The following is a 268347-nucleotide window of genomic DNA, read 5'->3' as shown; positions in this document are numbered from 1 at the left end:
TTCAAAGTCTTTCAAACATCTGTAATAGCTTTAACATGATCTTGAATAAAATGTTTTCTACTACATTTACATTACTTCCCGGAACAACTCCTACATTCTCAAGTAATGGCATGATATTTTGAGATATTGATCATCTCATAACACGATGAAAATTAATATGAGGTCTAAGAAAAAAAAAATTGTGAAAATGTAATAAAGGCTTTCTCTCAAAATTACCTGTAATAGATTAATAACGCCCCTATCTACTAAGAAAATGCATTCAGTTCTTCGTGCTAAACAAACCCTACCTATGCGAGGATGTTTTCACACAATGATGACAATGCAATTGAGGTAACACTGGTGATGAAGACAGGAACAGCTACATATACAAGTAGAAAAGCCTATATTTTCAGTAAAATGGAACAGAAAGTAGTTACTTCATCTCTAACAGAGATGCTACTCAATTTGACCATTAAACATACAGAGAAACTCTGAGGCTCAAGTTCCACTGACATTCAATCTTTAAGAAAGTATGCAGCTAACATAATAACAAACAATAGAGAGCATCTTCGATATTAAAATAAAATCAGGAAGCTTTTTGAGAAACAGTGCTAACAGTGCAACAGGTGTGGAGTATCAAATCAGTATTGTGAAAAGGATAGATTGCTGCTCACCTGTAGCAGGCAGGCACAACAAACAAACTGCTATACATTTTAGCTTTTGGCCAAAAGGCCTCTTCTGAAGTAGCGCGCGCGCGCTGGCCAGCACAGAACATATGTATATATAAAGCATATGTTAACTGAAACATGCCTGCCTGCCTACCACATTGCAGTGTCAGAACTATCACAGCTATACAGTCTCACCACAAACATGGCATGGCTGCTAGTATTATTAATTACCTGTTTGTTGTAGCAGTGCTACAAGTTTTTAAAAAAATGATGATCACATCAGTGGCAGTGGGCAAGCAGTTTACTGTAGCCTTGTTTGTGTACTCTGCTGGATGGAAAGGATGGTATGGTTCCTGTGCAGCATCATAAAAATTTATGAGCAGAAATGTTTTGAGCAGATGAAGAAATGAATGCAGATATGTGTAAACTCAAATAGATCCTATCTAGGAAGCGATCATGACTAACTCAACATATCTGGTTAGGTACACAAATTTGCACCATAATTCTTACATCTTTAATATAACACCTTGTACGGGTCATTTTCCAGGAGAGTGCAAGAAAAGGACAGTAGTAAACTGCTCATCCACTGCCACTGATTGACCAATTTAGACTGAACATGTCGCAACACAAGGTCGGAGAACAGTTATGCACTAATATGCCATGACAAGTACTTCCTCAGGTAATGTAAGAAGCCTCAACTTTTTATATCATAGTATCTCCATAAAAAAATAGCTAATTTTAGTTTACAGACTGCCAATGAGACAAAAAATAGTCTCCAGCAAACAGAGAGAAAAAATGTTCAATCGTATCTTCAATGTTCCTTCATAACAAATATTGTTATCATTCAATTGCCAGACCACAACAAAGATGAGTTAGTTCCACATCTCTGATAACTCTCCATCCAAGATATCACACAGCATTTTCCCTCCCAAAAAATTCTCAACCTAGTGACAAATTTTGTTTGATAATCAGTATGATCTTATTTTTGTTAATAAGTGTTAGTGAGGTCCTGAGTTAAATTCTTTTCAAAAATCATAAAACACATGATTTATCTGATTGCTTTGACCCATGTGCCCGTCTTAGGCAGGTGAGATTCATGTGACTGTTAGTTTCTTTGACCTAATCCGTGCTCAACCGCTCCAGCTGAAATGTTGGTCTTACAGATTCTAGAGTTTAAGCTGTATGTTCAGCTGTTGTAATGGTAAATGGTTAATGATTTTTAGAGCAATTGGCTATGCCTGTACCCGCTTGCATTAATTATCTGGATGATATTCTTGTAATGGGCTTCTCCACGGTTGATCACTTGAAAAATTTGAGGACTTTGTTTTCTGTCTTACAGTCCATAGGCTTATGGTATAACCTCACAAAATCTCAGTGTTTTCAATCTTCTCCTGTTTATTTGGGGTCTGAGGTCTCTTGGGGTGGGGTTCCGCCCTCTGCCAGAACACTGCACTGTTTTGTTTATGCCTCTCCCCTCACCTACGAAGGAGCTTCAGGCCTTTCTAGGGAAGGTAGCCTGCTACTATAAATTACTGCCAGGGTGGCCACATTGGCCTACCTGGTGCATATATTGTTATGCAAGAATGTACCCATAGATTGCAAACATGCTTTTCAAATGCTGGAATCCAAACTACTCTCATCCCCATGTTTAGCTACATTCTCTCTGGACCAGCTCATAGTTTTGATGAGTGACACCACACAGTATGGCCTCAGGATGGTCCTACACCACTGATATTCCAATGGAACTGAAAGAACTGTTGCTTTCGCATCTAAAATCTCTCACTCCTGCCCAGCAGCATTACTCTCAGGTGGAAAAAGAGGCCCTCGCCATAGTCTATGCCTTCCGGAAAGTTCAGGTTTTTTTCCCCAATTATGCCTGCCCCCATGAACCATGGACCTTGCCGTTGGTGGGGAGGCTTGCGTGCCTCAGCGATACAGATGGCCATACCGTAGGTGCAACCACAACGGAGGGGTATCTGTTGAGAGGCCAGACAAATGTGTGGTTCCTGAAGAGGGGCAGCAGCCTTTTCAGTAGTTGCAGGGGCAACAGTCTGGATGATTGACTGATCTGGCCTTGCAACACTAACCAAAACGGCCTTGCTGTGCTGGTACTGCGAACGGCTGAAAGCAAGGGGAAACTACAGCCGTAATTTTTCCCGAGGGCATGCAGCTTTACTGTATGGTTAAATGATGATGGCATCCTCTTGGGTAAAATATTCTGAAGGTAAAATAGTCTCCCATTCGGATCTCCGGGCAGGGACTACTCAAGAGGACGTCGTTATCAGGAGAAAGAAAACTGGCATTCTACGGATCGGAGTGTGGAATGTCAGATCCCTTAATCGGGCAGGTAGGTTAGAAAATTTAAAAAGGGAAATGGATAGGTTGAAGTTAGATATAGTGGAAATTAGTGAAGTTCGGTGGCAGGAGGAACAAGACTTTTGGTCAGGTGAATACAGGGTTATAAATACAAAATCAAATAGGGGTAATGCAGGAGTAGGTTTAATAATGAATCAAAAAATAGGAGTGCGGGTAAGCTACTACCAACAGCATAGTGAACGCATTATCGTGGCCAAGATAGACATGAAGCCCATGCCTACTACAGTAGTACAAGTTTATATGCCGACTAGCTCTGCAGATGATGAAGAAATTGAAGAAATGTATGATGAGATAAAAGAAATTATTCAGGTAGTGAAGGGAGACGAAAATTTAATAGTCATGGGTGACTGGAATTCGAGACCAGGAAAAGGGAGAGAAGGAAACGTAGTGGGTGAATGTGGATTGGGGGAGAGAAATGAAAGAGGAAGCCGTCTGGTATAATTTTGCGCAGAGCATAACTTAATCATAGCTAACACTTGGTTCAAGAAGGTTGTATACATGGAATAAACCTGGAGATACTGACAGGTTTCAGATAGATTATATAATGGTAAGACAGAGATTTAGGAACCAGGTTTTAAATTGTAAGACATTTCCAGGGGCAGATGTGGACTCTGACCACAATCTGTTGGTTATGAACTGTAGATTAAAACTGAAGAAACTAAAAAAAGGTGGGAATTTAAGGAGATGGGACCTGGATAAACTGACTAAACCAGAGGTTGTACAGAGTTTCAGGGAGAGCATAAGGCAACAATTGACAGGAATGGGGGAAAGAAATACAGTAGAAGAGGAATGGATAGCTCTGAGGGATGAAGTAGTGAAGGCAGCAGAGGATCAAGTAGGTAAAAAGACGAGGGCTAGTAGAAATCCTTGGGTAACAGAAGAAATATTGAATTTAATTGATGAAAGGAGAAAATATAAAAATGCAGTAAATGAAGCAGGCAAAAAGGAATACAAACATCTCAAAAATGAGATTGACAGGAAGTGCAAAATGGCTAAGCAGGGATGGCTACAGGACAAATGTAAGGACGTAGAGGCTTATCTCACTAGGGGTAAGATAGATACTGCCTACAGGAAAATTAAAGAGACCTTTCGAGAAAAGAGAACCACTTGTATGAATATCAAGAGCTCAGATGGAAACCCAGTTCTAAGCAAAGAAGGGAAAGCAGAAAGGTGGAAGGAGTATATAGAAGGTCTATACAAGGGCGATGTACTTGAGGACAATATTATGGAAATGGAAGAGGATGTAGATGAAGATGAAATGTGAGATACGATACTGCATGAAGAGTTTGACAGAGCACTGAAAGACCTGAGTCGAAACAAGGCCCCGGGAGTAGACAACACTCCACTGGAACTACTGACGGCCTTCGGAGAGCCAGTCCTGACAAAACTCTACCATCTGGTGACCAAGATGTATGAGACAGGCGAAATACCCTCAGACTTCAAGAAGAATATAATAATTCCAATCCCAAAGAAAGCAGGTGTTGACAGATGTGAAAATTACCGAACTATCAGTTTAATAAGTCACAGCTGCAAAATACTAACGCGAATTCTTTACAGACGAATGGAAAAACTGGTAGAAGCCAAACTTGGCGAAGATCAGTTTGGATTACGCAGAAATATTGGAACACGTGAGGCAATACTGACCCTACACCTTACCTTAGAAAATAGATTAAGGAAAGGCAAACCTACATTTCTAGCATTTGTAGACTTAGAGAAAGCTTTTGACAATGTTGAGTGGAATACTCTCTTTCAAATTCTGAAGGTGGCAGGGGTAAAATACAGGGAGCGAAAGGCTATTTACAATTTGTACAGAAACCAGATGGCAGTTATAAGAGTCGAGGGGCATGAAAGGGAAGCAGCGGTTGGGAATGGTTGTAGTCTCTCCCCGATGTTGTTCAATCTATATATTGAGCAAGTATAAAGGAAACAAAAGAAAAATTCGGAGTAGGTATTAAAGTTCACGGAGAAGAAATAAAAACGTTGAGGTTCGCCGATGACATTGTAATTCTGTCAGAGACAGCAAAGGACTTGGAAGAGCAGTTGAATGGAATGGACAGTGTCTTGAAAGGAGGATATAAGATGAACATCAACAAAAGCTAAACGAGGATAATGGAATGTAATCGAATTAAGTCGGGTGATGCTGAGGGAATTAGATTAGGAAATGAGACACTTAAAGTAGTAAAGGAGTTTTGCTATTTGGGGAGCAAAATAACTGATGATGGTTGAAGTAGAGAGGATATAAAATGTAGACTGGCAATGGCAAGGAAAGCGTTTCTGAAGAAGAGAAATTTGTTAACATTGAGTATAGATTTAAGTGTCAGGAAGTCGTTTCTGAAAGTATTTGTATGGAGTGTAGCCATGTATGGAAGTGAGACATGGACAATAAATAGTTTGGACAAGAAGAGAATAGAAGCGTTCGAAATGTGGTGCTACAGAAGAATGCTGAAGATTAGATGGGTAGATCACATAACTAATGAGGAGCTATTGAATAGAATTGGGGAGAAGAGGAGTTTGTGGCACAACTTGACAAGAAGAAGGGACCGGTTGGTAGGACATGTTCTGAGGCATCAAGGGATCACAAATTTAGCATTGGAGGGCAGCGTGGAAGGTAAAAATCGTAGAGGGAGACCAAGAGATGAATACATTAAGCAGATTCAGAAGGATGTAGGTTGTAGTAAGTACTGGGAGATGAAGAAGCTTGCACAGGATAGAGTAGCATGGAGAGCTGCATTAAACCAGTCTCAGGACTGAAGACAACAACAACAAGCTTGCACATTGCAACTGTCGTTGCCTCCGACCCGGTTCTCCATCACGCAGTTTGGTTTTTTCAACAGGCCTGGCCAAAAATCCATCAGGGTGGGCTTTGGACCCCCTGTGAAACTATTTTTCCTTGCAGTGTTGCCCCTATGTTTTTGACAGTCTGTTACTGTGGTCCACAGAAGACCTCTCTCCCAGAGTAGTCACATTCCTGCCGCGATACGGCACGAGGTTCTATGACTTCTCTGTCAAAGGCCATTGGGGAGGTGCACACACTAAACTGTTCACTAGGAGACATGTTTTTTGACCAGGAACTGATGGCAAAATTGTGCATTTTGTCACGGCTTGTGAGCAGTGTGCACGACAACAGGCAGCTCCTAGAGTGTCTCTGTCCCCTTGGCCCCTCCACAACAGCCAAGGGAATACATTCATGAAGACTTTGTGGGATCCTTTTTGAATTCTTATTGCCTCTTGGTTGTGAATGGATTTTTTGAGTTTCCTTACATTTTCTGGTTAGCATCTACATTGGCTGAGGTCACAATTCATATAGGTTCGAGGTTTTTTTTTTTTTTTTTTTTTTTTTTTTCTATCGAGGTGTTGCTTTGTACCTTAGTTTCCATAATGGGCCCCATTTTTTTTCTCAAACCTTTCAATTGTTTTGTTCCTGTCACCATCACATATTTCTCGACCTCCGCTATCGGGTGGAGAAATGTAGGGTCCCCCTGAATAGGTCAGGCATGCACTACGCGCAGGAAGCGGCTACAAGGGTAGCGGAGTATGTGTGGAGTGCACATGTGCATTTTTTAGGTTACAGAATTCCTTCCCTAGGCCCGACATGATGCCTCCTGAGACGCGGCAAGGTATGAGTAGGCAAAATGCAACAGGAAATAGCAATATTAATGAGCTAATAGTAAACTGCAGGAGCGTCTATAGAAAGGTCCCAGAACTGCTCTCATTAATAAACGGTCACAATGCCCACATAGTACTAGGGACAGAAAGTTGGCTGAAACCAGATGTAAACAGTAATGAAATTCTAAACTCAGATTGGAATGTATACCGCACAGACAGGCTGGACAGTGAAGGGAGAAGTGTGTTTACAGTGAAAAGAAGTGCAATAGTATCGAAGGTAATTGACGGAGATCCGAAACGTGAAATAATTTGGGTGAAGGTCACGGCTAAAGCAGGCTCAGACATGGTAATTGGATGTCTCTATAGGCCCCCTGGCTCAGCAGCTGTTGTGGCTGAGCACCTGAAGGATAATTTGGAAAATATTTCGAGTAGATTTCCCCACCACATTATAGTTGTGGGTGGAGACTTTAATTTGCCGGATATAGACTGGGAGACTCAAACGTTCATAACGAGTGGAAGGGACAAAGAATCCAGTCAAATTTTTTAAAGTGCTTTATCTGAAAACTACCTTGAGCAGTTAAACAGAGAACCGACTCGTGGTGATAACATATTAGACCTTCTGGTGACAAACAGACCCAAACTATTTGAAACAGTTAACACAGAACAGGGAATCAGCGATCATAAAGCAGTTACTGCATCGATGATTTCAGCCGTAAATAGAAATATTATAAAAAAGGTAGGAAGATTTTTCTGTTTAGCAAAAGTGACAAAAAGCAGATTTGAGAGTACCTGACGGCTCAACACAAAAGTTTCGTCCATGAGACTCAGAGGGCCATAGACATGGGTTCCCAGGTAGATGCCGTGTTTCTTGACTTCCGCAAGGCGTTCGATACAGTTCCCCACAGTCGTTTCATTAACAAAGTAAGAGCATATGGACTATCAGACCAATTGTGTGATTGGATTGAAGAGTTCCTAGATAACAGAACGCAGCATATCATTCTCAATGGAGAGAAGTCTTCCGAAGTAAGAGTGATTTCAGGTGTGCTGCAGGGGAGTGTTGTAGGACCGTTACTATTCACAATATACTTAAATGACCTTGCGGATGACATCAGAAGTTCACTGAGGCTTTTTGCGGATGATGCTGTGGTATATCGAGAGGTTGTAACAATGGAAAATTGTACTGAAATGCAGGAGGATCTGCAGCGAATTGACGCATGGTGCAGGGAATGGCAATTGAACCTCAATGTAGACAAGTATAATGTGCTGCGAATACATAGAAAGAAAGATCCCTCATCATTTAGCTACAATATAGCAGGTCACCAACTGGAAGCAGTTAATTCCATAAATTATCTGGGAGTACGCATTAGGAGTGATTTAAAATGGAATGATCATATAAAGTTGATCGTCGGTAAAGCAGATGCCAGACTGAGATTCATTGGAAGAATCCTAAGCAAATGCAATCCGAAAACAAAGGAAGTAGGTTATAGTATGCTTGTTCGCCCACTGCTTGAATACTGCTCAGCAGTGAGGGATCCGTACCAGATAGGATTGATAGAAGAGATAGAGAAGATCCAACGAAGAGCAGCGTGCTTCGTTACAGGATCATTTAGTAATCGCGAAAACGTTACGGAAATGATAGGTAAACCCCAGTGGAAGACTCTGCACGAGAGATGCTCAGTAGCTCGGTATGGGCTTTTGTTGAAGTTTCGAGACCATACCTTCACCGAGGAGTCAAGCAGTATATTGCTCCCTCCTACATTTATCTCGCGAAGAGACCATGAGGATAAAATCAGAGAGATTACAGCCCACACAGAGGCATACCAACAATCCTTCTTTCCACGAACAATACGAGACTAGAATAGAAGGGAGAACTGATAGAGGTACTCAAGGTACCCTCCGCCACACACCGTCAGGTGGCTTGCGGAGTATGGATGTAGATGTAGATGTAGATGTAGATCAGGTTGTGGCTCCACCAATCCACCCTGAATCAAATGGCAGTGTGGAACAACTAGTGTTAATGTTCAAGTCCCAAATGAAAAAGTTTGTTTGAATTATTTGCAGGACGAAGCCCATTCTATGAGTGCCAATCACTTCATGTCTATGGGAGAGCGGAGCATAGCTGAGTTGCTTCATGGCCAGCAGCCACTTGCTTCATGGCTGTCAGCCATGCACGGTTCCCAACTTCTGTGGCCTGCACCATATTCACTGCAGTCAGGTTCGTCCAGTCACTTCGTGCCAGGATCGCAGATGTGGGCAGGAGGTTATGGTCGCTGGCCCGAAGTAGATAATGGCCACTGTTGTCCATTGTTGGAGATGCATCTTTGTGATGTCCATATGGACAGTGGACTGGTGGTGTGCCGCTTTGATCAGTTGTGCCCCGCTCACCACTGGAAGCTATAGGTTCAAGGGTGCAGCTTGTTGCTACAGCCTGCCATGCTGCCTTCTGCCTCGAGCCCATCGACTTCTGCTGTGGAGGTGCCCCTGTCTCATTGGCTGCCTCCTCCACATGCAGCACCCTGTGGTTCCAGCTTCCCCATGCTGGGTGCTGGCCTGTCTCTGGCCTCTGGTCCATTGCTGCAGCCTGCTGTCCTGATCGAGCAGCTTCCACTGGCCTCCTTGCCATAATCACCTCAGCCATCATTACTGATGGGTCCAGCCCCGTCTCCTCCGCACTGGCACCTGCTTCCTAATGACAATGCAGAGACAGCGATGGCACTCACCTCCCTGGTGCTGCTGTTGGGTATTGTGTGGGTCCCCTGCTCTTGGGAATGCCCATGTCTCCATACTTTTCGGCTCTATGCTCTGGTGTCCACCTGGCACAGGCAGATGTGCATACTAAGACAGAATTTGATACCCATAATTCCTGTTTTCTGACTGGTTCACCATCTTTATTCATTTTTACCTTCTGATAGTTTACTGCTGACAGAAAAATATTGCTAATTTTTTAAGTTTTTCTGAACAAGTCATCTAAATTCCACTAAAAAAAGATGTGTATTTTAAGCCCAAATGAAAAGCTGTCTATCAGCTACAAGTGTAAGGATTTGCACGTTGGTGATGCAGCTGTTTCATGTAGTGACATGACTTGACTTAATCTGCAGAATCTTTCGTATTTATTACATAAAATTGGGAATCTTTTAAATGGACTTCATGAAAAATTAATTTAAGTAACATTGTTATGACTGTTTCATTGAGATGCACTCATACAAAAATATTTATTAACTGTGACTTTGCTTAAATGGCATTTTACTGTAATGAGAGTACTAGTTGGCAGCTGGTTCAAAGCACTCACTTGTTTGTTGGTTGTACAGAAAGAGATACCTTTGTAGGACTAGCTGGTATGATATAGTCTATGTGGAAGGGCTCTGGCAAATTATCGATACATTTTTAGAAACTGTTGGATGTCATAGCAGTCTTCTGGAATGAGGATATAGTGCTTAGGTAGGTAAGGATGAAGCCATAGAGTCAATGAGATTTATAGCAGCAGTGGTGTAACCCTAGTCCAGGAGAAGAATGATTAGGTCAGGATTGTTTTTAAGGCCATAACCAGCTGTTTATTCCATAGCTGTTATCTTGGAATGAATGGGAGGAAGGGTTAGATGTGAATCCCTGCAGGTTACAGGGGAGGGGGTGGGGTGTACTGAAATGAAGGCAAAGAGGGATGAGAGGAAATGTTTGGAGGGAGGCTGAAACAAACTAAAAGCAAATAGTTTACAAGAACAGTGTTGCTTCGAGGGGTGTTTGAAAAGTCTGTGCAAAAATAAAAACTACTTACTTATTTGGGGTAAACCTTTTTTATTAGGGACCGATGTCCATTGCAGTCTGGTCCCTTCAATCTCACAAACCAACCAACTTTTATTATTTTTCGACATAGTCTCCTTTTAGACTTATGCACTTCATCCAGAACTGTTCTAATTTTTTGATCCCTTCCAAATAATAGGAATTGTCCAAGTCAGCAGAATAGCTACTAGTTGCTGCAACCACCTCCTCGTTTGAATAAAATCTTTGGCCCGCCAGCCATTTCTTCAAATTGGGGAACAAATAGTAGCCCGAGGGAGCCAAGTCTGGAGAATAGGGGGGATGTGAAATGAGTTAGAATCCTATTGCCATTAATTTTGTGACCAAAACTGCTGGGGCGTGTGCTGGTGCATTGTCGTGATGGAAAAGGACTCTTTTTGCAGTCCAATCGCCAGCATTTTTCTTGCAGCTCTGTTTTCAAATGGTTCAATAATGATGAATAATATGCACCTGTAATAGTTTTACTCTTTTCCAGATAGTCGATGAGGATCATCACTCATGAATCCCAAAAGACAGTCGCCATAACCTTTCCAGCCAAAGGAATGGTCTTCACCTTTTTTTGGTGCAGATTCTTCCTTGATAACCCATTGTTTAGATTGTTCTTTGGTCTCAGGAGTATAGTAATGTATACATATTTCATCTACAGTGACGAAACAACACTTAAAGCCCTGCGGATTCTTCCAGAACAGCTGCAAACCATCCTTGCAACACTTCACACGATTCTGTTTTTGGTCATGTGTGAGCAATTGCGGAATCCATCTTGCAGATAAGTTTCTCATGTCCAAATGTTGATGCAAAATATTATGTACCCATTCATTCGAGATGCCCACAGCACTAGCAATCTCATGCACTTTCACTCTTCTGTCATACATTACCACATCATGGATTTTATCAATGATTTCTGGAGTTGTAACCTCCACAGGGCATCCAGAACGTTCAGCTTCACTTGTGTCCATATGGCCACTCCAAAAATTTTGAAACCACTAATAACTGTTTTAATCAAAGGTGCAGAGTCACCATAATGTTTATCAAGATTCTCTTTAGTCCCCTGAGGCATTTGATTTTCATAAAGTAATGTTTAATCACCACACGAAATTCTTTTTCATCCATTTTTTGACAATAACTCAACTTCCTTGATTCACACAAATGCCAAAAACAAAGAAATAGACCAATATGGCTGAAACTTGGTGTCCATTCTTTCCAAAGATGCTACTAACTAAACATGACCTCGATATGCACCGGTGGAATTTGCACAGATCTTTCAAATGCCCCTCGTAGATCTGAGTTTGGGACAAAAGCCAGTCTCCTGAAAAGACAAGACTTTTGCAGGTGCTTGGAAGATCAATTGTTGATAGTGTTGAGACTCTGGAAAGGCTGGCTTTCAGTAGTAGTGTTTTATGGGGGATTAAATAAATATCTGGGGTAATATAAGATTGTAAGGAAAACCTCAACTGTTAGAGTGACCACTGAAGATGCTTTAAGATAGGACAAAACTCACCTACTCTAAAGAAGACTTTTATTATAAACACAAGGATTAAATACATCACACACTTCTTGTATAGCTGCCATTGCAGAAGAGGCGCCTAAAAGATCTGGGAAGCAGACTAAGATCTGGGAGCTATCTCATGTACACCACAAGCCACCATACAGTGTGACAGAGATTACATAGTGTACCAGCATAGTTTTTATCACTCTTTATTTCATTCATGTATGTTAAGACTGAAAAGACTTGATATTCCTAAGCTGCATTGGATTTGGTCATGACCGGGTGCAGTATCACTAGTGTCAGACAGGGCAGAATTCAGTACCCACATGGAGAAAGGGTTGTTGTATGACTGAGAACTGTAAACAGAAAAGGGAAATGTATCTTGTAACTAGGAGCAATAATGATCCCAAAACAATGAAACATTATAAAAACTACTGCACTGTATTAAGGAAAGTTATTAAAAAGTCTAGAAGTATGTGCATTATGTCTGAGATTAGCACATCTGATAATAAAATTAAAACAATTTTGAATATTTTGAAAAGGGAAACAGGGCAACCAAGAGCACAGGAAGACTATATTTCTATCAAACACAATGAAAGGTTTGTTAACAAGAAGTTAACATTTTTAATAATCATTTTTTAAGTGTTGTAGAGAAAATAGGTTCCAGCTATTCATTAGAAAATGCAAGGCAGTATATGGAAGAGGCAGTACCTACACAATTTGATAAAATTGAAATTCAACCCACCTCTCCTACTGAAATTAGGAAAATAATAAATTCACTCAAAAGTAAAAGCTCACATGGAATTTATGGCCTTTACAACAGAGTACTAAAAGCTTGTTCCCAACAAATAAGTAAGATTCTCAGCCACATATGTAGTAGCTCATTGAAACAGGTAATTTTTCCAGACAGATTGAAATATGCTATTGTTAAACCATTGCATAAAAAAGGGGATAGATCTGATGCTGACAACTACTGCCCAATCTCACTTCTGACAGCTTTATCCAAAATTCTTGAAAAAGTAATATATTCAAGAGTAGTATCACATATTTGTAAAAATGAAGTGCTAACAAAATGTCAATTTGGTTTTCAGAAAGGCTTTTCAACAGAAAATGCTATATATGCTTTCACTGATCAAATATTAAATGCAATGAATAACCGAACACCACCCATTGGGATATTTTGTGATCTCTCGAAGGCTTTTGAGTGTGTGAATCATGAAATTCTTCTAGATAAGCTTAAGTATTGTGGTATGAGTGGGACAGTGAACAAATGGTTTAATTCATACTTAACTGGAAGAATGCAGAAGGTTGAAATTAACAGTACAGGTAGTCTACAAAAACCAGCAGTCCTCTAACTGGGGTCCCTTATTGTTCTTAATATATATTAATGATTTGCCACCCTATATTTATGAAGTGCAAAGTTAGTTCTTTTTGCTGATGATACGAGTATAGTAATCACACCCAAGAAGCGAGAATCAGCTGAGGAAATTGCAAATAATGTCTTTCAGAAAATTATTAAGTGGTTCTCTGCAAATAGACTCTCACTAAATTTTGAGAAAACACAGTTTATACAATTCTGTACAGTAAATGGCATAACACCATTGATAAACATAGGCTATGAACGGAAGTCTGTTGCTAAGGTAGAATACTCAAAATTTCTGGGTGTGTGCACTGATGAGAAATCGAATTGGAAGAAACACATCGATGATCTACCGAAACGGTTAGGTTCAGCTACTTATGCTATTAGGGTTATTGCAAATTTTGGTGATAAACATATCAGTAAATTAGCCTACTATGCCTATTTTCATTCACTGCTTTCATATGGCATCATATTTTGGGGCAATTCATCATTAAGAGAGAAAGTATTCATTGCACAAAAGCATATAATCAGAATAATAGCTGGAGCCCACCCAAGATCACCTTGCAGACATTTATTTAAGGAACTCGGGATATTCACAGTACCTTTGCAAGACAAATATTCACTTATGAAATTTGTCATTAATAACCCATCCCAATTCAAAAATAACAGTGAAGTGCATAGCTACAACACTAGAAGAAAGGATGATATTCACTATTCTCGATTAAATCTCACTTTGGCACAGTAAGGGGTGAATTATGCTGCCACAAAAATCTTCGGTCATTTGTCAAATAGTATTAAAAGTCTGACAGATAGCCAACCAACATTTAAAAGCAAATTAAAAAAAATTTCTGAATGACAACTCCTTCTACTCAATAGATGAATTCTTAGATATGAAGTAGTAACTGTAAAAAAAATTAATAATTAATTAATTATTTTGTCTAAAGAAAACTTATGTTAAGTGATACATTCCATATCATTATGAAATGTCGTATTCATAATCTATGGAATAAGGATTAACGTATGCATATATGTATGTATGGATCTGAAGCCTGACTCCCCACTCCGCATGAAACAAAGTAGTGGCGGAACACCAGATCTTAGCTGGCAGTGCCAGTAGTCATTGCAAAATGCTCCATCATTATCTGGGTGTTGCTAAGAAAAAAACCCTGCTTCAGCATCACTGCTGACAGGTTACCAAACATTTTGTAGAACAAATGGAGCAGTTGACTGTGTCCATGAAGACTTATCACGACCTTCTCTTGCTCTCTTTGATTATGCATCAAGATTTGGCTGTTACTCAAAAGGCTATGAGGTTCCCTGCTGCTGAGTGGCACTTAAATCCTCACAGTGCTGCATGCTTGACACCGATTATTGTATGGCACTTGTCAGCCCACCAAGGCACATGCTGTCTTCTAAGAAGATCTGAAGACTTTGGGAAGGATAAGTTGGCAGCATGGTGGATTACATATATGATCAGCAACCAGTTTGCTCTGCTGATCATCCATCTCAGCAGCTTCTTTTCAAGGATTTCTCCATCTAGTAGGTAGATCCAGAATGGGACATGGCAACTGGAATGAAGGCAATCAGTAACTTGCCACTGAGCAGAATATGTAATGGTTAGAAAGCAAAGAGAGAGGTCTATGACTGAGGATGACCCTGTAGCAAGCACTGAAATGAGGGGGACTGCCTGTGTTCAGGATACACATCTCCTGACACTTGATTAGGTTCTCTAAAAGATAGATCCCTGTGGCAAGTAGAATTTTAGCCCCTAATGGGGCTAAAATTCTGGGAACTGAAGTCCTCAAGTAACAGAAATAGTAGGGGGAGCTGTTCTACAAGAATTGCAAGAGCTTCAGAATCTATTGCTTCTTATGGTGGTAAGTACAGAGAACATATAATGAGGCTTTGACCCACATGGATTTCAACTGCAATTGCTTCTAGGTCACTAACCAGGGACAGAGTAGGGGAGTGATATGTGTTATCGCAAACACATCTACCCCTCCCTTGGGGCTTTCCCACTCAGGTCACAGTTGCAGTTGAGGGTATAGTCTCATAGCACTTGGGTGAAATTAAGTTTAAAATGTTTCTTGTAAACACAAACACAGGGGATGTTCCTGTGCTAGGAGTTTCATTTCTTCCACGTGTTTCCTGAACCCAATGACATTCCACTGTAATATGGGAGCCATTTTATCAATGAGGTTTTTTTTTATCCATGTCTCTTTGACAGGTTGGCAATGTTGCAATGGTTGGAGGTTTAAGTAAGGGGCTAGATGGTTGCTCAAGGCAGAATTTGTAATCCACTGTCTCATTAGAACAATCAGGCAGAATGAGATCCACATGGTCTGATTGTTCACAACATGTCTTCTACTGTGGTTAACACTTCCATATTTGTTTGTTTGTTTGTCAGAGGAGATTCAGGCAAACATTCGTGGCAGTGGCACTGTTGGTCTGTTTTGTGGAGTATGACTTTTGAGTACTGCAAGCACTTCAAAGTCAGCAACCATGGCTTTTTCTGATGTTCTGTGGGAGTTATAGGCTTAGTAACAGCACCACTGCAACTGCACTTACAAATCCAGGTATTAGAGCTAGCATTATTAACCAATCTTCTTACAGAGGCATCAGTTTTTTGAATAGGCTTTCTGAAAGCTGAAGCAAACAAACAGTGACAATGGAAAGCTGTATTACTTTATAGATCTTTTATGGTTCACCATAAGGAGCATGCTTCATTATTTTTGGCTCTTGTGCCTTTCTTTCTTCAAGGTACACATTGTAGTCTCTACTTCAGATGAGGTGGTCTCTAGAGCAAATTAACACACTTTGGAGGAGATGAACAAATGACTCTAACACGGACGGCCTTACCACATTTACCAAAAGTGGCTTCTCTCTCACAGTTTAGAGTGGAATGCCCAATGTAAGGCCTCACACTTAAGCAAATGATACGCTCTGGAAGTGTTGTGCAATCTAAGAATCAAGGCATCCGATTTTGCCACTTCATCATCTCACCCTTTCATCATATTTTGCACATCAGCTCTTCTTTGGGAATACCTATAATATCCCTGCATGATACAACATCCTTCCTATAGTTCAAGATGCTGTGTAGCTCTGTTTCAATAGCATATTTCCAGAAGCATTTAGGTGCCTAGAGGTTTGTTGCTTGCTGGCAACTACATGTTTCAGCCAACAGTATCCCATTCCTCAATTGCTTCATAAATTACAGGCGCCAGCAATGCCCTATAAATCCTTATATAAGAAAGGTGAAACTTTCTCAAAGGTACTTCTTTCCTTTTGACTATTACAAGGGCAGTTCAATAAGTAATGCAACACATTTATTTTCTCGGCCAATTTTGGTTGAAAAAAACGGAAATTTCTTGTGGAATATTTTCAAACATTCCCACTTCGTCTCGTATAGTTTCATTGACTTCCGACAGGTGGCAGCGCTGTACGGAGCTGTTAAAATGGCGTCTGTAACGGGTGTGCGTTGCAAACAACGGGCAGTGATCGAGTTTCTTTTGGCGGAAAACCAGGGCATCTCAGATATTCATAGGCGCTTGCAGAATGTCTACGGCGATCTGGCAGTGGACAAAAGCACGGTGAGTCGTTGGGCAAAGCGTGTGTCATCATCGCCGCAAGGTCAAGCAAGACTGACTGATCTCCCGCGTGCGGGCCGGCCGTGCACAGCTGTGACTCCTGCAATGGCGGAGCGTGCGAACACACTCATTCGAGATGGACGGATCACCATCAAACAACTCAGTGCTCAACTTGACATCTCCGTTGGTAGTGCTGTCGCAATTGTTCACCAGTTGGGATATTCAAAGGTTTGTTCCCGCTGGGTCCCTCGTTGTCTAACCGAACACCATAAAGAGCAAAGGAGAACCATCTGTGCGGAATTGCTTGCTCGTCATGTGGCTGAGGGTGACAATTTCTTATCAAAGATTGTTACAGGCGATGAAACATGGGTTCATCACTTCGAACCTGAAACAAAATGGCAATCAATGGAGTGGCGCCACACCCACTCCCCTACCAAGAAAAAGTTTAAAGCCATACCCTCAGCCGGTAAAGTCATGGTTACAGTCTTCTGGGACGCTGAAGGGGTTATTCTGTTCGATGTCCTTCCCCATGGTCAAACGATCAACTCTGAAGTGTATTGTGCTACTCTTCAGAAATTGAAGAAACAACTTCAGCGTGTTCGTAGACACAAAAATCTGAACGAACTTCTCCTTCTTCATGACAACGCAAGACCTCACACAAGTCTTCGCACCCGAGAGGAGCTCACAAAACTTCAGTGGACTGTTCTTCCTCATGCACCCTACAGCCCCGATCTCGCACCGTCGGATTTCCATATGTTTGGCCCAATGAAGGACGCAATCCGTGGGAGGCACTGCGCAGATGATGAAGAAGTTATTGATGCAGTACGACGTTGGCTCCGACATCGACCAGTGGAATGGTACCGTGCAGGCATACAGGCCCTCACTTCAAGGTGGCGTAAGGCCGTAGCAGTGAATGGAGATTACGTTGAAAAATAGTGTTGTGTAGCTAAAAGATTGGGGAATAACCTGGTGTATTTCAATGCTGAATAAAACAACCCCTGTTTCAGAAAAAAATGTGTTGCATTACTTATTGAACTGCCCTCGTACAAACACATTCCAACAGCATGTTTTTTGTTGTTATAAACTGAAGCATTTGTAATAATCCCTTCATCAAGACAGGGTGTATACGTGGACACGGAAAAAAAAATTACAGATTTTTCTCTGATATCCCATTTAAAAAATATACTTTTTCCCGGGCGAAAATACACTTTTTCCATGCTAAGTGACTGTAGGTTTTCTGTACATTTTTGCCCTCAGAACTGTAAAACTTATCAATCCTTTGAACGGTTAATGTTTTATACACTGGCATAGAACTTCCTGGGGGGGGGGGGGAAGAAGTTTTGGAAAGACTTTTGATGAAAAAAAAAAAAAAAAAAAAAGGAGAGAAGGTTTGGAAAGACATTTGATGTGCAACAACATATTCGCTGCATATTTTTGTATTACGCAAGTATAAATTCGAATTGCACCAAACACAACATGTTAGTTTCCGGAGCGATTGGGATGTCTTTTTGTAAGCCAGTTGTATCTCATGCCGCGTGATCTTGCCAGCTGATGACAGCAGATATTCAGAGCATAGGACACGTGTTATAGTCAGCTAATAGCAAGACCACTGCTACGTAGCATGAACATGCTAAGAGGAAAAGTTAATTAAAACACATTCCAACTGCACGTTTTCTGTTGTTATGAACTGAAGCATTTGTAATAATACCTGTATCGAACTGGACTGGCTACACAAGCCCTCTTGCAGCGTTGGGTGTTGATATCATCCAGCAGTACACTTATTCCAATGAATGGTGAATGAGAAAAGCTCAACAGTTCCAGCTCGGTCCCACAGGCAGCTAGGGTTATAAGGGCCCATCCAGAGACAGCCCCACATGCCTGGTAAGCCTTGTACAACTGAGGTGCGACAGGTTTCACAGAGGTTGCCTCCGAACGACTGTTCTGCCCCAACAGCCAGACATCTCTTTATATGTTCCTTGCAGTCCTGGCAGTTAACATCCTGTTTCTTGTGATGCATAATGTCACTCCACTGCATCACATAGTGGTGTTGCTGGAGCATGCCCAGAGCTTACAGTTACAAAGGTGTGGTGTTGCTTTCCAGTCCCCAGTTCAGGAAATATGGGTCCACCAAGCCTGTACCCAGCAAACTAAGACTGAGCTCACTGAGGTGCTCACCATCTAGAACCCATGGGGCATGTGTCACTTCTTCAGAAATACTCTGGATGCGTCATGCATTATTTCGTAGTGCAGTAGTATTCAAGAACGGGTTGCAGAAGTGTTCTGTTTGCAGTCTCCTTTGTAGGCAAACTACCCTTTCCTACAATTCTCCAAATAAACCAAAGTCAATCATTCACATTTCCTACTGCTGACCTTACATGATCATTCCATTTCATGTCACTTTGCAATATTACACCTAGATATTTAATCACTGTGACTGTGTCATGGAGAACACCACTAATACAGTATTGGAGTATTAAAGAATTGTTTTTCTTCTTGTGTGCATTTTTCCACATTCCCCTACTCCAACTCACCAGCACCTATTGTAGGCCCAGTCACAACTATTTCCTAGTCAGTCAGAGGTAACGCCACCTATGAAACTAGTTATCTCATATACAAACTGTCCTACTATTACTGTGCAGCATTCAACCAGGGATAAGCACTGTAAGAACAGACAAGCAGCAGAAAATGTTATAGCAAGCATCCATTATTAGATATGCATTGGAAGAAGGAGAATTTTACATAGGGACAATCAGCTCTTTACCTGTGTGTATGCCCACTGTCAAACTGCAGCTAACAGCAAACTATCACCTATTTGTTGAACATGCTACACAGTGTAATCCCTCTGGATTAAACATCTACCAGGTACTTTCCTCTGCTGCCCCAGCCACACTTCTTGCCCACACTCATTTCTCTCCCATTGTTTTCCACACATTCTCTCACTTTTCTCATGCTCCACCCCCTTGTATTTTTTAAAGTGTTACCTTATTCAATCCTAATTTTGAAACTGATACTCTGAATTACATGGTTCTCCCTCTCTTGCCTCCCATGAGCCCTATATAGAACAATCAATGAAACATGAAGTTAATGTGTTTATAGGGAATACAGAAGAAAAAGAAACCACATCATATATTACTAAGGATATAACAGAAGGCAGTGGAGTGTACACACAAATGTTTTGCCAACACTCTAGGCAGAGGAGGGGGGGATTAATTTCACACATGCTTCAACTACTACCAACTGCAGTTATTAGGCTGGTAAAATACTGAGAGTTCACATTACTATAAATTCTACAGGTACACAATACACAAGAGAGTAAGAAATTAAGAACTAATTAGGTTTTCTTCTGAGAATTACTTCTATTACTCACTTGCATTTTCTTCACAGCCTTACATCTTGTCTTATATATCTTTTCCCAAGCACCAATTGATTCTAGCAGAGATTTAGTACCCCCATTCAAAGCAGAAACGCGATTGCTGTAATGTGGAGTAAGCTGCCACTCTTTCTTTGGACTGCCTTCCAAAAGCAGGATGCGTTTGTTAGATAAGCGTCTATCATGTCCTGCAAAGAAAATGAAAAAATGTTTTTATAATATTGGCAGGGCATGTGAAAACTATATTCAGTATCTTGCTCCAAGACAAGACTTTTACTGTGCAGAATAAGACAGACTTTTACTGGGCAGAATATAACATTTGGCTACAGACACATTAAAATAGCCACTCCTCCCTTAAACAATGAACATCCCACACATTTTCCTCTGATATATTCACTCTCTCTTTAACTCCACGACATCCACACATGAAGTCATCTGTCTTTCATGATTGCATTCATGTCCCCAAAGACCAACATATAGAAAAAAATCTTTTTCTTTTAAATTGTGTATTTCTTGCAGCTTTATATCAAGTACCCACCTGCTTAGCTGAGGTTACTAACACACAACAGTGTGCTGATGCTCAACTCGAACATAACAGGTTAAAATCAAGATGAAAGAAATTTGGCTAGCAAGAGGAGGTGAGGTGTTACTGCAAAGTTGCTCACCACTAGTCTCTGTGTCAACATCTTGGATTTAATTCCACATGTTTGACTGTCTCATGGAGTGAGTTCACGTGACACTGTTGAAGGTGATTTATCTGTCAGATGGGGACGTGACTGGCTACGGGGCAGAGTTGATAAGCTACGTGGCCCCACACGTCCTATTGGGGAGACGTCTGGTGATCTTACTGGCCAGAGGAGTACCCCAACATCATACATACAGTTCACAGACATACGTGCCACGTGTGGATGAGCATTGTCCCATTGAAAAATGTCACAACACTTGCGCATGAAAGATAACACCATGAAAAAGCAGGATGTCCATGACACACCATTGTGCCATCAGAGTTACAGTGTTTGTGTTTGTGGGTTACAGGCACTCAGTCTCAGTGATGAGGTTATCAGCATCCTTATGAAATTACTAAAAAATAAGGTGGTTAAATTGAAGAAAACATGAAAAAAGAGAGATAAATATCAATCTGATATAAAATCACACTCACTCCCAGCCATGATCACCAGCACAATCACACTAGGTCATATCATGGAAGATAGCATTGAAATTGTTCAGATGTTCTAAAACTGTTAAGTAAAACTAAGTAAGGCACTACAACAGATGCACAGAATTACGTGACTGGCTGATCATTTACCAAAAGCATGGATGAGCCAGCCACCCCGATAACACATTAAAAACATTGCCCTAAAATTTCAGGGAACAAGATGGACAATTTACAAACGTTAAAATTTGTACCACATCCATTTGATTTTCAACTAAAATACAGGTCAAATCAAATCTGTTGGCAAATTAGCTGCTGCCCTTTGGTCTGAAAATCAAACATAGTCTAGTAAAATGTGGTGCACTGTGATCTGCACACCACAAATTGAAGAGTCCTCTCACGGTGAAAGAAGCCAAGTGTCATAGGACTGCGGCCTATGTGAAGATGAGTAAGGAGTACCTCATCTTGTCTGTGTGGCTGGAAAGAGGTACACCATAGCTGTCTTGTGGACTTTGCTACATGCAGATTACTGTTTTTCACTTTCAGCCATTCTTCGCCTGATCACTGCGTGACTGTGTACCTCAACAACGAGTCAATAGCATGCAGGGGGATGGCACACTGAAGTAACTAAGGATTGCAACATACTTCCTTGGATGTTACATCTACCCTTTCATTTCCCATAATACCCATATGCCCTGGCCCCCGGCTGAAAGACATCTCCTTCCCCAGCCTTTGTAGTTGGAGGGCATTCTGGATATTCTGGACTACTTTATCTGCTGGGTACAAGCATTGTAGATATTCAGAACAGGTGAGGAATTTAGCACTCAAAACACGTCTCATTTGCTCCAGTGCCCATAAGATTGTGTGCAATTCTGTGTCAAAAACAGTAATCTTGTGGCAGTCTTATCTTGAGGACACAATCAGGAAAAACAACAGAGCCCTCAGTTTCAGCCATCTGTAAATACATCTACATAGTTGTGGTGTTCAGTTAAAATGTCATAAAATAATGTATTAAAAATGTATGCAGGAACGCAAATCTCCTGTACTGTACTAAATCTAAAATTACTCTGGGCCTCTGCTGTAACCAAGGTGGCAGGCACTTAAAACCCTGGATTTGGGGTTGAACTTGTTCCTCACCAAGAGACTCCCACATATACTGCACGAGGATTACAAATGGCCTAGTTGCTCATTGATGACAGGAGAAAAGGTGCTGCACAGATGGATCAGCAACTGTATGGTATGCTGGTGAATTGGTAGCAACAAGGAACTTACATGCCTGACACATCATGAGGAACTGTCACCAACCCCATGGCACTTTAGGATATTCAGTGCCTTCTGGGTTCTGGCTTTCAGGTCTCTCACGTGTGGTAATCATGACAGTTTGTAGTCAAAAACGATGCCAAGAAGCCTCACCAAGTCTTTAAAATGTGGAACACTTTCCTTCATATGTAAACTGATTACATAAAATTACTATTTGTACAGTTAAAATACACACACACACACACACACACACAGATATATATATATATATAAAAAAAACAAAGATGATGTGACTTACCAAATGAAAGTGCTGGCAGGTCGACAGACACACAAACATACACACAAAATTCAAGCTTTCGCAACAAACTGTTGCCTCATCAGGAAAGAGGGAAGGAGAGGGAAAGACGAAAGGATGTGGGTTTTAAGGGAGAGGGTAAGGAGTCATTCCAATCCCGGGAGCGGAAAGACTTACCTTAGGGGGAAAAAAGGACGGGTATACACTCACACACATCCATCCACACATATACAGACATAAGCAGACATATTTAAAGACAAAGAGTTTGGGCAGAGATGTCAGTCGAGGCAGAAGTGCAGAGGCAAAGATGTTGTTGAATGACAGGGGAGGTATGAGTGGCGGCAACTTGAAATTAGCGGAGATTGAGGCCTGGTGGATAACGGGAAGAGAGGATATATTGAAGAGCAACTTCCCATCTCCGGAGTTCGGATAGGTTGGTGTTAGTGGGAAGTATCCAGATAACCCGGACGGTGTAACACTGTGCCAAGATGTGCTGGCCGTGCACCAAGGCATGTTTAGCCACAGGGTGATCCTCATTACCAACAAACACTGTCTGCCTGTGTCCATTCATACGAATGGACAGTTTGTTGCTGGTCATTCCCACATAGAATGCGTCACAGTGTAGGCAGGTCAGTTGGTAGATCACGTGGGTGCTTTCACACGTGGCTCTGCCTTTGATCGTGTACACCTTCCGGGTTACAGGACTGGAGTAGGTGGTGGTGGGAGGGTGCATGGGACAGGTTTTACACCGGGGACGGTTACAAGAGTAGGAGCCAGAGGGTAGGGAAGGTGGTTTGGGGATTTCATAGGGATGAACTAAGAGGTTACGAAGGTTAGGTGGATGGCGGAAAGACACTCTTGGTGGAGTGGGGAGGATTTCATGAAGGATGGATCTCATTTCAGGGCAGGATTTGAGGAAGTCGTATCCCTGCTGGAGAGCCACATTCAGAATCTGATCCAGTCCCGGAAAGTATCCTGTCACAAGTGGGGCACTTTTGTGGTTCTTCTGTGGGAGGTTCTGGGTTTGAGGGGATGAGGAAGTGGCTCTGGTTATTTGCTTCTGTATCAGGTCGGGAGGGTAGTTGCGGGATGCGAAAGCTGTTGTCAGGTTGTTGGTGTAATGCTTCAGGGATTCCGGACTGGAGCAGATTCGTTTGCCACGAAGACCTAGGCTGTAGGGAAGGGACCGTTTGATGTGGAATGGGTGGCAGCTGTCGTAATGGAGGTACTGTTGCTTGTTGGTGGGTTTGATATGGACGGACATGTGAAGCTGGCCATTGGACAGGTGGAGGTCAACATCAAGGAAAGTGGCATGGGATTTGGAGTAGGACCAGGTGAATCTGATGGAACCAAAGGAGTTGAGGTTGGAGAGGAAATTCTGGAGTTCTTCTTCACTGTGAGTCCAGATCATGAAGATGTCATCAATAAATCTGTACCAAACTTTGGGTTGGCAGGCCTGGGTAACCAAGAAGGCTTCCTCTAAGCGTCCCATGAATAGGTTGGCGTACGAAGGGGCCATCCTGGTACCCATGGCTGTTCCCTTTAATTGTTGGCATGTCTGGCCTTCAAAAGTGAAGAAGTTGTGGGTCAGGATGAAGCTGGCTAAGGTAATGAGGAAAGAGGTTTTAGGTAGGGTGGCTGGTGATCGGCGTGAAAGGAAGTGCTCCATCGCAGCGAGGCCCTGGACGTGCGGGATATTTGTGTATAAGGAAGTGGCATCAATGGTTACAAGGATGGTTTCTGGGGGTAACGGATTGGGTAAGGATTCCAGGCGTTCGAGAAAGTGGTTGGTGTCTTTGATGAAGGATGGGAGACTGCACGTAATGGGTTGAAGGTGTTGATCTACGTAGGCAGAGATACGTTCTGTACCTTCACCTGTCCAATGGCCAGCTTCACACGTCCGTCCACATCAAACCCACCAACAAGCAACAGTACCTCCATTACGACAGCTGCCACCCATTCCACATCAAACGGTCCCTTCCCTACAGCCTAGGTCTTCGTGGCAAACGAATCTGCTCCAGTCCGGAATCCCTGAAGCATTACACCAACAACCTGACAACAGCTTTCGCATCCCGCAACTACCCTCCCGACCTGGTACAGAAGCAAATAACCAGAGCCACTTCCTCATCCTCTCAAACCCAGAACCTCCCACAGAAGAACCACAAAAGTGCCCCACTTGTGACAGGATACTTTCCGGGACTGGATCAGATTCTGAATGTGGCTCTCCAGCAGGGATACGACTTCCTCAAATCCTGCCCTGAAATGAGATCCATCCTTCATGAAATCCTCCCCACCCCACCAAGAGTGTCTTTCCGCCGTCCACCTAACCTTCGTAACCTCTTAGTTCATCCCTATGAAATCCCCAAACCACTTTCCCTACCCTCTGGCTCCTACCCTTGTAACCGCCCCCGGTGTAAAACCTGTCCAATGCACCCTCCCACCACCACCTACTCCAGTCCTGTAACCCGGAAGGTGTACACGATCAAAGGCAGAGCCACGTGTGAAAGCACCCACGTGATCTACCAACTGACCTGCCTACACTGTGACGCATTCTATGTGGGAATGACCAGCAACAAACTGTCCATTCGCATGAATGAACACAGGCAGACAGTGTTTGTTGGTAATGAGGATCACCCTGTGGCTAAACATGCCTTGGTGCACGGCCAGCACATCTTGGCACAGTGTTACACCGTCCGGGTTATCTGGATACTTCCCACTAACACCAACCTATCCGAACTCCGGAGATGGGAACTTGCTCTTCAATATATCCTCTCTTCCCGTTATCCACCAGGCCTCAATCTCCGCTAATTTCAAGTTGCCGCCACTCATACCTCACCTGTCATTCAACAACATCTTTGCCTCTGCACTTCTGCCTCGACTGACATCTCTGCCCAAACTCTTTGTCTTTAAATATGCCTGCTTATGTCTGTATATGTGTGGATGGATGTGTGTGAGTGTATACCCGTCCTTTTTTCCCCCTAAGGTAAGTCTTTCCGCTCCAGGGATTGGAATGACTCCTTACCCTCTCCCTTAAAACCCACATCCTTTCGTCTTTCCCTCTCCTTCCCTCTTTCCTGATGAGGCAACAGTTTGTTGTGAAAGCTTGAATTTTGTGTGTATGTTTGTGTGTCTGTCGACCTGCCAGCACTTTCATTTGGTAAGTCACATCATCTTTGTTTTTAGATATATTTTTCCTACGTGGAATGATTCCCTCTATTATAACCATATATATATATATATATATATATATATATATATATATATATATATATATATATATATATATATATATATATTAGCTGCAGAAAACTGAAAACCCTTATTTTCAGCTCATTCCTCTAACCTCTGCACTGTAAGTTGTAATCGATGTGTTGCTGATGCAACATGCGAGACGAAACACAAAACCGCAAAATTGTCCGCAAAAAAGGAGCATTGTACAGTACTCCTTTCAGTGAACTTTATACTATTTATGGCTACAGTGAAGGGCATAAAACACTGCCCCGAGGAACACCATTCTCCTGCTCAGAAGGATTCAACAATCACCAACTTGGCACCTAAAAAACTGCATAGACAGGAAGAACCATGAAAATTGGGAGGTGGCCATGAAAGCCCCGCTGGTGAAGCTGCCCCAAAACACTGTGCCTCCAAGTAGTGATGTCAAAGAACATTGTGATACAGTGATGTTTAAGTAGGAAGATGTTCGATGGCTACCTCTAGCAGTGTCACAGTGCCAACAATGAATTCAAATCTGAAACCACACTGAGAGCAGTTAAGAAGTTCCCTGGTATCAAACATCCAGTCTACACAATGGTTAACCATTCACTCCAGAATCTCTCCAACACAGCCCTTTACAACACTCCAGTAACTGTAGGGACACATTCTGTCCTTTCCTGATATGAGGAGAGTGGTATCAAAATGGCTTTTCTCCATGAGTCGGGAAAGTTGCCTGTCTACCATGTTGATGTTGTTGTTGTTGTTGTTGTTGTCTTCAGTCCTGAGACTGGTTTGATGCAGCTCTCCATGCTACTCTTTCCTGTGCAAGCTTCTTCATCTTTCAGTACCTACTGCAACCTACATCCTTCTGTATCTGTTTGGTGTATTCATCTCTTGGTCTCCCTCTACGATTTTTACCCTCCACACTGCCCTCCAATACCAAATTGGTGATCCCTTGATGCCTCAGAACATGTCCTACCAATCAATCCCTTCTTCTAGTCAAGTTGTGCCACAAACCTCTCTTCTCCCCAATCCTATTCAGTACTACCTCATTAGTTATGTGATCTACCCATCTAATATTCAGCATTCTTCTGTAGCACCACATTTCAAAAGCTTCTATTCTCTTCTTGTCCAAACTATTTATTGTCCACGTTTCACTTCCATACATGGCTACACTCCATACAAATACTTTCAGAAACGACTTCCTGACACTTAAATCTATACTCGATGTTAACAAATTTCTCTTCTTCAGAAATGCTTTCCTTACCATTGCCAGTCTACATTTTATATCCTCTCTACAACCATCATCAGTTATTTTGCTCCCCAAATAGCAAAACTCCTTTACTACTTTAAGTGTCTCACTTCCTAATCTAATTCCCTCAGCATCACCCGACTTAATTCGACTACATTCCATTATCCTCATTTTGCTTTTGTTGATGTTCATCTTGTACCCTCCTTTCAAGACACTGTCCATTCCGTTCAGCTGCTCTTCCAAGTCCTTTGCTGTCTCTGACAGAATTACAATGTCATCGGCGAACCTCAAAGTTTTTACTTCTTCTCCATGGATTTCAATACCTACTCCAATTTTGTCTTTTGATTCCTTCACTGCTTGCTCAATATAGAGATTGAATAACACCGGGAAGAGACTACAACCCTGCCTCACTCCCTTCCCAACCACTGCCTCCCTTTCATGCCCCTCGACTCTTATAACTGCCATCTGGTTTCTGTACAAATTGTAAATAGCTTTTCGCTCCCTGTATTTTACCCCTGCCACCTTCAGAATTTGAAAAAGAGTATTCCAGTCAACACTGTCAAATGCTTTCTCTAAGTCTACAAAGGCTAGAAACATAGGTTTGTCTTTCCTTAATCTAGCTTCTAAGATAAGTCGTAAGGTCAGTATTGCCTCACGTGTTCCGATATTTCTACAGAGTCCAAACTGATCTTCGCCGAGTTTGGCTTCTACCAGTTTTTCCATTCGTCTGTAAAGAATTCGCGTTAGTATTTTGCAGCCGTGACTTATTAAACTGATAGTTCAGTAATTTTCACATCTGTCAACACCTGCTTTCTTTGGGATTGGAATTATTATATTATTCTTGAAGTTTGAGGGTATTTTGCCTGTCTCATACATCTTGCTCACCAGATGGTAGAGTTTTGTCGGGACTGGCTCGCCCAAGGCTGTCAGTAGTTCTAATGGAATGTTGTCTACTCCCGGGGCCTTGTTTCGAATCAGGTCTTTCAGCGCTCTGTCAAACTCTTCACGCAGTATCGTATCTCCCATTTCATCTTCATCTACATCCTCTTCCATTTCCATAATATTGTCCTCAAGTACATCGCCCTTGTATAGACCCTCTATATACTCCTGCCACCTTTCTGCTTTCCCTTCTTTGCTTAGAACTGGGTTTCCATCTGAGCTCTTGATATTGATACAAGTGGTTCTCCTTTCTCGAAAGGTCTCTCTAATTTTCCTGTAGGCAGTATCTATCTTAACCCTAGTGAGATAAGCCTCAACATCATTACATTTGTTCTGTAGCCATACCTGCTTAGCCATTTTGCACTTCCTGTCAATCTCCTTTTTGAGACATTTGTATTCCTTTTTGCCTGCTTCATTTACTGCATTTCTATATTTTCTCCTTTCATCAATTAAATTCAATATTTCTTCTGTTACCCAAGGATTTCTATTAGCCCTTGTCTTTTTACCTACTTGATCCTCTGCTGCCTTCACTACTTCATCCCTCAAAGCTAAACATTCTTCTTCTACTGTATTTCTTTCCCCCATTCTTGTCAATTGTTCCCTTATGCTCTCCCTGAAACTCTGTACAACCTCTGGTTTAGTTATGTTATGTTATGTTATGTGGTTTATTCATCTCATTACATACAATTTTCAAATCATTTGATTTGATGTACAGGAGACATGTCAAGGTTTACAAAAGAAACTTTTTTTCACTTTTTTAAGAGAACTACAAAAGTTTACATTATATTTTACATTTCTAAGTTACAGCTACACATGTACATAAAATAATAAATGTATTACAATCCCTGTGTTCAGATTGTGAAGCTGTCCTCAATGAAATCATCGACAGAATAATAACACTTTTCCACCAGGAGAGTAAAGAGCAATCTTTTCAGTGAACCAATCTCCATTTTAAATATATTACTGCCTTTTATTTTATTGAAAATTTTTAACCCCATATACTCTGGCGTTTGGGCATAAAGTTTTAAACGATGTGTTGGAAGTTTGAAGTTATCTCTGTGGCGAGTGCTGTAGTTGTGGTCAAAACGGAAATTGTCTAGTGTATGTTGATTTCTATATAGGAACACCACCATCTCATATATGTAAAGTGAGGGGATAGATAGTACTTTTAAATTTTTTAACAGTGGTCGACAGGATTCCCGTTTTTTTGCAACACACATGTTTCTAATTACTTTCTTTTGTAATACTAGGAGCCTAGTGACATTTGCTGAATTTCCCCAGAAGATTATGCCATAACGAATAACTGACTCAAAGTAGCAGTGGTAAACTATCTTTCTGGTATCTATGTTTGTGGCACCTGACAAAATACACATTGCAAATGCTAAGTTGTTCAGTTGATTTGCTAAGTAATCTATGTGTACCTTCCAATTTAAATTTTTGTCAAGATTTAGGCCTAAGAACTTCACGTGGTTTGCTTCTGTGATATCCTGATCATTGCAAGTTATCTTTATTTCACTCCTTTCTACTGATTTAGCTTCAAATTGCATCATTTTGGTTTTAGTTACATTTAGTTTTAGTCCATTTTGATAGAACCAAGATTCAAGTTTTTCTAAAGTGTTTTTGGCTTTTTCTGGAATTTTTTCAGATACCTCACTTTCAATTAGAACTGATGTATCATCAGCAAATAAGACTGAATGAACATCAATAGCAAGTGGTAGGTCATTTACGTAAAAAAGAAACAGATAGGGACCCAATATCGAACCTTGTGGGACTCCTTGGGGAACTGTTTTCCAGTCTGATGAATAATTGGTTCCATTTGAAGTTAAAATTACTCTTTGTTTCCTACCTGACAGGTAGTCAGTTTATCCAGGTCCCATCTCCTTAAATTCCCACCTTTTTTTAGTTTCTTCAGTTTTAATCTACAGTTCATAACCAACAGATTGTGGTCAGAGTCCACATCTGCCCCTGGAAATGTCTTACAATTTAAAACCTGGTTCCTAAATCTCTGTCTTACCATTATAAAATCTATCTGAAACCTGTCAGTATCTCCAGATTTCTTCCATGTATACAGCCTTCTTTCATGATTCTTGAACCAAGTGTTAGCTATGATTAAGTTATGCTCTGTGCAAAATTCTACCCGGCGGCTTCCTCTTTCATTTCTTAGCCCCAATCCATATTCACCTTCTACGATTCCCTCTATCCCTTTTCCTACTGCCGAATTCCAGTCACCCATGACTATTAAATTTTCGTCTTCCTTCACTATCTGAATAATTTCTTTTATTTCATCATACATTTCTTCAATTTTTTCATCATCTGCAGAGCTAGTCGGCATATAAACTTGTACTACTGTCGCAGGCGTGGGCTTCATATCTATCTTGGCCACAATAATGCGTTCACTATGCTGTTTGTAGTAGATTACCCGCATTCCTATTTTCCTATTCATTATTAAACCTACTCCTGCATTACCCCTATTTGATTTTGTGTTTATAACCCTGTCTGCCATATCAAATTAAAATATTTCAGGAGGATTTCCTTTGATGCTGCCTGCAAATGTTGAAGCATGCTGTACTGGATCTGGCCACGACCAGGTGCAGTATCACGAGCCTCAGACAGTTCTGAAACCAGCTCCCACATGTTGAAAGGGCAATTGTAAGACTCAGAACTATTGGATTTGAAGCCGAACTGGCCCCTCTTAGTGGTCACACAGCAGTGGTGAAATGCCAGGCCCTGGCTGGCATTGGCAGTAGTCAGTGCAAAATGGGCAATGTCTCCATGTGTTATGGTGGAGACACCACTGTTTGCTATCAGTAAATGATTGTATTTTCTGTAAATCTTTCTGATGGCTTTCCATACTTTTTTTAGAACAAGTGGAATGGTTGATAGAGTCCAGAAATGCTTGCCATGCTCTCCTTAATGATATGTCAAGCTTGGCTCTCACGACTCGAAAGGCTATGGGGTTGTCTGCTGTTGGGTGGCATTTATACTGTCACACAGTCACATGTCTGGCCTGGACTGATGGGCAGCACTCATTGGTCCACCTAGCTACAGGTTGCGTCCGAAGACCACCTGAGGACTTTGGGATGAATAAGTCGGTGGCATGGTGGCTCAATCGTGTGATGTGGTCCACTCATTTGTGGACCTTGCTTCAGTGTTCAAACACAGCCGGCAGGCTGAACAGCAGCCACTTTGCCCAGCTGACCACCCATTTCAGTAGCTTGCTTTCTATTAAGGGTCAACTGGTAGAGGGATCCACAGTGCAATGGTCGCTTGAATGAAGGACACCAGTTGCTTCCTGCAGACACTGGGCAGCACAAAGAGAGGTCAATGGCTGAGGACAACCCAGCAGAAGCCAAGAAATAAGTGGGATTGCCTGTGTTGAGAATGCACAGCTTCCAGACATCATGAGATTCTCAAAACTCGACTCCTAGGGTAAGTTGAGTTATATAACATGTTGTGGGCACTGAATTAACCCAGGACGAGAAATGGGTGAGGAAGTTGTTCTAAAAGGTCCATTAGAATCTCACAGTCTATAGCACATGAGGAGGCAAATACAGTGAGCAAATAGTGATCTTGTGACCCCTATGAACTTCAATGCTACTGTTTGATGTCAGTAACAAAGGAGAGAGCTGAGGAGTGGTGTGTGTTATTGACTAACTCTGCAACTCTTCCCTTGCTCTTTCTGCAGTCGGGTCATTCTTGCTGTGGGGACCCAAAGCACAGGGGTGTCAGTGGCTTTAAAATGTTTCTCGTAAACACAGGCACAGGGGATGTGTTTGTGCAAGGTGTTTAAGTTAGTCCACATGAGTCCTGAATGCATTCACATTCCATTGTAGTATGAGAGCCATTTATCACAGGGTTGCACTGTCCTCCTGTCTCTTTGCCAGGGTGGGGAGCCTGCAATGCGTGAAGGATCAGTCTTGGGGTGAGATGGTTGCCCCAGTCAGTCTTCTTCACATTCTACTGGCTCTGATGCAGAAGCAGTACAACCATTAGGTTGAATGACGTCAATATGGACTGACAGTTTACTAGCTATTCTCTTCTATAATGAAAGCCTTTTGTTTGCTGTCTTGGACAGGGATGGCTTTATAGGAAGTATTGCAGCAGAAATAAGAACAGTGCTGGATTGTTTACCAGACTTGGCTTTGTAGGAATTACCACAACTGTGGTAGTTGAGCTCTGCGGTGTTGTCAACTGTCACTTTATCTCATGTTCTTGGGGCGGGGTGGGGAGAACTATGGGCTCTGGAACAACTGCAGTTTTATACGTGCACCAACAAAAGCAGGTAGTAGTGTTGACATTAGCGACCTCCATTTGTGTAGTGGCATTGTCTGTCAGAGAATATGCTCTTAAGGGCGGAAGCGAAAGATGTGTGAATGTGGGAGGTTGCATGGCCTCGTAGATCTTCTTGGCCTCATCATATGAGGTTGTTTTAATCTTCCATATCATTCTTTCTTCAAAGTAAATGCTGCAGTCTCTACTCCAGACAAATTGATCCCCAGAGCAATTTACACACTTTGGAGGAGACGAACAAATGACATCTTCATGGGCGGGCTTACCACACATGCCACAAATGGCTTCTCCTTTACATCCCAGATGGTGTGCCCAAAACACTCGCATTTAAAAACAGTGCACAGTGCACTGGGTTGGGAATATAAGGCTACTCCCTCAGGTGAAGGCAATCTGTCTTGATATGTTCTGGGAGTTTCATGCTGTTAAAGGTAAGGATTAAGGAGTCAGGATTTTACCAGATCCCCATCCACCCTTTACATGATATTCTGCATGTCCACAATATCTTCTTGAGCCCATTCATTTTTAAAGTTTTCTTTGGGAATGTCAACAAGATCTCTACATGACCTAATACCTTTGCTGTAGTTCATGATGTAGAGCTCCGCTTCAGTGACATATTCCCCAATGCATTTAGCTTTTAAGAGGTTTTTTTGTTTGTTGAGGACTACATGTGTCAACAAAAAGTGTTCCATTTTGCAATCACTTAAACGATGTTGAAGTGCCAGCAATGTCCTCCACATCCTTTTAAATATGAAAGGTGAAACTTTCTCATAGTTGCCCCCTTTCCTTGTAACAATTAGAAGCACATTCTGACGAGCAGCATGCATTCTATGACAATAAACTGAAGTACTCTGAATGATCCCTGAATCAGGAGTCCTGGCTACACAAGCCTTCTTGGTAGATCAAGTGTTGATATTCACTAGCAGTACACTCATTCCTCTGGGAGCTGACGAGTTTAAATTCACAGGTTCCATCTCAGTCCCACGAGCAGCTAGGGAAATACAGGTCCCCCATGACAGAGCCCTGTGTGTGCAGGAAAGCCCCATACAACTGAGGTGCAGCAGTACTCCCCCCCCCCCCCCCCACCCCCACCCCCCACCCCCATTTTTTTTTTTTTTTTTTTTTAAAAAAAGAAGGTGTTTTCACCATCCTCATTACCAGTGTGGTCAAGTAAAGTTTCTGTTCCAAAGCCACCTACAGAACAGGCCTGTCAATGCCAACTCTAAGAGTGGCAGTGACATTGTCATGTTTGGTCTGTTGATCTGCAAGTTTCCACCCGTGCTATTTTTTTAATTTTTTTTCATCTGTGTGAGCATTTTTGAAGTGCGAGCTGTAGCATTTGGCGTTGCCGAAAAAACATTAGTGATTTTCAGTGCATGGCTGCAGAGGGAATTATATAAATGGCCCAAAGGTCAGTGATATTCCCTTCCCAGAAGCTGAAATAGATTCAAGCTATCTGCAGAGATGATTTTCAGCCAATGAGTAATTACAGGGAAGTAATATATGTTAATATACCCACAGTACTTTAATACAATTTTAATATTATGTATTTGTAAAAGAGATCGAAAAAAAATGTTATGCTATTTTTATCTTCAAGGACTGTGAACCACATTTTCAGCACCAGGATGCGGAACAAGACACCAGTACGTATGATAGTAAAATGGGAAGGCTGTTAACAAAACCCTTATAGAAGCCTAGATTGGTTAAATGTAAGTCATTTTGATATTTTGTAAGCATTCCAATAGAAAGTAATTTCATAATCTACAGAATCTAGTAATGTTTTTATGTTAGATCTATTTTGCCTGAGCACGCTGTTTATAAATAGCCCAAATGAAATTATGAATTTTTTTTTATTACAGGAGCTGTGCCATCACTGTTTCCAAAATGTCCATAGCATATGTCAAAAACTACAGAAAGGAAGGACCAGAAAACAGAATAAGGAAGGAAAATAAACAATTAGCTTTTGTACTGGAAGAAACTGAGGAGACGTTTTGAAGCTTGTAGGCAAGCTCAAAGAACTAAACATGAAACTAAATTCCAGAACTTTGCACCCTGATTGGTTTATTGCACAGAAAGAGAAAGCGCTATTGTTTATAATTATAACTGAGGAACCACAGCCAAGAATGAGATCCTGTGTCAAAATTAGTAAGGATTTAAATTTGTTAATTTTTTCGATCAAGTGGAAGTAAAAAGTGCATCTCTAGTAGCTGTGTCATGTATTAACACGGATTTGAAAAAAATCATCCAGAATATACATTGCATATTTGTGGAGCATTTATCTGACAAGCAGTCAGTTGAAAATTGTTTAGTTGCAGTGGAAAAGGTAATTAATCATTCTGGAGAAAGATTTCCTGAAAAAAGTAATGCTTTAGCTTTCCTCAAAGAACAGATTATTTTTGTGAGGAAGGTGAATGTAAAATGTTATTCCTGGGAGACTATAGTTTCTTTTCCTCCTTTGTATATTCTATTTTACCACATGCATAAAAATTTATCAGGAACTCTGGTAATCCCATTCTTCCATCACCAGACACAAGGAGGTAAATTAAACACAGATCAGAAGACAGGCAACGCCACAGATGGATTACAAGAAGGGCAGTGTTATAGGTCCTGCTGTACACAAAAGTGAATCTGCAAAATCAGCTTATGTATTTATGATTTCAAGCTTGTTGTCTTTTTTCTTTAATGCTGTCTGTATGTTACCAGTTCCAAATGCTGTTGGTATTCAGCTGTGCTCTATGGTTAAATGCAATGTTATTGGCCTGGAACACACAGGATTCATAGTGCTTACTTTTTTGGTTGATAATAGTGATGTAAATAGAAAGGCCATTTTTTATTTAAGTGATCCACTAGAACTGAAAACTCAGTACACACAACCAAAATATCCAAGCAGAAAATTAATTTTTGTGGATAACCCTGTTCGTGTCTTAAATTGTGTGTGAAATTCTTGGCTGTATGCTTCTGATCAGGAAATAATATTCCCAAAATTCAAAGGGACTGCTAAAGCTTTAGATTAGATCAGATTAGATTATGTGTACTTTCCGTTACAGTTGATCCATAGTGAGGAGATTCTCTGGGATGTGGAACATGTCAGAAAACAGCAATACACAATAAATATTTACAAAATGAGAAACAGGTATGCTAATGTACCTTCCACAGATCCCAAATGAAACTGCCCTTGTGGTTGTGGAATCAGTAAATTAATAATCTTAAGCATATTTACATTTAAAGGGATATAAAACTTGTCACCAAATATTAAAATTTCAATACACTTAGGTGCATATGATAATTCTTAGGCTATTATAACCATGCATGATCAATTTTTTTAAAAATTACAGCATTTATTTAAAATGATCAAGTTACTGCATAAAATCTGTTCTGAAGTCAGACTGCACACAGTATTCACTCCTATTTGATATTATTAATATACATGCATCAAAATGGTTCTGCTGAGAAATTCATCGATGGGGTAGAAGAAATTGGCCATCAATAAAGCCTTCAGAATCTTCGCAAACTGAACTTTATTATTAATTAAACCTTTTATAGCTGCTGGCTTGTTATTAAAACATGTCTATTGCTGAATAGTAGACATCTTTCTGAACCAAAGTGACTTTAAATCTTTGTGAAAGTTATTCTTATTTCTAGAACTGATCCATGAACTGAGCTACTGGTTTGAAGGAAAGACATATTTTTAATGAAAAATTTCATTAAGTGATAAATATACTGGGAAGCAGTTGATAGTATTGCCATTTCCTTAAACAGCCCTAGCTGCAGTATGTCCTTCAGTTCACACCACAAATAGCTCATATTGCACTTTTTTGGGCTTGGAAAACTTAAGCTTAGCTTGATGAGCTAGCCCAGAAAATAATCCTATATGACATTATGGAATGACGGGTAAGTAGAGTATGATAGCTTCTTTACTTTTATATCACTTATGTCTGACAACATTCGCATAGCTAACAGACTTGTTTAAGCGCTTCAGCAGTTCCGTGGTATGCCCCCCCCCCCCCCCCCCCCCCCCCAGTTAAATTTTTTAACAAGCTGTTATCTCAAGAATTTAACAGTGTCAACTTTGTTGTCTGTTTGTTGTCATATTTTAGGCATATGGTGGCAGGAAACCTTTTAGAAGTCCTGAACTACATATAGTATGTTTTCTCAAGCTTTAGTGGCACATAATTGGCTAGGAACCATTTATTAACATACATAAAAATTTCATTAGCCAACCTTTGCAAGACTATATTTGATTTACAATTTATTGCAATGTTTGTGTAATCTGCAAACAAAACAAACTCTTGGCATCTGGTAATGTTACTAAAAAAGGTCATTGATACACAGGGAAAAGTGAGGGCTCTAACATGGAACCTTGGTGGGGGGGGGGGGGGGGGGGGGGGGGGGGGGGGGGGGGGCCACTACGTTACTGGTTCCCATTTGGGTGACGGGTGATGCCTGATAGCTTAATACACATCTCTTTCCTATTGACATTCTTTGTTTTCAGCCAGAGATATAGAATTTGAATCATTTTTCTTCAGCATTTCCTGTTAAACCACAGTACTTTCTTAAGAATATCCTGATTTACGCAGCAAAATGCCTCTGACAGATCACAAAATACACCAGTAGCCAGTAATTTATTGTGTAATGATTTACGTACATTCTTACTGTGTGTGTAGATAGCCTTCTCAATATCAATCTAAACTGTGACTTGGATAATATTTTATTTGTGGTCAGCTGGTTAAGAAGACTATAGTATGTTACCTTTTACAAAATTTTTGTGAATCTGGGCAAAAGTGCAATCAGATAGAAATTTGATGGTATTTCTTTATCTCCTCTATTTTACAAAGGCTTAACTTCAGCATGTCTCAATCCTTCAGGAAATGTTATATTGATAAAAGACTGGTTACACAAATTGCTTAAAATGTAGTTAAACTCAGAGCCACACCGTTTAATTTACTTTGTTGTTATATCATCATAGCCACTACAATTTTTTGATTGTAAGCATTTTATGGTGGACATTACTTCTACCAATGTTGCGAGTCATAGTCATATTACAGTAGTTATTTGTAGTGAATGATCCGACATATTCTGCGGCATCATCTACTGAACCTGACAACCCCATCTTTTTAGCAACGATTATGAAACGCATATTAAAATGTCCAGCAACACTACACACACCTGTTTTATCATTTATTCTTAATGCTATGTGCTCCTCTCTGGTTCTACCAGTCCTCCCCTCACTATATCCCATATTGTCTTATTTACTTATCTTTGTAGCTTCCTTTGGTGCCTTAAAATCTGTACATTCAATTGAGAAAAACCAACTTCAAAAATACGGAATTTCTCTTTCTCTGAAAGCAATGTATCTATTGCATTTTAGGACAAAATATTTCTCTGGCTTTAAGAATATTTCGCGAATGCACTACAGTAGCACTGAGAAAGCTAGGGCCTTACACAATCTCAAATCACTGTTACAGCACTGTTTCATTCATAGAGATAATTTGTAAGTGTTGGTATGCGATTAGTGTTAAAATATTGTGGAAAGGGAACAGAATGGAAGTGAAGTTTATTGTCTCTTAGCATACAGTTTCAAGTCATTGACTTAATGCACAGGAGACTGATCAGAATACAAAAACTGCTTTACAATTTTCCTTATAATATCAGTAATACAATATACTGTACTGGCTAATTAATTAATTAATTAAGCAATTAATAATTTTTCTTCAAAGGTAACAAACTTTTAAAAATTAACAGCCCTAAGTACTTGCTCTCTACTGCTCAAATTTTCAGGTTGTCATTCACGAATTCTTCTACTGAATAGTAATATTTTGCACAAGTTTCTCATATAAGGTTTTTTTCAGTGTTTCTAAATTTAAGTTGAGCAATTGTTCCTTTCACTTTGTTATGAATTTTAATAGCCATATAATGTAGAGTTTAAGCATAATGTTTTGAATGGTGGGTGGGTAGCATAAAATTATTCTGATTTCAGATGTTGTAATCATGATGAAAATGATTTGCTACAAATAAATGAGGGTTACTGTGTACAAAGATAATCAGCTCATAGATGTACATTGAGGGAACACTTAATATACTTAGATTTTTTATGAGTGGGCAACATGATTTTCTTTGCCCTACATTGTGCACATTTCTATTGATGGTTTCCTGAAGAATATTCGACACACATGGTTTGAGTTACCCCAAAATACAATTCCATGCCTTATTACTGACTCAAGGCAGCTGTAATATACTACTTTTCTTATGCTGATACTGATAGCATTTTACAAGTCCTCATTGCAAATGCTAGGCTATTTGATTTGTTTTCAAGGTGCTGTATATGTGAGCCCCATAACAGATTTATATCCAGCTGCATTCCTAGGAATATCACACAGCTAGCTAGCTTCCTGCAAATCCTGGTTTCTCTGACTGACCTGAATATTATTTAATTTTGCTTGTTTTGTTTTAAGCTGCATTAACTGAGTCTTTTACATGTTTAATTTTAAATCATTTAAATCAAAACAGGTACCTAATTTTTCTAAAGTAGTTAATAGAGTTTGGGGAATTTGGTCAGTACTGTTACTTTCAATGATTACAGATGTGTCATCTGCAAATAAAACTGAGTGACACTCAAAATTAAGTGGTGGATCATTTACGTAAAACAGAAACAGAACGGGTCCTAAGACAGAACCTTGGGGGTACTCCATGTGTAATGGTTTTCCATTTTGAAGTGCAAGTTCCTCTCTCTGATGATGTAACCATTCCTTGTCTTTGGTTGGTTAGATAGGACTTAAACAATTCTAATACTATGCCTATAATTCCACACTTTTCTGGTTTACAGGGTAGCAAGGAGTGGTTCACACTATCAAAGGTCTTTGATAGGACACAAAAGATTCCTGTAGCATGCAGTGAGTTGTCTACAGAGGTGATCTACTAAATGGTTTATAGCAGTTACTGTGGTTTTGCCGTTTTTGAAATCCACACTGATTTTGAGATTATTTTAAATTTTTCTATGCAATTTTGAATTTTTATGGTGACTACCTTTTCAAATATTTTTGATAATGATAGAAGAAGAGAGACTGGGTTGTTTCCCATGTTATTTTGTGCCTTTTTTGAATAGAGACTGAGAAATCCATTCATGAGCCAATTAATACAAGAAACTCTCCTCATTCCTTCACGAGCTTGTCCAGTGGCTGAAAAAAGTGGAAGGAACTAAATACTGGCAACAAACTGACAAGAGGGACACTTTGTTTTGAGCCATTCAACAGAAACAATGATACAGGTGCCCAAGCATTGTCTTATTGATTGTGGACACAGTTTTTTCCCACCAGGGAAAGTCTAGTCAGTCAGTTTGGAGGCTTGATTTGTGCAGTATCAACAGCTGGCTGGTTTAAATTATAATATTTCAGTTCACCAGATTTTTTAGGCAGAAAACAACATTAGAATCCGTGGCTTGATGGACACAGGTGACCCTGTGATTTTTTTCTACCTGTGAAGATTATACGTGACAGACGTGTCAGAATCTAATTCCTGTGTAGTAGATAGAAATGATGTGAATGAAATTTCTAATGAATGTGGTGTATCATTTATCACATAGCAGAATATTGTTTCTATGCATGTAATAAACAGACAATGTGCAGTTATTGTACAGTATTTTTGACTGTACATAGAAAACATGTCATCCTCCAGTTTAATTGATGCAGCAGACAGAGGTGGTTTCTGTTATCCACGTGATGTTGTGGGCTATATGCATCTTAATATATATGCTGGTGATGAACATGTTACTCAATCATTTCAGGGTAGAGTTCTTACAAAGAGAGAATCAGTGAAATACCTTAAAAATTTTGGGTGGAAGGTGTTAGCTTAATAGTTTATTGGGACTTTCTTGCCCTGCTCATTCAGCAAGTGTGATCCAGGAATGAATTACGCACATTGCAAGTAACATTGTATTAAATAATTTTGCTATGAACCAGACCAGGTGAGGTCAAAATACATGCCTGCAGCTAAAAGCAAGAGTTGACCAAATTTTGACCAAGAGGCAAAATATAGTTTGTATTTCACAGAGACAATGTTTATTTAAGAGAAAGTACCAAAACTATGCAATTCTTTAAGTAAAAATGGCACACAATAGGCCAAAAAATTCTTACAAGAATACCTGTTGTATATATCATTTAGCTACTTACGACAGAGCAATAAATTGTTTGCCTACACACTGTCGTTCATTTGTTAACTGAAGTCATTCCTTGTAAATCAATGATGTGGGATTACATTTTTGAAGTAAAATATCATAGGGTGACACACGTTATTAGTGATCTTGAACTGTGCTGTTTACGTTAGTTTTTGCATGTTGATGTTATTATGAGAATTATTTAGGTTTTTTAACTGCTCATAACAGTGTCACATATAAAATGAACAAGAGAAATTTCCATAATTCAACACTGCTGAAGCTTCACAGTCAGTCTGTCACTGCATGCGTAACACCAGTTGGTAAGCAGACAGACTAAACACAATAATCTCACAATTACTGATTCAGGCCTCCTCTGCAGGTGGTATTGCCTGTTCCCTATGGCACCCAAAGTACCATCGCCGCACCATACAGTGGTCACTGAAGTATGGCCAGAGCTTATGGTTGTGGTGGGTTGGCAACACTTACCAGTCTCCAGGTCAGAAACCCTGCGGTCACCCAAAACCCGAACCCAGCAAATGAATGCTAAGCCCCTGAGGGTATCAGTTTCCTCAGTCACTATCAGTCATGACCTGAAGTCATACATAATGGTTTTCCACACCACAATGCCAGGACTAACCCTGTTGCTCACCTCCAAAACGTTGGAAGAAAGTGACCTCTCTCCAGGTCATCATCAAACTCACTGACAATGGCCATCGGACTAGAGCAGAGCCACAATTTATTGCTGAAAGCATTCATCAACAGTTCATGCTTCCCTGTCAGGGCATCACTCCCAATGTAGGCATTTGTACTATGGTGTTTTCAGCACCCTGTGTATGGCATGGCAATTCTCAGGGGAGTGTGGCCTCTCGCCAATGATGCGAAATGACACAGACTGTTGCAGCGAGTCCATTACTTGTTCTTGTACGGCAGGCTCCATTCTGATTAGTGAACAATAAGGCGATTATCCCTTGTGATGGTAAAATGTGGCTGATCAGAACCTTGGTGATGAGTATGCCATCCTGCACATTCCCATGCTGTCCAATACCGGGCCACTGTCACATCTGTATGTCCCACAAATCTGGATCTCCACACAATTTGACTGGCCAAATGGGGACACACACTGAGATCCTTTTCAGAATTTGTCAGGTGTTGGTACCCTTTTCTCACACAAGTATGCAGCATCTATGTGTCCTTTGCAGTGAGCACTTGACATCTGACACTGTTCATGCCCTTATATGCCCTATGAGGAGTGGTAGAAACGCTAACCATGGAAACACTACTGTACTCTTGTGGTAGTTCTACATGTCACAGAATTGCAACTCTAATCAACTCCAAATCCCTAATGGTGTTTAAATGTACGAAGCTACACCTGACATCCAATCACATTTTCTGGATGCCTAACTTACCTTTGTTGGGCAGTGGATATGACATATGCAATACTTAAACTATAAAAGGGATTGCACTTAATGTCAGAGCAGATGCGGAAAGGCTTCTTTGTATGGGTAAATTTCATCAACTTGAGTTTTCAGCATCACATACAGGTTGGGGCAGAATACCCTCTGAGGAACTGCCTCAGAAAACTATGAACCATCCAACTAAGTACCTTTATTTCAAGTCATCTGGGTAAAGCATGGCTGTTACAGTGCTCTTTTAAAATATGAAAGGAACATATGTCGATAAATACAGTTAGCAGAATTCCTCTTGTTTCTTGAAATTTCCCAGAGGGAGAATATTCCATCATCTTTCAGATGTGAATCCCAGACAGTGTTTTTTCTTCTTCTGATATTTCAGCTGACAACCATACATCCATCCATCTTCAAGGTGTGTCAGTGACAAAATTAAAACCACTTGGCTCAATTCTGTGAAGTAAATGAACTCTGGTCAAAGAGGTTTTCATTGTGTTGCCAACTCACCTTGAAGATAGCTGTACAGTTGTCAGCCAAAATATCGAAAGAAGAATAATACTGACCCGGATGGCTGCCCAAAAGATGGAGTACTCAGCTTGTTATATGCAAGTTTTTTTGCAGTTTTTCGTGCATCTCTCAATCATCCAAATTCGCAGGTGCTCCAGCACCGTGGAAGAACCTCCAATGGACAATTCAAGAGAAACAGCTGCCCTGCTGGAGGATGAGCAATGATGCTGGAGACTCTTTGATTGACTTGGCTTTAAAGGCAAGTGGCATGGTAAAGATGCCAGTGGATAAGCGACACCTCACTAGCTTCGGTACAGAGCCTAGGGATAAAGCTTGTTCTCTAAGACCCTGCTGCCAGCCTGATGCCTACAAGGCATACTGCACTCAACATCTTTAAGTATGATGCTCTATAAATGGTACTCCCATACTTTAGATAGGACTGGGTAAATGTTTTCAGAAGTGTTGTAAACAGGATTTTTCAACAATCTGAACTTTTCAGCTAAGAAATTTCAAAATATTTATGCTCAAATGGCTCTGAGCACTATGGGACTCAACTGCTGAGGTCATTAGTCCCCTAGAACTTAGAACTAGTTAAACCTAACTAACCCAAGGACATCACAAACATCCATGCCCGAGGCAGGATTCGAACCTGCGACCGTAGCGGTCTTGCGGTTCCAGACTGCAGCGCCTTTAACCGCACGGCCACTTCGGCCGGCAAAATATTTATGCCTTTGAGGGATATTAGTTTAAGATTCCATGAATGTGGTAGCCATGTAAGCCTTTGATCAAATACAAGATATAGGAACTGTCTTACTGATTTAAATGGAGAATGTTGCCATTAAGCAGTAGTTTTAATTCATTAAAGTGATGATGGCCATGAATAAAAAAAGACCCACTGTTTTATACATTGTAAATGTAAAGTACATCTTTGGTGCCCAGTCCTCCACCATCTGAAATAGAACCATAATTAATGAGTTGTGAATACAAGGTAGGACGATGAGCACTATCACAAAATTGCCTACAGATGATACTACCAGTTATGTGATATATAGGCATGAGAAAGAGGGTGACACTTAAAATGCTCCCTTGAGGGACGCCATTCTCTTGCATGAAGAGTCTGTGTAGCAACTGTGTTTTTGGGTGAACAGTCAGATCGTCATAGCAGCCACATGATGGTGATGGGAGACTGGAGCAGCATCTTTTATTGTCTATTAATGGCCTGGTGCCTTTCTTGGTACATTCTTGTTCCACTAAGTACAACTATCCATGTTGTTGCTTACTCTTGGCTTTTTCATTCTCAAGCCATGGTCTAGGTATCTTCTGCTTTTTAAGCTGATAGTAGGTAGGATTTCAGGCTTTATGGATGCGTCCTTGTCATGTTTAATAAGGTGTTGAGTAATTTTAACTTCAATACATTCTTTTATTATGGAATCTGAGGGGCTGGAGATCTGATTCAGCACCTCTGTTTGTCTGAAATTCATGGAGTGTCCCATTACCATGCAGGCAACTTATCCGACTGACCTAGATGTGCGTGTCAGTGTTCAGTGTAACATCCTTCCATAATTCTACCAGTCTGAGCTATGAACAACAGTTCACACTGGCAAGGGATCAAGTAAACTCCCAACTTGTGGGAGCTTAAATCACCTTTTCCACTGTCCAAAAGCGATTTAAATCTGGTAGGTGAACAGAATATACACCGCATCTTCTGCTTTTTTACAATGCAATATACCCTGGTCGGCAAAGTGCCAGTGTATGGAAGTGTAGAAATGTTTCCCTTCGTAACTTAATAAAATAATTACAAAACTGCAAAATAAGAAATGATAGGTATTGCAAAAAGACCAACATACACATGCCATTAAGAAAGCCAAACTACAGCACGAACGCTGGCATCGAGAACACACTTGACTGTGTTGATGACGATGCTGACTTCCTATAGGCATTCAAAAATACTGTAGAAACACCAGGCATGCCTAGCAAGACACTGCCATGTTTGGACAGCACTATGGAGGTCAAAGGTCATAAAGGTGGTCTCACAGAGACCAAACAGTATGATTATGGCAGTCTTCTGGTGTCACCTGATGCAAACCCAATCTGGTAAAAAATCTTGACACAGTCAATTGTGTTGAAGGTTTTAACCACAGCCAACACATTTTTGTAGCTTCGTACTAGTGGCAACAGGTACCAGTCAGAGATGGTACGGGCATTTAGCTTCCAGTGATCACTGAAAGAGTGCCAGGAGCCATCCTTTAATATATCCACCGTCCACGGATAGGAAAATCTCAGAGTGTGAATTATAGCGTTTTTACTTCAACTAAAGTCTTTCTTCAAAATTTACAAAACAATATTCGTGAGGTAGGACAGATCCTCCAAGCCTACCGATAACTAAATCAGAGATTCTTCCAAACATAAACTGTCTGTAGTAATCATACAACTTCACCAAACCAAGCCCCGGGCATCTCGTGAAGAGCGGCACGGAGTCCACGTTGCCGTCACCTGAGTCCGAGGGCAAGTAGGGGCCCTGTGAGGATGGCTCTGGTATGCTGGTGGCGGTGGACGATGATGCGGCGGCTACGATGACACCAGTGGGCTCGCTCGGCGTGAACTGCCTCTCCAGGCTCCTGCGCCAGCCTAAATACTGCTTGGTGCATGGATATGGCTGGCTCTATTTGCAGTCACGTGTCAAGCGGAAGGAAAGAGGTCCGCGGCTGTAGCGACCTCTTGCGGCACTGTGGATGCCTTCTGGTGGTCTCTGGGAAGCGTCTGTATTTCCGGGACGACCGGTCAGGCTGACCCCTACTCGGACCGGGGCCCGCTAAACCGGTCTGCTCGCGGGAAGCGAGAGTTGCAGGCGCTTAGTCTGGACACAGTATCCTTCTTCTAGGCAAGGCGAAAGGTGGATGTCCATGGGCTTTTGGAAGGCCTGTAGCATGCAGGCAGTAAGCAACTCGTCAAACTCTGCCTTGACGTTCTTGAGTTTGTCCGGTGTTAAGGACCATAGCCGGCAAAAGACAGCAGATCTGAGAGTGGTGTCGATGTAGAGGATAGTTAAATGGCAGAACTCCTGAGGCAACAGAACAGGTGTGTGAGAGCACGAAATTGCACCAGAAGGTCAGCATATGAGCCAGAAACTGAAACCAGCTTCACATAAAAAAGCAAGAAAATGAATTGTGCTCCTTGCTGATCTTACGGTATCACTGTCACTGAGGTGCCAGCTGGCAATGACAGGCAGCAGTCTGATGATGCCGCAGAGGAGGTCCAATTGCAGGTTGAGGTTGGGGATGAGATGATGTATGCTGGAAGTGGCTATGGTAGTTCTTCGTTGCCATCAGGAGGATGGCAGAAGTGGTGCTGGGCTCCCATATAAACCGCCGTGAGAAGACAGACAACTCAGAGCCAGTGTCAATCAGCAATAGCATGGTGGAGCGTATATCATGGACAAACAGGTGCTGTGAGACTCGGCAGCAGTTAACGGTGCCTAACCCTGGCAGCAGTTGGTGTTTGTATGCCAACAGCAGGGCTCCCTGCAGTTCATAGCATCTGAGCCAAACTGCACAGGGTACGAGAGATGTCAGCACGGCAGCTGGAGTGGAAGCAGCAGTAGCTGTCTTTGCTTGTGAAGGGTCTGGGATTGCATGGATGGCAGAAGTCACAATTGAGGCAAGTCATGGTCGTCTGCAGCGTTGCCATGCTGGCACTGAGATGGGCAAGGATGTCATATATACTCAGCTGCTGGGCACTGTGTTGCAGGCTAATGGGGAGGGAAACAGCCAGTGACATCTTTAGAGGATAGGGAGAGCTCATGGTAAAGTGGCTAGCTGAATCAAGGCCAGCTGACTGCACTGGGTGGGGGTGCGGTTGGCTCATGGTGGCAGCAGTCACAAGCAGGGAGAGCAGTGTCTCATGCACACTGTTGGGAAGGCTGGCAGTCAATGAGAGAGAGGTTGGCTTGGGATGCCGCAGCTGTGTGTTTCAATGCTGGGAGGCGAGCAAGCCAGATGTATCAGCAACTGTGTGGTACTGTCAGACTTTGGAGGTGATTTAGGAGTTGCAAGGGTTGCCAGTCCCCACACCACTCAAAGGAGAGGAGGACCGGGACATGCTGCATTTCGGAAGACTTGAGTTGCATCACAAAGCAGTGCCACAATGTCTCATAGTGGTCAGCAGCTGTGGGGGGTGTGTGACGACATGACATTGGGGACCTCCACCACATATGTCAGCTCGTACTGGCTGTTCAACCTAGTGAACCTGGTGTAATCCTGGGTGATGCCACAGATGGTGAAGATGGTGTCGACCAACCAAAACTACTGGCGCTGGTGCTGGGGCTTGAAAAGCGGCAGGTGAGCAGTGGCACAGCCGGACAGAGTGGCAATGGCAGACAGTGGATTAGGTGGCATCATGATGATGTCAGGAGGAATGGAAGTGATGGTAGATACAGGGGCCAGTGCAGGTGTCACCACAGAGTCTGGCACTGGGGGCTGAGCTGCCGGTGGTCCGATAATGTCATGAAGCAATAGAGATGTGGCCGCATGTGGCAAGGTGTCGGCTGGGCCAGTGGTGGAAACCATGGACACTACGTTACACAACAGTTGAATGTGCCAAGCGGGCTCAAGGGAAATAGCTCTTTGCGTGCAGCGCAGTAGTGTCCATAATACAGAAACAGAAATTGCTGGTGTACTGCGCGAGTTGAAATATACACCTAACGGGACGATGCAGCCAGCAACATGACAAACTTGAAGATTAAGTTGCCTGAGTTTATCATGTTGGGTTACCGTATAGGAATATTTCTCTACCTAGCTTACTAAAATAATTACAAAAATTGTGAAATAAGGCATGATAGGTACTGCGCAAGATCAATGTCCATATGTGGTTACGAAAACAATACATTCATTGAAATGAATGAACTACTACAAACAAAACATGAAATGGTCTCAAAATTAATAGTTACAGGAAATAGTCACTTCCAGATGTGATGGTAATAGATGATACAGCAGCATAGTAAGAACCGTGGGCAATGAACAAAGTCACTACCTCGGCCCAGGTTATCCATCTGATTTTTTGACACAAGGTGCAGAATTAATCGTCTCTCTCGGTAGAAATTGTCTGGGCAAGATTGAATGAAAAGCACACAGTTATCACAGTGGAGTACTGGTGGTGACAGGCAGGGATCAGAACTGACAGTACCCACGTGAAAACTAATGCTTGGAGGTCAGAATGTCTTCTGGTGCAAAACACTGCTTTATGCACCAGAGAGTGTATTAAGCATAGAAACGGCATAATGTGGGTGAGTCTTAAAATTTACAATGAGCACTTTGGTCTGATGATGACAGTTTGTTGTTGAAATACTGTGCATGACTGCCATGACAGCCTGGCCACTTGTCAGAGTACTTTTGTTACAGAATATACCCCAGCAAAAACTGAAGAATAACTACAACAAAGGATTTCAGTAAAACTGGTAATCTTTCACAGAAACTTCAATAGTGAAGTCATTTAAAAGTGCTGTACCTCCATCCATAGTAATTTTTTACAGTGTCAAGAAATATGCCTATAAGGTGCTGTCTGTTCAGGAAAGCTCCTTGTAGACCTACCTTGAATACAATCAGGTTATTTAGATTAGAATGATACTTTTTGAATCCATATTGGAAGTGCCTTATGAGTTTCTTCTTCTAACATCCAGAGTAGGTGACAGCCTACCTCTCAAGGTAATCATAACAAATTCTCTTCATGGATCTGAGTATAGTACCTACGATCACGTACAGCTGAAAAGATTCAGGATGAGGCTCTTTACATTCATTACAAAACTGAAGCAGTATGCTGTAATAGTGTCTAGTACTGAGGCAGTATCCTTAGTAACAGATGAGGCAGTTTCTAGTTCTCACAAAAAAAAAGGTCTCCTAAAATCTTCTTTGTTGTCAGAACTAAAGTAAAACCACATTATCTCTGCAACTTATTTCAACTGAGGGATGAGGGATCTTTTGTTTCCACCTAATGTTAGTTATGTTATGGAAGTAACTAACAACTGCCTACACTATGAACAGAATGAAAGATCAATGAGTGGGAATGACATGATGCCTTAGTGAAATGTGTCATTTGGCAGGTGGCATTGGAACCCAGAGTTTAAGATACCCAATAACATACACAAGTAGAAATGACCAGGGGTTGTCTAATTCAGATATTTGCCAAGTGGTTCATGAGGTGGGAAGCTCACTACGTAAAAGGTGATTTTCAGTGACAAATGGAAGACAGCGACTAATGCCTGCTGCATGTGTTACTAATGAATAATGCCATTTTCACCCTTAGATCTGTGACCTTTACAGTCATATTTCCTGTGGAGAGCTCCTCCCATTTCCATCACACCTCGTGGTGGCTGCTTCCAGCATTGCTCCATATTACCCATTAACAACATTTGTGAAGTGAACAGCTTTGTCCGTGTGTTGTCTATAACCGGGCGGTAGCTGCCAGCAGATGTGGCAACACTGTAGAGGCAAGTGACAGACGTAGACTACCAACTAATTTTAATCAGATTATAGTGTTGGAGTCAACATGGAATGACTACCACAAGCTCAGCATGTACTTTGTAAGGATGCATTGCTGGGGGTGGCGAGGGTGAAACCCAAAATGTACTCAGCAAATGCTGAGTGCTGTATGTTGCAACTTAGAAGTCCCTGAACGTGTCCAATGTAGTGTCCAGAGAGGATGCTGAGGAATCCTTGTGCTCCAAAGGCTGGGCCTCTGGGCATGGCCGGCATAAAGCCTGGAACATAAGCGAATGCTGGCTGCTAGTCAATGACTGATGTCTTGAACAGTAAGGCAGAAGGATTTCTATGGGGAGCACCTGACCTGATTCCAGCATACGAGGCGAACTCTGCTGGCAGTGAGACTGGCGCCTCATATGGCCACTGCTGGAGGTACCAGAGGCAACAAGGCAGCTTGTTTTGGTCATTGTCCAGAATGTTTACGTAGTGTAGAGCATGTGCCGGCTGGTACAGATTTGCTGGCACATGGACTCATTCTGATGGATGACTGGGGCTTGCCAACACACTAGGACACAGAAGTACGTTTTGCTACTGAAATGGTCGGCGAACAGCCATAAACATGACACTCTCTTGTACAGGTCATGAGAATAACATAAGAGAGATTGTGGCATGTACAGAGGCATATGACCAATGTTTTTACCCTTCCTTGATATGTGAATGGAAAAGATCAGAGTATTAATAATACTGATATGAAGTTCCCTTCATTGTGGACCGTACAGTACCTTGCAGAGTGTATATGTACATTTAGATGGCAAACCAGCTCATAAATGAGACTATTAGAAGACAATAAAAACAGCAGACTGAACATGAGTGAGAGAAATGTTATTAGACTCGTAAAATGTCATATGCCAGAAATGTACAAGCTGGCATAAATAACAGAGGTGTTGATATTGCAGGCAGGTCATTGTTGTGTGCTGCATTACTCATCAGAAAGTAGCTTTGGTATTTCTATAATAACTGAAACACTCTAAATTTTCCTTTGTTGCAGTTGTTGCTGTTGCAACATCACCACCTGTTGCCACTATTCTACAAACTTTGCATCCACGATGCACTAGTAACATGCAAGGGTTTGAGTTCCTCATTACCACTTTTGTGTTATAGCCTAACACAGACACGCCAGGTTAGTGCCACAAGCCACACAGCATTGGAAACAAAGATCAATGCAAAGTTGGTATCTGAAAATGTGGCAAAGTAGAAATTTTACAAATACAAGTAACATGAACTAAAATTCAGTACAAGGGAACAAAGCCAGAATAATCTTAACAACACACACAGAGTTCCAAAATCAAAGTCCAGATCCAGAAAGCTTCAGGGTCTGTGTAGAGATTGATCAACAAGAACTACTGATACAGCTGTCAGACCAGAAGCTTATTTTTTGTATTGGATCAATGACCATTTCTATGTCATCTGTTTGTGGTGTGCCCCGGAGTTCCAGCTTCTGAAAGTCAAACTCCCAGCTAAATAGAGAGCCACCACCCTCTCAGACTGTCTCCATAGCACTAGAATGGTGGGATATTGGGGCATGTTTCAAATATATTACTTATATTGGCTGTGCACTGATCTTGTGTGAATAGCCAATTTTATCATTTTAAGAATACTGTTGAATGTGGAGAGTTATTTAGAAAATCACACAGAGCTCTTATGGTCTGTCCAATCTGATGGTCATACTGTGTGTTGGGTATGTTTTTGTCATAGAGGCAAGTAGGCCTTGGGGTGCTGACGATCATATAAAGCTCTGCCAAAAAAATTTCACATCATCGCAGCAGTGGGAAAGGAAGAGAAAATCCTCACTGATCAGTGGCTGCTTTAATTCACTGGAACATGAGTGGTTTCAGTAATCACATGGAGGAGACAAGCTTTAAAACATCTGATGCCCCCACAGCAGTAATAAACTCTGTTTCACAGGGCATATGAATTTAAAGGTCACAGATTATTTGGTTTACAGGTGGTAGAAGGGATCAAACTACGAAGTCATCGGTCCCTTGTTCCTAATAAAAACAATTCCACAAGTGTGAGAATAAAACGGACGAAACATATAACACAAACGGAAAGAAATGAAAAGCCACAAGAACGAAGGGAAGGCAACGAACACTAAAAGGAACAAAAGAGGACAAGAAAACAACAGAGAGATTCTAGAAACAGAAGAGAGTAAAACATAAAAGCAGATTACAGTGGCTGGCCAACCACAAGAATAAAAAGGGAAAGCCAGCCACTCTGCAATACATTCAAACCTCCACCATAAAAGCACTAGGGTGGAGGACACAGAGGGACAAAGTACATGTGCTAAAACCTAGATAGAAGTATAAAACCCACTCTCATGGATAAAACGTAAAACTAAAGCTGCTGTGGACCCATTGTTGCCCAACACTGAAGGCAGGGTGCTGGTAAAGTTAAAAGTCTGCCACAGAATGGCTAAAAGTGGGCAGTCCAGCAAGAGGTGGACGAATGTCATTTGAGAGCCACAGCAACACTGAGGTGGGTCCTCACAACAGAGTAGGTAACCATGGGTTAACCATGTAAGGCCAATGCAGAGCCGGCAGAGGACAACAGATTCCCTGCACGGAAGACTTCCACACATTCACAGTCTCCTTAATGACACGCAGTTTGTTGTGTGTGCTATTATCTCATTCCGTCTCCCAAAACTGGAAAACCCTGCAGTGTAAGACAGAACATAGGTCAGCTTCGGAGATGCGTATCTCCAGACGCGGTTTCCAAGTCGCCTGTTTAGCCAGCCTGTCGCCAAGTTCGTTGCCAGAGATTCCGACATGTCCTGGGGTCCACACAAACACCACGGAATGGCGGGACTGTTTCAAGGCATCGATAGACTCCTGAATGGATGCTACCAGAGGGTGGCGAGGGTAGCACTGGTCGAAAGCTTGTAGGCTGCTCAATGAGTCAGTACATACGAGAAATGACTCGTCAGGGCATGAGTGGATATACTCAAGAGCACGAGATATGGCCGCCAGCTCTGCAGTGAAAACAGTGCAGCCAACTGGCAAGAAGTGCTGCTCAATATGTCCTCCATGAACATTTGCGAAGCCTACGTGACCATCAGCCATTGAGCTGTCAGTGTAAACCACTTCAGAGTCCCGGAACACGTCAAGATCGAGAGGAAGTGACAGCGGAGAGCGGTGGGGTTAACAGAGTCCTTAGGGCCATACAAAAGGTCCAGACGAAGCTGCGGCCGAGGCGTACACCACGGAGCGTATGTGAACGGACCGCAAATAGAGGTGGTAAAGGGAAGGACTCCAGTTCGGAGACAAGGGACCGAACGCGAACCGCAATCATTAGCCCTGATCTGGGCCGCCGATGTGGGAGATGGACTGCCGCGAGCGGGAAAAAGAGACGGTAATTCGTATGCTCAGGGGAACTATGTATGTGTGCTGCATAACTGGTGAGCAGTTGCGCACTCTGATTTGCAGTGGAGGGACACCCGACTCGTCCTAAAAGCTCCTGTTGCTAATCGAACCCCACAGTGGTGCATAGGGTCAAGTAAATGCAATGCTGAAGGCGCTGTTGAACCATAAACCACACTCCCAAAGTCAATTCGGGATTGGACTAGTGCTCTGTAGAGCTGCAGCAGCATAGAGCGATCTGCACCGCTATTGGTGTTGCTCAGGCAACAGAGGGCATTGAGGTAATGCCAGCACTTCCACTTAAGCTGACAAAGATGAGGGAGCCAAGTCAATCGAGCGTCGAAAACCATTCCTAGGAATTGATAGGTCTCCCTACAGTGAGTGGATCATCATTAAGGTCAAGTGCGGGTTCCGGATGAATGATACGACGCCGACAGAAGTGCAAGACACATGACTTTGCAGCTGAAAACTGGAAGCCATGGGCTAGAGCCCATGACTGCACCTTGTGGATGGCTCCCTGGAGGCGCCGCTCAACAACAAAAGTACTGGAGCAGCAGTACGAAATGCAGAAGTCATCTGCATACAGAGAAGGTGGGACGGAGGGCCCGAGAGCTGCTGCTAGACCGTTAATGGCCAGTAAAAATAGAGAGACACTCAATACAGAGCCCTGCAGGACTCCATTCTCCTGGATATGGATGAAACTATGGGAGTCACCAACTGCAACGCGGAAAGCATGAAGCGACAGGAAGTTTTGGACTTTCAGAAGCTGGAACTCCGGGGCACACCACAAACAGATGACATAGAAATGGTCATTGATCCAATACAAAAAATAAGCACTAGAATGGTGGGATATTGGGGCATGTTTCAACATATATTACTTATATTGGCTGTGCACTGATCTTGTGGAATTGTTTTATTAGGAACAAGGGACCGATGACCTCGTAGTTTGATCCCTTCTACCACCTGTAAACCAACCTTTGGATAAAACTTCCTGCCGCTGTAAAGCTCGCCGACACTCCTTAATTGCTTCAGCAACTTCCGGCGACCACCAAGGGACTGCCTTACGCCTCACGCACCCTAATGAGCGAGGGACCGCGTTTTCTGCCGCAGAAACAAGGCAAGGATATGGTGTCACCAAGTCGTGTCTTATGCTTTACGCAAGTCAAAAAAGATGGCAATCAGGTGGTGCCATCTGGAAAAGGCTGTTCGGATGGCAGACTTGAGGGACACAAGATTTTCAGTGGTAGAGCAACCCAGGCGGAAGCTATCCTGACATCGAGCCAGCAAGCCACGTGACTCCAGGACCCAATCCAACTGCTGACATACCATACGTTCCAGCAGCTTACAAAGAACGTTGGTGAGGCTTATGGGCCGATAGCTATCCACATCAAGCGGGTTTTTACCAGGTTTGAGCACCGGAATGATGGTGCTCTCCAGCCATTGGGATGGAAAGATGCCATCGCACCAGATTGAAGATGAAGAGAAGATGCCGCTTGTAGTCAGATGAGAGATGTTTAATCATCTGGCTGTGGATGCGATCAGGACCAGGAGCTGTGTCAGGGCGATGTACAAGGACACTGAGGAGCTCCCACTCTGTAAACGGGGCGTTATAGGATTCACTGAAGCATGTAGTGATGAAGGGATGTTCCCTTCCAGCCGCCATTTGAGTGTGCGAAAGCCTGGGGTAACTCTCCGACGCAGAGGCTCGAGCAAAGAGCTTGGTAATCGCGTTTGCGTCAGTACATAATTCACCATTTATGGTAACACTGGGGACAGCTGTTGGGGCCTGGTACCAAAAAAGACGTTTGATCTTTGCCCAGACTTGGGAAGGTGATGTGTGGCACCCAATGGTGGAGACGTATCTCTCCCATCACTCCTCCTTCCATTGTTTGATATGGTAGCGAACACAGGCGCACAGCTGTTTGAAGGCTATGAGGTGCTCCAGGGAAGGGTGCCGCTTATGACGCTGTAGAGCTCGCTGACGCTCCTTAATTGCTTCAGTGACTTCCAGTGACCACCAAGGGACTGCCTTATGTCTCGGACACCCTAAAGAGTGAGGGATTGCGTTTTCTGCCGCAGAAACAATTGTGCTAATCACCTGTTCAACCATCACATCAATGTTACCGTGTGGGGGAGATTCAGCGGTGACAGCAGACATGTAAGTTCCCCAGTCCGCCTTGTTCAAAACCCATCTGGGCAGGCGTTCGTGCGCCTGACGCTGGGGCAGTGACAGGAAGATCAGGAAGTGGTCACTACCACACAGGTCGTCATGTGCTATCCAGTGGATAGATGGGAGAAGTCCTGGGCTGCAAATTGATAAATCAATGACCGAGTAACTACCATGAGCCACACTGAAATGTGTGGCGGCCACAGTGTTTCAGAGGCAGAGGTCGAATTGCGACAGTAAAGTTTCGACATCTCTGCCTCGGCCAGTAAGCATGGTACCACCGCACAACGGGTTACGGGCATTAAAATCTCCAAGAAGTAGGAAAGGTTTAGGGAGTTGATCAATCAGTGCAGCTAATACATACAAGGGTGCTGCACCACCTGGAGGAAGATATACATTGCAGACAGTTATTTCCTGTGACGTCCTTATTCTGACAGCCACAGCTTCAAGAGGGGTTTGAGGGGCACATGTTCACTACAGACCAAGTTTAGGACATAAACACAAAGTCCACCTGACACTCGAGTCCTAAACTCGGTCTGTAGTGAACATGTTCCTGTAATATCCCTTATAGCCGTGGAGGGCAGCGGCCCGCATTGCTGGGAACCAGGTTTCCTGGAGGGCAATGCAGATAGCAGGTGTAAAGCTTAACAGTTGCCGTAGCTCAGCCAGGTGGTGGAAAAAACCGCCACAATTCCACCGGAAGATGACATCGTGAGACTGGCATGGCATGGAACATTCAATGAGGCAGTTTATGCCTCAGAGTCACCTGCTGCCACCGATTTATTGCCTGAGCAGTCTATATCCAGTGTGTCTGAGGGTCTGGTGAGATCGAGGTCCTCAGCGGACGCCAAAATCTCCACCCCATCCTCAGCTGCAGAGCTTGTAGGTAGCGTTGGTGTGGGTGCCACCACAATTTTCTTGGTCTTAGGAGTTTTATTTTTGGATTTCTGTTGCTGCTCCTTGTGTTTCCCTGGCTGGGAGGACTTCACTGGCTCAGTCTCTGGGACTGAGGATGAGCGTGAAGCCCTACAACCAGCTGCTTTTGGGCTCTTCAGCCAATGGCGGGTGTCGTCTTTCCCACTACAAGAAACCTCGGAAATGTTTCCCACTACAAGAAACCTGGGAAGGGAGTGACCCAAGGAACCCCTTCCTAGCAAGAGAAGCCGAAGAAGACTTACGCTTCTCTGGCTTAGAAGTGGGGACAGACGTCCCTGATGGTTGGGGGGGGGGGGGTTTGCTCCCGAAGTAGGTGGTGCAGGAGCAACAGGGAGGGAAATGCCCCCCACCATCAAGGGGGCAGGTGTAGTCTTCCGGCTCTGAGAGGTGACCTGGGTTGGTTGAGCTGATGGTGCCAGAACTGCAGCGTAAGACGATGTCACACACACAGGATGCAGGTGTTCAAATTTTCTCTTAGCTTCAGTGTAGGTCAGTCGGTCCAGGGTATTGTACTCCATGATTTTCCTTTCTTTCTGGAGAATCCTGCAGTGAGGCGAGCAAGGCGAATGGTGCTCTTCACGGTTGACACAGATGGGAGGCGGAACGCATGGAGTATTGGGATGTGATGTGCATCCGCAGTCTCTGCATGTGACACTGGAAATACAGTGGGAAGACATATGGCTGAACTTCCAGCACTTAAAGCACTGCATCAGGGTAGGGATATAGGGCTTTACATCACACCGGTAGACCATCACCTTGACCTTCTCGGGCAATGTATCACCCTCAAAGGCCAAGATGAAGGCACCGGTGGCAACCAGATTATCCTCGGACCCTGGTGGACATGCCATACGAAATGTACACCTCACCGCTCTAAATCGGCGCGCAGCTCATCGTCAGACTGAAAAAGAAGGTCTCTGTGAAAGATGATACCCTGGACCATATTTAAGCTCTTATGGGGCGGGATGGTTACAGAAACATCTCCCAGCTTGTCACAAGCAAGTAACTCCCATGAGTGGGCACAGGATGCTGTTCTGATCAAGACTGACCACGATCTCATTTTGGACAAGCCCTCCACCTCCCTGAACTTGTCCTCTAAATGCTCAACAAAAAACTGAGGCTTCGTCGTCATGAAAGATTCCCCCACCAGCTCTCAAACATAAAAGGTACCAGGATGAATAAGATCCGCTGCCATCCTTAGCCTGACATTCCTCCCATGATGTGGCCAGGGAGGGGAACGATTTGGGCTCATACTTCTGTGCATTGAATTGAGCTTGTGATTGCTTAGACACTGCAGGTGTTTCACCACCAGCAAGAGATGATGGACTACGCTTCATCGCGTGTCATCTGCCCTGATGTCACCCACTCCGACCAGGAGCCCTCCCCATGGGCGTCACCCAGCCACAGCAAAAGGCCACCTGGCAGGATGGCCATTGCCAGGAGTCCCGATGCCCCAGAGGGATGGGCATCTACCCCTTGGCACACATGGGGAGTTAATGGTGCAGGCATCAGCAGAGTGATCCCTGTGTGGTCAGGGGGCTACAACCAATAGGGTATGTGGCGACCCCACCACAATGGACTGGCTACCATGCTGGAGATCAGGTGCAAAGAAGTCCATGGTCATCATTGACGCAGAAATCGACACTGCATAGTGCATGGTGGAAAACACACCCAGGCAGGTGTCCTTGCCCAAGAGATGGAGACTGGGCAGGACTGCAATGCGACGATGAGAAAGTAGGCTAAAGATCTCAATGCACGATGGACACGACGCATCTTGTAAGGTGCCCTTCTCCAATTGGCTTGTTCTTCAAGAAAATTTTGAAGAATGTAGGTCAAACCGTACAGTGGACCATCACATAAAGGCCAAAATGTATGAAACTCCTTTTAGTTGCCTTATACGACAGGCAGGAATACGTCGGGCCTATTCTAACACGTGGACCTGCAGGGGGGAAAAGGTCACAGAGCTATGGCTGATAGTCATATTGTTTGTTAGAAACACACATCAATGCTCACTAGCAAGCAGGCATTAGTTGCTGTCTTTCATTTGTCACTGAAAATCACCTTTTACATAGCGAACTTCTCACCTCATTATGCACTTGATAAAAAATCTGAATTGGTCAACCCCTGGTCATTTCTGCTTGTTGGGTCTATTAATGGATATCTTGAACTCTGGGCTCCAAAGCCACCTGCCACGTGACACATTTCACTGAGGCATCGTGTCATTCCCAGCCATTGATCTTTCATTCTATTCATAGTGTAGAAAGTTGTTAGTTACTTCAATAACGCAACATGGAAACTAAAGATCTCTCACCCCTCAGTTGAAACAAGTTGCAGAGATAATGTGGTTGTACTTTAGTTCTGACAACAAGGAAGAATTTAAGAGCCCCTTCTTTCTGTAGGAACTAGACTGCCTTGTCTGTTACTAAGGATACAGCCTCAGGACTAGACACTATTACATACAGCACACTGTTTCAGTTTTGTAATGAATATAAGGAAACCATCTAAATCTTTTCAGCTACATGTGGTCATAGGTACTACACACAGATCCATGGACGGAATATGTTATGTTTTACCTTGTGAGGAAGGCTGTCACCTGCTCTGGATGTTAAGAGGAAGAAACTCATAAGCCACTTCTAATGTCGATTCAAAAAGTAGCATTCTACTCTAAATAACCTGATCGTATTGCAGATAGGTCTACAGGGAGGTTTGCTGCACAGACAGCACCTTGTAGGGATATTCCTTGATACAGAACAATGACTCTGGGTGGAGGTACAGCAGATTTACATAGCTTCACTATTGCACTGACTTCAAATGACCAATGGCTAAACTGCAGCAAATGATGGGTTTTGTAGCCCTGAATTTAAACTCACATCCTACCCTAATGACAACCTTGTGATGTGCAATGAATCCAAGAAAAGAGCAATCAACAATCTGTGGTAGAACTAAAATCACAATCCCTTTGTTCACAGCATTAAGATTAACCTCACCTAGCAAACTCGAGGCAGAAAAATTTCACAATACCATATATTCAGCAACAAAATTTCATTTTTGGTGGTAAAAGCAAACTGTAATTTCTTGCCTGACATTGTCCTCACACTGGCTACATGGGATGCTGTATTACCAGCTGATGAGCAGTCCTGGTTGACACTTGGTTGCAGATTATTGGCGACACAAGCAGAAGAAAAAAAAAAAAAGTGATAGGAAGAAAAATAAGGGCAAATAAAGTCAATATGATGAAGAAAATGACACAGCAAAGTATTAGAAATATAAAAAAATTACATTTAAACCAAGTAACGGAATAAAAATGATAAAGTCTTTTGATTAAATTTACAGAAATAAAAACGTTTTACTGTATTTGATGAGAGTTGAACCTTTGACCTTCTATGCATGAGATTTATAAACTAACAGCTTCACTATGACTCTACATTGCAAAATGCTGTAGTATTTATGACTCTGGTGACTCAAGCACAATGATTAAATGCATCCTTCAAAAATTTGGCTTCACGCATTGTCATACAAAGCTTATCTAATGTAAACCAATCTCTATGGTTATAACAACTGCATAAATGATGCTGAATTTTACTTTGGTTAGTGCATATTTCGTTGGCATTCTTAATCAAAGGGCCTGACCCACAATTCGGGATCCAAACACATCAAAAAAGAAAGCCAGACAAGTAATTTCAAGTGAACTAATTGTTGTGAAGGGTTGGCAACAATGAACAGCTGGGTCATGATGTTGAGTGCTCTGATTGGAGGAAACCAGATGCAATACATGAAGTGTCAGCAATCAAGTAATTTTAATTGGACTTGTGGATTAATAGGCAGTTACTTGCCAGGTGTTATCTTTTCTTGTATTTGACTAAAGAACTGTCGTTACCTGACTAGTGTTACCTACTCTTGTAATTCATATAGGGAAACCAGGAATACAGACACTAACTGGCTAAGAGTCTTTCTTCTTGTAATCTACTGTGAAGTGTTCACTGTATCATTATAAATAAACCCTGCTCTTTGTCTACTTGGGAGCTGATATTTTCTTCACACACCACACACTAATGATGACAGAGTTTGTTACTGTATAGCTAGCCATGTGTGGGCTACAACAGATATATACAATGGTGACAGCATAACTGTCACTTACTGGGAGTCCTAATCTTAATCTCTCATCTTTTTAGTCTGTGCGGCAGTCAAGTACTGGTATGGTAGAAATTTCTTGATTAAATACATTTTTAAATGAGAGTTTTAATACTTCAGCTTTTTATCTGGTGTCTTCTTATGACTACCCATAGAAACTTGTAGCCTTTCCTTCAACATCTTGTACAGTTGTTGTCCATTAACTTTGAGATACAAACCAATGTAATGGCTAATAGACTAAGTATGAATCAGAGTCAGAAGAAAGCGAATCAGCCATAGAAATCTTGTTTGGTCAACCTACACTGGAATTTTCTGGCTCAGAATTTAAAACATCTTATACCAAGTATTTAATTTTTGATATCACAGTGAGTCTAGTTACAAACCAGGGAGTTCAGGCTACTGTTCTTAGAAAGTCTGATCTTAGTTTAAGCAAGGTTCTTCACTTTGTTTAGTCATTTGAAATTGCAGTGGCAGCAGAATGTGCATCCAATGTTAATTTTTCAGCTGAACAACGCACATTTAATGTTGATTTAGGCGTGGCCAAAGTGCAACTCAGAAACAGCATGCCCTGAAGTCCATGCAAAGCAGGACATCATCCTCATCTGTAAATTCTTCTGTTCCATCACATAAAGAAGCAAATGTCTGATTAGGAATACAGGCATAAATTCCCCCTCAATGCCAGTCCAAGGAAAAATAAAGCACTGTGTAGCTAGGCATTCCAGTAGTAGTAGTAGTAGTAGTAGTAGTAGTAGTAGTAGCAGCAGCAGCAGCAGTAGTAGTAGTAGTAGTAGTAGTAGTAATTTCAGTGGTGTTGTTGGAAGTTATCACAGCAATATTTCGCAAAGTGTAGTGAAAACCAGGAAATCCTTCAAGTGTTTCTGCAGTAAGAACAAGTGCAGTTGTCAATGGTGCAGTGCTACTTTGTAGTATTCTGGTAAATATGTATGGTTGACTAATAAGACTGAATAGGGCAAAGCTTACTCAAACCCATTCAACATAAGTACTCCTAAAAACTTCTTTACCTCTTCTCCGCATTTTGAGATCCAATTACTGACTCCACTATGGTGTGACATTCTGCTGCTATGTGTAAGTTGTTCTGCTTATCTATTAGTTTCTGGTACAATTAGGTCTAAAATTATTTTATCCACAAACAGTGAAAAGATATCCCCAATGGTGAACTGTTATTGAAATAGCTTTTTGCCAACCCAACATGTCTTTGAATGCAAATGATGTACCCTGTATTCCACACAGTCCACAATTCTAATTTTGTGGGTGTCTTCAACTTACACTACTTTGTAGTTTATAAGAATTGTTCCTGTTTCCAACTGCTGATGTACAACAATTACAGTGTCCACTTTACTCTTTGGCCAAAAGAAGTTGGCTATTTTTCTGGTTGTGCCAGTAGTGGAGAAAATCAGCACTAGTTGGAAAATAATCATCTGTCTCCAAGCACTGCCAATATTTTCATGAGTCACCTCTGCTTTCTTATAACCACAAAACACCGGTAACAGTGCCAGCACTGCAAAAAGAAGTGGGCACTGTCTTCCCCTCCCCTCAGCAGTCTTCATGCACAGGCAAGGCACTCTTCCTGCCATTCAAAACAGCCATCACATGCAGGGTCTACTTATTGTGTCCAAACAGTAGTATTTCCTTTTTCTTTGATTCACATTGACTCCATATTAAATTCTCAATATCCATCAGAAGAAATGTCTTCCTCATCACTACTAGCTTACAAATGTTGCACCCATCCTCTTCAGTAAACTCTGAATCAGTCATCTTGCTGACACTAAAGATATGAAAAAGCTGAAGGTGCAATCTGTGATCAACTTCATTGGTAGCGAGCACCCGTTTAATTGGCTGTGTCCAACGACAAACAAGTTTCAAAATTTCAATCCTACTAGGCAACACATGCACGCCACAATGTCAGTCAGGTACCTCTAATGTGGCCATGCAACGACTCCATCAGGTTTTAAGTCATGGCAGTCATAAGTGGCTAACATTTTCAGTTACTTACATTTACTGCTTACAGATCATAGAAGTGTGAAATTTACAAACACTACCAACAAGTTTCAGACTATAAACCAAATTGAACCAGTAGGTGTATTTTCAAAACAATCACATCCATCAGAGGGTGAAGGGTGACACCTACATGTTCCTGGTGTGGCATGCAGGAAAATGCAAATGTCAAGTCACATGTGATTGGAACGGCAGTCATAGATTTAAAACACGTTTTCCGACAACATAGACAGTGCCCACACACTTGTGTTAGATATGTCTAATGTCAGAAAATAACAAATGCTACCACAAAATTTAATTCCCATCTGGAAGATCTGAAACAGGAACATAAACTAAGATACGTATGGAAAAAATTAAGAAAGTAATAAGTGTAACCGATACTAAACAACATGAAAGTTGGAATGAAATGAAGGTAGAATAGAATTTTATTGGTGAAGGATGAGATATGAGAAAGAAAAATGAAATAAAGTCAAGGATTAAAAAACAAATATAAGGGGTAGTCAAATGTAAACCAGACACCTGTAGCAACAGGACCATGGTACGGTTCCATTCTAAAGTAATCACCACTTGCATTAAGACAATCATTCCACTGGGAGATGAGATAATGAATTCCTGTTTTGTACAATGCGGTCAGCTGCTGATGAAACCACAATCGAACCCACTTTGGACTTCCTTGTATGACTGAAACCAACATCCACGCATATCTTTCTTCTGATCACTAAAGATGTGAAAATCAAACGGTGAAAGATTGAGGCTGTAAGGAGGATACAGCAGTGATTCCCAAAAAAATTGCTGAAGCGTAGCCTTCATCTTTTCGGCATGTGGGGATGGGCGTCGTCACTCAACAGGATGAGTCCCTCCAACAGCACTCCTGGGCGTTTTGACTTTACAGTGCATCACAGTTTCTGCAAGACGTCTCTGCGGTACTGCACATTGACTGTGATTCATGCTCACAGAACTCAACGTGTGCATTTAAGAAAAAGGCGTGTGACGAGGGCCTCCTGTCGGGTAGACCGCTCGTCTGGTGCAAGTCTTTCGATTTGACGCCACTTCGGCAACTTGCGCTTCGATGGGGATGTAATAATGATGATTAGGACAACACAACACCCAGTCCCTGAGTGGAGAAAATCTCCGACCCAGCCGGCAATCGAACCCGGGCCCTTAGGATTGACAGTCCGCCGCACTGACCAGTCAGCTACCGGGGGTGGACAACGTGTACATCACCCCAGCATTTGAAGGAAGAGATCATCTTGACCTCACAGAACCTGTGTGAACAGTTTTGAATTTCTTTGATGGAGGAGTTATGGGATGTTTTCACTGTTGGCTTTGATGTTTACCCTTGGGCTGTTAGCTGGAATCATCCTGTTGTACAATAATGCCCACCCTCACACTGCCAAGGGGACCAAGGCTATGCTTCAGTGATTTTGTTGGAAAACACTACAACATCCTCTGTACACCCCAGATTTCTCATCGTGACAATTTCACATCTTTGGAGACCTAAAGAAAGACATGCATGGATCTCAGTTTCAGCTGGATGTGGAACTGCAAGACTGAGTGTGGTTGTGGATCCGTTGACGGCCAACTGCATTCTATGAAACGGGAATTGATCATCTTTTCTCCCAAGGGGATTAATGTCTTAATGTGTGTGGTGATTACTTTTGAATGGAACCATTCCAGGATCCCACTGCTGTGGGTGTTCACTTTGCATTTGACTGCCCCTCATATTACGCTTGATGAAGGAAAGACGGGGAGGGATGGGAGGGGAAAGAGGAAGCAATAAAGCCATGAATTATGTGCGAAATGTTACACTTGATAAAGAAAAGGAATTAACTCAGAAGAGGAAAGAAATTAAGCTGTACAAACACTTAAATCACTAAATTACAACTAAAAGTACAGAAGAAAAAAGAAAACTGTGCTAAGGTAAATAAATGTTGCTTACAGAAACGAAGATTACAAAATGGAGAAAATGAGCCTTAGCAAAATTAGGATCCTTCAATATAATAAAATGACAAAATCTTAATCAAGGGAAAAGATAAAAAATTACTCTTGAATAACCATTCAGTGGAAACTGCATACAGTAACCTCTTTAGTTACTAGATATCAAAACGTAATATATCTCTGCAACCTTAAATATAGTGAAGTAAGCCCATCTATAAAACTGGGGCCTATTATAGACATATAGCACGTCTTCCAGTCTTTTCAAAGATGATTGAGAACGTGGCCTATGATATAACACTGCTTTCATGAATGATTTTTGGCATATAAAGCAATATGACATCTTACAAATGTAGTGATAGCAGAGCTAAACAAGGAAAATTAACCTGATAGTATATTCTTTAACATGCCAAAGCCTCTGATACTGTGGATCACAAAATTCTGTTTGACAAACTGAAGTTTTACAACAATGGCTTCCCTCTTGTATGGATGGATTTTTAGCTTTATAACATAAAATATAGGGTCTCATTAACATACTATCTTGAGCATACAAATAGCCTAAGACTGGAGGAACTTAACATGTTAAGTGCCAAAAGGGTTGGTACTTGGTCCATTGCTGTGAAGATCTTCCAAAGACTTTACAGTGTGGTTCAGAACTGTAGCCTAATATTTGGTGGTGACAAGCATTCTAAAGAGGTCTCAATTCAACTTTAGCACACACTGCTCGGGTGAAAGCTGAATATGACTACAAGATCACAGCTAAAAGTTTTCAGTCTTAATCTCATTAAGACTCATACTATCACACAATTGAAAATCTGGGATGGCGTAAAAACAACATGAGAAGGATAGATGCTACTCATCACACATAGGATGCTTTGGGTGGTACACAGGCACAACACACGTGGCCACTGTCATCTCTCAGTACTAGGCTCAACTGCAAATGCATTTGCAGTGAGCAAAACTCTTTGCAGGTGTGTGTAGAAGAGATGTGGGGCAGGAAGGGGAAAGGAGAGGCAGAGTGGGATAGGAGTGGGGGAAGATGCTAGTGTTGCCTGTGGGAGCATGCAGGGACACGATAGTGGGCTGCTAAGTGCATATGGAAGCTGGAGAAGGGGAGCGGGGGGAGAAGAGGAGCGCTGAAGTGGGAGCAGGGAAGCAGGGAAGAGGACAGATGCGTGGCGGACAGGAAGCAGTGAAGGTTAAGTGTCGTGCAGGAGGGGCGTACAGGAATGAAGGATATGTTGCAGGGAGAATCCCCACTAGCACAATTAACAAAAACTGGTAATGATGGCAAGAATCAAGGTGACAGCTGTGAAGCATTCATGTTGAGTTGCGTGCTCACATGCCTAGGAATTGCCTAGTGCAGTTGTCTTTTGGCCCAAGCTAGTTAATGGCCTTTTGTGTGGGCATACAGCTTGTCAGTGGTCATGCCCAAGTAGAATATGACACTGTGGTTGCAGCTAAGTTTGTAGATCACATGCCTGTTTCCACCTGTGTACCTTCCTTTCATGGGTTAGCAGATGCCTGTGCCTGGGATAGGACTGGAGTACATGGGTGTGGGGGGGGCGTATGGAACAGGTCTTGCATCTTACAGTTCAAAGTTTTATCGACAGTTATATTATTAGCAACAGAGCACAATGGAAAGGATAGGAAAGGAAATAGATTGTACCCTTTTCACAGGAACCATCCCAGCATTTGCCTCAAGTGATTTAGGGAGGACAGCTGGATGGGAATTTGAATGTGAGTCCAGTGTGCTAACGATTGTGCTACGTAGCTGAGTATGAGACACGGGGCTAGGTGTTGGGAACAAGGGTGGGATAGGGGAAGAAAAAGATATTGCATAGGTTGGGTGGGCAGCAGAACACCAGTGCGGGAGGGTAATGACAAGGAGCAGTCAAAACCCTGACAGAGAATGTTATTCAGTTCCTCCAGTCCTGGGTGGTACCGAGTCATAAGGGGGCTGGGTCCTTTGTAGCCAGACAATGGGCATGTGTGGGGATGGTACGTGACACAAGAGACAAGGGACAGAAGATATGTTTCTAGACAATGTTTGAAGGGTAATTTTAGTTTTTGAACGCCTCAGTGAGACCCTTGGCATATTCACAATGGGGCTGCTCATCACTGCAGATGTGTCATTCACCTCAGATGCAGTTACTGTCAGGCCTTAGCACAAGGAAACGATGTTGGCTGTGTGTGTGCGCGCGTATATGTGTGTGTGTGTGTGTGTGTGTGTGTGTGTGTGTGTGTTATATTTGTATGAGTGAAAATCTTAATGGTATAAGTAGCAGAGAGTTTACTGTGAGAAAAACGACCTTCAACATTTCAGTGTTTATATACAGTCACAGGTTACATAAAATGAAATAAAAGACTTACACAACGTTTTACACTTGAGGGACGTATTTATGATAAGTATCTAAAGGTCCTTGGTGTAAGGGACCATAGTTTAAAATATCCATAAAGTTAACTAGTACCATTAGGGCTTCAAAATGTCTTCATAAAATGTCACTTGTATCACTATGCCTTTAAAGAATAAACTCTTTCCTCTTACTCACTTTCATTCACTTCATCACTACTGCAATTGTCAGGGTAGCATTCTTCATAACCTGGCTGTGCAGTGTACTGTGAAAATTGTGAATGATGATGCTGACCTCTGCCACGACCACCAGGGGACCACGACATCCCGGTTGGTTTTGGTGAGCTCTGAATTGGTGTTAGACTCTTATAGAAGTTGTGGAACGCTGGAAGAATAAACTGTAACGACGACATCAAGTTTTCAATTTTTGCTTGCTTTAAATATACTGGTCAATGTCAAAGTAGTGGAAGTTGTTTAGGTGTTGTTCCACACCTACATGGGCATGCAAGACTTACTTTTCAAAACTGTGTCTTCATTCAACATCTTCTTGATGAAGAAAGCTTTTGGTTCAGCTTTTCTGTATTGTATCCATCTCAGTGTCAACCAGTTGACCTTTTGCTTCACAGTGTCTATTTTTCTGTTGATGAGAAGTTTTGCAATTGATTCTGCAGATAGGAAATCATCTTGCTTAATTTCTTTCTGGCATTTTCTACAAGATTCATCCAATCCCGTGGCACAAATATAAACTGGGTTTGCTTTTTTTTCCTCTCAATATGAGAAAAATCAGCTTCATTTTCACAGTAACTATGTCGAATCAATAATTTCAATAGAAGTATGAGCAACAATATAAAGTCAAACTCGGGCGATTATTTGATTTGTGTTTTGCCCACCGCAACTATCACTGTAGGCAATAACCTGTTTAATATCACATGGCAATGATTTTACATACTTCAATAAGCAATAACCGATTTCTGAAGGTCCACGTGAGGCAGTATTTTCAGACCATACATCCATGAAAACATAAACTGTTCTACAGTCATGTATTCCAAGATTAAATATCCAAAGCTGTAACTTGTAGTAAATAACACTGGTTGTTAGCAATGGAGTCGGCAATGTTTTTCAATGTCGAAAGTAAGTATATGTGTTGAGCCTTCTTTTGACTTCTAGGTATCTCCTTTCTTAACAGCTCTTGCTTGCTCAGCTTCCCTTAGGTAAAGCTCTTTCCCCAGCTTTGGATTGTTAATTTTACTGGTATCCACCTCTGCTTTGATTAAATTTTCTAATCGGTCACAAGTATTGCAGGTGGCATTCCTTAGCTTATAAAATGATAAATTACATTCTGAATTGAACACTTTGCAGTAAATGCAGGCCTTCACTGCCAAAATGTTTTCTTCCCCACACTTCTTAGTATCAAGCACATACATTTTTGAGACAGACAACTCTGGCAACAGGTATTTCCTGTGAGGATTATGTTTATGAGAATGACGATTTTTGTAATGAGGAAAGCTTTTTATGTAGTTCCTTACAGTATTGAGGCAATCTTCTGGTACTTTATTTCCAGGAACATGTTTACCACATTGATCAACTGGAAATAGGCCTTCCACTCTTGGTTTGAATAATGCAGCTTTGGGAAACCGGCGATTGCTTATAGTTAATGACTTCAGGAAGAACTCCTTACATACTGTATTACCATCCAGGACAATGACAGTACTTTGAGTTTTTGACTTCTTACAGTTTTGTTTTGGTTGTCTTGGTTTGGCAGTTGAAACACATTTTACTATGCCGGACATTTGTTATTGCCAAGAACCACTTTTCCAAAACTCTTCATGGATAGTTCTTCACCTTTCTTCTGTGAAAGACCTGCATTCATATCGGCAGACTTGTTGAAATGGCTGGATGACTCTTGCATGCATAATTTTTCCTGTTGTAGATGTATATTCTTGTCCCAGGTTTCTTAGGCTTTTTCTTTTATCCACTTTCCATGGCTCCACATTCCTTTTTCTCTTTTTCGAAACAATGTTTTCTTGAGTTTCTTCATGAGGGGCTTCTACGCACGACTTTTCAACTGTGTTATGTATTATTTTATTGTTAGGGTTTTCTTTCTGGCATAATATGATCTTCGTTTTCATTGGAAGATGGTGCATCCGGATAGAAAAGGAAGTATACCATTGAAGCATCGATATAAAGCAAATATCTACACGAACATCTGTTTCATACATAAAATTCCCAAAATAATCTCGTCATTTTGGTAAATGTAATTGTGTCAAAGGAATGTTAATGTACCTCCAAGATGTTGAGCATTTCCGTGACATACTAGTGCAAGTGACAATATTTTCATGACAGTATTTTTTATGTGGAACATAATTTTTACTGACAGTAAGGAGAAGTTGTTATGCTAGTTTGATGTGTGCTTATATACTCACAAATGGTTTAAGACATTTCTAATGGCCACAAAAGTCATCAAAAATTTCAAAACAAAACCTTACGTAGTCACTAAAATGTTACACAAAATGCTTGAACTTTTGATACCTTGAACAGGAACATAATCTTCGTCTGCAACTGACTCATCATCTGATAAATCTTCATCAGTCATTTCTGAACAACACTTAATACCTTGAAAGGTAGAAGTGGCTGCATTCTGATCATAATTTCGTCTGTAATTGAGAGCCTAAATCATGATTCTTTGGAGCATCCGACATGGTGTTGCTAGTACCGTCCTGACACTGCCTATCGATTGTGATTCAATAAATATAGTTACACCACATGCCAATAGATGGCAGACGTTAACAGTAAGCACCTGGATCTTTGTGCCACTCACAAGTATCCCTTGTTTTCATGGTCAAAAGTGCACTAACTCAGTTTTGCAAAAAATGTCACTTATACCAACATAGTTCTCACCCATTCATTGTGCTTTCTCTGAAATATGGCTTTCTTTCTAATTTGCTTGACTAAATTTAAACAGCAGAAGTATGGACAGCATCAAGCAGTAAAGTGATAGTTTATTGTTAATACAGTACTCAGACTAAGTTTCTATAATTTCTTTGTCTCATGATAATGCAACCTTGACTCATTCCACATCCGTGAAGGTTTCTCATCATAAAGGGATGAATGAAATCCAATGAACAAACAAAATAACTTACACTCCATCTGACATTCCTTAGTCACTAACTTCATTACTATTGTCTTAGTATAAGTTACTTTTCTTCAAGCAGGTACCATACCCCTATAAAATTTCTGAAATGACAATACTTCCACCACTAACCAAAGTCATTGTTTATTTTCCACTATTGATCAATTTCAGCTGTTACGCCACTATCAAGTGATAATTGACTTATGTGATTATAGGCTCTAAGTTGTCCAGGTGCCAAGATATCACAGGCAAGCTGATGCTAGTGACTAGACATCTTTGTAGCCTACACTTGATAAACGTGTGACAGCCAAAATTGATCAATAATGGAAATGGCGGAATGTCATTTAAGAGATGTTTGAAGCCATTTTATCATGCATTAGTGAGTACAGATACAAAGAAGAAAATTATGTATTACAAGCCAATGAGAATGCTTCAAAAATGCCGAAAATGAAACCTGTATGACAGACAAGAAACAGCCTTTTAATTAGTCATAATGATATATATTAAACTGACAGTGATAATCAACAATAATTTAATTAAGAATAAAAAGCAGGGCACGGGAGAAGTGTGGAACAGCGGTGCCACTTCGTGAGTAGATTTTTTAGCTATCCTATACCTTAGACTTACCTTAGGGGGAAAACCACACATACACACATACGCAGACACAAGCAGCAAATGTCTGCTTGTGTCCGTATATGTGTGGTTGGATATGGGTGTGTGTGCAAGTGTATACCTGTCCTTTTTTCCCCCTAAGGCAAGTCTTTCGCTCCCGGGATTGGAATGACTCCTTACCCTCTCCCTTAAAACCCACATCCTTTTGTCTTTCCCTCTCCTTCCCTCTTTCCTGATGAAGCAACTGTTGGTTGCGAAAGCTAGACTTTTGTGTGTATGTGTGTCTGTCGACCTGCCAGCACTTTCATTTGGTAAGTCACATCATCTTTGTTTTTAGATATATTTTTCCTACGAGGAATGTTTCCGTCTATATATATATATATAGTCCACGTGGGAAAAATATATGTAAAAAACAAAGCTGCTGTGACTTACCAAACGAGAAAGCGCTGGTAAATAGACAATAAAAAACACACAAACACACAAATTGTATATGTGCGGATGGATGTGCCTGCGTGTGGGCGTGCGCGAGTGTATACCTGTCTTTCTTTTCCCCCCCAAGGTAAGTCTTTTCACTCCTTATCCTTTCCCTTAAAACCCACATCCTTTCATTTTTCCCTCTCTTTCCCTCTTTCCAGATAAAGCAACCTTGAAATTTGTGTGTGTGTGTGTGTGTGTGTGTGTGTGGTTTTTTTTTTTTCCTATCTACCAGCGCTTTCTCGTTTGGTAAGTCACAGCATCTTTTTTTTATATTAATTAAGAATAAAACGCAGAGCATGGGAGAAGCGTGGAACAGCGGTCCCACTTCGTGAGTAGATTTTTTTAGCTATCCAATTACATTATATTGACAAATATTGATTAAAAATGGTTCAAATGGCTCTGAGCACTATGCGACTTAACTTCTCAGGTCATCAGTCGCCTAGAACTTAGAACTAATTAAACCTAACTAACCTAAGGACATCACACACATCCATGCCCGAGGCAGGATTCGAATCTGCGACCGTAGCGGTAGCTCGGTTCCAGACTGCAGCGCCTAGAACCGCACCGCCACTCCGGCCAGCAATATTGATTATTTTTGTTGTAAAATTTAATCTTTATTATCCTGAAAACAGCTTTCACATCCCGCAACTAACCTTCCGACCAGGTACAGAAGCAAATAACCAGAGCCACTTCCTCATCCCCTCAAACCCAGAACCTACCATAGAAGAACCCCAAAAGTGCCCCACTTGTGACAGGATACTTTCCGGGACTGGATCAGACTCTGAATGTGGCTCTCCAGCAGGAATACGACTTCCTCAAATCCTGCCCTGAAATGAGATCCATCCTTCATTAAATCCTCCCCATTCCACCAAGAGTGTCTTTCCGCCATCCACCTAACCTTCAAACCTCTTGGTTCATCCCTATGAAATCCCCAAACCACCTTCCCTATCCTCTGGCTCCTACTCATGTAACTGCCCCCAGGGTAAAACCTGTCCCATGCACCCTCACACCACTACCTATTCCAGTACTGTAACCCGGAAGGTGTACACGATCAAAGGCAGAGCCATGTGTGAAGGCACCCACGTGATTTACCAACTGACCTGCCTACACTGTGAAGCCTTCTATGTGGGAATGACCAGCAACAAACTGTCCATTCGCATGAGCGGACACAGGCAGACAGTGTTTGTTGGCAATGAGGATCACCCTGTGGCTAAACATGCCTTGGTGCACAGCCAGCACATCTTGGCACAGTGTTACACCATCCGGGTTATCTGGATACTTCTCACTGACACCAACCTATCAGAACTCCGGAGATGGGAACTTGTCCTTCAATATATTCTCTCTTCCTGTTACCCACCAGGCCTCAACCTCCACTAATTTCAAGTTGTCGCCCCTCGTACATCACTTGTCATTCAACAACATCTTTGCCTCTGTACTTCTGCCTCGACTGACATCTCTGCCCAACCTCTTTGCCTTTACATATGTCTGCCTGTGTCTGCATATATCTGTGTGTGTGTGTGTGTGTGTGTGTGTGTGTGTGTGTGTGTGTGTGTGGGCGCGCGCGCGTGTGTGGGCGCGCGCGCGATTGTATACCTGTCCCTTTTCCCCCCCTAAGGTAAGTCTTTCCGCTCCCGGGATTGGAATGACTCCTCAACATCTCCCTTAAAACCCACATCATTTTGTCTTTCCCTCTCCTTCCCTCTTTCCTGATGAAGCAACCTTGGGTTGCGAAAGCTTGAAATTTGTGTGTGTGTTTGTGTGTTTTTTATTGGGTCTATCTACCAGCGCTTTCTCGTTTGGTAAGTCTCAGCATCTTTATCCACGTAAAGGGAAATTGTGTGCACAGTCTCCACAGCACATGTAATGTGAAAGTGACAGATTGCTACTTACCACAGAGAGGTGGTGTAGAGTCGCAGTCACTTGCAATGAACAGAATGCTACACATTTTCTGCTTACAACGAAGGACTTTCTTATCTGAAAGATAAAAGCTTAGCAGTCTTTTCATTGTGTCTGTGTCTCAACAAAAAGTTAACCCACATGAAGTGTCAACCTATTGGCCCATATCTATAATACCACTACTAAGGTGCTGGAGTCCAGAATCAAAGGTCAATTATTAAGTTATCAATGACAACAGCAGTATTTAACTCAGTAACAAACAAAACTAAGGGTTCTGAATATAACAAGTCTATAGCTCCGACTAGAGCTGCCGGTGGTAGTGGTCACATGTGTGTTTATGCAGGTTTGCTTGTGTAAATGTGTGTGTGTTTTCTCTGCCGAAGAAGCCATTGGCTGAAAGCTATAATATGTAACAGTCTTTTCATTGTGCCTGTCTGCATCTTAAAAACTCATCTTTACTGTGAGTAGCAGTCTGTCCTTTTCCTAATATTGCTCATCTAATAATGTTATCAATATAATAGAAGGAAACATTCCACGTGGGAAAAATTATATATACAAACAAAGATGAGGTGACTTACCGAACGAAAGCGCTGGCAGGTCGATAGACACACAAACAAACACAAACATACACACAAAATTCAAGCTTTCGCAACAAACTGTTGCCTCATCAGGAAAGAGGGAAGGAGAGGGGAAGACGAAAGGAAGTGGGTTTTAAGGGAGAGGGTAAGGAGTCATTCCAATCCCGGGAGCGGAAAGACTTACCTTAGGGGGAAAAAAGGACAGGTATACACTCGCACACACGCACATATCCATCCACACATACAGACACAAGCAGGTCCTGATGAGGCAACAGCTTGTTGCGAAAGCTTGAATTTTGTGTGTATGTTTGTGTTTGTTTGTGTGTCTATCGACCTGCCAGCGCTTTCGTTCGGTAAGTCACCTCATCTTTGTTTTTATATATCATCTAATAATGTTTGTTTCAGAAATATGAAGTCAATCATTTTGTAAGTTTCATTTTGTTAGGCATGACACAAGCCCACTCTCACTCCATAATATTAGCTAAATCTAGTGGCCACGCCTCTTACAACTAGCAAGCAGTTGAAGAAAAATAGTGAAAAATGAAGCAGTAACAAAATTTTTAATGCTCAAAAATTTATCCTCAAAAATTGAGAAAAGCAGTCAGCAGAATTAAGAAAGCACTGCCAGTCGCCCAATAACAGGCAATGGTACTACAGTAAATTTCCTGCAAATTGTCACAAAAAGAAGACAGTTGTTGGTGACACATCATGCAAGGAGAGATCTAATGTCAATGTGCATAATATCTGTGATACGATCAAGGCGCTCTCTCTCTCTCTCTCTCTCTCTCTCTCTCTCTCTCTCTCTCTTTCTCGTGTGTGTGTGTGTGTGTGTGTGTGTGTGTGTGTGTGTGAGAGAGAGAGAGAGAGAGAGAGAGAGAGAGAGAGAGAGAGAGAGAGAGAGAGAGTGATATTAGAAATTATCAGTTCTTAGTGCAATTTGTAGATGACAATGATGAATATGTTCTGATTAATGATACTGACGTAGTGTCTGTTTTACCTGAACCAGCACCTGGCAGCAGTGATGAACTGATTTCTACTTTTGGGTTTTTAAAGTACAACATGTGCTAAGTATTAAAGTAAATTATTTTTATTAACATATTTAAAAAGAAGTTTTGTGTTAAATTATTAATCAACATCATATATGTGCATAATGTTTTGTTTATCTATGTTTTTCATTTTGAGTCACAACACTTGCCCTTTTACTCTTAGGTGTTTTTAGAAACTCCTTGGTCAAATGACTTCTTGTGTAAACAGTGTCTGTAGATTCAGAAATAAATCTCAGTATTTCAAAACCAAACTCACCACTTTTTGTCAGCACCTGATCTTTATTGAGAATAAATAAGTGGTTTTTTTTTCCCTCAACAAAATACAACAAGTTACAGGTCCCAGTCACTGCTTAAGTGTTTAAAAACATCTGCAAAAAGTGACGTTTACAGTTTTAATTTAACTTGTATTTGAGAATGTGTTTTTGGTTTTAGAGTTGAAATGGATTTGGTAAAACAAATCAAGCCGTTGAATACTTAAACTGATTGGCCAATGTTGAAGAGAAAAATACGAGATCTAATTGACAATCATGAAGGAGCTTTAGATGTAATTGATGGCAAGCCAGTAAAACCTGTGCCACTGTCTGAAGGTGCTAATGATGCAGCAATAAAGGATCATAAAGCCAAGTCAGACTTTTATCGCGAAGCGAACAGTTATGCCAAGTCGATGATTACAAGTGCAGTTACAGGCACTGTGTATCACAAGATCATGGACAAAGAAGCGGCTCATGGAGCATGGGAGGTATTGAAGCAGAATTTCGAAGCATCATCAAAGGACCAGCTGTTCAACATTTGATCAGATTTCTTCGCATTTAATTGGACTCGGGGAGAAGACATTCCCACACACGTAGCGAAGTTAACAAGTCTGTGGAATGAGCTGAACCACGAGCTTAAAGCAAAGGGAGAAACTGTGCTACCTGATCTGATATTGGTATGTAAAGTTTTACATATTCTACCTGCAAGTTTTGATTCCTTTAAATCGAGTTGGATGTTATTAACCAAATATGATAAGAAAATGTTTGATGAATTAAAGGAACAATTGTGCATGTTTGAGAGAAACTTCACAAAGAGTAGTGACAAAATCGAACAAGAGGCATTAGTATTCATATCAGGTGTACAAAATAAAATAAAAACTAACAAATTCAAAGTTAAAGGAAAATGTAACTATTGCAAAGAACCCGGCCACTGGATCAAATATTGTAAGAAATGGATTGCCGATGGAAGACCAGCTAAAAATATAACTGTGCAGAAAACATGGACAAAACTGTAGTAACTAATGTAGCATTGTTTACTATTTGCAGCAAGGCTTGTTCATTAGAAGAGGATGCAAACAATTGGTGGATTGACAATGGTGCAACGAAACATATGACAAATAGTCCTGATTACTTTGTCAGCTCTGAAGCATTCAACAATCACTGCTGTATACAGGCCACTGGACACGAGTCTCTACAAGCAACAGCAAGAGGATCAATTCAGAGTCTGTCAACAGTTGGCAGCAGATGTGAAGAGCTGACCCTGACTGAAGTCTGGTATGTACCAAAAATTTCCAAAAACCTTATTTCTGTTTTAGCTGCCCAAGATAATAAAAAAATAGTATATTTCAGTCAAGTACTACATATTACTCTTTGACAATTGGTGGCAGAGTGAGACTGTGGAAATCGTAAAGTTGGTGGCACTTTATACAAAGCAGAAATCAAGCCCTTAGTGCCAGAGAAGGGTGCAACTGTGTATCTTTCAGTGGAAGATAGATTTGATGTACTTCAACTGTATCATGAGAAATGGGGTAATCAAGACATTAAAACAAAACTTATAACATTGATGATAAGGAAAGGGCACAAATTTGTGAACCATGCAAATTTGAGAAAGCACATTGTCTACCATTTGGAACTAGAGAAAAGTCAACAAGGCCTGCTGAGTTGATATCAGCTGATCTGTGTGGACATTTACACGAGTCATTCCCGAAGAAACGTTACCTTGTTTTGTTCAAAGACAATTACACCAAGTTTTGCTACGGTTATTTTGCTGCAGAAAAATCAGAGTTGAGTAAAATTCTCTAAGATTTTCTCTCATGTACGAAGGCATTGGGGTACTCTGTTAAAGAGATGCTGAGTGACAATGGCAAGGAGTTTGACAACAAAGAGGTTAGATCCATCTTAAGTTCAAATGGTATAACACAGTGATTGACTGCTCCCTATACTCCTGAGCAAAATGGTATTTGTGAGTGGGATAACAGGACAGTTGTTGAGATGGCCAGGACACTTAAGTATTCAAATCCAGATGTCACTTATCCAGAACAGATATGGGGCGACATGGTTGACACAGCAATTTACATCTTGAATAGGATAGGAGTCATCTGTAGAAGGTGTCAGTCCTTACGGGTTATGAGAACAGAAAAAGCCTCGAACTAAACATCTTAGGATTATTGGATCAACATGTTATGTACACATTCTAAGTGAAAAACAAAGGAAAATGGACAAGAAAGCGGTGAAAGGACATCTCATTGGTTATGATGGCAATGAACACTTCAGGATTTAGATAAAAGAAAGTAATTCAACCGTACTGTCCAGAGATGTGCAATTTGAAGAAAAACCGGGATGTTGTACTGAACAAGTTACACTACCATTTCAAGATGATGAAAAGCCCATTGCAGGCCCAGATTATATTAAAAATCAATGAGAGAGTGAAGAAAATACTCACTCAGAAGATAGTTTGGAGCATTAAACTAGTTCAGACACAGAATCTGACGATGACATTCTGGAAAGTTGCAAAGAAGAAATAGGAGTGAAGTCAAGAGATCGTTCATCATTAAAGTGACAAAAATACCTCAAAGATTATCCAAAGATAACAGAAGATTTCTTTGTCACAACTGAGGTTCCTGAAACCTATGAAGTTGCACTTAGACATGAAGACAGCATCAAATGGAAAGAAGTGATGGACAGAGAAATGAAATCTCTGATCGAAAATGAAACCTGGGAGCTTGAAGACTTACCGAAGGGTGCCAAAGAAATACCATGTAAGTGGGTGTTTCGACTGAAAACAAATGAAGAGGGTCAGATCAAAAAATTTAAGGCTCGACTGGTTGCAAAGGGCTTCAGTCAATGAGATGGTGTACATTATAGTCAAATTTTTAGTCCAATTGCAAAAATTACAACAATTTAGTCTAATCTGAGTATTGCTGCAACTAAAAGAATGTATCTCGGACAGTTTGATGTGTCAACGGCCTTTCTGTACGGAAAACTTGAGGAAACCATTTATATAGCACAACCAATAGGTTATGAAGATGGTACCAACAGAATCTGCAGGTTGAAGAAAAGCCTGTATGGTTTAAAACAAGCAATTCAGAGAATTTTTGGTCAGTCTAGATTTCAGAGTAAGCCAAGCAGATCCACGGTTGTACATTCAAAATAAAAATGGTGAAGAAGTTCTGGTAATTTTGTATGTTGACGATGGGTTGGTAGCTGCCACTGATTCAAATTATTTGAGCATTTTCTTTCAACAATTGCAAAACGAGTTCAAGATCACAACGGCACCTGCAAACTGTTATTTAGGTCCGCAAATTGAGCATGGCAAGGACGGCTGTATCAAGATTCACCAGAAGGAGTATGCACAAAAATTTTTAAAACGTTTCAACTTTTCATAGTGTAAAGCAGTTTCTACCACAATATTGAAAGTTACAGATGTTTCAGTCAGGAAAAAAAAGAGATGGTAGAACAGTCTTTTCCACATAGAGAAGCAGTTGGAGCAGTAATGTATCTGATACTTGGCACAAGACCAGACCTAGCCTTCAGTGAAAGTGTTCTGTCAAGATCCCTCCAGAATCCCACCAAAGAACACACATTAAAAGTAAAAAGCGTTTTTCGTTATGTATCAGGAACGACAGAATATAGACTCACATAAAAATCAAGAGGAAAGAGCACAACTCTGGAATGCTACAGTGATGCAGATTTTAGAGGCTGCTCAAAAACAGGCAGATCAACATCTCAAGTAGTCATCAACTACACAGGAGGGGCTATACCATGCTAAGTCAGCGAAGATGCAAAGTGGTTTCTTTTTTCTGATGATACAAGTATAGTAATAACATCCAAAAACCAAGAACTAAGTGATGTAATTGTAAACGATGTTTTTCACAAAATTACTAAGTGGTTCTCAGCTAACGGACTCTCTTTAAATTTTGATAAAACACAGTACATACAGTTCCGTACAGTAAATGGCACAACTTCAGTAATACATATAGACTTTGAACAGAAGTCTGTAGCTAAGGTAGAATTTTCAAAATTTTTTGGTGTGTCCATTGATGAGAGGTTAAACTGGAAGCAACAGATTGATGGTCTGCTGAAATGTCTGAGTTCAGCTACGTATGCTATTAGGGTTATTGCAAACTTTGGTGATAAGAATCTCAGTAAATTAGCTTACTATGCCTACTTTCATTCACTGCTTGCGTGTTGTTGTTGTGGTCTTCAGTCCTGAGACTGGTTTGATGCAGCTCTCCATGCTACTCTCTCCTGTGCAAGCTTCTTCATCTCCCAGTACCTACTGCAGCCTACATCCTTTTGAATCTGCTTAGTGTATTCATCTCTTGTTCTCCCTCTACGATTTTTACCTTCCACACTGCCCACCAATACTAAACTGGTGATCCCTTGATGCCTCAGAACATGTCCTACCAACCGATCCCCTCTTCTGGTCAAGTTGTGCCACAAACTCCTCTTCTCCCCAATTCTATTCAATACCTCCTCATTAGTTATGTGATATACCCATCGAATCTTCAGCACTGTTCTGTAGCACCACATTTCGAAAGCTTCTATTCTCTTCTTGTCTAAACTATTTATCATCCATGTTTCACTTCCATACATGGCCACACTCCATACAAATACTTTCAGAAATGACTTCGTGACACTTAACAAATTTCTCTTCTTCAGAAATGCTTTCCTTGCCATTGCCAGACTACATTTTATATCCTCTCTACTTCGACCATCATCATTTATTTTGCTCCCCAAACAGCAAAACTCCTTTACTACTTTAAGTGTCTCATTTCCTAATCTAATTCTCTCAGCATCACCCGACTTAATTCGACTACATTCCATTATCCTCGTTTTGCTTCTGTTGATGTTCATCTTATATCCTCCTTTCAAGACACTATCCATTCCGTTCAACTGCTCTTCCAAGTCCTTTGCTGTCTCTGACAGAATTACAATGTCATCGGCGAACCTCAAAGTTTTTATTTCTTCTCCATGGATTTTAATACCAACTCCAAATTTTTCTTTTGTTTCCTTCACTGCTTGCTCAATATAAAGATTGAATAACATCGGGGATAGGCTACAACCCTGTCTCACTCCCTTCCCAACCACTGCTTCCCTTTCATGTCCCTTGACTCTTATAACTGCCATCAGGTTTCTGTACAAATTGTAAATAGCCTTTCACTCCCTGTATTTTACCCCTGCCGCCTTCAGAATTTGAAAGAGAGTATTCCAGTCAACACTGTCAAACGCTTTCTCTAAGTCTACAATTGCTAGAAACGTAGGTTTGCCTTTCCTTAATCTATTTTCTAAGATAAGTCGTAGGGTCAGTATTGCCTCATGTGTTCCAATATTTCTATGGAATCCAAACTGATCTTCCCCGAGGTCGGCTTCTACTAGTTTTTCCATTCGTCTGTAATGAAATCGCGTTAGTATTTTGCAGCTGTGGCTTATTAAACTGATAGTTCGGTAATTTTCACACATGTCAACACCTGCTTTCTTTGGGAATGGAATTATTATATTCTTCTTGAAGTCTGGGGGTATTTCGCCTGTCTCACACACCTTGCTCACCAGATGGTAGAGTTTCGTCAGGACTGGCTCGCCCAAGGCCGTCAATAGTTCTAATGGAATGTTGTCTACTCCCGAGGCCTTGTTTCGACTCAGATCTTTCAGTGCTCTGTCAAACTCTTCACGCAGTATCGTATCTCCCATTTCATCTTCATCTACATCCTCTTCCATTTCCATAATATTGTCCTCAAGTACATCGCCCTTGTATAGACCCTCTATATACTCCTGCCACCTTTCTGCTTTCCCTTCTTTGCTTAGAACTGGGTTTCCATCTGAGCTCTTGATATTGATACAAGTGGTTCTCCTTTCTCGAAAGGTCTCTCTAATTTTCCTGTAGGCAGTATCTATCTTACCCCTAGTGAGATAAGCCTCAACATCCTTACATTTGTCCTCTAGCCATGCCTGCTTAGCCATTTTGCACTTCCTGTCAACCTCATTTTTGAGACGTTTGTATTCCTTTTTGCCTGCTTCATTCACTGCATTTTTATATTTTCTCCTTTCATCAATTAAATTCAATATTTCTTCTGTTACCCAAGGATTTCTACTAGCCCTTGTCTTTTTACCTACTTGATCCTCTGCTGCCTTCGCTACTTCATCCCTCAAAGCTAACCATTCTTCTTCTACTGTATTTCTTTCCCTCATTCCTGTCAATTGTTCCCTTATGCTCTCCCTGAAACTCTGTATAACCTCTGGTTTAGTCAGTTTATCCAGGTCCCATCTCCTTAAATTCCCACCTTTTTGCAGTTTCTTCAGTTTTAATCTACAGTTCATAACCAATAGATTGTGGTCAGAGTCCATATCTGCCACTGGAAATGTCTTACAATTTAAAACCTGGTTCCTAAATCTCTGTCTTACCATTATATAATCTATCTGAAACCTGTCAGTATCTCCAGGGTTCTCCCATGTATACAACCTTCTTTCATGATTTTTGACCCAAGTGTTAACTATGATTAAGTTGTACTCTCTGCAAAATTCTACCAAGCGGCTTCCTCTTTCAGTTCTTAGCCCCAATCCATATTCACCTACTACATTTCCTTCTCTCCCTTTTCCTACTACCGAATTCCAGTCACCCATCACTATTAAATTTCCATCTCCCTTCACTATCTGAATAATTTCTTTGATTTCGTCATACATTTCTTCAATTTCTTCGACATCTGCAGAGCTAGTTGGCATATAAACTTGTACTACTGTAGTAGGCATGGGCTTTGTGTCTATCTTGGCCACAATAATGTGTTCACTATGCTGTTTGTAGTAGCTTACCTTCACTCCTATATTCCTATTCATTATTAAAGCTACTCCTGCATTACCCCTATTTGATTTTGTATTTATGATCCTGTATTCGCCTGACCAAAAGTCTTGTTCCTCCTGCCACCGAACTTCACTAATTCCCACTATATCTAACTTTAACCTATCCATTTCCCTTTTTAAATTTTCTAACCTACCTGCCCGATTAAGAGATCTGACATTCCACACTCCGATCCGTAGAATGCCAGTTTTCTTTCTCCTGATAACGACGTCCTCTTGAGTAGTCCCTGCCCGGAGATCCGAATGGGGGACTATTTTACCTCCGGAATATTTTACCCAACAGGACGCCATCATCATTTAACCATACGGTAAAGCTGCATGCTGTCGGAAAAAATTATGGCTGTAGTTTCCCCTCGCTTTCAGCCGTTCGCAGTACCAGCACAGCAAGGCCGTTTTGGTTAGTGTTACAAGGCCAGATCAGTCAATCATCCAGACTGTTGCCCCTGCAACTACTGAAAAGGCTGCTGCCCCTCTTCAGGAACCACGCGTTTGTCTGGCCTCTCAACAGATACTCCTCCATTGTGGTTGCACCTACGGTACGGCTATCTGTATCGCTGAGGCACTCAAGCCTCCCCACCAACGGCAAGGTCCATGGTTTGTGTCCATTGATGAGAGGTTAAACTGGAAGCAACACATTGATGGTCTGCTGAAACGTCTGAGTTCAGCTACGTATGCTATTAGGGTCATTGCAAATTTTTGTGATAAGAATCTCAGTAAATTCGTTTACTATGCCTACTTTGATTCACTGCTTTCGTATGGCATCATATTCTGGGGTAATTCATCGTTGAGTAGTAAAGTACTCATTGCTCAAAAACATGTAATCAGAATAATTGCTGGACCCCACCCACGGTCATCCTGCAGACATCTATTTAAGGATCTAGGGATCCTCACAGTATATATATTCACTTATGAAATTTGTTGTTAATAATCCAGCCCAGTTCCAAAGTAATAGCAGTGTGCATAGCTATAACACCAGCAGAAAGGATGATCTTCACTATGCAGGGTTAAATCTGACTTTGGCACAGAAAGGGGTAAATTATGCTGCCACAAAAGTCTTTGGTCACCTACCAAACAGCATCAAAAGCCTGACAGATAGCCAACTAACATTTAAAAAATTTCTAGATGACAACTCCTTCTACTCATTGGCTGAATTTTTAGATATAAATTAAGGGGGGGGGGGGGGGGGGGGAACAACAACAACAACAACTTAAAACATTAGTGTCATGCAATATTTTGTGTAATGTAATATCTTGTACAGACATCTTTTATTAACCTGACACGTTCCACATCATTACGAAGCATCGTATTCACCGTCTATGGAACAAGTATTAATCTAATCTAATCTAAACAAACCATGGTAGCAACATCTACAACTGAAGCTGAACTAGTTACCACAAATGAAGCTGTCAAGGAGATTATTTGATTAAGTCGTCTATTCAGAGAAACAACAAGACTATCTGAAATTCCAAATCTCCGAATTGACAACTCAGCAATAAGGCTACTGAAGTTGGCAGAGAATCCAGAATTTCAACACCGAACCAAACATATAGCCACCAAGCATTTCTTTATTCGTGAAAAACTTTATGAAGGAAGAATTAGAGTTCATCAAATCCCATCCGAAGAGCAGGTAGCTGACATCATGACCAAAGCTCTAGCAAAGACACGTATGAAGATATTGTGTAATCAAATGGGACTGTTGTAAAACTCAGTTTTGTTTTGTGGGTTTGCCTGTTTGTTGATTTCTACGTAACAAGGGAAAGTGTTAAAGTAAATTCTTTTTATTAACATCTATAAAAAGAAGTTTTGTGTTAAATTACTAATCAACACCATACATGAGCATAATGTTTTGTTTATCTCTGCTTTTTATTTTGAGTCACAACACTTGCAATTTTACTCTTAGGTGTTTTTAGAAGCTCCTTGGTCAAGTGACTTCTTGTATAAACTGTGCCTCTAGATTCAGAAATAAATCTAAGTATTTCAAAACCAAACTCACCACTTTTGTCAGCACCTGATCCTTACTGAGAATAAATAATGTTTTTTTTTCTATCAACAAAATACAATAGGGTTCTGAATATAACAAGTCTATAACTCCGACTGGAGCTTCCAGTGGTCATGTGTGTGTTTATGCATGCTTGCTTGTGTAAATATGTGTGTGTGTGTGTGTGTGTGTGTGTGTGTGTGTGTGTGTGTGTGTGTGTGTGTGACTTTTCGTAATATTGCTCATCTAATAATGTCTGTTTCTGAAATATGAGGTCTATCATTATGTAAGTTTCATTTTGTTAGGTATGACACAAGCCCACTCTTGCTCCAAAATATTAGCTAAACCTAGTGACCATGTCTCTTACAGCTAGAAAGCAGGTGAAGAAAAAAACAGTGAAAACCGAAGCACTAAGACAGAGGCAGAGAGATCTGTCAAAAGAATAGTGGAGCAACACGGGCAGAAAAGTAAGAACAATGCAAAAGGGCTGCAGGAAGGAAGTGTTATCAGCAAATGCAAGATGAACTTAAAAAAACAGCAAGACACAAATGCTCATAAAAATTTATCCTCAAGAATTGAGAAAAGTAGTCAGCAGAACTAAGAAAGCACTGCCAGTCACCCAAAGACAGGCATTGGTACTACAGTAAATTTACTACAAATTGTGCACGATATCTGTGTCACGATCAAGGGGTTCTCTCTCTCTCTCTCTCTCTCTCTCTCTCTCTCTCTCTCTGTGATATTAGAAATTATCAGTTCTGATTAGTAGATGACAATGATGAATATGTTTTGGGTAATGATACTGACCTAGTGTCTGTTTTACCTGAACCAGCACCTGGCAGGAGTGATGAACTGACTTTTGCTTTTGGGTTTTTAAAGTACAATGTGTGCTAAGTTGTTGTTAAAAGTGTACTGCAGCCCCATTTGATGCTTAATGTCAATTTATGGATGCAGCTTTACAGAGCAAGCTCTATGGCAATTAAATTTCTTATGGACCAAGTGCAACATATGTAACAAAAAAAAAAAAATGGCTCTGAGCACTATGGGACTCAACATGTTAGGTCATAAGTCCCCTAGAACTTAGAACTACTTAAACCTAACTAACCTAAGGACATCACACACACCCATGCCCGAGGCAGGATTCGAACCTGCGACCGTAGCAGCAACATATGTAACAGTCACATGCCTAAAGTACACTAGCATCTATAACAATATATAATAATAGAAAAAATATAGAAATACTCTCATTACCATGGAATCACAATCAAAGGTTCTGGGCACTAGTATAATATTATACAGCAAACTTTTAACAACACTTCAGATTTTCTCAAATTACCAAAATGAGTTTTCCCTTGTTTTTCTCTTGTCACATGATCAATGGATATAAACTAATTCATTATATATACATAAATAAAATTTCCATTTGTCGTTAAGGGGTATCCTAACTGTGTTAACTGTTATAATTTTCTGTAAATTAAATAGGTACACGATATGTATTAGACAACAGGTACTAAAATAAGTTTTGTGTGTCACATCCCTAAAAACTGCCAAATGCTCCAGTCTCTGAAGCATGCCCTCTTATTTGCCAATGAAGTATACTCTACTAGCACATGAAAGCGTTTAATTTGTGTATTTTTTACATCCGGGAAAGAACTTTAAATTCGTGTTTCTTTTCAGTACAGTACCTGCTGCCAATTTCTAAATTTAATATCTCTATTTACAAACTAATGTTATTGACACCCAACAATTAATGTTATAACATAATGTGCTATATCCAAACCTAATTTACAGGCCATTGTCGTCCCAACCATGCCTCCTCCAACAATAACAACGTCGTACACATTTTTGTTTCCTTTGATTTCGGACACTGTGTGCATAAACATGGAGGATAATGGGGCTGTTAAAAGGGTCCTCATCTTTAACGTCTTTGTTAAAATCATTCCAGTCATTTTCCTTCGTAAATCTAGATAACATTAACCTTAAAACTTCCTCTGCACAATGCACACTATACAAACAAATTCGTGCGCTTGCCGGCAGTCTGCTTTCTGCTATGTTTACCAAACAAGTTCGTATCAACTATCAAGATATATTGTACAATGGTACCAACATATTCGACAGTTTAGGGATAATTGCATATTTTATGTGCAGTTCGTTAGACATTGTTCAGTAGTTGATTTTTTTGTTGCAGATTGCAGCGCATATAATTATATAATCAATTATAATTGCAAATGATTCAATTTTATTCTCCAAGAATACAATTTTTTAAAGGCAACAGATGTTTCTTCAAAATATACGAACAGACGGGATTTCGATACCAGTTTTCTTTTTCAAGCAAGCAAACTAAAATAGATGGAATAATCTAAGTATGATTCAACATTTGCGAAGTGTTGATCTCGAAGTAGATGCTGTTGTACGTTTTCAACACTGTTTCCAACGCTGTTTCCATGACAACGACTGTCTACAAGGTAGCGGGTTCTAGCGCAATATTCGGACTGTAATGTGGATAGTGAACGGGTAATCGAGTTTGCTTATGAAACGTTTCACTGTTGTCAGGCTAAGTTCTTACGTCCAAGTCGGACTTTTCTGCTGAGATGTTTCTGGAACCACATTATGTCGAACCATAGTGGATCTGTTTTCAATAATTCTTGTCTTAAAGTTCCATTGAACCCGTCCAACAGACAGCCATCCCCATTGTATGAAAGAGGAACTTTTGATACAGGTACAGCTATCGAGGGAAAGACATACGTGCGAAGAAGACAAGGACATATGGGTATTGATGGTAAAGTGTCTAGGCCACAATCTTGGTCACCTTCTGCCGATTCTGGAAGAAATGCAAAACTGCGTGAAGGGTCAACACCCCGCAGTGTGATGTTAGATGGTCGTAGTAGGGACTCATTTGACTCATTTATGAACTTTTATGAAAACATTCCTGATTATGGAGAGTTAGGAAATCTACCAGATGGAGAGTTTTATTTGAGACTACAAGCTTTAAAGGATAAACACATGTTGTACTGTAAATCATTGACTGCTGAAAATCCTGCTTTGGAGAACAAACCTACAGAGACAGAACCAGGGAATGGAGAAACACAAGTTAATTCTGCAATAAGCAATACAAGTGGTTCAGTACTCGGAGGTAGTGCAGCCCCCTATGCCGCAATGAAAGAATCCAGTATTGCTGATAACTCTAAAAAGAATGAACGAAAGAAATTTCAAAAGAAGTCACAAAGTAAAACAATCAGTCATGACTACATCAACTGGGAGAAATTAGCCGAAAACACACACCTAGTTTCTCCATCGTCGGTTACCTCCATAGATCATAAGAGTACACACAGAGCATCAGTGAACGACAGTAGTCTTTTGGATAGTGTAGATGCCACTGTCAACTTGCATCAAAAGGGAAACAGGAATGAACATCAGTTAAATAGTTTTAAAATAAAGGAGAAGAAAACCAATGGAGTGACTAATATGAAAAGAGAGATTCACTCTGCATTTTCAAATAAACACACTGAACCCTGTAAAAGCAATAGTCGCCCGACAAGTTCATTGAGGGGAAATACATGGGATAATTTAAGTGCCAATGATTGTCTTACAAAATTGGATTATTTATTTTCTGATTCTGATAGTGAGTATGAAGAGCCCCTTCTTCAGCGTAGTTTGCCGAGCAGCCCTATTTTAAAACATAACAGGCACACAACTATGAAAGAGCCAAACATTACTGTACCAAAACCTTTCAAAATGACACTCAGGTTAGTAATAATAATAATTCTTTGATATGAACATTTTATTAATAATGTAGTTTGAGCATATTATTCTCTTAAAAAATGCAGTAACAATCTGTTGACTTAATAATTAAGTGCTCTGTGTACACCACTGGCCATTCTTCCTCAATCTGCTAATTTTAAATAATTTGCTTTGCTCCTTCATATAACTGACTAACCTTTCAATTGGTGAATTACATTGCCATGGGTGCGACAACAGCACTACATTTTTCAACAATCAGAAACTAATATAACAAGTAGTATAAATAGAAATAAAATAAAAACTGATTGACAATCATATGAATAGTTGTTTTACCTTCTCTTTAGATCTGAAAATGAGAAGCTTAAAAGTGAGTTGTTAATCATCTTTAAGACCTTTACATGGGTGGTGCAGACTGTTCCTCATCCACTTTCAAAAATGGCTAAGTTTCCTGCAAATTCATAATGTAAGATAAACCCAATGTGTTTGATATCTGGAGTTGGGAGAATAGCAAGAAGTTGTACAAACTCAATGTAGTATACATCCTCCTCGTCACCTGTGAACCCTTTCTTTCAGGAGTGCTAGATCTGCAAGGTTCCCAGGAGAGCTTCTGTAAAGTTTGGAAGGTAGGAGACTATGTACTGGCAGAAGTAAAGCTGTGAGGACTGCGCATGAGTCGTGCTTGGGTAGCTCAGTTAGTAGAGCACTTGCCCGCGAAAGGCAAAGGTCCCAAGTTCGAGTCTCGGTCCGGCACATAGTTTTAATCTGCCAGGAAGTTTCATATCAGTGCACACTCCGCTGCAGAGTGAAAATCTCATTCTGAAAATAAATGTTCCTGGCAAGATCTGTTTGACAGCTGCTTCTGACCCTGTAACGTATTTAAGACTATGTCTTTGAAATATGGTTGTTCATCACTTGTTTCAAAATTTGTATAGATGAAAGAATGTAGATTGAGCATGGGTTGAAAAACTTGATTTCAGTATCTGAATATTCATGCCCTTTTCTTTTTTTTACTGTCAAATCCATGTAATGTTTATGCATGCTAACTGTTTTCCCAGTTGCTGGGTCTACAGTAGGCTTGACATACAAAGTAACTGCCTGACTTTTATCACCTGTGCAAATTAGCTACATGCTTAATATCCTATCTTTTGTTAAAGATTGAAGTTTGTCTGAAAGGTAATGGACTGCTCTTGAAACTTAACAGCTAAAACAACAACTATGGCTGCAGCTTCAGTTTAAACAGCCACCAATATAAAATGTAAAATTTTTTTTCCTCCATCCTCATCTACAGAAGTGCTGACTCTGTTTAACTATATTTCCTCAAATAAATTTACAACTTTCATTATTTTTAATGGCACTAAAATTTAACCATCAGAGCTCCAGAAAACTGTGACAGAAATTTAATTGAAAATCAAATTTTAAAAATTTGTCTGTCTCAGTTTCACATGGAAACTTCTTACAAATACTAAGTGTATTTTGTATTATTTAATATTGTGCATAAAATATTCCCATTTTGGAATCATAAGAGATCCTTAAGGTTCAAAATGTTTCTGTTACTGGCCTGCATCTACACTCTGTCTCTTAATGTTTAGGAACAGTAATTAAGTTATCATTTTGTGTATTGCCCACACTCCAGCCTAAGCTCATAGGCTAGAAATTTTAGCGTGTTGCACAGAGGGTGGCTCATCTTCTTTACTTCAGTGATTAATCTGTTACATTTATCTGCTCTAATACTCTGGATCTTTCTAAAATGCAAATAAATTTCAGTATAGACAGAATCCACAGTTATAGTGTCTACACAAGTATGTTTGTTTTTACTCATTTTAATCACAATCATCTGATAAAGTTTGAGAGATCAATTAAGACCCTAACTTTATAAATCAAGAAAATGTTATCCTGATCATAATGTATAGTACACTACATTGAATTTTTTATTGTGTACATACGGTATAATTTTTGCTACATTAAAAAATGGCCAAAACCTACAGATACTAAATGACTATAAATCTGTACTATCCAACACTGAATATGAAATTGCCCCTTACAGAAATAACTATTCGGTAATTGTTCAGTAGTCAGACATGGTGGGGGATAAGATACATTTTTGGGAGATGATGTATCTTGAGTGACTTAGGATTCAGTTTATTTGTATTTGTCTCTTTGATCATGTTCAAACAATGCTTATATATATGATAATGTTACAGTGGGTGATTTGTGAGACAATGATGTCACTGGATTTAATCATAATTTCAGTTACATCTTCATCGATACTATGTGAACCGCAGTAAGGTGTGTGGCAGAGGGTACCCTGTACCACTACTGCTCATTTCCTTTCTTGTTCCACTTGCAAATAGAGTGAGGGAGAAACAACTGTCTATATGCCTTGTTATGAGACCTTATTTCTCATATCTTATTTTCATGGAGCTTTGTGTAATGTTTGTTGATGGCAGTACAATCATTTGGCAGTCAGCTTCAAACACTGGTTATTTAAATTGTCTCAACAGTGTTTCTTGAAAAGAACATCGCCTTCCCTCCAGGAATTCTCATTTGAGTTCCCAAAGCATCTCCTTGACCCTTAGCTGTTGTTCGAACCCACCGGAAACTTCGCAATTAGACTTTCTGAGGAAGATTTGTGTCTATCTTCAAGCAATTGCCAGTTCAGTCTTTCAGCATCTCTGTGATGTACTCCCATGTGTCAACCATTCGTGCTGTCTTCATTTGTATGCATTCTATATACCCTGTTAGTCATGTGTGGTATACACAATTGAGTAAAATTGTGAGATGGGTCACACAAGTGAACTATAACCATTCTCCTTCATAGACTGATTGCCTTGCCCTAGTATTCTTTCACCAAACTGAAGTCTGCCACCTGCTTTACCTATGACTGAGCCTATGTGATCATTCCATTTCAAATCCCTATAAACTGCTACACCCAGGTGTTTGTACGAGTTGGCCAGTTCTAGTTGTGATTCACTGATATTGTTGTAGTAGGATACTGTTCTTTTACGGTCCACAATTTTACATTTCTGAGTATTTAAAGGAGGACATCAATCTTTCTACATCTACAACTATACCCATACAAGAATTGGATAGATAAAAAATCTACTCTCCAAGCGGTGGCAGGAGAACACACACATAAAAAATGTTTTACGTATGCAAGCTTCAGAGCCGGTGGCTCCTTCTTCCAGCAGAAGTGTTGAAGGGGAAGGAAGAGGGGTGAAGAAAAAGGACTGGAGAGGCTTAGGAAAGTGGCTAGAGTGTAGAAAGGTCACTCACAACCCCAGGTCAGCGGAGACTTGCCAGACAAGATGAGAAGGAAAGATCATCCTGTTCAGTAAGTCTCTCGTGACCTGGTGCTCTAGGTGTCTTTTTCAAACTGTAACCCTTTTTCTGAACCTCTCCAGTTCTTTTCCTTCAGCCCTCTTCCTTCCCCTTCAGCCCTTCTGCCTGCTGAAGGAGCCTTTGGCTCCTAAAGCTTCCATATGTCAAAACCTTTCTTTATATGTGTTTTCTCCTGCAGCTGCTTGGTGAGTAGATTTTTTACCTATCCAATTACATTATATTGATAAAAATTGATTATTTTCATTGTTATACATAGGCTACATACTCTTCAAGCCACTGTAGGAATGGTGGAGTGTACCTTGTACTACTACTAGTTGTTTCCTTTCCTGTTCTGCTCGTAGATAGAACAAGGAAAAACAACTGTCTTCATATGAGCCTTAATTTCTCGAAACTTATCATTGTGGCCCTTAATCAAAATGTTTTTTGATGGCAGTAGGATTGTTCTGCAGTCAGTTTCAAATGCCAGTTCTTTGAATTTTCTCAATAGTGCCCCTCGAAAAGAACATCGCCTTCCCTTCAGGGACTGTCATTTCAGTTCCCAAAGCACCTCCATAACACTTGTGTGTTATTCTAACCTATTGGTGAGTTTCACATGAGTGGTGCTTTTTAAAACTGTACTGATGATTCATTGACATAAGCTTCGTACAACTTTGAAATTGTATGAAGATATGAGTGAATATTTAATCTGACCTGTTGTGGATCCCAAACACTCAAGCAGTACTCAGGTATAGGTTGCACTAGCATCCTATATGTGATCTTATTAACAGATTAACCACAATTACTTGAAGTCTCCCAATAAATTGAAGTTAACCATTTGACTTCTCTATCACAATTCTCACCTGGTCATCCCATTTCATATATCTTTCCCACGTTACACCCAGATATTTGAATGATGTAACTATATCAAGCAGGACACCACCAATGCTATATCCAAACTATATGGGTTTGTTTTTCGCACTCATCTGCATTAAATTACATTTTTCTTCATATAGATCCTGCTGCCAGTCATCACATCAACTATAAATTCTATCTAAGTCATCTTGTATCATTGTACAGTCACTCATCTTCAGCACCTTCCTGTACACCACAGAATCATCAGCAAACAGTGACAGTTTGGTGCTCATCTTGCTCGCCAGATTCTTTAAGTAAGTAGAAAATAATAGTGGCCCTATCATACTTCCCTGGGGCTTTCCCGACTATGCCCTTATGTCTGATAAAAACTGAATGTCGATGAAAATGTGCTGTGTTCTATCACTTAAGTAGTCTTTGAGCCACTCACATATCAGGGAGCCTGTTCCGTATGCTTGTAGCTGCATTAGCAGTCTACAGTGGGGTACCGTGTCAAATACTTTCCAGAAATCTAGGGATATGGAATCTGCCTGTTGCCCTTTATCTATGTTCACAGCATATCATGTCAGAAATGGGAAAGCTGATTTTCAAATGAGTGGTGCCTTCTAAAACTGTGCCGATGATTCATTGAAATAAGCTTCGTACAACTTTGAAATTGTATCAAGATATGAGTGAATATTTGTGCAGCTATTTTCAGACAGTACTTCATTATAGATAACCACATCATCTATGAAAAGTCTGGGGTTACTATTAATATTGTCTACCTGGACTATCTGGACACTAATATACAACATGAACAGCAAGGTTTCCAGCATACTTCCCTGGGACACTCGTAAGGTTACTTCTACATCTGTTGATGATTCTCCATCCAAGATAATGTGCTGTGCTTTCCACACCAAGAAATCTTTAGTCACAAATTTCACTATATTCCCCATATGACTGTACTGTTAATAATAAAATACAAGAGTATGTTTCAAGTCCTTTTCTGATGTCGAGAAAGACTGTTGTACCCAACTACGTTGATCCACGGCTTTGAAGTATTTCCTTAGTTCTGCCTCAGCTAATTTACAGTTCAGTTGGGAACTGAAGCTGAGAGGATACAGGAGCAGTAACATCAACTGTGATTCCCTTCCAACTTTCCGTTCTTACGTGCCATGACTTTCGTCAGTTGACTTTGTCTCTACAGAAGACTTGATGCTGAAAACTCACCAGTCCTGACTATCTGTTGACTCTGCAAAATGAGAGAGGTGAATTTTCTGTATTGACTCAAATATTACCACCAGGAAAGCTTCTGATAATGCTTTTCTGTTGTTAAAACCTTGACATTCAATACATCAGTGTTTACATACCATAGCATAAAGACAGAATGATTTCTTCACTGTCCTTTTTGTGTCACTATTAATTGTATTGATGCTCAGAATTCTCTGGAGTACTGCGTGTGTCCAAGAAGGAGCACTCCTCTGTGGAACAGCCGCCAGCCCAACAAGTATCATAAAGCAGCAACCAATTGCCAGAGTCTTCGAGAAATGCAGTGTTCAGCCTCCTGATTACAGACCACAAATTCTCACACAATATGCATGTTCACAATTATTAACTACGTAATGATACACTATGTGATCAAAAGTAACCGGGCACTGGGCTGAAAATGACTTAAAAGTTCGTGGTGCCCTCCATCGATAATGCTGGAATTCAATATGATGTTGGCCCACCTTTTGCCTTGATGACAGCTTCCACTCTCACAGACATACATTTTATCAGGTGCTGGAAGGTTTCTTGGGGAATGGCAGCCCATTCTTTAAGGAGTGCTGCTCTGAGGAGAGGTATCGATGTTGGTCGGAGAGGCCTGGCACGAAGTCGGCATGCCAAAACATCCCAAAGGTGTTCTATAGGATTCAGGTCAGGACTGTGTGTAGGCCAGTCCATTACAGGGATGTTATTTTCATGTAACCACTCCGCCACAGGCCGTGCATTATGAACAGGTGCTCGATTGTGTTGAAAGATGCAGTTGCCATCCCTGAATTGCTCTTCAACAGTGGGAAGCAAGAAGGTGCTTAAAACATCAACGTAGGCCTGTGTTGTGATAGTGCCATGCAAAACAACAAAGGATGCAAGCCCCTTCCATGAAAAACATGACCACACCATAACACCACCACCTCCGAATTTTACTGTTGGCACTACACACACACTGGCAGATGACGTTTACCAGGCATTTGCCATATCTGCACCCTGCCATCGGATCTCCACATTGTGTACCATGATTCATCACTCCAGACAATGTTTTTCCATTGTTCAATGATCCAATATTTACACTCCTTATACCAAATGAGGCGTCATTTGACATTTATCGGCGTGTTGTGTGGCTTATGAGCAGCCGCTTGACTATGAAATCCGTTTTCTCACCTCCCACCTAATTGTCATGGTACTTGCAGTGGATCCTGACACAGTTTGGAATTCCTGTGTGATGGCCTGGATAGATGTCTGCCTATTTACACATTATGACCCTCTTCAACTGTTGGCAGTCTCTGTCAGTCAACAGATGAGACTGACCTGTGTGCTTTTGTGCTATACGTGTCCCTTCACATTTCCACTTCACTATCACTTTGGAAACAGTGGACCTATGGATGTTTAGGAGTGTGGAATTCTCGCGTAGGCTTGTGACACCCAATCACCTGACCATGCATGTCTCTGTGAAGGTGACCACTTCTGTGGAACAACTGCTGACCCAGCAAGTGTTTTGAAGTAGGAACCAGCTGCAGAGTCACCCTGTCTTACAGGAACTCAGTGTCCAGCAACCCAAATCCGTTCACATACAAACAAATTCTCACATAATATTCTTATGTGTATTTATTAACTACCTAAATAAATTCCTGTCTTCAGCTGAAGAACATAATTTGTCGATAATGAAGACTTTCTTGAAGTGCTACATTAAACCTCAGGCTTTCAGTACATCATGTAAAAAAACTGCAATTTAGGTTTCACATGTGCAATATTTTTGGGGTCAGTGCTGGTTGGTATAGAGAAGGTTATTCCATTCAACACTCGTTATTCCATTTGAGATCCTAATTTGGCCTAAGATGCTACAGTAAATGGATGTGAGATATATTGAACAACTGATTTGTGGTTTACTTCTACTACTCTTCTGGTATGTCTTCCTATCACTGTGCATGAGTTTTTGATTGATGGAGTGGTAGATTATAGATGATTAAAAGAGGGGCCAACTCAGCCAAAAAATCGGTGTGGCGTCTGTAGGAATTCCATCTGGCCCTTGTGCTTTGTTCAATTTTAATGATTTCAGCAGTTTCTCAACATCATTTACACTATTGTCTACACCATTCATCATCACAATGGCGCAAGCATTAAGTTGAGACAATAATCCTAGATTTTACTTTATAAATGAGTATTTGAAAATGGAGGTCAACATTTCTGCTTTTGCTCTGCTACCATCGGTGTCAGTTCTGGTCTCATCCATGACTGGACGCTAACATTGGTGCCATTAACATGCTTTACGTATGACAGGAATTTCTTTGGGTTTTGTAGGAGATCTTTTGATAATATTCTGCTATGGCAGTCTTTGAAGGCTTCATGCATTGCCATCTTGAAAGCCAAACACGCTTCATGCAACATCTCTCTGTCTACAGGCCCTTTCATTGTTTTACACCTATTATGTCGTAGTGACCTTTTCATTAGAAGTTTCTTTATGGTAACTGTATACAATATAGGGTCACTCCTATCATGAACAGTTCTAGTATGTACATAGCTACCAAGTGCATGGTCAACTATTCTCTTAAATATGAACCAAAGCTGTAGTTGTTCTACATACTTCTGTCCAGAGCTACATGTTGTAGGTTCCTCACTTAGATATGACACTAATGCCTCTTTATCTAGTTCACTAAACATATAAATATTTATACTTATTTTAGTTGCCCTTTGTACTTTGGTAATCATTGTTCCCACAGTGCTACCAGATTCATTATGAACATCCTCAGAGAGGTTAGGTCTATTTACTGATTTCAGAGCCAATATATTTTCCATCATGGGTGGGCTTTTGAACTAAACCAAAGGCATTATATATCTTAGTTCAGCAGATTATGGAGATAGAAAAGTTTTATTTGAGAGACGTTCTTGAATAGCATATTGTTTGTGCTGATACAAAATAACTGTTATTTGATTTTACCAGAATTGAGTTACATAATACAAATGCCATAATTAACATTAACATTAGACATGTGGGCAACATAGCTAGGAAAAACCAGATATCTAAGTGCTTCAGAAGCACTTAGTATGCCAGACAATATAGAAAATAAAATTATTACAGATATCAAATGTCTGTAGTTTAACAGAATAAAAACAGCATTCCAACAGTAGTAATTTTAGTTTGCATTTAAAGCTTTGCCCCGATTAGCTTAATTTTGTTTCTTGTGTGAGGCTATTATAAAGTTGTTTTTACCCTATACTTGCTACTATCAATAAATAATTTTGTTTTATGTGCTATTATTTGTAATTGATTTACCAGCTCAGACTGCATAGTACTGTCTTAGATAAAACCTGGCCCCTAGCCATTCTGCGCATAGAAGCAGTCAGTCATTCACTTGAGGCTTCAATAAAACTGGCCACACTTCGGAATTCTGTCTGGTCATCTGCACAATCTGGCAACACTGTAGAATGAAGGGAGTTTCTGGCAAAAGTGTTGTCTTCCACTTGAGCCATTACAGTGCTAGATCTGCTAGTGGTCGAGCGATAAACATTGTGCAGGATAGCCACAAAGTCACAGACGCAGGAGTTTCTGGACGAAGTGTTGTCTTCCACTTAAAGCCATTACAGTGATATATCTGCTCGTGGTCTAGCAGTAAACATTGTGCAATGTAGACACAAAGTTGCAAGTTCATGTCCATTCCTTCCTTTATTTTTAAATCACATTTTAGCTGTTTGCTGAGCTATCAGTCTGATGGAACCACAAAGATAATTTGCTTCATTCTTTAATCCTCAAGTAATTGCAAAAATTCCCAGAAGCATTTCCGTGAAAGAGCATGTTGTTGTTTCAAGATCAAAATACTTTATGCTTGTAAGATGAGGGAGTTTCCTCATCTTACAGCAGCCACTGGTCACATGACATCAGGTGCCATTTGATAGGTGAAGGCAGCATGGTACACCTTGGGCACATTTCTGGTTCACTAGCTGTAAGATTTTTAATGGCTCCCCTTCAAGAATTAAGTGTTTGGTAGAAGATGAGCTCTTGTTTAAAAAAAACTTTAAGGCGTTCCTATTACAAGGGTTCCTGAACTACAGTATTTATCATTTCTTTTATTGTTAAATGCAAATATGTGCCCAAATCTACAATTGTAATACTGACTATTCTTTATTGTAAACACATATTTTGCAATATTTGTGATTTTTGTAGTAGAACCTAAGTTATGGTTTACTGTAATATGAAATCATTTTGTTTTGTGTTTATGTGCTACCATAGATCTCTGACACATTCCATAACCTATAAGACTGTCACAACATGGATCACTGGAACACAAAATAAATAAATAAATAAATGACACTGGTGAGCAGGAAGTTGTTTATTATTATAGTCTGGTTTTCCAAGTGAACTAACTTTGATAAACCAAGTGAATACATAGCAGTAACACGACATGCATAGGTTGATATGAGTGTATTTATCAATTGCCATCTAGTTATCTGAAGCCGTCGTGCAGTTACATATTATGTTGTCTGTAATTGAAACTTATGAACATTGTTTAGGTATTATAAAATAGAATCGAAAATAAAGGGTCTAACATTTGTGACATGTCTTCTGCTTTGGGTTTGAAGAAAGGGGAAGACAGCAGATGCATCTTGAAAAATTTGAACAAGGTCTGTTCAAAAAATTCTAAAACATTCGTAATTTCGCGCCAATGGTGTGTTGGAGTGCAATGTGGTTGGCAGCCCTGCACATGCCTGTGTGTAATGTGTAATTGCCAGAAGTTTCATTGATGTATGTCTGTTACTTATTGTTCAGTGCAGTATTGCACAGAATGCTGTGTTGTACAGTTTGCGAATTTTGAGATGGCAGAGTTAGAGGAGCAATGAGTCTCCATTAAATTTCACTTGAAACTCAAGAAAAACTTTACAGACACACACCAAATGATGCAGGAAGCCTACAGTGATGTGTGATTAAGCCATACACCGTGTTATGAATGGTTTACATGGCTTAAAAATGACTGGACAGAAGTTAAAGATGACCCTCATTCAGGACACCCGTCGACATCTACTAACGTTGTTCATGTCAAGAAAATCAATGAAATTGTGTATGCCAATCAAAGATGAGAGACTCCAGAAGAATGTAACATTTCAGTTGTGTCATGTCATGAAATCTTGACACAGCATCTTGGAACGCAATATGTTCCTGCTAAGTTCAGCCCACGGCTCATGAGTCAAGGCCAGAAAGAGTGAATAGCTTTTGGATTGCACAAATGAGAACGAGTTGTTCATTAAGAGTTTCATGTGGCCCCTACAGACTTCTTTTTCTATTTCCAAGGTTGAAAACCTCATTGAAAGGACAAAGATTTGCAATGACAGACAAGATAAAAGAAAATTCTCAGATGGCACTTCGTGCAATGCAGTAGGAGGTATACCAAGACTGCCTCCGGAAGTGAAAATGGTGTTGGGAGCAGTGTATAAATTGTAGAGAAGAGTATTAAAGGAGACCATGCACGATAAGTAAAAGGTAAGTGTAGAAAAATTTTGTGAACATAGTTCCGGAATTTTTTGAACAGACCTCGTGTTGTGTGTGAGGTGGGTGCTTTGAGCAAATCACATCAGAGAGGCACTTTCTTGTTTCAAGAATGATTGTTTGGATATGAATGATTTTCCTCATTCAGAATGTCTTCATAATTGATTTATGTGATGAACTGCTTCATTTAACTGTCATGTGACATTTGCATTCAGCAATCGAAGATCAGAAGTCAGGTGTGGAAGGTGCATACTCTAAATCAAAGCAACAAAAAACCAAAAAGTGACTATTATTGCATTTTTGCTTAAACATCATCAGCTCACTCAGTGAGCACTTTTATGCAGTGTTGTTACTGGTGACAAATTATGACCCTTTTAAGTTAACTTTTTAAGAAGAAATTAATGGCCAAGTCCTAGCAAAGGCAATACACTCAAGCAAACTGCAAGGTGGATATAATATTTTGCATCTGCTGACACAAAAATGGTGTTGTGCATTATGAACTCCTCCACAGGAGTGTCCACTACAGCTGGCCCTTTTTGCCAACTGACATGCGTTTCAGTTGTAGTGTGAGAAAAATGACTGACAGAACTGCATTAAGTGTTGCTACTGCGTGATAACACACCGTTCAGTTTGTCTGGGGAGTCATCACTCATGCACTTATTCCTCTGACCTTACACCCTCAAATGTTTACATTTCTCACTCTTTATCAAACAACAGTCAATAAAATTCCTTTCTGGACAAGAATGCACTTCAAATTTGTCTCGATGAAGTCTTCAGCTCTGAACCAGTAGTTTCTAAGGCTTGGAATTGGTAAGCTACCTGAGCACTACTCTCAGACTGCTTTAGATAATGTGAGGAAATGTAAAGTTGATGACTAATTTCTTTCTAATATTTACTGACATCATATATCATCAGTTTTGTCAGACTTTCTGGGAAGTATATGTCTCACTGTAACAGGGCATGCTAGAGCTTATACAGGGTGACAAATGAGTAAGTAAAGATCTACACAGCACGTCTGTAGTGATGCAATGTTGTATGTTAGTTTCTGAGAACTTACAAATAAAACTTCCATGACACCTTTACAGTGTAGTATTGGTAGAAAATACAATTAAATTTGTCCCTTGTACCTGCAGTATGTACTTATCTGTATTTAAGTCAAAAGCAACCTTACAAGTCTTAGCTTCAATATTTCATGAAATAAGTAATTACTGTAAATAACTGTACTGAACACAACTTGCTTCACTCTTTATCTCACCAGTTTTAGTACAGTTTATGCTTGTGTAATGATTCTTTTTGCTCTTCATTTTGTAAATAATATTTTTACATATTCAATGTCAAGTTACATAAATTGGGCAAATGTAAAAATTTTTTAGAGCTTTCCTCAACCAGCGCTGAGCTTGTTGTGCTGTGTCACAACCGGAATGACATATAGGCATGGGAGCTAATACTGCAATATTGTTGCATACAACTGAGGCCACTGCCACACATTGCTAGAGTGAGATGTCTAAATTGGCCAATTCAGCAAGATGACCTCACTGTGGAAGGAACATGTCATTCTGACAGCACTGAAAGTTGCCGTAACAACACACTAATCTTATAAAAGAAGATCTTTCAGCCCACTGATATTGCAGAAAAGGGCCAAGCTGGAGAGCTGAAAGCCACAGTCTTGAGACACTGAGGTGTGATAAAGGCTGCTGACTAACCCAGAAAACCAGGCCATATTTAGTCATCCTCACCAAGACATAATGTCATTGGCTCCAATAGACAATTATAAATAGTCAGGTTTCCGAGCGTTGCTATCTTTCAGCTGCAACGAACCAGAATCGATGTAGGACTTGTGATGTGCTGACTACCGCTCACCAGTTGACTACCACCTTCAATACTGCAGCAGCCTAGTCTGCTGGAATTAGCCACTGTAAGCTGCCAACTTCTCATCCACTGATGTGAAGACCTGTAACCTTCTGTCACCGGCTCACGGAGGACCAAAATGATGGTGCTTGACATACTAACACGGTGCTGCTATAAGTGGGAGGTGTGCTAACCGCTGCTGCCCCCAACTGGCATCATGAACAGACACTGACATCCCCGGTCTTCCTCTGTTGGAGAGGCCATGTCACAACTGTGCACTGCTATTGCTGTCCCATGCAGACCTGCTGGAAGTTACTGGAACACTCCCTGTGGGGTCTGTGGGTGTGCCTTAGTCAAAATAGTCATAGATCTGTTGGGCATCATCGCCAGACAACCAATGCCTGCCACCAGCCGGGCCAGCTAGCTTGCACAAGGTCAGTCATGTTGTGTGAGCTGCCATGATCTAGCCAATGGCCCCGAGGTACTTCAGAATGTGCACATCAGCCAGACTGGTTTGTATTGCTGTGTTAAGTCATAGGGACATCAATTGTACTCTGTGTAATATTTGTTAATCTGCAGGAGCCTGTAGACTTGTTACTGTCTAAGAGTATGTAACATCAGTGAGATGTGAATTTTGTAATTTATAGGACATGAGTTGGCACACATTACGTCATTGCCAGCTACATGTGACATTGGTAGATGATTTGACATTTGACAAAGGACTGTTTTAAGTGACATTGGGCCATGATCTGGCATAAAAAGTAGTTGAGGCCATTTTTTGTGTGTATTATAAGTGTAGTTTTTTCCAATGTTTCTGTTGTTGTAATTACAGTTGTGGAATACACAAAATGCCAGTCACATGTGCAGCTACCAGGGACAAGTCTAATGCTGCATTATCAGAACAAGTAACTAAGTTATTGGCAGTGAGTGCTCAGCATAAAGAATACAATGAGGAATTACATAGGCAAATAGAAGTTTAGCAATCCTTACAATAGTAGGTATCAGCAGAAGTAAAATCAGTATTGAGTGTACCCCCTCGCCCCTCTTCGTCAGATCCACTAGCAGCCAACTTGACAATGCCTTTTTCCGGGAAAACAGTGAAGGGTGTAACTGTGTTTGTTAACATTGCACCAGGAGTATTTTAAAGCTAAGGTCAGTTTGGCCATAAAAAATAAGCTCATGAGAAATGGTTTCTATTGACAGTAATATTTTACTGAATATCTACTTTACTTTTCAACATAACTGCTGTTCACATCCATACACTTCCTGTAACACTGCACCAGCTTCTTGAACCCTTTTGCATACAATTCCGCCACCTGAGAATTGAACTGGTTAGTAATGCCAGTCTTGAGTCTATCATCATTGTGAAATCATTGTCTGCTCAGCCACTTTTTCAAAAGCAAAAAGAGTAAATATTCACCTGAAGCAAGGTCAGGACTGTACGGAGGGTGCTCAAAAAGTTTCCAATTAAAATACTGAATCTTCTCCCTGATTTTGGCAGTGGTGTGAGGCAGTGGATTGTCATGGAGGATGATTATGCCAGATGACAGTCTCCCGTGGCATTGATTTTGTATTGTGCGTCTCAGTTTGGTTAGTGTTTTTTGCTGTATACTTCAGCTGTTATTGTTGACCCATGGTCCATGAAATCAATCAAAATGATGCCCGTTTTTCTCCCAAAAATAGTAGCCATTATTTTTCGATTCAAGAATGGGGAGTGCGTAAACTGTTTCGGTTTGGGTGAACTTGAATGGCACCACTGCATTGACCATTGTTTGATTTTGTACAGTATCCATGTCTCATCTCCCATAACAATGTTGGAAAATAAATCATTTCCATCTTGTACATAGCACTCCAAAAACTGTCATGCATTACACATTCTTTGCTCTTTGTGCTGATCAGTGAGCATTTTTGGAACCCACCTCACCCACAGTTTGTAGTAACCCAACTTTTCAGTGACAACTGTGTAAATTGAGGTTCGAGCAGCATTTTGGAGTTCATTGGCCAGACCAATAATCATAAATTGCTGATCACTTCAGAAGCTTTTGGGCCACTTGATCAATGATGTCAGTTCAAATACTTGGCCTGCCAGTCCACTGTTCATTGTAAACATTTATGCGGGCATTTTGGAATTCCTGACACTATGCTTGAAGTTGCTTATCACTCATTGTTTCAGGTCCATACACTCATGATGGATTTGCCAGCGAAAATCTAATCATGCCATGCAGTTCATCACTGGTGGGATCTACAATTGTCTTGACATTGCGATCTGTTCACACTGACTGGAAAATGACTGCTGAATCAAACCAGCACGGCAGTAGTTTCCTAAAATGTCGGCAGACAGCAATCTTGAAACTTCATTCAGGCCTACCATCAGTTAAGTATGTGTCACTGGCCCCTAGTTTTGGAATATGCCTCATAATAGCTACTGCTGAAGCGACTGATTGTACATATAAAGCCTGTTTAGGCAGGACTAACTTATGGTTAATGGGCAAGGCTAAAGCATGTGTGACATATCACCAAGCACTTAGTAAGGCAGAAACATTTCAGGAGCTAACTGATGACTTGCACCAGCATTACCGCAAACTGAATAGCATGAGATTTCTGAAGGAAAAATTGAGTGGTCTGGTACAAAAACACTGTGAGTCAGTGGAATCCTCCTCAGATATAACCCAAAAGATCAGTGCACAAATATATGGTACAAGCAGAATGCAGAAGCTGATGCAGTTAGTCAACCAGAGGGCTTAATACAGTGGCAGATTAAAAAATTTTGCGCCCCTAGGCACACCATATTATATGCGCCTTCCCCCGCCCACCCCAAAAACATGTTTTAAATAATAACTACTACCCGATCGCTTCACAATTGCCATTTTGGGTGGGAGCTTTGTGAGCTGTTTCCGTACTCTGCTGTTTGCTGTTCTGAAGGATGCGTCAGCGGTCTAGTCATGCTCAATCAAAATGTAATATGGTTCCTAAACTGTACTTGGTGTACAGAAGTGGATAAAACAAACTTAAAACTGCATTGTGTTAACACATTCTTCTGTCAAAAGACATACAAAAATGAACACAAGTAAAATAACTTTTCTTTTATGACCTAAAAATTCAGCAGAGCATGTAGGAAACAATGGATTTTTGTTATACATTCACTTTTAATATGTTGTTTTACACAAAAGTGTTGAAAATGAAAATAAGGAAGTTGTGTTACAATCTAAAAATTGAAGCAAAAGTGTCATACATTAGAAATTAATATGTACTTTTACAGAGATGCATTCAAAATTAAAATTAAACTACCATCTTACAATCTAATAACTTGACTGTGTAGCAGATAAAAAAAACTCCTTCTCTATTAATATGTGAATGTATAGGAAATTGTAAGAAATGAATATGAAATAGAGATTTCACCGCATGGACTCATAACTAAATACAGACAAACAAACACAGAACTGGATTTGGTATTACATAATTTTACAGACTAGTGTGGAAAAATCAAATTTGTTTTATAATCTAATAGTTAATATGTAAAGCATTAGGGTTTGTGTAGCTAGATGCTGCGTAATGAGTGTACGCAATACCTTTAATCCGTGTAAGAGCTGAACAGTTTTGTACTGCAGCTACTGGTCTCACCGTAGCTCTTTCTAATGGTATTAGCAAAGCTTTTACATATTTATCGACAAAACTGGACTACGTTATTTATTAACACTTTTTCATATGGCCATACTCTCTGATAACGTATATTTCCGCAATAACTGTACATATCAGCAGATGCCAAAAATACACATCAGTTGTAATATACTACAGTATCGGTATGACTTGACTCTATAGAGCCGAGTGGCCTGGGTCATCCAGATATTGTTTAGTATTGTCAGGAGCTTTCAGTCATGTGTGCATGTAAACGAGGTTTAGTTCTGTGTTCTGCCATTGGCAATTGAAAAATAAACAGGTAATACATAGTTTGTAAATCCAATGAATGTCCTCTAAGTGGTAATAAAAATTACATTATAATCTTAGTTTTTTAAAACTAATATGAATAAACAAACAAACTCACCAGTCAGCAAAGTTTACATCTGGCTTTGACGGCAGAAAACTCGTTGAGCATATCTTCATAGTTCTGACGGTTATCAGTTAGGAAGTTGGCTTCGAAGTGAAGAATGGACAAGTGTTCAATCTCTCCTCAGACAATGTAGAACGTAGATGCAATTTCAGTCTTTTAAGAACTGAAAACAAGCATTCTGCTGAACAATTTGTAAGTGCCACACATAGAAATATTCTAAGAGCAACATCAGCTTTTGGAAACGTGGACTGTAACCTCTCTTTTCGTAAAAATTTACTCATTTAAACTGGCATACCACTAATTTCAGAAGATTTCAAAAGTTCTGCGAAACATACACATTCACCAGGGAAGGAAGGCTCTAAATCTGTGTCACATGAGGCTTGAAGATTTGCTGCACATTCAGCAATATCATCAGGTGAACTGTTCTTAAGGTCACTGGAAACTGTGAAAGGGTCCAACAGTGTCCTATAGCTTTCTTTCCTCCTCACTAATTTGGTGTACAAGTTGTCGAGTACTGGGAGAAATGTTTCGACTCTAAATTTTTCCCTTCCAGTCAGAAAAACTTCTTCAGAATCCGTTTCTTCATTATCATGAAGTTTGTGTTTTCGCGATCTTATATAGGTGCATCTAAGTCTATATCAGTCACAATCTCCATGGATTTATTTTCATTATAGTTGAACATGCCACAAGTAGATGCAATAAATCCTGCAAGTGATTCATATAATTCATGCACTATTTTAGTATCAATGTTTACACTTTGCAATTTCAGATTTACACTATTAAACCTCTGGAGTATGTCCTTCCAGACTGTCATCATGAATACTGTTTGTAGTCTGCTGAGTTCATTCAGTAAAGCTGAAGCATCGTTCCACACATGTGGTTTTTCAAATGTATTATTGGCAATATGTGTGAGGCCACTGATAATGCCCTCCAAATTTTCATGTGGACTTACACTTCCTCTCTTGCTGACCAATGTGTTTTTGATAAACTTTGTACCATTTTGCTTCCTGGTTTCATGAAAGAAAAAAGTTTATCCCAGCATTTTGTAGAAGCAGAGAAAAAATTATAAAGGTTTTGCACTACATAGAAAAATGAACATGCTTCCCGACAATAGCCTGCAGCACTAGTGCCGACCAAATTCAAAGAATATACTTATATGGATATGGTGTCTGTTCTTTCAGACATGTCCGAAAGAACAGACAACATTGATGACCTGCAGCCATATAGAACGAAATTAGAATTATATATTAATATCTTCAGCTACTAACAGGCGTTGATATACGAGGGCCGTTCAGAAAGTAACCTCCGGTTGATTTAAAAAAATACACCAAGTTAAATAAAAATATTTTAATATATACATCTTACAACTACGTCTTTGCACTATTTTTCTACATAGTCTCCATAGCGATTGAGGCACTTATCGTATCTCTTCACAAGCTTTGAACTTCCTTCTGCATAAAAATCACCCGCTTGTGCCTGGAGCCAGCCTGTGACCGCATCTTTGAGCTCTTCGTCGTCATCAAACCGCTGTGACCCGAGCCATTTCTTCAAATGCATGAAGAGGTGATAATCACTTGGCGCCAGGTCTGGGCTGTAAGGTGGATGGTTGATAACGTCCCACTTGAAGGACTCAAGAAGGGCCGTTGTTCTGCGAGCAGAGTGAGGACGGGCGTTATCGTGCAAAAAAACGATACCGGAAGTCAGCATACCACGGCGTTTGTTCTGTATAGCCCGTCGTAACTTTTTTATTGTTTCACTGTACACGTCTTGATTAATGGTCGTACCACGTTCCATGAATTCAACCAACAACACCCCTTTGGCATCCCAAAACACCGTTGCCATCAGTTTTCTGGCAGAAAAATCTTGCGAGGCTTTTGTTGGTTTGGTAGGCGAATTTGAATGTGCCCACATCTTTGATTGTTCTTTTGTCTCAGGGTTCACGCACTTAATCCAGGTTTCGTCACCGGTCACGATTCTGTTTAACAATGGTTCTCCTTCGTCCTCATAACGTGACAGAAAGTCTAATGCAGAGGCCATTCTTTGAGTTTTGTGGTGGTCGGTAAGAATTTTGGGCACCCATCGTGCACAGAACTTACGGTAACCCAATCTTGCTGTCACTATCTCGTACAAGAGAGTCTTAGAAATCTGTGGAAAACCAGTAGACAACTCCGACAATGAGAAACGTCGATTTTCACGAACTTTTGCATCAACTGTCTGAACGAGTTCGTCAGTCACCAATGATGGTCTACCACTCCTCTCTTCATCATGAACGTTTTCTTGTCCACTTTTAAATAAACGTACCCATTCACGGACAACTCCTTCACTCATAACTCTTGGTCCGTACACGGCACAAAGCTCACGATGAATAGCTGCTGCAGAATATCCTTTGGCTGTAAAAAACCTTATGACAGCACGCACTTCACATTTGGCGGGGTTTTCTATTGCAACACACATTTCAAACTGCCTCAAAAACTAAACTAGCGCAGGTACGACGTTCACTCGACCACGGCTTGATGCCGACTGACCTGTTGAGTGCGTGAACACACAGATGGCGTCGCTACTCCCCCCACAACCCGCACTGTGACCAATCGGGGGTTACTTTCTGAACTGCCCTCGTATATCAACGGGGACAGGTGAAAATGTGTGCCCCGACCGCGACTCGAACCCGGGATCTCCTGCTTACATGGCAGATGCTCTATCCATCTGAGCCACCGCGGGCACAGAGGATAGTGCGACTGCAGGGACTATCTCGTGCACGCTTCCCGTGAGACCCACATTCTCACCTTACATGTCCACACACTACATTCGTAGTGCCCCTACCCAACACACTCATCACTTGTGGAAGACATTCTTACCAAGTCCTGTAAAAGTTCGGGTAATATGTGTGCATCCGCACAGAAGAAGAGGGTCATGGCCGGTCTTGCCAGAACTATATACTTATATGGATATGATGTCTGTTCTTTCGGCCATGAGACATTGAGACAATTTTTTTTTTCACAAATGCACTGCAGCAATGCTTTTGCAAGAAATCAGATCAAGGAGCTGGGCTTCATGGATAGAAGCAGATCAATGAATCTGTAAAGATCGTGGACAGAGCTTAGTCTCCTCAGCCTTTGTTGATGAACTGGAATCCATTCAGTGACTCGAGTCCTTTTTTTTAACAGTTGCTAAAAGAGACTTGATGGCACTGGGAATTGTTCAACCAACCAACTGTGCAAAGTGATAAGTCAGTGCTAACATATGTCCTACACTAAATAATTGAAACTGGACAGCTGTGTGTTACAATACCTTGAAGTTGCCTAGTAAACTGTCAGCTAAGTTGGCAACGAAATGCTCACATGTCCTAGAACTAATTTTCTGTTTTTAATTCTAAAGGTATAGGAGTTTACCATTCATTTTTTAATTTATTTTGCACATCTAATTCTGTAGGACAAATTGAGGAGCAAATCTCGAAAGCTGTGGATGTTTCAGTGCACAAAATTACAACATAAAAGTAATGTCAGATAAAATAAAATGTTTATGAACCCGAAAAAAGTCAATCCATGTTTATGTGAATGCAATCAACAATATAACACAAGCATCAGCTTAATTTTTCAAGGATCTGCTGACAGAATAGGAGGAGTGACCCATGAGGAAACTCTTCAGTTTTGATTTGAAAGTATGGGGATAACTGCTAAGATTCTTGAATTCTTGTGGTAGCTTATTGAAAATGGATGCAGCCGTATACTGCACATCTTTCTGCACAAGAGTCAAGGAAGTCTGATCCAAATGCAGATTGGACTTCTGTCTAGTATTAAGTGAGTGAAAGATGCTAATTCTTGGGAATAAGCTGATATTGTTAAGAAGAAATGACAGTAAAGAATATGCATATTGAGAGACCAATGTCAGAATACTCAGACTAATAACAGGGGTTGACAAGAGGTTCGTGAACTTACATCACTTATTGTCTGAACCATGTGTTTCTGAGCCAAGAATATCCTTTGAGAATGGAAGAGTTACTCCGAAATATAATACCATACGTTATAAGCAAAGTAGACAACTTTTCATGTCAAAGTATCACTTACTTCAGATACTGTTCGAATAGTAAAAATGGCATCATTGTCTTTGAACAAGATCCTGAATGTGGGCTTTCCATGATAGTTTACTATTTATCTGAACACCTAGAAATTTGAGCTGTTCAGTTTCACTAATCATATGCTCATTTTGTGAAATTTAAACATCAGGTTTTGTTGAATTGTATGTTAGAAACAGTAAAAAATTGAGTCTTACTGTGGTTTCAGTTGTCTGAGACTGCAGTCGTGTATGTGAGTTGCTTTTTGTGTGTGTGTGTGTGTGTGTGTGTGTGTGAGAGAGAGAGAGAGAGAGAGAGTGAGTGTCAATTGATGATGGAGGCCTTAATGGCTGAAAGCTTTGTGAGAGTCTTTTTGTTGTGCCTATCTGTGACTCAGAATCTCTGCTATATGGTGAGTAGCAGCTTTCCTTCTCATAATATGGAGACGTACTGTGAGTTAGTATTATTTAATTTTCTACAAGCTATGAACTTACATCATGAACTGCACTATTTGAAACAGTGGCAGTGTTGCACACGACGTCTCTTACTACCAAGCTAGTGTCATCAGCAAAGAGAAATCTTTTAGAATCGTCTGTAATACTAGAGGGCAAATCTTTTATAAGCAACAGGAGTGGCCCAAGCACTGATCCCTGGGGCACCCCTCATTTGAGTGTGCCCCACTCAGAGCCCACATCCATTAGCAACAATGTGGATAATGATCTTTTGTTTTTTGTCAAACCAAGAAGTGAACGTATTGTGAACTACTCCCTGTATTCCATAATGGTCCAACTTCTGAAGCAATATTTTATGAGCAACACAATCAAACACCTTAGTTAAATCAAAGAAGATGCCTATCGTACGAAACCTTTTGTTTAATTTATCCAGTACCTCACAGAGAGAAGAAAAAAAAAAAAAATACAATTTTCAGTTGTTAAACCACTTATAAAACTGAACTGTACATTTGAGAGCAAATTATGTTATATAAAATGATCAGTAATCCTTACATACACAGCCTTTTCAATAACTTTAGTGAACACTGATGGCATAGAAATAGATCTAAAATTGTCTACATTATCCCTTTCTCCCTTTTTATAAAGTGGCTTTACTACTGAGTACTTTAATCATTCAGGAAACTGACCATTCATAAAGGAAAAATTACAAATATGGTTAAATTCAGCGCTAACATGTGCTGCACAGTACTTTATCATTCAGCTAGGCACTCCATCATATCCATGAGAGTCCTTAGTCTTCAGTGAGTTAATTATTGGCTCAATCCCCACCTTATCAGTATCACAAAGGAGTATTTCAGACATCAATCTTGGAAAAGCATTTTCCAAAAGAGTTATATGATTCCCTGTAGAAACTAAGTTTTTATTTAATACACAAGCAATGCTCAGAAAGTGATTGTTAAATACTGTGCATATATGTGACTTATAAGTAACAGAAATGTTTTTGCTATGAACTGACTTTATACCATTGACCGTGTGCTGCTGACCAGACACTTCCTTCGTGACTGATCATATGGTTTTAATTTTATCTGTGAATTAGCTATTCTATTTGCATATCACATGCTCTTTGCTTTCCTAATAACATTTTTAAGCACCTTATGATACTGTTTACAATGGGTTACTGTAGCTTGATTGTGACTGCTTAAAACATTTTGATATAATTCCCACTTTGTTCTACATGATATCCTTATCCCACTAGTCAGCCACATAGGCTGACTTTTACTGCTTGTATCCTGTTTAGAAGATCTAATGGAAAGCAACTTTCAAAGAGAGTGTTAAGGAAACAATTATATTTGTCTCTTAGGTTATCGGCACAATAAACATCCTGCCACTCTTGTTCCTTAACAAGATTTTAAAAAATCTCTGTTGCCATTGGAATAGATTTCTACATAGTTTGTAATTATACATAACATTTATTTGAGTGCTAAAGCTTTTTAGTGTTAAAATTTGTGCATCATAATCTGAAACACCATTCACCCTTTTATTAACAGAATGCCCGTCTAGTAACGAAGAATGAATAAAAATGTTGTCAATGGCTGTGCTACTGTTTGCCTGCATCCTGGTTGGAGAAAACAGAGTCTGCACCAGATCATATGAATTTAGGAAATCTTCCAACATCCTTTTTCTTGCACATTCACACACAAAATTAATATTGGAGTCACCACTTATAACTAATTTTTGGTACTTGCTATAAAGTGAACCAAGAGCGCTCTCTAGCTTGGGCAGAAATGCTGTGAAGTCAGAGTTAGGGGACCTATAAACAACAACAATTAGAAGTTTAGTTTCACTAAGTTCAACTACCCCTGCACAACATTCAAATACCTGTTCAGTGAGTGCTCTGAAATGTCTACAGACTCAAATGAAATACTGTTTTTTACGTACGTGGCCACTCTGGCCACTCGTCCACTCTGCAAAGAACTCCTTGAAAAACAGCCATCTAATGTGTGACTTGGTAAAGGAAGCCTCTGAATCATCAGATTGTTTAAGTGGTGCTCCAATATAGCAATAATGTCAGAGTCATCGATAAGCAATTCACTAACTTTGTCTCTAATACCTATTATATTTTGTTGAAATATGCTAATTCCTTCACTAAATTGATGCCTCACCTCCGCTGAAGGTGATTGCCTTGTAAGAGGGACTTCCTTTAAGCAGGAATACCTGTCAGCTAACTTAAAATTTTTATATTATTTGTACGAATGCTATTCTTAAAGTACTAAGCAAATCCACTTAGTCCTTTTACACACACACACACACACACACACACACACACAAAACACACATACTCGGGGGTAATATGTGCTGCATTTTAATTGTTGGTAGCAACCTGGTCATCATGTTGATAATTGTTAGTGGCTGCCATCAAGACTAAAACAGAGCACACATTTGTCAGTGTGTATCTGGAACCTGAGTGTGAATGTGTCAATTACTTGAACTACATTTGTAAAAATAATACACTACTGGCAATTAAAATTGCTACACCAAGAAGAAATGCAGATGATAAATGGGTATTCATTGGACAAATATATTATACTAGAACTGACATGTGATCACATTTTCACGCAATTTGAGTGCATAGATCCTGAGAAATCGGTACCCAGAAAAACCACCTCTGGCTCTAATAACGGCCTTGATCCACCTGGGCATTGAGTCAAACAGAGCTTGGATAGCGTGTACAGGTACAGCTGCCCACGCAGCTTCAACACGATACCACAGTTCATCAAGAGTAGTGACTGGCGTATTGTGACGAGCCAGTTGCTCGGCCACCATTGACCAGACGTTTTCAATTGGTGAGAGATCTGGAGAATGTGCTGGCCAGGGCTGAACATTTTCTGTATCCAGAAAGGCCTATACAGGACCGGCAACATGCGGTCGTGCATTATCCTGCTGAAATGTAGGGTTTCACAGGGATAGAATGAAGGGTAGAGCCATGGGTTGTAACACATCTGAAATGTAGTGTCCACTGTTCAAAGTACCGTCAATGTGAACAAGAGGTGACTGAGACGTGTAACCAATGGCACCCCATACCATCGCACCGGGTGATACACCAGTATGGTGATGACGAATACACCCTTCCAATGTGCGTTCACTGCGATGTCACCAAACACGGATGCGGCCATCATGATCCTGTAAACAGAACCTGGATTCATCCGAAAAAATTACGTTTTGCCATTCGTGCACCCAGGTTTGTCGTTGAGTACACCATCGCAGGCGCTCCTGTCTGTGATGCAGCGTCAAGGGTAGCCATGGTCTCCGAGCTGTTAGTCCATGCTGCTGCAAATGTCGTTGAACTGTTCGTGCAGATGATCGTTGTCTTGCAAACATCCCCATCTGTTGACTCAGGGATCGAGACATGGCTGCATGATCCATTACAGCCATGCGGATAAGATGCCTGTCATCCCGACTGCTAGTGATACGAGGCCATTGGGATCCAGCACGGCATTCCTATTACCCTCCTGAACCCACTGATTCCATATTCTGCTATCAGTCATTGGATCTCGACCAAGGCAAGCAGCAATGTCGTGATACGATAAACCGCAATCGCGATAGGCTACAATCCAAACTTTATCAAAGTCAGAAACATGATGGTACGCATTTCTCCTCCTTACACGAGGCATCACAACAATGTTTCACCAGGCAATGCCGGTCGACTGCTGTTTGTGTATGAGAAATCGGTTGGAAACTTTCCTCATGTCAGCACGTTGCAGGTGTCACCACCAGCGCCAACCTTGTGTGAATGCTCTGAAAAGCTAATCATTTGCATATCACAGCATCTTCTTCCCGTCGGTTAAATTCCGCGTCTGTAGCACGTCATCTTTGTGGTGTAGCAATCTTAATGGCCAGTAGTGTATAAAGGCAGGCGGTAACCTCTTCTCCTTCTAGAATTGAAAACAGAAAATTAGTCGCTTCTGAGTGCATGGTAGGATATTTACTCTTTGAGTTCTTCCATCCTGGATTTGTATTCTTGCAGTAATGTCTTGGTTTTGATTACACAGGGTGATTATAATTAAAGTTAAACTTTCAAACCACTGTAGAAATAACACCACTGATCAGAATAACGTCAAGTTGTAACGGAATATTATCAGAGAAGGGGGAAAATGTATGGCAGAATAAAAATAAATAGTTGCAAAATTTAGCAATAGATGGTGCTGTAAGCATCATAATTTAATAGTGGTTGACTGCAAATGACACATGAATCATACAGCAATGCCTAAGGTGTACATTTGATGTTAAACAAACTGTACTACTCAGTGTGGATTTGTGTACAGAGGTGATACTGTTAGTTACGTTAGTCCATCCACCATGACAAGGTCATATCACATCGGATGGGAAAAATTGGTTTTTAATTGTCCTGAGGCCAAAAACTGCATAAAAAGCATAAATCAAGTTGATTTTTAACTGTCCTGAGGTCAAAAACCACATAAAAGCATCAATCCAAATCAAGTTGGTTATTAATTTCCATGTGACTAGCGCAAAACATGTTCAATATGCTGTCCACCGTTTTCTGCAACATGTTGAAATCGAGGAACAGCATGTTCTACAACCGATCGAAGAGTTTCTGGGTTCATGTTCAGAATGTATTTTCCAATGCATGGCTCCAATGCAGTTAAGTTTGCAATTGGAACACTGAACACATCTTTCAGATAACCCTATAGCAAGAAGTTGCACAGATTAAGATCAGGTGATTGGGACACCCAGGCTGTAGGGAAATGGCAGCTGATAATTCTGGCATTTCTGAAACGGCGCCTCAGCAGCTGCTTAACTGGATTTGCAGTCCGCAGGGGTGCACCATCTTGAATAAAAATGATCCCATCCACACTGCTGGAATGATGTGGTTGTGCAAAAGATGCTCATAGCATTTACTAGTGACGGTACAGGTAACAGGACCGGAAGCACCTGTCTCTTAGAAAAAATATGGCCCTATGATAAATGATGCCCTAAACCCGCACCACACAGTGACCTTTTCAGGATGAAATGGTACTGGTTGATTGAATGTGGATTTTCTGTTGCCGTATTTGACAATTCTGTGTATTGACATATCCAGTCAGATGGAAGTGGGCTTCATCTGTCCACAAAATCTTCTACAGCCAATCTTTGTCCACTTCCATGTGAGAAAGAAATTTTAAAGCAAAGGTCACTCTTGCTAGCAGGTCAAGAGGAAGCAACTCATGCACATCGGTAATTTTGAATTGATAGCAAAGAAGGATGTTTTGTAGGATTTTATGCACTGTGCTCATGGGTATGTGCAATGTTCGGGCAATTATCCATGCACTACACGTTTGCACACCGCCACTCATCTCTTCCTACATTGCTGTGGCCACTGCTTCCACTGATGTCAAATCAATTCGTTTCTTCTTTCTATCAGGTTGCACTCCAAAAGAACCCGTCTTTTCTAATTTCCTAATCATTTTTTCCAGACCCACAGCAGTCATCAGACTAATGCCTGTTTTCAAACCCTTCAGTGTCCGGAATTTCTGCAGAGTGACGTGCGCAGTCATCATTCTTGTGATACAGCTTTACAAGCAGAGCGCAATGCTGCATTGAGACAGTCATGGCGAATGTCGCAGACAGGAAAGGAGGAAAAGTCATGTACCCAGTGTGTTTATATCAACTTCAATGGGTCCTGCACATGATAGGTGTTTTCATTTATGTATTCTGACATATACAGCACCATCTATTGATCACTATTTTTTTTCTTCTGCCGTCTGTTTTACTCCTTCTCCAATAATATTCCGTTGCAATTTGATATCATTCTGACCAGTGGTGTTATTTCTACAGTGTTTTGAAAGTTTAACTTTATAATTAATCACCTTGTATATGTATGAAAACTACAAATTTTAGCAGATATGGGAAATAATAGCACTTAAAAAAATAACAAAAATCTATCAAATAGTAAATATGTCAGTTACTGAATGTTTGACAGTAATATTTTCAAGTTTTTCTTTTAAACAAAAAAACTACTGATTTCAATTTTAAGTCATCTTCAGTTTAGCCTAATTGGTCATAAAGCTTGCAAGGCATCTTTTTGCAGTCCGCTGGAAGACTCCTAAAACCTTGAATTTTTTGTTTGTAGAACTCAAATTAAGGACATTGTAGTTTTATTCTGTAGAAACATCTGCATCTACATCTAGTTTCTGCAAACCACTGTGAGGTGCATGGCAGAGGGTACCAGTTATTAGGGCTTCTTCCTGTTACATCCACAAATGGAAGGTGAGATCAATGATTTTTTGAATGGCCCCATGCATGCAGTAATTATTCTAATCTAATCCTCAAGATCCCTATGTGAGTAATATGTAGGGGGGTTGTAGTATTTTAATAGAGTAATCGTTTAAAACTGGTTCTTGAAACTTTGTTAATAGACTTTCTCAGAATAGTTTATGTCTATCTTCAAGAGTTTTCCAATTCAGTTCCTCCAGTATCTCTGTGACACTCTCTCACAGATTAAACAAACCTGTGGCCATTTGTGCCGCCCTTCTCTGTATATGTTCAAAATCAACTGTAAGTTCTATTTGGTATGGGTCCCACACACTTGCGCAATATTCTAGAGCAGGTCACAAGAGTGATTTTCAAGCAGTCTGCTCTGTAGACTGATTGCACTTCCTCAGTATTCTACCAATAAACTCAAGCCTGCCACCTGCTTCACCCATGACTGAACCTATATGATCGTTCCATTTCATATCCCTACAGAGTGTTATACCCAGATAGTTGTATGAGTTGGCTGATTCCAACAGTGACTTATTCGTATTGTACTCATAGGATACTACATTTTTTCGTTTTGTGAAGTGTAAAGTTTCACATTTCTGAACATTTAGAGCAAGTTGCCAATCTCTGCACCACTTTGAAATCTTATCAAGATTTGACGGAATATGTGCAGCTTCTTTCAGATAGTACTTCATTATAGATAACTCCATCATCTACAAAAAGCCTTATTTTACTATTAATATTGTTTGCAAGGTAAGTAATATACAACATGAACAGCAAGGGTCCCAACACACTTCCCTGGGACACACACGAAGTTACTTCTACATCTGATGACTCTCCATCCAAGGTAACACGGTGTGTCCTCCCTACCAAAAAGTCCTCAATCCAGCCACATGTTTCATTGATACTCCATATGATCATACTTTTGACAATAAGTGTAAGTGTAGAACTGAGTCAAATGCTTTTGGGAAATCAAGAAGTACTGCATCTACTTCATTACCTTGATCCAAAGCTTTCAATAAGTCATGTGAGAAAAGTGCAAGTTCGGTACAACAGCCCGAGTCCTCCCTGGTTCACGTCCACCTGTACAGGATACGATGCCACTCACAGTCAAGTGAACGAGTAATGATAGATGCTGTACTTTCTGCAGAGGAGACAGGATCTGCGGGAGATAGTAGTACTTGAGGTACCTCTGGTACAGTTATCACAGGTACACGATTTTTGAGAGCCCTTCCAATGCACCAATTCACAGCTGCTGCCAACCATTTGACAGTATTCAGGGCAATTTCCAGCTGCCTAAGAATGTCAAACATCTCATCCAGTGTTCAAGAACAGCATTCGCAGCAGGACTGCATTTTGGCTGGTGCGATGTATTACAAGACAGGGAAAAAATAACTTTAAATTAAAGCTGTTGATTATCTTTTAATGTGTTGAGCTAAAATGTTGCTAATTCCCTATAAGAATTGAAGCAGATATGAAAAACAAGATTTCTATTATGGCAACACTAAAACCAGTGGTAAAAATTAATAATTTCGTTGGCACTGAGATGGTCATTCTGTTCAAGGTACCCCATTATGTTTGAGCTCAGAATATGTTCTAAAATTCTCCAACAAACTGATGTCAAGAATATTGGACTGTAGTGTTGTGGATCACTTCTGCTACCCTTCTTGTAGGTGGGTGTGACCTGTGCCTTTTTCCAAGAACTTGGCACAGTTTTTTGTTCGAGGGATCTGCGATAGATTGAAGTTGGAATAGAGGCTAACTCAACTGCAAATTCATTATACAGTCTGACAGGGATTCCATTGAGCTGTGGGGATTTGCTCAATTTTAATGATTTCAGCAGTTTCTCAATGCCACTGACGTTAATACTTATTTCATTATCTTTTCAGTGGTTCAAGGATTAAACTTGGGCAATTCTCCTCGTTTTTTCTTTGTAAAGGAGCATTTGAAACCAGAGTTAAGCATTTCAGATTTTGCTTTGATACCCTTAATTTCAGTTTATGTCTCATTAGCTAGGGACTGGACACTAACTTTGGTGCTACTAACAGCCTTTACATATGACCAGAATTACTTTGGGTTCTGTGAAATGCCATTTGGCAATATTTCGCTATGGTAGTCATTAAAGGCATCATGCATTGCTCTTGTGACAGCCAAATGTGTTTCATTCAGCATCTCTCTATCTATAGCCCTACACTTTGTTTCACACCTATTATGCGGTAATCTCTCTTTCTTTAGAAGTTTCTTTACAGTGATTGTATACCATGGAGGTTCCCTCCCACTATGAACTGTTCTACTGGGTACATTTCTATCCAGTGCATGGTCAACTATTCTTTTAAACTTGAGCAGAGTTCCTCTACATGCTTCTGTCCTGTGCTAAAAGTTTCAAGTTTCTCATTGAGATATGACACTACTGATTTTTTATCTACTTTACTGACCATAAATATATTTCTGCTTGTTTTAGTTATTCTTTGTACTCTGGAAATCATTGTTGCCACAACCATATAATGGTCACTGATACCAGTTTCATTGTGTACATCCTCAAAGAGGTCAGGTCTAATTGTTGCCATTAAATCCAATAAAATTTTCATCATGAGTGGGGTTCCTAACTACCTGTTCCAGGTAGTTTTCAGGGAAGGCATTTAGTAATGTTTCACTGGATGTATTTCATGCCCCACACTAGCAAAACTGTAATTTTCCCAATTAATTGTTGGATAGTTAAAGTCGCCACCAATGGTTACAGCATGACTGTTAGCAAACTTGAAAACAGAGTTAATTTATGATAAATGCAGATAATACGTAGGGCTACTCCTCTTTAAGGGAGAACTAGATGTAATACAATATGTTAGTTGGAAAATCTGTACAGTAACTAAATTGCAAATACCAATTTGCTATAAATTGCTTATAGATTATGCAGAGGACCATGGTAGCTTCTGAAAATTCTCAGTAACACAATTGGTATCTTCTGAAAATTCTCAGAAACACAAGTTTATTTGCACTGATGTACAATGAAATTTAGGGGTGATGTATTCGTTGGCACTAGCTGTGAACCACATATGCTGATTTGCCATGAAATAAATTATGTACCCAAAACATTCATACTGATGAAAATATAGTTTTGTAAGCCTCTGATAATTCTCAAAATAACCTATTTCCCATGTAACTGTACAATAAAATTAGAGAACACTGTTTTGAATGAGGATTGGCCTACTGTTCTCCAAAATTTTAAAAGAGCACAATTAAGGTTAAGCCTATAATTGATAATAACTGTAGGAGTTTATCATGGCCCTCATGAATGTTCAAAATTTCGTAATGTATCACTGTGCAAATGGGTTTTGGTATACCAATGAAAGATTATGCAGAAGTGATGCAAACAGTAAAATATGGGAATCTAGTTCTTTAAATCAGCACATGATCTTGTGCACGTGGTTTCACAAAAAGGAAAATTCCTAACTCGATTTTTATACACAAGTAAACATATGTGTTGCACAGATCTTTCACTTAGCTGATTCTGTACACACTTCTACATTTGCATGCTGTAGAAGAGCACTGCAGCATGAGTTTCTCTTGATCAAAATCGCTAAAATGTGCAGCAACAACAAAGCACATCTTCTACGATTGCAGCTAACATGTGTGCAAAATGTAATTAAAACTGGAGACATTCAGGTGAGGATGATTCCTAAAACTGGCTCACATCATGTGGAATGACCCAGTTGGTAGCAGAGGACAATTCTGTCACTGCGTTTTATAATGGAAGGTAGAGTGAAGAAAATCAAGCTACCCTCCTAGCAGCTGTGAACATAGAGAAAGCTTTTGACAACATAATGTGGAATAAGATGTTCAATATCCTTAGGATATTGGAATGAAAATGTAGAAATAGATGAATGTTCTAAAAAACTCAAATGGGTGTAACAAATTTGGAAGCTCAAGAAATTGAGTAGAGCAAAGTTGCAGCTTACCATCACCGTTGTTCAGTTTGTGTTAGACAAGCAATAACGGAAGTACAGAAAAATTTCAGAACAAGAAAAAAATTCGTGAGGAACAGATATCAGTACTAAAGTTCACATACTATAAAGCCCATTTGTCCCAATATAAAGAAGACCTTTTGAAAGTACCAGAATATAGCTCAAGGATAAACAGATCAAAGGCAAAGGCTGAGGTGATGGAGAAGAGGAACAACAACCCACTTGACATTGAAATTGGGAAGAATGTGGTAGTGGAGGTGAAAGAATTCTCCTGTCAAGGAAGCAAGATTACAATGGATGGTCGAAGCAAGGAAGATAGTGGACCTAAATTGTCACAGCTTTCTGCAGTGGAGCACTTCTATAGATATCATGTATTGATATGGAACTGAGGAATAAGTCTTGAGAGTGTATGTGTGGAGCACAGCATTAGATGGAAGTTAAATGTTAACCATCACAAATCTGGGTAATATGAGATGAGAACATTTGAAATGTGATGTTATTCGAGAATGTTGAAAATTAAGTAAACGGAGATAGTAGTATATGTAATGAAGAAGCATTAAAAATAATGGGTGAGACTGGATGTTTACGGAAGATATCTGCCAGAAGAGGGGCAAATGAATGGGCTACAGCATCCAGGAATAATTAGCCTGGCAACGGAGGGAGAAGTAGAGGGAAAAAATCAGGGAGGCAGGCAAAGACTAGAATATGTAAAGCAGCATATGGAGAATGTTGTATACAATAGCTGAATAGAGATGAAAGATTATCACAGCAAGGGAATAGATGGAGGGCAGCATCGGATGTTTTTTGGGAGTGCAGTGGGCCGTTGTTTTCTACCATATTTGGTATTTCATTTGAGCACCTACCATACACATTCACATGAGCTTTCAGAATTTCGGACAGTTCAACTGAATATATTTGATAGTGTCCAGATGAAATATTGTGCATGGTAGAAAATGACTAGCAGCTGCACTTCCAATACATCACTGAACATTCAATACACTTGAAAAATTTCAGGGTTCACAGCATTAAATGAGTTGATTGACTGATGACTTGATAAAAACACAAACAGAGCACCTTCACCAGTACATCAAACTGTATTTGGAACTGTTTCCTGCTATATTTGATATGATACTAATTTAAAAAGTCATCTTTACATAATGTGTGATATCTTGTCCACTTGATTATTTGTTTCAGTCAGTGTTCTTTTTTAATACATTGCCTTACTTTTACAGTTAACAGGAACAATTTTCTTTTTGACATAGTTATACCACTCATTACAAATAAGTTTTGTTTCCCATACATCATTTAAGTCTTATGCCCAGTCACTATAGTATGTGCAACTTAAAATGTATTTAGCATGGAGCAGAGGTTATAAAAATATGTTTGTGTGCAATATACCCATGATGGAATTGCTTTTATTTTGTGGATGAATTTATGAAACAAATTTACAGTTTGAGCAGGATAATTTTGTATTTAATTGCCTTCTTTATAAATGATTCATATCGTAGTCATGCCTTTAAAATAATGTATGTTTAGTAATAATTTATGTTTCAGCATAAATGTAGACAGGTTTCCCATACATAAAATTTAATTATTTGTGAACTGTATGCTATGAGATAAATAATAGCACTTCATAATTTTTGTTAGAGATGAAGAAGAGAGACGCTTAAACGTGTTGCGAAATGAGCTTTATGAAGATGATGACAAATCAGAAGAAGAAAAGAGTATTTTTCGAGCTAATCCTGTGCCACTACACACTCATATGCCACTTTATGACAAAATAATGGCCCAGCAAGAGAGAAGGTATTAAGAAAAAAATTCTTGGTATTATGAGAGATAACTTCTGTTATTATCTTTGTTAAATGATGTATTTTTAGTTTAATTACCGTTGATTTCTTTTGCTGATACAGTTTCTGAGAACTCACTGATGTATTTAGTTTATCATTATAGTTGAGGAATAAATTGCAGAGGTTTAAAATTTTTTAATCTTTGTTAATTTGTTTTTCATTAGTTTTTATTTCAAATTTATGCTTATTCACATGCTTATTTGATTTATGTTTATATTTATTTTTGTTGACAGGCAACACTAATGATCTTTAAAAGATCATTTGCACAGTATGCTCAAGAATTACAGCTATGTGCTTTAAAAAAGGCTGAAATTTTGTAATTTATAGCACATATTCTTATGTTAGCTATTTTCAAAATTGTTTGTCTTCTTGACTTGTGTGTTCCAGTCCTTAACCAATGTGTCTGGAATAGTGTACTTCTTTGAGGTAAGAACAGGTATTATTAGTTTCATTTGTGGTTCATTATCAATTTAAAACAATGTTCTTCTTTGAGGTAAAAACAGGTATTGTTAGTTTCATTTTTGGTTTATTATCAATTTAAAACAATGTGGTGTATGCATTGCTCATCTTTTTTGTTATTTATGGATTTCCTAGCCTGCATTAGATTCACAGATATAATTCTGTTATTTGACTGAAACTTTTATGACACAAAATAGCTATAGCTACTACAAATCAAAGGCAGTTGTACTCCCTGTATGTAATTAGCATGCCATTAGATGAAGTGTAAAAGTATTGATGAAACATTTTGAACTTGCAAATCATTGCAACATTTTCTTTGCCTTGTACTGCTCGGAAATAGTCTGATTACAGACTAATTTCATGACAATCTATTCCTGCATTTGCATTGTTTGAACGATTATTAGGTTACAAAAGACAATTAAACAACCATTCCTAATCTTCCAAAGGGAAGTCCAGTATGGAATAACAATAATATGGAAACAAAAGAGCACTGCTCACCACATAGAGAAGGCACTGAGTCACAGAGAGGTGCAACAAAATAGAATACAAGAAATATTTAAGCTTTCAGATAAAGCCCTTCCTCAGAAATATAAATCACACATTCACACAGCAATAACTCCTCACACACACATGGCTATCGTCTCCAGGCTTAAGCCTGAATGTAACTGTGTATATGAGCATCAATCTTCTGGGGTGGGTGAAGTGGTTAGGGAGGAGGTAAATGGTGGGAAGGGAGACATAGTAGGGCAGGATAGGGCTACTAGGCGTAGCATCAGAAGGGGGAGGGGAAGGGCTTACGGGTGCATTGGTGGGACAGAAGGCTTGTGTGTATTGTAGTGGGAGCATGGAAGGGTGCAGGCAGGTGGAGGGCAGGGACTAGTGAAGGTTAAGGCCAGTGGGTTCACTGGAACAAAGGCTATGTTATAGGGGCAGTTCCCACCTGTGCAATTCAGAAAAGCTGGTTTTGGTGGGAAGAATCCAGATGACACAACTTTGAAATACTGTAACCATGGATGTATTTCTCCATCAAGTAATCGAATCCAGATGGCACAGGCTGTGAAGTAGTCATTAAAATGAAGCATATTGTATTGGTTGACATGTTCAGCAACTATCTAATCTAGCTGCCTTTTGGCTATACTTTGGCAGTGGCCATTCATGCAGCAGGGGGATTGTTAGTAATCATGAACACATAGTCATAGAATGCGGTGCAGTCATTGCAGCTCAGTTTGTAAACCAAATGACTGTGTTAATAGGTGGCCATGCCTTTGATAGGTTATTGTTTGCTAGTGACAGGACTGGGGTAGGTGACAGTGGGGAGGATGCATGGAAGGTCTTGCATCTGGGCCTACTGCATGGTTATCATACTTAAGACAAAGAGTTGGGATCAAGGGTGGAGTAGGGACAGACAAGGATATTATATAGGTTGGGTGGGTGGCAGAATATCTCCCTCCAATAGTGGTACTCCACCACCCACGTAACCTATGCAATATCTTTTTCTTTCTCTAATTCACCTTTCTACTTGGTATTCCACCACTGACCCAACCAAGCCCCGTGCATTTAAGTTGGTGTTGTGTGAATGTTAAGAAATAAACGTGCCTCCCTGTACTTTCCTGAAGGTCGGCCCACACATTTGATGCATAAAAGGTGATTGGGTAACACATAATTCCCAGCCCTGGGTTGACAAGTAGGACTCGTACGTACCCCTGTAAAGGCCAGGCCTAGGGAGGGGTGATTGTCTGAGCTGGTACCTTCCTCTATGTTGATTGGTCCCTCTGTCTGGAGTCCAAGAGGTGTGATCTGAGGCATGGACAATCACCTGTGGTGGGTGAGCCCCTCCTGATGGAAGCCCCCAGCAGGAAGGAGCATGCTGTTACAGACGCTGGCAATCATGGGGGATTTCTCCACAATGAGATCCTCATCTCAAAAATGTAAATGGGTTAAGGTGAAAGAATCACTGCCTCTACCAGCTGCACCCTGATACTCCGTGGTGTCACACACAGAAGATGGTCACAATTTCATGACCGTTAATCCATTTGTCATTCGTAAGGGTGCAGATGCCATTGCTGGTCGTGTGAAGTCATGTTCTCAGTTTCTTAATGGGACCTAGCTTTTGGAGACAGATAGTGCTTTTCAAGAACAGAAGCTGTTTAATGCAATACTTCTCCATGCTATCCTGTTAAAGTAGAGGCCCGTCACACTCTGACTCCCTCCCGTGGCGTCATATACACCTGGCTGATTAATGGCCTGACCGAGACCTAAATAACAGACTATCTCACGTACTAGAGATAAGGAATTAGTCCCAATCCGCACTCTGTTCATCACATTTGACCATGTGGTACTTCCATCAAAAATTAAGGCTGGCTATGAAGCTATCACTGTCAGACCATACATCCCAAATCCCACAAACTGCTGTAAATGTCAACACTACAACCACACCTGTGAATCTTGTGATAATGCAGCCAAATGCATAACCCGTGGCAGGCATGCTCATCGGGATGTGTGTCCACATCCTTCCCCTCACTGTATGAACTGCGAGGGTGATCAAGTTGCTTCCTCCTGTCACTGTCCAATCTGCCTCAATGAGAGAGCCATTCAGGAGATCTGGATGAAGGAAAAGGTTCCTACTCATTGCTCATAAAATGTTGGCTAGCCACAAACCTTGTACACAACCCTCTGGCAATTATAGTACAGTTCTCACTACACCTTGGCCTATGAAGGACATGGCTATGCAGACTGGTGACTTCCATTTAGTGCCACGGTTGTTAAATTGTCCAGCTCCTAGGTCACACACTCATCTTCACCTGCTATGGGTGCGTGCATGCCATACAACAAACCATTGCCCACACCAGTAATTAAAAAAAAAACAAGCTTCTCCTTCTTCACCTCAGCATTCTTCATCAACAGTGTCACCATGCGATATCCTCACCCAGCCAACCTCCTTTTCACAGGGACGCATCACCAACAACCAGTCTAGTGGCCAACCAAAGACGAATACCAACACCTCTTTCGAACTAATGGACCAGGATCCTCAAGCCTGTGTACCTAGTCATTGTCCACATTCAAATTCTGGCACTCAGCAGCCACTGCAGTGACTTTTCTCTTATTTGACCCACCTCCTGTCTGTCATCAGATATGGTTATTCTCCAGTGGAATATTCGTAGCATCAGATACAGTTTGGTTGAATTACAGCTCCTCTTGTGGTCCTACAGTCCAGTTGTTTTTTGACTCCAGGAAACAAAATTATGCCCTCAGGATCACTTTCACCTCCCACACTTCACTTCAGTCCATTTTGACCTTCCCACTGAAGCAGGTACCCCAGTTCATGGGGGAGTCATGGTGCTCATTCGAGACAACACCTATAGTACAGCATTTTCTTACACACCTAGCTTCAAGCTGTAGCTGCCCGTCTTTCACCTTCTCTCTTTGGAAAGTCTACTCAACTTCATCTTCCTCCTCCCTTTTTGCTGCTCAGTGACTTCAGTGCCCACCGTACCCTTTGGGGCTCTCTACGCTCCTGTCCAAGGGGCTCTCCTAGTAGATATCTTCAACCAGCTCAATCTAATATGTTTGAAAGCAAATACATCCACATTTCTGCGCAATTCCATGCAATCCTTTTCCCACTTGAACCTTTTGGTCTGTACTACTCAGCGTGTCGTCATCTTGAGTGGTCCGGTCTCTCCAACACACTTGAGTGACCATTTCCCCGGTGTTGTTTGTTTGCTAATGCCTAGTCAATTGTGCATCCAACCAACTGACAGCTTTGCAAAGGTGACTGGCAGCTCTACTTCTCACTGCCCACTTTTGATTTACACCATTTCCCCTGCATTGGTAACAAGGCAGAAAACCTCACAAATGCTGTCCTTACTGCTGTGAATGTACCATACCTCACCCCCCTTCCTTATCGTGATGTGCCCCTGTCCCCTGGTGGACTGACACATGCCGTGACTCAATCCGTGCACAGAGACAAGCTCTCCATGTTTTAAATGCCATCCTAAGATGGCAAACTGTATTCGTTATAAACAGCTACATGCGCCAGTGTTGCTGCATTTTCAGGGATAGCAAAACATCTAGTAGGCTTTATTTTCAAAGCTGTTGTAACAAAAGCTTAAATAACAATATTTTCTCTCTAGACTTGAAAAATAAACTCATACACACACTTATACTTCCAATTATTAATTACAGCAAAGCTATTCTGCAAGGCCTTTCTCAGGAAAACTCATGGCAATGGGAACTGATTATGAATGCAAGTGTTCATCATATCTGTGATGTGTAACTCTTTGATTGTATCTGACCATCATATGCACAGCTATCCTGGCTGCGTGCAGACAAGTGCAGAGATTTCCATACTCTCTGTGTTTTCAATTGTCTTACCAACTTACACTGTCCTCCATATATCTCCTTGACCTTAACGCTCTTGTCTGAACAACATGGCAGGAACATTCATTCCCATCAGAGCAAAATCCTTCCTGTCCTATTCCATTGTTCAGCCACTTTCTCAAAGTCTGTCTCAGTAGCAGGAATCCAACTCTGGAATAAGCTCCCGCATTATACTAGAGAACTGAGTAACGTCTACAGCTTCACAAGACAATTAATGACATATCTATAAGAGAACAATAATGACTGCTATTGTTACTGTTCCCACTTGTTACCCCTGTATATTCGTCTTTCCATCCAGATCTTCCTCATTCTCCAGCTCTTCTCTTAAGTATAATCTGCTGTAGACTCAACCAAAAAATCCTGCCCAACAGTTTGAAGAAAGCACAGGTGACACCCATCTACAGGAAGGGCAACAAAAGTGATCCATAAAACTATTGTGCAATATCCTTGACTTCAATTTGTTGTTGACTCTTAGAATATAATGAGATAGCTTGAACAGAATGACCTCCTTCAGGCCAAACAGCATCAATTTTGAAAACACTGATAATGTGAAATGCAACTTCACTTTTGTCATGTGACACCCTGAAAGCCATGGATCGAGGTAGTCAAGTAGGTGCTGTATTTCTCAATTTCCAAAAAGCATTTTACTCAGTACTACATCTGTACTTATTACCAGAAGTATGATTTTATGGGATAACAAATGAAATTTTTGACTGAATTGGGTATATTTTCTTTTTAGGGAGGATGCAGCATGTCATCTTGAATGAAGAGTCATTAACAACTGTGGAAGCAGTTTCAGGTGTGCTCTAGCTAAGTTTGTTAGGACCCTTGGTATTCATGTTGTATATTAATGACCTTGTGGACAGTATTAGATGTTTCACAAATCAGCAGTTATCTATAATGAAATGCTGTTTGGAAGAACCTGCACAAAATTTCAGTAACATCCTGATAAGATTTCAAAGTGGGGCAAAGGTTCACAATGTACTTTAAATCTTCAGATATGTTCACAAAATGAAAAAAAATGCAGTATCCAATGACTATTGTACCAGTGAGTCAGTTGGAATTGGTCAAATTATACAAACACCTTGGCGTAACACTGTGTAGGGATATCGAATGGAATGATCACATAGACTCAGTTGTAGGTAAAGCAGGTCGTCAGTCTACAAAGGAGATTGCTTACAAATCGCTCGTGCAACTCATTCTAGAATATGATTCAAGTATGTGGAACCTGCACTAAAATAGGGCCATGAATGCTCACAGGTTTGTTTGACCTGTGGGAGAGTGTAACAGAGACGATGAAGAAACTGAACTGAGATACACTTAATGATGGATGCAAACCATCATGAGAAAGGCTACTTACAAACTTTCAAGAACCAGCTGTAAATGATTACTCAAGGAGTCACAGCCCTCTGGATAAAGCTCTTGGAATCAAGAGGACAAGATTGGATTAATTACAATGCACAATGAGGCATTTAAACAGTCATTCTTCCTGCATTCCATACAGGAATGGAATAGTAAGAAGCTCTAATAACTGGTACAATGGGAGTTAACCTCTGCCACACACTCCACAGTGGTTTGGATACTGTGATGTAGATGCAGCCCTGTGGAAGACCCGAATGCAAGACCACTCCAATGCATCCACCCAAGCACATCCTATTCTAGCTCTATTACTGACATAGCTACCGTATAAGAGACAGAACCATCTGTGAAAGCTTCATGTCAAACATCAATTTTGCCGCAACCTCTGTACAGTCTTTTGTGTTGGCATGAGCACCAGTGAGCTGTCTAGCTGAAAGAATGGCTACTACAAAATTGTGACCAAGAACAAAGTTGAGCACCCAGTTTCAGAATATGTTGCTGAATACAACATACATGACTTCACTGGCTGCTTCACCACCTGTACTGTCTGGCTCCCCCCTTTGCCTCTCCCCAGTACCAGCTTAAATAAATGACAGCAAGAATTGTCCAGTCATCATTAAAACACATTGCTCAGTCCCATATTCATCCTAACCTCAGTGTATATTAGTCCTTGTCCTACGCTCACCTCCTCCTTATCCCCAGCCTTCCACTTCATCACTTCACTTTATTAATGTACATTCATGATTTTTTTCTTTTTGTCATCTCACTCTTACTTTTTTCTTCTCCTCTTCCCAACTCACTCCTCCATATCAGTGTGTGCCACACATTCCTGTACATGTCTGCAACAGCATGGAATCACCTAAACAACATTCCTGTGCTGTTCTATTGCTGTCTTTCCCTCTTGCCTATCACCTCCTATTCCTCCACTGCTCCCTTCCTCTTTATGTCTGCTTGCTACTGTCAGTCACTGTATCAACTACTCTCCCAAATCAGAGTGCAGTGACAGGGCAGAGTGATCGGCTGGGACAATGTGTGTGTGTGTGTGTGTGTGTGTTATTGGTAGTGTTAGATCTGGAGGAGGACATTGTGTGAAAGCTCGGCAGCATTTTCAAGGTTATTTGTGTGCTTATCAGCTACTCAGCTATAGAATGCAAGCTTCCTTTATTCCTTCCAATAATTGTATTTCACCCAGGACTTTCTCTATTGCACCCTGAGATTTTATTTTGCATGACAAAATTAATTTTTGTTTTTCTTGTATGTGTATTTCATAAATTTTGAATAAATATTATACTTGTGAACTTTGTGTCATATATTTTTATATCTTGCACATACTTTAAGTTTGTTATTTCCATATTGACCTGCCATTTCAGTGCTTATGGCCATTTAATCTGTTTTTACAACGGTATCATACACTGGCTGAAATGGAAAGCATTAAACCATGTACAGCTTGACCTAATAGTACCAAACTGACACTCTAGTATTTCCATGCCTGTGGGATATGTTGATTAAAATTTCATCATTATGTGAGCTTATTTTCAGGTTTGAGAAAGGTCGAGTAATTGACATTAAGGGTAGGAGGGCATCATACTGGCTGACCGTATAGACAGTTGACTGTAGTACTGTAACAGCAATATAAATGGTGGTGAGATAGACTCCAAACAACAGCGTGGCAAGAATAGTAGGCAAAGGTCCTATTAGAAAAATTACTCCATGCGGAGGTTGTCAGATTGTTCCACTAGTTCTGGTGAATAATCTGGGCGTAGGTTAAAGCGGAGTGTCACTCAGCTGTAGAGGACAGATTACTGGAAACTGAGTTGAGATCTCAAGTTGCCAAGTGCCATTTATTGTTGACATCATACCACAGATGACAGAGTCAACTGGGGCATTGAGTGACATTCTGTAATTTTCAGCATGAATCTAGTTTCTTGTTTGTGATGGTCAGATTGATACCAAATAAACAATCTGGAGTAAGGTCATAGGAAGCAGCGATTCTCAGGACCTATACCTCTCCAATTCCTGGGATCATAGTGTGGGGAGCTGATGGATATGGAACAGAACTGGTATGATAACTGTTGGAAGGAGGCTGATTCTTGCTAATAAGTGACATGAATGGTAAACTACACTGTGAACACCATTCATAACCAGGGTATCAAGTGACGTATTTCAGCAGGATAATACAAGACACAAAACTGCAGTACATAGCACAAAAACCTTGTGGAGTGTGCAGATCTTTGACTGGTTTGCCTGGTCTCCTAATTTGTCACCCATAAAGCATGCCTGGGATGTGATGGGAAAACATATACATTCATACATGGCATGTGCTTCAATAATTTCTCAAGATGATATTTTTATGCTGTTTGCTTCTGAATACAAGAGAGTATTCATGCCCTTGGGGATCGCACCTCACGCTGCTGTAGTGTAATGAAATGAAATGAAATGAAAGTTTAATCACCCATTAAGTGATGAACACCTCTATAATGTTTGATAAATATCAGACTTCTGCTTCATGTTGTAACAGTCTCTGTTTCTGTCAGTGTAATTATACTTCAAGTTCTCATATGCAGAGAAAGTTAATTTTTTATAGGTGTTGGTGTCCAAACGTGTACTCACGTGTTTGTGTACATATGTGTGTATGTGTGTGTGTGTGTGTGTGTGTGTGTGTGAGAGAGAGAGAGAGAGAGAGAGAGAGAGAGAGAGAGAGAGAGATCGATCCAAACTCTTTGTAGTAGATTCCGAATATCACCTCAATAAATTGGTATAAGATGATGATAAACAATTACATCCTTTTTTATTCCTTAGGAGGAAAAAGTTACGAAAACAGTTTATTGCAGAGCTTCAGTCACAAATGAAGCCATTCAGTTTTGTTGTAAGGGATGAAGAGCGTAAAAAACTAAGTTTCTTTCGTTCAACGCCTGACCTGAGTGCAACAGGGGAGAATAAATTCAAACCTTTTCGTGCAAAGCCAGTACCAAAGAACTTATTTGGCAGTCATGTGTACCAAAAAATGAGAGAAGATGAATTTTACAGGTAAAGAATACTTTCTTTATTTGTAGACAATCTGTGTCAGAAAAACTATTTTCTCCTCTTTAGTTAGTTCTACATTATTTTGTTAAAACTAGATATATGTGTAATTTTTTTCCTTTGTAAACTGGTGGTGATGGCACAGCAAGCTAATCAGGTGCTGATAATCTGTTATTGCCATTCCTTTTGTACTGTATGATCATCTTCATTGCCAGAAATGTTACACATTTAAGCACATAGTAAATTTAACAAAGGAGACTGAAACTCCAAAGCTATACTTACCGTTTAGGAATTGGAGTTCTCATCTCTATTCTGCTTTATGTTTTTGATTTTCGTGTCACCTTTCTCACATACGAGAAGTAAAAATAGTCTATTTTTTGTGTCCAGTCACAGATAATTTATTGAAAAAGAAAGTAGTTTTCCTGCATGAGGCTGTTTTATATTTTAAATAAAAACACATCCATAATATAAGATACTGTGTATACTGTTACAGTGACTAAACCCACATAGGGATTGCACATTTTTCATTCTATACACAAAACCTCACATTAGCAATTGTACAGTATAATGCCATTACATGTTGTCCTAGGGGTAAAATTAGCTAAACAGCAAAGGAACAGAATGCCTGTTTAAATATAATATAGTCTCACACAAGAAAAAGCTTCTTTCATGACAACAAGTGTCCTGTTCAATTTAGCTAGAATTTAAAATATTGTTTTGTGTCAGGCTGTCTCTTGTGGTGTTTATCAAGTATGACACTCCAAATGTGTGCATGAACATCGCATTTGCCATAGTCTTATCTAATGTGTAAGCAGTCATCATGGTAATACAAATTCACAGATCATTCATTTGAAAGCATGTTTGTAGCAAGTAATATTTATAATTCATTATAAGGCTTAAACTGACACTTATATAGGTTATTCCGGAGAAAGTATCCCATATGCATTAGATAGTGCTGGTAAAAATCTAGAACTAAGTTCTACAAACAAGTGTTAAAAAAGAACGTTTTTGATGTTGGTCATTTTGCTTGTGTTAATAATGTTATGTACTTAGCAATGTAGATGGTCTGTCTGTGTGACTGCATTGCTCATTTCTTATGAATTGTGTTTGCCTCTGTACTTAGTCCACTGATAGTGGTGGGGATGTCAGTCATAGCAGTTACTGTTGTCTCCTACATGAAGCATTGTGTATGTATTAAATTGAGGTTTTGCTGGAATCATGAAAAGAGTAGTGATTCTAAGCAGTGTGAAAATGTTTACACTGAGTTGAGTCAAACTATTCCAAACAGGAAATTGCACACAGGCATTCTTGTATAGTCTAGTCAATGGCATTAATTGACAAGCTGGTTTCATGTATGCTGAGCAACATCCACATTGTCACATTCCATCTGAAAAAGTTCTCAGTAGTTTATTCCAGCACCTTTCTGTCATGAATTTATTATAGAAAAGAGCAAAGGATCACAGGGACTTTATACAGTTCATGTACCATCCATAGTTAGTTAGTTACATGTTCCATAGATCATTTGTAATGATGTGGAATGAATTAGTTTGCAGGTACACATGATTAATGTTAACATTAATGAAGACATTATTTTTTAGTCCTACTCATGCCACCACTCTTAAATACTAGCTTCTCCCATCCCTCCTCCTCCCTTTTAAATAGAAATTCATCCCTGGAATGAAGTAAGTTGTCCATGACAAATTATTTTAGATTAGAGATAAACTCGATTTGCTACTGGGACATTCTACAGTATTGGGCAAATGATAAAAACTTTGTAGTGCTGTATGTTGAACTCTTTTTGAGCCACCGTAAGCTTTAATAATGGGTAATAAAGATCATGGTTTCTTCTAGTGTTGTATGTGTGGACTTCACAGAGTCAAACATGTAATATATATCAGGAGGTTGATTTGTTGTCTTCAATACTATCAACTGTATGAAGAGCAAAAGTACTAGAAGTTAAGTGTTTAGAGAAGCTCAGTAACATGCTTCTACCAGTTCAAGTTTCCATCAGTATGTACACCTAGGAATTTGGAGCATTCTATCCTATTTACTAGCTGGCCGCGCTTCAGTCCGGAATCACGGAGCTGCTACAGTTGCAGGTTCGAATCCTGCCTTGTGCATGGATGTGTGCGATGTCCTTAGGTTAGTTAGGTTTAATTAGTTCTAAGTCTAGGGGACTGATGACCTCAGATGTTAATCCCATAGTGCTTAGAGACATTTGAACCATTTGTCCTATTTACTGACTTGTTTCTGTGCTGCATCAGTTGTTGGTATGACTCTATTTTTTGAACAGAATTGAATATAGTGTATTTTGCAAAATTTAGGGATAGTCCACACTCAGAGAAGCCCTTAATTTTTTTGTAAAACATCATTAACAATCTCTTCTGTTGCTTTCCCTCTAATGAGATTTATTAAAGCACTAATGTCATCTACAAAAATTGCCAGTTCTGCATGTTGAATGTTAAGTGGAAGGTCATTCACATATATGAGAAACAGGAGTGGATCCAAAATTGAAACCTGTAGGACTCGTGTTGTGATTTCTCCACAGTCCCTAAAATTTCCTACCTTTCCAACATTGTCTGAATTACTCAGCATGGCTTTTTGTATTCTGTTTGTTAATTACAGTTCAAGCCAGTTATATGTAAAACATAAGTTGTTCCAACAACAATATTAGGAAAAGGATTGATTGCTACTCACCTAAAGATGACCCATTGAGTTGTAGACAGGCACAATGAAAATGCTGTTACACATTATAGTTTTCAGCCAAAGTCTTCTTCACCAAAGAGAACACACACACATACCATCACATGAGCAAGCACACCTCATGCACATATGACCGCTACCTCTGGCAGCTCTGACTGGAATGCGACTGTCACACGAATAGCAATCTGGAGTGGGGCAGATAAGGGGGAGGGATTGCAGGGTATGGGTAGGGGGAAGGAAGAGCACTATCTGGTGGGGCATCTCAATGGCTGCCAGGTGCAGCATCGGGAGGTGGGGTGTAAACACAGAGCAGAAAAAGATAGGAGCAGGGAAGGGGAAAGGGCAGGTTGGTGCATTCACAGAGTATGGCACATGTTGAGGTTGGGGGAGGTGAAAAAGGTGTATATGATAGGATAGTGGACAGAAACTGTTGGATGTAAGCTGTAGGGACAGTAGGTTACTGTAGGTTGAGGCTGGCATGATTTCAGCAGCAGAGAATGTGTTGTAAGGATAACTTCCATCTGCACAGTCAGAAAATCTGGTGGCGGAGGGGAGGATTCAGATGGCCTGGGTTGTGAAACAGCCATTGAAATGAAGCATGTTGTGTTTAGCTGCATTTTGTGCCCCTGATGTGTTCTGCTTTGCTCTTGACAACAATTTGGCAATGGCTGTTCATGCTGGTGGACAGTGGTTTGGGAGTCATCCCAATATAAAAAGCTTGGCAATGGCAGCTATGCTAAATAGCTGCTTTCATAGATGGCCCAGCCTTTGCTCGGGCAAGATAAGTCTGTGACAGGACTGGATTAGGAGGTTTGGGTAGATCTTGCACCCAGGTCTTCCACAGGGATATGACCCTGAGCCAATTGGTTGGGATTGTGAGTGGCATAGGGATAGACTAGTATGGATGCCCTTCATTTCAGGGCATGATGCTATTCCAGTGTGAGGTGGTATTTGGTGACAAATTGGGCACTCACCTGCAGCTGGCTGGTGGGGGGATTGGAGGTGTGTGGGGAAATGGCACAGGAAATCTCTTTGTGGGCTAGACCTGGGGGATAGTGTCTGTCTGTGAAGGCCTTGGTGAGACTTTCAGTATACTGACAAATGAAGTTCTTGTAACTGCAGATACTCTGTTCCCAGATGGCCACACTGTACGGAAGGGATTTTTTGGTGTGGAAGGGATGGCAGCTGCTGAAATGCAGGTACTTTTGGTGGTTGGCTGGTTTAATGTGGACGGAGGTGTGGACGGAACCATCAGAGAAGAGAAGATCAACATCCAGGAAGGTGGCTTGCCGGTTTTAGGAGGAATAGGTGATGAAGGGGATGGGAGGGACGGTGTTAAGGTTATGAAGGAATGAGGATAGGGTGTCTTGGCCCTGAGTTCAGATCATAGAGATGTCTTCAGTGAACCTGAACCAGACCAGGGGTTTGAGGTTTTGAAAGGCTAGGAAGGTTTCCTCTAAATGGCCCGTAAAAAGGTTGACATAGGAGGGTGTGATGTGGGTGCTCATGGCTGTGCCACAGATTTGTTTGTATATCTTTCCTTCAAAGGAATAGTAGTTATACATTAGTATAAAGTTTGGTAGTCAAGATTGTAACATGATGTACACAATCAAATGCCTTGGAAAGATCACAAAAAATACCAACTGCCGTATTTTATTATTTAAGGGTTTTGATATTGGCGAGTGAATGTGTAAACAGCATTCTCAGTTGAGTAAACCTTCAGGAATCCAACCTGTGATATGCTAAGGAAATTGTTTGTGCTTAAATAGGAGACTGTTCTTGAGTACATTACTTTTTCAAATATTTTAGAAAAGGTGTCAGTAAGAAAACTGGATGATAATTATTAAAGTCTTCCTTGTCACATTTCTTATAAAGAGGCTTATAATTATATATTTTAACCTGCCTGGAAAAATCCCCTGTGCTATTGATGCATGACTAGGGACCAGAATAATTCACATTTTGCAATAAATGTGAGTATAGTAGATGCTATTTCATAATGAGTTGTATCCAGAGAAACTATTTTATCAGAGATAGTTTGAAATAGCTTTGTTTTCTGCATATAAATATTGAAACTGTGACCAATTTTCAGATACTGGTATTACGTATCATCTGACAGAGCCCAGTTTGGAAGCATAATGTGCGTAAGAATGTGTTTGCAAAATAAAAAGTGCATGAATGCAGTTCTTGATATTATGTACGTGACACTCTGATGCCATGCTAATTGTAGGAGGTTGAATGGTCTGGTGCAGATATACATGACATAATGCAACACACGACATAATGCAACATCGTACTCAGCCATGAGACTTACGATTTTAGTAGAAAGAAACACTTTTGTTTGTTTGTTAGCTATAGTTCAATAGTTGGTATAAATGGATGTAGAGTCTTGTACCGTAAGGATGCAAGGAAGAGTCTGTTGTTACGGGTGACCAGTATCCTCTTTCTACAACACAAATGCACATGTGGATTAACATGGTTCTTTATTTACATGAACAGATAGCTGCTACTTAACTTTAATAGAGTTCATGTGTGGTGGTACAAGCTCATCAGTAATAGTCCTCTTGCAGACAATATCGATACTCTTGCTATTACACTAATCTGGTCGCTATTTACTGTCGTAACCTGCAATGTGAACTGACAGATGTCAACTGGAGTATGAATCAGTGAGTCAGTGACTGAGTCACTTTGGTCAGCGGCAGCACACTAAATACATGCTGTGGAGAGGGTGTTGGAAGTGTGTTGCTTGTGGTGTCTCTCTGGCCTCTCTCATGACAGGTGTGCTTGATCCTGCACCCACTGTCAATCTTCGTGCTACATCTTTACCGAATGATGTGCTGGCGACACCTTATGCCAGCATGGTGGACACTTTTAACTTGGCAGTTTTACATGATGGGTGATTTAAAGTGTGATTGTGTTGAATTACTGCAAGAGGTCAGGGCAGAGCTACCTTGTGAACAGTACTCTGCCAACCTCAAGTACCAATTGTGCAATAGCCATTCCTGAATGCTTTGTGTGTCCATTGCTCATTGTTTTCTTTTCTTATTTTGAAAAGAGTGAAATGACTAATCCTGGTCCATCAAGGATTCCAACTGTGACCCTCACAATACCAGAATAGATTGGCAATCCCTATGGCAATGTGTCAGTTCCGCATTTCGCTGCTGCCTTGCAAGAGGGAGGCAGGGCATGTTTCCCTGGACTGTTCCTCTCCCCTCTTGCAGTCAGAATTCTAGTTTGTTTATGCTTGTGACTGTCTGCCAGTGTTTAATGTGTCATTAAATTATTGAATGATTATTTTTGGTTCTAGTTCTATGCTAAGTCCCTTGTCAGTTCTATATGTAGCATTGTCAAGTATGAGTCTCATGCCTGTGAGTGTCCATGGAAGGTTTAAATTAATATTCTGCAGATTTCGTAATCATCAAATTGGATGGGAAAAGGAGAATGATGTTGAGCAACACCTTAAATCAGACACCCATTCATTCCACCAGCAGTAAAATGCTGCTTCTCAACAGAACAATCATTTTTTGAAAGCTTACATAAAGCTAAAATAAGAATACAAAGGCCATTTGGAAAAAAAAAAAACTGTTGAAATTTTTGCAAAAGCAAACATTTCAGTCAAAAAGTTCTTCAGTCAGCTCTGTTTTAAGTCAATTTCAAAGCACAAAGGCTTTGTCCTCACTCATGTCACATGACAACCTTTTTAATTTGTGCATCTAATGATCTGCAAGATAAATAAATAAAAATATATATACTTAATATTAAACAATGGAAAATCCAGGATGGAATGTAACAATATTATGAGTAGGAAAGTTGCTCCTCACCATATAGCATAGATGCTGAGCCACAGATAGGTACAACAATAAGACTCTCACAATTACAACTATCGGCTGTTAAGGATATTGTCTCACACAAATGCAACTCAACACACGTGACTATCTGCAACTCAGTATCTCTGCTATATGGTGAGTAGCAACTTTCCTTCTCATACTATTATTATATTTAATATTAATTATACAAGGAGGCCAATGAAACCTATATAATTCAAAAAATACTTTGCCATAGATGTGCACGAACAAAAAATCTTGTGTATGCGGCTGTTAAGAGTGTTAAAAGGAAGTGGATGCTTTCATATCCATAACTCTGATGATACCTTCTCTATCACACTTTAAAATTTCCACTACATGAACATAAAATAATTTTGGACACAGTTTTACTTAGTGTTAATTTAAGAAAGACAACATTTTTTGTCATACACCAGGTCCAGTGACTTCTACATACGGTTGTTCACTGTGGTGTGCTCAATTACGTTTTTATGACATATAGGCTGAATGAACTAGCAAGTACGAGGGCAGTTCAATAAGTAATGCAACACATTTTTTTCTGAAACAGGGGTTGTTTTATTCAGCATTGAAATACACCAGGTTATTCCCCAATCTTTTAGCTACACAACACTGTTTTTCAACGTAATCTCCATTCAATGCTACGGCCTTACGCCACCTTGAAATGAGGGCCTGTATGCCTGCACGGTACCATTCCACTGGTCGATGTCGGAGCCAACATAGTACTGCATCAATAGCTTCTTCATCATCCGCGTAGTGCCTCCCACGGATTGCGTCCTTCATTGGGCCAAACATATGGAAATCCAACGGTGCGAGATCGGGGCTGTAGGGTGCATGAGGAAGAACAGTCCACTGAAGTTTTGTGAGCTCCTCTGGGGTGCGAAGACTTGTGTGAGGTCTTGCGTTGTCATGAAGAAGGAGAAGTTCGTTCAGATTTTTGTGCCTACGAACACGCTGAAGTCGTTTCTTCAATTTCTGAAGAGTAGCACAATACACTTCAGAGTTGATCGTTTGACCATGGGGAAGGACATCGAACAGAATAACCCCTTCAGCGTCCCAGAAGACTGTAACCATGACTTTACCGGCTGAGGGTATGGCTTTAAACTTTTTCTTGGTAGGGGAGTGGGTGTGGCGCCACTCCATTGATTGCCGTTTTGTTTCAGGTTCGAAGTGATGAACCTATGTTTCATCGCCTGTAACAATCTTTGGCAAGAAATTGTCATCCTCAGCCACATGACGAGCAAGCAATTCCGCACAGATGGTTCTCCTTTGCTCTTTATGGTGTTCGGTTAGACAACGAGGGACCCAGCGGGAACAAACCTTTGAATATCCCAACTGGTGAACAATTGTGACAGCACTACCAACAGAGATGTCAAGTTGAGCACTGAGTTGTTTGATGGTGATCCGTTGATCATCTCGAACGAGTGTGTTTGCACGCTCCGCCATTGCAGGAGTCACAGCTGTGCATGGCCGGCCCGCACGCGGGAGATCAGACAGTCTTGCTTGACCTTGCAGCGATGATGACACACGCTTTTCCCAACGACTCACCGTGCTTTTGTCCACTGCCAGATCACCTTAGACATTCTGCAAGCGCCTATGAATATCTGAGATGCCCTGGTTTTCCGCCAAAAGAAACTCGATCACTGCCCGTTGTTTGCAACGCATATCCGTTACAGACGCCATTTTAACAGCTCCGTACAGCGCTGCCATGTGTCGGAAGTCAATGAAACTATACGAGACGAAGCGGGAATGTTTGAAAATATTCCACAAGAAATTTCCGGTTTTTTCAACCAAAATTGGCCGAGAAAAAAAATGTGTTGCATTACTTATTGAACTGCCCTCGTAAATGGTGGAATACTGATAACAATGTAATGCATGAAATTGCTATTGAAATAGAATGTGCTAATCCTTTTGTGCGTTTATTCACTGCAATGAAAGATTATTCTGCAAGAGTGGAAAATGAAAATAGAGGAACTTGTATAGCTTAATACAGTTAATAAAAATTTAAACACCCAGTGATGCAGTTCAGACTGATGTGGCTGCTATTTTTATCCTTCAGAATAAATGTGGTGTGTTTTTTCTTAAAACCGCTGGTACAGTCAAAAGCATCTCAGTTTTAGATTGCTCACTGGTTATATTAGCATATCCATTGTTATTTACTAATGGAGATACTGGGTGGGATGCTAATTGTTCCATAATACATCAAGTACATCAACTGCATTACAACCTAGAAATAAAGTTACCATGTTGCGATATGCAAGCTATCGCCTTTCAAATAGAGATGATTTCAACATTTCACAACATTCACAAAAGCTATTTTTGCAGTGAACTGTTGATATGTATGTATGTATGCAGGCATTGTACATACATGACTCCATTTCATGAGGAAAAAACAGTCTATTCTGAAGCCAGAAATTTATAATAACATATGTAATAATTTATAACTAAACCTGAATCATACTGCAAATATTGGATATTGGAAGAAGAGTTATTTTGCCTTCTTCATGCAACGATTGTCCACAAAATATGTATCAAAATTGTTTGGATGCAATGTCCATTGCACAAGATTTCAGAAAACTTTTGTTATTTGTTACAATGACTTGCAATCCTAATTGGCCAGAAATAATTAACAACATTGATCCACATGAATCTGCTAATTTCCATCCTGAAAGAATTGTGCTCATTTCATGATTAAATTAAAATAATTAATTGGTGCAATATAATGAAACCTGTTTTGGTAAAGTTCAGGCAATCACTTACACAGATGAATTTATTTGGATTGCTAGATGCCCATATTTTAATCACTTTATGTGAAATTGATAAAATAGTAAACATTTGTGATATTGATAAAGCTGTATGTGCAGAAATTCCATATATTCGAACACACCATAGGCTATTTATATTGGAAAACATATGATGCTTGGCCCATGTGGTGCTTGTAATCAAAATTCTGTGTGTATGAGAGATGGCAAATGCGAAAATTCATAAATAAATAAATAAAAATAAAAATCCTAAAGATTTCTTTGCAATCATACAACAGTCAGTTAATGGATATCCATTGTAAAGACAGTGTGATACTGGTGTTAGCATTAATGTTTGAGGACAACCACTCAATAATACAGTCCATATTTATTTGCTAAATTTGATTGCCACATGGATGTTGAAGTTTGCACAACAATTAAAAGAGTCAGATACATTTATAAATACATATATAAAGGATATAGTAGTGCAACTATAGAAGTAGGCAATGAAGGAACACATAGGAATGAAGAAGTTCAGATTGATAAAGTGAGCAATTTTTTGAATGACCTTAATGCCAGATTGACTGAGACAGTATGGCAAATTTGTGAAATACTAATGCATTTTCAGTCATACTCTTATCATAAGGTTTAATATTTATTTACCTTGTAGACAATATGATTACTTCAGAGTAGGACAAGAACAGGATGCATTTGAAATCATGAAGTAAACAAATTATTATCATTTTTGCATTAAATGAAACTGATCCATTGGCGAATGTTTACCATTATACTGATATTCCTTTGCACTGTGTCTGTGTAGATGGTACAAAAGATGGAAGAAGAGTATATGTGGTGGTGATAAAATTATTACATGCATGTATGTAGTGTTTCCAAGGGATGTAGAACTTTTTCATCTTTGTCTGCTGTTATTCCACATTTGTGGTCCTAAATCATTTGAAAATGTTAGCACTTATAATGGAATCGTCTACAGTACATTTACTGAAGCATGTCACATTCACAGTATTGCTTCAAATGACAATGAATGGCATGAATGTTTAGGTGAAACAAAGGAATTGAATTCACCAAAGCAAAAGTATAATTTGTTTTGTGTAATTTTTGCGTTGATCATACCAGCAGATGCTTTAGCATTGTGGCTTGAATTTAGAACAATTCTGTGCAAAGATTTCTTAATGGGCTACAGTGAAGAAATTTCTTACAATGGAACAGTATTAGAAATTGATGATATTTTGAATGGTCATTATTTGACATGTCGATTACTTGGATTAACTATTCCAAAATTAATGCCATAATGTCCTGAAGTAGATATTTTAGGTCTAATCCATTAAGAGCTCCAATGTAATGAACTTTACAAAAGAACTAACTGTGAACAGCATACAATAATTGACAGTGTTATTCACAAAGTTCAGTACAACGACATTGGCTCAAATGTGTTTTGTTTAACTGCTCATGCTTGCCGTGGTAAAACATTCACACAAACTGCAATTATTCAAAAATTAAATTTGCTGAATCTTCATTGCATTGTAACAGCCTTTAGTGGCGTAACCTCACCTCTTCTGATTGGAGGGACGACATTGCTCATTGTGTTTAAATTTCCCATTCCAGTTTTGGAGAATTCAATGCCTAATACAACACCAGACAGTAATAATGATTAATACCATAAAGTGGGGTGACTTTGAATGGCGAGGCGACTTTGAACAGCAATTTAACGCCTTATTAAAGTAAATGCTGCACTTTAGTGTGTAAATATGGAACTAAGGTCAGGGTTGTTAAATATCGCCCATAATCAGTACTTTCAGATGATATGACAGTCAATATGAAATAACGTTGTATACAAATGCCAGAAAATAAAATAACTTTCTGGAAATGTAAGTTCCTTCACAACACAAAAACATTTGCCTATTATTAGAGGCATTTTTGAGTTTAGAATTTGGAACGAGTTTTTATGGGCAAGGTTAACACTTGAATGAACATTTACAGAAAGCATAAAATGTTATATTTATTCTTCAGTGATATAAAAATATAAAATGTGATGGCTTGTCTTTCAAGGGGTGACTTCAAACAGCGCCTTCCCTATTCTTTGACGCATCAGCTCTGTGGAAAATATGTTTTAGTGAAGTTTCCTTCAAAGGGAAGTGTAAAATATTATGTTAGACATGTTATCACTGATGATGAAATTACACTTCTGAGGAAATGGCACTCCAAGGTGGAATCAGATGATGTTTTTTTGCGTGGCCTAATGTTCCCAGTGTGTCAGGTTTTAAGAAAGATGACATCTGTAGGATTATACCTAAGAAGAGGAAGGCTTCATTCTGAGTTTGAATTTGATGTCTATGACATCTGCTAGAGCTGAAACTCTTTCCTGGCAACTTTCTTTCCTGTAGAGTGTTTACAGATGTATTTCCTCAAAATGCGATAACTTTTTTTTTTCATTACTTTTGTTAAAGTCATATACACTGTTTTGGAAAGATCTGTCTTTAAATAATTTTCTTATTTCATAAGTAGCTCAGCACCCATTTCCATTATTAGCAAAATTAAGCCTTAATCATGTGAACAGTTTCAGGTCATTAAAGAAAACACATAAAAAATACCCAAATTTTTCAAAATAAGTTATTTTCAAAACTATATTTATATACAAAATATCATGCTGTTTCATATGGTAGGGTTGTCATTTAACAGCAGTTGACATGACTCTCACAGAATAGGCAAATGTTTCCATGTTCAGAGTAACCCCAACCCATGGGGTGAAACTGAACAGTAAAAAATTAAAAATAAATAAATAAATAAATAAACTAAGTATGGGGGATAAAAATGTATATTGTGCTTTATCATATTTACCAACACCTCTTGCAACTTCCCAATAAGTTTGATGTCAATACCTTGAGAAGTCTCTGTTTGATTTACAAAATTGAATTTAAAATGTTTAAGGTCACCCTATTTTATGGTACATTATTTCATGTTCATTGATTCATATTAATGAAGTTTCCTGTATCAACTTCAAGCACTGCAACGTACAGATAGATTGTTTAGAAATTTGTGTAGAGATCAGTAATAAACATAAAACTCTTGGAGGTAAAATGGTTGTTTTGCACAGTAATTGTCAATAAATTTATCATTTGTTCCATGTGAATCATTTGCATCTTAACTTGATAATTGCATTACAAGTTGGAATGCATTCCATAAATTTCATCATGTTACTTAACTCAAAATATGAGGGCTTTGCCACGTGAAGTAGAGTTTGTGGACCTTTTAAACAAATTGGTAACAGCCAACAAAGGAAACTTCCAGAATTTGGTGACAATATTATGAAATACCACAGCCACTACTTGGTGATCAAAATAAAGTCATTAATGATATTCATGGCTGTATTGCAAAAAACATTTTTATCACAATCCATGTTAAAGTCAGTTATTCTAGCACCAAAAAATGAAAATTGTGCCATAATAAATAATGTTATAGTGAATGCTATGCCAGGTGAAGCAAAAGTTTTTCAGAGCTATTATAGAATACTGTGTGATAATGATACGAAATTAATAATTTCTACCCATTAGAGTTTTTGAATTCTCTGTCTGTAAATGGTTTATCACCACAAAAATTACAATTGAAAATTAACTAATGAGGGAAGAATTAGTCAGTGGAACTAGACTGTGTGTCAAATGTTTATACAGCAATTCTATTGAAATGTCGTGGCATATTAAAATTGTGCTGGACAGAGACTCAAAATCAGGATCTTTGTCTTTTGCAGGCAGGTACTCCACCAACTGAGCTACCCAAGCATCTAGGAGAGCTTCTGTGAAGTTTGGAAGGTAGGAGATGAGATACTGGTGGAAGTGTAGCTATGACAACAGGCCATGAGTCATGGTTGGATAGGTCAGTAGATAGAGCTCTTGTCTGAGAATGGCAAATGTCCCGAATTTATGTCTCAGTCCTGCACACAGCTTTAATCTGAAAGGAAGTTTCATACCAGTGCACAGTTCACTGAAAAGTGAAAATTTCATTCTGAAAACATCCTCCAGGTGTGACAAAGCAAGCTGGGATCTTTTTATGTCCTCTCTTGTTTTGCCGTCCATTTCCTTAAATTAATTTTTGACTAATTATCATTAACATACATGAGTACAATTTGTATTTTCAAAAAAGAGAAAGGTTGGCCCTCATTTTTAAAGAAAAAACACCAAACCTAGTTTTGTGCCTAGTTTTATGTATGTTATTAATTTCCTGCTTTATTTTAACTATTCCTAGTTAATATCTTTCATTACAGGGTGAAATCAGAAATTGTTCCTTGACTTAAATTCTATTGTTGACTTACAAACAAATATAAATTCTGTAATAATGATAAACATTTGGAAAAAGAATCACTAGGGTTCTTAAAGTATTTATTTGGCTCTATTCGAAAACATGTTACTAAAGCCGGCCCTTAATTAATTCCAAAGTAATTACCAGTTTTGTCAAACGTATAGTTTGCATAAGTATATCTGTTAATTTCATCATTTAAACTAATAATTCAGCTTAACCCTTGTAGTAGAAGAAACTGTTGAAAAGAAAAAAAAAAACTTTCCATGTATTCAGTTAATTGAATGAGGTATGTTTTAAGAGTAATTTCTGTAACTTTAACATTGAACAATGTGTAGTTTCAGTGCCTATTACAGTGAAGATATATAAAGGCCCAATTTTTGGGCTCGAGACAGTCAGTCCATGGCTGATTTTCAGACAAGGAATCTGTGCTGTTTAGAACAACAACAATGCAGTAACTTAACAGTATAATAAGTTAACACAAATAGACTGTGTGTTAAAACAATGGCAGTGTCTGTTCAAGACATACTGTATTATTCTGAAACAACTGTGAACTGTGTGGTCAGGTTTTTACTGCTCATAGATATTCTACAGTAAACAATTGTAGCAGTATGCTGATGTTTGCTTGCAAGATATTAATGAGGCTTATCAAAATTTGCCAATAGTTAACTGGCCGTATATCTGTGTAATATTTGGGGGTTGTGATCAGGGAAAGTAAAGAACTGTGGAACACCACTGTACAGTTGTCGGCTACATCATTTACTGTAGTCAGTGTTGAACTTCCACTTTTCAGCCAGTACAACAACACAGTACATTGACACCAAGGACTATGAACGAAGAAATAAAGCAGGTGAAAGTCACACAGGTTGTGGCAATGTCATGTCACTGCAGGATCCGTACCTTCAGGGGTGCTAGTCTTGCAAGTTCCACAGTAGGGCTTCTGGGAAGTTGGGAAGGTAGGAGATGAGGTACTGGCAGAATTAAAGCTGTGAGCACAGGTCATGAGTCGTGGTTGGGTCACTTAGTCGGTTGAGCACTTGCCCGCGGGAGGCGAAGGTTCCGAGTTGGAGTCTCAGTCCTGCACACAGTTTTAATCTGCCAGGAAGTCTCATATCAGCGCACTGTCCATTGCAGAGTGAAAATTTCTTTCTGATGACATCCCCCCGGTGTGGCTAAGCCATGTCTCCACAATATCCTTTCTTCCAGGAGTGCTAATGTTGCAAGTTTTGCAGGAAAGATTCTGTGAAGTCTAGAAGATGGTTGTTGTTGTTGTCTTCAGTCCAGAGACTGGTTTGATGCAGCTCTCCATGCTACTCTATCCTGTGCAAAACTTCTTAATACTCACAGAAGTAAAGCTGAGCATTGTGCTTGGGTCACTCAGTCAGTAAAGCTCTTGCCTGCGACAGGCAAAGGTCTTGAGTCAAGTCTCAGTCCTGCACACAGTTACAATCTGCCAGGAAGTTTCATATTATCACACAGTCTGCTACAGAATGAAAATTTCATTCTGAACTAATGCTATTGATTTTAAAGTTTTGACTGGCATCACACAAAATAAGCGAATTTTGATTCTGTGTGTACATATGACATATTCAGGTGCTATTTCACGTTTTCAATTTCAAAGAACCCTATTGTCAATTATTCCTAGATTTGATATTACCATTAGTAAGTCCAAAGGACAAACATTCAAAAATGTTGGGATTTTATCAAGAGAAGCAGTTTTTATATGTGGTCAGTTATATACTGCAACGAGTAGAGTTTGATCTTTCGATGGTTTAAAATTTTATCTTTGTGTAGATAATGAACAAGGACATTTAGCAAATGATGAAAGAATATTTACTGAAAATATTGCTTATACTGAGATGTTGTATCATTAAATTGCAAAATAAAGCAAGTATTCCCCTCATTTGTGTCTTTCATTCTCCCATGTTTTCTCTTCACCCTTTCATAGTGCTTTTGTCATAACAATCATGTAAGACCTAAAAATCTGTACAGTGTTCAGGTAAGAACTTGGAATCTGTATACAAATAAACAAATAAATTCCAATTACTTATATTAAAAATATTGAATTCTGTTGCTTTATAAACACAATTGATCAAATTTTGACCATAGGCGATACCAGTAATAATAACTGTGTGAATTTTGGCATGCAACTAGATGTAGCACCAAAACCATTCACTGTGTGTGTGTGTGTGTGTGTGTGTGTGTGTGTGTGTGTGTGTGTGTGTGTGTGTCTATATATATATATATATATATATGTTTGTGTCTGCTTGTGTCCGTATATGTGTGGATGGATATGTGTGTGTGTGCGAGTGTATACCCGTCCTTTTTTCCCCCTAAGGTAAGTCTTTCCGCTCCCGGGATTGGAATGACTCCTTACCCTCTCCCTTAAAACTCACATCCTTTCGTCTTTCCCTCTCCTTCCCTCTTTCCTGACGAAGCAACCGTTGGTTGCGAAAGCTTGAAATTTTGTGTGTGTGTTTGTGTGATTTTTTATTGTGCCTACCTACCAGCGCTTTCCCGTTTGGTAAGTCATGGAATCTTTGTTCTTAATATATTTTTCCTACGTGCAATGTTTCCCTCTATATTATATATATATAACACACACACACATTTCAAGCTTTCGCAACCCAAGGTTGCTTCATCAGGAGAGAGGGAAGGAGAGGGGAAGACGAAAGGATGTGGGTTTGAAGGGAGAGGGTAAGGAGTCATTTCAGTCCTGGGAGCCGAAAGACTTACCTTAGAGGGAAAAAAGGACAGGTATACACTCGCGCGCGCACACACACACACACATATCCATCCGCACACATACAGACACAGGCACACATGTGTAAATGCAAAGAGGTTGGGCAGAGGTGTCAGTCAAGGCGGAAGTACAGAGGCAAAGGTGTTGTTGAATGACAGGTGATGTACAGGGGGCGGCAACTTGAAATTAGCGGAGGTTAAGGCCTGGTGGGTAACGGGAAGAGAGAATATATTGAAGGTCAAGTTCCCATCTCCGGAGTTCTGATAGGTTGGTATCAGTGAGAAGTATCCAGATAACCCGGACGGTGTAACACTGTGCCAAGATGTGCTGGCTGTGCACCAAGGCATGTTTAGCCACAGGGTGATCCTCATTACCAACAAACACTGTCTGCCTGTGTCCGTTCATGCGAATGGACAGTTAGTTGCATAGAAGGCTTCATAGTGTAGGTCAGTAGTCAGTTGATAAATCACATGGGTGCTTTCACACGTGGCTCTGCCTTTGATCGTGTACACCTTCTGCATTACAGGACTGGAGTAGGTGGTGGTGGGAGGGTGTACGGGACAAGTTTTACACCGGGGACGGTTTCAAGGGTAGGAGCCAGAGGGTAGGGAAGGTGGTTTGGGGATTTCATAGGGTTGAACCAAGAGGTTACGAAGGTTAGGTGGATGGCGGAAAGACACTCTTGGTGGAGTGGGGAGGATTTCATGAAGGATGGATCTCATTTCAGGGCAGGATTTGAGGAAGTCATATTCCTGCTGGAGAGCCGCATTCAGAGTCTGATCCAGTCCCGGAAAGTATCCTGTCACAAGTGGGGCACTTTTTGGGTTCTTCCGTGGGAGGTTCTGGGTTTGAGGGGATGAGGAAGTGGCTCTGGTTATTTGCTTCTGCACTAGCTCGGGAGGGTAGTTGCGGGATGCGAAAGCTGTTTTCAGGTTATTGGTGTAATGGTTAAGGGATTCAGGACTGGAGCAGATTAGTTTGCCAGCAAGGCCTAGGCTGCAGGAAAGGGACCGTTTGATATGGAATGGGTGGCAGCTGTCATAATGGAAGTACTGTTGCTTGTTGGTGGGTTTGATGTGGATGGATGTGTGAAGTTGGCCATTGGACAGATGGAGGTCATCCTTAATGAAATCCTCCCCACTCCTCCAAGAGTGTCTTTCTGCCGTCCACCTAACCTTCGTAACCTCTTGGTCCATCCCCATGAAATCCCCAAACCACTCTCCCTACCCTCTGGCTCCTACCCTTGTAACCGTCCCCAGTGTAAAACCTGTCCCATGCACCCTCCCACCACCACCTACTCCAGTCCTGTAATGCAGAAGGTGTACACGATCAAAGGCAGAGCCACGTGTGAAAGCACCCATGTGATTTATCAACTGACTACTGACCTACACTATGAAGCCTTCTATGCAACTAACTGTCCATTCGCATGAACGGACACAGGCAGACAGTGTTTGTTGGTAATGAGGATCACCCTGTGGCTAAACATGCCTTGGTGCACAGCCAGCACATCTTGACACAGTGTTACACCGTCCGGGTTATCTGGATACTTCTCACTGACACCAACCTATCCGAACTCCGGAGATGGGAACTTGCCCTTCAGTATATTCTTTCTTCCCGTTACCCACCAGGCCTCAACCTCCTCTAATTTCAAGTTGCCGCCCCTCATACATCACCTGTCATTCAACAACATCTTTGCCTTTGTACTTCTGCCTCGACTGACATCTCTGCCCAACCTCTTTGCGTTTGTATATGTCTACCTGTGTCTGTATGTGTGCAGTTGGATATGTGTGTGTGTGTGTGTGTGTGTGTGTGTGTGTGTGTGTGTGTGTGTGTGTGTGAGTGAGTGTATACCTGTCCTTTTTTCCCTCTAAGGTAAGTCTTTCCACTCCCGGGGCTGGAATGACTCCTTACCCTCTCCCTTAAAACTCACATCCTTTTGTCTTTCCCTCTCCTTCCCTCTTTCCTCATGAAGCAACCTTGGGATGCGAAAGCTTGAAATTCGTGTGTGTGTTTGTGTGTTTTCCATTTGGTAAGTCACAGCATCTTTGTTTTATATATATGATATTCCAATTGGGAAATATATCTAAAAACAAAGATGATGTGACTTACCAAACGAAAGCGCTGGCACGTCAATAGACCGACAAACATACACACAAAATTCTAGCTTTTGCAACCAACGGTTGCTTCGTCAGGAAAGAGGGAAGGAGAGGGAAAGACGAAAGGATGTGGGTTTTAAGGGAGAGGGTGAGGAGTCATTCCAATCCAGGGAGCGGAAAGGACTGGTATATACTCGCACACACACACACACACATATCCATCCACACATATACAGACACAAGCAGACATATTCAAAGGCAAAGGCAAAGCGGAAAATGTCTGCTTGTGTCTGTGTATGTGCGGATGGATATGTGTGTGTGTGTGCGAGTGTATACCTGTCCTTTTTTCCCCGTAAGGTAAGTCTTTCCGCTCCCGGGACTGGAATGACTCCTTACCTTCTCCCTTAAAACCCACATCCTTTTGTCTTTCCCTCTCCTTCCCTCTTTCCTTATGAAGCAACCGTTGGTTGCGAAAGCTTGAATTTTGTGTGTATGTTTGTGTTTGTTTGTGTGTCTATCGACGTGCCAGCACTTTCGTTTGGTAAGTCACATCATCTTTGTTTTTAGAAATATTTTTCCCACATGGAATGTTTCCCTATATATATATATTTGTTTAAAAGATCCACAAACTCTACTTCACGTGGCAAAGCCCTCATATTTTGAGTTAAGTAACATGATGAAATATATATATATATATATATATATAAATAGAAAGAAACAATCCACATGGGAAAAATATATTAAAAACAAAGATTCCATGACTTACCAAACGGGAAAGCGCTGGTAGGTAGGCACAATAAAAAATCACACAAACACACACACAAAATTTCAAGCTTTCGCAACCAACGGTTGCTTCGTCAGGAAAGAGGGAAGGAGAGGGAAAGATGAAAGGATGTGGGTTTTAAGGGAGAGGGTAAGGAGTCATTCCAATCCCGGGAGCGGAAAGACTTAACTTGGGGGAAAAAAGGACAGGTATACACTCGCACACACACACATATATCCATCCACACATATACAGACAAGAGCAGACATTTTTAAAGGCAAAGAGTTTGGGCAGAGATGTCAGTCGAGGTGGAAGTGCAGAGGCAAAGATCTTGTTGTATGATAGGTGAGGTATGAGTGGGGGCAACTTGCAATTAGCGGAGATTGAGGCCTGGTGGATAACGGGAAGAGAGGATATATTGAAGGGCAAGGCTTGTCTGACATTTGGCATTACCCCCAAAGGCGTCACACATAAAGTTCCCATCTCTGGCTGTAATCCTTCTTTCCATCAGTCCCTATACCAGTTCCAAACTGCACAATCCATAGCCCTCACCCGCCTAATCCTTCACCTACACATCGACTCAGCCAATGAACACACCTGTCAACTCCTATCCCTAATCAGTCCTCAATCTTTCCTCTCCCACACCCACACTAGCTGTTTAGAGCATCCTCCTATAGGCCAGCCGCAAATTAGAACAGCATGCCACCCTCCACCTCAAAAAACTATCAAAGCTCCTGGTTTCCCACCCCCAGAAAGGCAACTCAGTCACCCTCCACAACCTTTCCAACAAACCTCAACCTCCTCTCATTGCACACAGACCCAGTCTCTCCCATCTACTCAATCTCCCACTTCCAGCTCCACTCCCCCCAACACCTCAAAATTCTAGTCAACACAATCTGGAACCACAACACCCCAATTCAGTAGTTAACCTTTCCTCCAAACCTCTCTCCCAATCCGAAACCTCTGTCTTATCCAAAGGCCTCACCTTCAGCCCCACTCCCAGATTCAACCAAACTGCCCTTGTCAAAGATTTACTGTCCTGCACTCGTAGTCTCTGCTGGAAATATCACTTTGCCATGAAGAAAAATAATCCTGATCCCACTCCTAATGATCCAACTCCCCAAGACACTATCCAAATTGAACCCTGCCTGGAACAGTTCCGTCCTCCATCACAGCGGGACCCACCTCCTCTTCCTCAAAATCACCCTCTCCAAACCTTCCTGGAATTTCTCACTTCCAGCCTTGCCTCTCAATCTTTCTTGAAAAATCTTAATCCTACTCCCAACATCACCACAGCCGAAGCCCAGGCTATCCGTGATCTGAAAGCTGACCGATCCATCATCATTCTTCCGGCTGACAAGGGTTCCACGACCGTGGTACTTGATCGTCGGAAGTATGTTGCTCAGGGACTGCATCAGCTTTCAGACAACACTACATACAAAGTTTGCCAAGGTAATCCCATTCCTGATGTCCAGGCGGAGCTTCAAGGAATCATCAGAACCTTAGGCCCCCTACAAAACCTTTCACCTGACTCCATCAACCTCCTGATCCCACCGACACCACGCACTCCTACCTTCTACCTACTTCCTAAAATTCACAAACCCAAACATCCCGGCCGCCCCATTGTAGCTGGTTACCAAGCCCCCACAGAACATATCTCTGCCTACGTAGATCAACACCTTCAACCCATTACATGCAGTCTCCCATCCTTCATCAAAGACACCGACCACTTTCTCGAACGCCTGGAATCCTTACCCAGTCTGTTACCCCCGGAAACCATCCTTGTAACCATTGATGCCACTTCCCTATACACAAATATCCCGCACGTCCAGGGCCTCGCTGCAGTGGAGCACTTCCTTTCACGCCAATCACCTGCCACCCTACCTAAAACCTCTTTCCTCATCACATTAGCCAGCTTCATCCTGACTCACAACTTCTTCACTTTTGAAGGCCAGACATACCAACAATTAAAGGGAACAGCCATGGGTACCAGGATGGCCTCCTCGTATGCCAACCTATTTATGGGTCGCTTAGAGGAAGCTTTCTTGGTTACCCAGGCCTGCCAACCCAAAGTTTGGTACAGATTTATTGATGACATCTTCATGATCTGGACTCACAGTGAAGAAGAACTCCAGAATTTCCTCTCCAACCTCAACTCCTTTGGTTCCATCGGATTCACCTGGTCCTATTCCAAATCCCATGCCACTTTCCTTGACGTTGACCTCCATCTGTCCAATGGCCAGCTTCACACATCTGTCCACATCAAACCCACCAACAAGCAACAGTACCTCCATTATGACAGCTGCCACCCATTCCATATCAAACGGTCCCTTCCCTACAGCCTAGACCTTCGTGGCAAACTAATCTGCTCCAGTCCTGAATCCCTGAACCATTACACCAACAATCTGAAAACAGCTTTCGCATCCCGCAACTACCCTCCCGATCTGGTGCAGAAGCAAATAACCAGAGCCACTTCCTCATCCCCTCAAACCCAGAACCTCCCATGGAAGAACCCAAAAAGTGCCCCACTTGTGACAGGTTACTTTCTGGGACTGGATCAGACTCTGAATGTGGCTCTCCAGCAGGGATACGACTTCCTCAAATCCTGCCCTGAAATGAGATCCATCCTTCATGAAATCCTCCCCACTCCACCAAGAGTGTCTTTCCGCCATCCACCTAACCTTCATAATTTCTTGGTTCATCCCTATGAAATCCCCAAACTACCTTCCCTACCCTCTGGCTCCTACCCTTGTAACCGCTCCCGGTGTAAAACCTGTCCCATGCACCCTCCCACCACCACCTACTAAAGTCCTGTAACCCGGAAGGTGTACACGATCAAAGGCAGAGCCACGTGTGAAAGCACCCACATGATTTACCAACTGACCTGCCTACACTGTGACGCTTTCTATGTGGGAATGACCAGCAACAATCTGTCCATTGGCATGAATGGACACAGGCAGACAGTGTTTGTTGGTAATGAGGATCACCCTGTGGCTAAACATGCCTTGGTGCACGGCCAGCACATCTTGGCGCAGTGTTACACCGTCCGGGTTATCTGGATACTTCTCACTAACACCAACCTATCCGAACTCCGGAGATGGGAACTTGCTCTTCAATATATCCTCTATTCCCATTATCCAACAGGCCTCAATCTCCACTAATTTCAAGTTGCCGCCACTCATACCTCACCTGCCATTCAACAACATCTTTGCCTCTGCACTTCCGTCTCGACTGACATCTCTGCCCAAACTCTTTGCCTTTAAATATGTCTGCTTGTGTGTGTATATGTGTGGATGGATGTGTGTGTGTGTGTGTGTGTGTGTGTGTGTGTGTGTGTGTGTGTGTGTGCAAGTGTATGCCTGTCCCTTTTTCCCATCAAGGTAAGTCTTTCTGCTCCCGGGATTGGAATGACCCCTTACCCTCTCCCTTAAAACCCACATCCTTTCGTCTTTCCCTCTCCTTCCATCTTTCATGATGAAGCAACCGTGGGTTGCGAGAGCTTGAAATTTGTGTGTGGGCTTGTGTTTGTTATTCTCTCTATCAACGTACCAAAGCTTTTTCTGTAAATTTCAGTGAATGGTGTTGGTGCTACTTCTAGTTGCTTTAAGTTTTGTGGGATGATATCTGATATTTTTAGTATATTCTCTTGCTACTTCAACTAAACCATTTAATCCTACTTTTGCTTCTACAGATAGAAAGTGAGTGTTAAAAGTACTCATACAGTAACTTGTGAATAATCAGCCACAACGTTGTCATTTAATGTAATTGTTATGGTATCTTGTTCACTGACGGGCTGTCCTGTCTTCTATATGACAATATCCCATATAGTTTGAATCTTATTATCTGCATTATTAATTTCATGTCAGATCGCATGTACTTCTGTACATGTTAATGACTTTCCTTAAAATATAACAATATGTTTTTTGCAGTGTGCAAGGAATGTTGTATCTTGATTTATTCTGGCCTTTTATATTAAGTTCACTGTTCCTCTTACGTGAGATTTTAATTCCATTAGTTATCCATGACTTAGATGTATTTTAATGGATTTTTGTGTAACTTTCTAGGAGAGCTGCTTTCAAATATTGACAAAAATTTACTACTGAATAAATTGAATTTGACTACACCCCCCCCCCCCCTCACACACACACACACACACACACACACACACACACACAGAACCTCATCCCATACCACCTCTTTTAACTTAAAAGAGTTGTATTCTCATTAATAAGCTTCACAGCTTTGTATGAATGTGCTTCGGTGTATTGTTTAGTTCCCTCACTTGAGCATCATAATCAGTTAGTACATTAACTACCGGATAGACATTAATTGTTCCAATGTGATCTCTGTTTATAAAAATATGTCGTTGTTGTTGTTGTCTTCAGTCCTGAGACTGGTTTGATGCAGCTCTCCATGCTACTCTATCCTGTGCAAGCTTATTCATCTCCCAGTACCCACTGCAACCTACATCCTTCTGAATCTGTTTAGTGTATTCACCTCTTGGTCTCTCTCTACGATTTTTAACCTCCACGCTGCCCTCCAATGCTAAATTTGTGATCCCTTGATGCCTCGGAACATGTTCTAACAAACTGGTCCCTTCTTCTTGTCAAGTTGTGCCACAAACTCCTCTTCTCCCCAATTCTATTCAATACCTCCTCATTAGTTATGTGATCTACCCATCTAATCTTCAGCATTCTTCTGTAGCACCACATTTCGAAAGATTCTATTCTCTTCTTGTCTAAACTATTTATCGTCCATGTTTCACTTCCATACATGGCTACACTCCATACAAATACTTTCAGAAAAGACTTCCTGACTCTTAAATCTATACTCGATGTTAACAAATTTCTCTTCTTCAGAAACGCTTTCCTTGCCATTGCCAGTCTACATTTTATATCCTCTCTACTTCGACCATCATCAGTTATTTTGCTCCCCAAATAGCAAAACTCCTTTACTTCTTTAAGTGTCTCATTTCCTAATCTAATTCCCTCAGCATCACCCGACTTAATTCGATTACATTCCATTATCTTCGTTTTGCTTTTGTTGATGTTCATCTTATATCCTCCTTTCAAGACACTGTCCATTCCGTTCAACTGTTGTTCCAAGTCCTTTGCTGTCTCTGACAGAATTACAATGTCATCGGCGAACCTCAAAGTTTTTATTTCTTCTCCATGGATTTTAATACCTATTCCGAATTTTTCTTTTGTTTCTTTCACTGCTTGCTCAATATAAAGATTGAATAACATCGGGGATAGGCTACAACCCTGTCTCACTCCCTTCCCAACCACTGCTTCCCTTTCGTGCCCCTCGACTCTTATAGCTGCCATCTGGTTTCTGTACAAATTGTAAATAGCCTTTCGCTTCCTGTACTTTACCCCTGCGACCTTTAGAATTTGAAAGAGAGTATTCCAGTCAACATTGTCAAAAGCTTTCTCTAAGTCTACAAATGCTAGAAATGTAGGTTTGCCTTTCCTTAATCTTTCTTCTAAGATAAGTCGTAGGGTCAGTATTGCCTCACGTGTTCCAACATTTCTGCGGAATCCAAACTGATCTTCGCTGAGGTCGGCTTCTACCAGTTTTTCCATTCGTCTGTAAAGAATGGACATTAGTAATTTGCAGCTGTGACTTATTAAACTGATAGTTTGGTAATTTTCACATGTGTCAACACCTGCTTTCTTTGGGTCTGGAATTATTATATTCTTCTTGAAGTCTGAGGGTATTTCGCCTGTCTCATACATCTTGCTCACCAAATGGTAGAGTTTTGTCAGGACTGGCTCTCCAAAGGCCGTCAGTAGTTCCAGTGGAATGTTGTCTACTCCCGGGGCCTTGTTTCAACTCAGGCCTTTCAGTGCTCTGTCAAACTCTTCATGCAGTATCGTATCTCCCATTTCATCTTCATCTTCATCTACATCCTCTTCCATTTCCATAATATTGTCCTCAAGTACAACGCCCTTGTATAGACCCTCTATATACTCCTGCCACCTTTCTGCTTTCCCTTCTTTGCTTAGAACTGGGTTTCCATCTGAGCTCTTGATATTCATACAAGTGGTTCTTTTCTCTCCAAAGGTCTCTTTAATTTTCCTGTAGGCAGTATCTATCTTACCCCTAGTGAGATAAGCCTCAACATCCTTACATTTGTCCTCTAGCTGTCCCTGCTTAGTCATTTTGCACTTCCTGTCGATCTCATTTTTGAGACGTTTGTATTCCTTTTTGCCTGCTTCATTTACTTCGTTTTTATATTTTCTCCTTTCATCAATTAAATTCAATATTTCTTCTGTTACCCAAGGATTTCTACTAGCCCTTGTCTTTTTACCTACTTGATCCTCTGCTGCCTTCACTACTTCATCCCTCAGAGCTACCCATTCTTCTTCTACTGTATTTCTTTCCCCCATTCCTGTCAATTGTTGCCTTATGCTCTCCCTGAAACTCTGTACAACCTCTGGTTTAGTCGGTTTATCCAGGTCCTATCTCCTTAAATTCCCACCTTTTTGTAGTTTCATCAGTTTTAATCTACAGTTCATAGCCAATAGATTGTCGTCAGAGTCCATATCTGCCCCTGGAAATGTCTTACAATTTAAAACCTGGTTCCTAAATCTCTGTCTTACCATTATATAATCTGTCTGATACCTTCTAGTATCTCCAGGATTCTTCCATGTATACAACCTTCTTTAATGAATCTTGAACCAAGTGTTAGCTATGATTAAGTTATGCTCTGTGCAAAATTCTACCAGACGGCTTCCTCTTTCATTTCTCTCCCCCAATCCATATTCACCTACTATGTTTCCTTCTCTCCTTTTTCCTACTCTCGGATTCCAGTCACCCATGACTATTAAATTTTCGTCTCCCTTCACTACCTGAATAATTTATTTTATCTCATCATACATTTCATCAATTTCTTCATCATCTGCAGAGCTAGTTGGCATATAAACTTGTACTACTGTAGTAAGCATGGGCTTAATGTCTATCTTGGCCACAATAATGCGTTCACTATGCTATTTGTAGTAGCTTACCCGCACTCCTATTTTTTTATTCATTATTAAACCTACTCCTGCATTACCCCTATTTGATTTTGTATTTATAACCCTGTATTCACCTGACCAAAAGTCTTGTTCCTCCTGGCACCAAACTTCACTAATTCTCACTATATCTAACTTCAACCTATCCATTTCCCTTTTTAAATTTTCTAACCCACCTGCCCGATTAAGGGATCTGACATTCCACGCTCCGATCCGTAGAATGGCAGTTTTCTTTCTCCAGATAAAAATATAAATACAGAAAACTGCAGCCAATGACTTTTTGTAAATACAGCACTTATATTGAATTAACAATCATGATTTCTTGAACATCTGTAATGGATAAGTTTAATTAGTTTATACAAATGTTATCAGTTGGTGTTCTGCTATACTGCTCCACAAGACTTGGAAAATTAACCACTAAAATTAAACTGAAATACCCAAATAATGATTCCATTTCATTTTTCCTGTCTATATATTTTACAATGATTTACTCTGAAATCTCCACAAACTACTTGTTGTTGCTTCTTGTTTGACTGGTAACTCAATAATGTCCCTAGATTTCTTATGAAGAAGTAAAAGTTTCCTGGGGATTGAGGGGGGGGGGGGGGGTCTGTAGATTTTTACAATTACAAGAGAATTATTCTGTTGTAAAAACTTAAAACCACATGTTTCTAGGTTCTGTTCTATGCCAAAATAAATTTCTTGTATCTGTGTTTTGAATTTTGTATACAACTTGTACATATTGTGCATCCTCTTTTTTTCCATATTCACTCTGCATGAAAATAATGTTAGTTTATAATTCCTTGTATTTATCTTTTCTATTTCTGTGGTTACATGGTGTTCTGAGGGGCACAGAACATCTATCAGTTCTGAATTTTTCATATCTTCTGGACAAACAAGAAGCTTATCTACCTTGTTTTTAAGCCCCCTGTTGTTCTGGTGAAACAAATCAATTTAATATTGATTGTTTGCTCTAAAGGCTGGTCATGGTAGCTGATGGGAGTTGCTTTATAAACTGAAATGAAATGGCCTTTGTCAGTACTGGCAGCCCTCTTGGTGCTCGCAGTCTAGTCAAAATATGTACTTGTATGTTGAAGAAAAAAGTGGCAAATAGGAAAACCGGCAAACAAGTGAAAATTACCAAGTGTTTTATATGAGTTGCAAACAATAAAGTCTTCAGCTGATGCAGACTATGAAGTGAAGTGAAGTGATTTAAATAAAAAAGGACAGAGGTGAAGGAAGCACAATTCTTCCAAGTTCCAGAAGTCACACGAATCGATAGCCACCAGCAAGCAGAAGCGGCATACAGAAAAGATACCAAAGATTTTGTAGGGTAAGTGCTGTATTAGGAACACTGTGAGGAAAAAACTAGAAACCATTTAAACTGAAGTTCTGAATGCCCAAAATGATGTCTAATTTATTCCTTCAGAACAAAATTTTCATGTTGTAAACACTACTCCAACATAAACCAAATGTTGACATAGCTTGGATTACTGAATATGGGCTACAAAATGATGTAAAATTAATGTCAATAGCAGTATATGCTTTAGTGAGTCATTTTAGCAAGGAGTTCTGAAAACATGGTGGTCCTGCCATCTTTGTGACAGAGCAGATAAATTTCTGTGAGGTCAATAAATGATATAGTGGAAAAGATTTTGATCCTTCCATTATTAAGCTGCCAAAAGTTAGTGTAGTAAATATTAACATATTTAAAATACCAAGAGTAAAATAATAATTATTAACATGTATAAAGTACCAAGAGCAAATCAGCCAGCTCCCTCGACCAACGTAGAGGTACTGTGGAACAGAATCAGTGCCTTAAATATGGAGCTAGTGCTTTTTGATGATTCCATCATTCATGTTTTGAAAGAGAGCAATGGTAGAGACACTTTGATAGATATGAGCTACACATTGAATGTGATCCCCAAAATGAGTACGAGTTACAGTGATTATGAGGTACAGCTACTATATACAGAGTTGGCTACAAATAGTAGCAGTAGAAGAAAAGTTGTTGAAAAGAGAACTTTTACTGAGGCCACCATTAGAATTTTTAGTTAATTACTAACTGTGGAAAACTGGGAAAGCATTTCCATTCCAAGCAATATTGACAACATCTATATGCAATTTCAGAACATCTTCCTTGTCTATTTCAATAGGAATGTTTCCTACTGAACTAAAAAAACACAGCAAAACTCAGAGCAACAAGCAGTGGGTAACTAAAGGCATAAAAATTGTTAGTGTGAAAAGCAGATTTCTCCAGTTTTGTTATAAGACATTTGTAGATTATTTTGAAGCCTATATTAGAGTACTCAGACAGGTTAAAATTTCATGGAATAGAAGTTTGAACAGAAACTCATCAAAGAGAGAGCCATGTGGAGTGTTATAAAGAAAGAAACTTGTAACTCAGTTCCAAAAAGAAACAAAAATTATCTAACACTAGAGGTCTTCAAACTCAAAATCACAGACCCAAAATCAGATATGATAAAATTTGATGATTACTTCATTTCACTAGCTGAAAATATCATTCAAGTAAACTGTAAAGGATCAGTCCCATTATTCTGCAGTAAGTCCATGATCTCAGATGCCTCTGTCTGGTTATGAAAATTATGGCTCACTGACCAGGCATACACCATTATTTGACACTGCTGCCTGCTTCCCTCTTGCAGTACAGCATCTCTTACTGGGGTTTGTACATGAGCACTCATACTTCCTCTGTCAGCTGGTAGAGGCTGGGCGTGGCTCATTGAGCAACGCAATGAACCACAATCACCTAGCTGGCAGCAATGGAAACCACCAGCTGCACTGAACATCACAACTATAGCCGAGCTAACATGGGCCCTGCCTCAGCTCCTCTCTCCTGCTGCCCCTTAAGGCATAGCAGTTCCAGCTGACCCACACACAGCCACCCACCCAGTATATCCTCTATGCTAGTTCCACACAACTTTCAGGGATGCTGTCGACCACCCTGCACATTCCCAAATGTTTCGTGCAGGCTGCATTAGGCACCACAGCTCATGAGGATGACAAAGGGCACATACAGACGTTCCATTCTTTTTGCTCTTCTGCTCCACAAGAGCATCTGTACGCCTTGCATTTATACTCACATCATCATTTCCTTGCCAATTCTGGAGCTGATGTTAGTGTTATCCCACTTTCATTCACTGTAGTGAATGTGATACCAACCAAACTTTTCCATCAAATGGAAAATAAATCAACACTTCATGTGGCACTTCATTTTACCTATGAAACTCATACCTGATGAACTGTTCATGGGGTCCTTTCACATGGCTGATGTCAAAGATCCAGTGCTTGGAACTGATTTCCTGATTCACTATAGCCTGTTGCCCAATCTCCTGTCATCTGCTTTCTAATACCTTGCTTTGGGTGCACATATTACATGTTCAGTTGCTTCCTCAGCTTCTCCTCACCCTCAGCTCCCCAAAGATATTGAAGCAGCTATCATCGCATGCTCTTCTCTGGTGAGCTACCTCACCACCTACATTGCCCAGGTCCAGTCAGAGTGCTCTGCTGTTGATGACCTTCATGCTCGCAATGCAGAACTGAAGCACTCCACTCGATGGCTAGGCAGATCCTCGCTGATGCGCCATGTCTCATAAGCCAACAGTCTAGGTTGTCGTATCTCAGCACCAATGACGTGCCTCCTACAACTCGAGCGCGCTCGCTCTCACCCACACCATTGGCATCTCAGGTTGCTGACTCTTGTGTGCTACTGACTCCTGCTCAATATGTCCCTTTGTCATATTTGTCAGTCTAAATTAATGCTTTTATGAATGGAATAACACACGAAATTGTCATGACAGATGGCTCCCCAGTGTAACATAAAGCATACCATATCCCTCCACACAAATTACACCTTGCTAAGAGTGCAGTGGGTGAACTTCTTCGGGCAGACATTTTTCACCTGCTGGTCAGTAATTGGTCTTCCCCCTTATGGCGAATCCCCAAAAAGAATGGCACAGTGTGCCTTTGTGATGACTATCATCATCTCAATGTGTATACCACAATAGATAATTATCCTGTCCAAGACATTCAAGACTTCACCAACTACTTAATGGAGCACTTCACTCAACTACTTAGTGGAACACACATTTTCAGTGTTTCTGATTGCCACATGTTATATTTACAAACACTTATGGAACAGAGTAACATACAAAAAACAACCTTGATCACCCCCTTTGGTCTTAAAAAAAATTTATTACATGCCTTACAGCCTCAAAATGTGGCTCAGACTTGGCAATGTTTCATAGATTCACTTCTCTTTAACTCCTCTTACTGCTATGCATACCTAAATGACATTCTCATTTTCTCCTCCTCTGACAAAAAACATGATCTACAACCCAGCCACCCCATTTTTTTCCAAATGGCTCAATGTAAATGGTCGGCTTTTGACAGGGGCTTCTTGTAGTGTATGAGGCCATCAAATTTTTCCTTGCAGACATAGAAGGAAGGAACATAACAATTTTCATGGATCATCTTCCCCTCATGGACTCTATTCACTATCCTGCCATTGACCTTCCAACATGCAGGTTTCGGCAGATGGATATCACCTGTCAGTATGTGACAGACATCCGGGATATCGCCTGTTAGTATGTGACAGACATCTGATATATCCATGGCTGGGAAAATGTGGTGGATGATTGTCTGTAACATGCCAGTGATATTTCATCTACTATTAATTATGACAAACTGGCCTGTGTACAGGACAATGATAACAAACTTCAGAACCTGTACCAGCCCTCTTCCACTTTCCTACAGGTAGTTTCTTGCAAACTACTGGGCTTGGTCAGGCTGTTGTGGGGTGATACATCTACTCAGCCTATTGTCCTGGCTGCTTTACATTGCCAAATTTTTGGTGCTTTGCATAATCTTTCACACCCTTGTGCTAAGGCTACTATGTGGCTTGTCATGGAACACTTTGTGTTGTCAGGATCGAAGTAGCACTGCCACGTGTGGCTCGTACCTGAGTGCCGTATGTACAGCAAAGTTGGCAGACATATGCAGTGCCCTCTGGGCAAATTTGACTTCCAAGAAGCTGTTTCTGAGATGTGCGTGTAGACCTTGTTGGGCTGTTACCAGTGTCTGATGGTTTCAGATATATCTTGTCCATCATCAACCATGTTACACAGTGGGTGGAGGTAATCCCTCTTGAAGACATCTGGCGAATTTTGTAGTATGAGCATTTGTCTCTTTCTGTATTGTTAGATTCAAGTGCCCTACATTCATAACAACTAATGAGGGTAAGGAGTTTGGATCACTGTTGTTTAACAAACTCTGCATGCTCTGTAGTGTGGATAAATTTTGCTCTACAGCGTACCACCCTCAGAGCAACGTATTTGTCGAGCATTGGCTCAGAACTCTGAATGTGGCTGTCATGTGCCACAGTGGTGAGAGGTTCAGCACCCTTCTATGCGTCATGTTAGGAATCCACACAGATTATAAAGCAGAAACCCCCCCCCCCCCCTCAGGTGTCACTTGCCAAGGTCCTGTATGGTGAGACATTAATCCCCCCTGCTGAGTTCATTGACAGTGCTGCAACAGTCGACCTACCTGTCCTCCCAACTCTTGTCAAGCACGTCCAGTTGCACATCGCTGCTATCTGTATGCCTCCTCCATGACTGCATACCTGTCCTCCCAGTTTTCTTGAATTTGGCCCTGAATTGATGTGAATTTATTATGTTACAGAATGAAACTGTTTTAGTGAGTTAAAATATCTCAACCCCCCCCCCCCCTCCCTTCTTCTACAGTGTCCTCTTAAAACTACAGACGATGAGACATGCTTTTCTATAAACACTTTTGGTGCCTGTGTGATGAGCTTTCCTTAGAGCTCCAAGATAGATCACTCTTTGTCCTCCACTTGAGGGCCACTTCACCCATGGCCACACGCACTGACATGTAACTACCCTGTGCACAGTTCCTGTTCCAGTTGAGTGGATGTGGCTGGAATAACAGTGACACTTAGCACCAAGGGGATGCTCAATATGCGCTCCTCTCCTCGCCAATCTTCCAACATTGCCACCTTCTGTGCCAGTCCAGTTCACACGTGCAGGTTGACCGATCTGTCTTCCTTACTGGATGATGGACGATACCTTCTCTAGTCCACCCTGCATGGACCTCGACTACTCTACCCATGCCTTCCATTTGGACCAGTGACAGCATGGGTTATCATGCAACCTTGCACTATCAACAACACCTGTTAAGCAGCCTATGACATCCTTGTATTCAACAATGCCCATTGGCACTTTTCCTCTCCCCATTGCTTCACACTCCCGGGGTGGAGCCATGGGGGCACTCTGTGGCAATCATCAATTGCCAATGACTGGAACAAGAAGTGCTCTAACTTTGGACGGAGTGAGCTTTGGGGAAACATTGTGACTTATGTTGTTTTCACATGCTGTGATATATTTTCACGTGATAATGTGTGAATAAAGTTTGTTGGACTTTAAATGTTGGTTATTTTTATCCAGGGACTTGTCAGCATCACTAGAAAATCCCCATATATATTAAAAAGTAGGTATATACCAATGTGCATATTCAGATGCAAAATTGTGTCAAAAATTTCAAAGCAATCAATGAAGAACTTCTAGAGATTTAAGATTCTGAACAAACCATTTACATTTTTGTTTATATAGGTGTAATTCTTTACCTGTTCAAAATCATAAATTTCTGATAGTTCTTCACTGATTCTTTTGAAATTTTGAAAGAACACTGCATTCAGATACATGCATGTTAGTATATACCTGTTGGAGCACCATATATGACACACACACACACACACACACACACACACACACACACACAGAAACTATTTGAATGCAATGTTGTGTCAAAATTTCAAAGGAATCAGTGAAGAACTTTTATATATTTACGATGCTGAACAAACGGACATTATATTTTTATTTGTATAGATTTATTCTTGAGTTGTCCATGGATCCTTGATGTGAGTTTATTGTTAGGGTGTAGAACATGTTGGATTATTAGAGTAACAACCATATGTAAATTACGCATGTCCGTCCTCTTTTAGAATACTGCTGCGTGATGTGGGATCCTTACCAGATAAGACTGACGGAGTACATCGAAAAAGTTCAAAGAAGGGCAGCACGTTTTGTATTATCGCAAAATGTGGGAGAGAGTGTCACATAAATGATATAGGATTTGGGCTGGAAACCATTAAAAGAAAGGCATTTTTCATTGCGATGAAATCTTCTCAGGAAAAACCAATCACCAACTTTCTCCTCCGAATGCAAAAATATTTTGTTGACATTGACCTACATAGGGAGGAATGATCACCACAATAAAATAAGGGAAATCAGAGCTCGTACAGAAAGATTTAGGTGTTCATTCTTTTCGTGCGCTATACGATATTGGAATAGTAGAGAATTGTGAAGGTGGTTCGATGAACACTCTGCCAGGCACTTGAATGTGATTTGCAGAGTATCCATGTAGATGTAGATGTAAATGGTCATAAGGCTTACAGTCTGAATCACATGTAAACAGATACATGAAAAGTGAGGTCTAAATGCTGAGATAATAACTCAGATAACTGTAGTAATAACACTTCCTATGCAACACTATAATTAAATAATATAAAGCATTCTGTTAAAAAGTGAGACACCAGTGCTGCATAGTAAGTTCATATCATAACTCTTAAAATTAAATGGAGTTCACAAAGTATTACTGAATAAAAAAAATCTGGTAAATAATGGAAAGAGCTATCCAAAAGATAATGTTTTAGCTCTTCTTTTTTGTTTTATTTTAAAGTCTGATCCCCAGTGACTAATTTGACATGAACTAGGTGCAATATTGACAGTATCTATGTTGACCACAGCTGACATAGTGTGCACCATTTGCAGCTATGTGGGAATGGCAGGTATTTAAAATTCCTGCCAGCACTGCACTGTGTGAGCTCACTTTCTTTCAGTGCTGTCTTCAATTGGGAAGCTGCCATGTCTTTTTAAGTAGCTGCACTCAGAGTTTTGTCATCAGACACTATGAATTTACAGACTTATCAACCTTAATACAGAAGACTGCAGTGAGGAAATATAGCAACATAGCACAATGCTACTAAACATTACTGTGTGTCACTGACTTATTAGTGTGTATCAGCACGCAACACTAGTTGCGATCATAAATAATGAAAACCTCATAACTCCATTTTGCTAAATTTTAAAACAGTTTCTTAAAAATAATATAAGAATTACAGATGAAGTTGCTACATGTGTAACTGTATAGTAGAATCCTAGTTATTGACACATCAGAGAAATTTCTCTTTGATAATGGAGTTACTGGTTGTTGGAAGTATAAGGTTTTCACAGACAGATGGAGTTACGAGGTTTCCATTGCCTGCCATCAATTGTTTCTATCAAGAACATCACTTTCTTTATAGAGGGTGAACAGTAATAAAACTGACAAACTGCAGGTACGGATCCCTGACTGAAAATCAAGGAAAAAGGGTCTTATAAACATGTGTCTGGAAATGGGTGGTATGTGTGGAGTGACAATAAATTTTTGCAGAATATTGTACAGACCAGCACTGCATCTATGTTGCAACAGATGTTCAAAGTGGCCAGCATGGAATTGCAAGTGATAGGAATAGTAGCAGTTGTTGTGCAAAATACATATAATCATACTTTGGATTACATCAGGTTGATAGGCCACTTTCCTAGAGCTTGTACTAGGATTTGTCTCAACATCCTGTAGAACCCAGTCCTCCAAATCTGTTTTACACACATTCTGCCACCTCCCTGCATGTTCGTCTGTCTAAAAGTACCCATGATCACACAAACTCCCGAAAAGGGCTTTAAATGTGATATGGTCAGTGCCAGTGCGGGTACTTGTTTCAGTATAGCCATGCTGCCTCTTGACCATTTCCACCTGCTTGGCCACACACAAACACCATCTTGGTTTGTTACTGACTGGAATACTGGATCATTCTGCTGCTTACAGTATGCTCCATCAATGACACAGCCTGCAACACACAAGGAACATAGGCACATGGTCAGAGGAAGTATAATTCATCGCACTGTCTACCGTGGCAATGACACATTTTGGACACATGTTCATAGGACCTTTCTTCCTCAATTTACAATCTGGAATCCATCCCTGCAGTTTTTCAGTTTTATTAATGTTCACCCTGTATATAACTCAACACCATAGAAGGACCATATAGCATTTCAGTGTATGTATATCTCAGTTATTAAGTGTACATGTTGTAAACAAACTTACTAGTGTATTATCTTTTTGTAGATGTCTGATAGTCTTTATTGGCCATCTCAACTACTGACACATCAGACATTCACTGGCGATGAGTCTGGTGCTTAAGTGTGGCAGTTATCAGAAATTCATAAAACTTTTGATCATTTTTGTGTAGAATATATTTTACAGTGTCTTTAATTTGTGTAGGAAATGGCAACTCATGCTGAGCGATCACTCATTACACTTATTCAGTTTCAGAGCCATCAAATCACTTCTTTGCTGACTGCTATTGACAGATTGATGGATACACAACAAACCCAGCAAACATCAATGGCAGAAGCACAGAATGCTAGGGGCCAGGTGCTGCCTCCTCCCTTCTGCTATTTTAATGAAAAATGAGAATAGTGGACAGGGTACTAAATGCAGCCAGAGTGGCATTTCACAGTATACAAACTGTCAAATGAATCATGGCACTCTTTTTTTTTCTTCATGAGTAGGAGTGTATATATTTAGGCTGTGTAGTAAGCTGTTCCCTCAGTTAGAGCCCAAAATCCTGCCATATGAAGACATTTTTAACACACTAGATGACGTATACATAACTCAGATTCATGTATTGCTACTCATTTCAACATTTTTTCATACATGTCATCATAATAATCAATCTTACAAGGACTGAATCTCTGAACTCAATGGAAGACTAGGAAATGGAAATTTAACTGCTCTTGTGGAGCATCATTTCAAGATGAAACACTTTGTGATGGCAGTATTCAAAACCTTGGCGATAACATAATATGGACTGAGATTGTAAAGCATTGCACCCCTAGTCTCAATGATGTTCTTAAAGTAACTGAAGTCCAGGATGTGTAAGCTTTCAAGGAACTTAGCTTTTATGTGCCTGTTGTTTCAATGCTGACCACAGATAGGTCATAGTAGCCCATTTCTCATAGCACATGGCAACAACTGCTACAGGCAACACCATAAACATGGCTTGAGGCACCGAGCTACTTCATCTGCTGGTTTAAACCTTCTGAAATCTTGTGTGAAATATCGTGTAACACATTACTACAAAAACTGCTTTCTCCACCATGCAGAATGGCACCACTGTCATAAATCAGGAGACACACAGCAAGAGTGCATGCAAAATAAATGCAGAGTAAATTTGGTTCCACCCAAATCATGACTTGAGAAAATGGAAATAAATATAATCTCTCATTCTGAGGCTGCACCCATTACTCATGGCAAGCAACACAGGAACCATGGACAAAAAGGGAAGAAATCACATTGCAAAATGCAAAACTTGCCACATTTAGTCAGCTCTCCTGTAGTAGATGTAAAGCTAAACGCCTTGTCAATCACAAATCCAACAAAGAAAGTTTATACAAATCAGAACAGATAGTCACTTTCACAGGACAAACTGCAAACTGTTCGTCTCTGAAAATTTGCAATCGATCCATAGCATTTCAATTACATACTGTTGCTTCAGTCACACTGATTAATCAAAATACGTATCGACAATTGGGACACCCTTAACTACAGAAATGACACCTGCATCTCATGGCTTACAATGGCAAAAGTAACTCTTTTCTTGGAACATGCATTTTACAAGCAAAATATAGACACATGGCTACATCAGTGTCTTTCACAGTATTTCAGTCAAGTTCTAGCCCCAGCTTTTTTTTATGGATGCTTTCGATTTATTTGGTTTAGATATTCAGGAGACTGTGCCTGCTATTGATACACAATGTTCCCATGTCAGTATTCATCAGTTTGTTTGAAAAATATGGACATTTGTTGACGCACACTGTGACATGTGAAGAATTTTCATGTGCACATTACACTCACAGAGAATGCAAAACCTAAGTTTTACCATGTTCATCCAGTACCCCATGCCATTTGTGATCAAGTTGCTTATTATCTCAAAAGTTTAGAAGAAATTGGAGTTTTGTAAGCCATTTCTGTGAGACAAAGGGCATTTCCTCTTGTGATCATGAGAAAAATGAATGTAAATATCAGAATTTGTACCGACTTTAAAGCTACAGTTAATACCTAGAGAGTGACTGATTCCTTCCTACTTCCATGTATTGATGAGCTTGTGGATCATCTATTGGATGTGCGATTGTTTTCAAAAATTTATTTAGCTGATGCATATCTTCAGCAGAATTATGTTGGTTAACAGACACATTGGCTTGTATCAATACGAGTAGCTTCCATTTGGAAGCCCTTCTGATTTTGCGTTATTTCAATGGTTTGTGGAACAAGCAATTCTGAAAGTTCCATTTTGCTCAAATTATGTAGATGATGTTATTGCATCCAGACCATAACAGCATTTCAAAAATTTGGAGTCTTTTTCAAGTTTTGACTGATGCAAGATTCAAGCATAATTTACAGAAATGTTCATTTTTCAATGTTGAAATAGAATATATGGGACATTTCATTCATGCCCTCGACACTCATGCCTTGACTAATCATTTAGAGGCCATACAGAGATTACCTTCTCCTACAAATGTACAAGAAGTACAAGCTGGTCTTAGGAAACTGACACACTACATCAAATTCATTCCAAATCCTATGCAAAAAATCACTCCTGTGCATCACATAAACAGAATTATAATGTCGCTTTTAAATTGACTGGAGAATGCAAACAGTCTTTTCAGAAATTGCAACATGCATTGCTTAGTCAGCCATCTCTTATGCTTTTCAATCCGCAAAATCCAGTAATGCTTGCAGTTGATGCATCATCACGTGGAATAGGGGCAGTTTTATCTCAAAGGTTGGCAACACAAATCACCATGTATCATTAATGTCCATTCAGCTGGAAAATGAAGCTGTAGCCATATTTTATGGAGTCACAAAATTTCATAAATATCTGCATAGTAGCAAATTTTTTTCTTCAGACTGATCATAAGCCAGTGACTGGTCTTTTTCATCTGATATAAAAAGGTACCTGATTGTACAGTGCAGAAGCTGCAATATTGATCATTATTTCTTTTCAATCATCAATATGAAATTCTTAGCACGCAAATGCAGATGTTCTGTCTCACTTACGTATGGGAAGAAATCTGTATTTAGACACATCAGAAGTTTCTTTTTATCAAATTGATCATTCTGATTCACAAGCATTGCAAGCTTTTCCCAGTGATTCCCATTGCACAGTCAACTGGAAATGATCAGTTACTAATGTGTTTGCTCAGGTACTGCAATCAGATGGGTTGACCTGATAATCCAAAATCAGTTTTGCATCTACCATGCACAACACTACAACATTTCTCTTCAGAATGGTATAACATTATTGCATTCTCCTAATGAACAAATGTGAGTACTGATTCCCACATCTTTGCTACAACACGTGTTGAAACTATTATGTGGAGGATATTGGGAAATCATTAGAACTAGCGACTAATGCACCGGCATTGTTTGTGGCTTATTTGATAAATGGATAGAAGATATTACCACCTGCTGCCACGCATGTGCAAATAACTAGGCAGTGCTGCACCAAGTAATTTTCAATTTCCCATGACCTGAGAATCCTTGGAAACGTATCCATATTGATTTTGCTGGTCCTTTCTGAAACACAAGATGGCTTGTTGTTGTTGATGCATACAGCAAATATCCTTTTGTCATTCCAGTGCATTTGACTACTAGTACTAGTGCTATCAAAGCACTCATTTCTGTCTTTTGCTTAGAAGGTTTATGGCAAGCAATTGTTTCAGACAATGGTCCACAACTTTTTTTGTTGGAATTTCGACAATTTTGCCAACAAAATAGAATTCAGCATATTGAAATGGCACCATTCTCTCCCCGGTCGAACAATGAAGCCAAATATTTCATTTGTATTTTCATGGCTCAGATGTCCAAATGCAATTCTTTGCACTCAAAGGAAAAAGCCTTGTTGTTTCTGAGCACCCGTTGAGCTATGCTTGTCATGATGCTTCATCAACAGAACTCTTAACAGTCATTGTCACCACAATCTGCTGAATCATTTCACCCTCACTACTCTGTTTCCAATGCTAACTTCACAACAAAGTTCTGCATGAAGGACACAGTTTTATACTGTGTATAGCACAAACCTCACAACTGTGTTCTGGCAGCTTCACTTAGATGTCTAGCCGTGCTCATTATATCACTTGGGGTGCACTGGCCACCCATCAATGACACCAGAACCAATTTTGTTTCTGTGATAATAGTGATCCTGCCTTAGATTTTTTTTTCAGACATTCTTCCGGCAAACTGGTCTGCTGTCCCTGATGATCCTCCGACGACTCTGCTGTGGAGATAGACACCTGCCTATCTTTGCCGCTGTCCGATCTGTGCATCTGCTGCCACAGCCACTGCACCTGTCGTTGATCACTATGATAGTAATTGTGCATCACCCATAGAGCCATCTGCGTCCTCAGCAGTGCCAATTCTATACGCACCTGTATTTTTGGGTGGACATCCTACTTCCAGTTTCTAGATAGATGTTCCTGGTGTTCTGCAAGATGAATGTCAGAAAGTGGATTGGTTGGCACCATCTGCCATTGCACCACAGCCAACCTCATCAGGAGTACAATGGGACAAGCCTCCCACCTTCTCATCGCTTGCACCCACGCCATATGATGACGGTGCACTATTATGTGGGAGGAGGAATATGGTATTGAAGGAATCTTCTTCGACCACACCATACATGCTGCCCACAGCTACACAGGATATGGCATATTTAAATCCCCTGCCAGTGCACCACCATGGGAGCTTGCTCTTCCATCTCTTGCTGCCTTCGATAGGGGACGCCATGCATACATTCCACCAGAGGATGCTAAGTTCACATGGTCTCCCTACCTGTGACTCTGATTGACTGACATATGTTTCTAACTTAGAGCTTTATTGCCAGCCTGAGTGAATCTACAGACTTATCAATGTTAGTATGGAAGACGCCAATGAGGAAATATATTGACGCAACAGAATGCTACTAAATATTACTGTGTGTCACTGACTTATTAGATTGTATCAGCATTCAAGACTAATTGTTTCTATCAAGAACATCACTTTTATTGTATAAAACTCAGCATCTCAGAAGGACCTTCAGCATTTCACAGTTACATCATACACTGATCAGCCAGAACATTATGACCACATGCGCTGGTAAGTCCATCTGTGGCATGGATAACAGCAGTGATGCGCCATGGCATGGAAACAATAAGGCCTTGGTGGGTCACTGGAGGGAGTTGGAATCACATCTGCACATACAAGTCACCTAATACCTGTAAATTGTGGGGAGAGGGACAATGAGCTCTGACGCCACCTTCAGTCACATCCCAGATGTGTTGATTGGCTTCAGATCTGGTAAGTTGGCCAATACATCAACTGGAACTTGCCACTATGTTCCTTCATCCACTTCATCACACTCCTGGCCTTGTGGGATGGTGTGTTATAGTGCTGAAAAATGCCACTGCCATCAGGAAACGTGATGGTCATGAAGGGGTGTATGTGGTCTTCAACCAATGTACGATACTCCTAGGCCTTCATAGTGCCTTGCACAAGCTCCACTGGGTCCATGAATGCCCCAGAGCGTAATGGAGCTGCCGTCAGCTTGTCTCTCTCCCACAGTATAGGTGTCAAGGAGCTGTTCCTCTAGAAGATGACGCATTCCCACTCTCCCATCAGCATGATGAAGAAGGTTATCAGGATTATAAGAGCATGCAGTGCTCTGACAGTGTGGCAACGTCCAGTGCCGATGGCCATGTGCCCATTCCACTTGAAATTGCCAATGTCATGATACTAACATTGGCACATGTATGGGTCATTGGCTGTGGAGACCCATCATTAGCAGTGTATGTTGCACTGTGCATTCAGTCCCACTTTTACTCTGCCCAGCATTAAAGTGTGATATTAGTTCCACTACAGTTCACTGCCTTTCCTGTTTTACAAGTCTGCCCATCCTCTGATGTCCGACATCTGTAATGGAGATGGCTGCCCAATCCCACAATGTCTGGATGTGGTTTCAGCTTGATTTTGCTATGTGTTGAAGACACTCACCACAGCACTCCTAGAAACATCAGATAAGTCAAGCTGTTTCCGAAATACTGTGCCAAGCCTCTGAGCCAACACTCTCTGCCCTCGGTCAAACTTAGATAGATCACACGCCTTCCTCATTCCACTTACGGACAGCATGCTTACTGATGCTACATACACCATGTGTTTGTCTGACTAGCAGTCATTCCTCACCAGTTACACTGCTATTGCCTGGACAGTTTATATTGACCGTAGATCAATGACCATACTGTTCTGGCTGATCAGTGTATATCTTGATTATCATGTGTACATGTTGTAAATAAACTTATTGATGTTTTATCTTTTGGGAGATATTGATGTCTGAACTACCTACATGTCACTGGAAGTTCATTATAAGCTTTTATGTTTGAATAATGTCCTCCTCCTACCATGTGAGATTTTTTTTTATGTTGTGATGAAGATCATGTTTATTTCTTATGTCATGATAATGATATGTACTGTTTATTATGAAAAGTGCAGGACTTGTTTACAGAGTATATAATTGAAAAAACTGGTTTTCCCAGAATACAATTCCATATGTCATAACTGACTGTAAATATCCAAAGTAAGCAGCTTTGATTCTTTCTAAACCCCAAACAGATGCAGCAGAATGTATGACAAATGCTGGCAAATTCAGTCTTTTACGTAGGTTGAGGGTGTGAACTGGCCAGTTTAAGTTGGTAGTAATATGCAATCCCAGCTATTTGGAAGACTCAACTCTTAATGTTTCTTTCCCACCACTTTTTATTTCAGCATCTTCCGATTCTGTTTTTCTTTCTTTTTTGTGTCCTATGTGAAACACTGAATTAATCTTGTTAACATTTGAGGTTAAATAATCTGGAACTTCCTTGAAATACAGTGGTAGTAGTGTTTTCTAGTCAATCATAATGATTATATTGTCTGCAAATGCTTGAAGTGTGCTTTTGGCTCATAAACCTTAGAAGGTCATTGATGAAGATTAAGCATAGTAAGGGACCAAGCACTGTGGCACTTAACATTCCTCCGTGGCCCAGTCAGAGTAGGAAGGTGCCATTGCAGAATTACTCAATATTAAATTTTGCTTTCTCTCATATAGGTATGGCTCAAGCCAAATCACTGCTTTACCATTCATGGTAGTGGTCTTTATTTTCCTGGTGAGGATCAGCCTTTAAAGAAGTATACAATATATATATCAACAGATAATGGCTTATACTGCTTCTATATAACATACATTTATCGTATAATGAAGTTCCTACAACTCTCCTCATTATGAGGCAAGTTGACAGTTAAGAAAAGTAATGCACCTTGGAACGCATGACACTTCTAGAATGATATATTTGTTTATTTTTATTTATTTATTCATCCATTTGATGTGCTTCAGTTAATACATATGGGCCTTGATATTTTGATTACATATTTACATAGCATATTCTACAGTTTAGTGTATATAAAACAGAGTACAGAATAATAAATAGAAAATATATCACACTACAGTGTATTACATCAAGGAAATCAATAATGCATGAGTTCTAGACCATCATTTTGATACCTTAATATCTCCCATCGCATGTTTAAAGACATTAAAACTTTAGTAACCATGAAGCACATATAATTCTACGTTGTACTTCTGGCACTTAGCATGTTGAGTATCTCCTTTGGATATACAGATACTCGGTAAGTGTCTGTGGAAGTTCTATTAATATCTTGATATGTTCCCTACAAATGTACATATTCTATGTGATGATGGAGCTGATAACGGCAAAAATTATTTCCATTTGTAACCATGTATTCTGTATACTTTCATATGGCAACTAAATCTGCTCAACAAGGTTGACACTATTACACACCTTACTTACTCTTTACACAGGCTGTCAACTTTCCAGTGTTACAGCACTAACTTCAGACTGAATGAACAGTATGTAACCCAGTTATTCCTAAAAAGTACGGCATTATGGAGTGAGGGTGCAACACTGAGCTACTAGTTTATCTCAGGAGATAACAAGATAATAGCATCATTGCTGATTGTCAAACATTTTTAATCATGCCTCTGAGAGTGCCATTTATGTAGTAAAACATAGTTTGTTTTATGACTTGGCTGAATTGCAATTATTGTCACTGAATCTATGTTTATTTAATAAAATTATTTTGACGATACTTTTTTTATGAATGATCTCCAGAGGATGTCTTCATGCGATACGATAATTTTTATTTCAGATCACTGAAGAGAAAAATACGAGCAGAGGAACTCTTACAGTCTGCGTCATTACCTCCATCCATGGCTGCTAGAGAACAGTTAGAAAAAGATTTGAAGCATATTAGAGCTCAGAGGGAAGATTATTCAGACAGTTTGGATATTGACAGAAGAATAAAAAATAAACAAAAGATTCCAAATTACAAAAAACTGCATGAGAAAATGAGTAGAGAATTAGAACACAGATTTGATGAGAATATTACCACAAGCCCTCATGAATTTCGTCTGCAGACTGCAAACATCCAAGGGAAGCGGGTAAAGTGTATAATTATGTCAGGAATGCAGGATAAAATGCTCTCATCTCTTTCTTAAAAGCAAAGTTTAATTGTGAAATTTAATGTTCACTATGAATATAATTATATTGTACATAAAAAATTAAATGTTTTGTTTGCTTATGGTGAAATATTCGTGCATTTCAGTCAAAACTACATTCACCCCCATCAGATAACAGCAGTGTATCACCATATGGCATTCGACTCTCAACTGAAAAGGAGAAACCTAGACCACATTCTGCACTGAGTGTAATGGTAAACAGAAACAATCTAGCAGCCATTCTACGAATACAGTCTGCAAGGTAATTACTTTTCAGAGAGAGACTAAGAAGATAAACCTGAGACTATCATAGGTGACTTTAATAATGCTGGTTTCTTGAATTGCTTCATACAGTTGGCTGGCTAACTGCTTGTCTCAAACATCATATATCTAAAAACTTGAATGAAGTGGAACATATTTTAGAGACCTACTTAAACATGACTGCATGTGACCAGAGGCCAGTTTATGTTTAATTTCAATTTGTCACATGATTGTGTTCCCACCTTCCATCACAAAGGATGATTTCAATATCCTATACATTGTTTGGTTATAATTTTATTCTGGTTTTTGATACCATGTTTTAGGAAATACTGAGGGATGTTTAACATGTGCAGAATGTGCACATGGAAGGAAAAAGAGCCATTTGAACAAGGCAGGACAGTAAAGCTTTTTGTTACGGAAAAAATAAAGAATCAAATATGAACATGAGCCTGGTACCTTTTCATAAGCAACATATCACAAACTGGGACATGTTGTTGTTGTTGTTGTTGTGGTCTTCAGTCATGAGACTGGTTTGATGCAGCTCTCCATGCTACTCTATCCTGTGCAAGCTTCTTCATCTCCCAGTACCTACTGCAACCTACATCCTTCTGAATCTGCTTAGTGTATTCATCTCTTGGTCTCCCTCTGTGATTTTTACCCTCCACACTGCCCTCCAATACTAAACTGGTGATCCCTTGATGCCTCAGAACATGTCCTACCAACCGATCCCTTCTTCTAGTCAAGTTGTGCCACAAACTTCTCTTCTCCCCAATCCTATTCAACACTTCCTCATCAGTTATGTGATCTACCCATATAATATTCAGCATTCTTCTGTAGCACCACATTTCGGAAGATTCTATTCTCTTCTTGTCCAAAATATTTATTGTCCATGTTTCACTTCCATACATGGCTACACTCCATACAAATACTTTCAGAAAAGACTTCCTGACACTTAAATCTATACTCGATGTTAACAAATTTCTCTTCTTCAGAAACCCTTTCCTTGCCATTGCCAGTCTACGTTTTATATCCTCTCTACTTCGACCATCATCAGTTATTTTGCTCCCCAAATAGCAAAACTCCTTTACTACTTTAAGTGTCTCATTTCCTAATCTAATTCCCTCAGCATCACCTGACTTAATTCGACTACATTCCATTATCCTCGTTTTGCTTTTGTTGATGTTCATGTTATATCCTCCTTTCAAGACACTATCCATTCCGTTCAACTGCTCTTCCAAGTAATATTAAATGTAATTTTTCTGTGTTTATGCATGCGGCTTAAAAAGCAACAGTTGTCCACACAAACACTTAAAAGGAGAAGACTCCACAGTGTTCATGATTTTTGGCTTTACAAGTTAAAGAAGAATTTTGCAGTGGCACAGGACTTAGTGACAATGAATAAGTAGTTATAATTTTCTATCTTCTTTGTGTACTCCTGGTGAGAACTCAATGTTTCTGCTTTTTGGTGAGTGGTCCCCTTTACTCTTAAAGTATTTATAGAAATAAGCAGTTAAATAGGCATTGTGATATTATAATAAATCATTCCCTTTAAGGATAAGAACTGTGTGCTTTTTAGCAGAAAAAAATCATGTAGGTTCCTCTAGTGAACAACAACAATATTTTTTTAGGATAATTAGTACACAACAGTTTTAAACTAGAAAGTTCCATGCTGTGTAATTCTTATGGGCCTCATAAAGACTGAGATTCACAAGTGACAAGTACAGTCATACCATGTTTATCTGGCTCCCATGAATGGATATCTCCAGTTCATCTCAATGAATGATTATTGTTATCATTATTATTATTTAATACAGTAACTGGGCAGTATTTGATACTCCAGAAGTTGTAATGACAAAAATTGACTATGATAGTGATTAAGAATGACATCAAAGAGCAGCAGCACCAGTGCATGATGGGAGTGGCGACTGGGTGGGGTAAGGAGGAGGCTGGAGCAAGGAGGGGGAGGAATAGTATGGTGGGAGTGGCGGACAATGAAGTGTTGCAGTTTAGACAGAGAGAAGGTGTGGAAGGGGGAGGGGATAAGTAGTGGAAAGGAGAGAAATAAAAACAAAAAGAAATTAAAAGACTGGGTGTGGTGGTGAAATGATGGCTGTGTAGTGCTGGAATGGGAACAGGGAGGGGGCTGGATGGGTGAGGACAGTGACTAACGAAGTTTGAGGCCAGGAGGTTTACGGGAGTGTAGGATGTATTGCAGGGAAAGTTCCCACCTGGGCAATTCAGAAAAGGTAGCTGGTGTTGATGAGAAGGATCCATGTGGCACAGGCTGTGAAGCAGTCATTGAGATGAGGGGTATCATGTTTGGCAGCGTGTTTAGTGACCATCGTGCCCTGAAATGAGAAAAGTCCTATCAACTATCCTTCCCACCCCTCCTACCATGGTATTCCACTGTCTACCGAACCTACACAATATACTCGTCCATCCTTACACAACCCCTGCTCCAAATCCCTTACCTCATGGCTCATACCCCTGTAATAGACCTAGATACAAGACCTGTCCCATACACCCTCCTACCACCACCTACTCCAGCCCGGTCACTAACATCACCTATCCCATCAAAGGCAAGGCTACCTGTGAAACCAGTCATGTGATATACAAGCTAAGCTGCAGCCACTGTGCTGCATTCTATGTAGGCATGACAACCAACAAGCTGTCTGTCCGCATGAATGGCAACCAACAAACTGGCCAAAAAACAAGTGGACCACCCTGTTGCTGAACACACTGTCAAACATGATACCCCTCATCTCAATGACTGCTTCACAGCCTGTGCCATATGGATCCTTCCCACCAACACCAGCTACCTTTTCTGAATTGCGCAGGTGGTAACTTTCCCTGCAATACATCCGATGTTCCCGTAACCCTCCTGGCCTCAACCTTCGTTAGTCACTGTCCTCACCCATCCAGCCCCCTCCCTGTTCCCATTCCAGCTCTACACAGCCGTCATTTCACTGCCACACCCAGTGTTTTAATTTCTTTTTATTTTTATTTTCCTCGTTTCCACTACTTACCCCCTTCCCCCTACCACACCTTCTCTCCAGCCTCCATCTAAACAGCAACACTTAACTGTCCGCCACTCCCACCATACTATCCCTCGCCCTCCCTGCCCCAGCCTCCTCCTTACCCCCACCCAGTCGCCACTTCCATCATGCAGTGGTGCTGCTGCTCGCAGTGTAGTTTCAGCTCTCTGAGACTGCAGACGTGTGTGCAAGTTGTGTGTGTGTGTGTGTGTGTGTGTGTGTGTGTGTGTGTGTGTGCGCGTGTGTGTGTATGTGACTCAAGATCAACATAGAATATGACAACTGTCAGCGACTGATGAAAACCTTTCAGGGGATTGTAACTGAGAAATTCAGAAAGAATTCAAAATCCTGTCTTCTTTCATAAGTTTATAATGCCAAGGAATCTGCTCTTTGTGTATCGTATGCTACCCAGTACAACATTAGCTTTCAGATGACTCTGCAAAAAGTTATATCTACATACATACTCTGCAAGCCACTATACAGTGCATGGCGGAGGGTAACCTGTACCACTAATACTAATTTTCTTCCCTGTTCCATTCACAAATAGAGCAAGTGATGCCTCCATATGAGCCCTTATTTCTCGTACCTTATCTTAATGGTCCTTACATGAAATATATGCTGGTGGCAGTAGAGTCATTCTGCAGTAAGCTTCAAATGCCAGTTCTCTAAATTTTCTCAGTAGTATTCCTCAAAAAGAATGTCAATTTCCCTCCAGGGATTCCCATTTGAGTTCCCAAAGCATCTCTGTAATGCTTCTGTGTTGGTCAAACCAATCAATAACAAATCTAGCAGCCCACTTCTGAGTTGCTTTGGTGTCTTCCTACAATCTGACCTTTTGCAGATCCCAAACACTTGAGCATTACTTAAGAATATGCATTCTATATGTGATCTCCTTTACAAATGAATCAGTGAATCTCATTTTCCTAAAATTCTGCCAATAAACCAAAGTTGGCCATTCGCCTTCCCTAATACAATTCTCACATACTCATTCCATTTCATATCCTTTCTAATGTTATACCCAGATATTTAAATGACACAACTGTGTTGAGCAGCAGACAACTGTGCTGTATCCAAACATTATAGTTTTATATTTCCTACTCATCCAAATTAACTTGGATTTTGCTACATTTAGAACTAGCTGCCACTCATCACACCAACTAGAAATTTTGTCTAAGACATCTTGTATCTCCTACAGTCACTCAACTTTGACACCTTCCCACACATCACAGCTTCATCAGCAAACAACTGTAGATTGCTGCCCACCATGATTGCCGCATCATTTATGTATGTAGAAAGTAACAGGGGTCCTGTCAGACTTCCCCGGAGCACTCCTGATAATACGCTTGTTTCTGATAAACACTTGCCACCAAAGATAACGTACTGGGTTCTATAACTTAAGAAGTTTTCAAGCCAGTCACATATCCCGATTCCATGTGCTTCTACCTTCATTAACAGTGTGGAGTGGGTGCAGTAACACACCTGGGAAACACAGAATCATAATCTGTATGAATAGAAATCAGTTGCTGCATTTATGAAAGATCACCACCTGAGAATGGCTTGATCAACTTGGTTTATTTTTGTTCATTTTTGTCAGTATGAAATTTGTGTGAAAGGAAATTTTTGGAAAATCCAACAGAAAATTCAGAAGTTAGCATCAATTAAGAATGCATCAACAGATTTGGTTGATTTTTGTCTTTGTTATGTTCATAATTGTCAGGAAAGGTATATGATAGAAAATTTTTTGAAAAAAAAAACCATTGGAAAAGTCAGAAATTAAACTCAATTGTGAAAAATCATTACTTGAGAATGGGTCAACTGATTTGCTTCATTTTTCTTTGATGTGTTCATAACTGGTAGTGGTAATGGTATTTTGCTATGAAAAAGAAAATAAAAAATTGTTATATTCAGTTTGACATTTCTGCTATCATATTTCTCCATAACAAGAAAAAGATTAGTTTGACATTTATCTACATAATATACACTACTGGCCATTAAAATTGCTACACCAAGAAGAAATGCAGCTGATAAACGGGTATTCATTGGACAAATATATTATACTAGAACTGACATGTGATTACATTTTCGTGCAGTTTGGGTGCATAGATCCTGAGAAATCAGTACCCAGAACAACCACCTCTGGCCGTAATAACGGCCTTGATACGCCTGGGCATCGAGTCAAACATATGGCATGTGCTGGTACAGCTCCACATGCAGCTTCAACATGATACCACAGTTCACCAAGAGTAGTGACTGGCGCATTGTGACGAGCCAGTTGCTCGGCCACCATTGACCAGACGTTTTCAGTTGGTGAGAGATCTGGAGAATGTGCTGGCCAGGGCAGCAGTTGAACATTTTCTGTATCCAGAAAGGCCCATACAGGACCTCCAACATGCGGCCGTGCATTATCCTGCTGAAATGTAGGGTTTCGCAGAGATTGAATGAAGGGTAAAGCCACGGGTCGCAACACATCTGAAATGTAATGTCCACTGTTCAAAGTGCCGTCAATGCAAACAAGAGGTGACCGAGACGTAACCAATGGCACCCTGTACCATCACGCCAGGTGATACGCCAGTATGGCAATGACAAATACATGCTTCCAATGTGCGTTCACCGTGATGTCACCAAACATGGATGCGACCATCATGATGCTGTAAACAGAACCTGGATTCATCCAAAAAAAATGACGTTTTGCCATTTGTGCACCCAGGTTCAACCTTGAGTACACCATCGCAGGCACTCCTGTCTGTGATGCAGCGTCAAGGGTAACCACAGCCATGGTCTCTGAGCTGATAGTCCATGCTGCTGCAAATGTTATCAAACTGTTCGTGCAGATGGTTGTTGTCTTGCAAACGTACCCATCTGTTGACTCAGAGATCGAGATGTGGCTGCACGATCCGTTACAGCCATACGGATAAGATGCCTGTCGTCTCGACTGCTAGTGATACGAGGCCGTTGGGATCCAGCATGGCGTTCCATATTACCCTCCTGAACCCATTGATTCCATATTCTGCCAACCTTGTGTGAATGCTCTGAAAAGCTAATCATTTGCTTATCACAGCATCTTCCTCCTGTCAGTTAAATTTTGCGTGTGTAGCACATCATCTTCATGGTGTAGCAATTTTAAAGGCCAGTATTGTACGAGGACTGCTCAAAAAATTCCACAACATTCATAATTTCGCACCAGTGGTGTATTGGAGTGAAATACAGTTGGCAACCCTGCGTATGCCTGTTTTAATGTGTAACTACCAGAAGTTTCATTGTTTTATGTCTGTTAGTTATTGTTCAGTACTGTATTGAGTAGAAAATTGTATCACACAGTTTGCGAATTTTGAGATGGCAGAGTTAGAGGAGCAACACATCTGCATTAAATTTTGTGTGAAACTCAAGAAAACATTTACAGACACACATCAAATGATGCAGGAAGCCTCCAGTGATGAGTATTTAAGTCATACTCAGTGTTACAAATGGTTTACATGGTTTAAAAATGGCCGGATGAAAGTTAAAAATGACCCTTGTTCAGGACGCCCTTTAACGTCTACTGATGACGCTCATGTCAGGATCATCATCAAAATTATGTGTGCCAATTGAATACTAACTGTCTGAGAGATTGCAGAAGAATGTAACATTTCAGATGGATCAGGTCATGAAATCCTGACAGACATGTGGTGAGACAATTCATGGCTCTTGCATCACTATAACACACCCGCACTTTAATACCTGTTGGTGGGTGACTATTGCACAAAAAATGGAATCACTGTTCTGCTTCATTCTCCATACTCTTCAGAACTGGTCACTGCGGATTCTTTTTTTTTCCAAAATTGAAAATACAATTGAAAGGATGAAGATTCACAACAATAGACTAGATATACGAAAACTCGCAGACAGCACTTCATGCAATCCAGCATGAGGTATACCATGACTGCTTCCAGAAGTGGAAATGGCTTTGGGATTAGTGTATCAATTGTGGAGGAGAGTATTTAGAAGGAGACCATGCACAATAAGTAAAAGGTAAGTGCAGAAAAAATTTGTGGACAAAGTTCTGGAATTTTCTGAGCAGACCTCTTATGTAATTTATTAAGGGGAAACATTTTTGCTGAAAATTTCAAAAAGTTCTTGACCAATTTACTACAGATTTTCGCACAGCACTAATGAACATTTGGATGACACTGGCAATACATTGCTGTAATATATGTAATATGTACATATATGTAATATTTAAAGGGGAAACATAGTTACCACAAATCTCAAAAAGTTCTCAACTGTTTTACTTCAAATTTTAGATGATACTCTAACAAACATTCTGATGAACATAGGCAGATAGGCTGTATATTTTTGTAATATTTAAAAGGGGATAGCAATGTTACCACAAATCTGGAAAAGTTTGTTGATCAGTTTACTTCTAGTTTTTACATGATACTGTAATGAACATTCAGACAGAGATAGGCTATATATTATATATATCATGGGGAAACATCGTTACCAAAAATCTCGAAAGTATCTTAGTGGATTTACTTAAAATTTTTACATGATGCTCTACTGAACATTCAGGCGGAAATGGACACAGAGAGAGGAGCGAGGAGGTTATACACAGAGAGATGGGAGGAGGAGGAGATGTAGGAAGAGGGAGGAGGAATGAGAGGATGAGCAGAGAGAGGGTGGGGCAAGGAATTTAGGATTACATGCAATTACCGCACAAATTTAGCTGTTGTGAAGCATTGCTGGGTTTGTTAGTAAGGAAATTTAAAAAAATCACCATACTTCAGAACATGTGCATCAGTCCTCTTTGCCAGTTTCTTATAAGTCACAAAAGAACGTGTGGTGAGCAGTTTGCTTATTAAAAAAAAGTTCTTTGAAGATTTTATACAGACCTATAAAGAAACATTTGCCTCTGAAGGCCATATTGTTGATGAACAGTGTTCTGTCATATCCAAGCATAGAACAACTGTCAGAGGTGGTATCAAAGTGATATTTCTATTGCCTAATGTGATGGTACTGTTTCAGTCAATGGGCCACAGTATTCTGGAAAAAGTTAAGCTTCTTTTATGACCTACAGTTGCTCCTAGTTCCTATAAATGATCTCCCACTGTATAACTATTTTGAAATTGCAGAACTTGTTGTGCTCTAAGATAATATTGAGACTTTCTGAGATCATTAAATTGAGTTACATCTAAATCAATGTGTGTTAACAACACTGCAAAATCTGTCAATTTAGTTTAGTTATTAGCAGGTTCTGTAGATTGTATTAGTGAAAACTCATTATGATGCAAGATGTATTAGTAGGTTTGCAAGTGTTATATTTCTTCTCAGTGAAAATTTGGGTACATGGTTACCGTTTACACACACGACTTTTGGTTTTACTCATAGTTCATAATAAAATTTAATAATGTAACCCAGTTACAAACAGATATTATCTGTTTGAAACTGAGCAGAAGAAATTTCTCAAGCAGGAATGATTTCAAGCTTGCTGGAAGATTAACTGTGTGCGGGACAGGGACTCAAACCCAGAGGACAGTACTCTACCAACTAAGCTACATAGGTATGACTCAATAAGTAAATCCTCTTGGGGGATACCACCTTATCATAGGCACCTTCAGCATTGAGCAGGAAGACTTGCATGGGCAGGAGGGTTTGCCTGCCTCAATGGTGCTGTTACCCATGCCGATGATAGCATAGCTACTGGCAGTGTCAACCAAACTGCACAGGCATCAGTGGGGGGTCAGATGAAGAGTGTCGGAGTACTTAGCGAAGTGAGGACTGCGTTTTTTCCAGTGATCTCCACCAAAACTGGTTCAATACAGGCATGGTTACCTCAATTTTCCGGACCTAGGGACTTGTAGGCACCTCCAGACTTCTACCGTAATTTCTGAGTATACTTCAGGGACCATCGTTAGGTGCAGTGGTGGAACATTGTGTGTTTCAGAGAATGGAGTCCTTGGCTTCGCTGCCTGGACCCCTTGGAAGGTACATACCTCTATTTTTTTAAGAAAAAAAGAGCCTCAACCTGGAGGTACATTATGTCCTCATAGGATGAATGACTGTTGAGGTATAACAGTTTCTAGTGGGTGACCTCTGGGGCATGTGCCCCCGCCCATCCCTCATCCCCCCACCCCCACCCCCAGTTGTAGAAGTCTTGCTCAGGCATGCAGAGCTCTGCCTGGATTGACATCTATTTCCCTACCAGTTTGTGGGATCCCTATGGGGCAAACTCAGTTCACATCTGATGCAGATGGAATAGATATACCATCAGGTTGCACCCACACCCACGCAACAAAGAGAGCTCAGTTGGTCAGTCTGCCCAAGAAGTAGTCTCAGAATTGTAGTAACATGGCACTAGTCCACCATAACATGAGGGAGACTTTGAGAAGCTATCTCCTTTCTATATTCACAAGGCATTGGAGGATACTGCTGGGCCCTTACAAAGCTTTAAATGATATCATAATGGAACACTTTTAGTTAAAACTGGCTCATCACACCAATTATCCAAGCTTCTGGTGAGCAAGGCCTTAACTGGTTCCCCTGTTGTGGCTGAATTGTGTACCACCATTAACTTTTGTGGTTACCTGCTCCAATATAATGGAGATGGATCCTGTGGAGTTATGAGAAGAATGAAAAAATGTGGGCATCACGAAAGTGCAGAACTGTCTGAGGACAGTCAGTGACAGATTGGAAAAACTGCAACATTTATTCTTAACCTTAACACATCATAATTACCTGAACATATTCTTGCAAGCTATATCCATCTTATGGTTTGACCATTTGTTCCAAACCCAGTGTGATGTTTCATATGTCAGAGATTTGGTCATACCTCTCGGGCCTGTAATGGGAGGCCTACATATGGAAACTGTGGAGGCTCAGCTCATGAATCAAATGACTCTTATACACTTCCCCCAAAATGTGTAAACTGTTCTGGGAATCATACAGTGTGGAGCACGAAATGTGGGTTTTATAACGAGGAAAGAAAAATTCAGGAGTTGGAAGTTATGAGATGCATACCCTATGGTGAAGCTAAAAATGCTTTCAAAGGTGTGCAGCCTCCAGTGTTTTCTACTTTTTTCTCATCAGCCCTTAAGAAGTCAGTCACCATGCTACACTTGACCTTAAAACCATTCAGAAGCTGTCAACAGTGGACTTGGAACCTCGGCCACATACCACAACACACCATCAGAGACCTACTAAGCTATCCTCTCTACCCATACAACAAACTCCTCCCATGAGTAAAAGAAAAGATCACACAAAACGGTGTTCAAAAATGAAGAGAGTGACAGCAAAACCATTGAATCAGCAAGCACCCTCCCTTTTCAATGAGTATCTGAAGGTCGAGGGTGCTGATATCCACATGGAGGAACCATGTTTCATATGTCAGAGATTTGGTCATACCTCTCTGGCCTGTAATGGGAGGCCTCGGTTTGCAGTCCTGACCTCCTCCCATCTATCCACTGGAGAGCACATGACGATCTGAGTAGGTGACCACTTCCCCATCTTCCTGTCACTGTCCCGGCATCAGGCCCATGGACACTTGTCCAGATGGGCTTTAAACAAGGCAGACTGGAAAGCTTTCACTTCTGCACCATCTAACGTTCTCTGAGGTAAATCTACAAACAGTTGCAGTGGAAGCCCTCACACCAGTTAAAATCATAATGTGTGAAACTTTCTACCAGATTAAAACTCTGTCCCAGAATGGAACTAGAATCTGATGTATTCGCCTTTTGCAGGCACGTGCTTTACTGAGCTACCCAGGCATGACTTACAACTTGTCCCACAGCTTTTCTTCCAACAGTACCTTGTCTCATACCTTCCAAACTTAACAGAACCTCTCCTGTGAAATTTGCAGCACCAGCACTTTTGGAAGAGAGGAGAAGTTTCACAGGAGAACTTCTGTGAATTTTGGATGGTAGGAGATGAGGTACTGGCAGAAGTAAAGCTATGAGGACTGGTCATAAGCAATGCTTGGGCAACTCAGTTGGTAGAGCACTTGCCCATGAAAGGCAAAGATTCTTTGTTTGATCCTGGTCCAGCACAGGAGTGCTAGGAAATTTCTTATCAGTGCACACACTGCTGCAGAGTGAAAAATTCATTCTGATTAAAGTGTGTTCTTCATATCTTACACCTCTTGATCTGTTGGATGCAGATGCACTGCTAGAGCTTTTCCGTGCACTCCCCAACCCATTCCTGCTCATGGGTGACTTCAGTGCACATAATGTGCTGTGGGGCTCAGCTACAACTTGCTCCAGGAGTTAAATTATGGAGCAGCTCATCCATTTAGAGAGTATCTGTTTTTTCAACTCTGGTCAGATGACACACTTTTCTTCAGCCATTGACCTTTGTCTTTGCTCCCCGGCTATTCCAGTTTCGTTATATGTTGAAATATCATGCCAAGTTGTCAACTGGATAAAAATCAGCACAGTATAACAAATCTTTTATAATGTTCTGATTTTTATCCACTTGACAATTTGGCATGAGGTTTCAATGAATTTCAAACACATTTTACAACAAAAAGATTTTTAAGACCTCAAGGTGACTGCAAAGTCTGTCAAGACCAGTTGTCTTAAATAAGAAATATTTTATGTGATCTAGACCGTTGAATGTTTCTAACAAGTGAAACAGCTCTCACCTTCAGTACTCTCAAAATAAGAAAATTCAGTTCTGGTGAGCACTTTATTACTGTCACTGTGTCATGCAGACAAACTCCTGAATTTTCATGTTCCATAAGACTGTGGAGACGAGGAGGCCCTGCTTGTTCTCATGTAATGAGATGGTCTATAATCTTCCATTCTCCATGGGGGGATTAGAATCAGCTCTGACTTCAGCCAGAGACACTGTTCCAGGTCTGCAACGTGTATCTTCCTCCAGATGGTGCAGTACCGCTGAACTCATTGGCTGCACTGATAGGTCAACTCCCTAAACCTTTCCTACTTTTTTGGAGATTTTAACACTCATAACCCCTTGTGGGTTGACACCATGCTTACTGGCCGAGGCAAAGATGTCGAAAATTTACTGTCACAACTCAACCTCTGCCTCTTAAATATAGGTGCCCCCACACATATTCAGCCATTGATCTCTTGGTTTGCAGTCCTGACCATCTCCCATCTATCCACTGGAGAGCACATGACGATCTGAGTAGTAGTGACCACTTCCCCATCTTCCTGTCACTGTCCCGGCATCAGGCCCATGGACACTTGTCCAGATGGGCTTTAAACAAGGCAGACTGGAAAGCTTTCACTTCTGCTGTCACCACTGAATCTTCCCCAAATGGTAACATCGATCTGATGATTGAGCAGATAACTACAACAATCATTTCTGAGGTGGAAAATGCGATCCCTCATCTTTTAGGATGCCCTCGGCAAAAGACAGTCCCTTGATGGTCACCAGAAGTCGCTGAGGCCATTAAAGAGCGTCAGCGAGCTCTACAGCGGCATAAGCAGCACCCTTCCCTGAAGCACCTAATAGCCTTTAAATGGCTCTGTGCCCGCGTTTGCCAGCTTATCAAAAGACGGAAACAGGACTGTTGGGAGAGCTGCATCTCAACCATTGGGTGCTGTACGTCACCTTCTCAAGTCTGGGCAAAGATCAAATGAGTTTTTGGGTACCAGATCCCAACAGATGTTCTCAGTGTTAATGTAAATGGTGTGTTATCTATTGATGCAAACACGACTGCAGAGCACTTTTCTGAACACTATGCTCATGTCTCTGCATCAGAGAATTACTCCCCCGGCATTTGCACTCTAAACAGCGGATGGGAGGGAAAGTCCTCTCATTCACTACATGCCACAGTTACACTATAATGCCCCATTTACAGAGTGGGAGCTCCTCAGTGCCCTTGCACATTGCCCTTGCATGGCTCCAGATCGGATCCACAGTCAGATAATTAAACATCTCTTGTCTGACTACAAGCGACATCTCCACTTGATCTTCAACCAGATCTGGTACGATGGCATCTTTCCATCGCACTGGTGGGAAAGTACCACCATACCAGTGCTCAAAACTGGCAAGAACTCCCTTGATGTGGATAGCTATCACCCCATCAGCTTTACCAACATTCTTTGTAAGCTGCTAGAACAAATGATGTGTCGGCCGTTCGGTTGGATCCTGGAGTCACGTGGCCTGCTAGCTCCGTGCTAAGGTGGTTTCTGCCTGGGTCGCTCTACGACTGATAATCTTGTGTCCCTCGAGTCTGCCATCCAAACAGCCTCTTCCAGATACCAATACATTGATGCTGTCTTTTTTGATTTACGAAAAGTGTATGACACCACCTAGTGACATCATATCCCTATCATATTATACGAATGGGGTCTCTGAGGCCCGCCCCTGATTTGTATCCAGAAGTTCCTGTCGCTTTGTACTTTCCATGTCTAAATTGGTGCCTCCCATAGTTCCCTCCATATCCAGGAGAATGGAGTCCCACAGGGCTCTGTATTGAGTGTATCTCTATTTTTAGTGGCCATTAACAGCCTAGCAGCAGCTGTAGGGCCGTCTGTCTCACCTTCTCTGTATGCAGACAACTTCTGCATTTCGTACTGCTGCTCCAGTACTGGTGTTGCTGAGTGCTGCCTATGTGGAGCCATCCAGAAGGCGCAGTCACGGGCTCTGGCCCATGGCTTCCAGTTTTCTGCTGCAAAGTCGTGTGTTATGCACTTCTGTCGGCATCGTACCATTCATCCAGAACCAGAACTTTACCTTAATGATGATCCACTCACTGTAGTGGAGACATATCGATTCTTAGGACTGCTTTTCAACACCCAATTGACTTGGCTTCCTCACCTCTGTCAGCTTAAGCAGAAGTGCTAGCAGCTCCTCAATGCCCTCCACTGCCTGAGCAACACCAACTGGGGTGGTCTACATTGCTGTAGCTCCAGCCCTTGTTAAATCCTGCCTTGTTTATGGGAGTCTGGTTTATGGTTTGGTGGCACCCTCAGCCTAACGACGGGAACTTTTAGGAAGAGTCCGCCGACCAGTGTCATAGTGGAGACCAGAGCCCCTCCATTGCAGATCTGACATGCACAACTGCTTGCCAGTTATGTGGCACACATTCATAGTTATCCTGAACATCTGAATTACCATCTCCTTTTCCCACCTAAGGCAGCTCATCTCCCACACTGGCAGTCCAGGTCAGTGTTAACGACTGTGGTTCATGTGCGATCTCTTCTGTCTGAACTGGAATCCTTGCCTTTGCCACCTCTCCTTCAGGTCCATTCATGTACACCTCCATGGTGTACACCTCAACCAAAGCTCTGTCTGGACCTTTTGCATGGCCCTAAGGACTCCATTAACCCCGCCTCTCTCCGCTGACACTTACTCTTGATTCTTGATATGTTCCAGGGCTCTGAAGTTGTTTACACAAATGGCTTGATGGCTGATGGTAATGTTGGCTTTGCCTATGTCCGCAGATGCCATATTGAACAGCATTCTTTTCCCACTGGCTGCAGTGTATTCACTGCAGAGCTTGTGGCCATATTTCGTGCACTTCAGTACATCCGATTCTGTTCTGGTGAGTCATTTCTTCTCTGTTCTGACTCCCTGAGCAGCTTACAAGCTATCAACTGGTGCTGTCCTCACCATCCTTTGGTAGCAAACATCCAGGAGTCCATCTATGCCCTGGAGCGGTCTAATCGTTTAGTGGTGTTTGTGTGGATCCCAGGACACATCGGAATCCCAGGCAATGAACTTGCTGACAGGCTGTCAGTTTCTGCGTAGCCTGTTCAGGCTATGTAGAAACCGCTTCTGGAGATGGGCATCTCTGAAACTGACCTGCGTTCTGTCTTATGCCGCAAGGTTTTTTGGCTTTGGGAGACGGAGTGGCATAGCAGTACGCACAACAAACTGCGTATCATTAAGGAGAGTGAATGTGTGAAAGTTTTCCCTGCAGGTTTCCCACAGGGAATCAGTTGTCCTTTGTTGGCTCCACATTGGCGATACGTGTCTCACACATGGTCACCTCCTCCATTGCGAGAACCCACCTCAGTGTCGCTGTGGCTCCCAAATGCCGGGTCGTCCACCTCTTGCTGGACTGCCCACTTTTAGCCACTCTGCAGCGGACTTTTAACTTTCCCAGCACCCTACCTTCAGTGGTGGGCAACAGTGCCTCAAAAGCAGCTTTAATTTTACGTTTTATTTGTGAGGGTGGATTTTATCATTTGATCTGAGTTTTAGTGCATGCTCTTCATCCCTCAGTGTCCTGCACCCTAGTGCTTTTAGGGAGGAGGTTTTAATGTGTTGCAGAATGGCTGGGTTGTCCTTTTCTCTCATGGTCGGCCAGCCATGGTAATCTGCTTTCTTGTTTTAATTTGTTCTACCACTTTCTTGCATCTCTCTATGGTTTTCTTGTCCTCTTTTGTTTATTATAGTGTTTGTTGCCTTTCTGTTGTTCTTGTCGTACTTCCTTCCTTTCGGTATTGTGCTCTATGTCTCGTTTGTTTTTTCTTTCCCCTGTCTGATTGTTTTAACAGGAACAAGGGACTGATGACCAAGCAGTTTGGTCCCTTTCCCCCTTTTAAACTAACCAACCAACTGCTCCAGGACCAAATCAGATTCATTCTGCCATGCTCCATCATCGGTGCCTTGAGGGCAAAGACAACCTTCTATCTCAATTATATTAGATCTGGTTTGGTGGACAGTACTCTGTCACTTGGAAGGAGGCAATATTACTCCCTTGTGGAAACCAGGCAAGGAATGTGCCAACCATAATAGTTAGTAGAGTGTAGCCAGTACACCACTCTTGAGCACATGGTCAAATGCTATCCTGTCTGGCTACTTGAATCCCGCAAGCCAACTGTGCCACTCCCAGAGTTGTTTGAGGTGCAATCAGTCCACCATTGACAACTTAATTCTACTGGAGGGGATGATACAGAAGTCTTTCTGATGCCGCAACCATTTAATCAGCGTGTTTTTTCATCTTTAAAAAGCATCAAACACTACTTTGGGATACAACAACCTCCATTAACTTCATGAATTGGGACTACTGGACATCTGCTACTTCTTATTCAATCACAGGTGCTTTCAATATTGCATTGGTGATTCCTTGTCTGACTGCTTTGTTCAGGGGAATGGGCTCCTCCAACCCAGTATACTGAGTGTCACTCCAACGCAGTATACTGAGTGTCACAGTGTCACTCTGTTCATAGACATTATCAGTGGCATGTCTCCTGCAGTCAGAAGCCCAGTTAAAAGTTCTTTGTTCATGGATGACTGTGTGATCTCCTACACTGCTTCCAGTCTTACAATGACAATAAGATGATATATGCTGCCTATAAAGAGGCTTGAAACTTGTGCCTATAAAACTGGTTTGAGGTTATTGATTGAGAAAACTACCTGTGTCAACTTTTACTATGCTTATCACAGTTTTCATCCACCAGAGTTCAGGGAGGGAAAAACTATTTTAAATTTTAAGGAAAATGTGTGCTTTTTGGGTCTACTATTTGACTCAAAATTTATGTCTCTCCCACATCTGAAAGACCAGTGAACAAGGGCTTCAAATTATTAAATACTCTGAAATATCTCTGCAGAAATGTGAGGGGAGCTGACAGGTCCTGTCTCCTGGTGTTTTATGGGGCACTTCTCAGATCTTGGTTAGATTATGGTGGCATGGTTTATGGATCTGCCCATATTTCCTACCTCAAGACATTAGACACTGTTCACTGTGAGGACATTTTGATATTGACTGGAGCATTTTTGACCAGTCCAGTTCAGAGTTTGTGTCCAGAGACTGATGAAACAGCACTCCAGATTCGGTGGCACTTCCTTCTGGTGTAACAGTCCCTGATGATGATTCTCATTTAATGCAGCAGTCCATTCCAATCTTGAGCAGCTTTCAGCAATTGCCCCTGCATCACAAAACCATCCAGGATATGTGTCACCATCTGTCTTATGGGCCTAAATATGTCATATATCCACATAAACAGCCAAATATAGGACAAATTGCTGCCTTGGCATTTTCAAGAGACCCAAAGTGATTTTAAGCTTGACACAGTAGAAGAAAATTTATACTCCAGATTAAGTTTTTACAACTGTTTTCTTCAATTTTTAGTATATACCACAGTTTTATTGTTGTTTATGCAGATTCAAGGAAATGCCCTCAGTTGTTTGGCTGTTTTATCTGATGAAGTTTTTGAAGTGCACCTTCCGAACAATTTAAAATTATGATGTAGAGATATATGCTATTATGATGGCCCTGGAATTTATACAAAGGCATCATAGTAGAAGGCTTCTCATCTATTCTGACTTGGTCAGTGCACTGCAAGTAGTCCATCAAATGTACCTGGTAGGCCAGTTGATTCGTCTCAGCCATGACACTGTCCAGTGGCTCCAACTTCAAGGCAAGGAGGTGGTCTTTTGCTGGGTACCCAGACACTTTGGGATACAGGGAAACGATATAACTAACAAAATAACCAAACGAGCTTGTTGGGATGGTGGTGTATGTTGATGCTCTGTCCCCTTGCATGCCATCATCTCATTATCTGACAGAAGAATCATATGTCACTGTGAGACTGTATAGTTGGAGGTGGCGGACAACAAACCCTGGTCTCTCAAATTGGCCGCATAAGCATGGGGGACTTCATGCCAGGTGTGCTTCTTACCAGACTGCTTGTAGGACATAGCCCTTTGACACATGGTTTCCTCTTCCAGCAGGAGGATCCACCACTCTGTGAAGTTTGTATTGCGCTCCTTTGGTGCCGCATGGGTTTTGAAATTCTGTGAACTGTCAGGCCTCTTCCTTAGAGTACTGGGGAGGGAAGGTGGGCTTTAATACCTTATAAGCAACTTTGCCTAAATCATATTTAGTAGCAGAGCTCAAGAAGTCGTAAATCAGAATGTGTTTGTAGTGATCAAGACAAAGGAGTGGACATTTGAAAAAGCATCTCTTTTTTCTATTCATATAAACTTGGAAGTGCCTGCTGGCACCTTAAAGTCTATTAAGCAGTTACAAAATGGTTCCTTGTGGGTTGAGACTAACACAGCAAAGCAGGTGCAAATGCTTAGAAAGTCAGAAAAATTGGGTGACTATGGCATAATTGTAGAGTTGCATAACTCCCTCAGTGATTGTGGTCACAGGTCGTGGTATCATGGACATAGACATCTGAGAACTCAAAAAAGAATGGGTGTCATAGAGGATAGTGGATGTGGAGCAAAGGATATGAAGGAATAATGGAGAAATTGAGAAGACCACTCCATTCCTTGTGGCCTTCACTCCTCTAATGCTACCTGAACACTTTATGTCAGGGTTCCTCTGGCTTACAGTTAGACCTTATGTATGTAACCCTATGTGGTGCTACAAATGCCAGAGATTTGGCCATACAATGCTGAGTTGCAGAGATGAATCGACCTGTGGGATATGTGGAAGGGCGTCCCATGAATCTGAGGCAGACTGTGCGTCTCCAGCAATATGCATTAACTGCTCAGGGAGCCACCCAGTATGGAGCTGCAACTGCCCTGTTTTGCTGAGAAATGCAATATTCAGGAAATAAAAGTAACCAAGCAGATGCCCTATGCAGAAGCCAAAGAAGAATATAAGGCAACAATACCCCCTCTGTTGGCCACTTCATATGCTTCCACAGTGCAGAAATCTATTCCCAAATGGTGTGCTTTGATGCAGATGACAACCAGCACACCATTATCCATGACTAGCACTTGTACTTGCACCTGTACATGGCAAAGCAAAGTAAGTAAGGACATAGTGATCCAGGCAACCACAATGGATGAGACCAGCAACATTTTTCCAGTGAGCATGGAGAAGGTATCCCAATAGCAGAGTGCCTCACAATGCCTTTTTTCCCCATCATCCTTGAAGGGAAATGGAGCAAGGAAAGAGTCACAACATTCAGGTCAAAAGCTGCCCATGTTGCCATCAGGAATCATTATGGAACGTCTGACTGATGAGGACATCATGGATTTTGATGCCTTGTCACCAAACACAGGCAGCCCCTCCGCTCCCCCTCACTCTACAAGTGCCTCATCACTCCAGCGCAAGGGCAGCGGTAAATCAAAATGCCACTGCTGAAATGGCTCCCATATCCCAGTGGCGTAATGGATACAGGACTCACCTGGAGGAATTGAGACACCCCACACAGGACAGAGCTTTTTGCCTTTGTCTCCAAGAGATTCATTTTAAACAGACTGACTTGCCTGTACTTGGACGCTATCACCTCTACCAAAAAGATGACCTTACTTTATGAACTACTCCATCTCTTTTTGTTTTAGGGGACTATAATGCACACAGTGTGCTATGGGGTTCTAACACCATTTACCCCAGGGATCGTGTACATGAGAATCAGAACTACAGATATTAGATTGACAAATGTGGGTCACACTATGCATTTCGGCACCCCTATAGGTTCATCTGTGGCCATAGATGTCTCCTGCTCACTCGCCATTGCAGACATTTTCAGTGAGGAGTGGACAATGATCTTCATGGTAACAACCACTACCCTATCTGGAGCCATCTGCCCGATGTAGCAGATCCCAGGGAACTGCTGAGACAGCTGTTGAGAAAGGCTGACTGGATGCTTTACAAGCAGTTAGCTGATTTGGGCAGTGAGACATCCAGGACTGGGTGGATCACATTACAGCCAAGATCCAACATGCTGCTGAGGCATCCATCCTAAAATCAGTGGGAACATCTGGGAGGTGGTCTGTTTCTTGGTGAAATGAGTATTGTTCTGCAATCAGGGAGAGGAGAGTGGTTCTGCGAAGATTCTATAAGTTCCCCACAGATGCGAATCTTGCAACCTTCAAATGGCACAAGCAAAGTGAGAAATGTAATTTGGGAGAGTAAGCAGCAGTCCTGATTAGAGTTCCTGAACTCCATCAATAGTAAAGTTGGGAAGCATCAGAAAGATCTCAAGGTGGAACTCACTACAGTCAATAGCAGTTGTACGAGACCAGGGGTTTCTCCTAACATCACTGAGAGACATTCCTCATACAATGGCTCAGTCGTAAAATACCATTACAGCTAATTCTAGCCAGGATCCACCTTTCCGTTGTTATTGACAAACACAGGAAATGGTTGGTTTTGATTTCTGTTTCACTAACATTGAGGAATACTCTCTGTGGGAATTGGATTCTGCATTGTCAGTAGCTCATGATACTATGTGCAGTCACAACCTGATAATGTACAGCATGTTAAAACAGTTAGACCCCACGATTGAAGGGGGCCTCCTTCAGATTTCTGATGAAATTTAGATGACAAGAGACTTTCCCAACAGATAGAAGTAATCAATTTTAATCCTAATTTTAAAACAAAGGAAGGCTCAGACTAATGCAGTAGTTATCACAGTTTTAGCCCAATAAGCTGCATAGGAAATATATTGGAGTGTATGGTCAACTGGTGCCTTGTGTGAGTCCTCAAAAGCAGGTGCCTGCTAAGTCACTCCCAGTGCGGGTTCAGGAGGTATCTCTGCACACTTGATAATTTGACCCTGCTTGAAGCAGCTATTCAACAAGTTTCCCTCTGTGAGCAACACCTTATCAGTGTCTTTTTCTATCTGGAAAAGGCCTGCGATACTACCAGGAGGCATAATATTTTGTTGCAGCTCTGTCTGTGGAGTCTCCGTGGATATCTACCTACTGTCATACAATCCTTCCTCTTGGACAGGCATTCTAGACACAAGGTTAGGAATGTTCTGTCTGACCATTTTAAGCAGGAGAATGGTGTCTCTTAAGTGAGTTGTCTAACTGTCACAGTATTTGTCACTGCGATCAACAGTATTACATGCACAGTACAGTACGTTGTACTGTGTTCCTTGTTTGTGATCGATTTCTCCATCTTCTGTGCATCCCCCAATCTTGCAATGGCTTCTCAGCAGTTGCGTTTGATGATCATGTGGTTGGAAGAATGGCCTAACACCACATGTTTTAAATTCTCTTTGGAGAAAACTGTTTGTTTTGATTTCAGTCACTTCTGCTCTCTTTTTAATTTACCTATTTTGAAACTGAGGGATACTGTTCTAAATTTTAAGATAATGGTGAAATATCTGGGCCTCACTTTTGATTAGAAGCTGATGTTGCTGCCTCACCATAAAGCATTAAAACTGATATGTCTTAAGGCTTTAAACATCCTAAAATGTGTCAGTCGTAGGTCTTGGGAAGCCAACAGGATTCCTATGTTCCAACTTTATAAGGCCTTTTTGTGCTACTGGATTGACACAGATGACAGGTTTATGGATCAGCTGGGCCTTCAGACCTCAAAATGCTGGATGTGGTTCACCATGAGGATATTAGGCTGTCAGCGTGAGGTTATCTCATGAGTCCAGTTGCTATCCTGTGAGCAGAGGCTGGTGAGCATTCACTGCCTATTCAACATCTTATACTTACAGTATGCCAAGCATACAGGGCTTTGTGCATCTCAAACTCACTAGCATTCATCCTCAATGTGTAACTGTCACTGAAATGGCTGGTTCAAAGTATTTTTCAGTTTATTATGTGGAATTGTTTGCTAATCTGAGGGCACTGAAGCATATGAGAAGGTGTCATAGCAAGAAATTCCTCATCTGCTCAGATTCCCACAGTGCCCTTCTCACTATTGGTCAGACATACTCAGCAGATTGGATGATGCACGAAGTGCAAGATGCTGTCTTTCTCTTGCAAAGGCAGAACAAGGAAATAATTTTCTGCTGGTTTCCAGGGCACATACGGATCCAGGGAAACAAGCTCACTAATGCGGCTGCCAAGGAGGCTTGCTCCCTTCCACCTCCTGCTTGCTGTTCAGTCCCCTGCAGGCTGCTACCTCATTTGTAACCAAGAAGGCCATATGTTTGTTGGAGGCTCACTGGCTGGAAATCAGGAATAATAACTTCCATCCCATAAAACCTCCAGTGCAACTTTGACTTATCTCCTTCTGACCATTATGAGCTGAAGAAGTAGCTCTTACAAGACTCATAGTGGGGGATTGCCCATTGCCCATTGACCCATGGCTTTTTTCTTACTTCATGAGGAGCCACCAGTGTGTCACAGATGTGGGACACGGCTGATAATGTGACATATTTTAACTGAATGTGTTTTATATAATCATCTGGTCCCCCACAGTACCTGCCCTCTATTTTAATTGATAATGAGGTGAGTGTGATTTACATTTGAAGTTTTTGTGTGATGTTCAGTATTATTCCCAAAATATTGGGGGTGAGATTTTAATGTGGCACAGAGTGGCTAAGTCATCCATGATTTCTAAGTTGTCATCCAGCCACAATCACCTGTCCCCTTTCTAATCATGTCTGTACTGGTATTTTATCCTTCATTTTATCTGTTTATCCTACTGTTTTTCATCTGTCTTTTATTGGGGGTTTTCCTGATACCTACCTTATTGACACTGTCTTTTCAATTCTTCTGTATGAACACAACTTGGTTTTCTGATTTATTGTTATTTTTTAATATGTGGGTTGTAAGAAGTAGTCATAATACTGTTATAATTCATACCAGACATTCACCATATTACATGCTGTCAGCGTAAGAGCACCACATCTCAGTCACGTCTGCCCCCGGTAGCTGAATGGTCAGCATGGCAGATTGTCAATCCTCTGGGCCCAGGTTCGATTCCTGGCTGGGTCAGGGAATTTTCTCCGCCCAGGCACTGGGTGTTGTGCTGTTCTCATCGTCATCCTATCATCCTCATTGACTGCAGGTTGCCAAAGTGGTGTCAAATTGAAAAGCAGGCACCCGGCGAACGGCCTGCCCGACGGGGGGCCGTAGCCATATGAAATCACAGTCATCTTTCCCTCACGCAGATGGAAGGTGTCATACACTTTCAGCACGTCCATCTCTGTTGATGTCTCGCATAGACTGTCTTACGGCATGGATGGTGTCATCTCGTATATTGTGGCATGTGTCACAAAGAAGTTCCTTCATTTTGGGTGAACAAGTCCTAACTGCACAAACCCCTATTGGGTGGATAAGGTGTTTGTTCTGGTATCTCCCACTCCCATGTACCCAGGAGCTGCTGCACAGATTCAACATGTGGCATCATGCATTGTCGTGAAGGAAAGGTGATGTCACAATAAATTGCAGTAATCAGCTGTGGTGACCAACTGCTCCTGTGGTACAAAGTGATGCAGGATTAACCCGTGGAAATCATAAGCCACAATAACCATCACTGTGGTAGTAGCTGTTTCAAAGTGCACATTCTGTGGGTGATGGGAGCCAGTACATTTCCGTTCATTGGATTGCCATTTTAATCATGGTTCTTATGCCCGAGTCCACGTTTTGTCCATAGTGATGATCCTTCCAAGGACGCATATGCTCCATGATAGTGGTTGAGCAATTCCTCTGTGAGCACATAATGATACCACTGTTGTACGCCAGTCACTGCATCCATTGTGCTGCAATTTTGCAGAAATCAAGAATAATCGGCCAAAATGTGGAGCATTGTTTTGTAACACATACCTATCTCTGCAGCTAACCTACAAGCAAACCTTGATGATACACATCCAACAGGGAGGCAAGGGGCTCAGTTGTCATAATATCCATGGGGTTTGTTCCGAACAGGGCCAATTTTGAATGACATCCATGCCATCTCAAAACACTTTGACCATCTTACCACCATACAATATGGCAATGCTGCATCATCTGACCATGTGCCACTTTAATATTGACCCATGATCATTGTTCATGTTCCGTAAGCATACTTTTAGAGTGCTTGAACTTGCCTCATACACATTAAGACAATATGCCCTGCAACTGACTCCATCACCACTCACTGCACTACTTCAACCGACCTTTTCCTATCAACTACAGACATGTGCATGCCACTTGATGCACATCCTTCATTTTATGGCAGTGTGCCACTACTTTTTATCCAATCCTCATAGATTTTCACCACATTCATCTGCATGTAATTCATACAAGGGTGCTGCTGACCTTGCTGTTTAGTGCCCTTGTCCACAAATCATCACCACCACCACCTGTAGCAACCTATTCAGTATGCATTTCAGTGTTCAAATGTAAACGAAACATATGAGGAAAAGTATCACCACAGCTGTATCTTGAGAATGTTTTATTCTATTGCATGACTAGTTTCGGCAGCATGTTACTGCCATCCTCGGGCCTCACCACTGCCCAGAGAGTATTTGATTTCATTGGTGCATTTGCCGAGGGATACGTGTTACTAGCACATGTGTGCTAGCTATCTTTCATCAGGAGTCTATAATTGACACTGTTTGTCTCCAATGATTGTAGCTTGAACCCCCACATGGCATTTGAATCACATGATGCATGTGAAAAGGATATGCGAGAAACTATGAACTAGTCAGGAACAAAAAACTAGAACTCTGCTTAAAAACTGACAATTTCATGAAACAGAAGAGGAAGTAGCATTCAATTCCACCATTATACTCTTGTTGTATATGAATAAATATCCAGTGAGAGTTCTCATGTAGTACCAGCACTTATAGAAATCTAAACATTTGTGCTGGCATTTAAACAAAGCTAACATTCTGAGGGGAAGTGTTGTTTAAAAATATTACTTCATTGTGTAATGAATACAATATTTTATATGTTTATGAGAAATTGTAACAGTTTATCAACTGGCTTGCAAGTGAGCTTTTTGATTTCTGTTCCCTGTATGAATAATAGTTAAAAACATTACTAGTTTTTAATCAGCTTTGAAACAATGTGGTACATTTAAATGAAACAAGAAAGTAAGTTGATCAAGTATTAAATCCCTAATGAATAAAATAAATCATATCAAACTAACTGTAATAAACTACAGCAGATAAACCATTGATGAAGAAAGTACCAACAGACATTACTAGATGTGACACATGCACAAGCTCGAGAATGGGGCTGAATAGCGATTGTGATCTTTTATTTATGTATTAGTTGCTGTTGTTACATATGGCCTGCAACCAACAGACATTGCAGTCCATGTTTCACAGTTATTTTTATTATTATAATCCATAGTGTGTTAACATGCTAAGACACATTTTAGAGGTAGTACCAATAGAAGTCACTAGATCACTAGGCAGTTGAAAGATCAAGCAGAATCCAAGATTTTTAGAGTTTTGATGTAAAGTCTGGGGGTGAATGTCATATAGAGACTTTCAGTAACATAAGATTGGTTTGCTACCAGGCCACTTGGAGCACTGCAAGTTTATCCATCCATCATCTCGGTTTCTTCCAGGGCGATTTTGAGTCTTCCATATTGATTTTTGTTTCATAGTAAATGGAAGTTGGTTTCATCACATTGTATTCCTCTTCACAACTTCTTGTGGGTATTGCAGTCTTTGAATTGCATTGTGAATATGTTTCTGGTTTCATTGCATTGTTCCTGATTACAACTTCTTTGAATTGCATTGTGTCTGTGTTGGCCTTATTCTGCTTCATTTTTGCTTACATCCATAATATTGGGTGAAGGAATTGATTCCATGTTTCTTTTTGTTTCATGTAAAATGGAAGCTGGTTCTATCGGATAGTGTTCTGTAGACATTTGTCCCTGCGCATGAATTCATGTGTTGACTGCTCTATTTAAATGTGTTGTAAGCATATTAATCATATTCTACTTTATTTTTGTTCACAACCATTTGTCTCAAATTCTTGCATTTAATGGGAGACCCAGTGTTAGCAGGTTTTGACAGAATTAGATTCAGCTTGTTATGGGATGAGTATAGAGTACACAGCTATTGTCCCAGGCACTATTTTGCAACAAAAACGTTCTACATTCAAGTGCAAGTTTGTACATGGGATTTTGTTGTATAGTGTGAATGCACTACCAGTGTACTGAATGCTACTGGGTTTAGTAAATTCAGCTATACAGAATTCTGTAGTAGATTCAGTGATGAAAGCATGAGTGTGTGTACTATCTGCTTTTAAATTTCAGTGGATTGAGAGGATGATTGTAGTACACTGATTCTGCTACAATGTATGGTTTGTAGTGCATATTTGTACATGAGATTGTGTTGTATACTGTGAATGCACTTCCAACATACTGAATGCTATAGGATTTAGTAAACTCAGCTATACAGGAATCCGTAGTAGGTCCAGTGATGAAAACATGAGTGTGTGTACTATTTGCTTTTACATTTTCAGTGGACTGAGAGGGTGCTTGTAATACACAGATTTCTGCTAGAATTTATGGTTTGTAGTATCTGTAATGATGTGTGAACACCTCTGTATGCTTCATTTCTAGCATTTATAAGGAAGGATGCCATAGTAATTAAGACTACAAAGCATATTCTGTGGCAAGAAGCAACACCATTCAAAGCAGAAATACGTACCCATTCTGTGACAAGATGTAACAAAGTTGAATACCACTTATGTCAAAAACTGTTAACATTGATTTCTCCATTTAATGTGAGGAAGTACAAAAGATGTGAGCTCAAATAAAGTAAATGATATATTTACAACACATTTAAATCAAAGAGTTCACACATGGATTCATAAGTAGCAAGAAATGTACACAAGTTCACAGAACAATATTCAATGAAACCAGTTTCTGTTTTATATGAAACAAAAACAAATATGAAATCATTTACTCCACCCATATTAAAGATCTGAACAAAAACAAAGCAGAATATGAGCAACATATTCACAATGCAATTAAAAGAGTGCAATGCACACAAGAAAGTCATAATGAAGAACACAATGCGATCAAACCAGCTTTTGTGTCGTGGCACGTCAGATGATTTTGAGGTTTGGCATTTGCTAAGCACCATTATACAACTTGTAATGGCCTCACAGTCGAAATTGCAATTTATAAATAAATAATTTTACAGTCAAATGGTGACTACAACATCATTTACAAAATTATACTTGACTGTGAACCCCAGCTACGAGAAATTAATCTTTGGTTTTGATTAAGATTTCTTGAACATATTACCTTGAAAGGTCACAAAAACCTTTCAGTTCACTACTAGACTGTTAGCCCAACCCATAAAGTGTAAATCAAAAGTACTGTCATCTAAGTCATGTATATAACAGAAATAGGAATTTTATGCCATATTTTCTTGTATTCAGAGGTCACTGCCAGGGCAATAGGAGTACTACTGTCATCCCCTGTTTCCATATGTTAACATGGGCCTTGCCCTTCTTATATTTTGGTGTTCTATGTGTTAACTGCTTGAGCATTTCAAGTTGTGCTCAATCACAGTACCATTTATGTTGAAAGACTGGAGGGGGAACAGTGACACTAGCTAGGCTGGGGGTACTGTTCACCATATGTGTGGCATTCAGTAAGTAAGCCACATGTGCTCTCTGAGTCTTGCTAAATGGTGAGCACTTCAGGGAGCTGAGCATTTTCTTGCTGTGTACACGGACCACCATGTGGTGAAGCGATGGAATTTTGTGTGTTACAGGGACCAGGGATCTTGGCTTGACTGCCTGGATCATGAGGATGGCCAAAAACTTTATAAAAAAAACCCTTAGCCTCAAGTCATGCTGCATGCTGGTGAGATGCACAGCTGTTGAGGCAGAACAGTCATTATCGGGTCACCTCTGAGAGAACTGTCCCACCTTAGCTCTGTAAGGCCTACCCATGTTCAAGAGTCTCTGTCTGAATGGACTCTTATTTTCTCTAGATGCTCATGGGACTGAGATGGAATCCTTGAACTTAAACTCATCAATTCCCAGAGGAATGGGTGTGCTGCTGGTGGGTATCAACAGCGGGTCTAACAAGAAGGCTCATGTAGCCAGGCCACCTGAATCAGAGATTATTCAGAGTACTTCAGCTTATTGTAACAGAATGCATGCTGCTGGTCAGAATGTGGTTTTTAATAGTTAAAAGGACAGAGGGCAGATTTGAGAAAGTTTCACCCTTCTATATTCAGAAAGGCATTGCTGTCAAGAGATTGTGTAATGGAACACTGTTGGCCGAAACATCCAGTTCTCAACAAATGAGGAGCCTCCACAAAGCTAAACCCTTAGGGAATAAGCCACTGAAACAAAGCTACACAACACCTAGAACTACAGCAAAGATGTTGTTTCATGTAGAGATCTTACCCATGGTGAGAAGGAACGGTGTTGGAGCTCTGTGGTGCTGATATCAGGCGGTGTTAGGGCTGATGACCTGATAGTGGGCCATGGCCTTGGCATCAGTGGTGCTCTATGTTGTGCTGTGACAGTGTCTTGCATTGGCGGACATGTACCATTAGATGGCTCAGGCCCAACAGTGTCCACTATGCAGGTGAAGGAAGACAGCTGTGCACAAACCACCAGCTGCTGCCCTCTGACATGGGTCAGGTGGTGACAGATGTGGACAGCAGGATGGTGGCATCCTCCCACAAGGGGGCTCAGTGCTGGCAGTGGCTGACCCAACCCAATCTTGAACCCATGACTGCAGCTGGAGTGCCCAGTCTTCTCATTGTCTGGCATTAACCTGGCGTAGTGGTGGTGCTGCTGCTTGACTCTGAATGCCTCTGCTTCAAACTCTGCTACTGTTTATATGACTCTGAGGTGCGTTTATTACATTAAAGCCCCACACATGGTCACTTAGCTCATAACAATAGTCTTGCCCTGATGTGGCGACGTTGTATTGCCCACTGCAGCTATTATTACTTGGTGTTGCAATTTACCACTGAGTACTGCTAGCCTTTCTTGCAGTCCTTTTGCGTAGATGTTATTCTGACCAACATGTTGCCTCACTTCTCTTATTTACCAGTAGTAGCTTAACACAATGCTTACCATGTCTCCTTACAAATTATTCCACATTCTACTAAAACTAGATAGTGACACTACATTACAACCCCTCCACTCCATGAAGAAGACCCAACCAAGTATTGCTTAGGACCAGCTCTCCACCGTGACCACGTCCAGCTTTATCCAAGGCTGTCAACTACAGATACTGTACATTACAGTGGTAAATTTTATGGCTACCTCCTAACCTCTTCAGTCTTCAGATTCACTCACCATCTCCTGGTCTTGTGATCCTGTCTACTCAAACATGGAGTACCCACAGATTGGATTTCACGTATAGCTCATCATTGCCGATAAACAAAAGCTATGCAGAACAAAATCAGTTACCTTGTGCTAGGAATTGCAACACTTAAGGTCACAGCTACTCATTATTTACAATCCTGATACTGCTCCAAGTGCTGCATTAACTGTTATGCAGTGATCTGCCTCTCCTGTGCAGCTATCATCTGATTTTGTCAATGGACTGGGCTTGATTCTTGAAGAAGGTAAGGTTTTGCCTAGGCAACACTTCCAAGCACTCATCCAACAAAAACAGCTGCAACTGTGTTATATTTAACAAAGTAACTCTTGTCATAGCCAGTGTTGGTAAATGAAAATTTGGTCTCATAATATCACACACAGTTATGATTATCAGTAAGCAGTCAGTCTTCATCCGACTGGGAATTAATTACATGTGATGTTCCTCAATGTTCCATTTTGGGTACATTGCTTTTTCTTGTTTATATTAATGACCTATCATCTGTTACATTGCCAGATGCTAAGTTTGTTTTGTTTGCAGATGATACAAACATTGCAATAAGTAGCAAGTGAAGTACAAATTTAGAAATAGCTGCTAATCAAATTTTCTCTGACATTAATAAGTGGTTTAAAGCAAATTCTTTGTCATTAAACTTTGAGAAGACTCACTATATGCAGTTCAGAACCTGTAAGAGATTTCCTTCCAGCATGAGTATAACGTATGAAGACATGCAGATCGAAGGGGTTGACAGTGTTAAATTTCTGGGATTATAACTCGATAATTCAGTTGGGAAGGGCATACCACAGAATTGCTCAAGTGCCTAAACAAGTCTGTATTTGCCATGAGAATGATGTCAGATGTAGGAGATATAAATACAAAAAAACTTGCATACTTTGCTTACTTTCATTCTATTACGTTGTATGGGATCATATTCTGGGGCAACTCATCAAACTGAGCAAAAGTTTTTAGGGTGCAAAAGTGTGTGATAAGAATCATTTGTGGTGTAAATTCAAGCAGATCTTATAGAAACCTGTTCAAGGAACTTCGTATTCTAACCACTGCTTCTCAGTATATTTATTCCTTAATGAAATTTGTTGCAAGTAATACATCTCTATTTCCAACCAATAGCTCAGTACACAGTATCAATACTAGGAATAAGAAGAATCTACATAAAGGCTTAAAATCACTTACCTTGATCCAAAAAGGGGTCCAATATTCAGGAACACGCATTTTTAATAAATTGCCCGCACCAATTAAAAACTTGGCTCAGATAAAGCATGGTTTAAACAGAGTTTGAAAGACTTTTTGATAGGCAACTCCTTCTACTCCGTAGATGAATATCTTAACAGAGACTGTTAAGTCAGCTAAAGTAAAATTATCTGCTAGATTTCAGTTTTGACACACTTCATCACAACAGTCAAGATGAGGTATTTTGCGTATGATAAATTTATTAATAGTGGATAACAGTGTTTCATTCTGACAGTGTGTTAATTCTGTAAATATTAGCTGTCCCAGTTTACTGCATTGTATTAGCTTATTTTCGACCATCTCCTGACAAATGATCAGGTAGTAAGTATTATATTAAAACGTTTTACATTTTTATGTCATACTTTCTGACATGTTCCACACACATGAGAATCATATCATTTTTTATGTCTGTGAAAAGAAAACTGAATTGAATCTAATCTAACAATTCACTGCTTTTTAATTCGAAGTGTCTGGGCTACATAAGCTTCCCTTGCTCATAGCAACTCACAATCACTATTATGTTATCATACACTGAATGTGTCCAATGTAGCTCCGTTCATTGGAAGTACGGGTTTGATTCCATCACCTCCTTTGGCATGGATGACCCTTAGCCTGGCCCCTGAACAATTGCATGGCACAAGTACTTCCTCCCATTTGAATCTCACAAGTAGGACATATAGTAACTTTTCTGCTCTGGTATTGCTGCAATTCTCCCTCAGTCATTGCGTCATGCCAATTTTCATCTTCTGCTATTAGTAACACCCCATCCTCTTTAATTTGCATAAACTTTCCTACTATTTCCAGCCTCACATGATAGATGTGTACCATGTAACACTTAAACCATGCAACTGTACGCTGCCTCTAAATCCTGGTTTAGAGCATTAGCTGAGGCCTTGGCTTACTTTGTTGCCTCTTCCATTGGCTGATGAAGCATGCGTGCGTTGTTCAACACACTGCTTTCTAAGGTAATGATCTGCATGGAATGCCACTCCACAGTTGCCCTACTCCACTCTGGCAATTCCCTTGTGGCTTCTGCTGTTCTATTCAGCACATTTACATCATTTGTATCTGCTGTCCCAAATATTGTCTTAAGTAACCTGCCTCCAGTATCTAATAATCCCTTTTCACCCTTTGTGCCACTACTCCCACTACTTCCTGCATTAGCTCCTTCAGTTGTGCATATGGCTCCCTAAATACCCTTCCTTACTACTTGCTAATTGCTGCAACCTTGTAAACACTTCCTCTGACACCCTTATCTCATTTGTTAGCTCTGATGCACTGAACAATAAACATAATTTCCGTTGGTGGCTAGATAATATCACATCCTGCTGCCTGGAAAACAAAACTCCTCCATCCACATGATAGTTCTGCAGCATCCCTACCCTAAACAAAGTGAAGCAATAGAGCACCATCAAAGTAGCATCCTTCCTTCCATGATTCCACCAAACAGCAACCTCATAAACCTGCTGTCTCTTACCAGAATTCTATCATATACACATAACCCTTTCCACAACTACCCTGACAGAAGGCATGTAGTGTGGAATGGGAATAGGGATGAGTCTAGATGGGTAAGAGCAATTACTAATCATGGATGAAGCCAGGAGAGTTATGGGAGCATAGGATATATTGCAGGGAGAATTTCTACCTGCGCAGTTCAGAAAAGCTGGTGTTCGTGAGAAGGACTGAGATGCACAGGCTGTGAAGCAGCCTTTGAAGTAAAGAACATCATGTTAGGTGCCATGCTTAGTGTCCAGCTGTTTCTTGGCCACAGTTTGTCAGTGGGCTTTCATGCAGACAGACAGCTTGTTGGTTGTCATGCTCACATAGAAAGCACCATAGTGGTTGAGCTTAGCTTGTAGATCACATGACTGGTTTCACAGGTAGCCCTGTCTTCGATGGGATAAGTGATAATTGTGACCCAACTGGAGCAAGTGGTGGTGGGAGGATGTATGGGGCAGGTTTTACATCTAGGTTCTATTACAGGGATATGGGATACGAGGCAATGGGTTGGGAGCAAGGGTTATGTAGGGATGGACGAGAATATTATGTATTATGTAGTTGGCAGAATACCACTGTGGACTGGATGGGAAGGTAGGACATTTCTCATTTCATGGCACAACGAGAGATAGTCAAAACCCTGGTGGAGAATGTATATCAGTCCTGGATCGTACCAAGTCATGAGGGGAATGCTCCTCTGTGGATGGGTGGTGGAATTTCGCAGGTGATGGGTGACTGGAGAGATAAGACATGAGAGATATGTTTTTCTACAAGGTTTGTTGCATAATTACAGTCTGTGAAGGCCTCCATGAGACCACTGATATATTTTGAGAGGGACTACTCGACACTAAAGATGTGATGGCCACATGTGTATAGGCTGTATCGAAGGGACTTCCAGTTATGGAATAAGTGGCAGCTGTTGATGTGCAGGCATTGCTGGTGGTTGGTTAGTTTGATATCGATGGGAGTACTGATGTAGCCATCTTTGAAGTAGAGGTCAACATCAAGGAAGGTAGCTTGTTGGGTTGAATAGGACCAGGTGAAATGAATGGAGGAGAAGGTGTTAGGTTTCTTGAGGAATATGGATAGGGTGTCCTCACCCTTGATCCAGATCACTAAGATGTCATCAGTGAATCTGAATCAGGTGAGGGGTTTGGGATTCTGAGTGTTTAGGAAGGATTCCTCTAGATGGCCCATGAATAGGTTGGCATAGGATGGTGTCATGTGGGTGCCAATAGCGATGCTCCGAATTTGTTTCTAGGTAAAGCCTTCAAAGGAGAGATAATTGTGGGTGAGGAATTGGTCACAGTGACTAGGAAAGATGTTGTTGATTTGGAATCTGTTGAGCATTGGGAAAAGTAGTGTTCAATAGCAGTAAGGCAATGGGCATGTTGCTGTAAAGGGAAGTGACATCAGTAATGATGAACAGAACACTATGTGGAAAAGAACAGGAAATGTAGAGATTCTGTAGAGGAAATGATTGGTATTTTTTATATAGGAGGGTAGATTGTGTGCAACAGGCTGAAGTGTTGGTCTGTGAGAGCAAAGATTCTCTCAGTGGGGGCACAGTAACCAGGCACAATGGTGTATCTTGTGTGGTTGGGTTTATGGACTTGAGGAAACATGTAGAAGGTAGGAGTGCAGGTAGGGGTGAGGTGAGAGATGGACTCTGGGGAGAGGTTACGGGATGGGTCTAAGGATTTGAGGAATGACTGAGATTTCTGGAATGGGGTCACTGTGGCATGGTTTGTAGGTGGCTGAATCTGACAGCTGGCAGAGTACTTCTGCCAGGTAATCCTTGTGGTTCAAAGCAACATTGGTGGAGCCTTTGTTAGCAGGTGGATTATAAGGTCAGGTTCAGCGTTTGGGTGGTGGATTGCGATTCTTTCTGTGAATGTAAGGCTAGTTCGCATGTTGAAGGATTTGGAGAATGATTGTGAGGCGAGGTTAGAGGTTAAGAAATTCTGGAAAGTTAACAGGGGGTGATTTAGGGGCAGTGGGGGTGGGTCATGGTTGGATGGAGGAGTGAACTGAGTCAGCCAGGTTTCAACATTGGTCTTTGATTGAGTCTGATTGGTAGGTTGGTGATGAAAAAGAGTTTCCACTACAGGGACGAGAAGAAAGAGAGAAGGTCCTTAACAAGTCCTGCATGATTGAATTTGAGAGTGGGGCAGATGGTGAGGCCTTTGGAAAGGACTGACACTTCTGCTAAGGTTTTTGGAGGAAAAGTTCATGACTGTGTATTGGGTCTGTTTAGTTTCTTGCTCTGGTTCCTGGAGGGCAAGAGTTTGAATGTGTGTTATAGGATCAGGAATTTGGGATTGCATAACAGGAGAATTTTGCGGAGGGAGAGAAGATATCATAAGAAGATTTGGGCCTGATTGATATGGTTTTCCAGATCTGTGTTGATGAGGGTTATGAACTGAAGCTCATTGTGGAAGGAAGCGTGGCAGCTGGAGATGGGTAATTTGATTGTAAGGCCCTTTGTGGGAATTCCATGAGCCAAGCGACAATGCAGGAACATTATGTGGGACTGGATTCTGGCTAGGAACAAGGAAACTTTTCTTTATTGATGCAGTTGGAATTAGCAGGGATCGATGATAGTGGATAGAAGTGCATAAAAATACACAAATAATGTACAATTACATCTGCAAAAATTTGCAAAAACACCCAGACATGCGAGAAAAATCACAAAAAGGATGAAATGGATGAAGTAAGGGGAAACAAGATGAAATCTAAGGGAAAGACGTATAGTGAAAGGCGAAAACCAACTGAAATTGGCGTGAAGACACAATGAGATCAAAGAAAAAAAATGTAAAAAGATTGTAATGTAGTACAAAATTGTTAAGGCTTTCGTGGCCACTTGTTGACAAACTGCCTATCGGCTTCTGTCTCGGGTTCTTCGGCTGACGTTCATCTAATTATTTTACTGACGTTTCGCCAGCACGAGTGGCTGGCATTGTCAAAGCTTCACCCCCCATTGCCATTGGTGAACTGGAGCCGAGCTCGTGGCCGCAGACTATATGTACCTGGCGCACCAACGTCCGAGGGCTTCTCCACGGTCATTTCTGGTGCAGTTCTCCTCTTGCTACCTGCGACGGTCATTCGCTGCAGTACAGGAAGCCAGGATCCTGGAGAGAAGGAAAGTAGGAGGTGATGGGCAGAAAGAGGGAGAGGAGGAGATGGGGCAAAGAAGGAGATTAGCACATATATCCAATTCCCATATGTATTTGAATCTTGTGACTTCTCTTTTCTTTATTTTCCATTTAACCAGACAGAGCCACAGAAACAAGAAGCCAGGAACTGTTAGTAAGTAAATAAAAATAAAAAGAAATTCTAGTCAATATTTTCAGTGTGTGAAATGTAGGAACTGAAGTGGTTTTCATGAGCAATAAAAAGGGCAGAAATGATGTTTATGTTGATCTTTATTCCAATTTTCTGTACAGGTTCTGGAACTCTCAGAACTGAGGTGATGCAAAACTTTTTTTGATGTGTGTATTATTATTATAATACAATGAACATTTTGAGGCAATTAGTGGGGTAGTTAATTGCTTCGATAGTGCAGAGGCTTTGGCAGTTTGCCAGTGCAAGGAAGCTTTTAATGATTCCGGTATTAAAAAAGATGTTGCTGTGATTAGCACTTAATTTTCCCATGTACCTGCAAGTATTAAAAAGCTTGCAACTCAAGATTTGGCATTTAATGAATCTAGTCAGTTAAAATAAAATTATCCTAGTTAATTCCTCATTGCCAGAGGTATTCCCAAGGAAACTTAAAGAAAAGTTAGAAACATTTGAAACAATAACCCAACCTTTGAACCCTAGTACCAAATTGGTACTTTTATTAATGGCTGGGTGAACCTTTAATAGAAACAATAAGTGCCAACATAGCATCCAATTTCAAATACTGCCCAATTACTTCAGTTGATGTAGAATGGTCCTTTTCTGCTTATAAAAATATTTTGAGTGATCAAAGACACAATCTCACTACCGAACATTTGGAACAGTACTTGGTCATTTATGTTTATGGTAGTAGTAAAACGTAAAATAAATTTAAATGGTGCTTTGGTCCAATAGTGTTAATTAAAAAATAATGCTGTTCACAAAAATTCATGATTGTATGTTGTTTTTTAAATAAAATATAGTGGAGTTTTTGAGCGTGCCCCTCTATGTGCAATATATCTCAAAGTTGGTCCTGTACATATGGATTGTTTTGCTGCAACTCACTCGCATTGCATCTGCTTGTTACCAATAACAATAACAAAGAAGGAGCAATTCTTGAGACATGGTATGCAGTCCCATTTTGTAAATTTTTAGAAAATAATCCCAGAAAGGCCCCCTTCCTAACTTCTACCAGAAAGTATTTAGAAAATGATATCAGCATTCTAAATGTACTGATTTTTTGTGTGAATAGCACTCTTCCTCATAATTGATATGCACAGCTTTGAGTTTGAGATGTAACACACGCAGTAACTGCAAGGTTTTTTCATTATTTGATCTTGCATATTTTGACATTTTTCATGCATTTTTAACCATTTTTCATACATATTTTAAGATTTTTTTGATGCATATAATCCAGTCTCTAGTAATTAGGATCTGTGAAGGCCTTAGTGAGACCTTCAGTGTGTTTCGATAGGGACCACTCCTCATTACAGAAGTGACAGCCATGGGTGACTAGGTTGTATGGAAGGGTCTTCTTGGTATGGAGTGGGCGGCTGCTGTTGAAGTGGAGGTATTGCTGGTGGATGGTAGGTTTGATATAAACTAATGTAACTATCTTTGAGATGGAAGTCAACATTTGCATTCATTTTCAATGCATTTACTTTTACTGATAATGCCTTCCCTATAAGTATAATAGGTGCTCCTTTTCCACTGCTGCTAATCCATACTACCTCTATTGTTATTCTCATTAAACCAATAGTATTTCATACCACCCCTCTTATCCTGTGGCTGGTGGCATTGCCTCTGCACACGCCCCATATGCCCACAATTAAGACTTATATTTTATGCAAATACATTTCTCCACTCTCTTACTCTTATTGAAACATCAGTCACCTCAAATTGCAACATGAACCTAAAGAGGATAGGAAAAATAATGAGGACAGTGGTAGTAATGGGATGATTGTGTTTGACTGTCAATAATGCAGGTAAGTCACATGTCACACTGGACTGTGGGACTTCACTGTGGACTAGGCATCAGTGCAGATTGTTTACAAGTAGTGCACATTTCATATTTGCATTCAGGGGCCAAGGCCGATGTGCAATGAAAGACCTAACAGAGTTCCGAAGAGAGCAGATTGTGGGGGGCCAATTAGCTGGAGCATCAGTAACCAAGACAGCCAACTATTGAATGTTTCAAGAGCAACTGTTTCAACAGTCATGAGAACCTACACAAAACATGGAAATACATCATTGTGTAAACATAATAGTGGGTGCAAATCGAAACTAAATGACAGAGATCACCATACTCTGACACAAATTGTGTCAAAACTATGGCTGCTATGGTGACTGCGGAGCCCAGTAGCCATCTTCATGACCCCATATCTATTGACACTTCTGCTGAGAACTCTATAAAGTGAATATTCATGGATGAGCTGCTATACCGAAACTGTTAGTGACAACAACCAATGCAAATAAGTGTAAAACGTGGTATCAGGAGCATAAATCCTGGACAGCTGATCAGTGGAAACACGTCATATGGTCCGACAAGTCAACATTTTTGTTACTTCCAACATCGGGTAGGGGGGTTTACATCTGGAGAACACCAAAAGAAGCCTACATTCCTGATTGCTTGACTCCAACTGTTAAGCAAGGAGAAGTGTGATGGTGTGGGCAGCTGTATCATGGTATTCTGCTGGTCCCTTCATTACTCTCAAAGCCCATGTTACAGCCAATGATTATGTGAACATTTTAGGTAATCAGGTGCACCCCATGATTCAGATGCTGTTACCCAACAATGATACCATATTTCAGGATGATAATGCACCCATTAACACAGCCAGGACAGTACATTTGTGGTATAAGGGGCATGCAACTGAACTGCAAGCCTTCCCTGGCCAATACAGTACCCGGACTTGAACATTATCAAATCCTTGTGGGCAGTATTGGAGTGCAGACTTTGGAGCAGATTTCCACCTTCCTTGTCGCTTCATGAGTTAGAAGATGTTCTGATTGAACAGTGGCATTACATTGCACTGGAGACTATACAATCCTTATATGTCAGCATTCCAAGAAGAATCACAGCTGTACTATGTGCAAATGGGGGTCCAACCCCTTATTAATAAACTATTCCCAAGTAGGTACAGGTGTTCACATTATTTTGCCTGTCCCCTGTAAGTGCTACATGGAGATCCTTGGATGCTCCATTGTGCACCCTCCTTGGTATTTCTGGTATTAAATCTTTCAGGAAAGCATCAAGTGCACCTTGCTCAGCTTCCTGTAGTAACATCTTATATTTACCTCCTCCGTATGCATTAACTGGTATGTATGTACCCTAAGCCTTCTAATACTCTGTACAAAATCCTCCATGGCTTCGGTAGGCTCTTAGAAATACAGCTCAATGTTTCATGGAAAAACAGCACCCTGTTTTGCTTCCTGTATCTGTGTAGCAATCTGAGTTATTCAAATGTTTCTGCTTCTCCAATGCCCCCCCCCCCTTTCCCTGTAATGCACAAATGACTTTGCTTTCCCTGTCAGGTGCAATCTTGATGTCTGCAACAACTGTTTGGCTGACCAACCACCTATGTTAGCCGATGACACAAGATTCTTTATGAATGACAACACATCCTCAGATGACCTACCAGGAAAGGGAGTAACTAGGTTCCCCACAGCCAGGGCCATCCATAGATTCTGTGATTTCAACAACCCCAACTCTTCATCCTTCTCTGCTAGTTTATTACTCATGAACATTTTCTTTGCCCTCAGCTGCACCACCTGATTAACCAATTATTGTACAGCTTTTCACCAGTGATACCTTATATCTGTGATTTCACCATTGCATCAACCTTACTCATTTTTTACTGATGCAGCCATAGCAGCTTAACAATAACACAGACAGAACACTTCCGAGCTAGTGACATTCATATATATCTGCATGGATACTCTGCAAATCGCACTTAAGTGTGTGGCAGAGAGCCACACTTATTTCTTCCATCTAATCATTATTCACCTGTATCCTCTACATTGCTAGCCATATGACCAACAAGGCAACATGTGAAACAAACAACTGCCAAAGGCTTGGCACAAGGGACAGAATGTCCAAGTAAATTGCACTGGGTGTGTCGTACAGACTCTAGCCATTCATCTCTAGCATTATCTTTAAATTGAGAGATAGTCAACGGTTCTTCACAGTCTCTCAAAAGTAACTCTACAGTTATCACAAAATTTAACTCTTGAGCCCATGATTGTCACCACACTAAAAAACAAGTCTCACTCACCCTACACTGAAGATATCATAGGGATCAGTTCGGATGAAGCACAGTGGGGGGATGGGATGAGGGGAAGGTGTACCCTGCGCTGTTCAGTGTTGCGACGTCAGCTCTCCTGACCTCTGAAATCACTGATGGGTACCAGCGGCAGTCAATAGGGTAATCAGTATGTTTATGGTCTGAGAAACAATACTTTATTAATTTAAAATACACATTATGTCACTGACAATCTGAGGCAGACACATCTCACTCCAGTGACCCAGGCCAGTGAAGGCTTGCAGGCATCATCTTCCACATCATCTTCCACCCTGGGAAAGGAACAGCATTAGTGCCTTGCAGGTAGAGTGATGGCCTATGGTCTGACACTGGGCCACAGTCTCAACATCAGCAGCTGTCCTTGTTTTGCTGCGACACTGTTCCTAAATGGGTGGTGCCTGCACTTAGGAGACTCAGGCCTAGTGATGTTCACTGTGTAGGTGAAGGAAGACTGGTGTGAGTGGGACATTACATGCTGTCCTTTGGCAGGAGCCAGATCGCAGAAGGTGTGGATGCCTGGGCGGTAGCACTGTGGCACTAAAGACCTGGTCTCGCACCCATGTCTGCGACTGGCAGTGCCTAATCCTCTTATTGTTCGACATGGACCTCTGATTGTGGTGGTGCTACTGGACTCCAAATTCTTCTGCCTCAATATCTTCTATTTTTTATAAGGCTCTCGGGCACATTTGTTACACTAACACCCCATAACCGGTCACATATCCCATAACAAGAGTCTTGGCCTGCTGTGGTGGCATCATCTTGCCTGCTATAGCTATTACTGCTGCATGATGCAGTTTACTCCTGAGTAGAATTAGCTTGTCTTCCAGTTCTTTTGTCTACATGTTATTCTGGCCAAAATGTCACCACACTGTGCTTACAGACCAGCAGTAACTTTACGTGATGCCACACCAAGATTCCTTACAAATTAATCCAAGTTCTACTAATGCTAGGTAGTGACATTACAGAAGAGTTGAAAAATGAGTGGGCTCCAGAAAGTATTGTTGAAATGCAAGGATCATGCATCATGAAAATGATGGATGGTGATGTGATAAAATCTGATTCCTATATCGTTAACTTCTGTAGTGCAAAACTCCCAGAGCATATCAAGGCATGTTTCCTTCCCTTTGTCCACAACCCAATGTGCTGTTTTAAATGACAGTACTTTGATATGTAAGGGAAAAACCACTTGTGGCAAATGAGGTAAGGCTGTCCTCAAAGTTTTGCTTATACATCTCCTTTGAAATGTGTAAATTGCTCTGGGAATCACCATGTGAGGAGTAGAGACTCCAGCATGTACCTTGCAGAAAGGTACAGGAGCTTAAAGCAACAAAATGCATCCCATATGGTCAGGCCAAAAAGATTTATGAGGTCATGCAGCCTCCCACATTCAGTACATCTTTCACATCAGCTCTTAAAAAGCCCATTCTGGCAGCTGATGCCTCTCCACAGATGGAGGTTGCTAGTTTCAGTACTACTACCTGCATTTTTGTCAGCACACATTTAAAGCTGCTTCAGAGGCAGATTATGGAAAACAGCCCAGCAGTGACACAACCATTGTTTTAGTAATTCCTACATAGCCCTCCGAGGTAAAAGAAGCAAACGGCGTCCACACAGGTGAAAACAAATAGTAAACATTCAGGTTTTGTCGACGTCATTGGACCTGTTGGTTGTTCTGCTTCTGTTTCAGAATCAGTGAAATGTGAAGCCTACCAGAAGCAAGCACCTCATCCCCAGACTGAACTTCCAGCCTTTGCAGGCTCTGCGCTCCGGTGGAGAGACGGTGAAGTGCTGCCTCTATAATAATGATTTCTACATGAGAGTGGAAGATGAATGGGTTCAGGACTCATGTGAAAGAACTAAAACTCCTAGCAAAGGCAGGCCCCCTGTGCTTGTGTTTGAAGGAAACACATTTTAACGCTACTGACGCCCCTGTGCTAAGGAACTATACTCTGCACCACAAGGATGACACGAGTGGGAAAAGAACAAAGAGATGGGTCATTGTGTTTGTCAATAATGTAACCACTCCTCTGCTCTCTCCTTGGTTACTGACCTGCAAGAAGTAGCGGCTGAACTTAATGTGGATCAGAAGGTCATCATCTGCTCAAAGTCTTTACCTCCACAGAGCCTTATGATATCTCAGAAGCTGTGCAGCCTCAACACAGATAATCCCAGTCATTTTTTGACTCCTCTTGGGTCATCGTCAGCCATCAATGTCTATTTTTGCTCTCCAATCCTCACAGACACCACTCATTGGGAGGCAGCCGATGACTTTCCTTCCAGTTACCAGTTCCCACTTTGGATCCACCTGTTGGATGGAGCATTAATTGAACGGAAGTTACAGAAACGGATGACCAGCAAAGCTAAGTGGCCAGTGTTCAGCAAGCTGGCAGTGTTCGAACACTGAGGCAGCATCCAGAAATGAATGGGCCACATCACATGAGTGATCCACCATGCAACTGACTTATTCATCCCAAAGTCCTCAGGTTGTCTCAGGAAGCAAGCTTTATATTGGTGGAATGATGACAGGTGCTCAGGAATCTGGGTCAGGCTTGTAGCTTTACAATCATTTAAGTGCTGCCCGACAGCAGGGAACCTCACAGCCATTCGAGTTGCAAAAGTCAAGGTTTAATGTATAATTAAGGAGAGCAAGAAAAGGTCATGGCATGCTTTCCTGGACTCTATCAACAATTCCATCTGTTCTACAAATGTATGGGGAGCCATCAGGAGTGTTTCTGGTAAATGTATTTGTTTACCAATAGCAGCAGTGCTGAAATAGGGGTGTCTCCATACAACACTTGAGACACTGCCCAGATGATGGCAAAGCATTTTGCAATAACTACTGTCACAGGCAGCCAGTATCTAGCATTCCACCACCACCATGCGACCATGGAGAGGGGCAAGTTGGACTTCAGATCCAACAATTCTGATTATTACAGGTGCTCTTTCTTCATCTGGGAGCTGGATTCGGCAATGTCTGAGGCTTATGATACTCCACCCAGTCAAGATCAGATCCAGTACTTCATGCTTCAACATTTGCAAGCAGCATCAATGGAAATTGTCCTCAAACGTTTTAATTTGATGTGACAAGCAGGCAACTCCCCAACTCATGGAGAGAGGCAACTTTCATACCACTCTCAGCCCAGGAAGGGACTGAATGTGGCCAGTAGTTACCAGAGCTTCACCGTAATGAGCTGTGTAGGAAAGACCCTGTGGACCTGAATCTGGTCTGAATGTTAGGGACCAGGCCAATACTTAGCCTCTCTCAATGTGGTTTTGGGAGATTCTGGTCCACAATTGACAAACTAACCCTGCAAGAATTGGCTACATTGCTTTCATACATAAACATCACTGCATCAGTACATTCTAAGACTACTTGGAGACAAAGTATTCTGTTCATGTATAATATTATTTATCTTCCTAATAAGATCGACCGATGACCGTAGCAGTCTGGTCCCTTCAATCCCACAAACCTTCCTAATAAGATCCACAAAATTTTCCAATAATTCTCTCTGCCTCTGAGTTATCCCATTAATTTTTTAATAGTACTTATACATGTTCTTCCTTCTATACTGTTCCACCAGTCTTTTGAGCAAGTACAGGATGGACTGAGTATTTCACAACTTTTTGTGAAATATGCTCTAGCATCACCTGTTTATTTCAACTCTCTCTCTCTCTCTGTGCTGTTGTAGGCATGTGAACAATGGTACTATGGAAAATAATGAAGGATGTGAAGTCTCATTACTTTGAGAAATGTGGAGAATGAAGTATGAATGGCAAACAGCTGTGTTAAAATTGATTGAAGAATGTATATGGAATGGGTAATTCCCCCCATTCACCTCAGAAAATATGTCCACTCATGATGCACTACAAAAAAATCAAGTGTACCATCTCTTACAACTCTGCAGTGCTGTTGGACCTGGGATCTGGTGGAGAGAGTGACTTCTTAAGTCACTCCTCCTGACCCCTTCTCCTTTTGATTAGTTGTTTGCTTTTTCTGGGAATTGTTCCATTTGCTTAGCATACATACATACTCCATTAAATCAGATACTGATTCTGTCAGGGTCGGTTTTGTGATATGTATAATTGTTCAGTATTCTTTCTAATTCCTAAGTAACCTATGGTGCCTAAATTTTAAGTAGTAGCTTACCTGCATTTTTCCAACATATGTACCACAGGAAGTAATAAATCAGTTCTACTGAAAATGTAAAACAGCTGTTATTTGATTGGCAAGTTGTAGTCCCCTTCTGCCCCCTTGTCCTTTTTGTTTTCATATGTATTGTCTGTTTTAGCAAAATAAATAATTTAATTTATTGGGTGCCAACAGCATGGTCCCTTGCTGTATCAGATATGATGTCTGTATTGCTTTTATTTCGACTTCTGTGTTAACTGACAATAATGATCTGAATCTCCCCTCCAAAAATTAAGATCAATTCAAAGAGGATTGAACTAGCTTCTTTCTCTTGCACCAGAGACAAACAACCTTCCAAACTTTAACAAGACAAGATGCATGAAGGTAACAGTCAGAAGAAAGAATGGATAAATCAACTGAAACAGAACTCACTTTGTGTGAGAGAACCATAGAATTCTGTTTGACATCCTGGCAACCACAAACAAATAGTACAGTAGAATATACAGAGGGGCTACTGATGTTTACTATCAACACTAATAGCTTTGATAGTAAAAGAAATGTGTGAAGCTTAGTGATTTCTGGTTCTTGGTTATGAAGAGGGAGTGCATCAGCAGCCACTGTTTAGATGATGTCAGTGGTGTTGAGAACAACCAAACTACGCTCAAAATGAAAATAAACAATAATGTTATGACAATGTTCTGAGATTCAGTGCAACAGTTACGAACTCCCATGAGTAGGGAGCTGCATGGTGAATCAGGTGTGCACCAATTCTGGAGGGAGTCTGTGGTGATTCAATCAGAAATGTATGTAGAGACTTTCACTTTGTTATATATTTTCAGCCTTTCTGTTCGTTCAGTTTCCATACATAAGCTGCATCCAATGTTTTGAATATTTTTCTTACACAGTCTTTGTTAATTGATAGTGTGCAGCATTTCTTGTCTGTTGTACAGGTCTACTGTTCTTGCTTACTGAGCTCCTCTAAGTGCCCATTTTAAATTTTCATTTGAAAGTGTGTGTAGCTGTTTAAATTCCATTTGAATGTTGTTTTATCCATTTTAAATTTTCATTTTAAAGTGTGAGCAGCTGCTTAAATTCCTTTTACATTTTTTTTATTGTGAGGATGACTCTTATAACATATAATACAGTTCTCTTTCTTTAAAAATTTGAAGTTTGGTTTATTGGTTCAAAACTTTACTGTTAAGGAAAAGGACTTAGGGAGTAAAGTTAACTGGATCTTGTTTTTCTATGAATATGTCGCATTAGCGTAACTTCATTGACTATTACAACTCTAAAGTATGTAACACAGATTCTTCATTTGATCTGAATTATTCTTAATTGTATGTCTCTTTGCATTTCAAATCATGTAGTATTTTATGTTTTTCCATTTTACCTTTCTATTTTAATTCTTCTCTCTCTCTTTTGGGACACTGCCCCAGCCTAGTTACTTTCCTAGTTAGGACACTGGACAAATTGCAGCTGATAGTAGCCCAAGAGAGTAATGGAAGGAAGACTATTCCATGAGAAGGAATGACTGACCAACAGCAGGATGGGTAATCAGTGTGTTGAATGATTTTATTGACATTCAAGTCCAAGTACAGAGGAGAAAAGCAAAGAACAGGGATGTACGTAGGCAAATAGTTGAAGAGGTCAAGGGCTATGGTGTGAAAGAAGAGGTGCACTCACCACATCACATTCCCGTTTCCCTTCTTCCCCATTTCCTCTCACATTTGATTTCGTCATATATTCGTTTTTTCCCACCAACTTCTCCCAAAAAAAGAAAATTGCCTTCCCTTTTTTCTTTTTTATGCTTCATTCTGCAGCCAACTTTGTGCCAAAATTGTACACATTCTTCTGCTTAATAGAACTGATATGACTTAGTTTACTCTCTGTGAATTTTTTAGCAATTGATTGAGGGCCTTCTGGGATTTAGCTATTAAATGAGGATTTCTTTCTGGTAATGTTTATTTAGTTTGAAATGGTACACTTAAACTGAAAGATAATTATGTGTATTTTATATGCATAAATAGGTTCAAAATATCTGTAGAATTTTACATATATTGACACAGCTTATGAAAATGTTGGGAGTCTCTCAATAACAATATTATAAAAAGGATAGATTGCTATTTACCATATAGAGATGTTGAGTCACAGACAGGCACAACAAAAAGACTGCTAGACGCTTGAGCTTTCAGCCAAAAGACTGGACTCATTGGCCAGAGATAGTTGTCATATGTGTGTGAGTTGTGCTAGCCTGAATGTGTGTGTGTTGTCCACTTCAGAAGAAGGCCTTTTGGTCAAAAGCGCTAATGGCTAGCAGTCTTGTTGTTGCACCTGTCTGTGACTCATTATCTCCTCTATATGGTGAGTAGCAATCTATTCCTACTGTCCTTATTTCATCTTATATTTTCCATTTTTAGGAGTCTCTCAGGTGGTCTAACACAAAAGGCAGTATCATCAGAACAAAAAAATTGGAAATCCAACAATATTAATGGTTAGGACATATAAGCAGTACCAGAGTCCAATACACTAATATTTAACTGTCAGAATAAGATGACATGAAATAAATCATGTTGTAAGCATACGAAGACTGTATCTCAGTAAGGATTTCTTGAAATAAAATGTATACAATAGTTCACTTCATTTGACACATGTACTTAGGTTTCTCCAAATCTTTAATAAATATTTTGTAGGCGACTTGCCTACAACAAATAATTGTATAGTCGTCCGGTATAATGAGTTAACGAAAAAATATTTATTCGTGAAAACTTATAATGAGAAGAAACTAAAAAAAAAAAAAAAAAAAAAAAAAAAAAAACGACATAGAAGTAACAAAAACAAGGAGATTCTATAGTCTTACGGCAAAGATAAAAATCAACACGTGACCAAAAAAAAAAAACTCTCGCGCACTTTTGATATCACTTTGCACCAGACATGAAAAATATCACTGCCACACAGCCCCCCCCCCCCCCCCCTTAAAGTGCGGAGCCTCAGGTATATCTTGATACTTGAATTTTATTTGACGTCCAGCTCTGGTGTGCGTCGGGTGTCTCGGGGGTGGTGACATTGTTGTTTGTGGTGGTGATTCACCTGTCTCGAACAATGTACTGAGCTGTGTTTCGGTATGCTCTGCGTCCATCATGTGTTGATGCACAGGCATGGTGTCAGAGGTCGGAGAGGGTAAAACCCATGCTGGCTTGACACGTTCAATCGATACCTTTGTCGGAACACCATTCTACATTATGTCCATGGTATGCTTATTTCTACTCAGCACCTGAAATGGGCCCGTATATGGTGGTTGTAAAGGCAATTTGACTGAGTCTGTTCGCAACATTACGTGAGAGCAATTGTACAAGTCTTTGTGTACAAACACCTTACGCTCGTCCTCTTGTTGACTTCGTGTTTCATGCCCAGCCCGGTCTCTCTTGTGCTTAAAGATAACTTGTGGTCGCTGTAGCGTGCGTAGCTGTGCTCGCAAATCCTCTATTGCAGTTTTTAAATCTCTAATTTCGTTTGAACTTTTTGTTGTTTGTCGCGTTGCGGCCGTGGCACAGTTATATCGTCAGTTTGGTCTTGTTGGCAATGGTAATTACCATATGTGGCATCTGTCAACGTCATTGCGACTGTTGCAGTAGGCTCATGCGTCTCGTAGATTCTGTCTGCAGCGAGCAGCAGTTTGTCAACTGATCTTTCATCGGATATAGCTAGTGTAGTTCTTAATTGCGTTGGTAGCTGTTGTTGCCATACGTGAAGTAACAGTCTATCAGAGATTGTTGATCTATCTACCAGGCTGCGTAAATGACGCCAGTATTCTGACGGGGTCCTATCTCAACGTTTCTCTTGGTACAGTACTTGTTTGACTCTGATGTTGACTGACTTCACACACCGAGAAATTAATTCTTCTTTCAGTCTACAGTATGCTCCTTCTGTAAGCAGGTTCACTATAATGTCAGATATCAAAACCGAGATCTGATGGTCCAAATTACTTATCACCAAGGTGAACTTCTTGTGATCACTGACTATTCTCTGTTGTAGAAATATATTTTCCATTACCGCTAACCATGTGTGTGGCTGAGAAGGCATGAACGGGGGCGCAACCGTTGAATTGGTGAAGCGCTGAAACCAGCGGGTACTTCCATTGCTGTTACTTGCTGTGGTTGTGCTGGAGTAGTCCCAGTTTCCGATGATGTTGCCTTGCTGGTGTGTGCCATGGTTGTTCAACCGTCATTCCTTTGGTCTGGTATATGCTTTAAGTTCATATCTTTCGAAATATGCAACTGTAAAGTTTCTATCTCATTCTGAAGCCTATGAATTTCTTCTGTTATTGAACTGTATCATTTGCTGTCGTCGTTCATTGCTTTTGCAATTAATGTTCAACGTAGCTAACGAAAGATTTAAAGTTCCTGAATCGGAGGTCACCAATTATGTAGGCGACTTGCCTACAACAAATAATTGCATAGCCGTCCGGTATAATGAGTTAACAAAAAAATATTTATTCGTGAAAACTCATAATGAGAAGAAACTAAAAAAAAAAAAAACAACAACAGAGAAGTAACAAAAACTAGGAGATTCTATAGTCTCACGGCAAAGATAAAAAACAACACATGACTGAAAAAAACTCTCACACACACTTTTGATATCACTTTGCACCAGACATGAAAAATATCGCTGCCACAATTTTTATGAGTTTATAGATCACTGATAAAAATAAACACATTCAGTGTTATGATAAAGTAGAATGGTTTTAGAAATTTCGTATAGTTCAGGTAAGATAAATTGTTTATATTTTTTTGAATTGTACACTGTATGTCACTGTGAGGGTGCCCCTTTTTGTATTCTTTGCCTGGAACTATATTTACCTCTCTTATTTTATTTGCTTTCAGACGTTAAAATATTGACTGCTTTCACTGTTGACAAAATGAATTACACATTGGTGTACCCTCTGAATAAAATATTTCAGTTGGGTTTTTATTTTCATTGTCTCTTTTTTTTTTGGTTTAGCTTCTTCTACAGTACTCATTGTAAACCACATCTTACCATAATGAGTAAATAGTGATTCCTTATGATATGGTGCTGAGACAATAATCCTTCAAGTTATATTTTGAATCAAAGCATGGAATACCTCCACAATAAATTGAACTTTCAGATCAAAGCAAATAGTCATACTGGTCTCTCTTTTTGCTCCCTGAGAATAATTTTCTTCTTATATTTTCAGTATTTCCCCTTGTTATATACAAAAAAATGGTAACATTTTTAGATAGAACAAACCAGATATTTCAATAACACAAATAATGTTGATAATGGTACAGATTTAGTGGCTGGCTGCAGTATTTTTACTGCAGAGCTGGTGACCATCTTGCGCGCTCTTGAGCATATGCGTTTCTGCTCAGGTAGGTCCATCGTGATCTGCAGTGACTCCCTGAGCAGCCTTCAGGCCATCGACCGCTGCTATCCCTCCTCTCCTCTGGTGTTCTCCATTCAGGAGTCTGTTTCCGCCATTGCCCGTTCTGGTCGTTCGGTGGTCTTGGTTTGGACGCCCGGTCATGTTGGCATCCCAGGGAACGAACGTGTAGACAGGCTGGCCAAAGGGGCGATCGACGCCCCGGCTTTGGAGGTCGGCCTTACGGCTCGCGACCAGCAGCTGGTGTTGCGCCGTAAGCTGATTGGGATGTGGGCTGCTGAGTGGCGTGGCATGACAGCCCCGAATAAACTGCGGGCTGTCAAGGGGACGACCGATGTGTGGCGTTCCTCCCTGCGGGCTTCTCGCAGGGACTCGGTAGTCCTGTGTCGGCTGCGCATCGGCCATACATACCTGACGCACGGCCATCTGTTGCATCAGGAGGATCCCCCCTTGTGTCGGTGTGGGTCCCGGCTGACGGTCGGCCACATTTTGCTGGAGTGTCCTCGACTGCGCACACTCCGGCAATCTTTTAATCTCCCGGGCACTTTGGCTTTGGTTTTATCCGACGATGCCTCCATGGCTGACAATGTTTTACATTTTATCCGTAGTAGTCCTTTTTATGGTTCGACTCTATGCAAGAATCTCCACTTCGCCTTTCCCTTTCTGTGTCTTTTGTCCTTGTGTCTGTTGCTGTTCTGGTGTGCCGTCAGATGGTTGACTCTTTCCCTTTTTTTTTCTCATGGTCAGTCAACCAGTCTCCGGCCATCCTCCTTTCTTCTGTTTCTTTCTGTCTGGTGTTCCTCTGTCCTGTTCTTGTCTGTAGTGTTTCTTGCTGCATTTGTGTTCTTTTAGCGCCTGGGGGGACGTCTCCTCCCCCTTTGGTTTTTATCTGCTCCGTAGATTTTCGGCTCGCCTGATTTTGGAATGGGGGACTGATGACCTTCGCTGTTTAGTCCCCCTTAAACATCCCAACAACCACCACCACCACCACAGATTTAGTCTTCTTAATAATGATTACGGTGAATGTATATTGATATTTTTTAGCTGGATTTAAGCTCATGTGTTAGTTTCCTTCTCCATAATAAAAGAAAATAATGTCACCCAATAAAAAATAAATTTTACACCCACCTCCTTAGATTTTCATGAAATTTGGCTCAAATGGTTCTAATACCATCCTGACAACACCTGCAAATTTTTTTTGCTGTATCCCTTATAGTTTTTTTTTATAAATTTTTAAAGTTTTTATGTTTTGCGTTTTCCGAACCTTCGGAAATTGTAAATTTAATTTGTATTCAAAACTTTAAAATTGCTTATCTTAAAAACTCTTTTAGATAACATCATGAATTTTTGCAGCATGTTTTTTTATTATACATATTTGAAGATAAAAATGATGCTATTAAAATATATAAATATTTTCTATGAAAAAAAATATATGTATTTTTTTTCTTTTTCTTTTTTTTTAACGGATGTTTTGTTTTATAAGAATTGCAATATCTAGAGTCTCAGACCTGATAGAATGCTCAAATTTGTTTTAATTTGCTCTTAAACATATAGGCTACTTGATAAAACAAAAATAATGATGGCTTTTTAACATGTTTATTAATTATAGTAGATTACATTAGAATTATGTACAAAGATAGTGTACTTACGACACTTATGTATAACCCAACTGATTGCTTGAAACATTGAATTTTTTGAGTAATTTTGTCTTTTTAATAAACATTAATGCTGATTCAAACTGTTTCTCCACTTCACCCAAGAGCTTTCAGTTCTTTTGATACAGTCTTTTTTGAAGTAATACATTCTTCCAGTGTCGCTTGATTGAGGTGCATCTACTACACAGACTATGTGCTCCAAAGGCACTATGCAAGAATCTCCACTTTCAGGCCAATAAAATGATGCAGCTGGTCCTGAAGGATGTAGCAATAGAATTTCTGCATCTTCTTCATCATTGAATATTGTTTTTACCAGTCCAAAGTACCAGTTACCATCATAATTTGCAGCCACATAGCTATTTATGGATGGTTCAACACGAACCCAATCAGAAGAAGAATGGAAAGAAAAGACTAAGGAGGGTTTTACACTATATGTAGCCCTTCTAATTTCAAGGTTGTTTGTTGGAAGTGGTTTGAAGTTACGAAAGCTTCTTGTTCCAGGAATGGTTCGGGTTGCTGAAAAACGTTTTTCTAGTTTTAACCATAGCAAATCAGCTTCTTTTTTGTCAATAAAGTGAAAATGAATGTTTTCAATATTTTTTTCACAAAACTTGTACAATTCAATTGCTGTCATTATTTGTTCTTTGTCTGAAAGCTGTAGACTGGCTTCCCTTAAAATTCTTTTAATAGTTCCTCCACGGCCATCACAAGTTGACTTCCCATGACTTGTTGCAAAAAAAGTCTCTCAAGTGTTCAGTCACATTTTTAAAACTGTTTCTATTTTTGTACTGTCCAGCACAACCACCTGTAAAGTAGTGAACTGAGTCAATGTCAGTTTGATGTAATGACAGCCACTTTGTAATTTCTTTTTGTATAAAGTTACCAAAACCAGTGTCATGTTCTTGGTCATCACTAATAAAACAGTGGTTAGAAACAAAAACATTGTTTTCCTCATTTCTTAGAAAAACTCCAACTGGGTGTAGAGTACAACCACGTCTATTCCAGTGGTAACTTTGGATCTCATTTTGTAGAACAAAGGAATAATTTTCACTGAAATCCATCACAATAATTGCTGTTTTGGGTGGTAGGTCTTCTTTCAATCCTTTAAAGGCTGCTGATTGGGATTTTGCTATAAACGAGTGCGGGGTGAGCTTTTCCAATGACCTAACCAATAAAGAAATGTAGTCTTCAACACTGATAGACTGTTTGATCATTTCTTCCCTGTCTGTGTTAACCCATTGACTGATTACAATTTCTTCTTCTAAATCATAATCTTCACTTAGTTTTTCAGTTAAGTACTCAGTTAGTGCAGTATTTGTAGGACAGCTGTCGCAATGATGTAGCATGCAGTTTTGGTTTTCCGTGTTGCACACAAGCATCTTAATTTGGTCTTTATAAGATTCTTCAATTTTCACAGCATCCAGTAATAGTTTAACGTTCTGGTGGATACTGCATACACACACAGTGTGTGTGCCTGCAGCACCACCAAGGATACACCATTTAGGTCTCAAGAAACAAAATTTTGAAAATCCTACTTCTACCTCAGGATTCTCCCATTTGAAAGAATAATAGAGTTCTCTCAAGTTACACAAAATGAGTCTTTTTTGCATGTACACATTTTTTTGAACACTTACTTTGTCTTTTGTTCCAGGTAGCACTCTGGAACTTTCATCCTTTTCATAAAAATCTTTACAAGTCTTACTGTATTTTCAGAAAGAGTTTTACCTTTTTTTTTGGACCAGGAGTTTCCAAAATACCCTTTTCAGATTTTAGCTTTCTAGCTTGTCGCAACATGTATTCACTTACATTAAATTCTTTCATCACTGTATTTCGACTCCAAGAATCTGGAGCCAAGATCAGAAGATGGATTTTTCTAGACCTCCCAACAGATGAAATCTTCTCTTTCATAAGAGAAATCATTACATCAAAATCCTTTGCTTTCTCAACCACACTTGTATCTTCTTCGTCATCATCAGAACTTGGTGCATCATATTTTAATGCTTTTGAAACCGCCTTTTTTGCAGTCTTTTCAATACTGCTAAACTTCCTTTTAAAATAAGACCCTTTACTTTGTTCTGACAAGCCATGAAGCTTTATCGGTGTTAAACCTAAACTATCAAGAGCAATTTTTGTTTGTATGAGGGATTCATTTCTGGATTCCAATTATTCTAATTCAACCATGACTTCATCATCTGTTTCACTTTAATTGACTTCAACTCTTAATTTTTCCTCACAAAAGTTACGGCGTGTTGAGCAAAGCTTTTGTCCAGGTTTTATGCTAATATTTTTTTGTCAGTAATTGTTTAGAAAGATCCAAGCCTACACTTCTCAACGATTTTTTGATGGGCTTTTTGTGTTTTTTTAGTGGGTCTACACATGTTGTTTGATACTTTTCAAAAACATTTAAAAAGTAGTCACTGTGGTGTGAACATATATTCTTAAATTCACACAGATTATTCCAGATCGTAAGTGGATCAAATCTTTTTCTTCCTCACTCAATTCAGATACCGGTTGTAACTATTTTGAAGGTGTGTAGGTTGTTTGGAAACAGTCAGATTTTTTAAATAACCCTACGCTACAGGTTTGAATATCTGACATACTGATTTCACTTTTGGTCTGATTACTGTTCTGGTTACTTTTATAGGATATTGGAAAAGAATCTCAACTATCCAAGCACTATTTAACACTGTAATAATTTTTTACTTCAAAACACAGGAATAACAAAACAAAATCCAAGCGTACATTGTTACTCCAAGAAGACAAAAACTTATTTTCGGTGTCTAAGTCACTTGGTACTTTTTATTTGTAATATATAATTAATATTATTTTAAAAATTAGATAAATATTAAACAGGTCTGAGACTCTAGATATTGCAGTTTTTGTAAAACTAAACATCTAAAACAAAAAAAAAAAAAAAAAAAAACTTTATGGTAATTTTTTTTAACATTTAGATATAATACACAAACTTATTCCAATATTTCATATTGATATCTTGAATATTCTTTAATATACAAATTTTTTTAGCTGTGAGGACACGTTTAAGTTACGATTTCCAACTGCTGAAACAACGCCAAATCTAAAAACTTTAAAAATTTATAAAATAAAAAAAAACTATAAGAGATAGAGCAAAAAAATTTTACAAGTGCTTTCAGGATGATAAAAGAAGTAATTGTACCAAGTTTCATCAAAATCTGACATGGTTTGTGTCAAGGCCTGGGTGACTTGACATGGAATGACCCAATAAAGAATGTTCAAACATGAGTAAATGAGACTTGGGTCCCCTACATTCAAGGACAGTACCATAAAATTAGGTTAATCCAATCAAAAGCGGCAATTTTTTTTTTTAATTTCGTCAATTTACTGTTGGTATTGGAATAAAAATTTAGTGCGTTAATGTCACAATCTTGGTAATGATATATTCATATATTACATTATTTTTAGTTTATAATTGCAGTTATTATTTTAAGTTAATTGTTGATCGGTTTCACCTCCCCGTTTGGGGCGAATACGATCACCATTGTATTTTGTTTACAGGAACGGAATCAGACTTCCAGTGGAGTGAATCCAATCACTGTTTTGATTTAAAAAATATATATTGCTGTATTTGCAACAACATTTTACAATTTCTAGACTAAAAAAAGTTTCACAAGCACATTAAGCTTGGGATTTTTGCTATAAAGACACTTGCATTCATGAAATTTGACAAACCAAATTTAATTTAATTATTTTATGTCATAATCATCTGGCCCTTCAAAACTAAATTTACCCCACCTTTTATCTTCTGGAACAACATTTTTAACAATTTGGATTCTTTCTACCTCAGTTGCATCATCAGTTTCTGGAAAGACAAAAATAAACATTACCATCAAGAACTTTCTTTCTCAGAAATGTCATTTCAAAGGTGTCATTAGAGACACTTTCAATTTTACCAATTGTCTTATAATAGAAATAAATAAATAAAAAATTATTATCAAATACATATGCATATGAAAAACATTTAAAAGGAATAATACAATACAGTTATTTGAAATGTTCTATGCTTGTATGAATTTTTAGGCTATTGGACTTCTCTTACATTTCAATTGTAGATGCAGGCAGCAGACTTCAAATGCACCAGTGTGTATCATGAACAACAAAATCCTCATTACTTGGTTTCACTTTACTTGAATAAAAAATACTTAATACTGGCATCAATTTTTTTTCTTATTTTGAAACATGTGTGATACAAAACACTCGTAGCCCATTATATTCTGAACAGCACTTCTTAACAGAGCTTCTACATACAAGAGAGTGTGAATGATGGTTTTTTTCATTTGTCTGCATGTTACTGCGTACTCATAATTAATGTCTTTGCCAATGCTTATGGTCAATGGGTGCTTCATTTTCTTTTTAATGAATTTTAACTTTATGATATCCTGGGGGTCTTTCATCATGTACCTACACACAATAAAAAACCTGAACCTTTTTTTTGTAGGCAATTTTACTATGGGGAAATCATTTTCTTTAAATTCGTGCCAGTCTTTATCCTTATGCTTCTCCTTGTCCATTTCTTGATTTTCATTTGGCTCATACTGTTCTAGATCACTGTTAGATGTTCTAAATAGGGACTTCCTGCTTACAGCCCTGTCACTATCATTTTCATTAAAGTCATTGATAACAATTCCTTTTCCTGGAGTTAACGCTAAATGCTTTGCGTGGTGCAGCTTTCCTTTTTTTTTTTCATTAGAGCGAACCTGTTTTGATGTCACTTCAAAGGCTGCTGCCCGAGAAACTTCTGATGAGCTGATGCCACATGCATTGTTATTGGTTGTTTCTGGAATTTGTGACATGACTTTATGGGGACAGAAAGGAAAAAATTCCTGCTTTTCAGAACCCAGATATTATATTTGATTTGGACAGGGTAGCTATATTTTCAAAGGTTTTTTTTTTTTTTTCAACAACCTAGGAAATATGGATTTTGGGACCACTCCTCTTTTCTTCCTTTTACAATCATCTACCATATTTCTACAAGCAAATTTTAAAGGTCTAAAGAAGACCACGTCAAGTGGCTGACACAAATGTGTAGAATTAAGTCGGAGAAGCACAAATTTAATGTTCTGTTCCTGGCACAGTTTAATCATGTTATGACCGAGCGAGGTGGCGCAGTGGTTAGACACTGGACTCGCATTCGGGAGGACGACGGTTCAATCCCGCGTCCGGCCATCCTGATTTAGGTTTTCCGTGATTTCCCTAAATGGCTCCAGGCAAATGCCGGGATGGTTCCTTTCAAAGGGCACGGCCGACTTCCTTCCTCATCCTTCCCTAATCAGATGAGACCGATGACCTCGCTGTCTGGTCTCCTTCCCCGAAACAACCAACCAACCAATCATGTTATGTGACAGATGACGTGAGAAATTGTCACCTATAATCACTTTAAGTCCCTCAAATTTCTGAGCATAAGGCAAAACAATTTCAACAAATCATGATTCAAACATTGTTAGGTCAAACCAATCACTTTGATTCCTATTATAACCTGCAGCAGTTATGCCCCCTTCAGTCCAATTCTGCTATCATCACACTGACACTTGACTTAGAACTATCCACTATCCTTTCAGGATGTCTTGTACCTCACTTCACTATTACTTTCACTTGTCCATGATCGTCACGAAAGTTTGTCTCATCATAGTTTATAATGTTGGAGGTAGAGACACCACTCAAGGTCACTTCAAGGTTTTCAAACTGATCAATCACTGTTTCTCGGGTAACTGCTGCCTTAGCCATCTTCACATTTTCACTTATTCTAACTTTTAGTTCTTTATTTCTTTTCAGAAAAGATTTTACCACTCATGCCCAGGTCGATTGTCATGAAATTGTTTTTCAATCCTCCCTGCTCGATTGAGATATGCCTCTACAGTGCCTGTAACATCATTATTCCTCAAAGGAAACCCCCATTTCGCACAACACAATAATCATTCAACCAGGCTTTTTTCCTATCTATTGGTTAACACCGGTTGGCTGCCTATTTTGTTTTTGTACCTTTCCTTGAGTTTGTCATTTAATGTGGTATATGGAACTGCATATTGCTCTGAAGCTTTCTGGATGCTTAATTTTCCTGACTTGACAGCTTTCACCACATTTAGAAGAAATTCTGGTTTGTAGTTAGATTTCTGTGTTGGTGCCAGAACCTTTCGTTATACTTGCATGATCAGATTCACCCTACAAAAATGCAATTTTGTAATTAGGCTTGCATAGTGACTAAGCAGTATTAGCAATGTACAAAAAAATGGAACTGTATCACTTAAGACGTTCATATTTAAGCAATAATATTCCAAATTACTATTACAATTCAGAAGTAACAGGCGCCAGCAGAAGTTTTTGCACTGTTGTGTTGACTACATGGCTGCAGCACAAGAATAACACACGCACTGCCTATGTGATTTGCTGGTTGCATGCACTCCAACACACCATTGTTGTTGATAGATTAGTCAAGAATTCACAACAATGGTCAGCTGCAGTGTAATTGCTAAAATGCTTCGCTCAGTTATCCAAACGTGGAAAAACCGGTAAATGATCGGGTTGACACCACCTTAAGAGATTCACCTCCCTATACAGTACTGATCACAAGTTATGGGTTACAAGTAGCAGTGAATAAGTATATTTTTTGAGAAAATAGCTCATTAACAATTTATAAGTTAATCATTTTTTATGCCACAAAAATTTTATCTTGTTTTAAGTTTAATCCATTTTGCAGGCAACGTTTAGAAAATGAATTGCTACAGAAACAAGAAGAAATAAGGAGAAAAGAGGAAGCACGATTACGAGCTAGATTCATTCGCCGACAGCCTGCCTGGAGAGCTCTTAATTTCAGTACAGCTGAGGATTTGGAGTTACGTTTACAATCACGTCGAGAGGAGGAAAGAATCAGGAGAGAAGAGTTCCTACAAGATATGGAAATTATGCTTGATCGCGTGCAACAGATCCCACCATTATTTGCCAGGCAGTGTCAAGTAAGTTACAATAAAATGAAAAGGATAGTTGCTACTCACCATGTAGAGGAAATGCTGAGTAGCAAACTGGCACAACAAAAAGACTGTCAAAAACACACACACACACACACACACACACACACACACACACACACACACACACACACACACGTCCATGCATCCATCCATCCATCCTGAATATTCCTTTCTAAGTTAATATAAGATGCATCTTCTTTTACAGGTGTGGGCAATATGCCTTTTCACTCTCCACTGTATATATTTTGGAGTGATTACTTCACCACGTGTATTGCTTGTGTTAACCTAACAAACACATTAAAATAAGACAGTAAATTCCTCCTTCAAAGCATAAGTTATTGAAATAGACTGTAGGAGTGGTATCTTGACCCTGTATTTATCATTTAAGGTAAGAAGTGGGAGATATTTTTCACAAGTGTGGAAATTGTATTCTCCCTTCCCCCTCTCCTCTCTTAGTTTCTCTATGCTTTTAAGTCAGGCTACTGTTTTTCCAGAATCATTGTTAAATATTGTGATTGTATTTTTGCAATATTTAGAAACATCTTTTAAAAGGTATGATTTGTTACATTTTATGCTGAACAAAAGCTGGGTCTCTGCTGTGTTAATTCAGTGGTCATTTTTACTTTTAGTATTTTAAATCAATACAAATTTGAAAATGAAAATGGTAAATAAAAAGAAAGCTTTGAAGCGAAACCAAAAACAATATTAGAAAATGAAATGGAAGTCTATACAATTAGGCAAAAGTCTGTGTAAGATAATGCAGAATGAATTTAAGATGATGTGCGTAATGCAATACATGACCAGTGCTGTTATAATATTGAGTACAAGTTTATAGCTTATCTTCTACACTATTCCTTTCGAACATGCAGCTCCATCCTTGCCCAACCAGACTGACAGCAAACCATTTCATTTTTACTTTTATGTAACTTTCTTCATTTTCTCTTATGTTTGAGTGAGTGATACTAATGTCAGAATTCTAGTGTGAAATTCATTTCTTTGGAACAGTCATATTCCAAGGAAATTGTTAAATGGTATTTGGAATGTGGAAACAAGTCAAGGATGTTCATTTTATTTAGATGTGTTACAAGGAAATGTATGAAAAATAATAAAATGTAAGACAGAATTGCTAGCACAGTAAGGTACTTATATTCAGGAAAGAAATGTATAGTACTGCTGATACACAATATGAAAGTAACAGGGCGACACAACTTAGTTTTCAGAACCAATGTTTCCTTAATTGGGAGGAAGAGAGAGCTATGTGGGGAAGGTTAAAAAGGAAGGGTAGATTACTTAGATCCCAGGATATGAGAGAGCGACATGTAGTGAGGTGATGGTAGACAAAGAGCTTCTTCTCATAATTTACTAGCTTTGAATTGTCCTTTGAAACAATTAATATTATGAAATACTATTGTGTTATAGTGCTAATAGTACTTACATTGTACCATAATATAATAATTTTAAGAATTCCTGTGAAGAGACTCTTCAGTGTAATAGAAGGAGTTACCAAAAGTTCTTTAATTCAGTCTTAAACTCCACCACATTACACCTATAAGAAATGTAATATACTTGAGCAGGTTGTTGAATACATGTCTATCTGATTCCTTTTTGTACTCATGCTGAGCTGCTGAGGTCTTTGCAGAAGTTTATGTTAAAAGTTCTTGGGTACTGGTACTGCATCATTCTTGCCAGAATCTTCCTACTAGATATTTTTGTTTCCTTTCTGAGGCTTTCACAAAAGCTGGACAGTGCACAGCAAGTTCCTGGAAGAAGTCCTCAGCAAGAAGACCAAAACAGTGGATCAGAAGATTCTAGCAAATATGATAGGGTACCAATACATGAGACCTCCAAATGACATTAATGAGAATATGTATATTGTGAGTAGTTGGTTCAAAAGGAAAATTCTCTTGATGGAGGTATTAAAACGTGAATAAAAATTGCTGGTTAGTCCTTACCTTCAGGAGAAATGTCAGCACTGCCAATAAACATATAAAAGAACATACAAGTCTAAGTACATCAGATCTAAGCTCCTTCCTTGGGAATGAGAGAGGGATTAATTAGGGAAGGCTAAAAAAGAAGGGCATGTCACTCAGAACACAAGATGAAACATACAGACCCACCTGTTGTCAGCATGAGGTGAAATCATACTGGAAGGAGCAAATGAATAGAGTTAGGTAAGAGGTTTCTATATACAGACTAATTGAAGACGGGAAGTGTGTACAGAAAATAACAGGCAAGAGAGAGTCATTGAACAGACTGAGAAGATCCTGAAAAGCAAAAAAGATGGCAAAGAAATGGAACAAGTTCACCAATCATCAAAAAGGAGTAGTCAAATAAGAAAATTGAGAAAAACCATTACTAGACAGAGAGAGGGAAAGAGACTTGTTTACAACAATTGTTCCTATGAATATCTGAAGGAGTAGACATTGGTGATGATCTGCAGCTGTATCAACATTACAAAATTCTTTTGACATCAGATGTGTTAGGTATGGAAGTATTATCTATTGCTGACACGTGAAAATTTGTGCTGGACTTGGGCTCAAAGAATGATTTCCTGCTTGTCGCGAGGAGTTGTCGTAACCTTCTCGGCTATCCATGCGCACTTCCCAGGCCAACCCAAACCTCCATATACCACACTGTCTAGTCCACTATTGCTCGCAACATTACTTGGATTCCTATAACAATATTAATGAGACAAACATATTCAGTGTTAGTGTTATCATCATCGTTTCACCCATCTAACCTTGTAATGCTTGCAAGTCTGAAGGAACAGACTTTGATGATGATCTGCAGTAACATGAATAATATGAAATTTATTTGCCAGTTGCGAATTCTTTCAACATTACCTGTATTAGTTTTGCAAATCTACCTACTGGTGACACATGAAAATTTATGCCAGACCGTGACTCAAACCTAGGTTTCCAGTTTATTGCAAGAAGTCATCTTAATGATCTCAGCTATTTGTGCCTGCTCTCCGGACCAACCCTAACCCCCGTATGCCACACTGTGTGGTCTGTACTTCTGGGAATGGTCCTATGCTGCTTTGCCCTTTGATGTATACTTTAATTTAAAATAAATATATGAATTTGCCCATTATGCTATTAACTAGTAAGACAAATGTAACTAGGTTGTATTTAGGTGCAAAATACTTCATCTAACAATCCACAACACAATATCTAAATTTTCACATAATAAAATTTATCATCTTCAAAATATTGTTTACTTCAATGACTGGTGGAATCATCTGCTCTGGCACGTGGTTTAGAAAGTGATTGTTGTTGTTGTTGTTGTTGCGGTCTTCAGTCCTGAGACTGGTTTGATGCAGCTCTCCATGCTACTCTATCCTGTGCAAGCTTCTTCATCTCCCAGTACCTACTGCAACCTACATCCTTCTGAATCTGCTTAATGTATTCATCTCTTGGTCTCCCTCTACGATTTTGACCCTCCACGCTGCCCTCCAATACTAAACTGGTGATCCTTTGATGCCTCAGAACATGTCCTACCAACTGATCCCTTCTTCTGGTCAAGTTGTGCCACAAACTTCTCTTCTCCCCAATCCTATTCAATACTTCCTCAGTAGTTATGTGATCTACCCATCTAATATTCAGCATTCTTCTGTAGCACCACATTTCGAAAGCTTCTATTCTCTTCTTGTCCAAACTATTTATCGTCGATGTTTCACTTCCATACATGGCTACACTCCATACAAATACTTTCAGAAAAGACTTCCTGACACTTAAATCTATACTCGATGTTAACAAATTTCTCTTCTTCAGAAACGCTTTCCTTGCCAGTGCCAGTCTACATTTTATATCCTCTCTACTTCGACCATCATCAGTTATTTTGCTCCCCAAATAGTAAAACTCCTTTCCTACTTTAAGTGTCTCATTTCCTAATCTAATTCCCTCAGCATCACCCGACTTAATTCGACTACATTCCATTATCCTCGTTTTGCTTTTGTTGATGTTCATCTTATATCCTCCTTTCAAGACGCTATCCATTCCGTTCAACTGCTCTTCCAAGTCCTTTGCTGTCTCTGACAGAATTACAATGTCATCGGCGAACCTCAAAGTTTTTATTTCTTCTCCATGGATTTTAATATTTACTCCAAATTTTTCTTTTGTTTCCTTTACTGCTTGCTCAATATACAGATTGAATAACATCGGGGAGAGGCTACAACCCTGTCTTACTCCCTTCCCAACAACTGCTTCCCTTTCATTTCCCTCGAATCTTATAATTGCCATCTGGTTTCTGTACAAATTGTAAATAGCCTTTCGCTCCCTGTATTTTAACCCTGCCACCTTCAGAATCTGAAAGAGAGTATTTCAGTCAACATTGTCAAAAGCTTTCTCTAAGTCTACAAATGCTAGAAACGTAGGTTTGCCTTTCCTTAATCTTTCTTCTAAGATAAGTCGTAGGGTCAGTATTGCCTCACGTGTTCCAACATTTCCACGGAATCCAAACTGATCTTCCCCGAGGTCGGCTTCTACTAGTTTTTCCATTCGTCTGTAAAGAATTCGTGTTAGTATTTTGCAGCTGTGGCTTATTAAACTGACTGTTCGGTAATTTTCACATCTGTCAACACCTGCTTTCTTTGGGATTGGAATTATTATATTCTTGTTGAAGTCTGAAGGTATTACGCCTGTTTCATACATCTTGCTCACCAGATGGTAGAGTTTTGTCAGGACTGGCTCTCCCAAGGCCGTCAGTAGTTCCAATGGAATGTTGTCTACCCCGGGGGCCTTGTTTCGACTCAAGTCTTTCAGTGCTCTGTCAAACTCTTCACGCAGTATCGTATCTCCGATTTCATCTTCATCTACATCCTCTTCCATTTCCATAATATTGTCCTCAAGTAAATCACCCTTGTATAGACCCTCTATATACTCCTTCCACCTTTCTGCTTTCCCTTCTTTGCTTAGAACTGGGTTTCCATCTGAGCTCTTGATGTTCATACAAGTGGTTCTCTTATCTCCAAAGGTCTCTTTAATTTTCCTGTAGGCAGTATCTATCTTACCCATAGTGAGATAAGCCTCTACATCCTTACATCTGTCCTCTAGCCATCCCTGCTTAGCCATTTTGCACTTCCTGTTGATCTCATTTTTGAGACGTTTTTATTCCTTTTTGCCTGCTTCATTTACTGCATTTTTATATTTTCTCCTTTCATCAATTAAATTCAATATTTCTTCTGTTACCCAAGGATTTCTACTAGCCCTCGTCTTTTTACCTACTTGATCCTCTGCTGCCTTCACTACTTCATCCCTCAAAGCTATCCATTCTTCTTCTACTGTATTTCTTTCCCCCATTCCTGTCAATTGTTCCCTTATGCTCTCCCTGAAACTCTGTACAACCTCTGGTTCTTTCAGTTTATCCAGGTCCCATCTCTTTAAGTTCCCACCTTTTTGCAGTTTCTTCAGTTTTAATCTACAGGTCATAACCAATAGATTGTGGTCAGGGTCCACATCTGCCCCTGGAAATGTCTTACAATTTAAAACCTGGTTCCTAAATCTCTGTCTTACCATTATACAGGGTGATTCAAAAAGAATACCACAACTTTAAAAATGTGTATTTAATGAAAGAAACATAATATAACCTTCTGTTATACATCATTACAAAGAGTATTTAAAAAGGTTTTTTTTCACTCAAAAACAAGTTCAGAGATGTTCAATATGGCCCCCTCCAGACACTCGAGCAATATCAACCCGATACTCCAACTCGTTCCACACTCTCTGTAGCGTATCAGGCGTAACAGTTTGGATAGCTGCTGTTATTTCTCATTTCAAATCATCAATGGTGGCTGGGAGAGGTGGCCGAAACACCATATCCTTAACATACCCCCATAAGAAAAAATCGCAGAGGGTAAGATCAGGGCTTCTTGGAGGCCAGTGATGAAGTGCTCTGTCACGGGCTGCCTGGCGGCCGATCCATCGCCTCGGGTAGTTGACGTTCAGGTAGTTACGGACAGATAAGTGCTTACGTGGTGGCGCTCCATCCTGCTGAAATATGAATTGTTGTGCTTCTTGTTCGAGCTGAGGGAACAGCCAATTCTCTAACATCTCCAGATACTGTAGTCCAGTTACAGTAGCACCTTCGAAGAAAAAGGGACCAAAAACTTTATTGGCTGAAATGGCACAGAAAACGTTCACCTTAGGCGAGTCACGTTCATACTGAGTTGTTTCCCGCGGATTCTCAGTGCCCCACGCTGAACAACTGTCGTCGATTCACTTCTGCCGTACTCAATAACACAAAAAGCTTTCTGTTGAGCGGTCGCCATCTTAGCATCAACTGACGCTAATGCCTAGTCAACAGCACCTCAAGCGAACAAATGTACAACTAAATGAAACTTTATAGCTCCCTTAATTCGCCGACAGATAGTGCTTAGCTCTGCCTTTTGTCGTTGCAGAGTTTTAAATTCCCAAAGTTGTGGTATTCTTTTTGAATCACCCTGTATAATCTATCCGATACCTTTTAGTAACTCCAGGGTTCTTCCATGTATACAGCCTTCTGTCATGATTCTTAAACCAAGTGTTAGCTATGATTAAGTTATGCTCTGTGCAAAATTCTACCAGACGGCTTCCTCTTTCATTTCTCTCCCCCAATCCATATTCACCCACTACGTTTCCTTCTCTCCCTTTTCCTACTCTCGAATTCCAGTCACCCATGACTATTAAATTTTCATCACCCTTCACTATCTGAATAATTTCTTTTATCTCATCATACATTTCTTCAATTTCTTCGTCATCTGTAGAGCTAGTTGGCATATAAACTTGTACTACTGTAGTACAAGTGATTAGAGTGAAAGTGATTAGAGACCCCAATTTAGTTGTTCCTTAACTCAATGCAGAAAAATTAAATAAATTAAAATAGCTGGTAAAAAACTCAGACTCTGTCCTTAGATAAATGTTAAATGAAAATAGGCCATATACCAACTAACATCTAAACTGAGTCTAACTGAAATATTCTGTGTCCAACTCAAGCCAAACTAAGTTAAAGACCAACCTCAGTTTTCAGAATCAGAGTCCCATATGTAAATCACAAGTTCAGCTTACTTGCTAGCAGATAAAATATTCAGAGTCCAGATAGGTGCTGAATTATTCTAAGTCCCACTACTGATGAACTGAAAAATGTCTCACTTTGTAATTGAATGTGGCTGGAATAGAACTCAGACTCATATCAAACATTTTGAACACTTTTCTGGCCAGCAAACAACAGCCCAAAGCAAGAGGACAGTACCCTTAAGTAGCCTCAGTCCACCTCTCCATTGGAAATCCCACATGCATGTCACTTAATGAATTTCACATTTCCATCAGCCTATTTTACATCTTTCTATATGTAGATAACGCTGTGATTCTGAATTGGATTTATGCTTCTCTTTCCAATGCATTATTCATAATTAGGATATCTGTGGTAGTCCACAAGTTATGGGTGAAACTACACAAAGTCATAAACAAATAATAAAAACATAAATCTTAAGAGCTAAGGTTGAATATTTTGTGTAACACCCTCCACTAATGCATACTGCCATGCTGGTTGTGTACTTGTCATAATTTATTTTAATTTTGAAAGCCAACTGAATTTTCTCTCATAGCTTAATTAATCATGCTACAAATGATGTGAATATGTCAATCGTAATGTCTTGCTGAGGGCTACAGTTTGAGTGCTCTCTCTCCATTGTACATTAAATAATAAATAAGTTATGAAACATCTGCTGATGGATGATTACAAAATCCTTCTATGTGCTCTATATTTTTACACATCCAAATTACAACTAATATCTGCACATCAGCAGAATTGTTGTGTCCCCCCTTTTTAATACGACATGTCGCCCCTCACTATATTGGCCGCTTTTATGCTATATGAGCACAAAGATGAACAATATGTGAGATGCTATTGTGTGTGTCAGCAGTGGATCTGATGCCTTGTGCACCCAATTTCAAACTTTGACAGTTGAATATGTCACACCAGCCGGTGATTACACATACCGGACCCCCAAGCAACACTGGGGCTGCCACTTCTCAGCCTCGCCTGGAGTCTGCATTGTCTTGCACATACATCTCATATGCTCTTCATGACCAAACCCAAACCTCCTGCTCAAATAATAGTCCATCATATCACAATTGTCTATGCACCTGTTGCTCGCAGCATTACTTGGATTAATGCTACAAGGTTAATGTGGCAGAGTTGTTCAATGTTCCCTGTTAGTATTATTATTGCATTTTGCCCATCTAGGCTTGTAATAGTTTCTTCACACATGCATGCACATCTGAAGGAACAGACATTGATGTTGATCTGCAGCTGTTTAAAATTAGGAAATGTATTCACCAATTGTGTATTCTTTTGATATCAGCTATGTTATGTATGGAAATATTACCTATTGGTGCCAAATGAAAATTTGTGCTGGACCAGGACTGGAAACTGGATTTTCCACTTACTGCAAGTGGTTGTCTTAACCATCTAGGGGTGTAGACAATGTTGCGTATGAAGGATTGGGTCAGTCTGGGGTTAAGGTGACTGCTTACAGTAAACAGAAAATCTGGATACAAGTTGGTCAATAAATTTTGTAATATGTATGCATGCATGTCTGAAGAAACAGAAATTGTAAATTAAGTATTACAAGCCTAGATGGCCAAAACAATGATGATAATACTAACATTGAACATGCCTGTCTCATTAACACCGTTACAGGAATCCAAGTAACATTGTGAGGAAGAGGGGCATAGACTGTGTGGCATATGGAAGTTTGGATTAGCCTGAGGAGCATGCACATGTAACCATGATAGTTAAGGTGACAGCTTGTGATAAGCAGGAAATCTGGGTTCAAATCCTGGTCTGCCACAAATTTTCATGTGCCACCAATAGGTAACATTTCCATATCTAATACAGTTGATGTCAAAAAAATCACAATTGGAGAATAAATTTTGCAAGGAAAGAGAATTGCTAAACACACAAAAATTGATTGCTGAAGATGAAGAAAAATCTTTGAAGATATAAAACATATCTCCAACTGACAAAAGAGGGTGAAGTGCTCTTGCACTTAGCTAAACTACCCACTGAAAGAGTATGCAGTAGATATATAGTGAAATTAGTGATATCTGATAAATGTAAAGTGAATATCAGTGGAAAGCGAATAACACCATGATGAAACAGGAGAAGTTCACCAAATGCAGAAAGACAATAATGACACAAGAAATACTGGGCAATTAATGAGTGAAAATTATTGTAAAACTGATAAAGAAAGCCAGCCATTCAACAATAAAGTCAATTGCAAAATACTGGAAGTAGATTGCCAAAAGAGTTTACCATATAAAATACCATAAGAAAGGAAAAAAACATGTGGCCAGCCACACTCAGAAGGAAGAAAAGATCATTTAATAAAGAAAGATGACAACTAAATGGATAATAGAGAAAGCCTCACAAGGGAACCTCCCCATCGCACCCCCCTCAGATTTAGTTATAGGTTGGCACATTCGATAGGCCTTGAAAAACTGAACACAGATCAATCGAGAAAACAGGAAGAAGTTGTGTGGAACTATGAAAAAATAAGCAAAATATACAAACTGAGTAGTCCATGTGCAAGATAAGCAACATCAAGGATAGCGCGAGCTCAGGAGCGCCGTGGTTAGCGTGAGCAGCTGCGGAATGAGAGGTCCATGGTTCAAGTCTTTCGTCGGGTGAAAATTTTTACCTACTTTATTTTCGCAAAGTTATGATCTGTCCGTTCGTTCATTGACGTCTCTGTTCACTGTAATAAGTTTAGTGTCTGTGTTTTGCGACCGCACCGCAAAACAGTGCGATTAGTAGACAAAAGGACGTGCCTCTCCAATGGGAACCGAAAACATTTGATCGCAAGGTCATAGGTCAACCAATTCCTCCACAGGAAAACACGTCTGATATATTCTATACGACACTGGCGACGGCATGTGCATCATATGACAAGAATATGTTGTCAACTCACCTAACTTGTACACTTGGCGAATGGGTAAAAAGATTCTTTTACCTTGCCCGATTTAGGTTTTCTTGTGGATGTGATAATCACTCCCAAAAAAGTGATCGCATTGGACGGACAGATAATAATTGTCTGAAAATAAAAAATTAAAATTTTTGCTCGAGGGTAGATTTGAACCAAGGACCTCTCGCACTGCAGCTGCTAACGCTAACCACAGGACCATGGCGCTCATGAGATCAGATTGTCCTTGATGTTGTACATCATATGCATAGACTATTCAGTTTGTATATTTTGCTTATTTTTTTCATACTTCCACACAACTTCTTCCTGTTTTCTCGATTGATCTGTGTTCAGTTTTTCAAGGCCTATCCACTGTGCCAACTTATAACTAAATCTGAGGGGGGTGCGATGGGGAGGTTCCCTTGTCAGAAGGAAAGAATATCTCTGAACCTATGAGAGAGAGAGAACACGTAGAAACATCACCAAATGATGAAAAAGATGGCAGGCAAAAACTGTGGATTAGACACAAGCAACACAATAAAAGAATGCCAGAAAAGGCAGTTAATTGAATCAAAAGGAAAAATCACTTGAGTAAATAAAATAAAAATGCGAGATGTAATTGCTGGTCAGTACTTCTGGTCACCTGAAATGTCTGTACTGCCTTCTTCTCACAACAGTTGGATCCCCCTCATCCTGTGGCCTGAGTGACCTGTCCTACCTTTTCAACTCCCCCAATTCCTTCTCCAGCCAGAGGATTCACCAGTAAGCAGTGCTTGTCATGTACAGGTGTCTGTACAGCACATTTTACCAGAATGCATTTTATACCAAGCTCCAACGATTGCATCTGTCTTATTAGCTGTCCTGACCTCTATTTTAGGAGACGATGAACTGAATGTGTTATGTCTGGTCTTCTAAACTGTATCTTAGGTAGAAGATTTTCATGTGTTTCCAGTATGGCTACTTTGTATTTTATTTTGCAATTGGTAAGTCAGGCACGTTTCCTTGTTACGCTGTTTGAGGTGCTTTGTAGTTACATTCTGTGTATTCTGATCACAAACTGCCTTGTGACTCCTTTTGGTGTTCTGTGTGAAAGTGTGTGAGAGATAGTGTCCCAGGGTTTCTGAGGATTAAGTTTTATGTTTTACCACCTGTTACATACGTTTCATGCAACAAAACTGCATTTGTCTCCCACCAATTGAGTATGGGAACTGATCACCTCTCTGGTGAGCACCCTATACATTGTTAGCATCACCAACGCTGTCACCTCTGAACTTTCTGAGGAAGGGACTGTTAGTTCTGAAACTTAGGATTGTAAATATAATTTTATATCTGTCTATTAGCAGAATCAATATTATATATATTTTGTGAAGCAGTTGTCAAAATACGTTCTTTGAAGAGGGATCTGCAGTATGGTTTAGAATCAACACCAGATTTAATTCTTGTAACATGCTTCTTTATTCTAAAAGTATTAAATATTATATCTGTAAGTAGTTTTCCCACATCGAACCAAGTAAACTAATAAATTGACAAGTGGATGGAAATATGCGTAATAAACTAGTTTTGTAACTTTTGAATAACCTGTAACAATAATTATGTTTACTGCAAGATGTTACTGAATTGAGAGACTTCATTAATTCTAGGGTGTGGGTTTTCAGATTAAGGTAGTAGTCCAAAATAGTGAAAAGTATTTACTTTTTGTATTCCAGTGTTTGAGTAACCTTTTTTCTAACTAGTAGAGTGCTGTGGAAGTCCTGCTATGTATGTACTTAGTCTTGTCAAAATTCAATAGTAATCCAATTGTCTTACCTGTCAGTTTATGTCTTCAGACATTTCTTTAGATGCTTTGGTGCTATTATATTGTAGGCAAAGGAGATAGCCTTTATTGTATTAACACTATGACAGAATTTTAGTGAGGAAAAAAAGTAGCAGGTTTTGCTTCATTTTGCATTCAGATATTCTATGTGCTTATTCCATTTTTAATTTCTTTGCAACTGCAACCCTTAGAATTTGGTCTTTGTTCTTCTACAGTCTGGTTCATTATTGATAAGAGATAAATGGGTTGTTGCATATCCTTGTTTGGAGGACTGTCAAATTTTAGTGATAGTTTTGTTGCTAAGTTGTTTTGTGACAGTATTTATGTTATGAAGTTTTTCATATATAATTTATTCTAATATTCATGAAATTCCAGAGAAACTTTTAATGTTCCCATAGTTATTTACATAATCTCTCATGCCTTTTTTATAAATTTCAATTATGTTAGACATTTTCAGTATATCAGGGAACTACTTGCTTAGATGAGCAGTCACATAGGTGTGTAAGAGGTTCAGTTAAGTTTAAAGCACCCAACTTTAAGACTGTTGCAGGGACACTGTCAGTGCCTGCAGGGTTGGAGATTTTTAATCCTTTTGCCAATTTATCCTGTGTGACATTGCTGATATACATCTACTTACTACATGTCCTCATTTTATTTTTAGTGGATTGGGCAGTACAAGACACATCCATAAACTAAGTTTCTGCTCATCCCACAGCCAACAAACCACAGTAGCATTATAGCAGCAGTTGAAAATGGAGGCTTATATTCCAGTTCCCACTTTGTGTGAAGTGTGGTCAATGATAAAGTTTTTTTAAGACACAGAACATAGAGCCGAATGAAACTCATTGTCAGCTGTGCTAGGTCTATGGGCCTAATGTCACAAGTGAGCTGATGGTGCATTGCTGGTACAGAGGGTTTACAGCAAGTCACCAAAAAGTTCATGGTGAGGAGCACAGCTGAAGGCCATCCATCATTACAGGCAACATTATGGAGCTTCTGTGGTAATGCATTATGGAGAATCATTGCTTACCAGTCACAGAACTTAGCAGTCCGTTCACACAGATGAGTTACTCCTTGTTGCATGGAACTGTGTTCTGAAAATTGTGCACTAGGTGGTTGCCAAAGCAGCTGATTCCAGAACACAAAGCAAAGCGCATGGGAGTAGCTTTCACTTTTCTACAGCAGTACCATGCTGATGCCTGTGCTGATGCTGAGTTTCTGGACTGAATATTTACAGGTAATGAGACATGGATTGCACACAATACCCCAGAAAACAAGCAGCAGTCAATGCACTGGCATCATAATGGCTTTCCATGCAGGACAGAATTCAAGCAGACTGTGTTGGTGAGGAAAATGTTGGGTTCAGTGGTCTGGGGAGGATAGGGAGTTCTCCTCAACGAATTACTGACCAAAGCTGAGGTGGTGAATTCTGAGTATTACTGTGAAACAATGCAAAAATTGTGATGGGCAATTCATGGAGAGTTCCCACCTTCACAATTCAGAAAGCTGATGTTATCGGTAAGGATCCATATGGTGCGGGCTGTGAAGCAGTCATTGAAATGAAGGATTTCATATTCGGCAGAGCGCTCAGCAACAGGGTGGTCCACTTGTTTCTTAGCCACAGTTTGTCTGTGGCGACTCAAGTGCACAGACAGCTTATTGGTTGTCATGCCCATATAGAATGCAGCACAGTGGTTGCAGCTTAGCTTGTAGATCACATGACTGGTTTCACATGTAGCCCTGCCTTTGATGGGATAGGTGATTTTTGTGACTGCACTGGATTAGGTGGAGTGGGAGAATGTATGGGACAGGTCTTGCATCTAGGCCTGTTACAGCAACATGAGCCATGAGGTAAGGGGTTGGGAGCAGGGGTTGTATAGGGATGGCTGAGTATATTGTGTAGGTTTGGTGGATGGCTGAATACCACTGTGGGAGGGGTGGAAAGGATAGTGGCATGACATTTCTCACTTCAAAAAATATGAGAGGTAGTCAAAACCCTGGTGGAGAATGTAAGTTCGTAATCTCTAAAGTATATGATGAATAAATGTCTTCATCAGAATCAGAGTCAGCATCGAAATCTGAATCCTCTACAACCTCTGGTAAGGGGCACAGAATTCTTAGGATCTCTGCCGGTGCCAGCCCAGGCATTCTTGCACATCACACACAGTTCACTGGGACAAGTAATTCCTACAAACTTACCTTGCAGTATCTCTGTGATTTTAATTGCATATTACTGTGATTGACATGAATTTAATGAATCTATCAGCCAAGAAGATAAGATGAAAAACTTTTACAAGATCATAAATTTTAGCCAAATTATAAAATGTTCCCACTGGTAATAATTTCTGATTTATTGATTCTAGTACAACCATCAAAATAAATAAAGTCTGTTCAGTAGACAGTCCTTTGTGAAATCCACACTGTTTACTATTGAAAATGGTTTTCTGTGCTAAGTATTTCCAAGGTTTTCTTCCTTTAGCCTTTGGTAAGGCAATATCATACTACAAGGCAGCAGTTGCTATTTTTGGTCCACCCCAGGTATTTTATTTCCCCAATACCCACCATATCTGGTGAGCATTCCCCTATCCGTCACCTGGGGAGATGCCCAATGGGAGACCAGCAAACTCCACATGGGTGGTTTTATTATAACCTCCTGAATATTTACTTTTAGAGATTTAATGATGCTGGAAACTTCTTTTGGAGATACAAAGTGTGGTTTTATTTTATCAAACTTATTCTCGAATTCTGTCTCAGAAAATGTAGGCTATCTACTAAGGAAGTGATCAGACTCAAATATTATGCAACTGACAGAAAGAAACTTATTAAAAGGTTTGCCAATTTTCGGACTATCTTAGATCAGTTCATTATTTGTTTTTAAGTAGATTTCCTCATTTTTATTTACTTATTTTTGTTTTGTGTCTTGTTTTTACTGCATTACAGACCGACCTTATCTTGCTGCTGGAGGAACTTGTTTTTATTTGAAATACATACAATTTGATCCTCTGATGAATTTATTTGCACTTAAAAAATTATAATCTTATTGAATCCTGCCATCATCTGTGTCTCTTGATGTGAAGTGTTTGCTTTGTTTTATATGACATTTTGATTTAATTTGTTATTCGTGTTTTATGAGCATTTAATCTACTTACACGGTGTGTTTTTAAGACAACAGTTTTCTGAATACTGTATGAGTGTGTGTTACAAAATACTTTGTACACTGTCTAGTTACATAAATGTGATCACCTGTCAAAAGCCTCCCAAGTGGCCTTTTGCAGCCGTGGACCATTATGAGATGTGCAGGAAGAGTGTCAGTGAAGTTCTGTAAAGTACTGACAGGGATGTGGAGCCTGCCAACTCCAGTGCTATGGCCAGCTCTGTTAGGTTTCTCTGTTGAACATCCATGGTGCGAACAGCCCAATCGAGGTAGTCCCACAGATCCTCTTTTGGATGTAAATCCAGGGCATTTGGTGGCCAGGCCTGGTGCTCTTCAAAGCACACACATACACTGTAAGCTGTGTAGCATGTTGCAGTGTCCTACTGGTAAATGCCATCGTGTGGAGGAAAAACAAACTACATATAGATGTGGATGTGGTCCCCAAGGATAGATGCATATTTGTATTGATCCACAGTACCTTCCAGAATGATGATCTCATCCAGAGAATACCATGAAAACATTCCCTAGATCTTAACATATGCAGAGTGTTTGCTTTCAGATATTTCATACTGTACACACCAACAATCACCTGACAGATGTAGCATAAAGCATGATTCATCTGAAAAGGCCACCTGTCGCGACTCAGTGGACATCGGGTTGCAGTACTGGCATACAAATTACGGCTTTCGCCACCAAAGAACAGCAGTCAACATTGGTGCATGAACCAGTGGTCGGCTGCAGCAGCTCTTACATAGCAATGTTCACTGAATGACCATTGAGGAGACACTGTTGGTAGCCCCTTGGTTCATCTGTGTGGTCAGTTTCTCAACAGCTATATATATCTGTTCACTCATATACATTTTTCACAGTCATTATTCACTCCTGTCATGTATGGCCTGTGATGCACCGGAGTTGCCTCTCAGCACCAGTTTTGGATAGTACCATTTTGCCATGCATGGTATCCTTTAACTATGGTGGCACAGGAACTGTTTACAAACAGCCATTTCAGAAATGTTTCCACCCTTGGTTCGATAACCAATGATCATGACCCTCTCAGTATCAAATAAATCCCTCAGTTTCCACATTATGAGAATGGCTGTATTGTTTTCTGCATCCCCTAAACATGCTTGATGTAACCTCCACTGCCAGCACTGTCACCTGCATTCTATAAGTGGTTATTGCAAATTGAAATTGAACATAGGCAGTGGTCACATTACTGTGACTGGACTGTATATATGGATTAAGATTTTTTTTTACATGTTATACAGATTGTACATTGAGTATTTTCATAATCTTTGCTCTAACTTCCTTTTTATCTTAAATGTTCTATTTGTTCTGACAATTATTTTTACTACCACTGTTTCAGTTTTGGTTACCATAATTAAAATATCTGATCTAAATGTATTTCATTTCATAGGCAGGAATGAAAGAAAAGTTCAAAAAACAGAAGAATGAACAGTGTAAACCTGGTCTGAAAATTGCTGTTCATGATATCCCTAAAAAGTATCAAGACTATGGACATTTCAGCCCAAGTGCCTTTTCCGATGATAAGTGTTCAAAACTTGGATTAAAAGTATCTATCAATGAAAATGCAGAAACAATTGCATGTGAAAGTGAATGTGAAGATGATACACAAGGAATAACAAAGTGTCAAGGTGTTAAAATTGAAGAAATAGTGGAAGATAAGTCAGAAAAAGGAACAGACAAACTGGTGGAATCCAAGCAACAAACTGGTAACATAAAAACAGAAGACTGCCCTGAAGATGATGACTGTGATTATACTGAAAGTTTTCAAGATGCCAGTGATGATAAGAGCTCTCATACTAGCACTTGTGACAGAGACTGAAAAAATAGCAATACTCATTAATGAACAGAAATGTTACATTACCAAATATTATAAACAGGGCAGTAGTCTGTTCTTAACTGTATATTATGCCAGATTTCTGTGAATAAGATATGCAAATTGTCATAAAATATGTTGCTGTGAACAACATACAATTATCACTACATGCACCAGGTAACAGCCCACCAAAAATTTGACAACATAACATAACTTTAGTACCAGCTCTAATAATATGCCACTGGTTGCGTTGCATGCTTGATGGCTTTGAGCATTAACTACAGTGTTTCGCAGTGCTTGTCAAACTTAGTAACACAGAAACAACTGCCATATATTGGCTCATATGGTATATGTTAGAGGACTGCTGTATGTGACTGATCCATGTAGTCTTTACTTGGCTTTGGTGCAAAGGACAAGGGGTGAAGAAATTTTGCGTGGCATGGTAGAAGTTGCCAAAGATTACCATTACTATCTCACAGAGTCACATGCATGTCATGTATATCTACGTGCGGCACATTTGGCCGTACTTCCTGTGGCTGCGAAGTCAACGGAGTGCTCAGGTGCGATAAACTTCCTTTGCTCACCACTACACTTTCCACTGCATTGTGACATAACATACTGCCATATTTCCATAGCTGCATGGTATGGCCGTATGCTTGTTGTTCCACAGTTGATGACTACTTGGCCACATGAAGCCAAGTGATGGAACTGACAGTTAAGTGAAGCTGAGCCACATGAAAAACTAGTGACGAGGAACAAGTACCACTCCTGTGGCTTTGATCTAGAGATGCAGCACCCTAGAACATCTATTTCATGCAAACAAATAACTTGTGGATCTCTACCTCCTGCTTACATCTTCACCCATTTAACAAAGACACTGCATGCTCCAAACATTTTCCTTCAGAACTATGGATGTTTTTAGTAACTCTCTTCACCAAAAGTGTATTGTTATTAAATAATTCACAGGATTTGTGCGACATAAAACAAACTGCACTGGTTGTCATCTGAGTTGTTTAGAAATTAATCAATGGCTGGTCCTCTCCTACATTATTTTCAGTATCATGACCACAAATTATTTGTAACTTCTTTTCAGACATCATGTATCATAGATGCTGCACATATGAAATGCACAAATAATATTAAGCTTTACAAGTCATCTGTTTAGAAGGTGTTGCACATTAATTGAGGCTGTATGGAGTCAGAAAAATCGTATATTCATCAAGCAGTACCACTTACCTGTTTCTTGTGGCCAAGATTGTATGTATTATAACATTTATGTCCAAAAGTTGACAATAATAATTGGGAAGCCTGGAAAGTGGAAAGAGCAAACCTGAGCTAACACACAGTAACTGATAATTGAGATTTCCCCCTCCCTCCCCAACCCATTGAGAGAGGAGGGAGGGGGGGGGGGGGGGGAGAGAGAGAGAGAGAGAGAGAGAGAGAGAGAGAGAGAGAGAGAGAGAGAGAGAGACCATGACTATGTAATCTGTAGGCCCTGGATTTGAAAGAACTAAAAAACAGCCAAATATGCTATCTTAAAAATGAGATATGACTTAATATAATCTTGTTTAAAAACATCCTTGTTGACATTTTTTTATATACCATGTAATGTAAAATTCACTTCTGAACACATTGTGAGGATACTACTTGCTTTTTGCTTATTTGAAATTAGCTAGCACATTATTTTTGAAATGTTTGCAAGTGTCTTGGGGGGAAAGAAACAACACAAAGTACAGTGAAAACAATAACACCTCTCGAAACAATGGAACTATGCTTTTACTACTGTGTACCACTTATTTTAAAGTATTTCAAATCTGTTAATATGTTTTGTCAATTTTCAGTTTCTGCAGAATTGTGCTGTATCACAGGGTGCATTTTCGGGTTTTCTATTTTCAAAGATCTACGGTTGTCACTGAGGATAGTTTTGTACCTGGTTAAGTTCCTACCCAAATCACAGGATGTTACAAGAGCATATCTGAAGATAGCCAGCAGGCCACCTTTGGTTGGAAACAGATTGGTCACATACAGCCTCCAACATATTCTGTAAGAGCCAATATATAGAAGATGTTTCTGTGTCATTAACTTTCGCATGCATGGGGAAATGCACTGTAGTTTATCTTCAGATGTTGTAGCATTCCCAGGAACTAGTTTCACACTTTTTAGTATATCCAGGATTCTGCTGGAGAATACTTTGTAATTTGTTGTGCACTTTGTCAGCCACAAGCCCATGAGCTTATCCCAACTCACATTGCACATGGTGACAAATATGTAGGGTATGACACAGTTGAGTACCAGCAGCTCCCAGCCATATGATGGCTTTTGATGCCACTGAAAATTTTGCATCGATATATGCCAAGTTTATCCATAAAGACCTCTTTCACAGTTTGGATAGTACTTGATTAATCACTATCTAGCTCACAAAAGATTGTTTTTATTTTGGTGTAGTTGGTGCAGTAATGCTCAGCAGTACTTAGCCAAGAACCCTATCATGTAGGAACAAGCTGAAGGGGGAGGTTTGCTGAAGGTCCTTGTTCCTTGAATTTTGGCACCCATGGCAGAGTTTCCCATAGATTTTCTTGCCACAGGAAATTAATTTGTCCACATCAGGGTAATCTGATTGCATCTCTTCTGCAACTCTTTGTAAAGCATCTGAAAGACATGTGATATACACCATACTGGGATTGAACATGTGAAGCCTCTTGGCTACTTCAGCCATATATGAAGCCCCATGTGTTACAAGCAGAAAAACATTTTCTTTGTTCACCAATTTGGTCACAGTAGCTTCATAGAGTTGTCAAACAAAATGGCAGTTGTTGTTTAATCTCTCAAAAGCTTCACCTATTAGGAACAACATTTATCCAGGCCCTTCAACTTTTAGAACAGCAAAAACAGCTTTTGCAGTATAGTGCTGACCCATATCAGGGATTTCATCTATGGACATTCAGACCTTTTGGTCAGCAACACTAATTCATATTTTGTTGACTACCTCTTTGTATCACATGGATAAATAGTTCCTTTTCAATGTAGATTCACCTGGAACTAGATATTTTGAATATTTCTCCAAGAACTGTGAGAAGTGTTTCTTCATCTCCAGTAGCATGCCACAAGACACCACCATCTCACACAAATCCTTGAAGAATGATGACATTGTTGTAATGGACCTGTCTGTTCAAATAACCAAGTTTGTCTGCTGTCATTTTCAGCACTTCTCTCTTCACAGAGCTGCTCTGTTTGGTGCTTTTACAGTGTTGTTGCCCATTGACACACTCTTCTACACTAACTTTAACTTCAAGTAGTTTACAGAATAATGTTTCCCTGTCAGTACCCAACAACCCCCTCTCCAAAATCACAAACAAAACCTCACAATTTCATGTTGTTGGAGCACTTTACTTTGGTATGTTGAACTAGACTGAGGTTGTATTCAAACTGAATAGTGTGACACCACATGCAATATTTGTTGCATCAGAAGCCATGTTAATGTCCCATCTCAGTGAGCTGACTAGTGTGTTGCACTGCTTGTCCACTATAGCCCTGATATATAAAGTTTTGTAGTAATTATTGTGTTTATTTGTGACAATATCACTTGAAACTTTGTTACGTGAGCAACATTTTCATGTTTTTTATTCTTGTGTCTTTAATATTAAAACAAATGTATGCATTTTTTGCAAATGTTGTCCAAAATATGACCTATTATGTAAAAGTTTCCCAACATACAACACATTCCTAAACAAAGGTGTAAATACAACTTTAACATTAGAAAAAGAATGAATTGTTACTCACTGTAAAGATGACCCATTGAGTTGCAAACAGGCACAATGAGAAGAGTGTTCTTTGCTGAAGAAGGCTTTGGTCAAAGGCTATAAGGAGTAACAGTCTTTCTGCTGTGCCGGTCTGCAACTCAGTGATTCATCTTTACGGTGAGTATCAATCTATTCTTTTCCTAATATTGTTGATAATCCAATCTGGGGTTTCCATTGTTTTAAACATGTGTTTATATGCAAAAGAAAAATACATTCTTGAATTCTTGTATAAATTATTGTAAAATTCACGTTAAAGTTCAGAAAAAAAATATGGCTTATCATTAAAATCTGGGCCCTAGTAATCTGTGTAGGGTGGAAATACTCACTATATCTAATAGGGAATGTGATTGAAAGATAACAAAAAGCAATGCATTAGACAAATTATGTCACATTCGTACCTGTTCTTTCATAGAGAACTCAATATAGTTTATGGTCAAGTTAACAATATACAGCCACAGACATAAAAATTACACTGTTTTGCTAGATATAATCCACAGATGTGCTCTAGCAGATCAGATACACATGACAGTCTCAGCAATGTTGAGTGCAATTTGAAGAACTTTGTTACTCTTTCAAAGTAGCAACATTTTGTCATCATCCAATGCAAAGCTGACTTAAGAGTAACTATTCCATTACAGGATAAATATCTGGACTTAACTATGTAATGATACCAGATTATGTCCTCAAGGCAGTTGTCTTCAGAATTTACAGCTGCCTTGAGCACTGCAGTTTTTGGGCAAAACTGTGTTTCAGAGGCACCTAGAAGTTGGCCTGTAAGCTGGACACTTAGGAGTTTGTGTCTCATTCATGGGAGTGAAGAGAAGTGGCTGTTTATGGAAGGATCAGCTACATTGAGATTAATCCATGAACAAATGGAAGGAATGGAGATTAGGGTTTCATATACTGCCAGTTATGAGATCATTAGAGATGGAGAATAAGTGTGAGTTGGACTCTGATGAAGAACAGAAGTTGACTGTGGTCTTTTGAAAGGAACCAACCTGACATTTGCCTTAAGTGATTTAGGAAAACCATAGGAAACCTGAATCTGGATGACTGGAAGGAAACTTGAAACTAACACTTTCCCAATGTATGTTTTGTATGATAACTATGGTGCCACATACTGCTATATTTATTACCTTAATTGCCTCGTTGTCTGGAATGTGTTTTGTTGTACACAATATGTGTGAAGTGTTTATATCATAATAACTGTTTCATTACTTTGGGCAATTTACAGCCAACAGTACTTCAAAGGCTCAGTGTTCTAAACAATGACAAAAACAAAAAAATGAAACTTGGTCACTCAAAATGACCTCCTAAATAGTACAAACTGCAGGAATGTGCTCTATGAAGTGAAATATTGTCCAGTTTGCAGAATGATTCTTGTTGCACATTCATCTACATCTACATTGATACTCCGCAAGCCACCCAACGGTGTGTGGCGGAGGGCACTTTACGTGCCACTGTCATTACCTCCCTTTCCTGTTCCAGTCGCGTATGGTTCGCGGGAAGAACGACTGTCTGAAAGCCTCCGTGCGCGCTCTAATCTCTCTAATTTTACATTCGTGATCTCCTCGGGAGGTATAAGTAGGGGGAAGCAATATATTCGATACCTCATCCAGAAACGCACCCTCTCGAAACCTGGACAGCAAGCTACACCGCGATGCAGAGCGCCTCTCTTGCAGAGTCTGCCACTTGAGTTTATTAAACATCTCCGTAACGCTATCACGGTTACCAAATAACCCGGTGACGAAACGCGCCGCTCTTCTCTGGATCCTTTCTATCTCCTCCGTCAACCCGACCTGGTACGGATCCCACACTGATGAGCAATACTCAAGTATAGGTCGAACGAGTGTTTTGTAAGCCACCTCCTTTGTTGATGGACTACATTTTCTAAGCACTCTCCCAATGAATCTCAACCTGGTACCCGCCTTACCAACAATTAATTTTATATGATCATTCCACTTCAAATCGTTCCGTACGCATACTCCCAGATATTTTACAGAAGTAACTGCTACCAGTGTTTGTTCCGCTATCATATAATCATACAATAAAGGATCCTTCTTTCTATGTATTCGCAATACATTACATTTGTCTATGTTAAGGGTCAGTTGCCACTCCCTGCACCAAGTGCCTATCCGCTGCAGATCTTCCTGTATTTCGCTACAATTTTCTAATGCAGCAACTTCTCTGTATACTACAGCATCATCCGCGAAAAGCCGCATGGAACTTCCGACACTATCTACTAAGTCATTTATATATATTGTGAAAAGCAATGGTCCCATAACACTCCCCTGTGGCACGCCAGAGGTTACTTTAACGTCTGTAGACGTCTCTCCATTGATAACAACATGCTGTGTTCTGTTTGCTAAAAACTCTTCAATCCAGCCACACAGCTGGTCTGATATTCCGTAGGCTCTTACTTTGTTTATCAGGCGACAGTGCGGAACTGTATCGAACGCCTTCCGGAAGTCAAGAAAAATAGCATCTACCTGGGAGCCTGTATCTAATATTTTCTGGGTCTCATGAACAAATAAGGCGAGTTGGGTCTCACACGATCGCTGTTTCCGGAATCCATGTTGATGTGGAGGAAAAGAGCTAACTGGAATAATGAAAGGAACTTCATGGAAAGAGACCAGTTTAGTGGAAATATCTTACTGGATGTCGGTTGCAGAGATTCACATATTTCTTGTGTTCAGAAAAATAAGTTAATGCCGATAGATGAATGACTTTTCTGAGGCACAGTTGATTGGGACATCTTATCCATGGATGATAATACCTGTCCCTGCAGAGCTGCCCTTGTGAAAGGTGTTCACCTCATGAACTGGTCAGTTAATAACCTGTATGTAAATCCTATTGGCTATGCGTGGAATGCTTTGAGGGCACAAATGGCAGCTTGTCAGGCACCTCTAAACCTCTTCAAAGCTCTTGAATGACCTCATAGAAAGCTTGCTATGCTGCTGTCAAGCATGTGTATCATTTAAGGGTACCCATATCCTTCATTAACTGTTCTATTGTAATGGAGAGAATGTCATCCAACGTACTGTTCAGAAAATATATTAGCACTTCATTATTATGCTTGACTTTTGGACACTATTGTACCTCAAATATGATGCTAGTTGTATGTCGTCTTGGTATGGATTCATAAGCCAAACTTCATTTCATTTTATCAAAATAGACCACCAAAAAAACTTATAATAATCTTAAAGTACTGAATTTGTTGCCAGTTTCCATGAAGTGTGTGTTATCATGTGTTTAACTACTTTTTTAATTATCATATGTACCACTTATTAGATAAGGTACCAGGTGAAAAGTATGTACACCAAACATCAATTAAAGAATTAATACAAGTTCTAACATAAGACAGTGATCTCATGTTATTAAGATTAGGCAGTACAATAAATATGTACAATAAACAGTTTTACAATACACATCCAGAAAACATCACTGTTGCTTTATTATAAAACTTTTACATTTTTTTATATAATTCTATCTTTTTACATGTCTCTACTGTGTACAAATGATGATCCTAATAAAATTACTAACACTTTAGAGACTGAGCCCGAACATAGCTTGGGCCACATAAAATGTTTGGAAGACCAATTTTCACTCAAAAACTGGAATCATTTCATACGAGAAGAATGTACAGATGTCTCGCTACCTGTCTCCCAACAGATCCAGCCTTCTGCTGTTAAGACTTATTTCAAAACATTTGCAAACATAATAGCTGCCATTGTGAATGGCTGAGCCAATATGTGATCGAATTGACGTGATTTCTTTGCATGTGCTTGTTAGGTTCCACAGTTCACTATAATTCTGCTACAAATAGCTCATGTTTCTAGAATGAGTTAGAAATTTTGGAAGCTCAAGAGAAAGAAATGCTGAATAACTAACCTTATATAATTTTTAAGGATAATTATACCTTCTGTCATCATTATTTTAAAAATTTGTAATCTATCAAAGAAATAAAGTAAGTATGAAAAATATATCTTTAAGCTTAGTCCTTTTTTAGTATTTGTTGTTCTTGAAGATATATCAGTTATATATGTACCAGTAACACTTCTAATAATGGCCCCAGAAACACTTTAAATAATGGCACAAAAGGCCCATCTCTTTGCCACATTATTTTTCTTTGTGGCCAGTCTTCAGAGTGTTAAATAAATAAACAGTTTACTTCCAGCTATGTATGATATTTTTTCACAGCATATCTAAGATTTTTAAGAAATTTCTTTTCACCAGAAAAGTTTTTGAGGCAAGGAAACAGGAAAAAAGTTATGGTAAGATATATCTTGGAAGAAAGATGGGTGGCAAACAGTTTTAAAGCTCACGTGCATTTTCATGACCATGATGGCCAGTACACAAGTACATACATTTCTCTAATGCAAAAGCATATTTTCACATGCTAATCTTAGTCATATTTGCTTCACTTTACGAAGCAAGTCCAGTTACCATCACTTTTTCTGCTAATAAAAACTTTTTCTTAGCATTTTTCCTTGAGAATTTGGTATCCAGTTTGTCTCAAATCTGGAGGGCTTGTATCGCCATGTCTACATTCATTTATTCATAAAAGTGCTGGCATTGAATCCCTGAAAACTTCCCTCAATTTAATTTATATATGAATAACATTCTCATTCATAAATAAATGCTTTTTTACCTCTGACAAAGAGCGGTCCCCTGGAATGGGTCGATTTTTTGACATCCGTGCAGACATTCACCAAAGTGGACCATCATTAGTGAGTAATCTATGAAAAATAGTTTCACATGATCCTCTAGAGCCTTAAAACCCACCGAGCGAGGTGGCGCAGTGGTTAGCACACTGGACTCGCATTCGGGAGGACGACGGTTCAATCCCGTCTCCGGCCATCCTGATTTAGGTTTTCCGTGATTTCCCTAAATCGTTTCAGGCAAATGCCGGGATGGTTCCTTTGAAAGGGCACGGCCGATTTCCTTCCCCATCCTTCCCTCACCCGAGCTTGCGCTCCGTCTCTAATGACCTCGTTGTCGACGGGACGTTAAACACTACTATCCACCTCCATCCTCCTTAAAACCAATAATACTATGCAGAGTAGGAGAGTAGCATAGTGATTAAAATGAATTCCTTATATGCTGAAAGTGATTGGTTCAAATCCTGTTAATGTGCTTTGAAATTTTTATTTTTAAAATTTTATCAAAATAACTTTGATAGTTATTTCTATTCAGGTAACTGGTTTAAATGTAATTTTTTTATTTATATTCCACTATTGCGTCATTTCAATTTATGATTTTAACTTTTTCATTTTCTTTCACTTTTTCTTCCTGTCATTCTTTTTTCATTATGAATCCTTGTCCAAGTGCTTTTCATTAAGGTTATGTATTTACTTTAATTTAATTTCTTCCAATTTATTATTTTATATTTTCAGTCATGTTCTCGGATACATTTATTTCTGTTCCTCATTTTGCTTGAATTTCATTTTATTTATAATTCCTTCTTTCTTTTAAATCTTCATCTGCATTTTTTTGTCTATAGTGCAACAAGAATCTATGTTTTACATGTTTGTATGACAACTACCATCCAAGAAATGTATATCTTGTAATGAAAAATACATTTTTGACACTGTTGTACAGCCAATTATTTTGACTTGTTTAAATATTATGATGCGTAAATAAAAAGAATTAAGATGACGTGCATGAAGACTCCGTATGAAAAGGAATGATGTCAAACACAGGTTATTTCATTTTCTGTAGCAACTTTTATATCTTCTTTCACTCCTTACAAAAATCTACATCCTGCAATAGCAGGTAGTACAGTTTGCTTTTATAGTGTAAGCTGGGACTTCGAGAAACTTACAAGTATTTCAGTAAATACAGAAAAATATGGTAATAAGGGTTCTGACAGAATTAATATCCTTAGGCAATTAAGGAGACCATTCACTGAATAGCAGAAGCACTGAGTCATCCACAGGCAGACAAAAGAAAAACAAAACTTTCTAGTTTTCAGAATAAACCCTTTGCCAAGCTACACACACACACACACACACACACACACACACACACACACACACACACATGCGCGCGCGCATGCACATGCAAAATGTGTTGGGAAGTGTGCTGGCTGGACACACAATGCTGGGATAGCATTTTGGTAGGTAGATTAGGGTGAGTTGGGAGATATATTGGGTGGGGTTGGCAGGTGAGAGAGAGGCAGGAGGCAAGAAGGGTTGGGGAGTGGGAGGTCGCTAGTGGCTTTGAGGAAGGCAGCAAGGTTTGCTTGATTGGATGGTGGGAGGAAAGGGGGACTGCTGCATGAGCTAGGCATGTGACACAAGTACCAGAGCTAGTGGTTGATTATCAGTCATCAGGCCTGGATTGTTCCCACCACTCCTGAGGTGATATTCTATTTCCCACCCTGCTCATACTTTCTGGTCCATTCTTATGCCACTCCCAACTTCTTGACACAGGGATCATGTCATGTGGAAGGTCCAGGTGCAAGACCTGCCCAATCCATCCACCCAGCACTTTGTACTCCAGTCCTTTCATTGGCTTATCCTATCTCATCAGAGGCAGGAACACCTGTGAAAGCAGTGATGATATATATCAGCTCTACAGCAAGTACTGCACAACCTTTTATGTTCGTATGACTACCAACCAACTGACCACTGGAACGAATGACCACTGCCAACTGTGGCCTCGAACAAGTTGACCACCCAGTGGCACAACATGCAGCTGAAGACAATGTAATTGAGTTCTATAGCTGCTTCATAAACTGGCCATATAGACTCTTCCTTCTGCCACCAGCTTTTCTGAACCACACAAATGAGATCATAGAATATAATCTATCACGGCCAGTTCTAACATCCCTCAAAACTTCTGTGCTGATGGGCCATGGTTGATGTGTAAAATTTTATCCTAACATTTCCTCTCTGGCTGCAGGAGACAGCTTCAGAGCTAGAGTGGTGAACTGCAAAATGTTAGGAGGAAGTTAGTTTTATACCATGACCACGGCATATTAGTCCGGAAGTTTTAAGTGCTGTACGCAGATGGGAATTATCCTTGCAACATGTCTACACTCTCATAATCGTCCTGGCCTCAGTTTCTGCTAACACATTGTCCCCATATCCTCTATCTCATAGTTTCCCCTTCCTCTGTCCTCTCCCAATCCATACCTCCACATCACCTTCATTGTGCGACCCACGTCACCGGCTCTTAGTATTTGTGTATCATGTGCCTAGCCTGTGCATCTGCCAACCCCCATCTCTCCCGCATTCATAGCCAGCAGACCTACTGCCTCCTTCCAAGCCACTAGCTACCCATTCCAGCTCTTCTTCCTGCCTCTATTCCCTCTACTCACCCCACCAAGCACAACCCCGAGCTCACCTTAGTCCACTTGTTGGAATGCAATCCGGGCATTGTGCATCCAGTCAGCACAATGTAGGGGCACAGGTAGGTGTGTGTGTGTGTGTGTGTGTGTGTGTGTGTGTGTGTGTGTGTGTGTGTGTGTGCGTGCGTGCGCGTGCTATATTGGTGAGTGTTTTCCATTACTCCTAAAGTATTTGATAAAATCAGACATTTGTCTATAAGAAATAATTTTTGTGTTCTCTTGGATTGTTGAACCACAGTGTGCCATAGGTTTCTTAGCATTCTGTCAGGCACTTTGTATCAAATTGATCACATCACTTATTCACTTACTTTTTAAATCTAATTTCACTAATGAAACATATTATAAAATTCAAATGTCATTTAAAAAGCCAATGATGACATAAGAGCACAACGACAGAAATATTAATCATTCAGTCATCTTATCATCTCTGTTGGGCTATGGTAACAAATGATGATTTTTAACGAAGTCTGAGGTGACCGTTTCATCCTGCATCAAATAGATTGGCTTTTGACACAGTTTGCAACAATAATTTAAAAGTTTGTTCTTTACTGTGCATGTAATACACCTTTTCCTCTTGAACTCAGTTCCATTTTCTGTATTTTTACTTTCATTGTCTCCTTTTTCTTCACATAATGGCTTACAAAGTTTTAAGCTCTGCTGAAGATCCATATGAATTCCTGAGGTATCCAAACTTCTTTTAACCAAATGAAGCAAGACTAAAGCATAAGATACTTGTTTCAGGAATGCTTTCTCTCTGATACAGTTTTAATTGTTGTCAATGTAACACATTTAACGACATTGTAAATACAAAATGTCATCATGTATGAGCCATTTCCACCATTCCAAAGGCATTATCACTGCTTTCACCAGTTATAGGTCTAAGTAGTTTCAAATAATATTGTGTGTCCTGGAATGTACGCTACTTGACATTGGAGTTTTAGTCCATTTTGTCTCTTTGTTCCTTCCAACTTACTGTTCTCATTTTCCTCAAGTATTAGCTTGTCATTGTCACTGTCATCTTTGTTTGTTTCTAAACCTTTCTCCTGAATTTCAACATTCTCATTGCAATCTGTATCCACTTCATGTTCAGAATTCTCTTGAACTTTATTATTGTCGTCTCAAATAACTCCTTTTTGATTTCTTCAACATGTTGTAGGTGAAGGAGATTATACATCTTACTATAGCCTAACATGATCAACTATATTCCACCAAAAATAATAAAATTCCCATAAATAATCCAATCCGATGCTTCATATCAGTTTCGTAACTGATAATCAGAAGCTGTAAAAAATGATTAAACAACCAAAAATGAAAATGAATGCATTTTACATTCTACAGTAGCTCTGTACTATATACAAGTGGTGTTTGTTATTGTTCCCCCTTTTGTGTTTGTACATGATTTGCAGTATTTATTAATGATCTGCAATGAGGTATTTCCCAGCTGTGTTACTGAATCACTATTATGGATTTGGTTCTTAAGATTTATAAGTTCTGATTTGAAACTTTCCTTTCCTGATATATTTTTCTTCAAAATGCTCAACACAGATGATTCACAGAATATGTAGAGGTCACACACATACTGTTTGGGAGCCTGTTATTTTTTTAAGTGAGTGACTGGAGTCAAAATTCCTCAACTGAACCGAACAGAATTCATCCTGTTTATTTCTTGATCCATCTAACTTGTAGATACCATCTCCAGATTCTCTCTAGCTACAGTATTTTTGAGTGAGATATGGCTTGTAGTGGTTAGGCTTCATTTCTGCTCAACTGTTTTTGCAATTTCTGGAGGCTCTCCATGTAGAACACATACTCAGAAAGTAAGTGTGATTGTAATAGGCTGTTTTTTTTGTGTTGGCAACAATGAGTGGTAAATGGTGATCCCCTGACTAGAGCAAACGTTGCAGGAACACAATAGTACATAAAACCACATTGTAGTGTCCCGTTGCATGAAAGACGTAGGTAAGATATAGATAGATAGCTAAATACACACACACACACACACACACACACACACACACACACACACACACACAGAGAGAGAGAGAGAGAGAGAGAGAGAGAGAGAGAGAGAGAGAGACTTTATTTTAAAACTAGTCTCACAAAGCTGATAAAGACATGTTCACCCTTCTGATCCTTGTGAATTCTGTAGCCCCCCTGCACAGAGGGAATGAAACCTTCTAAAACTATTTTTGCAGAACAAAACAGTTTATGGCGAAGTTGTTATGAATGGAGTGAGTGTATTCAAGGGGTGTAGGGAGTTTAGTGCAAGGAGAACAAATGTTAATGATGAACAGAGGAGTGGGTGACCTCCCATTTTGACTGATGAGTTTGTGTAAGAAACTGCGGAAACTGTTGCGAAGACTGCTGATTGACAGTTGATGAAATTTCTGTTATTTCGACAAGTTTCCAGAACTCTCTTACATGAATCACTCAAAGAAATATTAGGATACCAAAAACTGGATGCAAGATGGGTCCTATAAAAAGATGACAGAGTAGCACAATAATAACCGGATCACTAGCACCTGTGAGTTTCTTAAGCAATTTGAACAGGAAGGTGAGGATTTTGTGAGTTCTATTGTGACTGGAAATGAAACATGGGTGGATCATTACACACCTGAGACAAAAAGACAGACATCACAGTTGCACCACACCAATTCCCCTCTGCCAAAAAATTCAAAACCACAATTTTGGGCAAAAATCATGGCCTTGCTGATTTTGGACTGAAAATAATCATAATGGTTCGAATTTCTGGCTCAGGGGGAGACCATTAATGTACAATGGTATTGTGAGACCCTAAAAAACTCAAAAGAAGCATTCAAAACACAAGGAAAAAAATGCTGATGAGAGGAGTGTGCTTGTTGCCTGACAATGTCCATTCTCACACAACCTTAGCCACCAAGACACTCTTGGACTCATTTGGTTGGGATGTTTTGAATCAGTTCTGATATTCCCAACTCAACACCTTCAGATTTTCATCTCCCTGAAGGTACACATAAGTGGAATTACATTTTCAACCAATGAGTAGGTGCAGAAACAGGTTCTGAAGTGAAGGAAGAAGTTGGTGGGAGAGTTCATCTAGGAGTGCATTAAGGAGCTTGTGCCACAGCTCACAACATGCATTGGACACAATTGTAAGATGGTATCCCTCATGGAAAAATTCCTGTAATAGTTGGTGTTAAGAGCTGCACATTTTTTAGATTGAAGTCAGCTGATAGGTATAACTGCTTAATAGAAGTCCCTCTGACTAAGGGCTCACCTTGAGAGGATGTCATGTTTCCAAGGAAGGAATTAGCATATTTCATCAAAATATAAGAGGTATTAGAGATACAGTCAATGAACTGCCTATAGATGTTGACTCTGAAATTATTGGTATGTCGGAGCCCATTTAAATAATCTGACAATTCAGGGGCTTCCTTTATCAGGATACAAATTAGCTCGCTATTTTTCAAGGAGTTCCTTGCAAGGTGGGGGAGTGGCTAAGTAAGTCCAGTATTCACAGCACTGCTCTGAACAGACATTTGAATGTTGTGCAGGGGCAGTCGAATTTAGTGAAACTAAACTTCTAATTGTTGTTGTTTATAGGTCCCCTAACTCTGACTTCAGAGCATTTCTGCTCAAGCTAGAGGGAGTTCTGGATTCTCTTTGAAGGAAGTATCAGAAATTAGTTATATGTGGTGACTTCAATATTAATTTTGTATATGATGGTGCAAGAGAAAGGATGTTGGTAGATCTCCTAAATTCATACGATCTGATGCACACTGTGTTTTTCCCAACTAGGGTGCAGGGGAACAGTAGCACAGCCATAGACAATATTTTTATTCATTCTGCACTACTAAATGAGCAATGTGTTAGGGTGACTGGCCTTTCAGACTATGATGTACAAATTTTAATACTAAAAGGCTTTAGTACTCAAACCAATATCATATTTAATTACAAACTATGTAGGAAAGTTAATCCAACAGCAATAGTATGTTTTTTAAACCTTGTCAAGCAACAAGAGTGGCAGTATGTTTATAGTGCCGATAACATAGATGATAAATACAATGCATTCCTTAACACATTTCTCATGCTCTTTGAGAGTTGCTTTCCAGTGGGGGGTACTAGCAAAATACGCAGCCCGGGTGGCTGACTAGTGGGATAAGGATATCATGTGGAACAAAGCAGGGATTATATCAAAATGTTAGAAATAGTCACAATCGAGTTGCAGTAGCCCATTACAGACAGCATTGTAAGGTGCTTAAAATGTTACTAGGAAGGCAAAGAGTATGTGGTATGCAAATAGAATAGCTAATTCACAGAATAAAATTAAAACCGTATGGTCAGTTGTGAAGGAAGTGTCTGGTTAGCAGAACAAGGCCGACGCTATATAGTCAGTTCATAATAAATATATTTCTGTTACTGATAAAGCAGATATATCGATAGTATTTAACAATATTTTGTGAACATTGCTGGTGAATTAAATAAAAATTTATATTTCTATAAGGAATCATATGACTTTCTTGGCAAATGCCTTTCCGAGATTGATGTCGGGAACAGTCCTCTGTGACACAGACAAGGGGGAGATTGAGTCAATGATGAAATCACTGAAGAATAAGGACTTTCATGGATATGATGGAGTGCCTAGCAGAATGTTAAAGTCTGTGCTGCACATGTTAGCACTGTATTTAGCCATATTTGTAATTTTTTCTTTATGAATGGTCAGTTTCCTGAACGATTAAAGTACTCAGTAGTAAAGCCACTTTATAAAGAGGGTGAAAGGGATACTGTAGACAATTTTAGACCTATTTCTATGCCATCAGTGTTTGCTAAAGTTATTGAAAAGACTGTGTATGTAAGGGTGATTGATCATTTTATATCACATGATTTGCTATCAAATGTACAGTTCAGGTTTAGAAGCCATTTAACAATTGAAAATGTTATATTCTCCTTTCTCTGTGAGGTGCTGGATGGGTTAAATATAAGGTTTCAAATGCTAGGCATATTTTTTTTAATTTAACTACGGTGTTTGATTGTGTTGATCACAAACTATTGCTCCAGAAGTTGGACCATTACTGAATACAGGGAATAGCTCACAATTCGTCCAACTCTTACTTTAGCAACAGACAGCAAAAGGTCATCATTCACAATGTTGAGAATGGCTGTAATGTGAGGTCTGAGTGGAGTATAGTCACATTGGGGAGGAGGGGGGGTGCCCCAGGAATCAGTGTTGAGGCCAGTCCTGTTCCTTATTTACATGAATGATATGCCCTCTAGAATTACGGGTAACTCTAAAACATTTCTGTCTGCAGATGACACTAGCTTGGTAGTAAAGAATGTTATCTGCAACATTGACTTGTTTTCAAATAGTGCAGTTCATGGCTTGTAGAAAATAAGCTAACACTAAATCACAGTAAGAGTCAATTTTTACAGTTTCTAACACACACTTTAGCAAAACACACACACAAACCATTGATCAGACTTTTTATGTTTCCTATGAAACAAAACGCCCTTGTACTCCTGATACCATTTACTTACCTTTCCGCCTTCATCCTGCTTAAGGTTTTGCACAACTCTCCTCCATCTGCAATCTTTCTGTTGTATAATTTTCATTTGTGTACAAAACTTACAGTAATCAGACTGTTGCGTTGTACCTTGCATTAATAATGTTCTGAATTTGGCATCTTGCTCTGTTAATTCACCAAATTCCTCTAAACCTTGTGATAACCTCAACATAGCATCTGCAATAACATTCTGACTTCCTTTAATATAAATGATCTTGAAGTTGAATTCTTGTAAGTACAGTCACCACCTAGCTAATCTAAGGTGCAATAGTTTACATGTTAACAGAAATGGCAGTTACTGATGGTCACAGTAAACTCTGGTATTCTTGCCCTGTAAAAAATATTCAAACTTTTTAAATGTCCATATTACAACTAAACTTCCCAATTCTGACACAGAGTAAGATCTTCCTGCATCTGATAATGTGCAACTAGCAAAACTGATGTTGGGTTCTTCCTTACCTTCTTCTTGCACGTGGAACAAGCATGCCCAGCACCTGAGATGAGGCATCTGTGCATAGACAAAAATCCTTGGACATATCAGGATGGATAAGAATGTTTGCATTGACTAATGCCTGCCTAATGTTATTAAAGTCCTCTTGACACTTAGCATCCCGTAACCAAGGCCTATTTTTTTTGTAAAAAGTTTAGCAATTCATCATTGTTCATCAGTTGCTGTGGTATGTATTTACGAAAAAAAGATACTAGTCCTAAAAAAGCTTTTAGTTGTTTTTTATTCTTTGGAGCTGGACAATTGCATACGGCATCAAGTTTTTTGGATCAGGTAATACACCTTGTTCTGACACAACATGTCCTAAAAGTTTGACTTGCTCCCTACCAAAACTAGACCTTTTTGAAATTGGCCATTACTCCATAATCTGCAATGGTATTAGCCTTATCTAACGTACCTGCTTCAGCTTGACTAATTATATCACTCAGATTTTCATGATCCTCTCTCTCCTTCTTAGCACATGCTGAGTCAACTTCTAATGATGCTACTCTTAAATTAAGCTCTTCTACAGTTAGAGGCACATCTTCGTAGTCTTCATTTTTTATTTATTTATTTGTTTATTTTTTTTAACTATAGTGGTTACCTTTTTTACTGTCGAACACAATTGGTTTTGTGTGGCTTCAATGTTTGTGTTTGCATTTGTGATTTTCTTTATCTGTTGATTTACTACATCATGGTGGTTGTTAAAAGAATCTACCTTCTGTTTTAACTCCATAATATTACTGCTAACTTCAGAAATTACTTCATGCTTTACTTTTTTTTCATATCATTCAATTTTTCATCGATTTCAGTGCAAACATTTTTGATTAAGTCGTTGAATTTCTGTGAGACTGTGCCTTGCAAATCCTTGAATACTTGTTTCTGTCCATGTCTCATAGTATTTAGAACTTGTGTAACAGTGTTTTGTTACTGTTTTACCATGTCCATATCTTATTTCATATTACTGAAATTTGTATTGATACTATCTAATTTCGTGTTTATGGTAGATAATAACTGCCATAGCAGTGCATTAGTTGTACTATTGTGGTTGCTGTCAGTTGTACTTTCCAAGTTAATGTTTGTGTTGTGGACAAGCGGTGTTTGTAACATGTCAAGATTCATATTTGAATCACTCTCCAATGTTTCATTCACTCTCTGATGTTTCATTCGTGAGCGGTATATCACTCTGGGGGATGCATGATATTGTATCATCAATTGTAAACATTGTGTCATCGAGGTTATTCTGCTGTGAAGCATAGCTATCATTTGTCACACCTGCGACACTCATCTCTGGTGTACTTAAACTTTTTGCAGTAGGCATGCTGGGCGCTTGAATTTCAATTGTTCGATCATGCAATTCTACGCCATCTTGGCTGATTGCATTTTCTCTATCACTGTCAACAACGGGCATATATTTTTTGGCCAAGTTATATGAATATGCAAAAAAAGATTAACAAAAATGTTAAAATTTCATATGCTAATTATTACACTTGACAAATGTAATTTATGTGATGTCAAAGCCTGTTTTAGATCTATTATGATGCACAAACTATTGTATTGCAGTTCTTTATGTTTTACTGACAATGTGAATCACACTGGAAAATTCCTGTAAATTTTTCGCAAATAAAATTCAAGGAAAGGAATAATGAGGAATAGGTTTCTATCTACATCAAAAGAAGTGCTATGAAGCACAACCATGCAAGCAACTTGCATAGCTTTCCTACTTTTGCTGTGCCGAACAAAACAGCTTACTACGGAAAATTTTATGTAACCAACATCCAATTCTTATTACTTTCCAAAATTTTACCTCAATTTTTGCCTCTTTGCGTTACTTGTTACCCGTCGTGATTTATGCAAACAGAAAATACAGGCAATTAGTTTTTATGATTCATAACAACATCATAGAAATTTCTTACTATAACAATAGTTAACAAACCCTGCTCACAACCGGTGCCCTGAAGTCTTGGCATACAGGCTGACAGTTGTGTTATAAATAAAAAAAAATAAGTAAAATAAAATATATAGGGTAAGGTGGGGTAAATCCAACCTAGTAATTTCTTGTGACTATAAAACGCATATCTGAGGTTGGATCTTAACGTTATATACGTTAAATTATAGGTAATGTACAGGAGCAACTTTTTGCAAAATATTTTTGTTATACCATCAATAGTTTTTGAGATATCCATATTTTGAGAAAGGCCCATTTTCGCCATTTGTAAAAATTGCGGGGTAAATCCAACCCACTATTTGTTTGGCTGATTTTGCACAGAAATAGTTCTAAATGAACGGTTTTTTTGGGAAATAATTATATGCAATTACGATTTTTACATAAATGAAAAAAATTTATTCAAAAAAATGACAATGTTTAGACTACTAAACGTACTGAAAGTTAAATGAATGTAAATTTTAATTAAAAAAAGATGATTTCATTGAAAGAGAAGAATTAATTAATTAATCCGAGTGTGATTGGCTATCGAAATAGCTTATTTGCAAACATTTGGTTTGATTTGAACGTCTGGATGGCTGTGCGATGCTGATGGTTGTTCGGCATTTGTTCGATTATTGGACTTATTTTCAGTAACCATTTTTGCCTTCTTGGCTTTATTGCTGGCCTTCTTTGTTTGCTCTGCTAACCAGTTTCACTCAGCTTCTTCCATTTCAGAAATGGTTTCATCTGAGGTAAGGATGGATGTTCGGCCAGGCTTACAGCCACGTTTTGTTTCTTCACGAGGCGGCATGCACATGAACGGATGAATCAATTGCAACGTATCATTCAAACGGGATGTCAATGTTGTTGCTGTTGAAGCAGCGAGTGGTGGATTCAGTGGAATGTCATCCTCTTGTTAATTACAATCGCCATCATTGACATTCATAGTGACTTTTTCCAGCAAATGATTGGTTCTTTCGCTCGGCCTAACATCAAAGTCCTGGAAAATCTGTGAGTTGATCGGCCAAATGCCACTTGCACAGAATCCAGCTTTAATGTTGATTTCCATGGCACTGATTTTCAGTGCTCGGTTCACCATTGCGGGTAAATAGAAAATTTGGATCGGCTGGCTGGGATGCATCTGAAGAAAGTTGAGGCATTGCTGGTTCATTGCTGTTTTGAATGGACCAAATACTGGAACATTGAGCAGTTGCAATCGATATGAGCAATGGGGCGGAAACGACACCACATGAATCCCATTTGTTCGGCAGTATTGCAGTACTGCTAATGACCTGTCGCTTTCATGGTTATCCATCAATAGCAGCACTGGCTGGTCTGGCGAGCAATGTGTGAAGGCGCAGAAATGCCTTAAAAAGTCCAGAAATATTTCGTTCGTGATGGATGTACCCCGCCAACGCAACCTGTTGGGCCGCCATTCAAAAAATGCGCTTGGAAGTGGGCTTGGGGGAAACACGAAATACGGTGGCATCCACATTCCGATGGCTGAGACTGGCAAAAGCACTGTCACCAGTTTCTCCTTTTCAGCTGAAGTGATTTGCCCAACATGTCGGTTGCCACAGCGAGCAATCACTCAGACAGACCGATGCACTGTTGTGACACCCATTTCATTGACATTCCAAATATTGTGTAGACCAAATGAATGTGTGTTCATCACACACCTATAGTTTTCAAAAAAATTTGGCCACATTATGTCGATTGAAGACA

At 40.2% G+C, this 268347-nt stretch overlaps 1 protein-coding gene across 1 annotated transcript; it reads left to right on the top strand.

Moving 5' to 3' along the window:
• The first annotated feature begins 85447 nt into the window (after nucleotides 1-85447).
• LOC124602362 (protein FAM161B-like) lies at nucleotides 85448-252691 on the top strand. Its single transcript, XM_047136317.1, has 8 exons — nucleotides 85448-86675; nucleotides 119837-119992; nucleotides 129031-129258; nucleotides 172892-173183; nucleotides 173348-173502; nucleotides 230497-230752; nucleotides 247092-247691; nucleotides 251953-252691. The coding sequence occupies exons 1-7, from the start codon at nucleotides 85540-85542 to the stop codon at nucleotides 247518-247520; spliced, it is 2652 nt and encodes an 883-aa protein (XP_046992273.1). The 5' UTR covers nucleotides 85448-85539; the 3' UTR covers nucleotides 247521-247691; nucleotides 251953-252691.
• Nucleotides 252692-268347: the final 15656 nt, after the last annotated feature.

The sequence above is a fragment of the Schistocerca americana genome, chromosome 1 (assembly GCF_021461395.2).
Source record: "Schistocerca americana isolate TAMUIC-IGC-003095 chromosome 1, iqSchAmer2.1, whole genome shotgun sequence".
NCBI lineage: Eukaryota > Metazoa > Arthropoda > Insecta > Orthoptera > Acrididae > Schistocerca > Schistocerca americana.
Note: the sequence above shows the minus strand (reverse complement) of the source record. Positions and strands in the feature narration are given on the sequence as shown.

Excerpts from the sequence above, each read along its gene's own strand:
- LOC124602362 (XM_047136317.1), top strand. The coding sequence starts at position 85,540 with ATGTCGAACCATAGTGGATCTGTTTTCAATAATTCTTGTCTTAAAGTT. Across the intron at positions 129,259-172,891 it reads AGAGAAGATGAATTTTACAG|ATCACTGAAGAGAAAAATAC; the intron begins GTAAAGAATACT and ends TTTTTATTTCAG. Across the intron at positions 230,753-247,091 it reads TATTTGCCAGGCAGTGTCAA|GCAGGAATGAAAGAAAAGTT; the intron begins GTAAGTTACAAT and ends TTCATTTCATAG.